General features: G+C 36.7%; 15 protein-coding genes, 2 long non-coding RNA genes and 3 other non-coding genes across 40 annotated transcripts; 14 read left to right on the forward strand and 6 right to left on the reverse strand.

The window, feature by feature from the left end:
* Positions 1-1,377: 1,377 nt before the first annotated feature.
* Positions 1,378-14,410, reverse strand: tnk1 (tyrosine kinase, non-receptor, 1). 2 transcript variants are annotated; one of them, XM_058781745.1, is made up of 14 exons: positions 14,123-14,410; positions 7,768-7,948; positions 7,538-7,608; positions 7,268-7,456; positions 7,034-7,186; positions 5,965-6,242; positions 5,670-5,796; positions 5,426-5,572; positions 4,910-5,004; positions 4,108-4,317; positions 3,946-4,010; positions 3,103-3,560; positions 2,023-2,118; positions 1,378-1,925 (listed from the first exon to the last, which is right to left on the reverse strand). In XM_058781745.1, exons 1-14 carry the CDS (start codon positions 14,270-14,272, stop codon positions 1,776-1,778), a joined length of 2,370 nt encoding a protein of 789 aa, XP_058637728.1. In that variant the 5' UTR covers positions 14,273-14,410; the 3' UTR covers positions 1,378-1,775. The 2 variants fall into 2 exon arrangements, with proteins under 2 accessions (XP_058637728.1, XP_058637729.1); XM_058781746.1 differs by lacking the exon at positions 14,123-14,410 and adding an exon at positions 10,542-10,774.
* Positions 14,411-19,568: 5,158 nt separating this feature from the next.
* Positions 19,569-25,866, forward strand: eif4a1a (eukaryotic translation initiation factor 4A1A). The gene is made up of 11 exons (XM_058781747.1): positions 19,569-19,676; positions 21,136-21,184; positions 21,661-21,793; positions 22,080-22,219; positions 22,597-22,765; positions 22,925-23,034; positions 23,414-23,557; positions 23,876-24,013; positions 24,096-24,185; positions 24,455-24,534; positions 24,616-25,866. The coding sequence occupies exons 1-11, from the start codon at positions 19,654-19,656 to the stop codon at positions 24,758-24,760; spliced, it is 1,221 nt and encodes a 406-aa protein (XP_058637730.1). The 5' UTR covers positions 19,569-19,653; the 3' UTR covers positions 24,761-25,866.
* On the forward strand, positions 23,659-23,795 carry LOC131545106 (small nucleolar RNA SNORD10). The gene has a single exon (XR_009272343.1). It is a non-coding gene; the product is annotated as a small nucleolar RNA SNORD10 (small nucleolar RNA).
* A 5,625-nt stretch (positions 25,867-31,491) lies between the features above and the next one.
* sox19b (SRY-box transcription factor 19b) lies at positions 31,492-34,465 on the forward strand. The gene is made up of 2 exons (XM_058782273.1): positions 31,492-32,440; positions 33,069-34,465. The coding sequence occupies exons 1-2, from the start codon at positions 31,806-31,808 to the stop codon at positions 33,313-33,315; spliced, it is 882 nt and encodes a 293-aa protein (XP_058638256.1). The 5' UTR covers positions 31,492-31,805; the 3' UTR covers positions 33,316-34,465.
* Positions 34,466-42,818: 8,353 nt separating this feature from the next.
* On the reverse strand, positions 42,819-46,519 carry mpdu1b (mannose-P-dolichol utilization defect 1b). Its single transcript, XM_058782275.1, has 7 exons — positions 46,379-46,519; positions 45,702-45,767; positions 45,477-45,609; positions 45,232-45,317; positions 45,003-45,121; positions 44,793-44,903; positions 42,819-44,228 (listed from the first exon to the last, which is right to left on the reverse strand). The coding sequence occupies exons 1-7, from the start codon at positions 46,494-46,496 to the stop codon at positions 44,106-44,108; spliced, it is 756 nt and encodes a 251-aa protein (XP_058638258.1). The 5' UTR covers positions 46,497-46,519; the 3' UTR covers positions 42,819-44,105.
* Positions 46,520-46,844: 325 nt separating this feature from the next.
* mblac1 (metallo-beta-lactamase domain containing 1) lies at positions 46,845-48,427 on the forward strand. The gene is made up of 2 exons (XM_058782276.1): positions 46,845-47,250; positions 47,327-48,427. The coding sequence occupies exons 1-2, from the start codon at positions 46,846-46,848 to the stop codon at positions 47,564-47,566; spliced, it is 645 nt and encodes a 214-aa protein (XP_058638259.1). The 5' UTR covers position 46,845; the 3' UTR covers positions 47,567-48,427.
* Positions 48,428-50,411: 1,984 nt separating this feature from the next.
* Positions 50,412-51,892, forward strand: tm4sf21b (transmembrane 4 L six family member 21b). The gene is made up of 5 exons (XM_058782900.1): positions 50,412-50,603; positions 50,740-50,805; positions 51,064-51,200; positions 51,441-51,627; positions 51,796-51,892. Exons 1-5 carry the CDS (start codon positions 50,412-50,414, stop codon positions 51,802-51,804), a joined length of 591 nt encoding a protein of 196 aa, XP_058638883.1. The 3' UTR covers positions 51,805-51,892.
* A 605-nt stretch (positions 51,893-52,497) lies between these two features.
* On the forward strand, positions 52,498-55,104 carry LOC131544454 (lysophosphatidic acid receptor 6). Its single transcript, XM_058782659.1, has 2 exons — positions 52,498-52,593; positions 53,283-55,104. The coding sequence occupies exon 2, from the start codon at positions 53,325-53,327 to the stop codon at positions 54,291-54,293; it is 969 nt and encodes a 322-aa protein (XP_058638642.1). The 5' UTR covers positions 52,498-52,593; positions 53,283-53,324; the 3' UTR covers positions 54,294-55,104.
* A 2,661-nt stretch (positions 55,105-57,765) lies between these two features.
* Positions 57,766-76,778, reverse strand: LOC131544470 (uncharacterized). 11 transcript variants are annotated; one of them, XM_058782692.1, is made up of 11 exons: positions 76,747-76,773; positions 72,654-72,700; positions 72,393-72,489; positions 68,040-68,106; positions 67,046-67,102; positions 64,238-66,929; positions 62,859-63,887; positions 61,834-61,899; positions 61,068-61,160; positions 58,345-58,434; positions 57,766-57,845 (listed from the first exon to the last, which is right to left on the reverse strand). In XM_058782692.1, the coding sequence occupies exons 6-7, from the start codon at positions 66,924-66,926 to the stop codon at positions 63,883-63,885; spliced, it is 2,694 nt and encodes an 897-aa protein (XP_058638675.1). In that variant the 5' UTR covers positions 66,927-66,929; positions 67,046-67,102; positions 68,040-68,106; positions 72,393-72,489; positions 72,654-72,700; positions 76,747-76,773; the 3' UTR covers positions 57,766-57,845; positions 58,345-58,434; positions 61,068-61,160; positions 61,834-61,899; positions 62,859-63,882. The 11 variants fall into 11 exon arrangements, with proteins under 11 accessions (XP_058638675.1, XP_058638671.1, XP_058638674.1 ...); XM_058782688.1 differs by having other exon boundaries at positions 61,834-61,989; XM_058782691.1 differs by having other exon boundaries at positions 62,850-63,887.
* Positions 76,779-77,914: 1,136 nt separating this feature from the next.
* On the reverse strand, positions 77,915-80,820 carry LOC131544547 (uncharacterized). Of its 3 annotated transcripts, none has more exons than XR_009272160.1 (6): positions 80,533-80,820; positions 80,336-80,411; positions 79,434-79,559; positions 78,519-78,606; positions 78,329-78,437; positions 77,915-78,201 (listed from the first exon to the last, which is right to left on the reverse strand). It is a non-coding gene; the product is annotated as an uncharacterized LOC131544547 (long non-coding RNA). The 3 variants fall into 3 exon arrangements; XR_009272159.1 differs by having other exon boundaries at positions 79,434-79,556; positions 80,336-80,435; XR_009272158.1 differs by having other exon boundaries at positions 80,336-80,435.
* A 3,420-nt stretch (positions 80,821-84,240) lies between these two features.
* On the forward strand, positions 84,241-86,717 carry her8a (hairy-related 8a). The gene is made up of 4 exons (XM_058782561.1): positions 84,241-84,558; positions 85,166-85,261; positions 85,409-85,481; positions 85,652-86,717. The coding sequence occupies exons 1-4, from the start codon at positions 84,496-84,498 to the stop codon at positions 86,068-86,070; spliced, it is 651 nt and encodes a 216-aa protein (XP_058638544.1). The 5' UTR covers positions 84,241-84,495; the 3' UTR covers positions 86,071-86,717.
* Positions 86,718-89,092: 2,375 nt separating this feature from the next.
* gal3st4 (galactose-3-O-sulfotransferase 4) lies at positions 89,093-115,572 on the forward strand. 2 transcript variants are annotated; one of them, XM_058783542.1, is made up of 4 exons: positions 89,093-89,359; positions 110,109-110,219; positions 110,987-111,296; positions 111,705-115,572. In XM_058783542.1, the coding sequence occupies exons 2-4, from the start codon at positions 110,113-110,115 to the stop codon at positions 112,692-112,694; spliced, it is 1,407 nt and encodes a 468-aa protein (XP_058639525.1). In that variant the 5' UTR covers positions 89,093-89,359; positions 110,109-110,112; the 3' UTR covers positions 112,695-115,572. The 2 variants fall into 2 exon arrangements, with proteins under 2 accessions (XP_058639525.1, XP_058639524.1); XM_058783541.1 differs by lacking the exon at positions 89,093-89,359 and adding an exon at positions 109,001-109,480.
* A 574-nt stretch (positions 115,573-116,146) lies between these two features.
* On the forward strand, positions 116,147-131,527 carry trappc14 (trafficking protein particle complex subunit 14). 2 transcript variants are annotated; one of them, XM_058783359.1, is made up of 11 exons: positions 116,147-116,449; positions 116,552-117,046; positions 120,801-120,896; positions 121,185-121,314; positions 121,606-121,692; positions 123,246-123,366; positions 125,536-125,683; positions 125,828-126,062; positions 127,604-127,740; positions 127,886-128,085; positions 128,947-131,527. In XM_058783359.1, exons 2-11 carry the CDS (start codon positions 116,561-116,563, stop codon positions 129,098-129,100), a joined length of 1,794 nt encoding a protein of 597 aa, XP_058639342.1. In that variant the 5' UTR covers positions 116,147-116,449; positions 116,552-116,560; the 3' UTR covers positions 129,101-131,527. The 2 variants fall into 2 exon arrangements, with proteins under 2 accessions (XP_058639342.1, XP_058639343.1); XM_058783360.1 differs by lacking the exon at positions 116,147-116,449 and having other exon boundaries at positions 116,458-117,046.
* A 62-nt stretch (positions 131,528-131,589) lies between these two features.
* On the reverse strand, positions 131,590-160,242 carry zanl (zonadhesin, like). The gene is given in 69 exon segments (XM_058781669.1): positions 131,590-131,892; positions 131,991-132,043; positions 132,179-132,269; positions 132,389-132,532; positions 133,096-133,231; positions 133,344-133,546; positions 133,653-133,783; positions 134,008-134,169; positions 134,302-134,500; positions 134,613-134,742; positions 134,866-135,113; positions 135,401-135,545; positions 135,729-135,937; positions 136,241-136,512; positions 136,685-136,812; positions 138,585-138,749; positions 138,955-139,196; positions 139,323-139,467; positions 139,661-139,863; positions 140,188-140,364; positions 141,012-141,106; positions 141,222-141,330; positions 141,447-141,624; positions 141,725-141,972; positions 142,113-142,254; positions 143,178-143,380; positions 143,791-143,960; positions 144,154-144,261; positions 144,398-144,541; positions 144,735-144,880; positions 145,210-145,334; positions 145,557-145,673; positions 146,106-146,244; positions 146,342-146,538; positions 146,682-146,823; positions 146,913-147,051; positions 147,146-147,274; positions 147,368-147,516; positions 147,649-147,893; positions 148,091-148,235; positions 148,327-148,520; positions 148,977-149,118; positions 149,240-149,442; positions 149,822-149,991; positions 150,168-150,275; positions 150,385-150,528; positions 150,737-150,882; positions 151,212-151,336; positions 152,968-153,084; positions 153,575-153,713; positions 153,811-154,007; positions 154,151-154,292; positions 154,382-154,407; positions 154,410-154,519; positions 154,614-154,742; positions 154,836-154,984; positions 155,124-155,368; positions 155,566-155,710; positions 155,802-155,995; positions 156,084-156,566; positions 156,683-156,761; positions 156,914-157,014; positions 157,208-157,372; positions 157,473-157,622; positions 157,717-157,801; positions 158,219-158,484; positions 158,734-158,877; positions 159,478-159,503; positions 160,169-160,242. Coding segments are annotated over 69 exon segments (10,728 nt in total). The 3' UTR covers positions 131,590-131,815.
* A 10,677-nt stretch (positions 160,243-170,919) lies between these two features.
* Positions 170,920-177,967, forward strand: zgc:77439 (uncharacterized protein LOC378987 homolog). Of its 4 annotated transcripts, none has more exons than XM_058780477.1 (8): positions 170,920-171,043; positions 173,009-173,223; positions 173,531-173,669; positions 174,025-174,167; positions 174,427-174,479; positions 175,224-175,348; positions 176,957-177,271; positions 177,378-177,967. In XM_058780477.1, the coding sequence occupies exons 1-8, from the start codon at positions 170,990-170,992 to the stop codon at positions 177,735-177,737; spliced, it is 1,404 nt and encodes a 467-aa protein (XP_058636460.1). In that variant the 5' UTR covers positions 170,920-170,989; the 3' UTR covers positions 177,738-177,967. The 4 variants fall into 4 exon arrangements, with proteins under 4 accessions (XP_058636460.1, XP_058636459.1, XP_058636461.1 ...); XM_058780476.1 differs by lacking the exon at positions 170,920-171,043 and adding an exon at positions 171,193-171,290; XM_058780478.1 differs by lacking the exon at positions 170,920-171,043 and adding an exon at positions 171,592-171,705.
* On the forward strand, positions 171,557-171,638 carry trnas-uga (transfer RNA serine (anticodon UGA)). The gene has a single exon. It is a non-coding gene; the product is annotated as a tRNA-Ser (tRNA).
* Positions 177,968-178,291: 324 nt separating the features above from the next.
* trnat-agu (transfer RNA threonine (anticodon AGU)) lies at positions 178,292-178,365 on the reverse strand. Its single transcript has one exon. It is a non-coding gene; the product is annotated as a tRNA-Thr (tRNA).
* On the forward strand, positions 178,295-188,332 carry LOC131543283 (uncharacterized). Of its 2 annotated transcripts, XR_009271868.1 has the most exons (7): positions 178,295-179,207; positions 179,432-179,487; positions 182,303-182,444; positions 183,795-183,855; positions 185,177-185,290; positions 186,285-186,357; positions 186,848-188,332. It is a non-coding gene; the product is annotated as an uncharacterized LOC131543283 (long non-coding RNA). The 2 variants fall into 2 exon arrangements; XR_009271867.1 differs by lacking the exon at positions 182,303-182,444.
* Positions 188,333-190,948: 2,616 nt separating this feature from the next.
* serpine1 (serpin peptidase inhibitor, clade E (nexin, plasminogen activator inhibitor type 1), member 1) lies at positions 190,949-194,347 on the forward strand. The gene is made up of 9 exons (XM_058782065.1): positions 190,949-191,102; positions 191,752-192,001; positions 192,205-192,429; positions 192,573-192,767; positions 192,858-193,056; positions 193,148-193,248; positions 193,379-193,465; positions 193,574-193,657; positions 193,796-194,347. Exons 2-9 carry the CDS (start codon positions 191,761-191,763, stop codon positions 193,840-193,842), a joined length of 1,179 nt encoding a protein of 392 aa, XP_058638048.1. The 5' UTR covers positions 190,949-191,102; positions 191,752-191,760; the 3' UTR covers positions 193,843-194,347.
* A 698-nt stretch (positions 194,348-195,045) lies between these two features.
* On the forward strand, positions 195,046-202,338 carry ap1s1 (adaptor related protein complex 1 subunit sigma 1). Of its 2 annotated transcripts, XM_058783530.1 has the most exons (6): positions 195,046-195,383; positions 196,240-196,265; positions 198,001-198,179; positions 199,402-199,510; positions 200,764-200,901; positions 201,126-202,338. In XM_058783530.1, exons 3-6 carry the CDS (start codon positions 198,001-198,003, stop codon positions 201,171-201,173), a joined length of 474 nt encoding a protein of 157 aa, XP_058639513.1. In that variant the 5' UTR covers positions 195,046-195,383; positions 196,240-196,265; the 3' UTR covers positions 201,174-202,338. The 2 variants fall into 2 exon arrangements, with proteins under 2 accessions (XP_058639513.1, XP_058639512.1); XM_058783529.1 differs by lacking the exon at positions 196,240-196,265 and having other exon boundaries at positions 195,050-195,383.
* The last annotated feature ends 5,043 nt before the right edge of the window (positions 202,339-207,381 follow it).

Consider the following 207,381-nt stretch of genomic DNA (forward strand, 5'->3'; position numbering starts at 1 on the left):
AGTGTAATTTTATGAGAGAAGAATGACTGCTGAACTGCTTTCCTTCCGGTCTGGATCAAAGAAATTGACATTTGTATGACAATAGGATACTTGGAATAACATTCTGCACTCTCAGACAAAAAGTGCAAAAGTTGTCTTTAGGGCGGTAACTTTTCAAAAGATTATTGTATAATTTAGATACTAATATGTACCTTTAAGGTACTAAAATACACCCTTGGGCGTAAATAAGGTATAAACGTGTACCTTTAAAAGGGCACTGTCCCAATGACAGCTTTTGTACCTTTTTATTACAGTAATTTTTTGCTTTGTTTCGTTTTTAAGGAATAATAGTGGTACGTTTAAGTATCAGGTCGAGTAGGGTGCTACATTGTGGGCTACAAGCACCTGGAATCCAAAATTGGCTCGATATCTTGTCTGCTCAAATGCCTCGATCTGGTTGTGTTTTGAAGACAACGATGTTTCCTTAAAAATGGTCCCACTCTCTCTATATGCACTAGACACTTTCTTAAAACCCCTCCATGTTACAAGGACTTAATAAGATAATACAAAATGTTTACTTGTGAATGCACCACAAATCATATTGCACTACTTCCTTCTTAACCTTAAATACCTCTATTGCACAATATCATGTACAGTTGTTGTTATTATGTAAGTAATTGTATAGTCTGTCTTAGGTTATGTGTATGTATAGTCAACTGTTTATAGTATATGTACAGTCAAATTACCGATTCAGTAAGTTAGCTATGTAGGTCTAAAAACTGTTCTAACATCTAGTGTTGTATGTTTATATTTATGTAGCACCGTGGTCCTGCGAGACACGACATTTCGTTCCACTGTATGTCCACACATGTAGCGGAATGACAATAAAGCTCGACTTGACTTGACTATACAGACGACATATTGATAGCAGATTGATAGTAGCTACATTTGTAACTCATTGAAAGACTGCGTTCTGTCAAACATATGTGTAACTATGACACACTGTGGTTGTTTTGGGTACAGCAAAACAACTTCGTTTCTCTGTCCTTCTCTTTGGGTACTTTTCAGTTCTTTTTACTTGCATGTCCCATTAGAGTTGATGTAACTTCACAGGACATTTATTTACACAGGTTTAGCTTTAAAACTGCATAAACCGTATTGATAAGTTTATGAACACGTTTTCATCTCAATGCACATGCAAGCATTTACGTGTCTAACTTTTTTCTTTTTGCAATAAATATATCCATTTGTACCTTAACATTGTTACCTGGAGTCAATATGTAAATTTTTCATTACAACACTAGTGGAAACTGAGACATATCTTTATGGTAAATATTCAGCACGTTATTTTCCATAACCTGTTGTTGTTTTAAATTCTAATAAGAAAACAAACAAATAAAAATGCATGATTTATTTTATTAAACAGATACAAATATTATAACACTTTGTATTTACAAATTCATCATATACATTTACACAGTTTTACTGAATTGAACACATTTAAAATTTAAACAAAGCTAATTTATATACAAGAACTGCAAACGAACAATGACACCTGGAAAGTCATTCTGCATTTAATAAGAATGATTATGCTGTCTTTCCAAACAAATAACTGATATCACACATTTATTAATTAATCACATAATACAGAGTCACTATAGATAGTTTCACATTGGAGGTGGATGGAAACTTCAGGGTGAGAAAAATATTTTGACCTCTTGACAATTCATCGATATCATAAAAACATGAAATCCTCAATAATTATGAACCATCTTTCGAGTTAACATTGTCTTGCATTAAACTCTTTCTCTTCTATCCAGTGCAGTTCTGTCTCTGTCTTGTCGGATGATGTAACGTCCTGCCAGCTGCAGGTCCCAGCTGTAGCGAGAAAGGATTTTTTGACATTCCTCACGAGAGCACTGAGTCATGTAATACAGCTGGTCTGTCTGATGGTGTAAAGGAAACAAATGAATAAGCACAAGTAATGCGATGAATTAATTGAAATGATTTACACTGAATAAACAATTGTTAATTCTCTATTACCTTAAGCTGCTGCTCCGCCCATATAGGATTCCAGTCATTGCGATACAGAGCTTTCTGAACCTGCTCAATGGTCACTCCATGTACCGCCTCCTGAACCTGATGACCAATCAGCATTTAACATATCAGCAACAGCATTAAAGAGGAACTATATTATAAAAAAAAGTAATCAAAAATACAGTAAAAACACTATAATTGTGAAATATTATTGCAATTTAAATGAACGGTTTTCTATTTTATTATGTTTTAAAATGTAATTTATTCCTATGATAGCAAAGCTGAATTTTTAGCAGCCATCACTTCAGTCTTCAGTATCACATAATTGTTTATAAATCATTCTAATATGCTGATTTGGTGCTCACTAAACATTTCTTATTATTATCAATATTGAAAACAGTTGTGCTGCTTAATATTTTGGTGGAAACATTTTCTTTTGATAAATAGAGAGTTTAAAAGAACAATGTATTTGAAATAATAGTATTTTGTAACATTATAAATATCTTTTCAAGGGGTGTAATGATATATTGTGTCAATATGTAGCAAGTGGATAGTGATATAATGAAAGTTTAGACAGATTTAATTTAGCATCACATATGCTGATGGTGCATCAAGAAGTATGGTAAACCCAGAAGGTCACACATTTAAGCTTCCAAAAAGAATAAATCATAAAAATAAAAAATACATAAAAAATAAAATACATTATTCAATAATATGTAATATTTAAAACTTTTTAAATGTATGTAGTTAGTCAGGGACAGAGTGCAGGCATATGTGTCTAACATAATTCTGTATTTTTAGCTAAGCAGAATCATGAATATTGCTATTCATTCCTTATGCAACACCAAATTGAATAATAGCACTTTAATTAACAGTACTTTTTAACCGTTTATCATAAGTCTATCTATTCAATAATAAATTATAGTGAGTAAGTGTTAAAGTATAGCAAAATCAGTATCATGCATCAAACCGAATTGTGAAATATATGTGTGTGTGTGTGTGTGTCAGTATATTCTACTGTTATAAGTACTGAAAACACTTTTACAAGACAAAGCAAAGTTGTTGGATCTAAGGAAATCTGCATACTTGCGCTATGACTGCTTCCTTGTCAACTTGTGGCGGATACCTCTCCTTCTCCTGTTCTCTTTCATCATCTAACTGAGGGCTTGACTTGGCCAGATGTGCCATCCTGGCAAGGTTGCTATTCGCTAAACACTGCTGCTGTGGTTGAAACTGGAACTGGAACTGTAGCTGTGAATGAGTTTGAGGGGCCCAGCCCGCTGGGTTTACTGGTCTCCGATCCTGGATCATCACCTGGGGTTTCACGCATTTGAAGCCAGTGTTTGGTGGGCTGATGCATTTGAAGCTGGGGGGTGGAGGCCGTGCAGGTGGGATGACAATAGCATCACTAAACCTGCGTGGATCTTGCATTAAATTGCCCTGCACGAGTCTGCGTGGGTCGGCTCTCTGAGCTGCAATCCCACCAGGACCTCGACCTTTGTCCTGTGAACCACCAAGGACAGATTCCAGACTCCTTGAGATGCCTGAAGATTGAGAGTAAGACACAGAATGAGAGTGGATACATTATCACATGGTCCTCCAAAAATCATTCTAAAATGCTGATTTATTATTATCATCATCATGTTGAAAACAGTTGTGCTACTTCAATTGTTTAGGGAAATCGTGATTATTATTAGGATTCAGGATTCTTTGATGAATTCATTTGAAACAGAAATTTTCTGTAACAATGTAAAAGTCTTCACAGTCACTTATGAATTAAAAAATAATGTTTTTTAAAGAAATACTGCCGACCTCTAACTTTTAGTGTATGTGTACAAGACAATAACCTCTTTTATAGTAAATTCAGGACTTGAATAACACTCAAATGATAATGTATGAAGTTTGTTACAGTATATTTTAGGTTCTAACCTGCCATTTTTTTGAGATTGGAGTCTTCCTTCTCTCTTGCTAATGGAATCCTCCAACGTCTGGAGCTGAAAAGTACACAGAAAATAGCAAAAGTCACACAAACAGTCTAATTAGAGTGACAACTGTTTAGTGAATTCAAAGCTTATTTAAAAAGTCACTCACTCATCTATTCGTTCTGGGTTGCCCCAGCTGCGTGCTGGGTCCGTGTTTCCATGGCCAGTGTGCTGTAGACTGCCTTTAACAGGGGAAGAGATCAGAGCCGGACCAGGCGCAGGAACTGCTGCTGTGAGAGCCGGGGCAGCCAGTGCAGGGGGAAACCAGCCAACACTTAGAGTTCTCTGGTTTTGGCCCTTCCACTCACACATTTCCAGCCTACAATACAACACAAGAGCATAAAAATACAGAAATCAAAGGGCAGTCATTTCTATCTTTTCTGAGGATCACCACAAAGCCCTATTTAGCATCTGTACTTTTTACTTTACAAATAAATTTAGATGGATAATCTACAGCACATTTCCATTTTTGGTCTGTGTGCTCTAAATTTGTGCTCCAAAATTCAGTCTATTGTTAAATCTATATTCAGTCTGCTATTGCATATTGAACATGTTAATTATTTGAATTCTATAAAATGCCACAAAATTTCAATCTGAATCTGTTCTTTAATTTTTGTCTAAGCGTGGTTTGAATGAGCATATGAAAAAAATTGAGGTAGGTTGAGCTATGAATTGAATGCTACTAAGTCAAAGGGAGGGGAGGCAGGTTAATAATTACCCACAACCTTTTTCAGAGTGAGAGTCAGCAAAGATTTATTGGCATGACTGATAACAACTTTTAACAATGCCAAGGGTATAAGGTAAGGAAACTGACCATATAGAAAATTAATAAAAAGGTATATGAAAATAAAGGGAGAAAGAAAAAATTAATTGAAATGAAAATTAACTGAATTAATGAAATCTTGATTTACCCATGATCTATTACAGTCACTAGATCATTCGCCTGTAGAGAGAGTTTTCTGAGCTCTGTGAAGTCTTTCACTGCTCGAACCTCCATAGGCTGAGCCTGAAAAATATGTTGAATACATTGAAAGGAATGTGAGAAAAAATAGATTCTGTGTGTATCATTCATTAATTATAGTACATGGACACAATTAACACACTGTGTTAAGACCGGGGGAAATGCTCCTGGTTTTAGATACGTTTTTTTGTAATATCTATAGCACAAGATGTACACTTGTACCATAGATACGATTTTTTAATGCTTTTGAAGGAACTGTCTTATGCTCTTATGCCTTTATTTTATCAAAAAAATACAGTAATATTACAATATAAAATAACTGTTTTGTATTGTTATAACTTTTAAAATGTAATGTATTCCTTTAATGGCAAAGCTGAATTTTCAGCAGCCATTTCTCCAGTCTTTTAAATGTAATTATAGTGAATATAATGAGTTGATGAATGAGAGGCAGAGCTTTAAAACTGACCTCTGCTACCATGGTGGTGAGCTGAGAGAAGGTCGGTCGGTCAGCAGGACCGCAGGCCCAACATTTACGCATCACAGAATATAACTCCTGTGGACAGTCTGAAGGCCTATCCAACCGCTCACCTTCCCGCTCGACACGATATAAGATCTATAAAACACACAACATGTCACTTATAACAGCTGCAGTTAATAAACAGAACACAGCATTTTTCACAATTTTATGTGCATCAAACCAACATATGTACCTGTCTGCCAGACAGCCCCAACCAGGGCTCCTCACAGTACGTGAACATTTCCCACAATGTGACACCAAACATCCAAACATCTGAAGCATGAGAGAAAGTACCCACACGCAAACTCTCAGGAGCACACCTATAGAAAGTAAGAAAAAGGCTGCAATTACTATCCTCGATCTAGCGAGCAGGTAATATTGACAACCTTTCTTCATTAAACTCATTCTTTTTAGAATTTCTGGATTTTTGGAATTGTACTCAGAATTCAGAAACAGCTCTTTCGGTTTCTTCAAATCCAGCTTCTCACCATGCGAAGGGGATGCGTTTGTGTGCCTTCATGATATAGTGGTCCCTGTCCAGATCCAAGCCTCTCATCAGTCCAAAGTCTCCGATCTTCACTAGCTCTCTAGAAGCCATGAACACATTCCGGGCAGCGAGATCTCTGTGGATGAAGCGTCTGGACTCTAGGTACTCCATACCTGCAGCAATTTGTGTGCTGAAGAGCCAGAGTCGTGAAAGAGGATATTCTCCCTGTCGTAGACGCAGAGTGTCATATAAAGAGCCAAGGGGAGCCAGCTCCGTTACCTGATAAAAAGAAAGTTTAATTATGTCATCTGTCTTCACATCACCAGCACTGCAACAACATTACCAATAACACTACTGTTCAAAAGTTTGGGGTCAGTAAAATGTTTTTTCTTGTTTTTAACTCTTATGCTTACCAAAGATGCATTTACATGATCAAAAATACAGTAAAACAGTAATATTGTGAAATATTATTGCAATTTAGTTAAAAAGTTATTTCTTATGAAAAAAATGTTTATTTAGTATTTATTTGAAACAGAAGTCTTTTGTAATTTAACTTTTAACACATTGAATGCATCCCTGCTGAATAAAACTAATTTATTTCCAAACTTCCAATTATTGCAAATGCATTGTTTTTTGTTTTGAACTTGCTGCATGTTACATTTGCAGTTTCTGCAAGTTACACTTGTTGCACAAGTGGCAAAAAGGTATTTTCTTTATAAGTGAATTAGTGAATCATTAAATAAATTGATTTGTTCAAAAACATGATTTATTGAGGAACATGCATCAGTTAATTCTGCTTTGTTTGAAAGTATTTTCGTTAGTGGTGCACAAGATTTCACAAGTAAGTAAAAGGGCAATATTGTGTCTAAAATACATGTTACTAAATATTAATTTCTTGTTTATTGAACTGGGTTATAAAAGCAGTTATATCACACTCACAATCATGTTTTTGGTTTAAATATCTGCACAACTAACACTCCTTTAATGAACAATAAACCAAATATGAAAAGGGAATAATTCATTTATATTTATATTACAGAATATGATCTTGCAAAAAGAGTTAAAATTACCATTTTAAGAGGATGAGTAAGGACAGCACCATACAGATGTATAATGTTAGGGTGGTCCAGAGACTGCATGGTCGAAACTTCCTGGAGAAATTCGCTCACGACATCTCCGTATCTGGATCCGCCACCCCTCAAGGTTTTCACTGCTACAGGCAACTTAAAACAGGGAAACAAGACTGTCAGTGTAATATTTATTTCTATACTCCTATACACATACTCATGGGGTAAAGCACTCACCACTCGTCCAGTCGGTGTGTGCCATTCTGCTTTTCTAACTACCCCAAAGGAGCCTGAGCCTAGCCTGTCCCCAAAGATCAGTTCACTGTCCTGGATTAGACAGGGGAGTGCACGACCTGGTTCTGGCCCCTGGCCTGACCCAACACCATTAAACTGCTCACTTCCCTCTGGGGTGCGACCATTGAAGGGCTAGTAGAAAATAGACAGTGATGATCATAGGTAGGCTAAGTGAATGAATAAAAAGAGGGGGTATGTAAAAATGTAACATACCTTAACCATCCACGACCGTGGTCGCATGTTGGTTTTGTAACGTCTGACAGCTTCCCATAATCGTCGCTGTCCTGTTAACAAAGAAAAACCGCAATAAATACAAAGACGTACTGATACACAAACCATATTAAAGGCACTAAATGATTATATTCGCCACTGTAGGGCTTTAAGTACACAAAGAAAATCAAACAAAGTAACAATCTTCAAATAACAAATTTTACAAGACATACCTGGTCTACTAATGCCAATCTGTTCAAGATCTGCTTCTTTAACATAGTTCAGGTGCTCAATACGTGTCACATTGAGTCCATCTCGCATCCTTATGTAGAATCTCTCCAGCTGCACACTAGCAAGGAGCTGGTACAGCCACTGAGTGTCATGATCCATCATTATTACTCTGTCACAGCCACTCTGAGAGACAAACAGAGCAATGAGATGAGATCAGAAAAGAAAGTACAATAAACCTAAACAATCTGAGACATTCATTATTTTTCCCATATGGTCATTTTTAATTTTGATTCCATAGAAACAAGCTCTGTACACCAAGAGTATTGTATCTTTTCTGAATAGACACAACATGGCTGTTCCTTACAATTCGAGGCCTCACTGGGTTGCTATGGATGCCTGTTTGGAATTTGCTGGAAGCCAATGAGAAATCGAACAAACAAGAGACCTGAGCTGTGTTGAGAAAGCCCTCTTGAAGTGCATGGCACTCAACATACTTCCTTTTTTACTTTATCCAGTTTAGATGTACAGGGAGAGTGCACATAATTGTTTTTTAGATTGGCTGTTTAGCTGTTAGAGATTATAATTTTAACTGTAGTTCAACTGCACATATTACCAACTGCATAAAAAATAAATACATGTTTATATTTTTATTACAAGTAAAAATACAGAAATGAATATACATGCTAACAAACAGCCTAAACTAACAATCAAGGAAGCAGGTTTATAAAGTTTATAAGTTTATAAACCAAACAAACCACTTTTTTTCAGTGGATGCCATTGAGGAGAGAGGTATGTGGCCAACCACTTCAGGCATGTGTGTGTAAAAGAGAATGATTTACCTGCTCAGCATGATTAAACTCATAAAGCAGTTATGCTATGAATGACCACTGAATACCTCTCTGAAGATTTCTTACTTGTTTGTATTGGCAAGGAAATCCCCTTTTGACAGTTTCATACTGCATACACAAGTATGCAAAGTAAGATTTGGTAAGTTATGTTCAGAACAGAATAGATCATTTTTTGCCTGCCAAGCTCTGTGTCATTGCCTTCACATGTCCGTGAACCTCCCAGCATACAAAGAGACAACTAGAAACTCTCTGCACTCTTGTGTTTACAGAACCATGACAACATAAAGACCAACTCAGACACATGACCTTTTAGTGAATAATCAGCCAGTTTGCCTCAGAAGAGACCGCTCTAAAACTATGGGGGCTTGTCTGAGCAGGTAACCTGAGAGTATCAAAATAAGATTCTCCAAGACTACACACCCAAAGTCCACACCCCAAATGGCAAGAGAAAATGTAGACTGTGTGAAACTCTAGGCTCTAAAGTTTAGTAGACAGTGTGTGTTCTAAACCAGATCTTACATTTGTAATAACTACAGGATTACTCCACTCAGTTGTTAATCGGAGCCTGAGCAAATGTTTTATTTTAGTCAAAAATATCTTCAGAAGATTACAGAGCAGGTCATTTTTAGTTCTAACAAGGATAACACTTTACTTAAGGTATCCTTGTTACACATGTTGCATGTACTTACTATTATAATAACAATTAATTATGGATAATTACATGCAAGTAACACTAAGCCAAATCCAAATCCTAACCCTAACCATATAGTAAGTACATGTAGTTAATTAATATTACTAATACTTAAATGTATAATTACACTGTAAGGACACCTTAAAATAAAGTGTATCCCTAACAGGTTGCAACTTTCAGGCTGGTTTTCCTCAAGCCGGCTTGTTTGATAGAGCTGTGCTTCTGTTAACATTTGATACAGTCTCCTCTGAAACCGGGTGTGAACTGATAGATCACACAGTTTCTACAGCATTATTGTAATCAAATATGTTTCAAACCTTTTGAAAGTCTTAAAAGCAGAAAACAGTGTCGTTTTACAAAGAGTTATAAAGGAGTGTACGCCCAGCATATAGAAACAAATGACAGCTTCTGTTTGTTTGTCATGTTTTGTCAAAAGGCGTGACTTTAATCCATCATGTATAACTAATGTTAGAAACATGTCAAACATATGCAGTTGACCTATGACCGGGTAGTTAGTCATATGCAGGTCATTTCTACAGTTTCTTAATTAACGGCACATTATTAATTATTATATTACAGTTTTTTGAGAGATTTGTTAGTGTATAAGGCTGCCTGGCCACTTAATATTTAGAATGAGTGTTAGGATAATTAATATTAAAATCTATTAAAACCTCATTAATAATTAAAAAACATATATATAGACTATATATATATATATATACATATTTAATCAGGAGAGGAAATGTTTACAAAATTGTATTTAAATGTCATGTAAAATAGTCATTTTAACAAATATGAAAAATAGCCTTACACTGAAACTGAAACTACTCACAGATTCTGAAAGATAATACAGTAGGAAAAACTGTAACTGTATATATGCCAATATACTGGAATATAGAGGAATGTTTCTATACACTGACACAAAGGAAAGCCTTTAATGAAGTTTCTGAAAGCAAACTTACATATACCATTGGTTTCACCTTGTGCTATAAATCGGCCAAGACAGCAGATAAGGACTATTTAGATACCTGGGCCCAGGTGAGTGTTTAAAATAACACCAAAGCGGAAATGACGCTTTAAAAAACAATTCCATGGTAAAGCGTTACTTTTGACCAACCATCCCTTTTGTTTAAACTCTTATACACTTTGAATTAATATATTGCTTATTTCAAGATATAATTAAATTTCCTTTACAGAATAAGGATGCTACTTGCAGTAAACAAAAGCTTATACTTACAAATAAACGCTCGACGGTTTTTCCGCAGTCGAATCAGTTTCTTCAACTCGTAAATCAACTGCACTGCAGGTGTAAGATGTCCATTATAAACCCTTCATTTTCAGTGAGTGTCACAGTTTATTATAATCCGCCGTGTTAGAATACAGAAGGTGGTATAAATAATCCGTCTATCGTCAATCTGTATGTCTTGAGTAGTTTACAGTGAAGGCAGGTGTTTTATAGCCTGCGTCTGGCGTCTCTGCACGATTCTTCCTCGCTCCGCCTCCTCGCGTCCTCCGCCCTAAACACCGACATTTCCCCTTCACCACCTGCTAGATTTATGCCCTTTATTACATCATACTGTTGTTTTTCCTCCCCAATTTTGACAGTCATGTAGATTTTGATGTTTATCTTCTTTTTACCCTCTATTGTTCACCAAGCTGGGCTCAAGCTAGGCTACTTTTTCTTTTCAAAAAGCTACTACATCCCTATAGCCTACTTGAAAACCACATTATTATTTGCATTCCCCATCATAAACATAAAATATTAATGTCTACTCTTTATAATGTATAATCCAAACAATGTGTCTATCTGTATCTATATACTGAATTTAAATTAAATTATCTAAGTGGACAATATCTATTTATTTTATTTTTTACTAAATAAATGATTATATTTTAAATGTGGTGTGTGGAGTGATGTAGGTTAAAGGTAATATTCCAAAGCAGCCTTGTGTTTAGCTTTACAGGAAACATGGCCTTATTTTCTTGTTATTGGTTTCCAAAAAACGGAAATACAGGATGTCAACAATTAGGCTATTTAATGACAGATGACAATAAATGGGCGTGAAAGGAAGCTTATAAATATTGTGTTAGTAGACTCAGTATGAATGAACCTCATGAAGGAACCTGCATCATTAGAAGCACTTCAAAACAGAGACTATTTTCCCCAGCTCCCCTTTCAGTCATGACTTTCTGATCCTGTCTTTCCAGTTTGACTGGATATTTACAGACTTTCTTCTTCTCACAAAGACACACACACGCAAACATATGCAAATGCTAACATGAAATCATGTATTAGATTACCCTTAGTCAACCTAGAAAAATTACCCTTTGGGTAAAAAGTTATTAAGAACTCGCTTCCTGGTTCTATTTACGATACTACATTACCTTAATTAACAATTGAAATATGGGTTGGCCATGCTAATTTTAGAGTAGTGATGATTCTCTTTTATTGTTATGTTTTTGTGATTTACAAAATGTGCAAATATAAGCTACTGCACTGTAAAAAAAAAATTAAAATAGTTGAGTCAACTTAAAATTTTAAGGCAACCAGCTTCAACAGATTTTTGAGTTTTCTCAACTTTTTTTTGTAGGAGATTTTTGAATTGTCTCAAAAAAACCTAAAAAATCTGCTGAAGCTGGTTGCCTTAAAATTTTAAGTTTGTCCAACTTTTTTTTTCTTTTTTTTTTTTTACAGTGTAGTTTTTTTTAATGGTGAACATATAAAAACGCATGTTACTAAGTACATAAGGGGTTCATTTGATGAACAAAATATCCAAGAGGTTTTGGTAACAGTATCCCCTGTTGGCTATTTGCATTTTTTTTTTTTTTTTTTTTTAAAGCCTTATTGAATTAAAAAAAAAGTTTAGGTGATTTTAACCATATAGAAATTAAACGAGCTGCATTGCATGGGAACATGCTTATTAAGCACTATACATACCATCATACAAATATGTATTGTCTGTGAGCAGTAAGTTTATTTGAAAATAAACCAAATACACAAATAAGTGGAAATCTTTGTATACAGTAGTGAACCATATAAGTTTAATATGAGATGTTTAACTGCTGAGTTCTGAGAAATCCCATCAACTGTGAATATGTTGAGTCAACTGTGTGCTGCAACTGAAATGCCTCATCATATAGTCCAAACTATAGTGCAATAATTTTCTGGAGCAAAGTTCTTCCTTCCCATCGTATTGTGACTCAGGCCTAGAAATATGCAGCCTGTAATTAACAGTTGTGACTTATGCCAGACTTGAAACAGATACCAACAGCAAAGAAAAAGTTAAAAAATGAAATGGATAAGTAGAGACAAGGGGATAGGCTACATACCATATTTGAAATGAGACAGCCATTTAAATTCAGCTACTGAAAATCACATTTGTGACCCTGGACCACAAAACCAGTCTTAAGTCACTGGGGTATATTTGTAGCAATAGCCAAAAATACATTGTATGGGTCAAAATTATCCATTTTTATTTTATGCCAAAAATCATTAGGACATTAAGTAAAGATCATGTTCTATGAAGATATTTTGTGAATTTCCTACCGTAAATATATCAAAACTTAATTTTTGATCAGTAATATGCATTGCTAAGAACTTCATTTGGACAACTTTAAAGGTGATTTTCTCAGTATTTTGATTTTTTTGCACCCTCGGATTCCAGATTTTCAAATAGTTGTATCTCGGGCCAAATATTGTCCTATCCTAACAAACCATACATCAATGGAAAGCTTATTTATTCAGCTTTCAGATGATGTAGAAATCTAAATTTTGAAAAATTGACACTTATGACACTTTAATCTAATAAATATTTAACTAAATACTAGATACTTGATTTAGAGAGAGAAAAAAAAACAAATTTTATACGTTTCCTAACATTATAACATAGCCATTTTTCTCATTTTTTTTATTCCATCAGTTCATTAGCAGCTTAACACCCTTTTACATTTACAGCTCATTCTTCTTTGACTTCATCATACGATTTGATCCAATATTAGTATGTTAATATGTTGCAATTATCTTCATTTGGGTGTTAATTTTAATGCTTCATTATTTTGTCAGGAACGCCATTACACGGGGCCAATGATGTCATCAGTTGCGCGCAGCGTCGCTGTTTATGTTTCGTGCAAAGAGCGCGACTATTCATTGATTGAGGTGGAAATCCTCGTAATGCACAATTTGGTTTATTTGCAAATTCGTGGAAAATAAAGGCAAAGCTGCCGTGTGTGCTATTATTTTACACTGGTATAAAACTGCACGTAAAAGGTGAGTGATATGTGAGCACAATTGACGAGACTGTGGGCAGCTGTTAGCTCGGCAGCTAATTAGCAAATTTTCACATGCCAGAAAACGAAAAATACCAAAGCAACCGTGAATTATAACGTCAACCGTTATTGCAAAACACACGAAACGTGTATTGTTTTTACATGTAAAATGGCTTTTGAAAGGCTTCGTGGATATGAAGCTGTATGAGACATGTTCATTTAACGTTAGTCGTTTATAATAGCATTTTACAATTGCCCATGAATATATCTGCAAATTTCATGAATCATGTTTGGTTATTAAATTACTTTGAGATGCATACTGTCAAATGCCGCTAATACCAGCTTTCTGTGTAGACTTCTGCTCCTGTTTATTTGATGCTTTTAAATAAGAGTGAATAATAGCAGTATTTAAAATATGCTATTGTATCTATTTAAAATGTCAAAATGGAAGGTAGCTAACATCTGCTTCACTTTGCCAATCACCATATAACTGACTGATAGCAGGTCTTGTATAAGTGACACCAGAAACAAAATTCAGGGCACTGAAATTACCCTAATTCTCACTCTTGCAGGCGGCGAGCTGGCGCAGGTAGCAGGTTGCCAGTGGACTATGAGGGACAGCGGTGGAAGCCTGGCCCAGAACCGCTGGCAAGGGGAACTGTCCTTGACTGTGAGCCAGGAAGCCAGCAGTGTTGGAGGCATGGGAGGAGGTCTAATGGATCCAAACTCCCCTCCCAATGCCACCAGCCCTATTCACCTCAAACTAGGTCACAAGGAGCAAGTCTGGACTGGAGAGTACATAGAACCAGTAGAGGTTGATGAAGAAGCTGGATTTGACGAGAACGAAGAAGATATGGAAGAAGAAGAACAAGATGAGGAAGAGATCGATTCTGAATGTGATCCATGGGAGGAAAAAGATGAAGTGGAAGACTGGCAAATGCCATTTGAATCACAACCACAAGCCATGCTCGCTAATAATTATCGGCAGCAGGTGTCCTCGCATGAAGGGGAGGCCAGATTCCAAGCCAGAGACTTTCCTGAGCATCCCTTCCAGATTCGGCTTCATGGACTTAGACAGCAAAGGCTGAAGCGTTGGCGAAGACTACGGTCTAGTGCTAGATTACGCAACCGGCTTGTGCAGAATTGGAAAACGTGGAGACAGCGGGCCCAGTGGGTCAGCACCTTAGGGTATCGACGGGCAAGGAGGTGGCGCCAGTATAGCCTTTATGCCAGCAAGAGACAGGATGAGCAGGGATGTGACACCTTGGGCTCATCACAAACAGGTTTGGAGACAAGTGGAAGAGAAACAGGTGAGACTTTTACTTTTCTTGTTATTTAGAGCAGAGGTTTTCAATCTGGGGAATGGGGGCCACAAGGGAAAGTACTAAGTGTAAAAGATGCTTTATATATTAATCTCAAACTAAATATATTTGATTTAAATGAATGATTGATTGCTTGATTTTTTTTTAAAATAATATAAATTATATTTTAAATATATCAGTACAGTACTATAGTGAGTAGAAATAAATAATCTAACATAATATAAATTAATTATTTTCAGAGGGGGTCCCTTGCACGCAGTTGAAAACCACTGATTTTTAAAGTAAATAGAATTACAGTTAAAACTGCATTATATTATATGTTTGTTCTCTCTCCACAGAAAACAATTTCAATGGTTATCATGGGGATTCTCAGTCAAGTTCAACAGTCAGTGGGGGTCGGGAATATCTTTCTATGCCCCTGAAGCCCACCACTCAGAGGATGGAGATGACCCTTACAGATGAACACAGGTCTTATGTCCAAGGTAGAACTTTTGTTCTCTAAAAAGCTGCAGAAGCATATATCCTGTCTTATTATCTCCTGGGTTATGATATGGAAGTATGTCCAGTGATAATATACATCTTTAGATCTCGCCAAGATTGCAGTCTAAAGTGGATGTTATACTTAAGCTGTTGACATAAAACTGGCATTAATTAGTTTTTTTAGAGCTTTTTTTGATTTCCAAATCATCCAGACTGCCTGTTTAAGTAGACAAATTAATTTTCTCACATATTTTGGTGTTTAAATGGATGACATGTTCTGAACTCTGTGGTGGTTGTACCTCATGCATGCATATATTTATTTCTCAGGTCGTCTTGATGAGTACCTTCAAAAGTATGGAAGTCTAATTCCTGTACATTCAGATGAAATTGTTGAGGAACTGAAGGGCATCTTCAATGAGGACTTCTCTCAGCCCCACAGGTCTCACACATGCATAACCTCAAATACAAATATATATGTCTTTGTACGTAGACTGCATACATGCATACATCTTTGGAAGGTACTAAAGTTTTTTTTTTCTGTACCATGTGCTCACAGGAAAGTCATGGTGCAACATTTAATTCAGTCCTACCAGAGATCACCAGGGACTGCCATTGTGAAAGGGTTTCGGGTGAATTACAAGCGTCATGTTCTGACAATGGATGATCTTAGCACCCTCTATGGACAGAATTGGCTTAATGACCAGGTGAGTTTTGAGTTATAAATGCACAGCACTATTTTTCATAATTCTGCTTTTCTCTGTGCTACTTAATGCGCACATTGTTCTTTGATCTGATTTCTTAAGGTCATGAACATGTATGGAGACCTTGTGATGGATTCAGTGCCTGAAAAGGTGATTATTTTTAGGTTTTTCTAATTTCTCCTGTGTAATTCTCCTATTCTGTCATATTAGTTAACCTGATCCTAGTTCAACCTTAGTTGTGAAATACAAATGTATCCTGCAATGTTCAGTAATCAAAGTATATAAGAAGTGAATATTTTCAAATAGTAGTAGTTCAGTTTTATTGTTGTTGATTTTCAGGGAAAGTTCATTTGTATTTAGTTGTGTTTAGTGCTTTGTTAGATCTAATGTCATCTCCATTTTCAGGTGCACTTTTTTAACAGTTTCTTTTATGACAAGTTGAGAACCAAAGGCTATGATGGAGTGAAACGGTGGACAAAGAATGTAAGAGAACTTTAAACCTCTTATTATTTGATTTGATGTGTACTACTGTTTAAGAGGTGTCATTTTAATATATTTCAATATATTTTAAAACGTAACTTGACTCGAGGGCAAAGCTGCTTAATATTTTTGTGGAAATTTTATTTTTTTAGGATTCAGGATTCTTTGATGAATAGAAAGTTCATAAGAACAGCATTTATTTGCAATATATTATGAATGTCTTTCTTTTACTTTTGATCAATTACTGACTCCATATTTTTAAAGTGTATTGTCTTATGTGCATAACATAATCATGTATGATCTTATTATATGCATTACATAATCATGTACTATCTAATGATAAATTAATTTGGGTCCATTCTTAGTGATAATCCTTAAAGCAAATCAGCAGAACTTTTCTTGATATGCTTTTATTTATACAAGTACAAACATGTTTCAGGTGGACATCTTCCAGAAGGATCTGTTGTTGATTCCCATTCATTTAGAAGTGCACTGGTCACTGATCTCGGTTGATATTAAACAGCGCTCCATCACGTACTTCGATTCTCAGCGAACCCTTAATCGCCGCTGCCCCAAGGTAAAAGCACTACAAAAATATTGTGTTTTCTGTACAGTCAAAATCTTCTCCACAAGCTATGAAATTTCTTTGAAATTGTGTGTAATGTCTAAAACATTATAATAAATAATACATTCTTAACCTTTGTAATTTATCTCAGCTAAGTGACTTTTTTTTTTTTCTCTCCACAGCATATTTTTAAATACCTGCAGGCAGAAGCCGTGATAAAAGAGAAGAGAGATTTTCTCACAGGGTGGAAAGGCTTTTTTAAAATGGTGAGGCCAGTCATTGCAGGGAATGTTACCATAAATTGCTACTTGACCTTTTTGTAATGTCTAATGCTGTTCAGTTGTTTAAATGACAATTAATGGAGCCTGTCTTTTTTGTTACAGAATGTTGGCAGACAGAATAATGACAGTGACTGTGGTGCATTTGTCCTGCAGGTATGTATATACACCATCTTAATTCTTAAGTTTTATGAGTGGTTGATAAGATTCAGATTAACTGACACAGTGTTGTACATTTATAACTGTTTATTCAGAGGAGAAACCATTAAAGGGTTAGTTCACCCGAAAATGAAAATTAGCCTGTGTTTTACTCACCCTCAAGGCATCCTAGGTGTATATGACTTTCTTCTATCAGACGAAATAATCGGAGTTATGTTAAATCTAAGTTATTTACACTGAGAAAAGTGTGTTTATAACGTTTGAAATATGGATATTTTTCTTACAAAAATGCATGGACTCGCTACAGGAGGCCTTTATTCACCCCCCGGAGCCGTGTGAGTCATGTTTTATTATGGATGCGCACACTTAATTTGACGTGTTTTGGACTGTTGAACAGAAACACCCACCAACTGCAATGATAGAGCTTAGAAGTGCCAGGACAATTTTTAACATAACTCCAATTGGATTCGTCTGAAAGAAGAAAGTCATATACACCTAGGATGGCTTGAGGGAGAGTAAATAACAGGCTCATTTTCATTTTTGGGTGAACTAACCCTTTAGGCTCTATTAAAAACCACAAGAAATGTGTCAGAACATATGTTGTTTGAGATGTCTTCCTCAGTTATACACACAAGATTTACCTCTTATTTCTCTCTTTATTTTCTCCAACTCCATTTTAGTATTGCAAGTGTCTCGCATTGGGTCAGCCCTTCAGCTTCAGTCAACAGGACATGCCCAAGCTGAGGAGACTTATGTACAAAGAACTGTGTCATTGCAAGCTCTCACTGTGATATTTGTGTAAAGACTGCACAACCAGAGGAGAAAAAGATACATTTGTCCAAAAAGCCTGAGAGACTTCACACTGAGGATATTTCATCCTTGCTCACTTTTGTTTTCATTTTGTATAACCTATTTGTTTGTTTTCGTACTGGAGCCCAACATCTTGACTGAGAGATCTGAGGTGATTAACATTTGACAGCCTGTCTTGCCCTTGTGACATACTGCCTAAATGGAACACTGTTTTCGGCTTTTTTTCTGTGTATAAAGATGTTGCAAAACTCCTGATCTGAAATGTTGGCATGAGAGTAACTGTGCTCTAATGCAAATGACAAATCATGTCTGCAGTTTTGTTCTTAATAAATCGTCTTAAGAAAATAATGATCTGTGTACTCATCAGAACACTTAAATAATTATTTTGTTAGTCACATTGCAATTAATGATGACATGAAATGGCTGGGATTTATTATAAAAGGTTACGGAATTAAGATGTCTGTGAGGTATTCTCCAGTTATGCTGTGTTCACTCATATTCAAACTGGAAATAATACCAGTAAGCTGGTTTTTCCTCAAAGCATATTTATATGGACTATTAAATGACCCACTAGTAAACACCAGCTGTGAATCATAAATGACTCCCTTGCAACATTTATGTACAGGAAAACAGCTCTTGTGCAATAAGGGAAGGGTTATCTCTGACTGTATTTTCTGGAAGTGAGCACATTAGTATTTGACATAGTAACAGTTTTTTTTATTTATTTTTTTTTATTTAAATACTGTTAGCAACAGTTCAAAAGCAAACGAAAAATTGAGGGGGCAAACAGAAACACAAAATGATGAATATATATATATATATATAAAGACACATAAACGATGAAAGCACCTTTATAGCCAATTAAAATCCCATTATCAAATTCGTTATACTATCTCGTTACTTTAGTCACTCACATTTTTTAAAATATGAATTATCACCCCATATTTCAGGGCTGAAAAAATTGTTTGTACTTTGTAAATTAATTATGAATTAAGTTATTTTACTAATTAAAACACTGGTCGTTTTTAAAAGGTAAATTCTGGAAAAAAAAACGTCAAACATCTTAAGAAAAGGCAAATTTGTGGTTTAACTTCGAGCTAGGATTTTTCGTGACGTCTTCAAACAGGCACTTATATAGGGCGGTATCAATCGTTTCTGGACCAATGGGAAGCCACGCTGGGCGGGTGTATAATCTGATTGATCGGGACGGTGTCCAATCAATGAGCTTGGGGTGTCGTCACGGTTTAAGTATTTGCGCGTTTCCGCCAGTCTACAGTCCTTTGTAATAATGTCGTCTGAACATGAAGATAGGTAAGAAAACGTGTTCCAAGAAATTTTTTTCCTGTTTGTGTTAATGGTGCCCGTTTACTAGAAATGTTCAGTCAGTATCACTGATTTCACATGATTTGTTTGAGAATATTGAATATTTGTCTTTCATCAGCGATTCGAAAGCTAGCATTATCAGCCGGTTTGGTACGTTCGTTCTCTCTCGGTTCCCGCCTCGTTAAAATGTTTCAGAAAAGCGTATTTTCACCAGGTAACGTTAGTGTAAGAACCAGTCGTTTTATTTTTACGTTATATCCGTGAAGTTTGTTAAGGTCTTAAAGGGTTTTTTAACGTCTATTCGATGTTCCGTTAGAATGCCGGTTCTTGTGACGCAACGTGTCTCACGCGCTAGTTTAGTTCCTCGTGTGACCGGCTCGTCCATGCGGCACATGGTCGCTCCCTTCTCCCCATTTTAAACCGATTACCTACATTTTTAAGACTTATTACAATGTACTTTACGTAAAAATTCAGTGTCTGGTGCCATGTAACATTAAACCTGTGCTTCGTTTGTAGATGTAGGCCTAAAAATGAGAAAATATGTAGGGCACATGGCCTATCTTGGGCGAGACAATGGGGTGGTCTGGTAGTGTAGGCCCAAGGCCTATCTGAGGATAGGCCTCTTTTATGATTAAAATGTGTGTATAAATAATATACAAATATTTGTTTTTTTTAACGAAAAAGGGGAAACTGTGCCGTTGGTGAAAAGATTACTAGTATACTTTGTCTAGAAATAAATAGCGTCGTATGTGTGTAACATTACTGATTTGACGCACAAGCTAATTTTGTATCGCATTTTATAAGGACCTCCGTTTAAATGATCGATTAATGTTACCGACGCATTAATGTGATTTAGTGGAGCCACGTTGGTAATGGCGCTGAGCGAAAATGGCTGCCTCATGGTCATTTTACGAGGTTACGATGGCAGTGTCTTAAATAAAACTAACGCTGTTTTATAAGTATTGTAAATGATTAAAATGAAAATAATCATCGAAACCGGTGTGAATTTCTCCCAAAAAGTGCAACCCAAAAGAAAACGCTGGACCGAACGATTGCCTCGGTCACCGTTCACTTTCATTTTATGGAAACTGATACAATGACAGTGAATAGTGACTGAGGCTGTTATTCCCCTTTTGTGTTCCACAGACAAAGTCGTGTGTTTGAGTAAGCTTTAGTTTTTGCCTGAAATTTCTCTTTTAAAGGCCATTTAGACATTTAACAACAGATTAATGCATCTATGGGATGTCTGGCTGTAGGTAATCCCCCTAACACTATAAGGGACTGGGTAACTCAAATATTGGTTTAGAATCCACTCAATCTATGCTTAATCTTACGTTTGTGAAAATGTGCCCCTTTGAAGGTTTTTATTTTATTTTTTGGGGGCTCACAACTGAATGTGAAATGAATTTTACATTAAAACTATACTAATTACAACCTCTCATTTCAGACCCAGAGACAATGGCCCTGAGGGGATGGAGCCAGATGGAGTCATTGAGGTTGGTGACTCTTAACAGCTGTTTCACCTACAGTTTTCATAAGCACTTTTTTTTTCTTATATTACAAACTGGTAAGAACTGATTCAAGTTTGTTGCAACTTGTACAGTTTCTGTCTCTTCCTTTGAGGAAAGTGTAGCAGACTATTCCGGGTGGAAAAAAAAAAGTGTGGCAAACACTTAAGTTTTATAAGCATGCCCCTATCACTGGGCAAGGCTGTGTCTGTCAATGGCACAAAGTCTTATATCTGTTAGGGGCAAAGAAAATAAAGGCCATATTCATCCCAGTCAGCTCAAGACAGTGAGAAAAGACTGTTTCATGATATGGGCACAGATACTTGTCAACGCTTGTTTGGTATTGATTTTGTTTTTTTCCCTCCTAAAGTTATATTAATAGGAATGTCAGCGTCTCTCTCTCTAGATTGATGGATGGATATAGATGGTGAGTGTGTTTAACACTTTCTCATTTTTTTTTACAGAGCAACTGGAAGGAGATTGTTGATAGTTTTGATGATATGAACCTGCGAGAGGCTCTTCTCAGAGGAATCTATGCTTATGGTTTTGAGAAGCCTTCCGCCATTCAGCAGAGGGCAATTCTTCCTTGTATCAAGGGTATGTAAAACTTAATTGGTCTGGCTGTGTTTTAGTCACTTAATACTGCAATATAAGATCAGTTTACTCACACCCATATTAATTGGGCGAGGCCGTGTCTGTCGGTGACACTGACCTATATCTAGTACGGGCAAATGAAATAAAGCCCATGTTCATCCCAGTCAACTCAGTGCAATGAGGCATAGACTGTTTCATGGTATGGGCACAAGTACTGTCTTGGTACTGTAACAGTGAAACTCCATGTGATTGAATGGGCATTTGTTAATATTCAGCTTTTTGTCTGTAGGGTATGATGTCATTGCACAGGCTCAGTCTGGCACAGGAAAGACCGCCACCTTTGCTATCTCCATCCTGCAGCAGATTGATGTGGAGCTGAAGGCTACACAAGCTATGGTGCTGGCTCCTACCAGAGAGCTTGCCCAACAGGTGAGAACTGTTACTCATTCAGGTTCGTTATAGCACTCTGTACTAGTTCTACCTTTTTGTTGGAGGTTTTGGAGAGACTGAAGACAAAGTGTGGGAAGAGTTTTATAAGCATTCCCCCTATCACTGGGCAAGGCTGTGCCTGTCAATGACACAGTCTTATATCTGTTAGGGGCAGAGAAAATAAAGGCCATATTCATCCCAGTCAGCTCAAGACAGTGAGAAAAGACTGTTTCATGATATGAGCACAGATACTTGTCAAATTTAAGATGCTTTGCATCATTTTACAGTGACTCGTGAGCACAGGTGGTTTTTCAGATCCAGTTAAAGTTAAATGGATTTGATCTTTTAGCTATTGCTAAAATGTCTGTCTTCCTCAGATTCAGAAGGTGGTGCTGGCTCTTGGAGACTACATGGGGGCAACCTGCCATGCCTGCATTGGTGGCACCAATGTCCGTAATGACGTTCAGAAGCTCCAGGCTGATGTGCCTCACATAGTGGTTGGAACCCCTGGCCGTGTGTTTGACATGCTCAACCGCAGATATCTTTGTAAGTGCGGATGACAATCACTTGTTTCAGTGGACTGTCTTATTTGAGACTTGTGCTAGAATTCTCAACTACCTGTTCTCTTGTTAAATAAGTTTAATAACCTTCTGTATGCCAATGACTTGGAAATGACTGTCTTTGGTGTTTGTTTTTATTTTTCAGCTCCCAAATATATAAAGATGTTTGCTCTGGATGAAGCAGATGAAATGTTAAGCCGTGGTTTCAAGGATCAGATCTATGAGATCTTTCAGAAGTTGGCCACAGATACTCAGGTAAATTAATCCTTTTTTTTTTTTTTACTTGATTTTCTTGGACCCCACACCAAAGTCCCTCTCCTACCAGCTTTGTGTGCTGTGATAGGAATCATAAACTTTGGTAGAGTAATGTAACTGCTCTCCACTTTGATTGGGCTCATAGGTCCCTCTTCATGACTATTAAGCAGCTTACATTTTATATCCTAAATAGTTATGTTGTACGTTTCACTTTAAAATGGCTGAAAGTGGTAAATCATCTTTGTCGAAATTTACTCTAGTCAGCTAAGATGATCACTGTCTGTAAATTGACCTTTTCATGTTATAGGCGTCTTCAGGTTGTGGTTAGTGTTGACTCATTTTGTAAACTAACTTATGCATGGGTTTTATCTTTTCCCAGGTGATTCTTTTGTCTGCCACCATGCCTCAGGAGGTGCTGGAGGTGACCACAAAATTCATGAGAGATCCTATTCGTATCCTAGTTAAGAAGGAAGAGCTGACCCTTGAGGGTATCCGACAGTTCTACATCAATGTTGAGAAAGAGGTGAGTGGAGAATTTAGGGTTGAGAGGGGAATATTTGTATCTCAAAGCGGTCCAAATTGTTGTCCAAAGTTGCAGTCATTTGTTACTAAAGTTGTAGTGCTGTTTTGTGATGATCCCCATGCGTGTCAACTGATCCCAGACTTCCTGCAGTGCTCTGTGTCTGATAAGCGTTTTGCTTAGCTGTACATTTGAGCCTGTAAGACTCTGGGAACATGATCTTAACTTTTAGTCTGAAAACAGCACCACCTAGTGGCAGAGCTTATGGCTTTTTTTTCCCCTTTTTTTTTTTTTTTGGTCTAAGCTCTTTCTGTCTTTCAGGAGTGGAAGTTGGACACATTGTGTGATCTTTACGAAACGCTGACCATCACACAGGCTGTAATTTTCATCAACACCCGTCGAAAGGTGGACTGGTTGACTGAGAAAATGCATGCGAGGGACTTCACTGTTTCTGCGCTGGTGAGTGACATTCACATGATGACAGTCACATGATTGATTTTACATGTACATGTTTTATGAACTTTATGCACTGTCTTCATAGCACGGTGACATGGAGCAGAAGGAGAGAGATGTCATCATGAAAGAGTTCCGCTCTGGCTCCAGCAGAGTTCTCATCACTACTGACCTGCTGGTAAGCTACCTTTTCACCTTCACCCACAGTTCAGTTCACACCAAGGATACCTCTTCCACCAGCATTCAGTGCTGTGATGGGTATCAAGGTCTTTGGGAGACTATTCTAACTGCTCTCCACAGTGCCTGGGCCGCCAAGTCCCTTAACACGACTATAAAGCAGTTGACATTCACATGCAAAATCTAAGCTTTTAAATGTCTTTAGATTGTTAGTTGACTGATTTTGTTCTTAAATCTGTAAGTGGACTAAAGCGTTTGAAATGCTTTCAGGCAAGAGGCATTGATGTGCAGCAGGTTTCCTTGGTTATCAACTATGACCTTCCAACCAATAGGGAAAACTATATCCACCGGTAAGTCAACAAAGCTCAATGCTTTTTGTCTGATTTGTGCAATTCTGGCTGTTGTGTAATAACAGTGCTTTATTTGTATAGAATTGGACGTGGTGGCCGTTTTGGCAGAAAGGGCGTCGCTATCAACATGATCACTGAAGATGACAAGCGTACACTCCGAGACATCGAGACCTTCTACAATACAACCGTTGAGGAAATGCCCATGAACGTTGCTGATCTTATCTAAGACCCCCTTTTTTTTCTTTTTTTTTTTCTCCTCCCTTCCCTCTTTAGTCTCATTCCAACCCACATCCCTTTTCACGCAACTCCCTCACAAATCAAGTACTGTTAATTCTGAGGGTGCGCTTTTTCATAAATCCAGTGTGTCTGCCACATCACTCAATTATTCAGAATGAATACTCAATATTCCTATGGCTCATTTAATCTTGCCCTTTTTGAGTGGTGCCATCTACTGGTCAAGAGGAGGCATTGCAGGGCTTATTTGCATGTATGGTGTAAATGTTAATGCACTGACTGGCATATGGATTGAAGACATGCCCTGCTTTTCTTGATAGTGTTGGTTAAACCATTTTTGAGATGTGACTGTTTACATTGGATTTTTTTTTTTTTGTAACAGGGCAAAGGATGTAAAATACAGAATTATTCATGTTTTATATGGGGAACTTGGACTCTTATTCCAAATCTTCATCACTGCTATCTTCCTTTTACAGGAGCATTTGAGTGCTGTAAGTTCTGCTTGAGGAAAAAAAGATGCTTCAGTCCAAAAGGAAGCTGGATTGTGAGAGCAAACCAGATTGTAAAGTTGCAAAATGTGGTCAAGTCATCTTCTCCTGTTACATCTCTTGTGTTGTCCTGTGTGCGTGGTCGTAGCTTTTTGATTTTTGTAAATAGGCTTTACTCTGGCGGGATGGGTGGCTGAAGGCATTAGAAGTGAATTTGGCATGATTGGTATGGCTGGTTAACAACCCACCATTGTATTGCCTCAGATTTTCTCTGCATCAAAGTCCTATTGAGGAGTGTTGCTCCTACAACCTACCTCACCAAACTGTGTTGGCTGGGTCTAAGTATGTAAAGGACCAAACTGCAGTAGTAGAGTATATAGAGATCATTGTCTTCATATTGTTCAAAAAATGCCTGTCTTTTGTTGGGTGGGTTTGGATGTGGGGTTTACATTGGTCAGTGCTATTTTTTTAAACAAATTTATTACAAATGTGATAATTATTAACCTTTTTGAGACAGAAGCCATGTATTAAATCTTTTCTACATTGGACTCTGTATAGTATTTATTTTAATGGTCTGAAATAAAGGTATTTCCCATTTTTAACATGCTAAGCTGACTCTTACTCGTTCATTGGGTTAAATTTACAGCAAGACTGGTTTCATCTTGCAATACGAGTATGAGATCTCCAAGCATGTGTTCATGGTTGAACTTTTTTTTTTTTTCTTTTTTCAGGTTTCTTTTGAAGCTCAGTGTTAAATACCTTTTGCTGTTTTTGTTCCGTTATCAACATTTCAATCACTTTCATCATTCAAATGGTGTTTGATCAGATGTAGGGTTAGATGGTAGACATGATAATTGTTCAGTAACCGCTGAACAAGTCTTATCTATGTTGGGAATTACTATTACGTCACTTGCTCACCGGTGGATCCTTTGCAGTGAGTAGTATGAGTCCAAGCAGCTGATTTAAAAACATCACAAATAATCTATAACTTATGTCTTGTGAAGTGTTGAATCTAAGATTGAATAAATGTTCAGCAAATCTTCATATTGGGGTCAGCTATACCTTTTACATAGTTTTAATGTAAACTTGTGATGCATATTTGTCAGTCATAAAATTGTAAGATTTGTCACAGTACTAATAAACTGAATGCGTTTCAAATACGCAACAACCAGGTTTATGCATTTATCAAATCCAATTACAACACGAATTCCGGAAATGTTGGGATGTTTTTTTATTATTTGAATAAAATGAAAACTAAAAGGCTTTCAAATCACATGAGCCAGTATTTTATTCACAACAGAACGTAGATAAGTGTTTAAACTGGATAAACTTTAAAATTTTGTGCACAAAGTGAGCTAATTTCAAATTTGATGCCTGCTACAGGTCTTAAAATAGTTGAGACGGGGCATGTTTACCATGGTGTAGCATCTCCTCTTCAAAACAGTTTGAAGACATCTGAACATTGAGGTTATGAGTTTCTGGAGTTTTGGAATTTGGTCCCATTCAGCTGCTGAAGAGTTTGTGGTCGTCTTTGATGTGTTTTTTTGTTTGATGATGCACCAAATGTTCTCTATAGGTGAAAGATCTGGACTGCAGGCAGGCCAGTTCAGCACCCGGACTCTTCTACTATGAAGCCATGCTGTTTTAATAGCTGCAGTATGTGGTTTTGCATTGTCCTGCTGACATATACAAGGCCTTCCCTGAAATAGACGTTGTCTGGAGGAGAGCATATGTTGCTCTAAAATCTTTATATACACCTTTCAGCATTCATAGTGTCTTCCAAAACATGCAAGCTGCCCATACCATCAGAGAACTGAACACTGATAACACGCTGAAGGTCTCCCTCCTCTTTAGCCCAGAGGACACAGCGTTCGTGATTTCCAGTAAGAATGTCAAATTTGGACTCGTCTGACCATAGAACACTTTTCTGCTTTGAAACAGTCCATTTTAAATGAGCCTTGGACCACAGGACACGACGGCGCTTCTGGACCATGTTCACATATGGCTTCCTTTTTGCATGATAGAGCTTTAGTTGGCATCTGCAGATGGCACGGCGGATTGTGTTTACTGACAGTGGTTTCTGGAAGTATTCCTGGGCCCATTTAGTAATGTCAATGACAGAATCATGCCGATGAGTGATGCAGTGTCGTCTGAGGAACCGAAGACCACAGGCATCCAACAAAGGTCTTCGGCATTGTCCCTTACGCACAGAGATTTCTCCAGTTTCTATGAATCTTTTGATGATGTTATGCACTGTAGATGATGAGGTTTGCAAAGCCTTTGCAATTTGACGTTGAGGAACGTTGTTTTTAAAGTATTCCACAATCTTTTTACACACTCTTTCACATATTGAGCCTCTGCCCATCTTTACTTCTAAGAGACTCTGCCTTTCAAAGACATCCCTTTTATAGCTAATCATGTTACGATTCTAATGTCAATTAACTTAATTAGTTGCTAGATGTTCTTCCAGCTGAATCTTTTTCAGCCCTTTGTTGCCCCCTTGCCAACTTTTTGAGACCTGTAGTAGGCATCAATTTTGAAATGAGCTCATTTAGTGAATAAAAGTGTAAAATTTCTCAGTTTAAACATTTATGTTATCTATGTTCTATTGTGAACAAAATATTGGCTCATGTGATTTGAAAGTCTTTTAGTTTTCATTTTATTCAAATTAAAATAAAACGTCCCAACATTTCCGGAATTCAGGTTGTACATTTTATTAACTAATTGAATCTTGCTTGCTCCACAGCCAGCCATATTTTAACATTAATTAAATTCAATTTTCACAAAGATTTATGGTGATGGCTATGGAATTAGTAAGAATATATTTGAAAATATGATTATGTAAATACATTTAAACACATACAAATACTTAATAATTGATTTTTCTGTTGTGTGTAGTTTCAAAGATAAAAAGTTTTTTTTTGGGGGATACCTGCATGACACTTGGAAAACAGTGCCAACTGATCACAACTAGTGACAGAATGACCACCTTGTGTTATGATGTTATGTTATAGTAACAGAAGTATTTGCACTTTGTTCAGTAAGTAAATGCTACTTTATTATATCATTATGCTAAATCCGGTGCCCATTTTACTGTGAAGAGCTCCTGAGAACCAAGAACTGAGAGATGACCAGTTCTGATCGCGTCCACAGGAGGGCAGATCTGTACACCATCTGCTTTCAGCTGTGCCACAAACCCAGGACGCATACCAATCAGACTGGGCCTGTCATTCCAGCACATGAGGATGTATTAGGAAATGTTTTATTCACACATATGCGAGCCAATAGTTATCCGAACTCTCAGAAGGTCTGTGTCATTACAATTCCACGGCTGCAACTTTTGATCACTTCAGCGAGATCGCTCCACCAACATCCCCTGACATAATGCGTGGGCCCTCATTCACCTGTCCATCACGCAAACACTATGTTAATTCCCGCATCGTGTACCCCTGTCCCACGTCCCCTTCATTCAATTCATTGTACCAATCCCCTCTCTTTCCTGCCCTTTTATACCCACAGTCTTCTTTTCCGACATTCTTCCTCCTATCACAGCCCTCCGTCGGAGGCATAACAACCTCTCCGAGGGCTATACACCTTATGAGAAATGTTTTGATTATGTGTGCTCAGTGTAGGTGGCCCGCCGAACACTTTCACTGTCTGCATGGTAACCCCCCCGCCACTTCCCCCTCTCCCCCTGCTGGGCGCATGATTGTGGGCTCAGGGATTATGCGAGCAGGAGGCTCGTAAAGGGCCTGCCAGGGTCTTTCTGTGCAGTGACGGATGGCTAGGAGACTGAAGCCTCCATTTACATAAGAAGGGAGAGAATAGAGGCCCCATTCACTCGGTCTGTCAGGGAGGACTCAGGGACAAACTGCACTCTCTCCAAGTTGCCCTCTTCCCCTCTCAGTCTCTCTTTTCTTCTTTATCTTTGCCATTCTCCCTTCTCCTCAAGCTTTTCCTCATCCGTCCTCCTTTCTTCAGGCCATTGTAATTTATTGTGAACTCAGTCTCTTCATTTTAAGGCCGCTTAATTTTTTGTTCTTTTACTCTATTGGGTTTCCTAATTCAAATCAAAATGTCATATTTGCCCCAATGAATTACATAGCGTTTAGATTTTCATTGTTCACAGATTAAAACAACTCAAAAAAGGTATTAATACACTATAATATAAACTTAAAAGGATATTTTGAATGTTTGAGTCCAAACATTGTTAAAACAACAACAAAAACTATAAAAACCATATAAACAGAATGTTATTAAAATATTATGCATCTCTGTAAATATTTTATTATTTGCAAATATAAAAATATTAACCATTCATATTTTGTCATGGCAAGGGATGATGATTAAATTTACTTTACTATTTCCAAAAATAAATAAATAAATAAATAAATAAATAATTTCTCAGTAAAGTTCCTGTCAAATCAAGAAAGTGTTCAAATATTTAATCAGGATCCTCTTTTTTTTTTCTAACGAAATTACTTTCTTTTTCTAATGAAATAAATGTTCTTGGAATATTCTGATCATCGACTTCTTTTGGAATTTATCATTTATATTTCAGAAATGATAAAAAATAGTGTTAAAGTTATAATTTATAGAATTAATATAGAAAGTATTAAATATCTCATATAAAACAAATTCATTGTTTAAAATTGAATGTATAATTTATATTTCAGAAATTCTTAAAAATGATGATGCTAAAGTTATAATTTATGTAAACAACATAATTGATTGAATATATTTGAACTTTAATTAAATAAAACTAAATTCACATTTTAAACACTGCATCCATAAACACTATGAGAATTATAGTAATTAAAAATAGTTGCTTATACATTAGAAAACTAAAGATTATTTCATTTTAAAATGTACAATTCAGGAAAGAACTGCACGCACAAACACAACGGAAGAACAAATAAGCAAAAACAGTCTAGACGCAGTATTTATTTAGTTCAGTCAGAGAACTCATGTTGAATCTCTCTTACAGGTTGATTCAGGTAGCCGTGTTTGAGCAGCTTAGAGCCCAGCTGAATGGGTGGTTATCTTTTGTGTGCGCTTTGGAAAAACAACTGTGTTGTAACTTGTTTTGGACATACATATTCAAACCCATGAAAACACTGGTTTTAAAAAGCAATACAATAGTCATAGAGAGGCATGTGAAGCACATGTGTATGCAAACATGAGGGCTCTGAACGACCTGTGTTTGTGAGTAGGGGCCACACTTAACATTTCTGAGAAACTCTCTGAGCTGTCTTGGTGCCGTCACAAACCAAGTGGGACAAAAAAAGAGGATGGCAGAACGAGTTGGACACTCTCCATAAGAGGTTTTCTGTTTGTCCAAAATGTTTTTTTTGGATATAGCTATATAAGAATGAAGCCCCACGATTTGTGGTTTGATTGGCATAAAGGCGTAACTGTCAGTCACGAACAGAGGCCGCTCACATGGTTCACAAAGCACCTGCAAGCTCACAAGCACTCACACCTGTGTCTACAAAAAAGAGAAAGAAACAACGTAAAGTTTTGCACCCACACCTTTTCTCAAGCAATTACAAACACTGAAAATCCCACACCTATAGAAAGTCATGTCATAAATTGTCATCAAAAGGCAGTAATGGCACATTGCTGTATGAGGACTTAAAAACAAGTAGCCTATCTAATTGTGTAGCCTACCATAAAAAAAGTCACATAAATTTACCCAAAGCTCACACAAGATTTAAACAAAATTACAAAATTAATTTTAAATGATAGTTTTAAATAATACACTTTTAACTAGCCTAGTAACTTTTGTTTTGCACTGCTAGTTTTTACGAAAATTTCTCAGGTCAGTCTTTTTCCCATGACCCCAGGGTGACAGGGTTAAGAACTAACAATAGAAGACACAGAAAGTGTAAAGGTGTAAAGTGAAACTAATTAAGTCATAGAAAGTGATTCAAAGAAAGCAGGTCCGACATAACACAACATTTCTTTTAAAAGTTGGATCATTTTAAAGTGTACTAAAATGTTCCATGAACATAATCTTCTAAAATATGTAGCCTACTAATTACTGGTAAGAGATAATTAGTATCTTTAAACAACAAAATAAACCCCGATTTCTCTCATAGCGTGCGGTTTACCACTTGCAACAAGTGATCTGCTGCGTAAAATACCACACCCCTACAATTGTTATGCAAATGAGCAAAGGCTTGCGTTGAGCACTGATTGGTCAGACGTGGAGCAGAATTATACAATTGGTTCAACGTGGACTGCAAACTATTGCGGCTCAACAAGTGGCTTGTGGATAGAGTAGAACAGAGTTTAGACAGACAAACAGCTGTGATTGAAACGCTTTTCGCGCTCTTTTTTACTTTATTTTGTCTGAAAAACTTGTTCTGAATGTTTTAATTCATCGTGCAGTTCTTTTCTCACTGCTGCGTTACATTTGACCAGACAATCCCGGCTGTAAAGAGACTTCACCTGCGCCGGATTTGCTTGACCTGATTAGGTTCGCTTGTGCACTTTTAATTGGCTGCTTTACGCATTGAGCGATTGAAACTCAAAGTGTGTAGTAGCATGATGTACAGCATGATGGAGCATGAACTGAAGACCGCGGGTCAACCTCACCCCCACCAGACCAGTCAAGGGATGTCTTCTCCGGTCAGCGTTGTTGGAAATGCGCACCACGGATCAAAACCCTCTTGTCCACCCGGCGGGGACCCCATGGATAAAGTGAAGCGCCCCATGAATGCGTTTATGGTGTGGTCCCGGGGTCAGCGGAGGAAGATGGCACAGGAGAACCCCAAAATGCACAACTCCGAGATAAGCAAACGCCTCGGGGCGGAATGGAAACGTTTAACGGACACCGAGAAGCGGCCGTTCATCGATGAGGCCAAACGGTTGCGGGCCGTACACATGAAGGAATACCCCGACTACAAATACAAACCTCGGCGCAAGACCAAAGCCCTCATGAAGAAGGACAACCCCGTCGGTAAATATCCTCTCGCAGCCGGCAACCTGTTGGCATCAGCCGTGGCACAGGGACAAGGCGGGAGCCCGAGAATGGACGGCTATGGCTGGGGTCACACCGGTGGTTATATGGGAATGCAGGGTGAAGCACTCGGGTACCCGCAACAACTGCACCGATATGACCTGTCAGCTCTCCAGTACCCGCCGGCACAGACCTACATGAATGGCGCCAGCTCTTACAGGTTTGTTTTTGTTTCTAAACGTATTCACTTTAGTTGTTCTTAAGTTTAGTGTGGCTTGACAAACTGCGGAGTTGTGTGGGGCAAACGCGCGCAGGAATTCATGTTAACCGGTTCGGATTTTATTATGCGCATGAGTTGAAAAAACAAACATTTGTGAACAATTTTACATCGTTCTCTTTAAATCGTTTCCTCAAACAAAATATTCAATGGAAATTATAGTATGTAAAAGTGCTTCTATTTAGTTTGCTGCTTTTTGAATTTTCTTCAAACTTAAGGTTTTTGTGCTGAATGTGCTTAACTTAATTTGATCCTCATAAGCGCACGCCTATTCATCACTTGTCTATAGATTTTATATCGTTATAAACGCATATTTAGGCTATTCATGATTCGCCTATATATTAACTAAAATCATATCCTTACATTTATTTACTATTTGCCTATACATTTTGTCTCTAAGTCACCACAACTAAGCTGGCTTAACCTGTATAGACCTGTTATTTGCTTGTCAGCATTACTGGGAACAAATGCAGAGGCGTTTTATGTGTGGAAAGATACAGATTCTCCATGCTACTGGTGTCTGTCTGATCTCCTGATGATTTTGTCCTTTTTTTTTTTTTTTTGTCCACAGCCAAATGTCCTATAGTGGCAGCCCTCAGCAGCCCAGTCCAGTGATGTCTATGGTTAAACCCGAACCTCTATCCCATTCGCCTACTGGAGTACCAAACCACCACCGTGGGGCTTTCCAAGGGGACCTGAGGGACATGATTAGCATGTACATTCCAGGTGGTGATACCAGCGACACCTCAAACCAGAGGGCCTACCCTGGTGTCCAACAGCACTATCTTGGTGGAACTGTTCCCCTCACTCATATCTGAAGTTTAGGGAATGCTCCCTGAACTCCTATTAGTTGGACCCTTATTGGGACCGTAGTGCCACACATAGACTGTATGGATTGAACACTTCTGATTGTTTACTACCTCCTTGCTCTGAATGATCTGAAGTTGTCTGTTGAACCTGTATAGAAAATTTAGCTGTTTCAGTCTTTTGTTTTCTGTCTTTGCAGCTATCACATTTTGACCAGGCACAACTTCTCATGACATTAAGTTTAAGTCAGCTCATTTCTCCATTCCATATTCTAGCACAGCCATCCTCTTTGTTCTTAAATAGATAATAGAAACTATATTTGGTTTTTTTGTTAGTGTTCTTTTGTGCTCTGTGCAATGTTTAGAACATGCATTGTTCATGCAGCAGTGGGCAATCATGATCCAAAATCTAATTGGTGTACAAAACAGGGTAGCATATTGGGAACTCCAAAAAACAGGTCAGCCAATAATGACTGCCGTGACCAGTGATGGACATGCCATGTGACCTTGAGGAGTGTAAATTTAGTACATTTTAATTTGTATGCCCAAACTAGCTCAGCACATGGAATAACTGTGATTTTAATAACTTTAAATCTGGTTATTGATCGTAAAGTGTTTTAGACAATCTCAGGGCTTTCTTCAAACGAATGGCAAGAGATGACAGTATAGATCAGATGTAACATTGCCTCATCTAATTGGAAGTCCTTGAAACTGTTACCCAAATTGTAATGGAGAGGAGAAAAAAAGTCATTTGGTCACTATCTGCTTTGTTTTCCTACTTTAAATATTGGCTGTAAATTCATATGTACCATACCAGTGTGCACGTAATATGTTTGTGAACTAACTTTTTCTTTTCTTTTTTTTTTTTCTTTTGTAGTTCTTACAAGGAAATTGCACTCCTGTAAATTGTCAATTTTAGGCATATTTACAGATTGCTAAATGTTTGTGTCATCTAGCATTCCAGCATTTCCCTCTTGTGGGTCAAACTCAAATGCACTGATCTTCGCTATCAGTCAATGCACTTCGTTAGACTAGGGGTTTATAGACATCACCTGGTCTTTCTCATTCTACCACAGCATTAACCATTACAGTATGGTTGACCATTGAGTTCAGAGGACTTGACTGAATTTTTTTTCTTTTTGGGCATGGTTTTGTTTTTGTTCCCCCACACACACACACAGTGACCTGGTCCTTTGTCAACAAAATGCAAAGTTATGTCAAGGTCTTGAGATTTGTTTTGAACTCAAACTGTGTAGGCCTTGTCAAATATGTAAGTCAGTCTGACTCATTGTTGCCACAAAGCTCGGTCAGTTACGTTAGTTACTAATGTTTTGGTTAATTAAATAGTGATTTAAGCACAATGAAAAACGTTTACATTGCCATTGAAGTGAGTTTGCAGCTTGCTGTTTAATGTGTTTTTTTTTTTTTTTCTTAATGGTTTTAATTTTGGTTGTAAATACCTTTTGTACAGTGTATAGGCTATTTCTCTTTCTTTTTTTCTGGCTCTTATAAGGGCCGTTTTTACAGAATAAATGACAATACAACATCTACAGTAGTCTCAAGTTTTGATTTTTGAAGTCTTTGTGAATTGAAGTGTTTTTGTAATTTCCAAGCTGCATGCTACCAGAATTGTGTACCCATTGTGGCAGTCTTTTTTTTTTTTTTTTTTTTTGGACCTTCATTATGCGACAATAGTTTTGTTACCAGTCCCATTGGTGGACAAAGGAATTACTGTTTGCAGTCAGCCACGGTCCATTTAATGTGAGTGAAAGTGTCTGATAATAACTACCAAGATTAAAATGAGTATTTATGATGTTAACGCGGTGGCCTGCTTAATATAAAATAATTTGTATTACAACTAATATTATTTAATTAACTTAAAAACAAATGTAAAATGCATTATCAGGCCAGTGTTGCCTGCCTCACAAGTTTATTAATTTCATGTGGTGACTGCCTTTTTAGAGATTTATCAAGAATTTATTTTAGGTTTTTGCTAAACATTAAACTACTTTTATTTAGACCGTAAAGACTTTTTAGCCTAATGAGGAAAAAATGCTGAGTGCACCTTTAAATTTAGGCTACATAGAAAAACTTTTTTAATTATGGGTTTGAGGACAGGGTTAAATATAAAGAAAACAGCCAAAAAGTAACGATTTAAGTGCGAAATCATCTACTTTCACTGTCCACCTCAGAATAACCCTCTCTCTCCAGATTGAAAACTGGTTGTTGTCTCGGTCGTAATTGGCTGTTTCAGAGGCACATTGTCCGTCGCTTTTGAGCTCGCAGGTGTACGTAGTAAGCCACTGAATCCGGAGAGGCTCCCTTGGACCACTTTGTTCTCTTTTCTCGCTTCCCGCTGTGCGGAAAATTAGCGTTGCCGTCGTTTCTCCCCGTTTTCTCCTCGGGTTTAACCCCCTCACCTCCTAATGTCATTCTCATGAAAATGTAAGAGCTCGCTGCGGCTAATCGGAGGGCGAAGGGAGGGGAAGAGTGTGTACTTTACATTTACCCTGATAACAGTTCAGGCGTCTTCCCAGGTTAGATGAAGTAAATCGTTATCCATTATCAATTTTTGAAAAAGTTTAAAGGAAGAAAATTAAGCCCACGTTGTTTGGCGTATCCTCAGACGACTTGTGACTGTGTTTGGGGGGTTAAGAGGGCGACTGTGGGTGTTGAGAAGGGTGGGGGTGCTGGATGCTCCGCTGAGAAACATACAATCACTTAGCAACGACCACTGAGGCTTCAACAAACTGTTACCGTGGTAAATTGTTGGGTTGCCAGTTTGCAAGATTAAAGCCAAAATTCGATGTCAAGGAATTGACTGAATGAGCACGATATCTTTGGTATGTTTTAGCTGATTAATTTGCTAAGTCGCGTTTTTTTTTGTATTATTATTATAAAAAAAAAAAAAGAAAAAGAAAAAGAAAAAAGAAAGTATTAAATCAGTTGACAGCTATTTCGTCATAAATCCGGAAGCGAGATTAATGGTTGCTGTGGAAACTGGGGGGTGCGTAATATTTACATGCATTCCGAGGGAGCCGCTCCCCTCCTGCACGCACACACGCAGGTACAGCCTTCACTTCACAACAGGTGAAATAAAAAGTGATAATATGAAGAACCTGGTGATTATGGGTATGAAATGACAAATTTACTCTTAAAAATGTTATTTCATTTCAATTATGCAAAGGAAATACTATGTGTAGCGTAGGCCTCTGTGTTTCACACCATTTTGTCCAGTGCCAGTTTAAATGTTAAAAGACACTTTTTGTCTCACACTCATGTTATTTTGTTGTCAGTGTTTTGTTTGTGTCCATTATGGTTGTCTTAAAATGTCTTAAGCTTAATATTCTCAGAGTTTTAATTCTTCAGTTTTTGTTTTAGCTTGATTGACATGAGGGTGAGTAAATAATGTCATCATTTTCATTTTTGAGTGAGCTATTTCTTCAAGCAGACTATATGCTTATATTTCATTTTAAATCTGTCCACAGGCCTACATCAGAACTTCTTACCTCAGATGTTGTGTATGCACAGGTGAGTGAGTGGGCGTAATTTTTTTTCTTCCTTTTTTTTTTTAACCGAGCCGCTACGGTTGGTTGAAATGCCACCAGGGCTGGATACACGCATGTGTGTGAGTCAGCCTAGACAAGCGCTGCCTGTCACGCAATAACAGGAGGGTGGCCAGACTCATCTGATAACAGTCTGTTGTGTCTGTCACATGTCAAATGTAATTTTATAGGCTAATAATATGAAACCTGTTTAAACAGAAAAATCTGTTTGTGTATACTTTACACAACTTGTTGTTTTGTGTGTACAAACAAACAGTATAAAAAGTAAAAGACAAGAGAACAAAACAAGGTAGCAACAAATCTGCACACCATAGCTGGGACGTTTCTGTCAAATCTATCAACATCCTGTATCTTGAACTATCTTTTAAAATCAAGATTTGGATGCTATTCTAAGTTGGAGGAGGCATGTACCTAAAAAGTTTTTCGCTTTATTTATTCAGAAGGAAATAAAATGAAACACACGGATTCCAGCTTTTCAACAAAACATATCTACATCAAAAGACTGGCATGAGGCCAAAGCAGTAGTCTACCTTTCTGCTTAGCTCATAGTTGGCAATATCCACAGCAAAATGAGTTGTTTTGGACAAGACAGCTGCAATAGCCCTATAATTTATTTATTTATTTTTGTCATAATTAATTTTAAAAAGCTGAAGAGGAAGTTGAATAGTGAGTTATTACTTCAACTTCGTCTCAGCAAACCCATTAAAAACTTTATAGGGCCAGTTTAACAATACACTGTAAAGTGACTGCAACTTTAAAAGACTAAATGCTGCAGTAAAACATGTAAATTGTTTAACAGTAAGTTCCCTTACTATACAGTAAAACTGTAATGGATCTGATCTTGCGTACTGTTACTGTACCAAAGCAATCTTATAATTTAAAGTGAAAAAATGTAAACTTTCCAGAATTCCCTGAGTGACACTTCACATTTGTTGGTATTCGAAATAACTGTTTCTCTTATTAGTTTTGTTATCAGTTATAGGGTTTTATGTTAGATCCTATTGTTCAATTAATGTTTATTGCATTATTTTGGTTTCATGTGTTACTATTTACTAGTATTTACTTTGTGGAAAGTCTACTTGTGATGAACTTTGAAAATGTTGAGGCCCCAGAGGTGTGAAAAGTACTCAAAGATTTTACTTAAGTGAAAGTACAGATACTCAATTATTCAATTATAAGTATCTGGCCAAAAACATACTTGACTAAAAGTAAAAAAGTACAACTTTAAATTGTACGCAAGTATTAAAAATGTAGAAGTACTTTCTTTTCTGACAGACATTCAGAAGTTTGGTTAAAGGGAGAAAACAAAACAAATTGCAATGGCACAGGTCAAACATGTATATATAGTGCAACAACAACAATTAAAATGCAGCACAGCTGAACACCGGGGAAAAAAATACAGGGAAAGGGATTAAAAGGAAACTCCATCCTTTCCACCCTCATACCATCCCATATGACTTTCATTTAATCAGATGAACACAAATTAAGAGTTTTAGAAAAGAAAATCATGTGTATGGGACGTCCAAAAGTGACACTTCAAAAACTACACAAAGGGAATATGACAGTAACGCATACAACCCCTGTTAATGAATCAGTGTCTTCTTAAGTGAAACGATAGTTATATGTAAGAAGGATGCAAATACTAATATTTTAAACTTGACCGTCGTGTTCACTTTGTGTGGGTTCTGAAGAGGTTCTGTCCCCTTACATTATCTGGACTAAAAATCTTTGCTTGTGTTCATCTGAAGAAAGAAAGTCATAAACATCTGGGACGACATGAGGGTGAGTAAATGATGAGAGAATTTTCATTTTTGGGTGAACTATCCCTTTGAAGAGCAAGATGTGATGCAGAGGCCAGAAACATTTTCCAGACAGCATACAAGAATGTGTTGAATTAAGAGACAGAGTCATAGAATTAAAACATACAACACTAACGTTTTGAAAGGCCACTTTTTTTGTGTGTTGTCTATTCACTGTCACTGTCTGATGGGATAATTAAGTCTTTATAATTATTTATTTGGGGCTTTTAGACTTTTTTTCTCAGAAAATATTGATAAATAATTGTGTGATTAATAATTTGTGACTAATTAGATTAATTAATGAGCAAATCATGTAATTATTAAGATTAAAGAAAAAAAAAATTATTGACAGTCCTGATTCCTACTCAATGTGTCATATAGTGACGTATTATAAATACAACTTATCCACTACCTGGTGAGAACATCACTAAACATGAATTACAATTCATTTAACAAACAATGTTTATTTAAACACTTTTCAGATTTTTAATTAATTAAAAAAATATATTCCACAAAAAATATTAATTGTATTTAAATTCTCATCACTGATTTTATTTGCACTCAATCTTGTGCATTCAGCTAATATATTACACAGCTAATGGCTCTATCAAAACAGAACAAATAATGAACAAACATTTTTTGGGAAAATGCAAACCTCAATTTTACCTCAATATGCTTCCTCAGATATGATGTTGAACTTTCGAAGCCAGACTTTACTTGATGAAAGTCATAACTGAAGTAGAAATGTGTGTGCTTGATGCATGAAAACAATGATCATTGGTTCTCACATCAGGCACGCATGTTTGAGCTTCCGTTTACCATATTTAATGTGCATAATATAAAATAAAAATGTAATATACTTTTCAAGATGAAATAAAATCGTAAGGAGTAAAAAGTACTGTTTTTTCTTCAGAAATGTAATCAAGTAAAAGTACAAGTAGTCAGTTTAAATTGTACTTGTAATAAAATTACTCCAACTTAGTATTTTACACCTCTGCCCTGAGGTCAAAGCCCACCGTTCTGAGCAGCCATGGCAGGCTTTGACGGAGCACGTGTACATTTCTGTCAGGTTAATGCGGTTAATAGAGGAAGCATTTGCGCAGCAATGAAAGAGTGATTGACAGGTAACACTAATGAGCGCACCACACCCCAAGCAAGACTGGTCTTGCAGCAAATCGAGGGAGAGCAAGGTGGGGTGAAACAGAGGCAGAGTGAAACAAGATACTCAGGATTACTATTTCCAAAAAGATAAATCCATCACCTGTGATTTTATGCATGCAAAGTTAGCATACAATGTTAACAGGCATACCTATGATGTTATATTGTCTATACTTTGACAAGAAGCTGAGAGCTAAAGATGTTTAGAGTCTCTGACAAACCGTTCTGACACATGAAATCCGCCGTTATAGGCTGGATGGGGCATTTGTCAAGCACCCCACATATGTGGGGAGGTGGTGGTGTGTACCACTGATTTAAAGATATAGATACGGGAAACTTTTGAAAAAAAAAAAAAGCTGTCTAATCCAACATTATGCATTTTAATGATACATTCATTTAACCGCCAAGAAAAAAACAACAACAAAAAAAACTGACCACTCTCTAACTAACCAACCCTCTTTCCTTACTCCACGGAATATTATTGACATAAATAAGTTATATACGCCACTGTTTAAAAGTAAGATTTCTTTAATGTTTTTGTAATAAGTATTTTATGTTCACTGCATTTATTAATTTACCAAAAGGTAATATTGTGAAATATTATTACAATTAAAAAGAACTGTTTTCTATTTTAATATATTTAAAAATGTCATTTATTCCTGTCATGGCAAAGCTGAATTTTTTGACACATGATCATTTAGAAATCTTTCAAATATGCTGATTTGGTACTCAAAAACATTTCTTATTATTATCAGTGTGGAAAATGGTTGAGCTGCTTAATATTTCTGTGGATAATTTTTAAGGTTCTTTGATGAATATAAGTTTAAAAGAACAACATTTTTTTTTTTAATAGATTTTTTGTATCATTATAGATGTCACTTTTGATCAGTTGAATGCATCCTTTGCTGAATAAAAGTATTAACATTTCAAAAAAAAAAAAAAAAAGTACTGACCCCAAACTTTTGAATGGTACACTCTCAGAAATAAAGGTACAAAAGCTGTCACTGGGGCGGTACCTTTTCAAAAGGTACACTTTTGTACCTATTAGGTTCAAATATGTACACTTTAAGTACTAATATGTACATTTAAGGTACCAAAATGGACCCTTTAGGTACAAACATGTACCTTTTGAAAAGGTACCGCCCCAGTGACAGCTTTTGTACCTTTATTTCAGAGAGTGTAGTGTGAATAAGGGTATTTACACTTAAATGGTATTCATTGTCATCTTTAGCTATCTTTTACTGTGATTATCAAAAACAAAATGCGTTCACTGTCTAAACATTCTATTTGATGAAAAGGGATCTGATGAGCATTGACAGTAGGTGTGTTGACATGAACTGTGCCTAGCCCTGCTGATCAGCAAGAATAGCCGGTTGCAGTTGGGGGTGGAGTTGAGAAGAGAGCCATCAGATCGGATGCTTTCTGCTTTTTGCAGTATCTACGGGAATAACACTACCTACATGAAAGCAAACAGAATGCTGTTTTTGAGTTGACTCTGTAAGTTTAAGTAGAATATGCAGGCTAAATTTTAAGCATTTATTTAAACATGAGCAAGCCTGCATTATGAACACAACCAAAGAAATCAAATCATGCAGAGAATATGTCTTTAGAGAAACTTACAGAGAAACTGAATCTATTATGCTTCACTTTTATGCTTATGCTTATATAAAATCTCTTTTAAAAATTTGACAATTAACAGAAAATATTTCTTCTACTAGCCAACTTTATGGCATTTGTTTTATCTATTGCTTTATTTAAAATGATTTATAACTGTGTATTGTTTCATTGTTTTTTTTATCACACATTTCATGTCACACATCAATTCTTCATTTAATTTTAGTCTCAGTAAAATAAAGGCACAAAAACACTTTGTATGGGACCAGAATTATTATCAGTTATATTACTGATAGGACGATATCATTTGAAATTAAATGTATGCTTGTAAATAGGTCGCTAGTATTTAGACTAAATTAGATGTAATGTTTATTCTGATAAGAATACATTTTAGAAATAATTTCACGTGTCTGTGCAAGAATAATGTGATGTTAAATAGAACTCTATAATTCGAGTTTATATTTGAGAAATTATTTGCTCTTCCTGCTTTTAACTGCTTTTGATATTTAGATAAACTTTTAACTGCTTTTGATATTTAGATAAACACTCTCATTAGATGTCTAGCTTATCTTTTTGCCATTTGCATTCAGCCGTCCTGTCTGAGTGCAACCATTGTTCAAGCAGTACTTTTTAAACTCCGTTTATGTTTGCCTGCTCTGACATTCTTGGTTGTCTTCCCTCTGTACATCTAGAAGACAGAACAACCAACCCTGCCAGACCCACAGGAGACTCAGTGGTACCAGTTACAATGTAGCAGAGAGAATTAAGCACATAAGAAATAATGGTCATGTATGAGGTATGTACATGTAACTGCAGTGAAGGGAGTGCGTGTTATAAGTTAAAGTAGCATTGAAAATGACAGATACTATAACTGTATACAAGAATACAGAGCACTGGTCTAGATATTCAGCGCTTTATGAAACAGCACAATTAAATATCAGCAGCCCTTGGAGAATTAAAGCCACATCTGGCTGGACGTGCAACATTTAACCACATTTTTGCAAAAAAGAAAGAGAAGAAATCCAACTCGTTGTAGACAATTAAACTATTCTTTTTATTAGGATTTCAAGCTAATTGATTTCAGACTTCTTGAGTTGGACTTATAAAATAGCATCTGAACACAGTTTCTGAAACAGAACTAGTACTGCCAGTATCTTTCCAAGCTTTCTACTTGACTTATACTGAACTTCTCTTTAAAAAGTGATGATAGATGGAGACTTAAAGACTGACGCAAGAAATGAATGATATAGCTAGTAGGGTAAAGGGTTCCAGTGGAGAAAACTGATAGCAATTGTATTTTTTAATCGACTCTTTGCCTCTCTCTGGTGGTACAAGCATGTATCACAGTTCATCAATTTTTCAAAAACACAACTTCAAATAAGAATAAAAGCTTATTTATTAAATGTTTTTTCTACAACTGTTTGTCTTTTTTGAAGCCTTTAACACAACGAACACTACAAATTATCTGATGGAAAAGTTTTACTCAATGGTCAAAAGTACATTGCAACTTTAGATATGGAAAAACCCGTAATCACAGCCATTTGTAATATTTCATACATGAATATAAATCCAACAATGAACAGATGTTCACAAGCAAAAAAGGAAAATAAATTCTCAAATGTAATGTGTGCAAATATGCAATTTCCATCATTCAAATTAAATTTTCCTTTTACCAGCAGACAGCTTGAAACTTGCTTTTGATGGGTGAACACTACCGTCTACAACAACAAAAAAGTGCTTTGACGTGAATTTCTCTTATTTTGCCAAGTTCCCATTAGTTGTGATGACACTCAACAGCATGGCTACATGTACTATGTCATGACCACTGCAACATTACCATTGCAATTTAAGAAAGACAACAGTAATTGATTCACTAGTCTCTATACATTAACTAAAGAAAAAAAAAAGAAAAAAAAAAAAGTATTTTGTCAAGTACAACAGAATGTCTTTTCTAGGAACATGGGCATTTCTATGTTCTGGAAGACTTTGTAAAATAGTGTCCATATGGTTGGATTTGTCTACACAGAACAAAAAAAACTATTGATCCCTTGTGGGGATAACATGTTCTAATAGGGCTGCCTTTAGCATATGATGACACATATTTTCATATGTGCACTTTTAAAGTATTTTTGTCAATTTTACAATTCTGAAATTAATATTTACAAAACGTCTTGGCAGACTTTTTCACAGATTTGTTGTTGAATTCAAAATGGCTACATGGGTTTTAGTGAATATTCAGTGAGCCAGGGTAAAGTGAGCAGTACGACAGTATGTCACTAATAATACATGAAGATTTAATATGATTGAATTACAGAATACTGTGGACATTACTCCCTTCCCTGAGCTAAAAAAATGGCCCACTGAAAAAGCCCACTACCATAAAAAGGGGAAAAAAGTTCTATAATTATAGAAGGACCCCTCACCATACTGGCTTTTTGGTCCACTTCAGGGCACCTGGAATACGTCAATGTGTGCATTATACAGTATTTGTACCTGCCTGCAAGCAGTGATATGTTAACAATAAATGCTTTTAACAAGTGACCAAGGGACAGAGCTTAATTTCACAAGAACCGTCATTTTGATTAGAATACATCTAATTCCCCAATCGACTGTCCAGTGCACTTTGTCGACTTAAGTGGTCGCTGAATTTGCCTGTTCTTTAGATCTACTCAGTCTTCTTTCTGAGGGCAGGGCTGCTGTTCCAGTAGTAGAGGACTTGAGCTGCGATCACACCATTACAGGAAGAAGAGATGATGTAGGTGACAGCCATGAGGGAATCTCCCGTTTCCTGTACAGAGGACACATTAAAATGGGCATTTATTAATGGAACTGTGTCAACCTGTTTTAGAATAAATATAAAATCAAAAGAGGACCATAAATAGTTTTCATAACATTAAGTATCAGGTCATAAGTTTTTTTCAATAAATCCATTCAGCAAGGAAACATTCAATTAATCAAATTAGTTAGATAATATAGATTTTTTTTTAAAATAGATTTTTATATTGTTCCAAAAAATCTGAAATAAATGCTGTTGCTGAACTTTCTATTAATCAAAGAATATTTAAAAAAAAAGAAATGTAACAGGGTTTCCACAAATATACTAGGCAGAACAACCATTTTCTAAATTGGTAATAATAAGAAATGTTACTTGAGCATCAAATCAGCATATTAGAATGATTTCTGAGGGATTGTGATACACTGAAGACTTAAGTAATGGCTACTAAAATAGAAAACAACTTTACATTTTAATTTAAAATATTAAAGGTTTTTTTTAAGCAAGTGCAGTCTAGGTGAGCATAAGAGACTTCTGTCCTCCAAAATATTGCATGACATCTCATTATAGTGGTTTTACCTGCACTGTAGTGAATATGCGTGCTAAGGAGCCTGCAAACAGCAGAAACACTGAAATAGCTGACAGCTGTCCAGTGTGACCATTTCTGTAGTTAGTACCAGCCTGAATTAACTGAAGACACAGAGAAAATCGGATACATTACATGAAAAATATATTTCTGCTGGGTCAGCTGTTGAACAGCATTGTTGTTGTTTTTTTTGTCCAGTTTACCCGTCCAAAGATGATGGCTGGCATATTAGAGGCTTGCATGGTAGTAACAACGGACATTGGTGTCATGGGAGAGAGTATGACTGCCAACAGACCAAAGTAGACTGCCAGAAACCCCAAACCTGCAAAAAAAAAAAAAAAAAAAAAAAAACCACAGCACAGTCAAAAGGTACACCATAAACATTTAAAATGAATGAAAGCAGCACAGTTTTTGTTTGTTTATTAAACTTACCTTTGATGGAGTTTCCTCCATAGTGCTGTATGAGGAAACCAATGGTCACAGTTTGAAACATGAGGAAAAGTGCCTCACCCCAGGAACTGTCAAAAATGATCACAGTAAAACATGTTTTATCTTTATGTGCTTAGTAACCAATTTTTCCCCTTTGTTATTTAATATTTATAAATGCATGGTGTTTGTATAGACAAATGTTTACCAGACTTCAGCATAATTATGAAAAGGTGTCACTACTGATTTACCTGAAAGGAAAGCTGTTGGCAATACTGTATGCCATGGTGCCTGTGATAGCAAACAGCTCCAGTAGCACGGAGTTAAAACTCAGTCCCTCAGCACTTCTGGCACCAGTCAGCTTTAGAATCTGAGGTAGTTTTACTATGAAGAGACATGCACAAAACATCAATATCAGAAGAAAATAGTTTGGGTTTTTGTGTGTATGTGTTGTAAAGATGAAGGTGATTTCATACCTAAAACAGAACCAAGAATGATCCCAATGCCCAGGCCTTTGCTGATTACAATCTTCAGACAATCCACTAAAGAAGAATCACAAAGAAAGTCAGGTTTCAACATGACTTGTAAGTGGCTGCATGTGAAAGTTTAGGCACATGTTTTCAATGAAAGTTACACAGCAAACATTTAAAACAGACATTACTATTGTAAATTATAATGCAGGTGACGTTTAACATATATTACTTAAAACCAAAAGAATCGGAAGTTTTGACAGCTTTTACGGAAACCCCCGATGATTACCGAGGACATGCTATAGGTATCCAGTAAGAACCTGACATGTAATGGTTCCGCCTCCTCCAACAAGCGAGAAGCCGACGAGGTTTAATACAAATATAACAGAATAAAACACAATTACAGCTCAGAGAACCGCTTAATAGCTACGAAACATATCTGTATCATAGATGAGCATAACTAAAGACTAATTTATAATAAATAAGAATATCTCCTCTGAAGTCGACAAAAAGCGAATAATGTAGTTACTACCAAAACTGTCAAAACGAGAGGTGTTCCGATGTTTTACAAGAGAAAAATCCACTTTGTCATTGAATCGTTGTAAGTATACCAGCAAATAAGCTTTGAAATATCTTCCATTTATCTATAACGTTACTGCTAAACTAAGAAAATATGAACCTACCGTGCAGAAGATTGAACTGTAAAAAAAACTCGTCGTAACATTTTTCTGGCATTAAATAATTAACCAGAATATCTTTAAAAGGATCCATGAATGATGTTTCTACAACCGCTTCCGCCATGATACAAACGCCAAATCAAGTCACGTGATGTCGTACGCTACTTTAATTCCTCCCCTTTATTTATGGAAACGCTTCCAGTAACTTATGTTCCTTCGGTTTGCGATTGAAGAGTGGTGGCCCAAATTATTTTCATAGAACATAAAAATTATATAAATTGCTGTCAGCAAAAGGTGCCGCGATTGTTCCATAAAGCCGATAAAAATAAATAAATATATATATAAATACATAAATAAACCTCGCTAGTTTGTCCTCAGTGGCGTTCCGTAGAAGCGATAGCGAAAATAACATTTTAGATGTGATAAACTTTTTGTTTCTTTCAGCTCAAATTATCCCAATTACACGGAATAAAATGGACACGCATCGATCAATAAGAAAAAGTGAATCTGGCATCAATTCCGACATTTCAGGCCAGCCATACTGCGTCTCGGTGTTAAAAGAAGGCTACTGCACAGCTGAACCAGACGGAGCGTTTAGAGCTGATGGTACCATTTCTTTAATTACCGGACCACAAACTATCCTAGTGGACACCGGGGGGCCGTGGGACCGAGACTTTCTCGTCGCAAAACTTAAAGAGAAGGGTCTGACAACAGATAATGTTGCTACAGTAGTCGGAACCCACGGTCACTCGGACCACGTGGGAAACTTGGGCTTGTTTCCAAACGCCAAAATAATCGTAGGATGTGACATAAGCGTGGGGGATAGATATCTGCCAAACCAGCTGGCTGAGGGACAGCCGTACCCTATTGACGATTATGTAAGTTATTATGAGACTAGCGAAAGCTCCGTATATTCTGAAGTAGTATAATCAAATAATCCGCTTTATCCACAAGGTATCCGTCATTCCCACGCCTGGCCACATGGGTAGAGATGTCAGTGTCCTGGTGAAGGGGACATCGGAGGGGACGGTCCTTGTTGCTGGAGACTTGTTTGAACGTTGCCATGATGAAGATTCATGGAAGGAGCTGAGCGAGAATCCTCAAACACAGGAGATCAACCGACAGATGGCGCTGCAGCTGGCCGATGTGATCGTTCCCGGACACGGGCCATTGTTCAGAGTGCACAGGGAATGATGACATTGACGTAATCCTGGAGTTAGAGAGCAATTATGAAACCTTGACCACAAAGAACACAATTTATAACACCAGTGTGACGCAGGGGTTTAAAATGGGACCTTGGAACAGACTCAAACCAATGTTCACCTACTGTAGGTGTGAAATGAGGTTCTTTATCAATGTTTATCATGGCTTTATACTTCAAATTTAGATTTTTAATTTGCCCGTATTGACTGCTCAAGGCAGTGACACACTTTCTCGAGTTATTTTTAGGCTTTATCTTGTTTTTAGATCATGTGACAAAAGGCTGTGGAAGATTAAATTGAGGTCAGATGTTGTAACTCAAATGATGTTAAGGATGAGACTCTGAGAAAAAAATATATATATGGAAGGACATTTTATGTGTGTCAGCTTAATTCTTTGTATAGGGTTAATACAAAATGTAAAATCATTGCTTTGTACTAAAGCTGTTTGCTGTAGCCTGTCAAAATATATGCTTTGTGATTATTTTATGTCAATATAAATATGAATTACAGCATTTTACTATGTTTGCATGTGTTTTTGTTCTCATCCTCAGCCCAATCCTTCTTTAGGACCTGCAGCATCATCTTAAGAAATGAATTCTTATTCATGTAGTATTTAAGCACTGTATATTTACTGTACTTGAGTGCTTTCAAAAATAATGGATGTAAATTGCTTTTAAATGCTATAGAAAGTAGTGACTCGCTGAGCTATTGTACAACATTTTACAATTTTGTGTGACGACATGCTTTAAGTTCAGGTAAAGTTCATTAATATCAAAAATTATTCACAGTGGTTAACCAAAGAAAATGCATTCAGTGAAGTCATTATTGCTGGCTTATGTTGATGAGGTAATTGAGTGTTGTGGTAAACCAATGTAAAGTAGTGTTAAAAAGTAAAGTGGTAAACCAATTAAAGTAGAATTCATTCTGCTTTTCAGATTCTTCTTAATAAATACTACTATATATTTCAATTGCGCTTGACACACGGCTTGTGTGTTTTTCCATTAACTTTATAGATGATGTGATGATACAAAATGTTATGTCTTTTTCCATTATTGATATATTCATATATATATCTAGGGCCCTATGAAATCCGTTTTATTTTTATTCGAAATTCATTTTTTTCCATTTTAATTTTTCTGAATTCTGAACTCTTTTTTTAAAGTATAAATTCAATTTTTTAAATCAGAAAGCATGTCTAATTATTTGAAATAATGAAACTTATACAATTTAACAGCAATCTATTAAAAGTTTAACAAAAATTAACATTTTATGAAATCCTTTTTTTCTCAAATTTTGTTGTCAATCTAATTCTGTGTTTTCCGTTTTAATTTTTCTGGATTCCATATTAATTATATTTTAGAGTGATAACAGAGCTCCTCCAACTGTTTCACCCTTTGTGTCACTCCGCTTGCAGTATTTCTCGTGGCGGATGCCCAAATCCACTATAATTTAAAAATAATACTGTTGTTGTGTCACAGAATGTAGTTTTAAGAGTTTTTAGACAATAATGTACTTGTTTAGACATCAAAAATGAGGTTTGTTAATAAAATAACGTCCATTTGAAAATTTGCTTCAATGTTTTCAGAGATGTGAGCTCCAGGGTGTCAGCGGTCGTTGATGAAAATTAAACAAACCCCAAAACATGAAAGAAGAAATGTGATTATCCTTTGTTTTAATAATATTTTTGTTAGTAGAAGTAATATTAGCCTACTTCATTGAGTAATATATTTCTTCCACAATTTATTCAAGTTAAACCAAACTTTTATTTTGACTCTGAAGACTGTTTTTATATGATAATGACAATAGCTTTTCTTAAATGAAATGCTAAAATGCTCATGAAGTGACTCTCAGAGAACCAATGGAGATTATGTTAATGCATTCATATATTGAGGCAGCAGAGGCTGAAAACACTGCGGGTGTCACACGTGCTTCAGCATTTTTAGTTAACAAAACCACACGTCTGTGTCATTCGTTCACACAGAGACAGAACATGCAGAATTCATATTTAAATAGTCTTTTGAGGCTTAATATTCACAGACACAGAGGTGTGCTGACCTACTTTTGTTTTATTCATTAAAAATTTGACAAATTCCGTGACATTGCGTGTTATAGGGTAGAGTAAATTACACTTTTATGACTGGATTCTGTGTGTCTGAAAAATCATAGGGCCCAATATATCTGTACCTTGATCCATTACCTAATAGGTTTGACATATGCTGTAATTACATGGAATAAAATATTCAAATATCTGATGTAGATATCTAACTACTAATATGAACTTGGGTCAGCGTTTCCACTGCTGGTTTATAGATTTTATGATAAGAGAGCATGTGGGATCTGAATTTAAGTGCAAAGAAAGGATCAAAGTTCAGTAAAGAGCCACAAACAGACCCACGCCTCCAACAACCGATAACAGTCATTGATATCTGGCATCAAAGATAGATGCTAGGATATAATGATTATCATATGACTTCAATTAACAGATTATACTGCGACCATTGCACCTGTTGAGGTATATGTACGACTGGTTTGCAATAACAGAAGCTTTATAAGATCAATTTCTCCTTTCTTCATAATACTGTTTTTCTAACATCCATTCAGTATGTTTCTTCATTCAGTGACATTGGTTATTCAAAGTACAGTCATCATTTTTATGGCAACCAATAAATCATAAAAATGTGACATCAATAACTGATGACGACCGGTAGGTGTGTTAGTCTAGTCATATACAGTATTTATATTCCATCCTCTCCTCACTTTAGCACTCGAGAAGAAAGGCTTACATGTTTAAATCTGCTTAATATTTTTCAGTTTTAATTAAACAAAATATTTACATCATGTGTACAGGAAAGTGCTCCAAGTTTATTGGCATCTGCCTTTATCCGCTGGCACTGCTGTCCATCATCTGCAACATTTTTCTGTTCTTCCCTGATTTTAAAACCATTTATTCCCAGGAGGCAGCAGAGGGACTCTACCGTCTTACAGATGAGATCAAATTCATGGGAGGCGTTGTTGGAGGAGGCGTCTTGGTGAGGAAATTCTCCTTTTTCTCATTGAATTGTCACTGAATTTTCCTTTGACATTTCTGCGGTCAGACCAGTTTATATCCGGAATATCCTAAAAAGAGAGGCTACATCTGATACAGCTTCTGTTTTTCCCTTTTAGGTGTTGATCCCTGCGATCCACATTCATAGCACTGGGAGACAAGGCTGTTGTGCAAACCGCTGTGGGGTGAGTTCTTCTAGGGTCACTGATTTGATTTTTTTCGAGGTCTGCGCTCTAATATACTTTAATAATTGAAATTCTGCCTAAGTATTGCAGCAGGTGTGTCCATCATTTTAAAGAGACAGTTCACCCAAAATAGAAACATTCTATCAACATTTACTCACCCTCATGTCATTCCAAACATGATCAAATATGCTCTTCTACATTTTCCATTTAGAGACCCTTTAATAAACCTATTCCGGTTGTGTTGTCTTTGTCCATTAGATGTTCCTGTCCATTATCTTCGCTGCAGTTGGTGTGGCTGGTGCCCTGTACAGTGGCACTATAGCTGTGGTTGGACTGATTCGTGGACCAGTTTGCAGAGTTGAAGGTGGTGCATGGAGCAGACCATTCCTAAACAGGTATGAAAATTAATGGTCCATCCCATTTCAAAGGGCCTAAGAGGGTTCTTTCCAGCTCCAAAAGAACATTTATTGCAAACAACTTATAGAGAGAAATAGAGGCTCCCTCCCTCTCTCTCTCTCTCTGTGGCCCTATTAACAGTGTTTGTGGAGCTCTACTGTTTTTATTAATTTTGTTATGTGACATAAGTTTTTTGTTGTTGTTCTTGTTAATTATTATTATTATTTACGATTTTGCAGCACTGAAAGCTATTTGGGAGATTCTGACCTTTGGGACATTTGCAAAGAACCAGAAAATATTGTGGAGTTCAATATTGGCCTGTTTTCTGCTCTGCTGGTGGCTGCTTGTTTAGAACTGCTGCTCTGTGGATTCCAGGTGCTCAACGGCCTCTTTGGCTGCATCTGTGGTACATGCAGTCACAAAGAGGTATGTACTCTAGATACAAAGGTGACAATTTCTAAAGGTCAAATCATTTACAGTATTTACTGCATTTATTGCTAACAGTCTATATCTAGAAATGTTGATTTATGGTTTCAGCACGGCGTCTTGTGCAATTTTCTGATAGTGGGTCTAAATTATGCTTTTTTCCTTTAGGTGGCATAAGTTCAAAATGACAACAGACCGGATAACACAGGATCAAGATTTATTACCGGACACGTATCAGTCTTCATTACCGATCAGTGACCCCCCCCCAAAAAATAAAGAATGAAAAAATAATAATAAATAAAATTAGTCCATTTTTGTATAAATGTAAATATTTTACAGTTTTATTTTTTTTCTTATATGTTGTGAAATATCCAGCAATATCAATATAAATATGTTATGTTAATGTTACATTAATGTGAATGTATTCATGTTATTCAATGTTATCATTGCAAAATATAATAAAATAATGAATTATCTTTAACAGGTTTTGAGTTTACAATTGTCGCTGAATTACATCTATGCATGTGTATCAAAAGTAATAGCACATTCAACCACTTTTATGTCACGCAGGACTTTTTTGACTATGATCTAAATATACCCAGATATTTAAAGCATGTTACTCTTACAGGATTTAGCTGGTGTATTTGGTTTTAGTGGCTGAAATAAAACTCATAAAACTCTATTTTAACTGGCCTTGACTTCTTTATTACACTTTTGTGATAATCCCCGTGAGTTCAGTGTGTTTTTTGGATCTTTTCTATGTTTATGTTCATTCATTAGTGTTTTAAGTAGCATAAAAGGGGACCTAAAAACGAGGACAGATATGACAAGCAGACTGTTTCTGCTCACACCGCAAATGCATTTCCTGAGGTGAAGTTGAGGAGAGATGAGACTGCAACATAAGTGCCGTCTTCGTTCAGGGCATCAGTACCAGCCGAAGAAACTCTCTTCTACAAAACACAAACGGTGAGTGCAATTACAACATCCGTATAATCATTTTCCACTATTTCATTTGGAGTTTTGTGTAATTTACCACTTTTTTAAGCAACTTATTTGTTCACATAAGATCCATTCGATCAAAAATTTGTGAATCTGACTGAGAAATGAATTTTAGCTAATCTTAAAATATAAGATTAGAAGATACAATGTGTATTAAAGGCAGTCCTGACTTTTAACAACTTCTATATATAAAAGTAATACATGTTAGTCTAAAGATGTTATTTTCATTTAGTGTGCAAGTAGCATGAACAGTCTGTAAATATATTTAAATAAACCAAGCAAGAGTGCTACTGAATTGGACAGCTTTGATGTTTTTGTTAACTCATTTTCTGTTCTACGGTAAAAGCGTCATTTATATGACGAAGCCAACGAAGTAAAAACTCACATAATCCTTGTGCAAAATCTATCAACAAAGATGTCAAATGTGTGGGTGCCAGGATGGCAAGACCTGAGATGAGAATGTTCATGTCACTTGACCTTTAAAAATACACATTTCAACACTACACTGGTTTTCAAACACTCGAGTAGGAGGACAGGTTTATTATTTCCCACGCACACAAGCTACTACAAGATATCTCCTTTGTGCAAAGGTTGTTAGGCATGATATTGTTGCATTAACAATCATTTCACAACCATTTGTTTCTCTGTCATTACAGGCCGTTGAAGGTTAGTCAAGAAGATAAATCCTAAGAACAGCAATGTCAAGTCCTACGAATATGACATGTCCGAATGTGACATTTCAAAATCCAGAACAAGCCGTTTTTATTGGTGTGTATTCAGTGGTCTTCATATTTGGCCTAACCCTCAACCTGACTGCACTTGTGGTTTTTTTCCGTAACTCTAAATCTCGTTCGCACATCATCGTGTACATGATTCACCTGGCCTTTGCTGATATTCTTCTGGTTTGTACACTTCCTGTCCGGATCTATTTCCACAGTCGGTTGGGGGATCCGCACCCGATTATCTGTGAAATTTCTGGTCTCATAATGCTAAGTAACATGTACAGCAGCATCTTCCTCCTCACATGCATTAGCTTTGACCGTTGCATAGCAGTCTGCTTCCCACTGTCTTCTCGTGTCCGTGAGGGCCGCAAGAAAGCATGGTGCGTGTGTCTGGGAATCTGGATCCTAACTATTGCAACAAGCTTACCGATCTACATCAAAAAGAAGCAAGCCAATATGAACAAATCCAATACAGAGAACTTCATATGTTTTGGTGGTTTTCCTTTCTATGCGACTGAAACAGCTCCTCTTGTTTCCACTCTAATTATTGGGTTTGGGATCCCACTCATCGTTATGATCCTCAGCTCATGGGGGCTCATCCGGGCTATAAGTAAAAGCACGGCTGTCCAGACCAGCGACCTAGTAGACAGCGCAAAGATTAAAAGGATGATCATAACAAACTTGGCCATCTTTCTGTTTTGTTTTCTGCCGTATCATATTATGCTCTTGATACTTTCCTATAAACCTTCGTGCTCAGTGTTAACGGCCTACCGGTATAGCCTCATGGTAGCTTGCCTGAATGCAATGCTGGACCCTGTGGCATACTACTTCACAACAGAGACGTTTCGAAGAGAAATGGAGTTTGAAGCTGTATGCAAAATAAGGCAAATGAACAGTCACAGCTCGGACGGAAACAACCGCTCACGTGCCCCACTTACAACATAAGAACATCAGCTGGGTCTACTCGACTCTGAAGATCATAATAAGTGATTATGTAGGCTAGGTCTCTTGTGCTTACACTGATGCACTTTACATGATTGTTCACATATAGATTTCTGCTTTTATAAGAACGAAACAAGATGAGAGATAACCGTGTATGACTCAAATTTAGGAAACCACAAGAAGTCTGACTTTTCACCTTTCTAGACTGCATGCAAGCACAGTGTGTGCAAAAGTAAGTGTGCTGTGTAGCCTCGGTCTTTATCATATATGCATCTCTGATAAAGTAAATAAATGATTCATTTAGCCATTGATGTGCAACCCCTTTTTTTTCACAACAAACTCTTACTGGGAAACCGTTATATAACAGTGTGACAAATTAGGATAATTACTTTTTGATAAATATACACAAGACAGTGAACATATAACATTATATCCTCATCTACATTGCAGTAATGATTCATAGCCTTTCAGTTTTGCAGCAGTGTTTTTGTTCTCGTATTTCAAATGTTCATATTTGTAAGTATTTGTGCATTATAATTTTGCATGTGTGCATTTTTGATATGCGTATGATTGTTTTGTAACCTTTCCATAGCCTATAGTGACATATGTGTTTTACGTTTCCATTAAGTTCTTAGAAATTTCCTGTTAAAATGTGAAATGTTTGATAATAGTTGTTTGAAAACCACCAAAACCCTTTTTCCTGCCTGTCTCCACACCCTTCCCCTTCTCTACCACATCCGTTCGACCTGGTGCATCTAGCTTGTGCTGAGTACAACAGAAATTGTGTGTAAATATGCTAATAAAATTGATAAATACTGACTGAAGTATATTTGTTTAATTATCTTTTTGCAGTTTTAATTATTGTCATCTGTCAATGTGGTTTTCTTTTTCTGATGTCAATGGGAAACAAACAGGAAGCACTGCATTGGTAAATAAAAACATATGACTTTTTATTTATTTATTTAATTTTACAGGAAATATGGTGAAATGTACCTTTCATGACCCCGTTTCCCAACACCTGGCTTTAATCGTATGTTCTTGTCCCCTTTTTTCTTTTAAAAACATTGCATTTACAAGCTTGAAGCCTCATCTTCATTAGTGAAGATGAAAAATGATTCATTGCATAAATAAGCGGAAATGAGTGTTGTTAAATTATAATTTTAGAATACTTTAACGTGTTGCTAAGCTGTTGTTTTTCAGAAGCTCTGGCAGAAACTTGCATCTTGTTGCTAGGAGATGCATGACAAATATAAACAGTATGTTCTAAAATCGGCTCAGTGCCGACTTTGAAACTAAGTCTGAAGCTAAAAATCAAGAGACTGTGACCATCATATATTACATGGTTTTTCTATGAAATCTGTCAACTCAAATCTGCAGATTGGCTCTGACTTTTGGAAGATAGAGTCAACTTCTCCATACTATAAATCTGGGCAAAATTTGTGTAATGCGTTTCAGTATTTAGGCACTTATAAAGAGGGTAGGTCTGATTTTCAGAGATATAATCTTTCATTTTTACTCCAGTCCTGCCTTCATTTCCAGAGGTGTAAAAAGTACTCAATTTTACTCAATTAAAAGTACAAGTATCTGGCCAAAAACATTACAACTTTAAATTGTACTCAAGTATTAAAAAAAGTAGAAGTACTTTTTTTTTCTTCTTTCTTCTGACAGACAAACAAACAGAAGTTTGATTTAAAGGGAGAAAACTAAACTAAATGCAAACAAATACATCTAGTGCAACAACAAATGCAGCACAATGACCAAAATAATAAGCATTACCATCAATTTGTAATTCTACAAAACTGAAAAATACAAAGGTAAAAATGTTAGCAATTTAATTTGTCAAATGTTGTCAGGGTGGAGAACAATGCATGCACAGAGGCACAACAAAATGTTCGAAATATCAATTTCATAAACTTAATTTAGATGATTAGATGACACAAATGCCTTGTAATGCACTACAACTATTAGCTACAATACAGTGTACATTAAAAAGGGTTACCAACATCAACTACACCTTGGATGATTGAAAATCATACACAGTCAAGACTATCAGACAACATTTCTCATAACATAAGATCAACTTATAACATGAAATGTCAGATACAAGATAAAACTTTCCAAATCACACAACAGATAAACATTTTAAATTGGTCAATGACTGTTCATTTTAAAAATCTCTAGTATGTTTGTCATTGTTCTTCATAATACAAAAGCATTTGTAATGCACTAGCTATTAACCACAGTATTAAAAAAAAAAAAAAAAAAAAAAAAAAAAAGTGTTGCCAACATCAATTACACTTACGGTTAACAAACAAGACCAGAGGATAACATTTCTCATAAAATAAAATCAACTTAATCTCACAAGAAAGTCAGATACTTTTTGATACATATAAATATAAACATTTTAGTTCTGACAAACTTTCAGGCACATATTTTGAAATTGTTCTCAATGACAATCGCTCTTGTAAATATTGTAAAACTGTAAGCGTGTACTAATTGAGAAGTAATACTTCTTGTTACATCCACTATAGTTGTATTTGATGAAGAATACATTTGGGCCACAAGAGGCAACACTGTAAGTAGGAATGTCAGTTTTAAAAGGAAGAGAATGTGGTGTTTCAATATTAGATGTCCCAGTCTTAGAAAGTGAAGACAGAACTAATCTGTGGCGGGCAGAAGTTTCACACCTAGTATATCTTGTCCACAGCACGTCAGGCCCTCATCAACAGAAATAATCATTCTGTCAATCCTCGCACTGATGTACTGTCATGTTGTGCTCTTCAAACTCTCAATGTAGATTGGCTGTGGTCTAGTCTTTGATGCGGTCTCAAAACTGCTGCAGAGGAATGCAATATGGCTCCAGGCTTAGAGTTAAGGGGGGAAAAAAACAAATACACTTCAGGAGTTTAGAAAGCATCAAGACATCATTAAAAGAATATGTAAAACATACCGGTACAAAAGGAAAATGAAGGAAAGAAATTTCCTATTTAACAATGCAGTGACTTCCAGGCAAAGGTGGCAGACGATATGCCAGAACAACCAGCATTGGGTAGCACTTTTCATCTGAAAATTAATGAAAACAGATTAGAGATACAATAAACATTTAAGTGCAGGATTAAGGGCAGCCTAAGTAGGGTTGTTGTGATAACCACAATACTGACAAGCCAGCTGCACAGGATGGCAAATATTTTTTTAAGGCTAAGCCCTTCTCATTTTACACTAAATGCATGTGTTTTTAATGTTAAATAAGTTAATAAGAGTGAAGAGTGTTCTTTTTTTCATTTAAGACTTTGAGTACCATTGTGATTATTTACAGCGGCTCCATAGATCTGCACTAAAGAAACCTAAACAGTCAGAGATCAACATGTGCAATTACCTGCATCTGTCCTTCTTCAGGTCAAGTCATATATTAATGAATATTTGTTATAATAAATTATACATAAGAGATGTGTGTAAGTAAAGAGTTCACAAATACATGCCATCTGCTTGGTCTTCCATCCCGTCTATAAGAGATGCAAAATCATTCCTTTCCATGGTAGCTTTCAATTCCTCAATCTATTCATTTAATATATATATATATATATATATATATATATATATATATATATAAAGGAAAAAAACAGTGTTACTAACAATATCAGAACTTTTGCATTGTCTGTTAAAATATTTTAAAGGGATATTTCACCCAAAAATTAAAATGATGTTATTGTTACTGTTGTTGTTACTCCCCCTCCTATTGTTCCAAACCTGTACGAGTTTCTTTCTTCTGCTAAGCATAAAATATATTTTTAAAGAATGCTGGTAATCAGACAGTTGACGGCAGCCTTTGACTTTCATAGTTGCAAAGAAAAATACTATGGAAGTCAGTGGCTACCATCAACTGTCTGATTACCAGCATTCTTAAGAATATCTTCTTTTGTGTTCAACAGAAGAAAGACTCGTACAGGTTTAGAACAACATGAAGGGGAGTAAATTACAATTTTCATTTTTGGTTGAACTATCTCTTTAAGTAATGGAAGAAAATAAGTAAAGACTGAACTGCAATGAGACCTACCACACTTGGCATATTCAAGAAGCATGGGTACTCGAAGATTGTGGAAGTCCCCTTCGATATCCACGACCTGCCTGATGTTCATCTCCACTGCTGATTTAATAAAAGATACAAACAAATTATTGATCTCAACAATATACCTTTTAATTAATTTCTAATATCTATCAAAGAGTCAGATGATGTAGTAAACTGTAAGTTAGTTTATCATGAGCAATTTAAAGGCCAACTGACAACAGTCGAGGAATGCAACAACCAAAATCATCTTTCAGAGTTAAAAAACAAAACAAAAAAACCCACACATTTGGCTGTTTTTGACATTAAATACATACTACTTACAAATCCATCTCCTTTTCCTTTAATCCGACCCAGCAAAGATGTGAAAGTAGTGACAAAAACAAGCTTTTGATTTTTATTCATTCGAGAGCTTTTTGTGTGCTACCATATGAAATATAGGTATTGTTTTTATTTCCATAAACACAAACTGCCCGCCCAGGAGATAACACATTTATTGTGCCAATCTGACCAAAGGCTTTTTTTTTTTTAAATTACACATTGTGTGTTAAAATCCTACACAACATGTGTCAGAATGCTGTCAACACAACCATGTGTGTTGTTTTTTGACACATCTGTTTTTGAGTGAATATGACAGTAACTCATACAACCCCTGTTGATGAATCAGTGTCTTAAGTGAAACAATAGGCATGTGTAAGAAAAATGCGAATACTAATATTTTAAACTTGACCATCATGTTCACTTTTTGTGGTTTCTGAAGTGGTCCTGTCCCTTTGCATTACACAGACTAAAAATATTTTCTTGTGTTAATCTGAAGAAAGAAAGTCATAAACATCTGGGACGACATGAGGGTGAGTAAATGAGAGAATTTTCAGTTTTGGGTGAACTATCCCTTTGAAGAGCAAGATGTGATGCAGAGGCCAGAAACATTTTCCAGACAGCATACAAGAATGTGTTGAATTAATGAGGATAGTCAGAATTAAAACATACAATATTAACATTTTGAAGGACCATATTTTTTTGTGTTGTCTAAACGTCAGTCTAAAAGGACAATTAATTTGTTTATTTGGGGCATTTAGAGTTTTGTTTTTTTTTCTCAGCAAATAGATGATTAGATGAATTAATAAGCAAATCATGTAATTAAGATTTTTTTTTTAAATTCATTGACAGCCTACACTGTAAAAAATTCCTGTAAATTTACATGGAAATTTAACAGTAAAATGATGTTTTCAAGTAATAGCAGTAAGTTGCTGTTATTTACAGTGCATTATGGGAAGACTTGTTCACTTCGGGTTGCGTGGTCGACCAACGACAGCATGTCACCGTTATTTAACAGAATTATACCATATTTTTTTCCAACGTGAACAAGACAGCATTTTGGATTATCTGCATGAGGTAAGATTGCAACTATTTATGATTGTATTTGCCTCTCTTTAAATTACTTATTACTTAAAAATATTACATCTTAAACATCCAATGACACTTCTGTGATTTAAATCAGACGACTCTATTATAGGTAGAGGGATGATTGAGCGACCGACCGATCGATGGAGTTCAGAGTCAGACTGACATCACATCAGGTAAATCCCTAATTTTCATCCAAAATGGATATTTTACTTCACGTAAAATATGAGTGGGACTCGGTGGGAGTGAACAAAATCGATTGTTTTTGTTGTGTGATAACTTTTACGTCGCGGTCATTTTGTATCTGCCAGTGTTGTTTGCCACTACGTCCGATTTTACCTTTTTATCAAGTACTTCTAAAAATAATATTATAAAGCTAAAGTGAAGCCTTTGTAATTTTAATTAGAAGCCTGTTAGTGAACGGGTATAGGCTACGCTAGGAATCCATTTGTTCGTGAGTCGTGAGCTGATTTGCACATAGCCTACACACACTGTTTGTCGGCGATGCATCAATCATACAAGTGAAGTTTATGAAACACCCAATTTCATGTGCTAATCTTTAATGAAGAAATTATGTCTGTTTGCCTATGCAATGCAAGCAAACCTGAACTTGACATAAATTACATAAATTGTTCTCTTTGACAATAGATGTCTGCCACTTCTGCTGACCTCGAGAAGACTGGTAACCTGCCTGTGACTCCTCGTTTGATCCTGCTTGGTAAGTATATCATATTAGACATGTCTGAAATTTATTTTACTAAAACAAGGCTCACACAAGTTTTACTATTAGAAGATCTACATTTATGTGCCTTATACTATAGTACTATAGCACATGCGTGATCTACTGAGCAGACTCCAGTGGGCATGACAGATTGCACACAATATTATATATTACAATAAAGTTATATATTACACTTTCCAGCAACCTGCCAAAATAAAGATAAACAAATAAATAAAGGGCAAAAAAATATTAAAATGTAAACGTTATAATTGTTATAATCTTTTAAGCATATTGTAAAAAATATTTAAGACTAATTTTTTAATTTAGCAACCTTTTATCTAAAGAGTGAATTTTTTACTGCAAAACAAGAAATGCCACGAATTTTGAGAAAAAGCTGCTGCACATTCAGTCATTCTAGGCCACAGAAATCAGGGGGAAAAAAGCCCTGTAAATTCCTGGAGGGACTGATCAATTATCTAATTAGTGGGTTGGTTTGTTAATGACCAATGTTTTGTATGAAAGAAATGTAATGAGCAATGTTTTAATGAAAGAAATATCTAAATTAATGAACCTTTATAATTGTACTCACCACATACTCTTTCACCAAATTGCCCAGGTCCTCATTGAGGTATACGCAGAGCCCCTTGATAATACACTCTCGCCCAACATCGACGTCATCATCCTGGCCAAGGGTGACAAGAGCAGCACAGTTTGTGTTAAATACTAAATCTTTCCCCCCAGATCTATATAAATGACTGGACTGCTCATGGAATTCTAAACTCCCGGTAGGTAAGAATTTAGAAACTGTTGCTTCGTAAAGTGTTACCCAAAAATCTATTGCCTTGAAATAAAACAAACGAATGCCTAAATAATGCAAACAAGTCATTGGACCTGGCACTAAATAAAATAGTTAAGTTCGCTTGTGCAGCCACTCACTGCAAGTTGGAATATGTTAGTCATGAAGATATAACTGTGTATGCGTTTTTCCCATAATGCGCTGAAACATGCCATTCTTTTATAGTCATGTTCACATTACAATTTTATGTAGCCTATATGGCAGATCTGTTTTGCACATGATGCCCTTAATGGCACCTTCATTTTCAATGTGATTTAAGCAATTCAAAACCATCGTGGCCGTACGCGTTTCTGTCTCAGCAGGAAGCAGGGTAGGCCAAGGGAGTATCGCAGTACATACCGTGGGTGGTGTATTGTTTTTTCCGATTCAGTTTGAATATCGTTACATCCCTAGTGTCCAGATGATGCAACTGGCCTCAGTTCTCTAATAAAGATCAGTGTTTTCCCCAATAAAAAAAATATTATACATACACACACCACAGACAAAAACTCTAACATACTTGAGCCATGGGTTCCATGATGCTCTGCAGTCTTCTTCCTATTTGCCCTCCTCGCTTCTGAAATACCTTTAAAAGTTTGTCAGACAGCATATCGATCTGTGATAAAAACCTGGACTGCAGGGCCACGGTGGTAATGCGCTTAAACTCAGCATTTATCTGAAAAATAAATAAATAAAAATACTTGTAAAAATACAGCCATACCCAGAGAAAGTGTTAAAAACTATTATCATTAAATTAGTAATTTCAAAATTAAACTAGAATATTATTTGTAATACAACTCTTCTTATGACTTTCCAAGTAACCCAACTCTATTTTTGTTTTGCTGTTAGAACTACCGGTAGTTAACACTTTACATTTACATAACATGAACTAACAATTAACAATACTTTTCTAGCATTTATTAATCTTAAAGTTAATTTCAACATGTACTAACACATTAAAATCAAATTGTATCTGTTGACTGGAGATACAAATACAACCGCATTCCTGACCATTCCTATCACCTGATGGGTTCCTTGCCACTACTCAATATTCAACAATATTATTCATCTCACTACACTAATATTTTCAGAGAATGAAATTAGGCTGGATGACCCCACTTGAAGCACTTTAAAGCATGCATATGCGTTGTGATACTCTAAGACAGTAACTCAGGGGAGAAGAATTGTTGAATAAAGTTATTTTTGTTTTCTTTGCGCACAAAAAGTATTCTCGTAGCTTTCCAAACTGAAGTTGAGCCACTGATGTCACATGGACTGTTTTACCGATGTCCTTGCTACGTTTCTAGACCTAGGAACATTGCAGTTGCATTGCTGTCTATGGAGGGTCAGAGAGCTCTCAGATTTCATAAAAAATATCCTAATGTGTTCACAAAGATCTCGTGGGTTTGGAGCGACATGAGGGTGAGTAATTGTCATTTTTGGATGAACTATACCTTCAATACATTAATGTTAACAAATGCAACCTTATTGTAAAGCAGGGGTTCCCAACCCACCAAAATTTGTTAAATGACATACCTCGCTTACATCAAAGAGAGCCGGCCATCTTGCCTTGAAGTCTTGGATCATGGGTGTGTCACGAACCACTTCATATCTTCTATGGGAAAATGTCTTCTCCATTTTCATCCTAATCACCTCCCTGTTGTTGTTTTTCTTCACCTCTGAAAGAAGTGCCACTCTCAGATTCTCAAGGCTCTCATCAGATTCTCCGGTGGGATGAGGGGGGCAGTAGTTTACTTCAGAACGCCGTGGTTTTTGATGGCAGCAGCAGCATTTGCTTTGTCTGCTGGTTTGTGCTTCACAGAATTTACAAGTACCTCAGGGCATCCCAGTTTTCTCAAGTGAGTGCGGTAAATTGCGAGTTTATTCTTTAAGCTAGCTTTCCAACCAGCATATCCTGTCAGGAGCCTTTTTCGGTGAGACAAGGATGTTTAGAGATAAGGGCCTCCCCAACGATGTTGAACTCCTTATCAGTGGCATAAACTTTGTATTTGACAATTTCTTGAACCAGGCCTTCAAGAATGTTTGACTTCAGTTTAGGATCTGGAATAAGAAATGTACCCTTCTCTTTGTATGCTGCATTGCCTCGCTCAAGTTTCAGCTCTGCATCAAAGGAAAACTGAGGGACATGGAAGAAGGTGGGCCAAAATTGTCTAGAGCTGGATGTCTCAAAAACTGTTGTGGAGAGTGTGTCAGTGTCAACACACACTAGACATGGATGAGGTTTCATCCACTGAGGGATTGCATAAAGCAGTCTCTGAAGTTGAAGGGATATCAGCACACTGTGGAGCCGAGGCCTGTGTTATGGGGATTAGTTTGACGGTCCCTCTGTCCTGTATTTCATTAACTGAAGTGAGGTTCAGGAACTCATTTCCAAATAGTGCATCCATAAACTGAAGCCTAAAGTTAGTGTTAATGCCACACTGTCTTTGTACCTCGGTAACAAGTTCACTGACAGAATCTGGAAGTCCATTTTGAAAGTTCAGTCTTTGACTGCTGTTATCTCCCAGGATCACTTTAATAATGGCTGGAGCATGCGTCATTGTACGTCTCAATCTGTGAAGATGGAGAGAAAAAAATAAAAAAAATACATATATATATATATATTTTGTGTTAGTGGCTGAAAAATGCAAGATAGAAACATGGCCTACAAGGAAGTTAGTAAATAAGAGTTAAATTGATGTTAGACAATAACTCAAAATCAATATGCAACAATGATACTGAGAACGTAAAGTGGCATGCTCATAGAAAGTCAAGCAAGTCAATAACAGAATAAGACAGCTCTTGAAAGTAGTTATGTTAGCATGCACAATACCTTGACTTTGTACTTCAAGGCCAAACTTCACCAAAATATTGCATAGATGTATAAAAATAAAAATAAATTAATTGCCACTCTGTTAACCAACCTTTTATAAGGATATGCCTTTTCAGGGTCACCATCCGGTTTGATCCAACCATGTAATCAGCCAATGGATAGGTGTCAGCGAGTTCACTGAGTGCCAAAAGCTTGACTTCTCTTGAAGGTGACACGTTCAGCTCAAAGGCTCTATAGTGTTCATTGTACCACCCTGACAGCACTTTCACAATGAAGAACAAGTTCTCATTGATGATACAAATCTGAATAATTTCAGCAAACTCCGCTAAGCCACCTGCTGATCCATGAGCAACTACCATACCTTTGCTGTAAGTTATGCCACTAATTGATGCATTCTTTGCAAGATACACTTCACATGCGTTTGGGTATTTAGACCTAATAGCCCGAGCCACTTCCTCTTTCAGTACATCAACTGGGACTGTGGACACATTAGGTACATCTAGGCTAGATTTACCATAGGATGGTGAGTTGATGTGGAAAGCGATCATCAGCTGATGTTTCGAAGCCAAAGTCAAAGGTACATTCTTAAAGCAACTAGTGTGTTTCATAATCTTCTTAAAGAAACCATGCTTGGCTTCGAATCGCATTGTCCAGACAGCCGTTAGAGGGCCAAAATACCTCAACATCTGAGGGTAATGTTCAAGATAGTGGTGCTTTGGTAGAAGTCTGACATCAGGGAACAGTTCTAGGTACCTCTGTCTGTGTTCAACTATTTTACTTTCAAGGTATGAGATGGATTCATCATTATGCACAGGAGCAACCACTAGCTCAACAATATCTTTTAAATGCATCAATACAAGCCATGCTGGTTCATTTTCTGGCACATATTGTCCAATCAGAAATGGGAGCAACATCAGCAAGCTCCAATTCTCATGGGCATTGCCTCCAATGGTCTTCCGAGCTAAGAAACTCTTTGGTACAATGTGTGGCTTATTTGTCTTGTCTGACCATTTATAGGGGAATGACAATATAGCTTTATTTAGGTCATCGAGTGCAAACAATTTCTTTGATATCAATAATGCCAAGCAGTAAGCCAGTTCAACTGGCACAATGCCCTCAAATAAATCGTGAGCAATGTCAGGGGGAAAGCCAGTGGCAACGTGAAAATGATTTAGATTTTTGGTAAAAACACACTCTCGTTTAACTCCAAAACACTGTTTGCTGTTCTCATAAGCTATTTTAACATGGTCTGCGTGGACCTCTTTAGTTCTTGGGCTAAAAAAACCAGATGCAACACAGTGAGACCTAATATCACAACTTTTTGCTGTGCAAAACCGACATATGTAATCACCAGAAAAGCTCTCAGTGAAGCCAGCAATACTGTGCGCTCCTAAATTATCTGCCACAACACTGTGCACTGTACCTTTAAGAGATGAACCTAGCAAAGGGACATACACACCATGGTCCTCCAGAGTTTTAAGATCATTCAGAAGAGGTTCCAAAACTGTGTCATAACCATATGTTTTTACATCATCACTTTTGCAAAGCACGGCAAGATTAATAGATGATAAAGTTGAGTGAGAGCCTGGTGGAAGGTTTGCTAATATCCAATAAACACCACAAAGTTTGTGTTTTTTCCTAGAAGTGCCTAAGGGATTGCAAGTCTCAAAATCATCAATGTACAGACAAAGTAAGATTCGTAACTCATCATCATTCAAGAAGCAGTTCTTCTTAAAATGCCAACCATCTTTAGGGGACCTGTATTCATAAGATGGGTCAAAATTAATGTCTTCCTTTCCTCTATGATTTTCAATTACCTTGTCAAGAATGACTTTTCTATTCAAAATTTGCTGTATTGATTTTAACAGCGGGACATATTGAAAGGACCGTTTGGTTTTATGATCAAGTATGTAGGTAACTGGTTCCACAACACTAAATTTTTCTTTGTAATATTGTTTGCGTTGATACGAAGTGGCAAGAGGGCCACCTTTTTCAATAGCTTTGGGAACAGGGTTAGAAGAACAAATTACAGTAACGATTTCTTCAACTACAGAATCGTCAATTTGGAGGTTGTGGCTCTTTAAGATGTCGGTTACAAAACCTCTAGATACTGGGACTGATGCAGAGCTTAGCAAGTGGTAAACTTCCTGTAAGAATTCATCAATAGCTGTGCCTGGCACATGAACCAAATATTCTAACTTCAGTAAGGCTGCTGCAAGCTGCTGCTCAATATCACTTGAGAGTGCCTTGTCCTCATTATTCCAATCCAGGGATGTACCAGAGTCCTCCTCTATACACTCATCCAGACCATCAAGAAGTGAATGATCTAATGACAGAGATGCTACTGTAGTTGTTTTCACTATTCCTGGTTTAAAATCAGCTAGAGTGTGTGGTGTATGTTTCCGACTCTTGTGAGCTTTAAAGGTTCCATATATACAAGTGTGAAAACCACAACCAGCAAACATACAACTAACATTTTCATTTTTCTTCAGATGCAAATGGATATGAACAAAGTACTCCCTTTCATTTGGCAAGTTTTTACATGAACATAAGTGGCAGCTAAAAACAGATAATTCTTTTAGTTTCTGATTAGCTTGTGTAGAGTGCACTCTGCTGTGATGTACTACTAAAGCATTCCATGTCTTAAATGTGCACGGGCATTCTGAATACGTACATGGATACTGGCTTGTACGTCCAAAATGAGGATGCTTGACTCGATAATGGTTTAGTAGTGCCAATCTACTGGAAACTGCTACTGAGCACCCTTTGCACTGCCACATTCACTAGAGAGGGAGACAGAAAAAAAGAAAAAGAGAATTAATTTTTTAAAGAGAGGAATATTTTAAGTAAGAAACAAAAATAAGTCAAATATAATTGCAATATATTGAAAAATACTCACCACTAATATAGAGCCTTTGCCAATTAAATTGCGTGTTAATAGATGAATATCCGATATCTGTAAAATATTAAAAACAATGCATTAGTTCTAAAGCATTAACATTTTCTCAGAGGTAGTTAAGGCACCCTAGAACGTTTACAAATGTAACTTTTCATTGAGTGGAGGTAATAAAATAAAATACATTAAAAATAAGCCAGTTATCAGGTCTTTCAATAGTAAAAATGACTGTAAATCAAGACTGTGCACTAACACAATGAATGGAAGAAAAGTGCAACATGCAAAATGGCAGAATTTGTCCGTCTTCTAAATAAAAGGCCAATCATCGCTTTACGTAGTTGGAGGCTCCATTTGCCCGAGACACCGACCTGAAGCTTAACGCCATTTTAGCATAAGACACCACATCTTTAAGACAAAGCATGTAGGATTTTGGTACGGATTTAAAATACTAAAAATGGAGTGTTGGCGAGCATTTTATAATATTTAAACGATGTGTAACATACCCTCCCCCAACTCAAATAAATTGGCGCCACCAGTCACTCCGACAGGATTTCCACATTCGTTGCAATTAAGGCCTTCCAGTGAAATAACTTGCCTTGAAAGAGAATTTGCAATAAACTCAGTCTACAGAATAACGAATATTTTCTTTACGATAAAATTTAAAAGATACCTCAGCCAGAGGGCATTTTAACTTTTGTACTTAGCATTCCCTCCCCCGCCTCAAATTAGTTGGCGCCACAAATCACTCGCTGACTCATCATACACAGACATTTTTTTTTTTATAACTGCTTGAATGATTGTACACAATTTAAAAAACAAAACGTTAATACACATCATGGTTAACCACCTTAACGTTAAACATTAGCAATAACTTTGCATCTCCATGGGATTGCTCGATACAATCAGTACATAAAAAATTTTTAAAAGAAAAAAAAAAAAAAAAAACTTAAAAAGGACTAACATTAACAGCTGCATGTCAGTTCAAAGTTTTAATTACCGTTTCACACTGTTGAAATCCACCCCGACGCACCTTCCAGCTCCACAGCGAGAGAGAAAATGGCCTACTGGAGAGCAGTTAATTAGTTTTCCTCGCGCGTTCCAAGGGGGCGGAGTTTCCAGAGAAAACATAACTAAATTATTACATTTCAACATGATTAATTCTAAAAAGTTGAACATCCTTCAACATTAATTGGATGACACAAGACTAAAATATGTTTAGATGAGAAACATAAATTAATCATGTTGGAAATACTAAATGCATTTTTGCAAATTCAACAATCCCCCATTTTCATTTTTTTCAGTGTAGAATCCACTGTCTTTGAATGTTTTATTGCACTGGGCTGGGCTGCGTTTCTCAAAAGCATCATAAGCCTAGATTTATCTTACCTAGATAATCATTGCCACCAATGGTGTCTATGATCAACTTAGGCATAATATGCTTTTGAGAAACGCAGCCCAGATTTGAATTTAAAATATTTATTCAACTAAGCCAAGTCTGATTCTTGGTTTGAGAATTTAGTTCACTTATAGAAACCTCATAGTTTTTTTTTTATCACTATACAATCACTATACACTTTATTGTATTTAACCTTTTTTCCCCATCTCGAAATCTGGCTTGGCATTAAAGGGTTAGTTCACCCCAAAATTTAAATTCTGTCATTAATTTCTCACCCTCATGACATTCCAAACCCGTAAGACCTTCATTCATCTTCAGAACACAAATTAAGATATTTTTGACTGAGAGCTCTCGGATTTCATCAAAAATATCTTAATTTGTGTTCTGAAGATGAACGAAAATCTTATGGTTGTGGAACGATACGAGGTGAGGAATTAATGACAGAATTTTGGTTAAACTATCTCTTTAAGTAAAAAAGACTAGAACAAGGTTCGATGTTGTCATCCTGTACATGCAGTCAGGTTGTTACAAATCAGTATAACATTTTTTGTCTATGGGTCAGCAGTGTCAGTTACCATTCAAAGACATGACATTGTGTGCCGTTGTCAGGTTATGAAAGAATTTTCTCACTGCCTTTTCTACACTTTCTAGAGATCATAGAATAAACATTGTTCTATCCATTCCTTTATGATCTAGGTGAAAATCCGGGGCAATGGATGAAACGGTGGATGATCAGCCTGGAAGGCCGAATAATCTGCGAGGGTGTGCAGCCAACTTTTCTCACTGGACTTGCTGCATTGTTCTCTTTGTATTACATCTTTAATCTGCAGTACCAGGAGGAAGCAGCATCCACACTGGAATTCCTTCAAAGGTAAATTTGCACTTATATTATTTATTTCTAATTAACATGTTAGTATTTGTATGGTGACTTAATGGAACAGTTCACCCAACAATGAAATTTATCATCCCATGATTTACTCACCCTCAAGCCACCTTAGGTGTATATGACATTCTTCTCTCAGCGAACACAATCAGAGTTATATTAAATAATATCCTGGCTTCTCCCAGCATTGTAATGGCATTACATTTTGTTTTTCAAGTTTGTTCACATCAAGTTTTTGATGCCCAAAAAGTGTATTCATCCATCATAAAAAATAATCCATACAACTCCTGGGGGTTAATAAATGTTTTCCGAAGTGAAGTGATGTGTTTTTGTAAGAAAAATATCCGTATTTATAGCTTTATAAACTATAATCACTGGCTTCTGGCAACGGCTGTACGCACGTTCATGAGAGAGTCGAGTTCTGGCAGAAGGGTGATCTCTGACCCGACGTAGGACGTAGCTCCCCTTCTCTTACAATATTTTTATTTTTTATTTTTTTTCTAATTTAGTTGTATGGATATCTTTTATGATGTATGAATGTGCTTTTTGGAGCTTTAAAAACACTACTCAATGCCATTCCAAAGCTGGGAAGAGCCAGAAAATTATATAATATAACTCTGATTGCGTTCAGCTGAAAGAAAAAAAATTCTGTCATTAATTCTGTCATGAGGGATTCACCCTCATGCCGTTCCACACCCGTAAGACCTTCTTTCATCTTCAGGACACAAACGTAGATATTTTTGATGAAATCCGAGGGTATCTGATCCACACATAGGCAGCAATGTCATTGCACCTTTTGACCTCCAGAAAGGTAGTTGAAAACATGGTTTAAAATAGTCAACGTTACTGCAGTGGTTCAACCTTAATTTTATGAAGTGACAAGAACTTTTGTGCACCAAAAACAAAACAAAAATAAAGATTTTATTTAACAAAATGAACCGTTGTCATCGTAGTGAATTCAGTGCAGGCTTCCTTATTTACATCCGAATGCCAACTCAGTATTGGCGAAGCTGAAAACTTGAGCAGACATGCATGCATGCATGTGATGTTGACAGGAAAAATATCTTAATTTGTGTTCCGAAGATGAACAAAGGTCTTACGGGCGAGTAATTAATGTCAGAAATTTTATTTGAGTGAACTAACCCTTAAAAATATAGTTCCCCCTAAAATAATGATCTCATTTACTTAACTTTATCACAAACTTGTGACTTTTTTTTTTCTTTGAAGGCCACAGTAACACAATACAATAATATATAATTTCTCAACATTTGTGAATGCATTAACTAACATGAACTAACAAAAATATATAAATTTGTTACTAGTTATTAGTATTTAATATAGTTAATTGATTATGTTAGTTCAGTGCATTAACTAATGTTAACATATACACCCTTTTGATTTTAACAACAATGCAAATATTGAAAATAATTAAGATTAATACATGCTGTAGAAGTATTGTTCATTCTTAGTTCATGTTAACGAATGAAATTTTATTGAAGTGTTACCAAAATTTTGATAATCAAAATCATACCATTTAAAATCATTGTTTACTGAAAATATTCCTTTCTTATATTTTTTTAGACGTTTTGTTGGAATAAATCCTGAAAAGGGGACCAAGGCTGCCAGAGGAAAAGTTACATCCAAAAAAACTGGGAAAACGGTGCAAAAGAAAACCATAACCGTCAACACCAAAGTGTCAAACCTCTTAAAGAGACTTATGGACTTTGAGTGGGACTTCATTTAAAAATGTAGTTGACAACCCCACACCCATGCAGGTTGGTTTTGAAAAATGTGCTGGCCTGGTGAGTTGCACTTTGTTTATGCCAAGTTATTTAGGTATTAAAAATGCTGATGCTTTGTTAAAGCATGTTGTTTATTTTATTATTTTTAATAATTTGTTTGTTTCAGTGCAATTGTTTTTGGAGTAATGTTTGAAGCCTGATTCGATATATTGTTTGTTTTGTTTGTTTTTGCTTTTTCGTAAGCCATTTTTGTATTTTGATATGTTGATGGGTGTTTATTTTTTATGTGCACTGAATATTACTTGAATACTTTTACATTTTTATCATAATAAAAAAAAAAAAAATCCTAACTTGGCTTTATTCCTTTTTGTTACCCATGGATAAATATAAAGTGCAGGGTTATTATAGCATTTAAAATTTGAATTATTGGGTTGTGACTAGTATCTAATTAAACACTGTAAAACATTTCCTGTAAAAAACGTTAATCTACTGGCAGCTGTGGTTGCCAGCATGATACCGTAAAATACGGAGCACTACTGTTTTAAAATTAACAGCTAAATACGGTTTTTCAGCTACAGTAGACAACTGTAATTTAACAGCTATATGCTGCTAAATTACAGTTGTCTACTGTTGCTGAAAAACAACGGTATTTAGCTGTTAATTTTAAAAACAGTAGTGCTTCGTATTTTTACGGTATCATGCTGGCAACCACAGCTGCCAGTAGATTACCGTTTTTTTACAGGGAAATGTTTTACAGTGTAATTCCTGTTCAGTGTGTCATATAATGGCATATTATAAATACAACTTATCCACTACCTTGTGAGAACATCACTAAACATGAATTACAATTAATTTAACATACAATGTTCATTTAAACACTTATTTTTTTGGAGATTTATAACATTTAGCTAATTTAAAAAAATAAAAATAAAAATATCATTCCCACAAAAATATTAATTGTATTTAAAATTCTCATCACCGATTTTATTTGCACTCAATCTTGTGCATTCAGCCAAAATCAAATCAAAACAGATAAGTTATGAGCTCACCTAAAAGCAAGGGGCGGTTTCTTTATTTGGACGAAAGGGTGACAAGGGAAGTGTGAAAGGGAGGGATTTTTGCTATCGAAACCACAGTGTCATACTATCTATCACTGTTCTAGACAAGTGGTTTTCAGACCCTGGGATGAAAGACTAAAAAAAATAATAATAAATAAAAAACTGGGTTGCCAGGATGATTTAAGCAAAATGTATAATATGTAACAGTTCAAGACTCAGTGAAAGAAGGAAGGCGGAACCCGCAAATGTAACCTTAAGAAAATAAACAAACCGTTAACAGGGCTGCCAACTCTCACACATTCAGCGTGAGACTCAGGCAGTTGACACTTTTCTCACGCCACACATCCATTTTCTCAAGCACCCTCAGACTGTAATAATAGAATGTTGGCAAATCAGATTTGGTTAGGGCTGCATTTGTGCATTTGTGTTTGTGCTCTGTAAAGCGACAAAAGATTCAATTTAAAACGTGTTTTGTAGCCAATCACATACTTGATTTCTTGAACACCTGTGATTGGTCATTGCATTCACTCACCTCTAAACACGGGATTTATTTTTTCTGCATGCTGGTGAATCCTTTCACTGTAACACAATGTAGTAAAAGGTTCACTGATTATAAAGGAACTTTGTGAGACTGAAGTAAATGACACCTTATTAGTCATTATAAAGTAAGGGCTATTTGCATACTTTCTAGGCTAGATATAATCAGAGGTGGAAAGAGTACGAAAATATATTACTCAAGTAAAAGTACCATTACATTAATGAAATTTTACTTAAGTACAAGTAAAAGTACCAGTCTAAAAATCTACTCAAGTAAAAGTAAAAAGTAGCTCATTTTAAATTTACTCAGAGTAAAAATTACTTAGTTACTTTTTAACAGTGGGAGGGACGCAAAAATGGGATGTGCCAAGGGTGTCAAACTAAGTTCCTGGAGGGCCACAGCCCTACACAGTATACATAACCCTAATTAAACACATCTGATCCAGCTAATCTAATCATTTAGGCTTATTTGAAAACTACATGGTATGTGTGTGCAGGGTTGGAACTAAACTCGACAGGGCTGTGGCTCTCCAGGAACTGAGTTTGATACACCTGGGATAGGCCTATAAATTTCAAACTAGTTGTTTTTAATTAAAGGAATCAGTTATTTAGAATAAGACATTGGGGCTGTTACCAGGCAAATTAAATCAATATCAACTAGGGTTGCAAAGGGAAAAATTTTGCAGAAACTTTCCATGGGAACTTCGTCTGGAGAATTTTGGAAATATTCCAGGTTTGAAACTTACCAGGAATTTATGGGAATTAATTGGAAATTTGGGGGAAATTTATAAAACCGTATCATATACAAACATAAATATAAACATTTTGTTTGATCATAGGCTCACATGCATGCAAACTAGAGGTCGACCGATTCATCGGTTTTGCCGATTAATCGGCACCGATAGTTGATTGCCACAACTATCGGTTATCGGCAAAAATCCATGCCGATAGTTTTTCGGTTTGCAACCTTTGCCGGAATGGCATTATACAGTACGAGAGCGGCCTCTAGAGGCGGAAATCACTGACAGCACGTCTTGTTTATTTTGACACGTGACACTGAGCGCTGCACAGAGCGGAAACTCCAGACGCGCATTTAAATGCAGCCAACAGAAAAGCCTGCCGCGGAACAGAGCGCCATTCACATAGTTTTCTATTAAATTACATTATATTTGTCCCAAATCGTTGTGAATGTATATAATGACTTCACCCTAGGCTATAAATTATGTATTGTGCATTTTTCAGCAAAACGTTTGTCTTTCTGTGGCTCTAATAAAGTCGGTATGCTTCATATAGAGAGCTGTAATAGATCGCGCGTTCTCTTTCCACTTGCTCTGTTTTTTTTAAACACCGAACTTCAAACTCATTTATGCCACATTGTTCATTCTGGAAGCAAACTTATGTCCCTTTGGTGATTTAAATAAATTGTTTTAGACCGCCACTTGATCTGAACGCAAAGCGTCTGGTGTGTGTGTGTGTGTGATACCTCTGAGTTCTCCTAGACGCAGCGCTGCGCGACTAACTTTTTTTTTTTTTTTTTTTGACTAGATAATTATCAAGTGTTAAAAAATAGAAGCAAATAAAGTGTGTGAGTACACATACAATATCCATATGTATGTAATTTTAATGCTATGGCCTTGTGTAGATATTTAAACATGGCCATCTTTAAGCATGACTGTTGAAATTAAATGGTAACATTTAACAATAAAAGTCCATTCGTAGCATTAATGAAAACTGTAGAAATATTGTTCCTTGTTAGAGTGTTTTCATTTCAACATTCACTATTAGCTACTAATAGGCTATATTTTTACATTTTAAAGTTTCTTTTAACATTAGCAAATTATGAAATAACTTTAATGATCAATATAGTAAATAATATTAATATTTGTATTCATTTACAAAGTATGGTTCAGTACTGTTGCTGCTTTTTTTTTTTTTAAATAGTAAAGCACTAGCTCTCTTTCAGTATCCATTTTGAAAACTATCGGTTGCTTAATCGGTATCGGCCAGTGTGGTCCAACCTAGCTATCGGTATCGGTAAAATCCACTATCGGTCGACCTCTAAACTAATACAAATTTTTTTTTAAATGACATTTTTGGATATTTTGGGGGGAATCTGTGATGTTTTTTTTCAGGATTTATTGATGAATAAAAATTTATGAACAGTGTTTATTCAAAACAGAAATATTTTCTAACAATATAAGTCTTTACTATTACTTTTTAGTAATTGAACACATCCTTTTTGAATAAAAGTATTAATTTATAAAAAAAAAAAAAAAAAAGATGAAGAGAAAAGATACTGACCCCAAACTTTTGAATGGTAGTGTATTGTTAAAAATGCTGTTTTTTGTTTTTTTACTCTTTATTCATCAAAGAATCCCGAAAAAAAGAAATCACAGGTAATAATAATAATAATACAATTATTATTTCTGAAGAATCATGTGACACTGAAGACTGGAGTAATGATGCTCAAAATTCAGCTTTGCATCACAGAAAACCATTATTTTAAATTGTAATACCGGTAATATTGCGCAATATTACTGTTCGGTTCTGTATTTTTGATCAAATAAGCGAAGGCTTGATGAGCAAAAGATATGCAATGTTTAAAAACATTAAAAATAGTAATGTGTCCAAACTTTTGACCAGTAATGTACTTCTGTATGATAACAGAAAACGGGCTAGCAGAAAGAGCATCACAGCTTGAGCTAGCTAGCACATACCTCATAAATTGTCAATGAAATAATGCTAACGCTTAGCTTTTTCATATCTTGATTTACTGGCTAGCTAGCTACTGTATAAACACTTTTTGGTATTTACTTGTTAAACTTGAATCCCATAGATCAAATATATTTAGAATATCAAAACTTAGATGTAGTCTTTGGGCTCAAATGCACAGGGCTCAAGTTATAGCGAAAGTTTGGAGTGAAATTAGGGGAGGGGCCACACAAAGGGGAGGAGTCACTCAAAGGGGAGGGGTAAGTCAAAGGGGAGGAGCAACTCAAATATTTGCAGCACCCAAGTTTTTGCTAGCAGTTCAATTTTACCTATTGTTCATAATTGACCAGCACAAATAAGTTATAACATTTGGCAAATCTGATGAAAGAAAAATTTATTCTAATAAAATAAAAAGATGTATTTAAAAATACAAATGTATCAAAAATAAAAAGAAATTTTGCCTCAAATGAGCCAACTGAACAGCAGTACTCAGTTTACATACTGTACACACATACATTACAGTACTTACCCTGAGCATGTATGTCAAACTGTGTGTGTGTGTGTGAGTGTGAGAGAGAGAGAGAGAGAGAGAACGAGAACATTTCAGCTTATCTTTCTTTTTTTCTGTTGTAAATGTTTGTTGCACATTTTGATGCCTGACAGGGGTAGAGGACTCCCACATAAAGCGCTGTCATGATAATAGCGTTCCATCCAGAGCCAAACTGTTTCTAGTTTTGGTTTTGTTCAAACCCACCATGGAAAACACACTGCATCTGAATTAGAATTTGGGGAAGCCTCAGTGCTTTATATGGGAGCCCTCTACCCCTGTCATCAAGGCATCAAGATGTGCACCAAACACAGCAGAAAAAAAAAAATTCATAAGCTGAAATGTGTTCTCTCTCTCTCTCTCTCTCTCACACACACAGAGCTTGATATACATGTTCAGGACAAGTTCTGTAATCCTATTGTGTGTGTACAGTATGTACATTGAGCACTGCTGTTCAGTTGGCATGTTTGGGGCCAAATTTCTTTGTATTTTTGATCCTTTTTTAAATATGTAAAATAATTTATTTTATTTGGATGAATTTGTCTTTTATCAGATTCACCAACTGTTGGTGAATCTGATAAAAGACAGATTCACCAACGATTCACATCTCTAGCACTTTCCTTTCAGGAATCCAAAGCTAAGTTAAAGCTTCTGGTTGCAAAGAAGTTGGAGAGTTTTTTTTTGTTTGTTTGTTTTTTGACTGCATCAATAATACTTTAGCACGAATTTGACTATATTCATCAACATCAGCTCTCACTATCTTTTCACAGGCAAGTGATTTCGTAGAGGAATCTTAAAATCGAAATAAATAAATGAAGGGGTTACCTACAGCATTCATCGGATCTTTCTCTTCCAATTTACGCCGGTTTCACATGTGCTTTGATATGGGCAGTGCCGTGTTCCCCTCTGTCACGTGTATAACATGCTGTACATATAGTTTACATGATAAAAAGTAATCTTAAAGTTAATAAATGCCTCTAGTTTTAATAATTTAAACAGGCCTTTGAAGTGGGCAATAACTCCTGGCAGTGATGTGTTTTCGTGTAGTTGATTCTATGCTAAATCTAATATTTGATTTTTTTTTTTTTTTTAGTTGTAGATTTAAGTAGAAAATGAGAATCGCTAAAATTATTGAATATATTTTGAGACAAAGGTCTTCTTAATGATTACCAGTTTGGTTTAAGATAAAGCAACAGTTTTTCAATAACTAGAAGAATATGTAAAAGTATGGTATTTGGTGTAAAAAGCGCCCCTGTTGTTGGGGCGAAAGGCACAATAATTAACATGATATTTAATAGATGGCTGACTTTTCCAATTGCTGACATGACATGGTTCATATGGTATCATATAGCCTATTATGTTGGGTGTCCACCTTAGAGATAATCACCATGTTTATAATGAAACCATCATATTTAAAAATATGATATTAATCATATCATATAATAAAATAAAATGCGTTACTACTGTAAATCTATATTATCTTATTATGGGATCTCCTTATGGGTATTGCTTTCAGAATCTTTAATTTTATTTTGTTTCTGTATTTTAAAATATATTTTTATATTAACATTTTAATGACATTATATTTATTGAACATTATTTATCAAAATAAGCAGAAAATAGCCTAACTCTGCTAAAGTGATTGATTTGAACAAGTACTAACACTAGTATCAGTATTTATTTATTTTTTTTAGCTACACAGTAAAAAACGCAGTGTCAGTTTAACACTACTAAAGATCATATATGGTCCCAATTTGTGTAGTGTTAAAAGTACACCATTCATAGTGTTGAATTTTTAGTGTTAATATAGCACCTTTGTTCAATTGTTGTTCAAATTTTACACTCTGGGGTATTTAACACCCCTGGTGTTGTTTTAAGTGTTATTAATAAAGTATTCTTTTCAGTGCAAAAATAAAAATGCTATTGTATAGTGTTAATGTACAAGATTAGACATAAAATCAAGAGTCTTCAGACAGATGTACAAATTCCAACGTTTATTTAACAAATGGGCAAAGTGGCAACTTTAAAGCATATACCAGATATGTAGAGGTTAATTAGTCAGTCACATTCATTAAGTGTTGCACGGAAACATAAGAGAGTTAATAAAACACATAAAATCAAATTTACCTAGACATTAACAAATATGACAGGTAGATTTGAACAAGATTGCAGCAAGATACTTGTCGACAGTTGTGTAGCAGTGCTGTTCCTCGTTGTCCCATCAGCGAGCAGGTATGGCTGTGTGGTCTCTTCTATGCAATCAAGGTGTTCTTCTGGTTAGTGCCTGCAGATCAAAGACAAAAACAACAATTAAGGTCAGCTCTCCAATTGATTTTAATTTTATTAGTCTTTCATATAATACACATCTGGCAATATTTTGAGGCAGACAATAGGTAGTGACAGAAATTTACCTTTTTGAAGATGTTTTTCAGCTTGATAGGAGGACATTTCTCCAGGTCCCTTGCAGCGATGGTGGAACCAAATGAAGGAGACAAATTGATGCAATATCGCTGTCCCATTCTAAATAACAGATATGACAACTTCAGCAAAAAATGCAAGAATACAGAATATAGATAATCTTATTCTGAAATATAGTCTAACCTTAAACATCGGTTTCATCCTCCTTTACAGCTGATTCCGAGGTCAATCGGGTCCTTGAAGGTCTTGAGAAAAGCCAGGAACTTGGTTTCTTGGAAAAAATAAAAAATAAATAAATAAAGGTAATGACAATATCTGTCTCATGAACCATTCTGCTAAACTGATTGTGTAGTCACACAGTAGCTCTGTTCACACCTGGCATTAGCATGCATCTTGGGTGATGCACAAGTGAACACGCACAAGACGCATATGGCCACATTCTTTTATTAAAGGGTTAGTTCAAAAATGAAAATTCCATCGTTTACTCAACCAAGACTTGAATACTGAAGATATTTTAATAGAATATAAGATTTCCGTCCCTTGATTGACGGTCCACACAACTACCACTTTGATAATTCATAAACTTCATAAAGAGATCTAATCCATACGTATCATGTGGTTTAGTCCAAATTTTCTGTTTATGATCCCTGATCAATGTTTAAATGTGAAAAAAAAATGAAATCTGTCATTGTATAAAGCGATTGAGTCTCTTCGGAAAATTGTGACTAAACCGCTTGATTCATTTGGATTACTTTTATGATCTCTTTATGAACTTCTTGAAGCATCAAAGTGGTAGTTGTGTAGACTGTCGATGGAAGGACAGAAATCTCTCAGGTTTCATTTAAAATATCTTCATTTGTGTTTTGAAAATGAATGAAAGTCTTGCAGGTTTGGAATGACAGAGAGTGAGAAATGACGATGAGTTTTCATTTTTGGGCTTTATGTGTTTTGATATCTTAAATTAATAATTAGTAAATTCCAGGTGTGAACATAAGCAGATATTGTGTGGCTGCCCAGTTAAATTTTGATTTTTCATATTCGTTTGTGCGTTTAATTTTTTTTTTACTGTACACAGAACAACAAATGACACCGACTCACAATTCTGGCTTCATCTTCATCATTCTGCTCCCTCCATCACTCGCTCGGTGTCATCAGACTCCAGGTCTGCAATCTTATGAGAGGAGCTTCCTTCACTTGACACTGCAGAAGTCTGGGCCAATTCTACTGAAAAAGAATAAAAATAAAAAACACTTATTTCAGTAATTTAATTTACATTAGGACTGTAAATATGGTAAAATAATTGTGATTACCCCTAATTTTGAGTATGCTGAGAGCTGTCTATAACACAGGTGTCAAATTAAACTTATTTTTATTTACATCCTTAATTCTAGGGTCAATTAAACGACTGTTAAAGTTAATAGACACAAAACCTTGTTCCATATGAAACAATTTAAGTATTTATTTAATCTGATTAAACATTTATATAATTTTAATGAGTGACATGAGTAATAAGGCATCTTAAAATGAACATGGTGTACTACATTAGAATATAAATTAACACGTTTAAAATTTCTTACTAATAATTTATTTATAATGTGAAAAGAAAATACAGAGATTCAGACATATCTTTCTAAATTAAAACTTAACTTTGTACATCTGGAAGTATTTAGGACATTATTTACTCAAAATAGCATGCCATATGAATTGATAAAGACTAGTTTCAAGCATGCTCTGCATGGGCACTGAAGGAAAGACTGACGGATTTACAGTTTAACGTACTTTGCGAACGAAGTTTTTAAACACGCTCTAATTTCACAGTTTTGCATTAGATAACGCCAATTAAATGACTGATAACGTTAAGTTAAATGTCCCACGTTACACAGCTCCGTCTGCAGAAAGACGCGACGCGACACTTAAACACGGTTTTATGCGTCACAAAAACAGTCCCACTATTACCGTTTCAAAGCACTCAATGTTTTCAAAAACAAATATAAATTTACCATTTGATGAATCCTCTCCTCTGAGTAGAAAACCGCCCAAATGTGGCTGCTTCAGACTCGTAGTAAAACCAGGCCTCTGCGGGAATAGAGACGAGAGGATCTGTCAACGAGCCAAAATGAAAGAAGCTAAAAGTATATATATATATATATATAACAAATTGTAAACATTCCAAAAATTATTTTACACGTAAAATCACCTTATTTCAGGAAATCGAACCCATGTTGCTTAGTAACGAACCCGCTTGAGGCAGAATCGCGTTATTTAAATGGAAACAACATCCTAATTTCTGATTGGCTGGTAGGTGTCATTACACTCTATAACTCGAGAGTTCGGTTATGAACTCGGCATAAAACTTACCTCCGTATTCCCTCATCTACTAACTGTACAGTAATTGTAGCGGGACAAGTTGTCCCTTCTCAGCGTGAGAAATACAAGGTGTTGGCGTGAGAGCGTGTGAACTGGTTGAAATGCGTGAGACTTGAGAGCCCTGAATGCAGCAAGTGTGGCTTCAGAGAAAACGGAGGGGAATCCCCCTCTTAGGTGACTAGAGAGGATCGTGTGTGGGAGAGGCTCATTTTTAGACTTTTGTTTTATTATCTCACCTAATGTTTGTTCAGTCAGTGTATTTGTTTTTACAATGGTATAGCTTAATTTAGTTGCACAGTATATTACACACAGCTCAAAGAAGTTTTAAACATTTTTTTTGTAATATTCATGTAATTTGCATGAATACTTACCAAGATGGACATTGATATTATGCGTGCAGGATTTAAGAAGTGATCTGTGCATGTTATGTCGCACATCCTGCACCACTGTCTTTTTGGCTAATTTGTGCAAAACCGTTTGCTAAACTGCCAAAGCTTCATTTTAACCACCAATGCAATGACGCAAGTATTTAGAGAGAGAGCAGGCGCAAATCCTGGCAGTGGCACCTCTACATGCTTGCGAAGGGTTGATGTCGAGATTTTATAAGCTGCTAGTTTGGTCTCCCTAGGCAAACACAGCTTACACTGTTTATGCTACACAGAGCATAATCATGGCCAGGGGTTCACTTCATTTCCTTCGAGTTCAACTTCAGCAGAATACGATGGGGTTTGGTTTCCAGTTGGGTCTGCACCATTAACGCCTGTCTTGTCCGTCTGCATCTGATTTTAGCGCCAGTTTGTTCTCCTGCATTTTCTATCACCTCACCCATACACTCAAAGCTACCCCTCACACAAAACGTTGCGCTATTTTATATTTTATATTGCATAATAACACTAAAACCCTGTCAATAACCATGTTTGTCCCACAAACCAAGCCCCACCACACATTTTTGACTGACTAAAGTACTGTCGCACATTAGCCTAATCATACTGTCCCACTTTTCGAAACCACATTTCCAAAAGTGGGACACTAGGAAATTTTATAAAAATATAAAATAATATAAATTCTACTATATTTTGATGGACATACACTCCATAAGCACATTAGGCCAAAAAGTAGCAGGACTGTTTTGTTTAAAATTAATTTATACTCCTTAATATCAAGTTTGTCAAAACTCTAAGTCACTGACCTTTGGGTGGTCTTCACACAATGTGCTTCCTGTCAGATGATTGCTCCACCTTCAAATATGACTGGACATTTGACTTTGATCACATGACACCACAGCTTTGGATAACAAATAGTTTTACTGTCATTCATGCATTTATGGGGGAGCTACAAACACTAGACCTTAGGTACCCCACATTAGGCAGTGTCCCACTTTAGGACAATTCACCCTAGGCTAAGTTAAAAGGTAACAGGTGTTTAGGTAGCTAGCTTGAAGCCAGTGGGGCTGTCAGTAAGAACAGGTCCAGTCTAGTCAAACCAGGTATAGGAAAGTTTATTGTACATCCAAGGAGGTTTTGTGCATCTAGATGTGTGTGTGGTTTCTATAAAGGGAAAAGATATACATTTTAGTTTACCAATAAACAATGCTAAATAAGGTACAAGGCAACCACAATGTTACATCAACTGCACATTAAATAAATAAAGTACATGCCTAAACAGGAACTAGAGAAAGCATGAAAATAAACATTTAGGCCAAACTTAAGTCATACAAAATATTTAAGCATCAAACAAAGGCACTTACATGTTCAATTACACACACGCAGGAAAAACCACAGAAAGGAGTAAAACTCAGTCCGCTGCACAGTATAAACACATGCAACAAAAGAGCAAGCTATGGACACAGGTGCAGCTAATAAAGTCTGTGAGATAGTTCTAATTGGCTTGAGATTGGGTGGGTGGAGCTTGGGGCTAACAGGGAACTGAACAGGCTAAAGAGGGGTGTGGCACTGCATTGAGGGTGCAGTTTAGAGACACAAAAACTTCTCAACACTAAGTGTAGATGTAAATAAGAGATTAATTGATAATGGAATTTTCTGGGATAGCGATATTATGAAGGGAGCGCTGAAATTATTTCTTGGCTACATGTGACCTATTCCAAATTAAAAATAAAAGTTGGCCTACAATTTGCAAATTTCCGGCAAATCTCGAAATCGCACTGACTGACATAGACATAATCATAACAAAGGACTGGACAAAATATTATGTGTCAAGACAGGCGTCCATGAAGGCTAAAGCACCCTGACTAATTTCAGAAGCACCCACAGTGATGATCAGAGCTCCTCCATGGGACTCGAGACCGGTCTGTGGTGCAGCTGTCACTCACTCTCTCCACCAGCCTCGCCACTTCACGCCACCAGCTATATTATAGGCTATGATTTACTTGATGCATGTAAATGGTTGTATATATGAGTCACGTCAATTTAAAAAGAAAAATAGGGGCAGTCTGAAAACCACTGCCTACACTATGCTCCTGCATGACAGAAAGGCCTACCTTTCGTGTTTTGCACTCCAATATCATTGTTGTAAATTTAGCACCCTCTAGTGGTAGGTTAAATCAAATATTTTACTTTAAACACTAAGGAAATGGAACAGATTTGTCTGTCATATTGGAAATGATCAATTCATTGTCAGACATAGGCCTATCATAATCATGATAAATGATTTTGGTTTATTGCAACAGCTCTTGTTTATTATAGGCATATAGCCTATTTAATGCTGATAATATCACATTATTTGCCTATAAATGAATCTCCATTTTCCCAAAAACAGATATTGTAAACGCAAGACCACAGCTATTGAGGAATTGTTCAACTCTCCTTCATAAGCCATTATTTTAACGAAATCAGTCTTTCTGTGGACCTTGGAAAACGCAAAGTTAGGGATGTGTTTTTCTGGGTTGCTGAAGAGTTGGCCATTAGGGATTTGGCACCCTGTCTATTATTCCGTTGACTGTGGGTCATTATTGCCGGACAACAGCAGAAAAAGAGATCTTGGCGTGCTTCAGTGGAGTGTGCCCGTCCCGCAGATGAAAAGAACAATAGTGAAGGGGGTAAAGGGGAAGGGTCGCGCGCTATGGAGGAAGGGGTGGGAAACTAAGAGATAATAGTAGTTCTCCTACTGTGAAAACACTTAAAAACTAAGATTTCTTTGCTATTGTTGCACGTTACCATCCTCCAACCTTTACCATCCTCTGTCTTTGTTGGGCAAGCGGATACCCCATTCTTGTTTTTGCTTGCATATTATGAAAAACATTGCACCTGGAATTCAGTATTAAAAAAAAAAGTTTCAAACGCATCCCAGTTCATTTAATGCCCTAACCTATATGCTCTATGTCAGGTGTAAACAGAATTAAAACATGACAATGAAATCCACAGGTGCATCCTTTTTGTGGTAAAATCATTTTTCACTTTGGTGTTAATTGTCGCTACAGTGAGAGGCACTTTTATTTTTCGACTGAGTCATTTACTGACAGTGAATCACTTGTGGAATCAAACTTTTGAACTCTTGCTTCATCTCAGTGCACCAGCATTATGCGTGGAACGTGGGGTTCGTGGTATTTAATAGGCCAAACCCGAGACTGTGGGAAATTGTGCAGCAAAAAGCACCCATGTATTGTCATGGTAATTTCAGTGGGTGGAGGTTTGAGGGGGAGCGTGAGTACGTTAAACGAGGTTAAGTGAGCCTGTTTAGTTTCTAGATTTAACAAGACTACGCCACCGCAAACTCAAGTTTCACAAATAGTCGTGGGAAAGCGAAAGGTTTCTAAAATACCCAGAGCTGCAGAAAAATGACGGCCTCTAATATCGGCAACGGTCCGGAGAAGAATTTCAACGCAAAAGAAGAGCGGAAGGTAGTGACATTATCGTTATTTTTTTGTTGTTGTTTTCATACATGCAAGTAGGCCTATGGCAGAATATTATTTATTTGTTCAATGTAGAAAGCGATACAAATATACAAACATAGGATGAAGTGGAGCAGATTTTACTCAATCAACTTGTTCCAGACTGCTGTTTGTGTGTATATCTTTTATTGACAATATCTAAACAAATAAATAACTAAATAAATAAAAACTAAGCTAAATTTCAAAAACAGCTCTGCCTAATAAAGCAATTTCTTTGTTTTGCAAATCTCAATATTGTTTCCACAGTATATCATGTATCTTAATTTTAGATTTTTACCTTATGAGTGAAAATAAATTGCAATTACCATGTTTTTTTCCTCATCCAATGCTCAAATCTGTTGATATATTTCAAGTATAGGCCTAGTTATGTTAAATACTCACATGCAATTAACTTATTTGGGATGTCCAATTAATATTTCATACTTCAGACATACACTTTACAGAACTGACACGTGTGTTGTGAGTCTTGTGTTGTCAAATTTGTACTGAATGAGTCCCTTGAGGATATCTAATGAATATTTCATACACCCTAAAACTGGCTTGTTTATCATTTTAGCTGCGGAAACCCTTGATAGAGAAGAGACGCAGAGAGAGGATAAACTCAAGCCTTGAGCAGCTAAAGGGTATTATGGTGGATGCCTACAATTTGGATGTAAGTGACCCAAATAAGCAATAAATAATTTTATAATTCTAAAAAAAATTATTTAACTAATAAATTGATTTAAATTATTTTATTATTTTCTATTAAAATAAATAATAATTTTATATTGCATTTTTTTTTCTCTCACTTTTCCCACAGCAATCTAAATTGGAGAAGGCAGATGTTCTTGAGATAACAGTTCAGCACATGGAGAACCTTCAAAGAGGTTCAGGTTAGACTATGCTAAAACTATATCTTACTTTTTTTTTTCACACGTATTTGAGGTTAATATTATGTCAAACATACAAACAAACCCTACTGGTCTTTAAAGGTAATTTCATGATTGTTTACATGAGGTCAGATCACTCCCATGGTTCTATACAAATTATAATTTATTTCCAGGTGGTAGCCTCAGTCCAGGCACTGGGTTTGAGTCTCGACAAAGATACAGTAGCGGCTATATTCAGTGCATGCATGAGGTACACAACCTGCTCCTGAGCTGCCCTGGGATGGACAAGACCCTGGGTGCTCGTCTGCTAAACCACTTGCTGAAATCTCTTCCCCATATCAGCACTGAGGCCAGCGGCACAACTTCTGTTGGCACCCCCGGCCCTCTACCTCTATCCCCTACCCAATCCCCTCTAAACCTGCCCTCCTTACATCCCCATCCTCTCCACCTGCACACCCCTCCAACTCCTTCCCCACCCTCCAGCCCCACTCAGTCCTCTCCCCCCAGGTCTCCTTCCCCTCAGTCTCCAGCACGATCGGCCCTTCCCCCTTTCTTTCCAGGAGCTGATCCCTCTATGTGGAGACCCTGGTGAGTGAATGCAGCCCAGCCCCCCATTTGCCCTCCCCTTGCCCTTCCATGGCCTGCCCTCTTCTACCTAATAGTTTCCATTACATTTGATCTCTTGGGAGATTGGAGTGCTTTCCACTCAAAGGGGTGCATCATATTGAGTTACAAAGTCCCATGGGGTTGTGTGGTATCATTTAAAGCACTGTGCATGCTTGGAAGCAAATTATGCTATGTTCATGTTTTGAGGGTATGATCACAAATGACACCAAAGCTGCCCTCGTTGACTGTATATATTAGTATTGCTGTCTTGACCACTTTTAGGGAAAGTTTATATTACCTTACTTTGCTTTTTCTCTCTTTTTTTTTTTACTAGCTGGGTTTTAGACATGGTGTACTGTGGGTTTTAGGGGATTTGTTGAAATTATGCATATTTCTCTACCTTAAATGCAAAACACTAATGGTGACTCAGAAAGGGTAGAACTGACAAGATCATTTGTGAAGAATATACTCCATCCTTGTATATTACAAGAAGAGAGGAGTCTGACTAGTACCTCATATTGAAGCAGTTAAAACTGATTTTCTTTCTGAAAAATCAGAACTGTGTATTGACTTTGTATTCTCAAAAATTTGATAATGATGATGACTGTAATAAAGGTGATTTTAAAAAAAAATTAAAATGACACTGATCAGTTTGTAAGTTTTTATTTTTATTTTTTACTCATATTTAACCTGTCATACATTAGAACTGGCTCTTTATTCCACTGACGAACAAATATTGTTAGAATTTAGATTTTATTTTTTTACATTTACAAACAGCATCACATGCACGTACTTCTAAATTAATTTACTCAAATTCAACATTTTGTACATCCCAATCCTATTGTATTTATTAGTTATGCCAACAATTTGAACATTACATTCAATAAACTGTTAATACAGAAAATAAGAAAACTTTTTCAGGTTTGCTAATTTCTTGATGGATAGTTTAGCATGCAAAAAAGAGAAAACAGCACAAGATCAACAAAATATCAAAAAATCAAAAGAGGATCCATGGGTCAACAAGTGATGTAATGCCAAATTTCTCCAAATCTATAACACTGAAGAAACAAACTCATGCATCTACGTCTTGGATGGCCTGTGGAGTGAGTAAATTTCAGCAAATTTGCATTTTTGGGTGAACTATTCTTTAAGGCAGTGGTTCTCAAACCTCTCCATGAAGAACCCCCAGCATTTTGTATGTCTCCCTATTTCTGACACACCCACTTCAGGTCTTGCAGTCTCCACTACTGAGCTGATGAGTTGAATCAGGTGTGATAGACGAGGGAGACCAACGCTACAAAATGTGCAGGGCTGGGGGTACTCCAGGACAGGTTTGAGAACCACTGAGCTAAACAAAATGTATGTTTGATCCATATTGTAAGAAAATGGTATTACTTAAAATAGCCACTAGATGTCACTATTTACCAGTCACGTACTAAGTCCCACAGTTACTAGTCACATGCTAAAATAAGATAACTGGCCCCTAATGGATTATCTAGTGTTCTCCTACATTTAAAGCTAATTTCACCATAAAACACATTTATTTAGCCTGGCATTCAAGTTAACAATAGATATTGAGTGTGATTCGTGTATAGTTTGAATTAGAGCAGGTAGGAGTTGGAAAGGAAATAGAACTTACTCAGGATAAACAAAGTATTTAATTTTGTACAAAGTAAAACGAGACTAGGAGGCAATATTTCAGCTCACGCAACATTAAATATATATATATATATATATATATATATATATATATATAAGTGTGCAACCTACCCTCCAAGGGTCTATCTTTCCAAGCCTCGTTTTCATTCCTGAAAATGAAAGGGTAGATAGGATAGGGATGAGTAAAATTTCCAGCTGTTTCATTCAACATGTGGTTCATTAGGGCCACCGGTGTGTTTGAACATGTCTTTGACTGGTAACTTGTAGTTAAGTGTTAAATCTGAACCCATTCATGTTCACCATATACATCCAGATGGCAATGGACTATTTCAACAAGACAAAACATGTCTGTGATGGCCGACAATTAACCCTTAACTGGCCCCTTCATTCGGGCTGCTCAGTCTTCCTGTGAACACTTGCGTCTTTTCTCTTTAATCTTGTTATTAAATACATACATACTAAAATTGGCCATGGCTGAGCTAAACTTTATTCTTAAATAAACTACTGAAAAGAATAAGCTGTGTGACAAAGCTCAATCAGGTTTCTGACGACGAAAACTAGTGTGAGCTTTGTGATCCCCATATTCCCCTTGAGGTTCATTATTCAGTATCAGCTGCAGAGCAAGAGCTCAGAGATGAATGGGGCTTTTGTTAGGCTTTGGATATTGTATGCGAGTGAAACAGATGGGGGTCGCATAGTTTTGGTGTACAGTGACACATCAAACCTTGGAGTTGTCAGTTCTTCAGTCTCATAGGAAAGCAATAGATCCCACATTTACTTCCTTCACATTTATTCATTTTGCATGACAGACAAAAAGCAAAAGGAATATGCAGCCTAAGCATGTTATATATTAAACATAGGCCTACTATACTTCATCAGATAGCAGAGAATATCTGAACTTCTAAAAATTCATTTGTCACATCACAGGGCAGTTTAATGAAAACTATTGAAGCTAAAAATGTGATTTAAAAAATCAGCCTAACTTTCTAACATAACTTTTTTAAACCTAAAATAATATGTAGCCTACATTTTGTGTGTGTGTAAATTTTCGCCTGATATGTTATTTAATTATTTATTTAATTTAATTTAATTTACACATTATATTTTGAATATTTCATTTTTAACCAAAATGTTGTCAACTACTTATTTAGGCTGTATAATATTTATATTTATACACGCATATTGACGAACATCTCTTTAATGAACAAATGACTGTCTGTCCTCACTTTATCCCTTTTATTGAGGCAGGACTAGCACGAAAATGTAGCCTAGTATCTTGATTGCAGCAAGGATAAAGTTACACTCTCCTTGTGGACTGTAGAGAGCGCGCCGCGCGACAGACTGGGATACAGTAATGGATGGGGGTTGGGACAGATGGATTGTCTTCGCAGGCTGACGCGAAGAACTTCTTAAATGAGTAAGAGCGTATTTAATGTAGTTCGAAGGACAGTTAAGCATCTCTACGTTGTGGGTTGTTTATCAACAAAACTTTGTTGCATATGGTGCCAGTCGTCGGTGGATAACGGGAGACTCGATTCTCAGAGAAGTCTGGAGTGCTGCGCGAACTAACATTTTTTAAAGAAACAGCCACAGTTTGCTTCTGAAACATAACCTGGGTGAGTAGACCTGATAATGCAAACAAATACGCTATTTAATGATTGATGGTATTTTTTAGTCCATCTGACAGCAGTTTTTCCAACTTCATCGTCGTTCAGGATTCCTATTCACATAGCTTAATTTTACCACATACCGCATTGACACTTTCGGGATCCCCCTTGAAAACCACATGCTCTTCGATTCAGTTTTACACTTTATGTTTATTTACTCGTACTTTTGTCTTGAGTACGTGTCGGGTCAACATATGGTCAAATGACATCCACCCTAAAGCGCTTTTCAGTTGTATAGTCATCCCGAGTAATTACATAGATTATTCGGCTATGGGGTTGATTAGTGAGGGTAAGCTTGTTTAGCAGCTGCTAAGTTTTTGCTTTGGTCTCATATGAGCGGCCTGTGGGACAAGGCTGGACTGTTGTCCACTCTAAGAAAAGATTTATTTTAGGTTTCCAATTTTCCACACAGAGGCAAGTTTCTGCAAAGGACCAAGTGTTGTTTTGCTCTGGAGCTTCACTGTAGGATTGTCTCCTCCACAAATAGTTTAAAGGGACAGTGAACCACCCAAAAATCTGTCATTACTCATTCACCCTCACACCTCCTTAATTAATTCTGTGTAATTCAAATGGTAATTTTTAAAAGAATATCCTGGACACTTATTTTAGTTTGAAAATGAATGAGGACTGAAACTGCAAAGCTTCAAATTGACAAAAACAATCAACAAAACACAAGTTTCATAAAAGTGACCCGTGTGACTTGTGTGCTATACATAAGAGTTCAGATCAAAAGTCACTATTTACTGAAAATGATTTTGCTCTCCTTGGCACATTTATAAGAGAATTAGTATTTTAAGAGCCAATGGTCTTGGTTTTTTAGAGCCAATTGGACTCATCTGTGAAAGAAGACATCAAATAAATACTGCTGTGTTTTATAGTTTTTTAAGTGAGTCACGTTGTGTGAATAAAAAGTCACGCACAATCCCAAGAAATTACTTTTCTTTTTGTTTTATGTGCGCTTCTATGTATGCCACATAAATGGTACTAGCAATTGTTATGTAATATAAACACAATCAGGGACTGAAATTAACTTTTTCACTCACCAGCTAATTTGGCTACTAAATTTTTAAGTTACCCCTGGCCATTCATAACTTCTACTAGCCAAAAAAACCCCAAAAAACCCCCAGAAATAAACCAACAGCTTGAGGCTGTCTACACTGGACGTGACAAAGCGACCGTTGCAAATCATTTTGTGTCAGTACTGAGGGTGTGCGATATTGACAAAAAAATAATATCTCAATATTTTCTGGGATTTTATCGATAAAGATAATTAGACGATAGTTTGCTAAGTGTGTTGTGCTGATATCTTAAGGACTACCGTGGACAGCTGACTCCTATAGTTTTTGTTATCCTTCATATTCTGTGTTGTCAGTTCACAGCAGTGATAGAAATTAATCTTTTCCAATAAGTTTAAATTGATTTTGGGCATTTTTACCTTTATAAAGCCTTTTTCTTTTTTTCTAAAAGTGTGCATCATCTTTTGAGTCAAATTCTTACATTTAGTCAATCAATTATAATAATAATACATTTAGGCTGTTACTAAACAAATGAAATCAGTATCAAGAAAATTAATCTCTGCAGAAGTTTATGGCATTTAGATGTATTTTCACATGTTAATGCAGCTTAGAGGGACATGGCATGCTTTAACCTGCAGCTACAAATGCTGATATGCTGATATTTTAAACATGAAATGTTGAGTACTGATATTTGAAATTATTTTAAAAATGAAAAGATACTTTGAATGTGAAATTAAAACCGTCAGTAGGTGGCAGCAAGTCACTCTTAATAAGTGAGTCATTGCGATTGAACCGAATCAGGGATCCCTGGGCATTAAGACTTGTATGGCTTAATATAACGTAAATGATGTCTCTTACTGAAATATGTAGTAGAAAACCCATTAAAGATTTATGTTATTTTAAAAAAATCACATCGTTTTATACATATTTTGAACTATGGGGGGCGCCATTATTCTGATGACGTAAAATGGTTGCACTCGGTGAGCTACTAGCCCTACTGTTGCTATTTTTACCACAACACAACTCGGAATAGACAACTAGGAAAATAAAAGGTTTCACTTTATTTTGATGGTCCCTTTAACACATTCTGTTGACTATAAGTAACGTTGCACCTACATATACACTAACTCTCATTAGAGGGTTAGTAGAGTATTAGTAGACTGTTAGGGTTAGAATAAGTTGACATGTACTTGCAAATTTACTTATAGTAATAATATCACTATAAAGAGTTAGCAGATATTAATCAGACAGCTTACTAATACTCTCCTGAGAGTTTGTTGACACATAAGTGCAAAGTTACTTATTGTCAAAACAATGTTCAAAAGGGACCATCAAAATAAAGTGTTACCAAATAAAATACTGACCACAGCTACTGAAAGAGCTTACAGGTGGCGATAGATATAAGTATAGGTTTAAACCAAATGCTGTACCATCGATTTTTCCCGACAAGGAGTGTTAACGCTGAGAAACTCCTCAAAAAAGAAGCGGGTCTTTAGGAAGTTTTATTCGTCCACAGGCATCTTCCCATTCTTTTCTCATCTTCTTATCGCTAGGAAAGCAATGAAGTCTTACATCGCTTCTTTTGTTGACCTTCGACTGAAAATTACAACCAAAAGCCACACAATGTGGTATTGTATGAGTATTTTATTTTCTGAGTTGTGTTGCGGTAAAAAGCGCCAGTAGTTCACCGAGTGCAACCATTTGACATCATCGACGCAGAATGTACTGTGCACATAAAATAATGGCGCCCCCCATAGTCCAAAAACGATTTTTTTTAAATAACATACATTTTCATAGGTTTTCTACTACATATTTAAATAAGAGACATCACTTACGTTATATTAAGCTATACATGTCTTAATACCCGGGGATCCCTTTAAACGGTTGATTCATTCAGGAATCAAACCGTCATGTTTCACCGTCTGTGTTTATAATGTTTTCTGTTGGCGAAATAGAGCAAAAACAGCCAATATGATGTCTAAAAGTCTCTTGATATTAACTTATTGTTTATTGAACTGTTGTATAAAATCAATATCACATTTGTAACCATGCTGATTTTTTAAGAAAAAACCGCACTCTTCGTGTGCATTGATTAACTATATGAATGGATATAAATATAAGAATATAAATATAAGAACGCACTCTAAATGCACACGCGCACTAACCAGACTTCATCACATAGTCGTGTATGCTAGGTGTGTTTTGTTTGTTTTTTGCAATATAGCCTACTAGATAATGTCATGATGTCTCACGAGTTCAGTATTTGCGCTAAACCTGCGCAGATTTGGCTTGCATGAACTTCCCCAAGAAATTAATGAGTGAACATAACTTACGAAAAGTAACCCGCAACAGCAGATTTTTTACCCGCATTTGGCGGGTTAGCGGGTGTTAATTTCAAACCCTGAACACAATGCTTGCTCTGACATTTGCATTGTAAAATTAGCTCTGCTTTTTGATTGTTGAGGGTGTCTCTGAACGAACAGTCAAAGTGACATGTCTCACCTTAATACAATATTAAAGTTGTGATTGGAGAAATTGGGGCAGATATGTTTGGCCTTGATAAACCTGTCTTGTCTGGCTGGTTTATGGTTTTATGCACCTAGGCATGAAGCAATTCTGTTGTTTTTTTATTGTATGGAATACATTGCCTTTTTATTGTTTGGATGAGTTGTCCTCAGTTACTTCCCTTGATGATTAATTTTAAACTGAGAAAGGGAAAGCTAAAGAGCATTATGAAGAGACAAAGTAAGCAGCAGAGGCAGTGAGTTTTTTCTTGGATGTAGATATGTTCTTTTTACAGTATTTTTAGTATATGGTTGGGGTGTGGTTTGTCTTCCAGGTTAAATAAAGCAATAAGCCCCAAGAAGCCGTGGTTTACAGTGAATTTATAACGGCTAAGCCTAGTTCACACTACACGACTTTACACGTCGGCAGATCGCTGTGCTGTTCAGACTACATGACTTGATTGTCTGTCTTTAAGTCGTTGTGGTGTTCACACTATGTGACTCTGTATAAATGATCAGCAACCAGGGGTTACACACTACACGAGCTGACAACAATTCTGTCACCCAACGACTCGATTCGGTCCATAAACCACCTTTTGTCATGAAAACACGCGAGAATTGACCGTTCGCAAAGAGCTTGATTGACATGCCATCTGACCAATCAGAAGGCTTATATTATGTGCAGCCGCTGCTGCCTGTCTTCATAGAAATACAGGTTAAAACGGGGTAAAAAAGGAAAACTTTTTCAATATAACTAAATATGAATATGTGCGGAGGGTTAAGTTGTGCTGTTGTTGGCTGCCATGGTAACAGCAATAAACTAAGGTATTCCTTTACAGTCTACTTGCTTTGCGCACCAGAAAATCTGTCATGTCCGGCGCTGTATGCATGGATGCAGCGCTTAAGTTAAAATACTGAGTGAGAAATAATAAAATAATGTTTAAACGTGTGCTCTTATCATTCTGTGGACAAAATCCCATGAACTTCGCCCCGAATAGGAGCTTTATATGCACATGTGCGCTCATCTGTTTTCAGTGCAGGTTAACCGTGACGCTTCATGTCATCTTCCCACTCATTAAACTATGACAGGTCCTTTACTGCAAAAAGACGGTCACTGCGACACTCTAAAGTGATGAAACTACGACGCTATGTGCTTTTTAAAACCATTTTTATAGGTTTCACATTATATTGTTGGCTCGGAAAATATATAAATGCGCATGCCCAGTAGCCGCAGCTGTATCCCTTCTAGCCTTAACCACAAATCAGACAGAAGAGCAGATTAACTTCGGTGGACTTCAATTTGAAAAATGGTGTGTCCCGCGGTTGAAATAAAACACTTTCTGATGTTTATTCATATTCATTTTGTGCATTAAGTAAATATGAAAAGACAATCGGTTCACGTGTTTGAAATGAGGCAATACAGTGATCTGTCACGACACATTGAAAAGCCACAAAACGGTATTTATTGTTTGAATTTCTTTACAAATAACTCAATTTAAAAGCTGAGAGTCCTGAGATATTGTTTCATATCAGAGGGAACCTGCTCTGTCTTCTCTGTTGGTGTGTTGTCAGTTTCCTCTTTGATCTGCGATGTATTTTTCACTGCCATGAGAACACGTGTGTACGGTGTACATTGTTTGTCGGTCATGGCAACAGTAACTAGGGTAGGCGGGTTTTGTGAACGGTCTGCCTTGCTCTTTCATTGGCTGTAGCTCGTCACGACACCTGACACCACGTGATCTCGAGTCGGCGACTGGTCCAGATATTTGGCATGCTAGATATTTGTTTGGCGTCGGCGAGGTGTCGGTGACGAGTCAGCGAGCGTTTTTGATGCATCGTTGTGTAGTTCACACATAAAGATTGCGGAGCGCCGATCACCCGCTGATTTTCCCCCAATTACAGCCCGACCTGTCGGCCAGCTCATTAACTTGCAAATCGGGCTTAAATCGGATTTAAAATCCTGTAGTGTGAACTAGCCTTGGGGGCGTTGTTAGGCATGAAGCAGAGTGCCTAAAACCCCCTTAGCTGTTATAAATTGGGGCTTATTGCTTTTATAAAACGGTTATTCCATATATTTAGTAACGTTTCACAAAGTAAAACAGAGCAAATAAGTGTAATGATATTATTAAAAACAGCATTCTTCCACCAAACAATGTAGTTCCTCAGAAACAGTTGTGGTTGGAACCTATGGTTGGAACAAAGTGGTTGCCAAGCAACACACAAAGTAAACAAAGGTGTAGGTTTGTAGTGTAATTTACAATGGCTTCGAACGTGGCTCAACCAATCAGAATCAAGGACTGGAACTATCCGTTTTATAGACGGTTTCATCGGGCGCACGCGCCTGGACCTAAGTTAACTTCCGGTCTGTGTTTGCTTATCGGTCTTGTTAGTGGCGCCGGCTACAAACACAGTTAAAGTTAAAGTCAGGTTGTTGTGCTGTGGGATGTGTTTCACATACATTTATTTATTTGTGGCGACCCGCCACGATATAAAAACTGACCGATTGTCCAAATGGCTTCGTTGAATAAACATGAGCATGTAATGCACGTTTAAAAATCAAAACGAGGCGCAGGTGTTTTTATATCACTGTATTTCTGAAGGAACACTGTCTTTAGAAAATGTTCGATGTCATTTTCATTTCATCTGGCAAGTTATATGCCTGATAAAGCAGCGTTTGTAAGCTCAGCGCTGCTTTGTGTAACTACAGCCCAACAGCCGTTTCCGGGGAAACCTCTAGTTCGCGCGCTTTAAAGCGCCTCCTGCTGGCAGAGAATGAATTTGCATTTTTAAAAAGTCCGTCCAAGTAGTTATCGCTGCATCTCAGTCCGTCTGATTTACGCAGCAAACATATTTAGCTTGTTATCAAAACATAATCTACTCTAGAGGGACTGTTGTTACTGATTGTATTTGGATGTCTACCGGAAGTTAAGTTAGGGCCACAAAAGCGCGCATGCGCAGTAACGTTTGTTTATGTTGTTGCCGTTGAAACCGTCTATAAAAGAAATTTCTAGACTTCTATTCCTCAACAAAACATGAGAAAATGCATCATGATTTCCACAAAAATATTAAGCTGCTTATTAAAAATATTAAAACTCTTTTCAGCATTAAAAACAACAACAACAACAAAAAAAAACAGTGAATGACATTTATGGTAAAATACTGTTTGCCAGAACTTTACCATAAAGGTTATTGTAGCAACATTTTATGTTTTACAGACTTAACTTAAATTCACAGTAAAAAAAATATTTCATTAACTGATATAATGTTAATATACTAATCTATGGAAGTACTAATATCTGTTTGTAACATTTTAATACACTGATAATAACCACAAACAGGTGGTGATGAGAAAGAATCAAGCAAGAGGTCAAGGTGCACAGTGTCATTCACACAAACACTAAACACCATCATGGTCATGGCGGCGCTTTGAATACACCCGGCATTCTAGTTTATACTTCATACTTTGTGATCAACAAACAAACAAAAAAAAATTAGGGATACACGATAAATCGCATGTGATTGTCATGTGCATCTAGTAAAGCCAGTTCTGTGATGAATAGTTAATCTCCATCACGTGGATTCAGATGGAGCGACATTTAACCTCTTGCGCTCTGATGCTGAGTTAAGCCTTTCCAAACACGAGGGAAGAGGGCGCACTGAGCGCGAAATGGGCAACGCCCCCTAGCACGCTAGCAGCTAGCTCGATGCCGAGTTGGGATACTTTGGATTGTGAACAAATGCAATAATAATTATGAATTATTCCACCCATGTGTTAAAATTTAAGGTGTTTTGTGTAAAATGATACCATTTTTATCCATTTATCCCAATAGAGTGGGGGAACTATGACGTCACTTTGTAGGCGGATCGGCGGTTAGCATGAAACTGGTTCCTCGACAAAAAGCCTATAGGATTTTTCCATAGGCTTTTGGATAATCGCAAAAAATAAGTTCTGTGTTCAATCATAGTTCATGAAACTTACACGTTTTGTCCATCAAGATAATCTTCACAAAACAATATAACTTTGACAAATTTTGAAGCCGAAATAAAAGCGCCAGAACTTAGCTAAACTTAGGCTATGAACGAACAACGGCACCACAGTCGCTCGCCTTCAGCGTCACCACCACTTATTTTTAACATGTTCAGTGAAGGATTTACTCTGTATATGAATGTTAATCCACGCTACATGAACCGTTTCATATAAACTGAAATAAATCCAAAACTAGAGACAAACTAAAACTGAAATGAGACATTAGTAATAAATAGTATAGTGAATAAATGAAATAATCTTAACTAAAGAACATTTGAAAGCACGTATTTCTGTACATTTTGAAATAAGGTGCATTAAAAGTCAATAAATCCTTGATTAATATGAATATTTGAATTAAAAACGTGTCTCCACATACTATTCAATAAAATTCTAGTGCATTTAATCTATTAAATAACAGCAGAGTGAATACGTTTTTGGATATGGTAAAAATTCTACTTATTTTAGTGAACAAAGTACCACATTTCAGCTATCGTTTTGTTAGGGTGGGTACACAAAATGTTATTTTATCCTTGCTTCTAGGAAAAGCTTCTTGTGGCAGTAAACATTTAGTTTTAACGTGGCTTTAAGCACTATGCATCATTCAAGTTTCACTTTCACCACGTAAAGCCGGTAAATGTGGTGTTTACATGTAATAATCATAATACGAGTTTACCTTATGGTCTGAACCCAGAGTCTCCGCATCAGCGATAAACTCGAGCATCTTCCCTCCGAAGACTTGTGTTGCATTTCGGGGCAAAGCAAAAAAACATTGTCGAACAACAATATAAAATGTGGGAAACTATTTATTGGTTATTCTACAGTTAATTGAATTACAAATTATACTACAACTGGAAAATACTGTAAATAGATAAACTGTTCGGCGTGATGACGTTGAATGTCTCCGACAGCGCCTGTAGTCCCATTTAACAACTTGTTAGCAACCGTCTTTTTTTAGAAACATAACAGTTTAAAAAAATCAGGAGTGGGGTGTAACTGGTGTGTTTTATGTCGTAGAATAAAACATGAAAGTATCTTGAGCCTGTGTGAACCACGGACCTTATTTAAGGGATTTAACCAAAATCCCATTCAAAAAACCCATTGACTCGGGGACCCGAGCTCTTTTTTTCCCTTGTTTACTGGCACCTAGTGGAATCAATAGAAACTTTCTGCACGGATATGGACCAAACAGATCTTAAATAACATACTTTCAAATAAAAACTTAATTTAAAAAAATCTAAATTTTATGTTTTATTTGTGTTTATCATAAAATTATGAAACAAATACAATAAAAAATATTAATAATTCCACCCGTGTGTTAAAATTTTGAAAACATCCTATTAAATGAGACCATTTTTATCAATTTACTCCAATGTATGTGAGTAGGGGGCTCTTTTAAATCCAGGTATGCCAAAATCAGTAAAAAAATCTAAAATATTCACCAGAGCTGAAGAGGTTAATACACAGAGCCGTAGATCACTGACAAGCTACGCATAATCGCAGATGAATCGCATTCGCTTATGAACGCGATATTACGTAGCTTGTCAGTGTAAGTGTTTTTATTAGTGCCATTAATGTTTTTGTTAATACAGCGTATAGCACTAGTCAACTAAATGAATATAACATGGCAAAGATTAATGCACTGGAAGTTGAATGTAACGGAATGTCATTTTGGAATTTCTGTGGTCTGATGTGATATTGTTGTTCATGTTCTTGTTCATGATGAAATGTTCTTTTCTTGTTGTAATTAATTTAAAGCATTAACAAGATAACCTGTTGAATTCATTTTGGGAGCGATGACTGATTGAATGTATTTTTAGTCCAGTGCCTGTATAAGATTAGTATTGACCAAGTTCAGAGGCTGTCATATGTGGATCAACTTACTTTGTTGTGTATTTTCAGCAGTTTCAATATGAAAAATAACTTTTATGTTGATTCAATGGATTTATTGCATTTTGAAAAAACAAAACAAAATGTGTCATGGAATTATTGCATTTTGGGGAAAAAATAATCAGTTTTTATAATAAATCTTTGAAAATCAAAATCTGGATTTGAATTTTTAATGTTATTATAACCTAAAGATGCTATGTGAAAGTTTAAAAACAGAAAATATTGGTTTTCATCATGCCACTTTCTTGGTAAAGAAAACACATTTTTACTCAAATTAATCAAAATGGATTTATAGCATTTTGGAACCAAACTCTTCATATTTAAATTAGGGGTGGGCGATATGGCAAAATATCACAATATTTTTAAGAAAAATCACGATTCACGATTTTATCACGATTCTTTGTCATGTTGGTTTTACTATTTTGCAAGTTGTCTGAGCATTACAGCCAAACTAATTTCCCTATTATAAAGACAAAACCTTTCAAGATAACAAAAATATTAAAAAAGAATGGTGGATATTTAGGCCAAAGTGGGCGAAGATAAAAATATTTGTCATTATTTTATCTTTGTTATTAAAAAATGAGAACAAAGATACACATTACAAATACACATACTATACAAATAAAACAGTGTTTTATTTTCAGGTACAATAGGTGTATTTAGCAGGAGCATTCAATAAATTGAATCAACAAATATAAAAATAAAACACTATATAGATTGATTCCTATTAAATCAACTGTATTAACGTTGTGAGTGATTTTTCTCTTTGTGTTTTGTTGTTTTATTAACCATCATTTACTCACTCAAAAGTTTCTTTAAACCTGAATGAATTTCTTCTGCTAAACATAAATGTTATTTTGAGGAATGTGGAAAACCAAGCAGTCGCTGGTCCCCAGTGACTTATTCCATAGTGTTTTTTTTCCTTCTATCAAAAGTCAATGTGGACCAGATACTATTTGGTTACCCACATTCTTCAAAATATCTTCTTTTGTGTTCAGCACAAGAAAGAAATTAATACAGGTTTGGGACAACATGCGAGTTAGTAAATAATGACAGAAATTAAATTTTAAGGTGAACTATCCCTTTAATGACAGTCGGCAGCATGTTCAGTACTGCCCCTTTAAGACATGCACGCATCTAATATACAGATGCTCGCATCCGTTTCTCTCAGCTGTTTACTTACTCATTTTAGACATAAGCAACGGAGTCTATACATAAACCTTGTGTGTTTTGACAGTATTAGTGCACAAGATAACTTAGTTCAGTAATCAGGCGCTTTTTGACAGGCTTTAGCACGCGCGCTTCGGGTGTACGGGCTCAGAAAAAGCGCACGTCAGACCGACGCGTGAATAAAACATTTAACCGGCAAGGCTTTAAAGCAGATCCGAATAATGTACAGTATATTGAGACGGAGGAATAAGAACTGCAGCTGATAGAATGTGCGCTGTAGCACGATACTACGATATTTCTTCAAAAGCAGATCGTGGAGACATTTTTATCGTCCACGATCAAAAATCGTCATATCGCACACCCCTAATTTAAATAGAAAACAGCTCTTTCAAATTGCAACAATTACAGCACTGCGTAATGACTCGTTTGTGTTCAGGTATCTGCAGTGGTCCATAAAGTTGCACAGGTTTTGCCTTTATTACAGGACTCCACTTTTGCAACTGTAAAAAAAAAGAAAAGTTGAGCCAACTTAAAATTTTAAGGCAACCAGCTTCAGCAGATTTTTGAGTTTACTCAACTTGTCGTTTTAAGTTTATACAACAACAATTTGAGAATCTCCCACAAAAATAAGTTGAGCAAACTCTGCTATTTTTTTTTTTTACAGTGTACAGGTGAAAACAACAACCGTTTCCTCTCCATATATTTTGAGGTATGGCAGAGTTTTAGGTTTAAATAAAAATGGCTGTGATTTGTAGTTTTTTGTTAAGTGAGTCACATTGTGTAAATAAAAAGTCATTGACAATCTAAAGAAATTACTTTTTTTGTTTTACATGTGCTTGAATGTATGCCACATAAATGGCACATAGAAATTGTTATGTAATATAAACACATGCTTTCTCTGTCGTTTGCATTGTAAAATTAGCCCCGCTTTTTGATTGTTGAGGGTGTCTCTGAACTAATAGTGACAGTCTCGCCTTAATAAAATATTAAAGTTGTGATTGGAGAAAGTGGGACAGATATGTTTGGCCTTGAAGCCTGTCTTGTTTGGATTGTTTATGGTTTTCTGCACCAATAGGAATAAGGAAATTGGTTATGTTGTCTTTTAATAATCATAATAACCATTATTAATAATTAATAAATTATAATTATTGAGCACCAAATCAGTAAATTAGAATGATTTCTGAAAGACTGTGTGACTAAAGTTACTGTCAGCTTTGCCATCACAGGAATAAATTGTATTTTAAAACATATATAAATAGAAAACAGCTCTTTCAAATTGTAACAATATGGCAATTCAGTGCAAAAGAGGTGCGCCAATATTTCCAGATGAGATTATGTTGCACTGTGTTTTCACTGTATATTACCAGTTTTGTTTCTTAAAAAGAAAACATTGACACTCAAGGACACTTTTCAAGGAACCATTATTTTCTCGATTGCTTGAACAAATTGTCCAGTCATTGATGCTAAGAGGACAGAGGTATCTGGTGATGAGCCAGAGGTCTACCACAGTTAAACGATTATGGGTTTAAGTCTCTATATATAAGCATGCTTGTAAAAGACTACCTTAAGTCAACATAATTCAGTAGGCCAACCTGTGGAACACTCAAAAATTGGTCACACATCTCTTCTGATAGGATCCTAGACAGCAAGGAAAAAGTACTGAATGTGATTAATAAAATGCAACTATATCATGTATAGGATAGCAAAATAAATAAACATAACACTTCACATACCTTTTGTTGTTGATGTCAAAGGTTATACATCCAATAAAAGCAGCCAATTTAGGTAAATGCCAACATGGTCAGGTTGCATAACATGATCTCATCCTAAAAAAGCCACAAACAAAACTAAACAAAAGGTAAAACAACCCACACTATGTTAAATACGGGTTCACTTTTGGCTAAGATAAAATGTTTTGTGCTAACTGCAATGTGTTTTGTGCAGTGAAATACTGGATGCAGAGAGAATGAAACCATTAAACTTTAAGAGACATTTAGAAACCAAAACACTATAAAGACAAACCTGTTGTAACTGGATCTGAACACATCAGATGAGAATAACAAAGAAAGTACATAAAATTAGCATATTTTTCCAGCTAAGCATTTAATGTAAATATTATAAATAGTAAACGTTTAAGTGCATTTTGTTATATTTGCATAATAATGCCGCAATGAAGCAAAACCATGCAAAATTGTGCTTTTGAAGATTGTTTCAACTAATAGAGCCATCAAGATACAGTATATAAACTAACATATTTCAATGCACATAACTCAGGCTACAGACAGCTTGTCACGAGATGTACTGCATGCTCAGCTGCAACAGGGGGATAATATAGGGAAAGTGCTTCAGTCAACCACCAAATCACATGAATATGTGAAGTATATTCTATTCAGACAGTTGATTATCATAGAGTGTATAGAGATACAAGAGATACAACAATAAACCACTCTGATTTTTCTTTTCTTTTTATCAGAATCAACACTGTTCTTTAGCAATTTACTGCAAGAGGCTTGAAGAATCTAAGGATTCTTAATAGCAACCTGTATGCTTTTTAAATATTTATCAAATATTTGTACATTGTTAAGGAAAATGAGCAATTGTCCTATTGCAAGTTTGCCTTTTTATTTCTTTAATACCTTTTTATTGTAACTACAAGTTATTATATGTGTTGGTGTATTAAGAAAGACACCATGTTATTGTATTCATTTTATTGAAAGTGGTTTATTAAGAAATACACCAAACATGTTATTGTATTTGTTTTATTGAAAGTAGTTTATTAAGAAAGACACAACACATGGTATTGTATTAAGCATTTATTAAGAAAATGTTATAACATATATCAATAGGAAGATAGCCAGGAAAGAAATATGTATTAGCCAGAGCTTTAAGGAAAGGAGTGTTGCCGTTGAATGATGTGTTGCGGACGCAGCGAAGGAGGCATCTTAGAAGAAAGTCCCAGAGAAGAAAAATGAGAAAATGGAGGACTTTATATACAAGGCTCGAAATTGCGACCATTTTGGTCGCATATGCTCCCATAATTTAATCTGTGCGACCTCAAAATATATTTGGGAGCATTTGTGCGAGTGCATATAATTGTTGTAGTGCGACCTGTTGTAATTTCTCTAAAAACGTTCACAGTTATGTGCCTTCTGTGTGCTGATACGGTGACCGGTCTGCCGTTCTATCAAACGTTACATAACTTCATCTTTACGTCCTTAAATTTAATGCAGATTTTAGATTGGTTACTATTTTAGCTGTCAATCACTCACTCGCTGCTTTCCGCTGTCAGGTGACAGGAGCTAACTACTGCGGGAAATGCAAAGGGCTGAAGAAGAGAGAAAATGAAAGGAAACACTGACAGATTTCTTTTGTAAACCACCTAAAGTTACAAATAATGTTGCTGGTGATAGCGATCATGTGGTGAATGTTGACCCAGCAGCAGCCGAAAAGAAGGCCGTACAGTTTTCGGAGAGAATGGTTGAAAGACTTCGAGTGGCTCCGCTATGAAAATGCACTGTGTGTGGACGAAGTTTGCACAGGTAACACTAACAGCATTTGCCACCGAATCTACACATTTTAAGCTCGAGAGCTTGGTTAAATACAGAGAGAGTGCCAAACACAAGAAATGCAGGGACAAGTGTGTGGCAAAATGTTCAGGATCATCAGATTCAATCGTTAAGGCCTTTAATTGTCAGGATGCTCACATAAGGGGCTGCGATAATATCGTAATTGTTGTTTTAACGATGTGCGATTTGACATTATCGAGTATATTGCAAAAACCAAACCAAACACCTACAGAGAGTGCACGCATACATAACATGAAGTCTAGTAGGTTAGACTAGTGCGCGTGCGCGTTTACAGTGCGTTTTCACTGCATGATTCAGTCTATTAAAATGCATAACAAAATTCAAGATATGGGGGCTTTATTTCATATAGTTAATATCACACGAACAGTGCCGTTTTTTTCCCTCCAAAAATCAACATGATTACAAATGTGATATTGATTTTATACAACAGTTCAATAAACAAGAAGTTAATATTAAGAGACTCGCGTCTTAGACGACATATTTCCTGTTTTTGCTCCATTTCGACAACAAAAATAATTCCCAAACAAAGCCACAGCACTGTTTCGCGTCTCTGAGCAACATGAGGGTGATTCATTTCGTTGTAATTTCACATTTAAAGTATCTTAATTTTTTAAAAATAATTTCAAATATCAGTATTCAACGTTTTATGTTTACAGTATTAAACCATTATATATCCATGTGTAACTGCAGGTTAAATGCATTCATGTCCTGCATTAAGCAGGGTGTAAGTGCATCTAAATGCCACTTCAGAAATTCAAAATTCAAATTCAAAAGATGAATTTTGTTGATACTGATTTCATTTGCTTGATAACACCCCAAATGTCTTCTTATTCTAATTGACTGATTAAATGCAAGAATTTGACTCAAATGATGATGCACACTTTTAGTAAAAATGGCTTAATTGTGAAAATGACCATAAAAGGTAAAAATCAATTTAAACTTATTGGAAAAGATTAATTTCTATCACTGCTGTGAACTGACCACCACACAGAATATGAAGAATATCAAAATCAGCTAGACTACCAGCACAATAACACAAGATCAGAACAATAACACAAGCAAAATATTGTCAGATAGCAGATTAATTTCGGTGGTTTACGAAAGAAATCTGTCAGTGTTTCTTTTCATTTTCTCTCTTCTTCAGCCCGTGGTAGTTATAGCTCCCTGTCACCTGACAGCGGAAAGCAGTGACTGGGTGATTGACAGCTAATATATTAACCAATCTGCATTAAAGTTAAGAATGTAAAGATTAAATCTGTTAATATATCATTTGTAGTTATGGTGCTCATTAATTTTTGGTGGGTGCTCCTAACTTTTTAAAGTTGGGAGCACCAGTGCTACCAAGGAAAAAAGTTAATTTCGAGCCCTAATATAGGAGTCTTCTTCGGTAAATTCCCAGATCTCATGACATCAAGACATTGGAATCCACCTGCTGTCTATAAAGGACTGAAGTACGATGAAGAGAATCAGATGCTGGTTCTGTGTGACAGCTTCTCCGGTGCCGGCGGCCTTGCCTCTAGACAACCGAGCTTGCAAACCTTAGTTTTTATTTCTGTTTTTTATATTTTATTTGTAATGTATTTAACCTATATACAATAAAACTATATTTAATAACAACTAAGAAGCTCGCCTGCCTGAAGAGTCTGATTTATAGACTTGAGCAAAAACAGACCACGGAGAAGTCTTCTGAGACCTATTTTGTGAGTATGAAAATTTACATGCTTATAGGATAGGACAGACTCGACTTTCTTTACCTAACCTGAGAAAAAATAAAATAAGGTAGAAGGTGTATGGAATTTAGCACCGCAAAACAATATTAAAGATTACCAGTGAGGTAAAAGTGGTAAAAGCCAACAAACAAGTTTTTGCAAGGCAGGAAACCAGTTGCAGGAAATCTAAAGCTGATGTCTGCCTTTTTGAAATTCACACGGTGAGATGTGTTTCTTGGTATGGTCTTTGGTAGCCATAAATATCTTTGAACATACTTGTTCCTTAATCTACAATAACATACAAGCAATCTCAGATTTCCAGAGAAAATATATAAATTGTGCAAGAACCATTTGTCTGTTTGCATCAATTTGTAATTTAGGGTAAGGTTTACCCCTGAGGCAATGACAGCTCTTGTTTATCCGGTAATACAGGTGCTCAACAAATAGACATTTCACTCCTTGCCATTGTGGCGATATAAAAAATTATGTATTTTTGGAAGACCAGTAATGCCAATTTCTTTTGCTTTTCAGCCAACAATTGATATTGTGTCATGGGCAGAGCTGGGTAGTAATTGATTACATGTAATCTGGATTACGTAATCAGATTCCAAAAATGAAGTACTTGTAATAAGAGTTAGTTACATTTTATAATACTCGTAATCAGACTACAGTTACTTTTTTGTGGATTACATGATTACATATTATTCACACAATAAATTATTCATAAGTAATTGATTCTCCCTAATTTCTCTTTTTCATCTTTTAAATTTTCCTTCCTAAAATAGCCTACTGATTATATACATTTTATATATGTGTATATATAGTCCGGTTTTGTGGACATTCACACAAAGATCAGTCATTAGTCAGGTGACGACAGCATTGGACCACTGGATTTACAAAAAATCATTTCAGGTTTAAGAAGGGTCTCAACATTGCATCAACTACTGATGAACATTCATTTTTATTTGAATTAGTTAACCTAATTCAAGTTTTTTAACCATGTATTATTAATTATAACTAATTAAAATGCACATATTCACGTTATTTCATTAGTTACATGTAATGAAGGCATTCCAAAACTTTTTGTCATCTAAACCTTATTCACCAAATATATTTGCTTTAAGTACCCCTGAGATTTTAAAATAAATATTTCAATAATTAAGTATCACATTTGCATGTTCACGGTTTCTTTGATGTTGATTAATGATCACATGGCAATTAATTTCAGATTTTTGTTCAGTGAGCAGTTTTTGAGATTTCGGGATTCCCCCATTCATTAAAATAGGACTTGTATGAGCTGCCCGGAGGCGTTGCATATATGGCCACCGAGTAAAGAGACTTTCCTCGAAAGGCAGTTTGTTTTAAAATGATTTATTTTTATTTTTTATGATTTAATTAATTGTCAGCTTTTCATTAAACTCACAACCCCCCTGCAGTTCCTTTACGAACCCTAGTTTGGGAAACCTTGATGTAATATAATGTTTAATGCGCTTCATGTTATAAATTACAATGAATGGAACAAGTTTTCTTACGCTTTGCATTTTTTACATCATTATGGTACAAGATAATGCCATTTAAATCAATGTGATAAACGAGTTAAATCAAAAGTAATCTAAAAGTAATCTGATTATATTACCTAAAATGTGTAATGTAACGGATTACGTTACTGACTACAATTTTTGTCATGTAATCTGGAATCAGTAACGGATTACAATTTGTAAGTAATCTACCCAGCTCTGGTCACGGGTTACCATGCTAATCTAAACACACAAGCGACGAAGATGAAGGTAAACAGTCCTTAATAAATCCACAGATAGATAAGGAGAGAAGGTTGAGAGAAGGTTGTGTAACACATGTAACATGGATGTTCAAGACCCGACAAACTCTTAACAGACAGGACCTTAATAAATGGAGATGGTCCTCACTGCAGAACACAAGATCCAGGGGGTGTGGTTGGATCCAGATCCAACTCCTCCCACCTTACATTTATCTAAACCTACCCGTCTCCACCCCCTGATCCCTAAACCTACCCATCTCCACCCCTAAACCTACCCATTTCCACCCCCTGGATGTGGATCCAACCCCGCCCCCTGGATCTTTTGTTCTGCAGTGAGGGGCTACTGAATAAATGAGACACACCTGAACACGATGATCTTAAATCAAGTCATGTCAACAAATCAGAGAAAATGGTACAAACTCAATCCAAACTAAAGCTGGCTGCACAATAGACTATTTTCAAATCTTAACCGATTTTAAAACCATGGGAGACCACAGATATGAAGACAGTTCAACCGATTTTGCCACAGGATGTCTATCGTGTCTTTGCATTGACTTAACATGTAAATCACTCACGCTTAACGCTTCATTCGTGTCTGGTGTGAACGCACCTTTATAATCCTCTGAACTCGTACACTACATGATTCGAGGAGACCGCACACTTGAAGATTGTAGGAACGATTTCACAGTGACACGTGATCTCCCGGACATTTGTGAGATCAAACGTGACTAGAGAAGAAAAACAAATAAAGGACAATTGACATTGTCAGCTGGCTCAAATCGGCCTTAAAATCATCTAGTGTGTGGCCAGTCTAACCAAAACCGTTACATAGTGTAAGTAATGTGTATGTGGTGACATCAGAATCCTTTCCCTCAACAAAATGTGACAAGTGTTCACAAGAGACTTTAATACAAGGTATAAATGGGCATGTGTCGCAGCTGACCACTGGATCACCCGGATATTTGGTGTGAATTAAGTGAATTATTAAGTGAATTGTTTAGGAGATTTTTGGAACTGAGATGCTTATTGAATGTTATTGGCTTTATTTAGTGCTATTTGTCATCCCAAGAATCCCTGATGCAGTTTTGCAGTTTTATTAGATTTCATGTGGTGAGGGGGTGTTAGTTAATTACATCTTTAGAGTTCATGCCAATGTTTTCTGCTTTTCAGCATCTCTTTGTTGCATTGTCCTCGCTCCAGGCAACACTGAACACAGAGAGACCCGTAATTGACGTAAAATGACTCTTTATGGGTTCATCTAAACAAATTTTAAACAGATTTTAATTTAACTTAAAGAGTTTTTGGTTTGAATTGATGATATATGCTGGATTTCTCCAATCGTTTCATCTGTATTTAAACACAGCTTCTTTTACAATTGACTGCAAGCTTGTGTTTACATCTGCCTCCATTGAATCAACAACCCTGCATTTTTTTTTTCTTTAATCTGTTTCACTCGGTTTCACTTAAGTTAGGCCTATAGTGACTTTAAAATGAACAAACATTACAATATTATATACTGGTAACAGATCACAGATATTAAAAAATGATAGATTCTGAAAGCTAAAATGCCATTTTAATTTAGTTTATGATTTAGTATAGGCTAGTTTGTATAATTTACAATAGAAGAGTTTCTGGTAACAAAAATCCTATAATGGTATGGTTTCAATCATTTGGGCCTATATAATTTTTCAAATAATTTAGCTGACCTAGACTTGGCAAAAGATTGACTGTAGCCTAAATAAAAAGATAAATAAAACCAAAATCATAGAAGTTATAGAGACACTTGATGTGTTCAAATCTAGATCTACTTTACATGCCGAGTAAATTTAATGCGAAATAATTGTTTATCTTACAGTAGCTACAAAACACTGCATGTGCACTTCTCATAATATTATATATATATATATATATATAAGGAATTAGGACATCGGGGAGTAACCGTGGAAATCTCACGGCTAAAGTGATGGATGTGCTGTTTACTTTTATGCTTAGCTTTCAATCACGTCCGCGCGTATCCTTTCTGAGAATCTGTATTTAGTGCTTGTAAGCAAAGAGCCGATCTGACGTCAGGCTCGCATAGCAGCAGACTGGTCCCTAAACACCCGCCCACATTCACCCAAAACACAAAGCAGCCCCTTCTCTCCATCTAAAAGCGACTGGTCTTCGAGTCTTCGAGAAGCTGAAGCGAAGCTCATGCACCTCAAGCAAACTGGAAATCTAACGCAGTTGACTGCAGTCGTGCTGCTGTCGGACCATGGAGCACTTCCATTACACAGACGTCGTCGGGCAGATTTGAAAGGCATCGGCCGAGATGCACCGTGGCTGCTGTTACCAAGCGCCGATCTATAGTGATACCGGCCGGGTTTTATCATGGTTTTCAGACGGTCAGCTCGGTAAGTGTGTCAGGCTCAGAGCGGCGGCTGCTGTGATTTAAGACAGCGGCTTTCTGTCTTTGTCTGAGCGAATTCTGCAACACCCTTTTTAGCAAGACAAGGCAAGCGTATTGAAACAGGCCTTTTTATTTTTTTTTATTTTTTTATTTTTTACATCTCTTCTGCCTGTTTAATTTTCCTCTATAGCCGTTTTTATGCAAACATAGTTTGCAAAAAGCATTGGACAAAAGTCTGTTCGCTTTGATCAAAGCCTGTGTGGCAGAGATGTATAATAGAGGCATCAGGCATAGAAAAGAGTTTCTGATAACAGCCTTCAAGCTTTTTGAGTGTGTTTATTATATATGTGGACAACAGATACACCTGCCTGTTTGTCTCTTCTGTTTTGTTGTCATATCGCATGTCTTCCATTTTCTCACACTACTCTTTTTCATAATGTTACTTTTGTGTTTCCAGTTAAGGCTTCTCCTTTCTTGCACATTTCACACTTCACATGCTCAAACTGAGTCATCTCCTTTAATGTCCTTTTGATGGTCTTTTATGATTTCATGCTCTATTAATGAACATCTCACATTCTTTCTGTGTTGCACAATTACATAACTGAGGCTAACCCTCCTTCTCTTGGTCATAGGAGAATGCGGTGGCTTGGGTGTTATCGGTTGGGGCCCCTGTGGAAAGCACTCCTGGTATTTGCTGTCATCGCTTTTGCGGGACAACTTCTGGGAGTCATCTTCAACAAGAGGTAAGAAAATGCTGTCATTCATATCCTCATTCCTTTTCAAATACCTGCCTTTACATTGTTATCTTGTACTGCATTCTTATATAGCACATTGCTTGGTTACACATTTTTGTCATTTAACACCCAAAATTAAGAAATAATGTTGCTTAAATGTTTCTGGATTATTTCCATCTGAAAAAACGTATAATGCTTTAGTAACCCACTGTAAAAACCATTTGTGGCTGGCTTTTCTGAGAAAGAAATTCAGTTCTCACCTAAAGAGTCCCCCCGTCCCCCTTTAATGCTGCTCCAAACCTGTAAGACTTGATTCTTTCTGTGGAACACAAATGAAGAAAAGTCACACAGGTTTGAAATGATCTCTTTAAGCTATCCCTTTAAGAAATAGAATTTAACTAGTCAAGAGTACTATTTGTTACGGTATTCTTGTTTTATTTATTCTTATAATATATAATGTGCCTGCCTCCCAGCAATAATAAGTGATGATATGCATATCACATTGTCAGAATATCACTGAATTCATTATTTGAGGCTAATCTATTCTCAGCCCTTCTCGTTGAAGTTGTTTTTCTCTACTTCCTTAATCACTTTATCCCAGTTATCACTCTTGTTTAATTATCTGTAACCTGGCAGGCCTTTTTGTCTTGTTTAATTTCTTTTGTTCATTTCACTCTCCATCTTGTCATTTTTCTTAGTATATCGAGTGGAACGGGAGATTCATTTTTGTTCTCGTTATCATTTTTACATCATAATTTGTTCTTTCTCCACATTAGCTGGATGCAGCCAGAGAGACCTCACTCCCTCTACGCTCTTCCCTCTGATAATTCCCAAGGGGACTCTCTGGGGTCTTGCCAGCCCCACACCCACATCATGTTCCTGAAGACTCACAAGACAGCCAGCAGCACCGTTCTTAATTTGCTCTATCGCTTTGGAGAGGAGCGGGGCCTTAAATTTGCCCTGCCCATGGGGTACCAATTTGGCTACCCAATGTCCTTTAACGCCCAGAGGGTGAAAGGATACAGAGGCCCTCGTGTGGCAGAATTTGACATTATGGGAAATCATATGCGGTTCAACAAACCAGAGGTACATCACATGATAGCTGGCATTTTCTCAAAAAGATCTGTTGAAAATCACTTTCTGGTTACAGAGATTTGATAAATGATTTAGGGGGCCAAGTAATAAAATCGATTTACTTCTTTAGTATGAATATTGTTTTTCTGGTGTAAAACAATTTGGGCATCAAAAAGCATAAATTGCAACCAAGTATATTTATCTTTATCTTTTCATTAATTATAAATACCAAATAATCATGCAAGTTATTTTATAATCAGATTCTTTGGATGGATGCATCTTTATTTTCTTTAAACAGAAACATAAGCAGAAAAACTGCAGAAATGTACTATGAACATTTACATTCGATATTTGATTTCAGTTATATGATTAAAGTTGTTTCTTTTTTTAATGTGATTCTCTTTTTTACTTTCGTTGCAGGTTGAGAAGGTCATGCCAGCTGACACCTTTTATTTCTCCATCCTTCGAGACCCTGTGGCGCTAGCTGAATCCTCCTATGCCTACTATAAAAATGTTGCCCCTGCCTTCAGGCGTGCCAAAGGACTGGGTGATTTTGCAGACAACCCTTATAAGTACTATGACCCCAGACTCCGAAACAACCATTATGCCCGCAACCTGATGTGGTTTGATTTTGGTCTGGATCATACCTCCAACTTCAGCCTCGCGCTGGTCAAGCGCGGTGTGGCAGCAGTGCGTCGGAACTTCAAGCTCATCCTTATCTCAGAGTACTTCGACCAATCTATGGTGCTGCTCCGTCACGCTCTTTGCTGGCCACTAGATGCTGTGGTTTCTTTTAGCCTGAACGCCAGGCAGCACATTCCCACCGGAAGATCAGGATGGGTGGGCAAGGCTGCAGCTCCAGCTCCTTTGGCATTAACAGACAAGCAAAGATCGAAATTACGTGAATGGAATGCACTAGACTGGCACCTTTACCAAGCTTTTAATCTCACTTTCTGGCAGGACGTAGAGCGCTTCGGGCGTAGTCGGATGGAGTCTGAGGTGGCTCTGCTTAGGACCAAACGGGAGGTTCTCACTCGCATCTGCCTGCGTGATGGCGGCCGCCCCATAGAGGCCAGTCGCATCCGGGACAAGACCATCCGCCCTTTCCAGAGTGGATTAGTGAAGATCTTGGGTTACGAGTTGCGGTCGGGACTAGACAACGCCACGTGGGAAGCTTGCCTACGCATGATCAGGCCTGAGATCCAATACAAAGACTTACTGGATCTTCGGCAGTTCCCTCGAGCCCAACAACCCCCAGCCGCTGGAGGGCTTCCAGTAAAGAGGGAACCCGCAATACTCAGGACTGAAGACCGTGGGGGAAAGAGGTTGGTGGAGAAGGACTGGGATGGGACCATTCTGTTTCGGAATCAATCATTAGAGCAGGTTGATTCAAAAGTAAGACTTAGATAGTGAGCTAGTTGCACCTTTTTGCCTCAAGGTCAGTAGTTCTGACCCATTTTGGCTCCACGGGCCTCTGTGCTGCACTACTATAGGAGAAGGGATATCCAAGACATGCAACACATGACTTTGTTATTGACTCTTCCTTCCTCCATCTTGCCCTTCTACACTCTATTTTATACAACACAAGGTTTCAGAGTGAAGAAGAGGTTGCATTGGCTGGAGTGATACAATGGTACTAACATGCCAGATGGTGGCTAAATGCACAAACTCATGTGAGTTTGATATTGGGTAGAAGTGAGAAAATGCTGCTTCCCTGTCCATGACGAGCCATGGTATGATACAAAAAACTTAGCACTGCATGTTATGTAAGTGGTTGCAGTGTATCAAACAAACTGCTAAAAGCCCACTTTAAAATAGGTAAAGTATCTTTGGTATGTTAGCGTTCAAAAGTTTGGGGTCAATAAGATTCGTTTTGAAAGAGCTAAATTTCATTCAGCAGGGATGCATTAAATAAATAAGAAGTAACAGTAAAGACATTCATTATGATATTCTATTTCAAATAAATTATGTTCTTTTGAACTCAAATAATCTTGAAAAAATGAATTTGAAAACTGGAGTAATAACTACTGAAGCTCAGCATTGCCATTGCAGGAATAAATTACATTCTAAAATATATTACAATAGAAAACAGTTATATTACATTGTAATAATATTTCACATAACTGTTTTTACTGTATTTTTGATCAAATAAATGCATCCTTTGTGAAAAACAAGACATGAATAAAGTATTGCCAATCCCAAACTTCTAAATGGTCGTGCTGGTGTACATCCAGTGTCACTACCAAAAATTTAGGCTTGTGCATCCAATGAAATAACAGTTTGATATTGCAAATGCATTTGAATTTGATTATAGTACTAACACACGATGGATATCCATTTGCTGCATGATGAAATTCCACAAAAGTGCAATCACAGACCCTTTATATCCATTTATATGGGTAATTGTTCAATAGGAATCTTGACAGTGTTTTTTTTAAAGAGGAATTCATTGCAAACTTTTGATTTCTATGCCACACACATTTTTAGTGACACATTATAAGCTAATACGACTCCCATGGTTCTGTAAGAACAACATCTCCAGTTTTTAACACTGTGAAATAATATGACCATTCATAAAGGGCAAAATGGGCTGTAGATTTGTATTTACCAACCTCAAGTGATTGGCCATTGCACTTCCTACAACAGTCTGTTTACTTCTTGATGTTTGCTAGAGGTTGATATTTTAGCTTTTTATTTTGATGTTTTGAATAAACATCAAATCTAAAAAAAAAAAAAAAAAATCAATAGATGGTGAATGTTCATTGGCATGGTAAATGCTGTAATTTCTGAGGCCTGTCATAGACTTTTAATGATCAGAACTCCACCTGAAATTCCAAAACTCAATGGTTATTTTGCCTTACAGTTAGTACCTTTGTGAAGCAGTGCTTTACTATCAAAGCTTGCTGTATTTATTATGCTTTTGTATAAATTTCTCTGTGTATCTTCTGCATTTATACTCTCAGACTAAAATGTTTTTTCCTCTTATTGTGAGTGCTGAGAAAACGTAGTGTAGAAATTTGACTGGAATGCACTGTGCAAATTTCCCCATGTATGAACAGCCAGCTTTTTGTATGCAGATTTCAATGCACAGAGCAAGATGACATCTAACATTACCAATGAATTTATTTCCTCTGTTCTAAGGCAGACGGTATTGAAATGAAGAAAACACTAGTATGGTCACTGTTGCGTGCCTATTCATGTGCATCTTTTATTGTATAGTTAGGATTTATATGCATGGCTATAGTTAGCAATCATTTCCTTGTGGTATTGATAAACAACTGCATAATTTGACTTGCATTTTTAATACCCCATTCCATTCTAGTTTGGATTGTACTATTGCCAGTTAATTAACAGTCTTTATCTTTCACTTTTTCTATTCACAGTAGCTTCTGTGTTTGCCGCTCACATGAATTAGTTATTGATGGGGCTAAAATCAGAAAAACAGTTATTCAGATTTTAAACAACAACTATGAAATTTTGCTTTCAGTGAACATGAAGTAATATATCATGTATTATATTTTACAAAAAAGACATAATTTGAAAGTCAATGATCCAAGACAATGATCCATTTTGATCATACCTTTTTCTCTTTATAAACTGTGTTGTTGGCGGATTAAAAAGAAAACAATAATGCTATTACTGTGAATCGTGTTTGAAGAAATTCACAGTGAATTGAATTTAAGCATTGATTTCCTGTGAAGCTTGAGATATATAGCTTTTACATTCGTTCATCTCATTTTAGAGAAAGCTCTAATGAGTCTGGCAATATTGTGCTGTAATACCTGCATGTCATACAAATCAGTTGGTTCAGTGTCTTCATGACTGCTTAGGTAGATTAACTGTGGTACTGCAATTTAAAGATAAACCAAAGAGGTACTAATGTTTCTGTGCTTGGAATCTTGATATATCAAAAATTGGCACAGTTTTTCATTACATTCGTTGACCAGAAAATTAATTCAGAAGGAATGCAAATGTGCAAACGCAGGAAAAGAAATGGGTAGTAGTTTAATTAAAAATGTGCTCTCCAAATGAGAAAAATGCCATTTGCAAGTCAGTATCAGTCAGTTTTATTTCAGCTGGATAAGTAAACTCCTTCACATTCGTTCTCTTCTGCACTTTTAAGACTATAATGCGATTCACGTGATGTTTCTGTGTTTTTTTTTCAAACCTGTTTACCATATTTATTATTTTTCTCTGTTACTTGAATATATAGGGAAACCTCTGTAGATATTTGCGTGTCATGAACCTGATTTTGGTTTACTTGTATGTAGTAAAATAAAACTTTTACATGTGATGAATCTTTTACATGTTTCTGATGTTTTGTAATAGCACCTCAGGATATCTGTAATGAGATGAGGTCATTTCTACAGGATGTATGTTGGATATACAAAGTTAAACACAATGGAAATAGGGACTGGAACTGTAAGTTTGCATGTGTCTTTTCACGGGCCCTTGCTGTGTGACCTTTAGTCTGCAAACAGAAACACAATTAGCTACAACTTTATTCAATTTGAATGACGTGATTCGAAGTTCAATATGAAAACATTAAAATCAGTAAATTTTATATGAGTTGCCTTTAATGAAATAAGCTAAAATAAATGTATATATTGAAGCATTTATTGACGTAAAGGAACAAAGCAAGGGGCAAAATGCATGACAAAAAAAAAAAAAGTGGATTTTATGAAGTCTCAAATCTAAAGCTTAATTTTCTCAATAAGAACACAGGTTTAACCATATTTACCATGCTACTATCTTCATTAGCTTGAACAAAAACTAATGTTTTGGGGGTTTTTTTACATTTAAACTTAGATGCAGAGCAGCTTCAAAACACTAGACTTTTCCCCATGCATGGCAAAATATAATTACGTTATTTTGTTGGAAATAATAATATAATACATTTCAACCGAACACCATTACAAACAAAGTAATTAAATATAACAACCTTAACAGCGAGCCCATTGTTTACCTTTATCGACAAGCGACTATTCATGCCTTTTTATCATCCCGCTCTACTCCATCTTAACTCGATAAATGTGCCTGTCATATAGCGCACTTGTATTGAATGTATTGTATACGTCAACCGGCAGTCAACCGAAATGGGACAAAATAGGATGAATGTGATTTTTCTTCAATCTGGGAAACCGTGATATTAAGTGAGGTGAAAGGTAAAACGGTCTCGTTTAATTTCGCGATTCTTGTTTGAATGGGAGTGTTATTTGCAGGCTGTTCAGGCTAACCGGATACCTTCGCTGTATGTCTGCTTGCAGCGCGCTGTGATGGTCATGGTGTTAATGATGGAATCGCAATGCGAGTACTTTATGTATTTCCCGGCCGTCCCCATCTCAGACCTGTCGGACCCCTCCAAATACCGCACGCTCCCGCGTCGCAGCCACCTTTATCTCGGGGAAACCGTGCGCTTTCTGCTGGTTTTGCGCTCTCAGAGCGTCGCGTCGGTGTCGGGATCTGACTGCAGCGGCTCGGAGCATCACAGCAGTCGCTCTTGGAGGGAGCTTGCCGGCTCTCTCTGCGCCGTGGCCAGCGTTAGCCCCGGCGACAACCGGCAGCGGACACAGCCTCTGTATCACGACTACCACAGCAGCGGGGACGAGTGTGTGGAGGATACGGACGATGATGATGCTGCGGAGGTGGGCTGCGCGGGTCGAGGGGGCCCGAGGTACCGGGGCTTCAGGGAATGCAAGCCGCTCCTCATTCACAACAACCCCGGCAACGGCGTGAGGGAATTCCGCAAGGCTCCTGTACAGGTGCTTAAACAAACACTGCAGTCTGTTGGAGAGTTGTTCCTTGTACAATTAAAATTCACTGCTATGCATGCAAATACATTTGATGATAACAACACGGAAGTGTTGATATTTCCTGTTGTACTATTTGAGAGATGTGTTTGCCTTTTCTTATGGCTGGCAACCATACAGAACACAGTCTCTTTCGATTTATAACTGAGGATAGTCGCTTTTGAGAAATATCATAAAATGATAGGATGTAAGTCACATAAGATGAAGACTCCAAACATCTTCTAGAAAAATAGCCATTTGATTTCACAGGAGGGGTTCACCTATGAGGTGATGCCATGTGGACACCAAATGTTGTCCTATATATTGATATTTGTAGTATTAGACGGAGAAAACCAGACAAAAAAGAACAAGACAGAAGATAAACAATCAGCTTCAGTGTGAAGCAATCGAAAGTTAGTCAACTAACACAGATGTTCATGAATCTGCACAGATAAAGTAAAAACCCCAAACCACTTCTGAAACAAACAAAGAGTTGGGTAAATGTGAAACTTTAAAAGGGCATGAAGATTAAAGTCATATAATTCCTATATTTAATTTCAAACTTAAGAAAAGTTCAAGCAGAACCTGATTTTACCAAGTGTGACATGTTCCTGGATCAACATCTTTGTTGACCCTGGAACAACAATGTGATTAACCAATCAAATTTGAAGAACCAGTTTACAGTTTTTGTGAAGTTTAGGCTTACAATCAGCGTTTGGTGCTTGTACATCAGTGTCATTCATCTATCATTTCCTCTGATTTTAGGGATTACTCATGGTTAAGGTTCGGTTTAGGCGTATGGATATGGTCAAGACTAAATTTTTGGATTAAAATGTTGTTCTAGGGTCAACAAAATATGTTGACCTAGGAACAGATCTAACTCAGCAAAATCAGGACGTGCAAAGTTCAACACAATCAAGTCAAGAATTTAAATCAAGAGTTTAGGACACGCATTTTCACACCAAACAAAACTGTGAAAGCACACCAAGGTGTCATTTAATGCTTCAGCATTTTTTCCTATTGCAAAATTCTCATAAGAAGCAAAGCAAGGTGATTCATTTTTCAAACAGAGGTCCATACTACTTTGTGAAATGAGGGCTTAGTCTCCTATTTGCACTGCTTTCTTGCTAGTCACACACCCAGTAGTGCAAATCTTTTTAAATGCACCATTCCAGTTTCAGAAGTCAGACATTACAGAGTTATGATACTCCTCTGTAGGCCAAGGTTGTAGGGCTTTGATATTGTCTCTGAAGTACAAGAACAAACTCTGTAACAGGCATTCTTAAACCTTTTTTTTGTCAAAAATATATTTATAAAATATATTTAGACAAAATATATTTGCTGGAAGTACTCCCTGAGATTTTAAGTTAATTTTTCCAATAATATAATGACACACCACATATTTTCTGATGTTGGTTAATGGTCACATGACATGCAGCTAAACAGATCTAGTCAAGTCACCTTTATTTATATAGCGCTTTATACAATACAGATTGTTTCAAAGCAGCTTCACAGTATTAAACAGGCAAATAACAGAATCAATGATGCAAGCTACTTCAAATATGAGACAAATTCAAATTCTTCTGAAAAGCAACATAAATATATTTTATAGTAAGTGGTTTTATCTAAACTTTAATGTAGACTCAAACCTCTTTTTACTTGAGATAGTGTCTCAGTCCACATTATATTCACACTGGTGTTTTAGGAGCCTAATCTAATAATAATAATATTATTAGATTAGTCACTTTCACTTTAATAATAATAATAACTATTATTATTATTATTATTATTATATTGACTCTAATTACAAAAATGAAGAAAAACATATTACAAACTACAATTGTACTGTAAAATAAAAATGAATATCTAATAATAATTAAATTTTTCACTAAAGGGTACAATGCTAATATTTATGCTTTAAATTATTCACATTCAAACTTTAAACATTTAAAATGCTTAAGTCTTTACTTTGGTGAAATACTTGTGAAATGCTGTAAACTTCTGCCCACAAAAATATTGGAAATTATGTGAATGTGTAAATAGAGTGAGCCTCCCTTACGAAAAAGAAGTTTATTCAAGTGTGCTATTAGTATACTTCTTTTAAACAAAAAATATAGGAAAGTATACTTTTAGTCTTTTTATGTACTTCTCAGAAATATACTTAAAATGACATTTAAGTATTCTTGACATACTTAGAAAAAGTCTAAATATATTTGAGCTATACTTGTGCTCCTAGAAACCATGTTTTCATTGTTATACGGTAGGGAACGCTAGTACACATCTTCTGTACAGAATTTCCAAAAAAACCACAGATGCTTCCACGTGTAATCTAACACGATTATCAGACATAAAACAGCATCAAAACTGTGTAACGTTATGGAATAAAATGTCGACCAATGAAGTGGAAATAATGACTGTCAAGCTTTGGGGTGGTGATCGACTCCATCTACGTTTTGATTATCATTCTGAATCCAATTCTCCAATTCATAGTCTTTTCAGCTTTTTGTTCAAAATGTTGTTTATTTCTTTATTTTTTATTTATGAAACTTACCCACATTCAAGTGTTTATAAAAAGAATACATGAAGCAAGAATAAAATGTTTTTGTTTGCGAGCAGATACCCTGTTCTTTCTTTTGATATTTTGTATGTTCAGATATTCATATAACAAAATATATACAAATTAATAAATGGGGACATAGTAGTATACTTAAAGTATGATGTAAAGTTCACTTAAAGAAAACTTATGAGTATACTTGCAGTATAGAACTACTAAACTAGTAGTTTACCGAGACTATACTTCAAAGTATACTAAAAATGCACAACAAGTATTTAATTAGTAAACTATCAGTATACCTATAAGTTCACTTTTAGTGTAGTTGCAGTACAAGCTAAAAAGTTTGATGTAAACTAGTTGTGTACTCAAAGTTTACTACTGTTATACTTAAAAATATATTTTATGTACTAGAAAGTGGGCCAATTTAGTCCAAAGGAGTATTGAAATAGTACACTTATGAGTATACTACTAGTACACTGATATTTGTATACTTACTACATAAAGTATACTTAAAAATATACTTGAACTTTACTTAAGTATACTTAATAAAATAAACTTGAAGTATACTACTTTTTGGTAAGGGCTAGCATACGTTGTGTTGCTAAATGCACATTACAGTTTTTCTTAATTGCTTTGGCTCAATTCTCAAATTAAAGTTTTTTTTTTTTTTTTTCTCAAAGAAATAAGTTCAGATGTCTGAACAGTTTCTTGTTCACATCAAATTTGAATTTGAATTTAAGCAAATTGCATGTGTTTTGATGCCACTGGCCAAGTCGCTGACACAACAACTATGTTTTGAAGCACTGAGTGAGTTACTATTTTTGCAGACATGCAACAGAGTTCTGATGTTCCAGCAAACAGTTGTGACAATTGCACTTACAGTTTAGAGAATGCTAAGGCTGTTTCGAAAAATGTGCAAAAGCGATTGAAAAAAACTGTCAACATATGCAGAGATGGGGTTTGCTGCATTTACTGTGAAATGAAAAACATTTAGATGCTGAATACATCAGTGCAGCACTTCTCTTTTAAGCATGTTTTGAAACTCACAATCCCCTTGCAGTTTCCTTCATGGACCTTTAGGGGTTTGGGAACCCCTGCTCTACACATAGACTAAAAAGAGTGTCTTTGCTTGTTCCATGTATCCCCTTGAAGTGTTTCACTTTGTTTTTTTAGTCTCCTGTGGATGAGCCAGTAGTTTTAAGCGATGAGGTCATTTTCCCCCTGACAGTGTCCTTGGATAAGCTCCCTGTCAACACTCTCAAAGTAAAGGTATGACTGATGTGTATGTGTTTTTGTGTTCTGTGTTTTATGTATTTAAGCATATGGTTGTGTATTTTCAGTTGATATTGGTATGGTGGCATTGGTATAAATAGAAGAGGAAGGAATGCATATTTTTTGCACATGATTGTGTTGCTGATTAGCAATACAAGTTTGTGCAAGGTGGCATGAGTGTGTGTGCAAGAGGTGTAGATAAAATCAAACATTGGTGCACATTATAGGTCATGTTGCATGTTTTGCTCTGATACATGTGAATGTATGTGTGTTACCTCACTGCAGATAATCGTAACTGTGTGGAAGCAAGAAGAGGAGAAAGCTGAGATCCAAGAGCATGGCTACCTCAGCATTCTCCAACAAAAGAGCCCCTGCCAAACATTTCGCCAGGATCTGAACACCTTCAAAGCTCAGGGTGAGCTCTTGCTTCCTTCATCACAATGATGCATGTTGTCATTATTGATTTAGGACCTTTTTCGCTCATCACTTCATCGCCATTGCTTTTTGCATTTGTTCTTTATCTGCTGTTCTTGTAAGTGTCAGTGTCTTATTTTTAGATTTGAGTTTTTCCTGCTGTGTCACTTACATTCTTGAAACTACATTCATGTATTTTGGAAAGCCTTTGTACTGTTAAATATTTTTTAGAAACCTATGCTGTTTAGGAAATTGTTTTAAATTGGTCTTGTTTTCTCTTGCTTGCTAACAGTCAGCACCACACTTAATGTTCTGCCCCCTCCGACTGTAAAGTGTCAGCAAATGACAGTCTCAGGGAGACACTTAACTGTCCTCAAAGGTAATGTCAGCCCTATTTCTAGCTCTTCTTCACATTTGTGACCCTGGACCACAAAATCAGTCATAAGGGTAAATTTTTTTAAATTAAGATTTATACATCACATGAAAGCTGAATAAATAAGCTTTCCATTGATTCATGGTTTGTTAGGACAATATTTGGTCGAGATACAACTATTTGAAAATCTGAAATCTGAGAGTGCAAAAAAATCTAAATATTGAGAAAATCGCCTATAAAGTTGTCCAAATGAAGTCCTTAGCAACACATATTACAAATCAAAAATTACATTTTGATATATTTACGGTAGGAAATTTACAAAACATCCTCATTGAACATGATCTTTACTTAATGTCCTAATGATTTTTGGCATAAAAGAAAAAAAAAACAATTTTGACCCATACAATGTATTGTTGGCTATTGCTACAAATATACCTGTGCTACTTATGACTGGTTTTGTGGTCCAGGGTCACATTTTATAAGCACAAATTATATATATACACACACACACACTACCGTTCACAAGTTTGGGGTCATTAAGGTTTTTTTTTTTTTTTTGTTAAAGAAATAATACTTTTTTCAGCATGGATCTATTAAATTGATCACAAATGACATTACAGACATTTATAATGTTATTGAAATAAATGCTGCTCTTTTAAAATTTCTATTGATCGAAAAGTCCTAGGTGGGGATTGTATCACAGTTTCCAGAAAAATATCAAGCTGCTTGACTCTTTTCAACACTGATAATAATAAGCAATGTTATTCGAGCACCATATCACATATCAGAATGATTTCTGAGAGATCATGTGACCCTGAAGAACAGAGTAATTGTTGCTTAAAAAAAATTCACCTTTGCCATCACAAGAATAGATTCCATTAAAATATATTAAAATAGAAAACAGACATTACAAATTGTAATAATATCGTGCAATATTAGCATTTTGACTGTATTTTTGTTCAAATAAATGTAGCCTTGTAAGTATAAGAGAGGTCTTTCAAAAACATTATATTACCAACCCCAAACTTTTGATGACGTGCAGGTGTTTTAATTGTCAGTGTAACTGTGATTCTCATTGTCCTAAAGTCTCTTTTTCAAAATAGAAGCCTCACTTGTGAATTTTTCATAACTACTAGTGTCTGTTTGTCTTTTGATTATGATATAATAGGTCCTTAATGGTCCTAATGTAAGGAAGTGAAGAAAGACATTCATACATCATTATAGAAGTAATAATTCCCCATATCTACACACCCAGTCTTCAAGGGAAGATGCTTGGATATGTTTATTTGGCTTTATTAGGCTGTCTTTTCTTTAAATCTCTCAGCTATGTTCAAAAAGATTTAATGCATTTATGGGAAAAAACATAGGACATAGGCTGAAAAGTTCCAAACATAGATTTTGTCTCCACTGCTATAGTATAAGCACATCAGAAGATATAATTTGTGCATAAGTAGGCCGTGGGGTTGTAGTGCATGCACCATCTCTTATTTTTGTGGTTTCTTTTATCTTTATGTGATAGACGTCCTGTTTATGTACGTTTGAACATTTGATTGTTTCAGTGTTAAATGGGAGTTCTCAAGAGGAAGTGTGTGTGCGTGACGTCAAAATCCTTCCCAACTTCAACGCTTCATACTTACCAATGATGCCAGATGGCTCGGTGCTGCTGGTGGATAATGTTTGGTAAGAGAAAACATTATGTGTGACCTCGCACACCTGTGAGTGTGATTACAATACATCCTCAAACATTCTGATTATGGTTTGTTATAAATTCTGTTGCTAATAAAACCTCTGCTATGTATTCAGCTTGACACACTTCAACATTCCAACATTGTTTTGTAGATAACACATGATATATTGGTTTACTTAATGGCTATCAATTAATTTTTTTTAAAAAGAAATTTAACACTAAATTTAAAAAAGTTATAGAATGTTCAACATTTAAAAATGTATTGATCGTAATGTCTGTAGCAAATTAGCTCAAAGTGAGATTAACATAATTAATCATATGGGTTGTTATCAATTATATTAATCTTCAGGAATTGACTGTAGCATTAATAGTACAATAAAATGATTTGTTCGTCCGCAGTACAGACAGTTTTAATCGTCTATTGACTCTAAGGAAAATTATTTCTCTGGCCACGAAAAATAATTTAAAAACCCGGAACGTTAAAGTGACCTCGTTCTGTGAGCAGCAGACACAGACAACCAAGCGTGAATACATATGGATATTTATTAAACTACACTACAGGGGAACATGCAACATCGAACTAGACACAAACATACACACATTAAACATAGATACCAACGCAAGGAAGGCATGGAGAGAGAGAGAGAGGGAGAGCTCGTGTGCAAGAGAGTAGAGTGTAATGGCAGGATTTACACATGAGCTAACCACAACCTGTTAAGAACCATCAGATAATCACATCACCTTAATTAAAAGGGGTCGAAGCCTAGAAGCGCATCTAAATAGTTAACAAGCGGTTACTTGCATTGGTTTTGTTGGTGCTGAGTAAAGTGTCCTGGTGCATGTATAATGCGTAGATTCTTGATGAATTCCTTTAGGAGTGAAAGCTTCATCATTCCAGCCTTGGGTTGACTGGTCCGAAGTGAATTGACAAAGTTACTGAACTTAAAACTGCCAGAAGCTCGGACTCCCCCCGGAAGGGGAGCCGCGAGATTTCCAAGGTGATAAGTGTGTCTCCAGGGCACCGAAAGTAAAGAGAAGACCTCGCTTTTTGGGTGTGGGAGAAGTTTTATCTGTTTTCTCTGTAACACCCATTTTGGTTAGTTTGACCAATAACAAGGCGCATAGTTTCTCGCATAGAAAGTGTTTCTTTGTCCCACTTGACACCTCATTTGCATGTTTTATGACTGGTCTGGAGAATCGGTGTAGTTTTTCCCACAGTACAGTAAAAATAGTATGATGCATTTCACAATCACATAGTGTACATCATTGTTTGAGGAATAAAGAGCAGATCATTTTGATACCAAGAAAGAGACATCTAAAATATATTAAACCAGAGATACATTCATACACCTGAATATGAGTGTTTAGAGCTTACTAGTACGAATAACGAGTGGTAACTAGGCTAATATAATAAGAAAACATACAAACAACACATGCATATACCAGATACATTTGTAACTGATTAATTACAGTATGGTCTAAATAAAAAAAAAAGGTCTCTATGTGTGTGTGTTATGTGTATTGCAATCCTGGAGGTAGTCCACTGGTCAGCCAGGCAGTTGGTGCCTGGTACAGAGGGTCATTTAGTTCTGATTGGAATGTGTTTGAAGTCCGATGGAGTGAACAGAGAATCGATCTGTTTAGCATCTTTTTGACAGTGAGGGGACAACCCATATAAAGTTAGAATGTGGGGCCAGGTCTGTGAATTATATGCAAATGTGAAAAGGCTAAAAGGGTCTCTTAAGACATAAAGTCCCAACGACCATCAAGGATCATAAGCAGATGCTACATGTCAAAATAATATTTAAATGCTTTATTTAAATTGATGTATACCCAATTTTGTTGCACCTTATTCTCTTGGAATATGTTTAACCATTTATTCACACTATTTTTTAGAATACAGAACCAAAGCCCAAAAACAAACTGTTTGAAATAGCACTGCTACTTCCTTGAGGAAATTCTTGATGGCTTAAGGAAAAATACAATCATGCACAAGCATTTTTGCCCATGATTTGATGTTTTTAAATGTGCTATACATTAATAATAAATTATATTTTTTTATTTTGAATGTTTTAATATTTCATGCATTGTAAATTTTACCCTTGCCGGATGCATCTGAGAGAGTTTGTAATACTGTTTATCTCATTGTTTATCGGCTTCAGTCATCAGTCAGGAGAAGTTGCCATGGCATCATTTTACAGAATGGACAGTGAGTCCAGTCACCTTCCCAGCATGCTCAGTGCTCTAGAGGAGCAGAACTTTCTCTTCCAGCTGCAGCTCAATAACCAGCCACAAGACGATTCAAATGAGGTGGGCTGTCATGATATTTTGTGTGATAACAGGCTACAAATATGTATCCCACAGCCATTTATTTTCTTTACCATAATTTAAAACTTTGATAATATAAATAAATTAAATAGCATTAATGAAATTTTATGTTTCTTTTTGCTACAGGGACTAGAGGTGCCATTAGTTGCAGTCTTACAGTGGTCCACTTCTAAATTGCCCTTCACCAACTCTATCTACACTCACTATAGTCTCCCTAGTGTGAGACTGGACCGTCCACGCTTCATTATGACCGCCAGCTGCCCCAGTGCGGTCAAGGCTCACGAGCATTTCCGGGTGCGATATACCCTTCTGAACAACTTGCAGGACTTCCTGGCAGTCCGACTAGTCTGGACACCTGAAGGTGAGGATGAGTGAAACAATAAAAACAAGTGCAATAAGTTTAAGAACAGATGGGTGTGCATGGAGCTGCACGATAATTGAATTGATTAGTGTGCCTGTTTTTATATATTGACATGTATCTCTGATAATATTTCAAAAATCATGGTGAGTGATCTCTATCAGCTGTTTAGCATCAGAATTAGTGATGCCAGATCATGAATGAGTTACTTGATCTAATCGGTCAAACAGGTTTGCTAAAAGGTCTGAAATTGTTTGTGATTCAGTTTGATTCATATGGACAGTTTATTCAAGCACTGAATCATTTGCAGCGGTTTCTTACAGTGGTGTAATGGGATTTTTTTTTAAGTCTGAAAACAAAAAGGAGACAGTGGAGGAGGTGAATTTTATTTTACCTACAATCTATTGTAGCTAACATCAGTTTGTCAGCTGTGAAGCAGTTTATTGGGCAGACAGCTTGTGACTGATTTTGAACAGTATCAAAAAAAAGAGTATTAAAATATGGGGACACTTTCTTTGATGAAGGATCAGTACTGATGAAAGGCTAGAAATGCTCCTTCTGGTAGGTATATGATTAAGTCTAGGATATGTTATTGTAGTATTATTTTATAATATTATAGTATTGTTTTTTATTTTTATATTTTCAGTTATTATAATTTTGTTATGTGCTTTTGTTGCATTTTTATTAGTTAGGCACCATTTCTAATTTTATAATAAATATTTTCAATTTTATTTAAGCTTTATTGCAATTAACAAAAGCAATGTTTTAATAGTTTTAGTGTTAGTACACATTAACAAAACTGGTTTGAAGAGGGAGAAGAAAGACTTTTTGGATCATGGTCAAAAATAGTGCCAAGAAGAGTGTTTGACCACAGTGGGGGAAATATAGAGGGTGTTAAACAGTGAGAGATTGCCAATCAATTAAAAAGTGTTGTTTGTGAAGTTAAAAGTGTTGCCACGCTATCAGAGACAGGCCTGATAAAAGCAAAGTACAGAGCAAAGGCAAAAGTCGCAAAATGTTATTTGCTCATAACTGAGGTGTGGTTCATGCTTGTAGATGTAGATAACACAGAGTTTGAGGCTACAGCTGTGTTTGTGAGTATTTGTAATGTTATGCCAGATGAGCTAATGTCAGGCTTAGCACATCAAACACGTATGAGTAAAAGAATCCAGACTGCATATTGACTGCATTGCAGATAGACAATAACACTTTTAAACTAATTCATATTTGATTTTTTTTAAATGTCTTTATGAATAGAAGGTTTAATGTTATTGTAGCTTTTGGCTTCTTTTTATGCTTATTCGTTTTTTTGTGTTTTAATTTTTGTAGGATGTTTTGCTTTTTTATTGATAAGGAAATTGCAGAGAGAACAGGAAATGATGGGGAGGTGAAGTTTAGGACATAACCAGGGTCAGATTAGAACCTGCATGTCTTGCATGAGCAGCACATCTCAGTGTGCCTGATTTGTCTGTTTGTTTGATTATAAATACAACATTGCTTTCTATTGTATGTCCTCATGGTTTTTGATCCACTCTTCTTCTCAGGTCGAGGACATAAAGAGGATCCTGCAGTGAATGCAGTGGTGTGTCATTCTCCTCTCAGTAACCTGGGTTACTGTCGAAAAGGCAGTACCCTTTCCGTCAGTGTGGCTTTCCAGATACTCCGAGCAGGTCTTTTTGAGGTAAAAAGTCATTACGTGTGTGTGTGTGTGTTTGTGAGACATGTGAGCAGTTCAGTATTTTATTTCACTTCCTTCAACAAAACCAATGAGTTACATTACTGGATCTACACACCTCAATATCCGCTATTCTGTTCTCTGTCTTTAGTTGAGTCAGCACATGAAACTGAAGCTACAGTTCACAGCGTCCGTGTCCAACCCTCCCCCTGATGCTCGTCCTTTGTCCCGCAAGAACAGTCCGTCAAGTCCAGCGGTTCGAGATATTCTGGACCGACATCAGGCCAATCTCAGTCTGGGCCGCTCTCAGTCCTTTTCTCACCAGCAACCATCAAAGTTTCACCTCACAAGGTATAGCGTTAAACATGCACACACACACACACACGTTTGTTTTTGTGAAAAGTGGGGACATCCCATAGGCGTAATGGTTTTTATACTGTACAAACTGTATGTGCTATCGCCCTACACCAACCTTACACCTAACCCTACCCCTTACAGGAAACTTTGTGCTATTTCAGATTTTCAATACACTCCATTCTGTGTGATTTATAAGTGTTTTGAAAAGTGGGAACATGGGCTAATGTCCTGAAAAGTCACCTTCTCCTTCTAATACCTATGTCATACCCTTGTCATTATATAAATTGATGTCCTCATTTGTCACACACACACACGCGCGTATACACAAACAGATGATCTTCATTTATTTCACTTGATGTAAATATGGTACAATCTTACAGTTTCTCTCTCACACATACACTATACACACTATATATGAATTAAATATGTTTAACAATAATTTAATATAGCAATACATTTATTTTTTTGTATGTTTTTTTAAATATTTTTGTTTGGATTAAATTTTTTTAAAAATATTTTTAAATTAATTTTAAAAATTCAGTAAGATTTTTTAAATACTTTTTTAATTTATACATTTATTCAGGAAGATGTAATAATGACCCCAAACCTTTGATCATACACAGTATTAATGGGTCTTTACATGAATATGTTTACAGTAGTATTTGTGGAAAACACCTGTTCTACAGCATTATCTTAGTTGACTGATTTAGAACATAGGCAGGAACTCTGATATAGCCTATAGTAAACTAGTACATCCTTTTACAACCACCTCAATGTTTTCTTTGTCAAATCATGATCATCTAATTTACGCAGCACAGGTCGATGTCTATGTTCATGTTTGTTTGGGTCTTACAGGACAGGCAGTGTTATGGAGCGCAGGGCCATCACTCCTCCCGTGGGCTCTCCTGTTGGACGGCCGCTGTACCTCCCTCCAGACAGGAACATCTTGTCACTCGACAAAATTGCCAAGCGTGAGTGCAAGGTGCTGGTACTGGATTCACACACCTGAATGCACACACACACACACACACACACACACACACAGGGGGATGAAGTAGGGATATTTTTGAACTTTGGCAAAGAATCATGTGTCATGAAGTAGTGTAAATCAAAAAAAGTGGTTTAATGCCTGTCAGTTTCAGTTCAGTATATATTTATTTAGTTTTCATTTTACTAGCATTCATTGTTTACATGCTGTACAGTACGATTATTTTAAATAATTTCAATGCAATTTACATGCAGCTACTGTTTTTGACATTTTCGACTGAAGGAATGAAAAGAAAGCATAAACACAAACAGGGTTTTTATTCTTTATCCATAGGATATTTCACTGGAGTTATGAAGTTCTGAGACTTGTGTCACATACAAGTTAAAATATTGTATTGATGGCTGTTTAAAGGGAGAATGGATGGTTATGGTTAGTCGTACCCAGACCGGATACATGAGTGCTTGTTTATTTAATAGTTTGGCAAATTTGGTAATGTTTTCAGCTACAAATTAATCTAGCACTATTAAAAACATTTTGCTATGTTTAAATCTATTCTGTAAATTTGGCTCCCAAAATCAGTACAAAAAAATGTAGAATTCAGCAGATTCTATCTGGGCCTAGTCATATCCATTGTAAAAGCATGCCACATACAAATTCATGTTTTTCTTTGTTTACTACTTACTATTGGATAGATTTTTTTGAATGTGTTTACATTTCATGTGTCAATACTGCCAGCATTTCCCTTCCAATATTGAATTCCTTTTTGTAAAAGTGCTTTTATTGTTTTCCTTAATTACTTGAAAGATGGTTTGCAATGTCATGCCTGTGAGCAATCAGACGGTTTTTTTCATTTTCAGTCCTGTACACTGGAATGTTTTTGGTCTGGCATTTATTGTACACTAGTGCCACCCTCCTCATCACCGATATTCCTTACTCCGTAGTTATGTGTGCAGCTTGTTAAATTAGTATTTATTTTATTCATCAAATTATTTCACTGCTGTAATGTTAACAATCCGGTTCATCAGGCATTCTACAGGTTTCCCATGTAATCACACATATCAAGTCACTTCTGGTGGAGGTGGAGCTTGTGTTATTGGCAGACACCATTTTATTTCTGCTACTCCTTTTATGGCATTAGAAGTATTCTGTCACATTCCTGCTGCATTGTGTGTTCTCAAAAATGTGGGATCATTTTTCTTTTGCTCCATAATGAGCTCGCCCTTCTCCCGCTAGATGTCCGGGAACAAACTCCCAGTAAGCATCAGGGCAGATGCTGGTCATATACAGTAGTATTGATTTCTATGCATTTACACTGAACATCGGACTTTATACAGAGAGCTTGATATGTACAACCCCTCAGGCTGTAGTGATAATCAATAATCAACAATCAACTGGCGTAAAGAGTCAGAGCCATTTAATGGGGTTACGATTGATTTCTTTTATCAATGTTTACATTTCTGTGCACATCATGTGAGGACTACTGATTAATCCTTGGGACTTAAAAACCTTTTCCTTTGTTGTGGAATGTTGCACATGGTTTTATATTGTGTCCAAATATAGGATCTCGAATGTTTAATTTTTTCAGACTAAATTGTTTAGACAGACTACTTAATCTGCGGAAATGTAACAATGATCCAAAACCGTATTGTGGATGTAGGTAATACATTTTAATATAAACACTGTGATGTATTTTAATTTTCAAATGTTCAATTCATTTCACTTGCAATTTCCATATTTGCATCTTGGCCAGTTTTCTTGTTTTGGACTGTGTTATTGTTTTACATTTGAAAAATTGTGAAGAAAACTTTCTTGCCACAAGTGGATAATTTGCAGAACAAAAAGATTTGGACTGTCATGTTTATTTTTTTTTTGTAAGCACTTTATTTAATTTTCAGTAACTTATTTGTTTTGAAAAAGAAGGAATGCTCAAAGGACTGGCGGCTGGATATTATGTTTTCCTGGACAGCATGGGTTAAAAACTCTTCAAAAACATTTGGATTCTTTGTTTTTTAGCCTCTTGACAAGGCACATCACAGAACGATTATGACTGACAACTCTAACCACCGGATTTACTCCCAGTCTGTATAAATAGGTTGAGGTTAGAAGTTTTACAGAAGGTATCAGAGCAAATATATGTTGAGTATTGCGCTTGTATTGTTTGTTCAGACTTTTTGTTTTGGGTTTTTTTGAATTGCCAAGACCCGCCAAGAAGCTCTTCTGGTGGAAAGTCCTTGTGGAACTCAATCATTTAGATAGCTGGTCAAGCAAGACAATTTTGACTATACTCTTCTATGAACTTCTGCTTTGCACTTTTTCTTTAGTTTGTTTATGGTTTGTTTTTATATGCCTTTCATTGCTGTTTGAAGTGTTAACAAAAGTGTTCAGAGTCATTGGAAATGTTGTTGGTTATTGGAGTGTTGCACTTGAACAAGTTAAATAAAAGCAGCTAGGGCATAAATTGTCTTGTATACTTATTTAAAATATTAAAAACTATATTTTCAGAAGAAAATATAATTTATTTCACATCAGATGTTCATAGACATTTGATAATTGCACTCATTCCCCAAATCAAAACACAGCTTACACCAAAAATTACAATGAAGTTTACAAATAAGTTACTGAAAAATGTAAAATATTAACAGAGGTTAGTTCACATATTCCACAAAGACATTTAAAATGAATAAATATAAACAAAATCTCATCAGCAAATCATTGTCAAAAAACTGAGGTTTTGCTTCAGAATGTAGTAGCCTTCAGCACACTGTTGTCTGTTCCCTGCTGCTTGCCCTCATCAAGAGTTTCATAAGGATGATCTGTGGACAAATTTAGAAATGCTCAAATTACAGCTCACATTATACGTTTCAGATTTTTTTTTAGAAAGAAAAAAGTATAATAAGAAGTCACCACATACCTGTCTTTTTGTTCAGCTCAAATGTACTTGAAGCATAACTCATCTTTTTGCGGCTGTGTAAAAAGAGATTAACAGTCATTGATTTGCCTTATAAAACCACAATATTTCAAACTACTTCAAGTGAATGCTTGGCTTGGTAGGTTTTTGATTTTATTGCAAGATCAGTGTTAGATTTCAATCAATGTTACCTGCACTTCTTGTAAATGCACACGATTGCTGTGACTATGAGGATGACGCCAAGTGGCACGAGGACTCCGATCAAGATAATAGCTGTTCGATCTACAAAACAGCAAGCAGGAAAAACCTATTACATATGACTGGCAAATATGGTTTAATGTTTTAGATTAGATTAAGAATTTTACTTTAGGAATGAATACAGTCCATTCACATTCACTTACCCAGGCCTTCCTCGGAGGGGATTTTAAAGAGCTCACAGTCTGTTCCCTCAAAACCTTCAGCGCAAGTGCAGGTATAACCAGAACCATCTGGTTTATCCACACAGGTACCGTCATTCTGACAGGGTGAGCTCAAACATGGAGTCGCTGAGAGAGAAAGGGTTAAAAATCAAAAGAAGTTAAAAATGTATTACTTTTTATTACAGTTTATTACTCATCTGAAAGATCTGTAATATATGAAAGTTGTTTCCACCATGGGAAATAATAATAATAAAAAAAAAAATCGCACAATTCTGAGTTTATATCTCACAATACTGTCTTTTTTCGCAAAAATCTGAGCAAATTGAGAGTAAAATAGAGAAAACATGGACTCAATGAATTGTGAAATGTAAATAAGAATTCAGAAAGAAAAAGTAAAAATTGCAAGATGTAAACTCAGAATTCATGTAAAGATGTAAAGTCAGAATTTCTATCTCACAATTCTGATGTTTTTTTTCTTCTCAGAATTGTGAGGAAAAAGTCTGATTTGTGAGAAAAGTTTTATCCCATGGCAGAAATGGGCTTCCATAGTTATAATTAACTTTACTATATGATATCCAATTCCGTATCATTCCTGGACTAGGACAACTCTGAAAGCTATGCATTATATATTTATCAAATACATTTTGAGTCAGAATATGTTGTGTAATATAAAGAGTGAAGCAGCTCACATCTATAACAGTCGCGTTTGGTGTCGTACACAGTGCAGATCTCATTGTCTCCACAGCCCTTTGTTTGACACGCTGCACCAGTGGTAGTGCATTCGCAACTCTGTGAACAATCCTCCGTCACAAATGTCTCCTTCAGCTGCGGGTGGAAGGGTACAGAGAAACATGATCAGCAAGTGCAATGTCTTGTGCACTTCCTTGGACATCATAACCTTTAACCTGTAGTGTCTGACATGCATCAAAAGGTTCACCTGATAGTAGCGATCGAGGAAAGTGCATCCACACTCGCTGTAAGGCACACAGTCTTGGTCGCTCAGGACAAAGCCAGTGGCGCACTGACATCCCTCCACACACTGTGTTTGCTCACACTCAGAGGGAGCCGCCAGGTCTGCACAGGACGCCGGGCATGGAGTCATACAGGGGGAGTAAGTGCTGTTGGGCCCACACTGCAGACCTAAATCACAAACATAAACGTTCATGTTGTTTAGTGTCACATGATCCTTCAGTAATCATTGTAATATGCTGATTTTGTGCTCAGAAAACTATTTTATTTTTCATACCGCAATTCAATTCTTGTCTCCACAGCCCTAGTTTGACACCCAGATCTTGGCAAGCCCGAGCATAGACGGCGTAATTTTCACAGCGCAGCTCTTCACTGCCCTGGTCGGCGCATAGGTCAAACACACAGTCCCTGCAATGCAAACACACACGGTTATGAAGGACTGTGCATCCGTACCAATACCCGCATATTACAAGTTTATCTCATTCAAACGCACAAGCACACACATGCTCTTGTACATAGTGCAACACACACCCACTATGCATTACGCTATCCTCTGAGCTCAGAAAGTGAACTCATACTTGTCACTAGAGTGCACACACCCTCACACACAGACACATGCACTCATTACTCACTCCTGGAAGACATCCGGAGCGCTCACAGCATGACAGGCATCGAAAGGACCAGCAGGGTCACTGAGAGCCCCACACATTTTATTCCCGTTCAGCTCCTCCAGCTGAGCATTTGTGCAGCCTGTCGTATCAAACCCTGAATCTGGATCGGCCTCCACTTCACGCCTAATAGTAAAGAAGCCAGGATTTTTAGGGGTGGGACTATGCCAGACTATTTCAGATGATTTATTTAATGAGAAATATCATCCCAGTTGATTTATAATGCATAGCATAACAGATACTCTGAGTCTTCCGTACTTGTGTAGGTGCACCATCTTTGGTAGAGATGTGGTACGAAGACCCGCCTGTCTGTCAGTCACTCTCCAGCTGTCTCCAAACTCATTGAGGTTGCGGGTCACTGTGCCGTCTGGTTTTGTGTACTCATTACGGTCGTTTCCATCATAATTACCGCACAGACCGAGCACACGAGATCTGTATACACTAGGCAGAGTCACCACTTCAGGGAAAAAGAAGAGAGCGAGAGTTTTTGTTAATATATACTTTACAAAATACGCAAAGCTGTGCATAAAAAATCCTTGATAATTGTGTGGATGCGAGTTTTGAGCTACCTCCTTGAGCATTGCCATCAAAGCGCACAGAAAGGCCAAAGTCAGTTGTGAGCATCACATAGCGAGACTTTGTTTTTATGTTAACTCCACGTACAGGACTGAACGGTAGACCGACTTTCTCTCCATCGACCTGATGGAGAAAAAAATGCAAACACATTCATGATATTGCCATTTTACTATATGGTGTGGTCCATATATGAAGTCTGTTAGATACAACTATTTGGATTGACTACATGTCGCATGAATCCCTCACCAGCACTTTTTTCTTCTGCTGCATGCGAACAGTAATGCCGTACACATCCACATAGACCTCGCGCAGGAGTGATACACGGCCGATGCCTCCTTGCCGCTGGTTTTTGCCACGCACTATGAAAGGGGTGAGGGAGCTGGGCAGAGTGGTGCTCTGAGTTAATACATATGTATGCGCTCCCTGGTAGTGGTGATTGTATTTGTCAAAGGTACGATAGTGAGGGTCCCCAGCAATACTGCAGTCATCGAATTCTATGAGAAGTAAAAGAGGTTTGAGTTAATTCATGAGGTGGACATTAAGACTAACCTGCTTCAAGGCTCAAACATTTACATTTCTTTAGATGCCCACAAGTTGCAGTCATTAAACCCCAAAAACTTGAAGAAGTAGTCCTTGCTAAGAGAAAATGTGTAAAATGTTGCCAAATGATTGTCTTTCATGTATAGTAAATATGAATTTTTGGTTGGTCTGAATTAAGTAAATTGATGTGGTTGTTCCGTCATTCTAAGTATTTCTCATTGCAAAACTGTCCTGAACTCACTCTCAGGTTTGCAGTAACGGTCTCCATTGCTGTCAAGATCACAGATCGAGTTGTCATTGCATTCAAAGGACGTGCAGGACAGCACACCTCCAAGGCTGCAGCTGCACCTCTGTTCGCAGTGGTCAGTTATCCACGAATCTCCCACCTGAAATATACCAGGCAGTATTGTCAAATTTTTAAACAGCATTTATTTTGTAACACCATAAACGTTTTACTATCACTTTTGATCAATTAATGGTTTCTTGCTGAAGAAAACTATTAATTTCTTTCAAAAAAAAACTTTTGAACAGTAGTAGAATCAGTAGGCAATTCTAGCAACTTTACTCACATCATGATACTCTCCACTGCTGTCAACACACCCGCAGCTTGAGAGGGGAACACACTTGCCATCACTTAGCACAAAACCTCCATTGCACTGGCAGCCCTCGACACAACTATTAGGTGGTAATGGGCAGAATACGGGGAAGAGATCGGCGCAAGTAGGAGGACATGGTGCTGTGCACTCAGAATAGTGACTGTTTGGTGGGCACGGGAGAGCTGGAAATAGATGTACACAAAGGAAAGAGGTTTGACGCATTGGATTTGAATGACAATGATTGTCTGATATATTCAGAGGCCATTTCTTCCTTCAAAATATGCATAGATATTCATTAATATTTATGCATAGCCTAGAGGTTATCAATGAAGAATCTAATAAATGCTTCATTTTCTCAGCATCACAGTTCTGCTCTTTTGATCTTTACAATTCTAGCCAAATTATTCTTCCTCCTGTCACCCAGCTCAGCATAACATTCTCAGCATATCTCCTAGTCTTTTCTTCTCTCTTTCTCTTTCACTTACGACAGAAGGTGCTGTTTCTCCAGCTGATCATGACTCCAGCGCTATGACAGGCCTGGGCGTATGCTTCAATGTTATCGCACAGAGTCGACTGCATGCCATTATACTCGCACATGTCATAGATGCAGTTCCCCAGGAAAGATTCTGGAGGAATGAGAGAGTGACAGGGCTTGAAGAGATCAGATAGTATAGACGCCGCACACTGTGACTTGTACATTTCTTCCTCATTCTCGTTGCAGTTGGGTTTGTCATCAGGCCGTTCGTCAGGTTTGCACCTGCGGATGGAGAAACGAGGCATGGATGAACACAAGAGAAGAATGAAGACAAATGAAACTACTAATTTTTCACTTAAATTCATATGTATTGCAAGTGAATCTGCTATCTTTTGATTGCTTTTTTCTGAATTATGGAGAGGGACTTAAAGGAACCAAACAATGTAACACTCACCCGGGATCACTGTCTCCTTCTGCCTTCCAGCTGTTACCAAGTTCAGTGACATTACTGGCTGGCTTGCCGTCAGGCATCAAGTTGTCATCAGAGGAATCTCCATTGTAGTTACCACACATTCCACATACCTGTAAGACGAAAGTTGAATTACGGGAAATCAGTGAGTGATATTCAAATCTGCTTGTGGAAATTCTTTCACTTTTCTTAATGCAATTCAGACATCAGGATAAAAAAAGGACCAAAAAGGAAACTGTCTGGTTTTTTAATCAAACATTATCAAATATCAGGTAGTAGGTGTGGGGGTGATATGACCAAAATTGTTTATCATGATAATGAGTAATTTTAATTCACCATAACGATGTATATCACACTATAGCTATTTTTGCTTTAAATTAGGTCTTTATGATATCAGTATTTTTGACAACATAGAAATTTCATAATTCTTGTCACCAGAGTCAATATCACAAAAGAACTAATACTAGCCTAAATTAAAAAAAAAAATCTCACTGAAGACAAGTAAACAGTTGGTAACACTTTACAATAAGTTTCATTAGTTGACATTAGTTAACAACATTAGTAAACATGAACTAAGAATGAACAATACTTCTACGGCATTTATTAATCTTAGTAAATGTTAATTTCAGCATTTACTAATGCTTTATTAAAATCACAAGTTGTGTTTGTTAACATTAGTTAATGCACTGTGAACTAAGATGAATAAACAATGAAAACCTGATTTTCATTAACTAACATTAACAAAGATGAATAAATAGTGTAATAAATGCATTGTTCATTGTTTGTTCATGTTAGTTAATGGTCCCACTTTATATTAGGTGGCCTTAACTACAATGTTCTTACATTTAAATTAATCATTTGATACAATGCACTTATTGTGTACATAAATGTTTTTACATTGTACTTATATTTTTAAACATACCTGTATGTAGTTACATCTGTAATTAATTTCTGTAATTACATTTATAATTACTCTGTTGACCCATCCCTTACACCTTAACCCACCCTTAAACCTACCCATACCACCAAACCTGTCCCTAACCTTACCCATATCCCACCTCGATAGCATTAAAAGTGTTTTGCAATACAATAAGTACATTGTACTTATTTTTTGATGTAAGTACATAGTAGTTAAGGCCACCTAATATAAAGTGTAACCGAAAGTAATTACAAGCAATAGGACAAAAAAGTACAACAAATAAATATATAAATATATAAAGTATAAAGTAATCAAATGTATAAAAACACTGCATATTCTTCATTGTGTAAATATATATATATATATATATATATATTTCTTCTTATTAAAATTACAAAAATGATTTAGTCAAGGGTAGTGAGAGATTTTTTCTCTTTTGTTGTTTGATTAATATGAATGACAGACAGCAGGAATATTAGACTGCTGTAATTTTAAGCGCTGCCCGGATCCATTACACTATCACTCATGTGTTTTCTTACTCAGCTGTTTGTTTTCACGTAAGACCTAAATTACTGTGTTTACGAGGATACTTGCAAAGATGGGCATTTTGACACATAAAAGTGTGTGTGTGTATTTAACTGTTCAAGACCTATAAGTCAGTTCAATACTCCTGTGCGCTATGAGCACCGTCTTTACATGCACGTGCCTCTCTGACAGTGCTTAGAAACAGACTCTAAGACAGCGCGCACATATAGCAAAATGAGGTCTCTTTCTCTGCTGATTGCGTTTCCAACGGCTTAAAATCACTTGTTTTTTAACCCCGATTCTTAAAAACTCATGTAAACGATAGCACAGAAACGTCACGTGAGCGTGTAAGCACTACATGTTGACAAATTTCTACTGGTATATCGCCCACCCCTATCAGGTAGGGAGATGTTATAACTTTATTTTTACGTAGTTTCAAACCTTGTTGAAATAGTCTCCAGGCACTGTGATTTCAATATGGTGCACTCCATCAAACTTCACAATCAGGCCGAAGTCAGTGTCCAGTACGGTGTTTACTCCACTAGTGAACACCCGCGCCTTGGCTGAACTGATGTCATAGGGGGTCTTTATCCTGCGTTCATTCACCTAGTCAGTGGACAGAACAAATATGAGTACAAGCCAGAGATTTAGCACAATCATATCACTGAATGCATAGAATCTTATCTATGATATTAAACAATATTTCACTGTTATATCCCTATTCATGATGTCTAATCAGAAGAAGACATGCAAATGCAGCCTAGTGAAATCCACTATTGCATCTCTTCCTTTCTCCTTCTCAGGCTCTCACCAGTACTCTTCCATTCTTGCTGATAGTGATGTTGGCAGTGGGCAGGTAGACGGTCACAGAGCGAACATACGAAGCTTCTGGTTGGCCGCGCTCTTCGTTTTTGGCCACAATGGTGAAGGGTGTCACCATAGAGGTGTCGCATATCGCCACCAGCGTGTAAGTGCAGGTACCCATGTAGGTGTGCATGATGCCATCAAAAGTGTAGTAGTGAGGATCACCAGCAATGTGACAAATGCCCACTCCTGCAAAGAAGGTCAATAAGCATGTGTCAAACAGATAGACAGACAGAGAGACAGACAGATAGAAAGACACAGAAATAGATAGACAGACACATAAGAAGAAATAAAAAGATTATTTAGTGTATGTACCTGTGTTCACACAGCCTAGTTCACCATCATTGACCTTACATTCCTGAGCGGGACCACATTGCCATGCCTCGCATGTCACTGTATTGAAAGGTGAACAAACACAGCGCTCTGTGCAATCATCTTTTGTGAACCAGCTGTCTCCAACCTAAAAAATCAAACAGATAAGCATTAATAATTGAAATGGACAAAGGGACAATCCTAAACTAGAAATGAACACATACATAATTAAACTACACCTTTATTCACAAAAATGTGAACGGAAATTTGTTCAATTTGTAAGAAATTATTTCAAATTTGAAAACAGAAGTAAGTTTCATTCAGTCTTCTCAAGAACTCACAGGCCTATAGTTGTTGTCTTTGTCAGTGCAACCACACTCGCTGAAGGGCACACACTTGTCCCCACTGAGGACAAACCCAGGGTCACACACACATCCCTCAACACAGGGCTCAGAGCAAGTGCCTTCAGATCCAGGGTCCTGACAACTGGCTGGACAGGCTGAACCACATGACTCATAGTGACTACCAACCTGACATTTAATAGCTGGAAGAAATAGAAAAATAAAAGAGTGGTGTTAAATGAACCATTGCAATGGGGCAGAAGAGAACAAATGAATGAAAACAGTTAGTAAAAAGAGAGAAGGATGGATGAGAAACTGGGACTATGGGCAGAGATGGAGAAAAATAAAAGTACAACTGTTTTAGCACAGCCAGTTTAGGAACTAAAGAGACACACGGCACTCGTTGATCACTCCCTAATTGAAGGGTGCACACTACAAAGGCTGAGTCTTAAAAAGGTTACCAGGATACAGTTAATTGAAGGTTTTAAGGGTGCTTTACAGAATGTCTGTAGGGCTAAAACACTTACGACAGAAGGTGTTATTCCTCCAGTTAATTGGCACCCCAGCTTGAGCGCACAGATCAGCATAGCTTTGAATAGCTTGGCACAGTGCCACTGTGGCGCCACCAGTGCCACACTGATCAAACACACAGTTCTCAAAGTAAGGATTGGGAGGCACCACTGCATGACATGGCTTGAAGATTCCTGGGAAAAGAATAAGTAGGTCTTTAATGGTGCATAAAACAGGTGTTGTGTCACTATAAAACTGAGAAGCTCAATGCACTGAACAGATGTGCTGGAATATAGTCATGAATAGAGTAGAATGAGGCCTATTCTACATTTACCCTTTACTCTTCAAGTCATGTTCAAGTCATAGGTCACATTCAATCCAAAATGTATTACAATGATTGTAGTCAAACTGCCCAAAGCAGACAAATAAATTCATAAATTCTAACATAAACATGATTTATTCTAATTAATGCATTAAGAAGGTGAAATAACATTTGCAAATGCAAATGCTGACTCTGATATTAGCAAAAGAAAATATTTCTAAGCAGCACAAACAATCCATTGTGAGTGTGAAGGCAACCTATAAGAGTAACTATAGGTGATTAAGAAATGTGACACTAAGCCCCGAAAGAATATTTAATTATTATATCCTTTAAACAAACTCTAGCATATGCTGATTTGAAATTATTTAAAAAAATAAATAAATAAAATAAAAAACTGCTATAAAAATAATATCACATACATTTTTAATTGTGATAAAGCTTTTTATGCTTTTTTATTCAGTGACCTTATCATTAAAACATTTTAAAACGTATGCTTGTATGAGTGCATGTGTGTCTCACCATTGGGGTCGGTGATCATGCCACAGCTAGTAGGTTTCTGTGCTTCATTCTCGATCTTGTCATCACATTCAATGTCTCCTCCACCATGAGTACAACTGTGCGAGATAGGAACAGGCATGAATGATTAAAGCTTTAATGATAAAAGTGTATATTTAGAAAGAAATCTTACTATCATTGGTGCACTGCACGATTAAATATGCTTTCACTTACTCTGGTCTGTCGTCAGGCACCTGCCAGCTTTCTCCAAGCTCATTGGTGCTGTCTGTTGGCGTTCCATCTGACTTGATGTTGTCATCATTAGAATCACCATTAAAATTTCCTGTAATATATTATTATTATAATGACTCATATCAAACGATTATTTGGTTAGTAGTAGTATAAAGTAGCTTTTGAATCTTCATCAGTTAGTTAGATGACTAAATTTGCAGTGCTTACCACAGAGTCCACATAACAGTCCACTGTAGGAGGAAGGCAAGGTGACATCTGCATGGTGGTTTCCATCAAAACGGACACGCAATCCGAAGTCTGTCTCGAGCACCACAAATTTGCCACTTAGGAAGATCTTAATACCATTTGACAGTGTGACAGGCACAGTGACCTGAACTCCATTCACCTGCAGGATGTACAAATAAGGTAAGCACAAGAATGGACTGCTGTTCTAATCTCCTGTAATCTGTTCCTTACGTCTCACAAAACTTGGAAATGTCCCTTACCTGAACTTTGCGACCCTTGCCCAAAATGATGGTTGTGTCATGCACATTGATGATGACAGATCTTACATAAGACACTTTCTTGTTATTGTCTCTGTGCTCGTTCTGTGTCTCCACAGAAAAGTATGGCAAGCCCGAGGTCTCGTTACAGGGTTTAGTGAGAGTGTAGGAACAGGCACCCATGAAGTGATGTACTTTATCATCAAAGCTGTTATAATGAGGGTCACCAGAAACTGAGCAAATACCAGTACCTAAAAGAGAAAGAGATAAAAATGGAGAGATAAAACCCAGAACGTTTAGTTCCATGTGTCAGCAACAGGTTTGTGCAGAACTGAATGTTTGTATGCGATAAGATGCTATAAAATGTGTAAACTAGTATTATATTTGTTACCAAGAGGTTTGCAGCCATAGTCTCCATCTTGAAGTTGGCAGCTCTCAGTAGGAAGACAGCTGGTGTTGTAACAGTGAATATTTCCTCCACCCTCACATGTACACTTTTGTGTACAGCCGTCCAGATACCAGTTCTCATTTACCTAAATATGGCCACATTGATAGGAATGTGTTAGAAAATCCACAAGTCAAGCACATTCCTCCTATTTTACACTTTATTAAAATTCTGCAGTGTGTTGTAAACAATCTTATAGGCGATACAGACGCTACTAGAATTGGGTTTGATATAAGATTCATGCATTGATTCATATAGTGACTCCTTCGTCCAGTAGGTGGCGACAAGTGTCATGTTGTGTTGTGTACTAAACATTTAACTCAAGCGAATCATTATAAAATATAGTCGATGCATGTTTTATTATCGTTTTGTCCGATATAATCATCTATTTTAATTATTGTAAACAGTAATAGCAAATGAATGAATGAATGCAATTCACGCTCGCCGAAACTGATTTCAAGTCAGGCATTAACGGGAATCAAGCATAATGACAAATAACTGAAAGCGACAAACTATCTGAAAGTGATAAACACAACAGCAGCAGCACAAATTAAATAGCAAACTGTAAAACAATAAATATTAAAGAATTAAATTAATTTGCATAATTTATTCACGCCGCGGTGCATTGCTGGAACTCGAGTACTGTGTTCATCACAGTAGCTTTAACTTACATCCGTTTTGGTCAAATGTGCTCACTTTCGACAGAAACACAAAAAGCAAGTCATTGAAGAGATTGTTGTTTGGCTATTTGAGTTGGTGTTTAAGGCACTTTTTGATGTCAGACATCGTGCTTGTCATTTTCTTGCAAGGATAATAACAAACATAAACAGCAGGCCTAAAGAAGTCATATGAAAAGGTATGAGCTATACTCAGTTTCCTTCTACCTTTAATAATTTATTTGTCAATCGGCTATTTAGGTGAACTACAAGAGCTAAAATGGTGAATAATACGGGGTCCCATTATTGTCTATGGCCCCAGAACCTCACGGTTCGGCCCTGGTGTTGAACTCACTGGATGGTAGGAGCCTGAGGAGTCCACACAGCCGCAGTCTTTAACAGGGACACATTTGTTGTCACTGAGGATAAAGCCAGGGTCACATTCACAGCCTTCAACACACTTCTCACTGCAGCCCGGTGGTCCATTGATACCCAGACATGTCTCCGGACACGAGCTCACACATATGGAGTAATGGCTGTTTGGAGGACATACCAGAGCTGAAGAAAAATGGAAAAACAGCATTAAATTATGAAAATAAGGTTAATGTGGGGATACAGTATGTAGTTTCCTAGTCACATGAACCATTCCTCTGTGATGGCATTCCTGTCTTCTCTGCCTTGGCCATTAAAGGCATAAAAGCCCCATGAATAATAAAAACAATAAGGCTAAAGTTAAAGTAAGTGTTCTGCTCTAGCTTTTTCTATTCTAACCTTCTGAACTGCATTCACTTCAATAATTTATATTGTGCATTAGAGGGAGCTGAAAACAGGCTTGCCATTGGGAATGTGAAATATGATTCTTGCATGGATGTAAGATGCCAAATTTTGCTGCTTTATTATATGCTCAGACCATTTCTCAAACTCTACATCTTATGCAATATGATACAGTATATAAGTGAATGACTCACGGCAGAAGTCTGGCTCCCTCCACTGATGGACAGGTGCACCTGCACTGAGGCAAGCATCAGTGTAAGCCTGAAGTTGGTCACAAAGGACCTGCTGCAGACCCTGATAACGGCACATATCAAACACACAGCTCTGGAAGAAAGGCGACGGGTCCACCACATTTATGCAGTCCCTGTGAGGAGCAAATGTGAGAGAAAGTGTGCAATGATTAAGCACTTAAAGTTTTTCAAAAGTCTTTCTTGTGTTAGAAACCATATGAATAATAGAACACGCATATTTGTTATAAACCCCGGCTGATTAATTTCAAATGGAAGGATTCAAGATTGTTTATTAGCAGAAAATGGCATAGTTTGGTAAGTCCTAACCTAAATGCTCCATTTGTGTCAGTTATTCTTCCACAGTTCTCTGGGTTTGACACGACACCCTCCAGCACAGGATCGCAGGGTGGTTGAGGCCCGGGGTCTGGCTTGCACCTAAAAACAAGATATCATCATCATCAAGACATGCCTGAGAATTTGAAGTCAATCTCAAAATCTTAAGAACAATTTTAAAAACATTGCCCTGGCTGTTGTGTGGTTAATAAAATTAAGAAAAGTAAAAGTTACTGACGTTGCATCCTCATCCTCATCGGTTTGCCAGCTGTCACCAAACTGACTTGAGCTGCCGGTTTGGGAGCCATCTGGCTTAGTGAAATCATTATTGGGGTTTCCATCGTAGTCCCCACACAGGCCACACATCTGGTCATAGTAGGAACTGATAAAATGAGGACAAAAAAGAAAGAGATTGATGAAAAGATATTAATTTTCCCAGAGATGCTTTTTGATTTTTCTTTTTGAATTTACTCATAACCTATAAGCCTTAACAATCATTGTGGGTCTTAGTGTTTTCTGCGAAATACTGTCAGTACTGTGTATATTCCAGTGAGATTTTTTCACATTTTCTTTACCTAGGAACTGAGATCTTGGCGTAATGGTTGCCGTCCCACTGCACCTCCAGGCCAAACGGAGTTGTGAGGATAACATATTGTCCAGCAAGAGACAGCGAAATGAGTGGAGATGGGGAGTGAGGAAGAGACACCCTGAGTCCATTCACCTGAGTGTGTGGAAAAGAGAGAAAACCAAAGGTGGATTGAAGGCTAATGCTAGTTTTGACAAAAAGGACTTTTAAAGGCAAAATTATTCTTGGACAACAGAAAAATGGACGTAGGGATAATGTTACTATGAACAGATTAGGAACCATTTAGAAAAAATTTAAGATAAGAGGAATGTCTCAGAAGTTTTGTGTGCGTTAACGTAATCCAAGAGATTATAATCTAAAAGAGATTAAAATGTACTGTGGCCATTTAATCTCAAATCTAGATCTCGAGATTACAGAATAACTACATTGATGGTTTAATGAAGGCAGCTGCTGTGGATACTGACCAGAGTTCTCTTGTTCTTCATCAGTGTCACAGTGATGCCATCAACAGTCACGTACAGTTTCCTCAGGTAAGAAACGCCAGAAACTCCTCTCTCTTCATTCTTACCCTCTACGGAGAACCAGGGGCCTGCAGACCCAGGAGGGAAGAAAGTGAAGTTATTTTTTAAAGCTGTACATGTATGTTCTTATTTGAACTAACTTTTTAAGTTAATTTTGGGGACATTTAATGTACATTTAATGAATAGTAAGAATACATCTGTTTGTTACTCCAAACACCTGCTGATGACCACTACTCTAGTGAGTACTCTAGTAACTGCTGATTGTGGATAGTTGGCTTTACATTGCTTACCAGTGTTGTTTTTGCAGGTGCGGGCCAGAGTGTAGGTGCAAGTGCCCATGTAGCTGTAGTATTTGCCATCAAAAGTGTTATAATGAGGATCACCAGAGATAATACAATCTTGAGATTCTGGGGGATTGAGGAAAGAGATTGATCAGCTATTTTTGAAGCTCTAAAGAATGTGTAAAGTTCAATAGTTTACTGATGCACACTGTTTGCAAATAGTGAATTGTAAACATGCATAGTCAAGCTACAGTCTCCATCTCTCTAGCCAAGTATACATGATGAAATGTTTCATCGAAAATTAGAAGGGTTAATTACACATCACATCTGTCATATTAGAGCCATTGCACGAATCCGAGCCCAATTGTTGTCTTGTTAATGTATATACATGCTGGATAAAGCCGAGCTTGTTCAACATTGCAAAAACTGGACTTGTATGATTTTAAGTTATACATTTATTTCAAAAACACATTATTGCTTTAGCCCGACTGAAACTGGATGGATTGATGTTCGAAAATTGAATTGAAACAGGCTTACTGAATTAACCAGAGTACTCACCTTGTGGGTAACACCCAATTACACCACCCTGTACTCCACATTGTTCCATTGGTGGGCAGTCGGCAGCTTTACAGGTTACAAATGGGGGGTCGCACTTACACTGTTGCTCACAGTCCTTAGTGTAGAACTCTTCGCCTGGCTAAATCCATGGAGAGAGGAAAAGTCATGAAAAATATAGTTGATTGACTATAAGAAACCATTTCTGTCCTAAATGACACCAAATTCAATTTCCTAACCTGATAATAATTTCCATTATAGCTACAACCACATGTTTCTTCTTTCACACACTGGCCAGCACTGAGGATATATCCCGGGTCACAAACACATCCTTCAGAACAAGGCCCGCTGCACTGACTTGGTGGAAATGGAGTGCAGGAAGGCTGGCAAACTGGTGCGCACGATTCAAAGTGACTGTTGGGTGGGCATTTCAGAGCTGGAGAGGAAGAACGTGTGTTAGTGCTAATCATAATTTTGTGACTTCACTCTATTTGACAGTACGAGAAATAGGACAAGCCATTCATGTCTGTATTTTTTGTCAGAGTTTGTGGTTAAAGAATATGTATTTTTCAGACATACGACAGAAGGTGCTGTTTCTCCAGGGTCCAATTGTGACTCCACGGTCCTGACATTCATTGACGTATGACTCTATTGCTTCACACAAAGCAGAATGAGCACCATCCAGCTCACAAACGTCAAACAGACAGTCTTGGAAGAAACCCTACACACAAGGTTAAGATCTGTAAGTGTGTTATATGGCTAAAATTATGCATTAAAGCTTTTCAAATTAACTTATTCGATTTCACTCACATTGGGGTTGACTTTTGGATGGCAAGCGGCAAATGGGCCATTGCTGTCCAATATGATACCACAGTAAGCAGGCCTTTCATACAACTCCTGCTCAGCATCTGTACATCCTGGGGATGGGCCAACCTCTGGCTTGTTACACCTGAAGGAAGAATCAGAGGTGAGTCATCTATGATGTGAATTAATAGAGACACGTCTTTTAGTTGTAACAGCATGTGCCTCGTATAGTGCCTTACTCAGGGTCTGTGTTCCAGCTGTGGCCGAAGTCATTGGGGCTTTGGACTAGTTCACCAGTTGGGGTCTGGAAGTCATCCTGAGGGTCTCCGTTGTAATCCCCACACAGTCCACAAAGTTTGTCCTCATAGCTGTAAAATGATCACAAGCATGTAGAAACATTCAAAAGTTAATCAAGTTATAAATGTTGTTTCTACGAAGATGTTTATAAGAACCATACTCACTCCTTGATCATTTTTATGTCCATATAGTGGTTTCCATCATAACGTACGGTTACTCCAAAGCTCAAGGCCACTGTGTAGTGCTTGCCAGACATAAAAATGTCAACACCACTGACAGGACTCAGAGGAATGTTTACATTAGTTCCATTGACCTGAGAAAAGTCAGAAAATATAATTGACATTTTGAATGTGCCACTAAATTACATGTATATGTGCACAAATAATACTGTATACATGATAGTGTATAAATCATTAATATTGAAAATAATGTTCTTTTCTCTTACTTGAACGGTTCCTCCTTTCAGAATGGACACTACGACTCCCAGCGCATGGACATGAACTGCTTTTACATAGCTGATATGAGGATTGTTGTAGCGATTCTCATTGTCTGTGTACACAGCGAAGTAAGGCACGTCTGTGCTGTTACAAGCCTCGGACATCAGGTAAGAACAGTTTCCCATGAAGTCATAGCGCCGGTTATCAAAGGTGTTATAATGGGGGTCACCAGAGGCAATACAGGTGGAGGTTTCTGTGAATGAAAAATCCCTTGGTGTCAAATATAAAAATTCAAACAAAAATACTTAAAGTTGAAGATTGTATAAAATAGCTTCGTGTTTGGAAGTTAGCATGATGTTTGTGGGTATTCATAGATAACCTGTAAATTGATAGCTTGTCAGTAAAAATAATTGTAGGTTAAGGGAAGATTGTTGTGGTTTTCTGAAATACCTTTAGGGTAGCAGCCGTGCACTCCACCAACCTCCCGACATTCTTCTGTCACAGGGTCACAGGTGTTGTCCACACAGTCGAAGGTGTAGTTGCCAGCACAGCGACACAACTTGGAACAGCCATCTCCAAATATGATCTCACCAGGCTGAGTGTAAATACAGACCAAAATTTTTAGAGCAAAAGCTTTGGTCCCAAAGCTGGATAAAAATGCAGCCTCACGATGACAAGTCTTGTACCTCAAAGTAATTGTTTTCTTCATCCAGACATCCACACTGCTCAATACGAACACAGCGCCGACCACGGAAAACAAATCCTGGTTTACAGAAGCAGCCGCTGATGCAAGAACCAGAGCAGTTAGTAGAGGGCTCTGCGCAGGTAGGAATACAGGCTGGGCCGCAATCAATGTACTCGGAGTCTGGAGGGCAGTTCACTGTTTGAAGACAAGAAGGGTTTGTTTATTTATGCAAATGCTATAATGTTTTGGTAAATGTTTCTATTCAAAATAGAACAAGTTTAGCTTACCTGGTGGTGTTGGTGCTGGAGTAGTTGGTCTAGGTGTAGTGGGTTGGGGTGTAGATGGATTCACTGTTTGAAGACAAGGAGAGTTTACAGTACCTATACATATTTTTTTGTAACTTCTTGATAGTGTAGGAGCAAGTATCCTAGTGATGTACTTTATCCAAGGAAGTTAATGAGGGTCACCAGAGACAGAACAATTCTTATATTTAAAGAGAGGATTAGTTGTAGATTTGTCAGGATTGCAAACTGGTTTGTGTTCCTCTGCATGTGTGTATATTCATGATATGTCATGATAAGATTTGTAAACAAATGTATAAGTACAAGTGCTAAAATTTTATCACGCATAAACCAGTACTATAATTGTTACCATTTGGTTTGCAGACATAGTCTCCATCTTGAAGTTGGCAGCTCTCAGTAGGAAGACAGCTGGTGTTGTAACAGTGAATATTTCCTCCACCCTCACATGTACACTTCAGCGTACAGCCGTCCAGATACCAGCTCTCATTTACCTAAATATCAATAGACATTTTTGCTGTCAGTTTAACAATTATACATCAGTGGGTCCCATTTTCATAATCTTGTCTATGGCCCCAGAACTCCATGGGTCAGCCTTATTAGTGTTAAACTCACTGGATGGTAGGAGCCTGAGGAGTCCACACAGCCGCAGTCTTTAAGAGGAACACATTTGTTGTCACTGAGGATAAAGCCAGGGTCACATTCACAGCCTTCAACACACTTCTCACTGCAGCCCGGTGGTCCATTGATACCCAGACATGTCTCCGGACACGAGCTCACACATATGGAGTAATGGCTGTTTGGAGGACATTCCAGAGCTGAAGAAAAACGAAGTAAAACACCATTAAATGATGGTGATGGTTTATGTGGGGATGCAGTTTGGGCTATATAGTTTCCCATGTCCCTGTCTCTCTGTGACGTAATTTGTGTCTTCACGACCCTGACCATTAAAGTCATAAAAGCCCCATAAATAATACAAAATAATAAGGCTAAAGCTAACATAAGTGTAGCTTTGCTATTCTAACCTCTTTATTCACTTCAATAATTTATATTGTGCATTAGAGGGAGCTGAAAACAGGCTTGTCACTGGGAATGTGAAATATGATTCTTGCATGGATGTAAGACGCCATAGTTTGCTGCTTTTTTATATGCTCAAACCATTTCTCAAACCCTACAATATATGAGAGAATGACTCACGGCAGAAGTCTGGCTCCCTCCACTGATGGACAGGTGCACCTGCACTGAGGCAAGCATCAGTGTAAGCCTGAAGTTGGTCACAAAGGGCCTGCTGCAGTCCCTCATAACGGCACATATCAAACACACAGCTCTGGAAGAAAGGCGACGGGTCCACCACATTTATGCAGTCCCTGTGAGGAGCAAATGTGAGAAAAAGTGTGCAGTGATTGAGCAAAATATAAGTCCTTTGTTGTCTCAGGTTAGAATCAGTAATAATAGAGAATGCATATTTGTTATGTTTCATTTCAAATGGAAGGATTCAAGATTGTTTATTAGCAGAAAATGGCATAGTTTGGTAAGTCCTAACCTAAATGCTCCATTTGTGTCAGTTATTCTTCCACAGTTCTCTGGGTTTGACACGACACCCTCCAGCACAGGATCGCAGGGTGGTTGAGGCCCGGGGTCCGGCTTGCACCTAAAAACAAGACATAGTTTTGCACCGATCAACACAGGCATCATCGAGCATAGGAAGTTGTCCTAAACCTAAAATTGCCTGATGAAGGAGAAGAGTGAAAGTTACTGACGTTGCATCCTCATCCTCATCGGTTTGCCAGCTGTCACCAAACTGACTTGAGCTGTCCGTTTGGGAGCCATCTGGCTTAGTGAAATCATTATTGGGGTTTCCATCGTAGTCCCCACACAGGCCACACATCTGGTCATAGTAGGAACTGATAAAATAAGTGAGAGAGGAACAAAAAGAAGAGATTAATGTAAAGATATTTATTTTCCCAGAGAAGCTTTTCATTTCCCTTTTGCAGGATTTACTCAAGACCTACAACCCTCGAAAATGATTGTGGGTCTTTGTGTTTATTGTCAAATGCTTCAGGTCAGAATGATGCATATATTTTAATCGGTCTGTATTCAGAGCTTCAGTACCTAGGAACTGAGATCTTGGCGTAATGGTTGCCGTCCCACTGCACCTCCAGGCCGAACGGAGTTGTGAGGATAACATATTGTCCAGCAAGAGACAGCGAAATGAGTGGAGATGGGGAGTGAGGAAGAGACACCCTGAGTCCATTCACCTGAGTGTGTGGAAAAGATATTGGATTGAAGAGTAAAGTCAAATTTGACAAGAAGAACTAGCATTGTATTTCTTTTACTGTATTGTCAAGATTAGTATTGGAAAACTGAAAAATGGACAGAGGGATAATTTGACTACGAACAGATTAGGAACAACTGAAAGAAGATATTTGATAAAACCTATTATGCTCATTTACTTAATCTCAAGGATTAAATCCCAGAGAGACTAAAATATATTGTAGCCATTTACTTAAAACCTCAGTTCTTGATCTCAAGATTACAGAATGGCTTCAGTGGTGGTTTAGTGAAGGCAGCTGCTGTGGATACTGACCAGAGTTCTCTTGTTCTTCATCAGTGTCACAGTGATGCCATCTACAGTCACGTACAGTTTCCTCAGGTAAGAAACGCCAGAAACTCCTCTCTCTTCATTCTTACCCTCTACGGAGAACCAGGGGCCTGCAGGAGAGAGAAAGGTATCTTCATTATAAAGCTGTATAATCCCATAGGAAAATGAATTGCTCAGTGCTTGCTTTTCCTAAACTCAGGAGACTTAGATGAGATTCTCATATATCTCTCATTTTAGTATCAACAGCATTTCAGATGTTTCTCCTTAAATTCTTGAGGAGAAATTAAAGTAGAAACAAATGAGACATGAGAAAGTTCTGAAAGAAAGGAATCCAAAATGACAATGGGAGCGAAACATGGGAGATCTCTTTATTGTCTTGCTGTAATCTCTTGCAAGACTCCATTATAAAAATGTTTTACTGCTCAGAGGTTGCTTTTTTTTTATTGCAATGGGGATTTTCACTTTTAATGGTCAGGACAGTAGGAGTAGAGACAGAAAACAACTGGACAGGTGAGAACTGAACAGGAGCAGGAAATGACTTTTAGCTGGGATTTGAACCCATGCTGTCTGAGGTGCAGTTGTGCCTTCACATCGATGCGCTGCCCACAAGGCTATGGCTCTGACAAAGGTTACTTTACGCTCAGGATACTAAGGGATGATTCTCTTATATGTCTCATTGAGATATCAGCTTTGTCTTAAGATATCTTCAGTTTTATTTTAGGAGAAAAGTTACACTTTTACTAATATTGTAAATACTAAAACTATCATTTAAATAGCATTAAACATTTCAGAATATCAAGGGCTACTAGTTTAAATCTCTCTCACAATGGTCTCCTTTAAAGCTTTAGAAGAGATCTCAACAACATCAACAACAACTGTGCTCAGATTGGTCTCCTTAGCTAGAGACTCTGGATCTCTCACATTTGTCTCCTCTAAATTTCAGAAGCGATCTCAATAACTTTACAAAGTGTGCACCAAGTCAAATGCCTCAGTATGAGCTCAAACATTTCTACCATGTAATATGTATTAATAATCAAATTAGTCAATTAATAATCAAGACTGAGTCATAAGCCATTTATGTGCCTTTGAGCAAAGAAAGCTCTAGGGTTACATTTTCTGTAAATCAGTTTTGATTAAGGCATCTATGTGCTATTATATCCATATTGCTATTTCCAACAACAAATTATGTGCCTAAGTACATAAACATTGTCCTATAAAAAGCAACATGATCCGTATTTCTGCATAATTTGTCTCACAATATAGCCTCTCTGATATATAGCTAACTCTGAATTTGATTCTCCCCCCCCCTTTATTTAGTACCTTCCAAGTACTTGATTTGGTGCACACTTTGTAAAGTTGTTGAGATCTCTTTTAAAGCTTTACAGGAGACAAATATGAGACCCCCAGATTATTTACCTAAAGAGAAAAATCTAAGCAGAGTGTGTGATGTTGTTGAGATCTCTAATCTATACTTTTGAGGTGACAAATGTGAGACCACCAGAGTCTTTAGCTAAGGAGAAATATTTGAGACCGGTTTGAGAAGCAGGAGACTTGAGCAAGAATCTCCAAAAGTAACCAAATTTCTGTCTAGGAGAAATATTATGAGATGTTCAGAGATCTCACTTTTGATTTTTCTTTCCTATGGGATCCTTTAAACTCTTAAAACTTTCAACGTTAATTTCAGGGATATTTTCTGAACTGTAGTTGTGGATCTTTGTACCCTGTCTTGGCCATTGCTTACCAGTGTTGTTTTTGCAGGTGCGGGCCAGAGTGTAGGTGCAAGTGCCCATGTAGCTGTAGTATTTGCCATCAAAGGTGTTATAATGAGGATCACCAGAGATAATACAGTCTTGAGATTCTGGGGGATTGAGAAAAGTGGGGATTGAGAAAAGTGATCTTTCTTTCAATTCATCAACAATTTGTTAAATGCTTAAGAATGTGTACCTTAAAAAATGTTACAAATATTGTATATTTAGTATTGTATATAGTAATGCAATAATGCAACCTCTTCGGGCCCCAAAATACTATTATATAAAACAAATATGTTTATATGCACAGTCAAGCAACAGTCTGTATCTCTTTATTCAATGATACATTACACATTGCATAATTTAATATTTTAATTAAATACACATTGCGTGTCACATGTTTCAGAGCATACACAGCACTGTGGCCAGTTGTAATCAGAATTCTATGCAAGATGAAGCCAAGCAACAATCACATGTATGATATAAAAAATGATTCCAGACTAAATTGTTTACAATTTAAAAAGCCATTACTTTATTCTGACTGAAATCAAACTTTTGAAATGATGGAAACACACTTACTGAATTAACCAGAGTACTCACCTTGTGGGTAACACCCAATTACACCACCCTGTACTCCACATTGTTCCATTGGTGGGCAGTCGGCAGCTTTACAGGTTACAAATGGGGGGTCGCACTTACACTGTTGCTCACAGTCCTTAGTGTAGAACTCTTCGCCTGGCTAAATCCATGGAGAGAGGAAAAGTCATGAAAAATATAGTTGATTGACTATAAGAAGCCATTTCTGTCCTAAATGACACCAAATTCAATTTCCTCACCTGATAATAATTTCCATTATAGCTACAACCACATGTTTCTTCTTTCACACACTGGCCAGCACTGAGGATATATCCCGGGTCACAAACACATCCTTCAGAACAAGGCCCGCTGCACTGACTTGGTGGAAATGGAGTGCAGGAAGGCTGGCAAACTGGTGCGCACGATTCAAAGTGACTGTTGGGTGGGCATTTCAGAGCTGGAGAGGAAGAACGTGTGTTAGTGCTAATCATAATTTTGTGACTTCACTCTATTTGACAGTACGAGAAATAGGACAAGCCATTCATGTCTGTATTTTTTGTCAGAGTTTGTGGTTAAAGAATATGTATTTTTCAGACATACGACAGAAGGTGCTGTTTCTCCAGGGTCCAATTGTGACTCCACGGTCCTGACATTCATTGACGTATGACTCTATTGCTTCACACAAAGCAGAATGAGCACCATCCAGCTCACAAACGTCAAACAGACAGTCTTGGAAGAAACCCTACACACAAGGTTAAGATCTGTAAGTGTGTTATATGGCTAAAATTATGCACTAAAGCTTTTCAAATTAACTTATTCGATTTCACTCACATTGGGGTTGACTTTTGGATGGCAAGCGCAAATGGGCCATTGCTGTCCAATATGATACCACAGTAAGCAGGCCTTTCATACAACTCCTGCTCAGCATCTGTACATCCTGGGGATGGGCCAACCTCTGGCTTGTTACACCTGAAGGAAGAATCAGAGGTGAGTCATCTATGATGTGAATTAATAGAGACACGTCTTTTAGTTGTAACAGCATGTGCCTCGTATAGTGCCTTACTCAGGGTCTGTGTTCCAGCTGTGGCCGAAGTCATTGGGGCTTTGGACTAGTTCACCAGTTGGGGTCTGGAAGTCATCCTGAGGGTCTCCGTTGTAATCCCCACACAGTCCACAAAGTTTGTCCTCATAGCTGTAAAATGATCACAAGCATGTAGAAACATTCAAAAGTTAATCAAGTTATAAATGTTGTTTCTACGAAGATGTTTATAAGAACCATACTCACTCCTTGATCATTTTTATGTCCATATAGTGGTTTCCATCATAACGTACGGTTACTCCAAAGCTCAAGGCCACTGTGTAGTGCTTGCCAGACATAAAAATGTCAACACCACTGACAGGACTCAGAGGAATGTTTACATTAGTTCCATTGACCTGAGAAAAGTCAGAAAATATAATTGACATTTTGAATGTGCCACTAAATTACATGTATGCAGTATATGTGCACAAATAATACTGTATACATAATAGTATATAAATCATTAATATTGCAAGTAATGTTCTTTTCTCTTACTTGAACAGTTCCTCCTTTCAGAATGGACACTACGACTCCCAGCGCATGGACATGAACTGCTTTTACATAGCTGATATGAGGATTGTTGTAGCGATTCTCATTGTCTGTGTACACAGCGAAGTAAGGCACGTCTGTGCTGTTACAAGCCTCGGACATCAGGTAAGAACAGTTTCCCATGAAGTCATAGCGCCGGTTATCAAAGGTGTTATAATGGGGGTCACCAGAGGCAATACAGGTGGAGGTTTCTGTGAATGAAAAATTCCTTGGTGTCAAATATAAAAATTCAAACAAAAATACTTAAAGTTGAAGATTGTATAAAATAGCTTCGTGTTTGGAAGTTAGCATGATGTTTGTGGGTATTCATAGATAACCTGTAAATTGATAGCTTGTCAGTAAAAATAATTGTAGGTTAAGGGAAGATTGTTGTGGTTTTCTGAAATACCTTTAGGGTAGCAGCCGTGCACTCCACCAACCTCCCGACATTCTTCTGTCACAGGGTCACAGGTGTTGTCCACACAGTCGAAGGTGTAGTTGCCAGCACAGCGACACAACTTGGAACAGCCATCTCCAAATATGATCTCACCAGGCTGAGTGTAAATACAAACCAAGATTTTTAGAGCAAAAGCTTTGGTCCCAAAGCTGGATAAAAATGCAGCCTCACGATGACAAGTCTTGTACCTCAAAGTAATTGTTTTCTTCATCCAGACATCCACACTGCTCAATACGAACACAGCGCCGACCACGGAAAACAAATCCTGGTTTACAGAAGCAGCCGCTGATGCAAGAACCAGAGCAGTTAGTAGAGGGCTCTGCGCAGGTAGGAATACAGGCTGGGCCGCAATCAATGTACTCGGAGTCTGGAGGGCAGTTCACTGTTTGAAGACAAGAAAGGTTTGTTTATTTATGCAAAGGTTATAATGTTTTTTATAAATGTTTCAAAATAGAACAAGTTTAGCTTACCTGGTGGTGTTGGTCCTGGGGTAGTTGGCTTATGTGTTGTTGGTTTAGGAGTTGATGGACCTGGAGTCGTTGGTTTAGGTGAAGTAGGTTGGGGTGTAGATGGATTAGGAGATGATGGACCTGGTGTCGTTGGTTTAGGTGAAGTAGGTTGGGGTGTAGATGGATTTGGAGATGATGGACCTGGTGTCGTTGGTTTAGGTGAAGTAGGTTGGGGTGTAGATGGATTAGGAGTTGATGGACCTGGAGTCGTTGGTTTAGGTGAAGTAGGTTGGGGTGTAGATGGATTAGGAGATGATTGACCTGGTGTCGTTGGTTTAGGTGAAGTAGGTTGGGGTGTAGATGGATTAGGAGATGATTGACCTGGTGTCGTTGGTTTAGGTGAAGTAGGTTGGGGTGTAGATGGATTAGGTGATGATGGACCTGCTGTCGTTGGTTTAGGTGTAGTGGGTTGGGGTGGGGATGGCTTAGGTGTTGTTGGAGTTGCTAAAATCAAGCAAGAAATCAATTAATAGACAGGTGCATCATCCATAAAATATGTATTATACGACAACTGTACTTTTAGACTTACATTAGCATTAACGACATTGTCTGCCACCTACCTGTACAAGTGGTAATGCAGACACTATCAATTGCAATATCTGTCTTGTCTGTTTCACCATAAACACCTACAATTACAAACTGAAATAAAAATAAAAAAAGTATAAAAACATGAACCTGTGGCAACATTTATGATGAATATAAATTGCTTTGTCACTCAAATGGGCCAGATCATTATGTCAAAAATGTCAAATGCTCATTCACAAATTTTTAGCTGAGAGAATAAAACTGACCTCCACTGAATCAGCTGAACCAATGAAGCGAACGCTTGCAGGCTTCCAGCCCTGTCCTTGATTTCCTTTGAGGCTGAAAATAGGGGCTCCAAGTGCTACACCTAAAAAAAAATCATAAAACAAATCTGAGTCAAAATCTCTGTAATTAATCTGCATAATAACATTTTTGAAAATCATAGATCATCTAGGTTCCGTTGCGCGTGTATGTGAATATGATTGTCACATCATAATTGTAATTTCATAATTGTCCTTTGAACCTACAGAACACCCTTTCGAACAGCTTGTGACTCTTACCAGTGGTGACTGCATGGACATTTAGCTCCATGCTGGTGGCACTGCCATACATGTAGTAATGGAAGTCCAGCTGTAGGCAACCAGAGGCTGAGGTAGAGGGGCTCCAGAGCTGAGCGGATTCTCCTTCAATGCTAAAGCTGGAGTCCATTAACAGGTATGACCCCACTACATTGGAAAGAAACAGTTTGAGAAAACAGAGAATGCTAAGAGGACTGAAAGCAGTCCTTAAAATCATTGATATGACAGGGTGGAATATTGGACTCACATCCTGGTTTGGAGAAGTCATCATCAGGGCCAGTGCCTGGTGTATCTGTCTGTCCATTCCAAAGCTCCCAACCAAATATTTGATCATTAGTTATCACATTCGTCCAGCTGCATTCAACATTATCATCAAAATCACACCCAGCTATACAGCCTGTATAAAAACAAACACAATGTTGTTTATGAAATCATCATTTTAATATTAAATGTTTATCTTAGTAACATGCAATAAGAGTAAAATAACGTACCAGCACAGGGTCCCTCAGTGAAGACAATGTTATCCAGGGCAGTGTCACATGATGCGGAGTGCCCACGCATTGCTTGAAACACAATCTAGAAGAGAAAAATTACATTAAAACTTACTGAAAGGGGATTTTCTTTCACACTGTATAAGAGTCACAAAGTTCATTCTGTCATCATGAGCTTCAGAAATGTTCTTTGTCTTGGTAACATTGACTTTTTTTTTATAACTGATGCTAAAGAAAAGGCCTACATAGATTAGACACACTATAATGCATAGCCTTTTGCCTTCAGTGACCACACTGAAACTTCAAAGTCTCAAGTCCATAATACTCAGCCAGTTTTTAAGGCAATTTAGTGAGGTATAACAAGACTGTACTCAAATGTATTTAATTTAAAAATGCATGCTAGGACTATAGAAGAACAAATGACATACATCTGTAGCATTATAAAAACACTTGCATTAGTACTAATCACAATCTTTTACAGTTTTTAAGCAGACCCATTTACCTGAGCAGTCTCTCCAGCTGGTATTGGCACACTGACAGAGGCTCCAAGCCATGACGGGCTCTGTATCCCAGTTTTTTGCCACATTTGTTCCTCAGAGCCAGGACGTTTGGCAAACACAGTCAGGGTGTTACTGCTGTCAGAGCCATACATGTAGTAGTAGAACTGTACGCAGATCTCAGAAGGTCCACTACTAATAACTGGGCTGAGAAGGCGTACGCTCTGTCCATTTATAGAGTTGTCACCCTCGTGATATATGTAAAAGCCAGCTATGGGGGGAAGGTTTAAATTTAATGAGAACAAGAAACAGTAAAAAACCATAAGTTTTTAATCATTTTATAGTTTGCTAGACAAAACATTTTATAGTGCACGTCCCTTCAATCTAATTTTGTAAACATTTCTGGTTGCGGTAATTTCAGTAATATTCAGTTTCGAACATTATTTCCAAGTGATTATGCATCTTCAGTTCAGTGACTGATCACTGGATTGTTATTTGTTGGTTTGGCGTTCATACTCACTTCCATCCGGATAGTCTCCATTAGGTCCAGTGCCTGGGGTTGGGGTGGGTCCACTGTGACGCGTCCAGTCACCGTTATCTGTGGTGTCTTGTTGGAAGTTGCAGAATGGTACTTCATTTTGGTTGAAATCACAGGAAGCCAACACTGCTTAAAAACAAGACGTTTCAGTTTTCAGTGGTAGAAATGGTCTAGAATTGACTTTACTAGGAATTCCAGTTGACTTTAGATTACTTATTTAAGGATATGCTCAAACCAGTCGTAAAATGAGGAATGAGTAATGCGAACATTTTTATGTGCATCATTTCTCAGTGGTACAATGCAATAAATGCTCTTTATGTTCATAATGTGTTGGTAATGGACATGGACCTTAGATATGATTTATGGGGCCTACCGTACTCCACCCATTTACAACCAGTTCTCATGTCATTTTGTAATCATATGTGTCCTTGCTTGATTGCAAGCGTGAACACTTTGTGCAAAGTCAAACATGTTTTTTGTGACAGAACAAAGTCTCTCCCCAGTGTCCATTAGTGTAAGACAGGCAAGATAATAGTCTTTGCACAGATTTGTAGGATACATAGTAGTTCTTATTTGTATTGTGGTAATTTATTTATATTAAAATATTACTTAATATTTGAAAAAGAAAAGAGTAAAATAAATGATTGAAATATAGAAATTTTGCAATAGCACTAATTCTCTGGTTAATCATTGTCCTCATTACATTTTACATGATAATTTACTTACCTGCATCTCTCTCTGTCACATCATATCTGTAAAAACAGAAAACAAGAAGGCAGGCTGAGTTTATGAAAAATATGAAAGAGCTGGCTATATTTTACCATGCTTTTTAATTATTAGATTAGCTGCATAATCACGTTAATTTCATATCTACAAAGGCATAAAATAGTGTAATTCAGTTACATAACAGTAGTCATCATCATACTGTTTATCATTTGTTCCCATCATTATGATCAGATGTTAAATTCTTAATCACGTTTGTATAAAACTGTTAGGAGGTGTCAATTAATGCCTTGGCAATACATTAAAGTTGTGTATAAAATTAAGAAATAGCAAGACTCTGATATGTTAACATGCTTTTACACGTACAGTTTTTAATTTTGCCTGTTTTCATACAACTAATTATTAGAAACGTGTGGCTCTATTTAAATGCCTGATGCAAATAATAAGCACGTATTCACTGAATCATGTACTTTGCATAAATATTATTTATAATGTATGTTTATATATGTATAATATATTTACAATATGTATTTGCGTATTATACATATATGTATACAATGTAGGCTACATCATTTTGGTAATATATATAATCAAATCTTTTACTGAATCTGGTACTTAATAAAAGCAAAATTAGATTTTCATTCACATCACTACTGAAACATACCAAATTACTAAATAATTAAGATAATCTCACCTATTTGCGTTGTTGTCTATGGTAAAACAACCTGTTATCCATGTTAATACTAGTATTAACTCCAGATGTCCCATGTCTGGATTAATTGATGGTGTTAGGTTCAGTAAGACAGAAGTGAGAAAGCTGCTTCAGTTTATAAAGGGTCCTGTGATGCATGGTCAGTGAGGCAGGGCATAAGAAGGTGTGTATCACTTTTTATCACTTTCATGAATATTATTTTTCATAGCTTATTACAAAACAGGTTTAGTGAATCAGTAACTGTTCGTGATAGGACCTGGGTGTGTTCCCCCATTCTCTTAAGTCTTATGGGTGGAAATATTTATCAGAAGATGCAGTGAAGTTCAGCTCATACAGTTCATAGACCTTTGAAGTGACCTCTTAAATCAGGAATATGGTTTATCATCGTTTTTGACATAAGCTTAAAATCCAAATCTAAAATATTGAAAATATAGGACAAAAAAAGTTGAAAAATATATTTTTATAGAATTAGCAGTCCATAGTTCAATGAATTCTTATGTTTCAAAAGAGGCCAGAGTCAGAAGTCATCCTGGGAAATCAATATTGATTTTTTTTTTTTTTTTTTTGTATTTGTTGGTATCTTAATTATGTTTTAGGTATTTTAATTACTCAATTCGTTGAGTATCTTGTAAAAATAATATAAAATAAACGCATACACAAGTTTAGTTTTTCATTACTGTATGACAATAAATTTTGTGTGCCTGAATATTAATTTGCAAAATGACTAAAGTAATATTTAAATCCAAGTTAAAATTTTCAGTTTTCCAGTTACAGAAGCAAGTTAGCAACATACAAAAGCTTAATTTTTCACTCAAATAATGATTCTAGTTATGAAAATGAATCAGTGTTTACAACTATTACTTCTGATGCAAAATTTGTTTTTTCCTTGTGACCAGAACTGGTGGAAATCACTCCTGTGTGATTCCACCCTGTTTTCTGATAAGGCATGTATGTTTATGATGCCTGTAAAAAGAGGCTCACTGTGAGTGATGTTTCAAATCAGGTCCAGCCCAGCAGAGTGAACCACTGAAGCTAGATGAGTAGAGATTAACCCCCTCTTAAATTACTCCAAAGTATTTGGCCCAAGCTAAACTTACAATAAAGAAGATAATTTCAAACCTTTTTTTCTTCACATACTTCAGTGGATCGTTCAAATGTCAGATACATAAGAACTGTATACTTTGATTAGTACGCCATTAACACACATCATGTTATATAATGTTTAACAGATTTGAATGTGCATGCTGATCTGTCAAACATTTTATTATGTTTGTTAATGACTTTACTGTAAAGTGTTACTGAATCATCTGAATACGTGATGTAGCCTCCCAATGGAAATGAGCTGTTTTGTCATTTGAAAACAAACAGAAGATCTTGAACTATTGTTTTTTTCAGCTGTTAAATATAGAAGTGTTTGCTTAAAGACACTTGAATTAATAAGGGGATTTGGCTTAAGGAAGTTTCGCTCAAGTTTCAAAATGTGAAATGTTATTTTGCAACTGAGACCTTTGCATCTGTTTGCTTAGCTGATGCACAATTTTGAACGTAAATACAAGAGAGGCACACACCTGGGAAAAAATGTAACAAATGTATTGTACCTGTATTCATGTATGGACATGACCAGTGAGTATGGTTCAGTGTATATAGAGGTTGGGTAACACTTTACAATAAGGTTACACTTAACTATTTTTACAGCTTTTATTAATATATGGTAATGTTAATTTTTAGCTATACTGTTGTTAATTGTTAATTACTGCAAGGAGTGTTCCTTGTACAAAATTTAAATGTTAAAAATGTAATTTAATATACACTATCATTCAGAGGTTTAAAGGATGCAAAACAAAATTTAAAAAATAAAAACATAATACTCTTTATACAGCAAGGATTCATTAAATGATCAAAAGTTACAGTGCAGATATTTATGTTTCAAACTATTTCTTGAAAATAAATGTTGTTCTTTTAAACTTTCTCTTACTTAGAATCCAGTAAAACATGTATAACGGTTTCTGTTATACATATTAAACATATTAAATATATTAAGAAGCACAACTATTTTCAACACTGGTAATAAGAAATGTTTCTTGAGCACCAAATCAACACATTAGAATGACTTCTGAAGGATCATGTGACACTGAAGACGGTAATGGCTGTACCATCACAGGAATAAATGACATTTTAAAATATATTAAAATAGAAAACAGTTATTTTCAACATTTTTCACAATATTACTGTTTTAACAAAGATATTAATTATAATATTAAGTATTGTTCATTAGCTATTGCACTGTGTATGTTAACTTGTAAGTCTTTTTTCTAACATAGAGAATTTTTTATCTATTCCTGTATGTAGAGAGGAAACTACACTGATAAACTTAAACCTTTGTCCCATGGTATATTATGGTAGATTACAGTCCTCTGAGTCATGACTGTACCAAAACCTCCTCACTGTTGCTATTGATAAATCGCATGATTTCACATTTACACACCATCACTATGTTCACATAGCGAGTCAAATAAATACATAATGTACAGGCTCCTTTAATTAATCACTTACTTAAATCTCTTCCCATGCAGATCCTGCTGTTCTTTGAATGCTGTTCTCTGTTCTCCATGCAAAAATAATGTTTATATTGTCATAGCTAAGGAACTATCTGCAAAACTGCCTCCCACACTTTGTTACTCTTATGTTATCTGTGTATAATCTCAATTATAATCTCACATCAAACAACATTTGATTGTATTTATTTGTATTTAATTTTATACATAAAAAGTAGGAATTAAATAATTGCTTGTCTTTTTTTCCATAAAAATGGTTTCCCCTATATAGACATAATTATAAACATTTAATAATAAACGCCAATATCATATGTACTAGGATGTCTAAAGCATATCCTCCGTTTTCTCAAATTCAAATAAATTTTGGCCCATTCATCTTCACAGCATTTCTTCTGTTCATTAATTCATATATTCACATTTCTCAAGATCCTGTCACAACATCTCAACTGTACTTGGCAACTGTATGAAATGTTGATCTTTTTCTGTTTATTCAGTATCACTGTGGAATGATGGATTTTGCAATTGTTGAAAATAGCCTTATAAACCCAGATTTATAAGAAGCTACGTTTGCTTCGTTGAGTTCATCAAGGGTGTCTGGTTCTCCTGACATAGGGTTAAGACACACCTACATACTTTAGAACAGAAGTCTGCATAAAATTCTGTGTTTATAGTGTATATTATTACTTACTTAATACTGTAAACCTATAGAAGGAAAACCGAGAACACGTCTGTTATATGTTATCTGGGACAAGAAATGAAGAATTTTGAATTAGTCAAGAACAACCTTTTGATTACAATGAAGATAATTCAATCTGATGACCTGCAGAAAATAACATTAAAATAGGATTGAATTGCTTATTAATGTTGATAGTGGACAGATTTGTATTTACTAGAAATACACAGGTAGAGGCACACTCTCAGAAATAAAGGTACAAAAGCTGTCACTGGGGCGGTACCTTTTCAAAAGGTATATGTTTGTACCTAAAGAGTCCATTTTGGTACCTTGGAGGTACATATTAGTACTTAAAGTGTACATATTTGAACCTAATAGGTACAAAAGTGTACCTTTTGAAAAGGTACTGCCCCAGTGACAGCTTTTGTACCTTTATTTCTGAGAGTGCAGGGACGGACTGGGAGTAAAAAACGGCCCTGGATTTTCTCCCAAATAGGCCCACCACAACTACAAACAGTCACTACTACCTCACAATATTACAGCAATCCTATCACATTTATGGCAAATAACATCACAAAACCCATGGTGACCCTACATGCTGACAAAAACAATAGAAACATCACAGAAATTTGAATGATATCCACTACAAATACCATTACAAATGCTACTTCATTTACTCTATTTTCTAACTCAATAGCTCTCAAATGTAACCCTTTGTAGAATCGCTGCTGTCTGTTTATGAATGAATGGAATATTCATGCCAGACAATGCGGAGTGATAAATAGCAGTGGATGCTAGGGTTGTCCTGGGATTTTACTATAGTGCTATAGACCAGAGATGGGCACAATTACATCAAAGAGTATTTAGTTACAAATTACAAATACAAGCTCATCAAGCAAGGAGCGAGGAGACGCAGGAATCAGATTCTCAAAATAGTCTTTTAATAACTCAGGAAGGCAAGGAAACACCAGGATGACATTTAACAGCGGACAAGGGACTACAGAACAGAAATCTCTTTAAATACACAATACAAGATTGTTCTTTGAGTGACTGAGGTTGGGGCCAGTCGTGGATGGCTTGGACCTTCCCCTGGTCCATTTGAATCCCATCTGTGCTGACAATGTAACCGAGGAACTGGACAGTGGTCCGGTGGAACTCACACTTCTCAAGCTTCAGGTAGAGGTGGTGTTTCCTGAGCTGCTAGAGGACCTGCAAGACGTGGTGGCGATGTTCGGCCAGGTTCCGGGAATAGATCAGGATATCAATGTATACGATCACAAATTGGTGGAGAAACTCCTGGAACACCTTGTGCACGAACCCCTGGAAGACAGACAGTGAGTTGGCTAGGCCGTACCGCATCACCTGATATTCATAGTGGCCTGAGGGGGTAATGAACGCCATCTTCCACTCATCGCCTTCCCGGATACGAACGAGGTTATATGCCCTCTGCAGGTCCAACTTTGTGAAGATGCGAGCCCCACAGAGTTCCTCGAGGGCAGCCGGGGCCAGGGGAAGTGGATACGGGAGCTTGACGGTTTGTGAATTGAGGGTCCGGTAGTCAATGCAGGTCTGCAAGCCTCCGTCCTTCTTGCCCACAAAGAAGACTATCGAGGCAGCCAGTGAGGTGGAGGTGCGGATGAACTGTTGTTGGAGAGCCTCCTTGATATAATCCTCCATTGCCTTGTGCTCCGGGATGGACTGCGGGTAGACTCTACCCTTGGGGAGTGTGGCTCCAGGCAGCAGGTCAATGGTGCAGTCCCATGGCCAATGCGGGGGTAAACGGGTGGCTGCCTGTTTGCTGAAGACATCCTGGAACGTCACGTAGTCAGATGGAATTGATGTACTCTCCAAGGGTTCGGGACTCTCCACAAGGGTGGAGTTAATCTCGGTACATGGAGCTTTTACAGGGGGTGCTGGAACGTTGGAAAGACAGTTCTGGAAACAGGCCTCACTCCATCGGAGAATTTCGCTGGAATCCCATCTGACTTTGGGGGAGTGTTGTGAGAGCCAGGGGTGTCCCAGGATGATGTCCACGGTGGGTCCCTCCAGTACCAGAAATGAGATCGCCTCGCAGTGGAAATATCCCAGTTGAAGGGAAATGGGAGGAGATCGATATTTGACTCGCCCATGCCCAAGCGATTTTCCCTGAATCGTTGCAATCCGCAGCTCCTGGGCTTGCCTCCTCCGGGGCAGGTCAAAGCGTTATAGGAGGGCTTGGGAGATGAATTTACCGAGGAGCCCGAGTCGACAAAGGCAGACACTGTCACTGTTGAACTGTCAGCAGTGGTAAAGTAGATATATCAGGCTCCAGTTGGAGGGTACTCACCGCTGGGCGTGGGGGACAAGAAGGGCAGGTCACGAAACGATCGGTTTGTGCGAGAAACTGAACAGTTTTTTATAATTTTTTACCTCTAATACACCACTATGTCCAACTGCCCTGAGCGCATGCATGGCATCTGGTGGTTGTGTCGATATCCAGCCGAAGAGCAAGCAACAATAACTTCAAGCGAGCAGGCTCAGAAGGTAATATGTGAAAAGTCAACACTCCCGGATGAGTTTGCGCGAGCAAACGTAATCTTTTTGGTTTAAGTCGGTTTGAACAATCAGGATAAGCGCAAGTAATTACCATTTTGATTAGCCGTCATACCCACAATCTCTGTGCACTGTGTAAACAATGAGTGACGTATACGCGCGACAGATCGCTTCCGGCGCTTGCGTAAACTACGACCAGAGCACATACACACGTCACGCACTGGATGCCGTGCACACGCTCAGGGTAATTGGACATAGTATGGTGTATTAGAGGTAAAAAATTATAAAAATACTGTTCAGTTTCTCGCACAAACCGATCGTTTCGTGTCTTAGGACATCAATGTATCGTCACGAGCCGCAGGGTTTAATTTGGATTTGTCTGTGCATGTTTTTTTTACTCTTAAAGATTGTGTGCCCATTGACTGGCATTATAGGACTGACAGACTGCAACGGTTTGAGTTAAAAATCTTCATTTGTGTTCTACTGAAGAAACAAAGTCCCCTACATCTTGGATGCCCTGGGGGTAAGCAGATAAACATCAAATTTTCCTTTTTGGGTGAACTATCCCTTTAATAAAATACAATCTAATAGGTAGAAAATTAAATTTCATTGTTAGTTTCCGGTCTGAGCTGTATCCCTTCTAGCCACAACCAGGATATAGGGATCTTGATGAGCAGTGACAGGTGGTGATAATCAATAATCAGGTGACTGGGATCTGGTGAGCATGGTGGGTGGTGACTGTGATTCCCTGACAGTGGGACATTTACTACAATATTGCATGGTAACTCTTTATTTTAAGGTGTCCTTGTTACAAGTTACATGTACTTACTTTTGTAATAACAATAAATTATGCATTATGCTATATGCAAGTAACACTACGCCAAACCCTAATCCTAATCCTAACCATATAGTAAGTGCATGTAGTTAATTAATATTACTCAGTACTTAATGTATAATTACACTATAACAAGGACACCTTAAAATAAATATTGCTCTCTTAAATATAGTTATTGGCATTGATGTTTTCACAAAACTTTCTTTATAATGTAAAAATGTTCTTAAAAGATTGCACATGTACACACATTGTTCTTTCAAGAACTGTTCCTAGAAAGGTTCATCTTTATTTTTAAGAATGTAAGTGTAAGACTATACAATACAGTACAAGGTAGAGTACAATACCAAACCATATACAGTGCAGTGTACAAACAGTACTTAAACTGTGATATAGTATGGACAGATTATAGATAGTAGAGGAGGTCATTGAAGGTAAAGAATGATAGATTACGATACTTGTAATTTGACAAGGTGTTACGTAAACATGGATTATGCAGTGCGGTTACTATTAGAAGTGTTTGTTGAAAAACTTGACAGCTGTTGGAAAGATGTTGTTCTTTAACCAGGATGTTTTGGCTGATTTCAGGCATCTAATCTTCTTATCCCCTATGATGGTGTGATGGATGCAGGGATTTCATGAGTACCTGTGATCTTTGAGGCTCTGGTGTTCAGGATTTGCTTCATTAGGGTATACTTTCTACAATGGCTTTGAAATAACATACTAGTGGCAGTTGTCTGATGAAGAGCAGTCTCTGAAATGCTTTTCTGTGCTGCAGATGTTGGTTTCCATAAATTTAAATGAGTTTGTCATGGAAATTTGTTGTTTGTTGATGGCTGTTGTCATGTGAATGTCTAAAGTCCACAACAATCGTTTTATTTTGTTGATTGGTTGATTGATTTTTACATGTTTCATTGAAACTCATCACTGACATGCCAGGTACTTGTTCTGTCCACATCAACATGATATCGTGTCTCACAATTTCTGGAAATAATAAATTCATTTATAGTGTCTCAAGTCAAAAAACAAAACAAAACAAACAAACAAACAAACATAACAACACTTTTCATAACACACACAAAAAGATCCTTTAAATAAACATCTTTAACTAAAATGACCACTATGAAACTGAAATGTTTGAAAATGGTCTGTTCAAACAATTGTCTTTCAAACAATATGTGGTATAATGAGAGTGTTAAAGAAACTTTTACAGAAACATTTTTTAGATTCTATAGGTAGTCTGTGTAAAAAGTTGTAAACTTTTAATTGGCATTGCGTGTGGATATGACAATTGTGGTTGCCAGCAACAAAAGTAAACAATGTACTTGTGAAATGTGGGTAGAGTGCATTGATCTTTGTACAAAGAAGTCCACTTGACTGAGCCTTTGCATAATACTGTGGGTGCGGTTTTGATTTGGTCTGCCCTGTTGTGAGGACGTTTTGATTTTCTGGATTAGTTTAGTCATGACTGTTATTATTGGTCCATCCTGGTCAAATGCTGACTCACTTTCATCTTCATTGTTTAATTCTAGCTACTGTGCAGTAACATAGACAAACATCTACAGTGCCCTCCAAAAGTATTGGAACAGTAAAGACAAAATTGCTCTGTTGGCTGTGGAGTCAAGACATTTACAAATATGATTAAAAGATGAATATGAGACAAAACTACAGAATGTCACATTTTATTATTGGGTAATTCAACACATGTTTTACCAGCTAAGAAGTTCAGCACTTTTAGAGTTTCATCCCTCTATCTGATGTGAGCATAAGTATTGGGACAGTTGCCTCACAGGTCTTTCTAAGTGATCAGCTGTGTCCTGTTGCATTAATTCTTCAGATATTAAAAGCAGGGAATGTGTCGTATCAGTTATATCCATTACTTCTGCATTCTGAATCTTGCATTTGAGGATGACACACAAACCAGGATGAAAATGAGGGAGCTGACTTTGAGAGAAAAGCAAGCAATTTGGATACTAAAAGAAAAGAGGAAGTCAATTAGAGCTCTAGCAAAAACAAAGAGCATGGAGAAATCAAGAGTCAAAACCACCCGCGACACCAGCAACCAACAACTACCTGATCGACTGAGAAAACAACAGTAGTTGATGATAATAAAAGCTGTGAAAATGAACCCTAAAAGATGTGTCTGTAAAATCACCACACTGTAAAAAGTGATAAGTTGACTTAATTTAAAAAAAATTGAGGAAACCCGTTGCCTTAAAATTTTTAAGTAAATGATAATTTAAAAAAAATAAGTTAATTGAATTGTCAAGCTCACTTAACTTTTTTTTTTTTTAATTATTATGTACTTAATAATTTTAAGGCAACGGGTTTCCTCAATTTTTTTAACTTTTTTTTAAGTCAACTTTCACTTTTTACAGTGCAACAACTTCCAGAAAGCTGGGATGATGCTCTGACAATCTACCATCCTCAGGAGACTTTGACACAGAATTACAGATGCTACACAGCAAGATACAAACCTCTGACCAGTTCCAAAAATAGAAAGGCAAGATTAGAGTTTGCAAAAAAGCAGAAAGGTGAGCCAGAAGAGTTTTGGAACTGTGTTTATGGATCGATGAGACAAAGATGAACCTTTATCGAAGTGATGGGAAAGCAAAAATGTGGAGAAAAAAAGGGAACTGCAGTGATCCCAAGCATACAGCCTCATCTGTAAAGCATGGTGCAGGTGGTGTCGTGGCATGGGCATGCATGGCTGCCTCTGGAGCAGGCTCTCTCAACTTTACTGATGAGTTAATGTATGATGACAGTAGCAGAATGAATTTGGAAGGGTACAAAACCATCTTGCCTACCGATATTCAAGAAAATGCCACCAGATTCATTGGGAAGTGCTTCATATTGCATCAGGACAATGACCCAAAACACCCTGCCAGTTCAGTCAAGGAGTTTATAAGGGCAAAGAAATGGAAAGTCTTAGATTGCCCAAATCAATCTCCAGATTTAAATCCGATTGAACATGAATTTCACCAGAAGAAGAGGAGAGTAAAGGCAGAAACTCCCCAAAACAAGCAACAATTGGAACTGGCTGCATTAAAGGCTGGGAAAAGTATTTCAAAGGATGAGACCAAGAGTCTGGTGATGTCTATGGGTCACAGACTCACTGCTGTGATTGTGCACAAGTGATCTGCAACTAAATAATAGCTTTTAATCTTTTATATCTGCCTTATGTTCATTTGTCCCAATACTTATGCTCACATCAATGAGTGGGATGAACTCTAAAAGTGCTGTTCTTTTTATTTGGTAAAACATGTATGTGTTGAAACGGCTAATAATAAAATGTGACATTCTGTAGTTTTGTCTCATATTCATCTTTTCATCATATTTGCAAATGTCTTGACTCCACAGCCAACAGAACAATTTTGTCTTTACTGTTCCAATACTTTTGGAGGGCACTGTATATATTTTAATTGTTTTGGTCTTGATTGATAAATTGTATAGAAAAAGCATAAATCTTTTCATGTAAAAAGCAGAGACTCACTTATTATATGAAACACTTACTATATAAAACACCTTATTATCACTTTAGGTGCTGATTCAAAGTCATCAGTTCAAAGACACCTACATGACTCTTAAGTAACAAACATGACTATTTGTGCTGTGAGCTGTCATTATTTGTTATGTGAGAATGACAACGGTTGCACTCCAAGCAGAGTACATGGATAATAAGGCATAACTTCAATGTGACTTCATTTCGAACATATAGCAAGGCTATGTCAGTAAAGTTGAGGAACATTTCTGTGGTATTATTATACCTCCACCTACTGGACGTTTGCTGAAACATACATGCTTGTTACTGTTACTTCTAAACAGCAAGGGAAACAACTATTAGGCCTATCACATTGTATTTATATTTGAAATAATTATACACAGCATCCTGTACTTTTTTCAAAAGGACAGCTATAAGAAATGTGTACATTTGTGAATTTATCAAACGAAAAAAAGAAGAAAACAAAAAAAGGAAGAGGTTTCTGTATTATTAAGTTGCACGTGTCTTAACAAGACACACAGAAGCAAGTATAATGGCAACTCTGTACCCTTCTGGAGAACAAATTAAGGTGCCAAGTGGGTTTTACTTGTCGACGCAGTCAAAAGTGAGGTGGATAAAGGCGAGACGTCTCCTGGTTTCGAAAACAACAATCCGTGTAAAACAGATCTGTTTGGGTTCACAGCAGAACCCCTGGACTCCCGGAGTTTCCATGACGTGCGCTCGTAATTTTGAGACATGTCAGTCTGGAAAATCTTCATTGTTTGTAAGAAACTGTTTACTCAGATCATTGAGTAGTTTATTATAGTGGATAGTGGATTCGTCCTGTCTGCCTAAAGTTATACTGAAACAAAGCGGTTTATTAATTAATAACAACCAAAAAAATTATAATGGGGGGGGAGGGCATGTGGCAACCAAATCCATCACGTGACGTTCTGTTTGATAAAGTAGGCCAGCGCCTGTTTGCTGGAGGTCCGTGGAAGCTGCATTTGTCCTCTCAGCATCCATTAACGGTACGATTTATTAATTAAATTCAAATGCAAATAATTGTTAATAATGCAAATAATAGTTCATTGTCAAAATAAAATAGCATAAACATTAACACTGGTGTGCATTTTAGTTAGTAAAAGCAAGGTGGTGATACGTTTTTTTTTTGCGCGGAGCGTTTGCAATTTAATAAAGTTACTTTAATCAATTTATTCAAGTATTTGTTATGAGTAGCAGTTGTTTTTCTGGCATGTCAATAACAAAGGCGGAAGTTAAAACACGTAGTTCCGGCGCTGCGATGGCCGAGTGGTTAAGGCGTTGGACTTGAAATCCAATGGGGTCTCCCCGCGCAGGTTCGAACCCTGCTCGCAGCGAAAATTTATCGTTTTGAGGAAGTGAAAACTGCACGATTGAAGTCATATGTCAAAAAAAGTGCGTGAGGTATGTTGGTATATGAAAGATATGCTGAATCCAACAAGCAACGACATGACTTGTGTCCATATTCAGGTGTGGGTTTGGTGAAATACTGAAATTAACCATTGCTGGCAAGTGACAATCTTCTCAAGCATACCGCAATTCAAATTTAAACTTTTAAACAATTATTATTATGATATGTAGAAACGAAAGCGCATGTAGATAGAATATTGTCTAAGATGTTTTATTATGAAAAATCATGCATGTAAACGAGGAAGACTTACAATTATTTTCCACATGTCCGTGTGACTTATTTTTACTCTATGTTATGATATTTACTGAATATGGTATTATCTTAAAATATGATGTATGACCATGAAAGCAATCCATATACTGACTAAAATGCTGAATTATTCCAATACTAGATGTCTTAATACAGATTGTGAAATATAAGAAGCCATCGATTGTGCAGTACAGGAGTGGGAACAGAACCATAAGGGGAAGATTTTCAAGGTTGAAAATAATACAAAAACGACACCACTGTTTCGTGGGAAAGCACAGAGTCTATCCCATAGACTTTTGAATACTGGTGTTTTTCCATTTTAGTGTAAACCATTTTAATGTAACCATTTTGGTGTAGCCATTTTGATGTAGTCATTCTTAAACAATGGTGGATCTGTCCAAATCCCACCAATAAAAATAGGCCAAGTGGGCTGTAATAAATTGTAGCAAAACCAGACAAATTTGGTTAGTAAAAAGGTATAAAAAAGATGTATGGACAGACATAGAATTAGAGGCAGTGGATGAGGCGGCTGTCTTCTCGGCTTTGTTACTTTGTTTAATAAAGTCTTATTTTGGCATCTGAAACTCTGCTTTTTGAGCTTCTCTGACTTCATTGAAGGAATCTACTCTCTCGAGCCACATCACTTTCTCCCTCAACTTAATATAAAATATAACGTGCATTTATAATAGGCTACTGTTGTTTTCATATAGCCTATAGTTCTATTTTATTGTTTGTTCCCGTCAATTTGCAATGAAAATGCAACTTCAAAACACAAAGGGTTAATTGATTGAGCTGCCGGGGTAGCTGGACAAATTCCAACGCGTGTTCGATATAATTAGACAAGCTTTCGTCTTCACTTTGAGAGACTGACAGTCAGACCCCGGCACCCGAGGACAGCTGTAGACACCAGCTCGATATACAGTAAGCAGAATTGGAAACGTAATTGTCATGTGGACAAGTTTTCCATTTTCAGGGAAACAACATGTAGGCTATCTGCGGTTTTGCCAGGTGTCGACTTACTAACTCATACCCGCCTTTTGCATAAAGATGTCCGGCTTGGGGAAGCTGCGCGTCGCTGTTATCGGAGCCGGTGGTGCGGGACTCTGCGCGGCCCGCCATCTTCTCTCCCGCCGGGACACCTTCGCGACACCTGTGGTGTACGAGCTCACCAAGAATATCGGAGGAACCTGGGTCTATGAGGAAAGAGTGGGATGTTACGACAATGGCTTACCGATTCACAGCAGCATGTACAGGGACCTCAGGTGAATTTATTAGTGTTAATTCTTTTTATGGCACTAATGTAACTATATTATATTGCACTGTAATACTTCGCAAGACATTTAAATGTTAAGTGTCAATCAGTGTTGTCTCACTACATGCCATGTGACAAGAATTGTTACTTATTGAAGTGTAATGTAACCCTTTTTTTAAAAATGTTATTTTTACGTAATATTATCCTTTTAAACTCTTCTAGAAATAGGCTATCAGTAGCTCTGTGATATACTTTACATTTTTAAAGCCGAGTTGTGTCTTTATAATGTTTTGCCATGTGTTCTTCTCACATACTAGAACCAATATTCCCAAAGAGGTGATGTCTTTCCCTGACTTTCCTTTTGCAAAGCATCTCCCCTCTTTTGTCCATCACACCGAGGTACGGAAGTACCTTGAGCAGTACTGTGATCATTTTCGCCTGTGGGACCACATACAGGTGAAAAAGATAATACTTGTAGTAGCCCAGTTCTTACATTTTTAAAATACTCACACCTCTTGGTTCATGGTCAGCATTTCAGGTAAATTCATGCTCAATGCATAGTTTTGACAGATAATTATTAATTTCACTGTTTATGACCAGTCAGTCAAAGTGACTAAACTGTAAAAAAAAAAATCACATACCTTATCTTTACTGTGCATTTATGATCAGTCTGTGGGATTGTGGAAAACTACTAGAGAATTAATGGTCGCCTGTACAAAGGACTGAATGTTGCTGATGCATAAGTTTGCTTGATAACCATCAGTCTGGATGTAAAAAAGTGTTGATAGGTGTATATCTCTCTTTCAACAAGTTTGGCACCTCAGTGACTTCAGTGACCCCAGTAGATGTGAAGGGTGGGTGGAATGGGTTGGCTTGGGATGTCACCTCCAACGATGGTGTAGACCACAGCAAATCCACTACAGAGAGATTTGATGCTGTTATGGTGTGCAATGGGTAAGTGTACAGCAAAATGAGTGAAACATTCTCTGTAAAACCTTCCAATGTGCAACTATAGTTAAAATGTACATGCCTAGATCAATAAGGCCATTGGGGGCAGTGGATTAAACAGTAACTAATGATGCAATGAAACTGTATTGCACTTTCACTTATATACGGTGCCAGTTTTCCAGGGTACGATTTGATTATATAATCAGGTGAAAAAAAAGATTATTACAAACTGAGTCTTTCAAATTAAATTATGTGTTTATTCCAGACATTTCTATGATCCCTACATCCCTGCAATACCTGGACTGGAGAAATTCAAAGGTTTTCCCTTCCTTACATTATATAATATGTGTTTACTTTGTAAAGCAAAATAATCTGACAGATCTGTGTATTTGACAGCAAAATACCTTTCACATTTGCTTAGACTTGCAAATTCCTAAACGTTCTTTGCTGTTGCAACACGTTATCAGTTTAACAGTCAGAGTGACGATATACAGAGAAATTCTTTAGATCAAACCATGGCTTTGGTTGGAAAGTAGACACAGTTTTGGTTAATCGTTAAATTACATTATATTATATTTATCAGTAGGTTAATTAAAAGTTAGACCTTTATGTTTCTTCTTATGTTGAGACTGGGGCCTTTGTTATCCATTTCACAAAGTGCAAGACTTTCATATCACAGTAAATAATGGAAATGTTATGTATTATAGTTTTTGCATTTATGTACACATAATGCATGCTTGCTTTAGGATTGCAGTTTTAGTAATTGCTGTTGTTACTATAAAACGTTACAAAAAAATAGTGCCTTGCATGCTCAAAATCATTCGTAGGTGCATACAATGAAAGTATAATATAATCTAGAAAATATATAAAGCATATATTAATCAATCAACATTCATCTGGCTGAAGGGGAAGCTTTAAGAAGGTTGATTAACCAAAACATTGCTAGTTAATAAATATTTTTGGTGATGATGCAAGTTTGACTAGCGTGTGTTCTTTATGTATTTTCTATATTCTATAAAATATTGTATTTTGTCTAAATGTATGTTTTTTGTTTTTTTTTAGGGATGCTGATGCACAGTCATGATTATCGTAGTGCTGAACCTTTGGCGGGAAAGTCAGTGGTGCTGCTGGGAGCTGGTCTCTCTGGACTAGATATTGCCATGGAGCTCTCCAATGTTGATGCTCAGGTCTTTCACAGTGTTAAATTGTTTAGCTGTTTGTAGTGCTGCATTTTTTACTTAAGCTGGAATATACTACATAACTTTTGCACAGATTTTTCCCAAATTTGCAGTCTGGGCAGGTTAACGCTAGTTTCTGAAAGGCAGTCTGCAGATTTTAGATAATGAGAGTTGACAGAAAATCACGTAGTGTATGATGGGTACAGACTCTGATCTTTTTTTTTTTAGCTTCAGAATGATTCCATCCAGTCGGAAGAAAATGAAACATGTTTGATATTTTGAGCCGATTTTAGAATACATATTGTTTTCTTTTGTCATCCTACAAATGAGGCACGTGTTTCTGCATGAGTTTGTAGCTTGTTGTAACAACTTAAATAGCCTGTTAGAGTGTGATCCTCAAGGCTGAATAGACAAATTTTGCCCAGATTTTTGGCTCAATTTACAGTCTGGAGAAATGGACGCTACTTGCTGCAAGTCAGAGCTAGTCTGCAGATTGATTTCATTAGATTTTTTTGAAGGGGCAAGAGAAAGAGAATTTTGACTTACAAACGCGATTATGATTTTATTACATTTGATGCAAACGGCAATTTATAGTGGATAATGTAAGTTACTAACAGTGACAAAGGTTGTGCAAAGCTGTGTGTGAAAGAAGCTCGTGAAGAAATCAAACGCAACTGCACACGGAAGAAACATACTGCAGTAAAAATGTAGTTTTAATATTTAGAAAATATGATATAGCCTAGTTAAAGCTGCAGTCCGTAACTTTTTGGGGTTGAAAATGATCCGAAATCAATATTTGAGCAAGTACATAACCAGCCAGTGTTCAAAACTATCGTCTTACTTTAGCCCGATTCACAACGGTTATCTGGATTTTCTAATTTTCTAATTTGAGTGGTACGGGTAGGTTTTCGCGGGATACTAATAAGGATAGTAAAAAGAAAAAAGCCTTTTATATAGGAAAAAATGACCTGGAAATAAATTTAAGTATGTTTAGTATGCAGTTGTGAACTTTAATCATATAAAATGTAATTTTCCAGCAACAAAATTATAGCTGGTGAAAATGTTAAGTGGCTAGTAATTTTGGAAAACCACTAGCCACAGTGGCTGGTGAGCAAAAAAGTTAATGTCAAGCCCTGGGACTTTGATTCCATCCTTTGATATAATCAAACATGTTTGATATTTTTTTTATATTTTATATTTTCATTTGCCACGCGTCTCCTAGCAACAAGGCATGAGTTTGCATGAGTTTGTTGTGATCTGAACAACTTCAAAGTTTGGTAGTGTGTGATCCTAGTGTTTTCAAATCTGTTCAGATTTTAAAAAGTCTTGTAGTGTATTCCAGCCTTCAGTCATTTAACTTATGTCTTCCAGATTTTCCTCAGTAACAATTTACAAAATCGGCAGGTGTATGATGCCTGGTGTTTTTTTTCGTTTTTTTTTTTTTTAAAGTCGTGTAATGAATTCCAGCCTTTGATGTGTGTTAATACTTGTGACAAAAGAAACCAACTTGTTCTTGTGCTTTTATAGCTGATCGTATCTACATACTACCTTATGCTCACCATCCAAAGTATTTTATCTGGAATTTCTTGTTTACCTTGTACCATTATTGACCTCCAGGTCATCCTGAGTCATGGACAGCGGCCGTTGACCTGCCCCCTTCCTCCAGGAGTCCAGCAGGCTCCTCCAGTAGCCTCTGTACTGGATGATGGCACTCTAGAGTTCAAAAATGGGGAGAGAGCCAAGCCAGAGGTGTTCCTGTTTTGTACAGGCTACAACTTCACCTTCCCGTTCCTGGATAAGAAAGTGGGTGTAAAAGTGCAGGAGCACCTCGTCTGGCCTCTCTATAAGTTCCTAATACCTCCAGCCTACCCTTCACTCTTTATAGTGGGCATCTGCAGAGCTATATGCCCCTTCCCACATTTCCATATTCAGGTTAGTTGCAAAGCAAAGGATATTTTGTTCAAGGGAATATGTGTCACTGAGGTACTTCTCATATTTCCCTTACATTTTCAAATTTTTTCCTCACGTTTTTCCCCAGTCTCAGTTTGTCCTGTCAGTGTTGGATGGTTCTTTCCGCCTACCATCCCGTGAGGAAATGGAGAAAGATATCGAGCTGGACATTGCCGCCCGTCGTGCCCGTGGAATTGCCACCCGCCATATCCTTAAACTGGATTCTGAGCAATGGGCCTACAATGACGAGCTCGCTCATCTGGGGGGATTCAAACCACTCCCAAGCTATTGGAGCAACCTGTACGAATCCAACAAGGTGTTCCGTGCCCGAGACATGCTCAATTACAAGACCTACAACTACACTGTCCTGGATAACATGGAGTGGAAGGTGCACGATTTGCATGGCCTGCAGCTGCAGAAGCCTCTGGCTGTTAAAAAACAAATGTAAGCTGAGATGGAAAAAATACACCATCATTAAGGTGCTGATAAGCATATGCCAGTGTAGCACGTGCAATTAGGATATTAACAAATTGTTTTGCAATTTTTTTTTTTAAATGTCTAACCATACTCTTATTTTTATGAGCTGAGCCCACATAGAAAATGTCTAAATGAAATATCTTTCTAATCTTTGTTTGTGATAAGCTGCTTTTTAAATAATAAACCATAAATGAACGCAAATAGTATGCACTTACAGTGTTTTAAAACTTGCCATCAAGACCAGAGATTCACAACAACACAAGGTATGTGTACCCCAAGGGACACTTATAGGGATTGTTCACCCAAAATTAAAATTCTCACCATCTTGTCATTACAAAACCATATGGCTTTCTTTCTTTTGCAGAAATATAAAAATATATTTTGGATATATAGTATGTGGATATATCCATGTCCCCACAACCCATTGTGACAGATAGTCAGTACTTATTCCAAAAAACATAACCACAAGCACAATAGTCAATGAATGTTCAGTTTTATTCAATAATCATATCACACAGAGACAAAAGGCACCGCTGGGATTCGAACCCAGGATCTCCTGTTTACTAGACAGGCGCTTTAACCAACTAAGCCACGGCGCCTCGTGGCGACACCTAGAAAATTTGACATCAAGAATATCCGAGTCGGCTACTATTCATGACCTCAGTGAACTTGTTCCTATATTAAACACATTTAGACTTTGAAATCTCGTAACTTCTCCGTAATTCTGATTCACGTTGGCATATGATCCTTCTAAACACACACACACACACACACACACACTTTTTAAGCTATTTATGAGTTTAAATATATTTCGTCAAGTAACTTTATCTCTGCCAGTTTTGATGTAGTACACAATTCAGAATTTCGACCATAGAGCTCCGTGAAAAACAACTGCATTACTGCGGTTGTTTATATAACGCACGAAGCTAAAGCTAATGCTAATAGTGCAAACCAGCAAATAAATCTCCAGCCACGAGGTGGCAGCGCGTCCTACGAGACCAAGAGCGAGCGGAACATGACGTTTTAAACAGTGAACCTACAGTATATCACAGTCTGAGGCACTGGAAATTTTAAACAGTGAAAACTGTCGAAATCGCGATTAACCAATCTCATACTCAACACTCACAACTGATACAATGCAGCCACACCATACAAGCTAAATTCTGAGTCACTGTGGTTCTTTCCATGTATGTAACTTTCACTGATGTCGCCATCCCAGAAATAGGGTCTAACAGAGAGATAAAGAAAACCACGAATTATTCATTCAACCGCTTCAGCAACAGCATCGTTCAGGAATTTCGTGTTCTCATTCTAACAGTTTTCACATTCTGTTTATTCACCGGCGCGATCTGTTCTTTATGGAAGCTTGAATCATCACAGAAGAAAGTGATAGGGTTCACCTCAAACACATGTTTTATGTCACATGGCCAAAAACTAAAAGGTAAGCTTACACAGTTTAAAGCGAAGACCCTCGCCACTCCAAATGTGTTATTACATATTAGAAACAACATATTTAATAATTGTTAAATCCTTTTTGAAATCTGATTCTTTTAGGCATTATCCCCAGATGCGTATAGCTACTGCTTCCAGATGGTTTTACTCATCTGTTCTGTACTATTCCACTCTACTGCTTTTTTCCTTCTCTACACATTTTTCTAATTTCAGTCCAAGCCATGGTTTTCCAAGTGATGTAATATCCTGTAAACCACAATGCCCCAGAGGTACAGTATCCAGTCATGACTTAAAATTTCTATGCATCACACATGGATATGTTTTACATTGACTATTTTTAGCTATAATATATTTAGATATAGATCAAAATCAGTTATGTGTAATGTTGAAATTCATGTTAATGAAATTGTTGATGAAATGTTAATGAAATTCAAAGTATATATATGTGTGTGTGTATATATATATATATATATATATATATATATACATATACCGAGCTGGGTAGTAATTGATTACATGTAATCTGGATTACGTAATCAGATTCCAAAAATGAAGTACTTGTAATTAGAGTAAGTTACATTTTAAAATACTCGTAATCAGATTACAGTTACTTTTTTATGGATTACATGATTACATATTATTCACAAAATAGCAATAAATGATTCATAATTCATTGATTCTCCCTAATTTCTATTTTTCGTCTTTTAAACTTTCCTTTCTAAAATAGCCTACTGATTATATATGTATATATAGTCCAGTTTTGTGGACATTCACACAAAGATCAGTCATTAGTCAGGTGGTGAAAGAATTTGACCACTGGATTTACAAAAAGTCATTTCAGGTTTAAGAAGGGTTTTAATATTGCATCAACTACTGATGAACACATTCATTTTTATTTGAATTATTACTCTGTAGGTTTTTTTTTTTAACCATGTATTATTAATTATAACTTATTAAAATGCACATATTCACATTATTTCTTAGTTACATGTAATGCAGGCATTCCAAACTTTTTGTCATCTAAACCTTATTAACCAAATATATTTGCTTTAAGTACCCCTGAAATTTTGAAATAAATATTTAAATAATTAAGTAACACATTTGCATGTTCACGGTTTCTTTGATGATGATTAATGATCATATGGCGTGCAGGTAAATAAAAATATTTCATCTTTTTTAGTAAGTGTTTTATTTACTCCTGTACTTATGAATGGGAGAAACTGCAACGTGCAATATGGAGGAACAGTCCCACCTTCTATATGAAAGAGCCAAATTTCCCATAGAAACCTGACTAGACCAGTCAATGCACATGCGTAGTATAAGCACGTTATGACTCCGAATGCACATTGGCTGGTCTAGCCTGAAAAATAAGCTTTTTAAACGCTATTTAGCATAATAAACAACATTCATGGGGCAATTAATTTCATATTTTTGTTGCTGGTTTGAGATATGTACTTTAACTGTGAGTTCAGCGAGCAGTTTTTGAGATTTCAGGATTCCTCCATTCATTAAGATAGGACTTGTATGAGCTGCCCGGAGGCGTTGAATATATGGCCACCGAGTGAAGAGACTTTCCTCGAAAGGGAGTTTGTTTTAAAATGATTTATTTTAAATTTTTTGTGATTTAATTAATTGTCAGCTTTTCATTAAACTCACAACCCCCCTGCAGTTCCTTTACGAACTCTAGTTTGGGAAACCTTGATGTAATATAATGTTTAATGCGCTTCATGTTGTAAATTACAATGAATGGAACAAGTTTTCTTACGCTTTGCATTTTTTCCATCATTATGGTACAAGATAATGCAATTTAAATCGATGTGATAAACGAGTTAAATCAAAAGTAATCTAAAAGTAATCTGATTATGTTACCTAAAATGTATAATGTAACGGATTACGTTACTGACTACAATTTTTGTCATGTAATCTGGAATCAGTAACGGATTACAATTTGTAAGTAATCTACCCAGCTTTGTATATATATGTATAATATACTCACTCTCTATATGAAGAGTTCAGATGCAAAAGCCTCTAAGTGCCATATGAAAATTTCATCTAAAATGAGCATTTTTATCAGGCTACTATGTTTAGGTTCAGTAATTTTACACTAATGGCAATGTATAGGCCCTTTTCTATGCAGTTAAAGTGAAATAACTGAACCTAATCGTAGGAGCCTGATGAAAATGCTCATTTAAGAAAAACATTTCAGATAGAGGCTTTTGCATCTGAACTCTTCATATATATATATATATATATATATATATATATATATATATATATATCAGTACTCAGAGTGATGATTAACAGCTGACATAAAAGATTAACATACTGCTAAGGCTGAATATTATTGTTGTTGTTTTTTCTTCTTCTGTGAGCTATAATGTGGTTATAGTGGAAGGTGGCAAGAGCCAAATGATTTTGGACAGATTAAGAACAATGATTCACATACAGAAAAACATATTGTGTGTGGGTGTTTTCAACTGACTTGGTGGAGCCTGCTGTCAGTTTCACAATTGCAAAATGGAACTGCACTCTCATCTAGAATGCATATTAATAGCCAGTACTTTCATAAGTATATGATGCATTAAAAATATAAATAAGAATAAAACTAAACAGAAGAAAGGGGAGAAGCTTCCTTGATGCGTCAAATTTAAACTGAAATCAAACTCAGACAATACTTCAATAATTTTGTATAGTACTATAGGCCTATAATATTATTTACAAATACAGTCACAAAAGTATTTCAGTAGATAAACTGATTTTAAATGAGGAATGAACCGTGGTAGTGGAGTTATTTCTTGTTCTAACTATAGAAATGGGAGAGCGAGGTGACTGTGAGGAGAGTCCTTGCTCAGTAGAAAGGTCAGGGTTCCCAAAACAGAGTTCCTCTCAGGCTTGTTTAGATGGACTTAGTTTAGATTTGTTCCATGGATTATATTAACCTTTTCTGGAATATTCTCATATGCTTCTGATTATTATAGAAAAGAGAGTTGATTGTTTTGTGTTCTGTGTGCTTGGTAATGACCTTATACAAATGTTTGTTTGTGTGGGTGTTGGCAAAGCAACTCGACATTTTTCTTCTTTCAGTTTGGCTTTTGCAGAACAGCATGTCTTCTGTATACAGCATCTTAAGGGTCCCACTTTTTCCATTCTGTCTTGAACACACACACCAAAGACCATGTGAATCACTGTGGTCTCATAGAGTCATCTTCCTGAGCACTGGGAAAATGTGAGCAAGCATTTCAATAGATTAAATAAGGTCTTACAAGGCTGCACTCTTTTAAATATTAAACATTAAACATACATTTAATTACAAATATATTGTATGTTCTGAATGTAATGTACTGTATTGTTTGTGAGTTGACAGTATCATCTGCAATGTGTTACACATTATATTATAGGGCTGTATTTCCTCATTACATAATATAATGCACATTTTACTGTAGCCTACATAATTATTACTAGGATTGGGTAAAAAATATTGATTTGTCGGTTTTAATCGATTCTCATTTTTATGAAACGATATCATTCTTAAATCCCAAGAACTGATTAGACTGTTTTCAGTTAACAGAACATTATAGCGCACCTCCCATCCAATAAATCGCAATAAGCTTTGTGCTTTGTTACTTTTGATATAAGTCTCAAATTTCAAATTATGTCCATTTTATTAAAATATTATATAATATATGTGGAGTGACAGATCACTGTAACACCGAAGCGCACGTGAACTGATCATCTCTCTGCTTTGATTCAGTTACAGAACATATTATTTTCCGAAATCCATATCTTATCTCATGTAATCCCTCAATCAGTGTTTCAACCATGTAAAGACGTCAATATAACAGCTTGTATGTCACGTAGCCTACATTACATTTACCTCAGAAAAAAAACATATTCACTGACGATAAACTCGTTAGTCAGCTAGAAAAAATAAACTCTAGAGAGGAGCATTTTGCCAAATAATATGCACCATTATAATTTTACTGTTCTTCAATATTTAATTTATGTTTGAATAAGTCCCTAAATGTTTTTATGACAGCCATTTAAATTGGAGTAGAGAAATATAATTATATGAATATAAAGTTAATAACTTTATTATTATAAAAACTTCATTGAGTGTAATTTAAGTGTTTGTATACAAATCAGTTAATTTTAACCTTCAATATTAGCCTAATGTAGTATCAGCTTAATGTAGCCTATATTTTACAGCATTAGTTGAGAGATTTTTTGTTGTTGTTGTTTGAGAAAATTTGCCATGTGTACCTGATATATCCAAAATAATCGAATCAAATCGAATTGAATCACAAGCTTGTGAGTCAAAATCGTATTGAATCGTGAAATTTGTGTCAATAACAAGCCCTACATCCATGTGAAGGCAAATATTCGTTTAGTAAGTAAAGTGGCAATTGAGTAATTCTAATTGCCACAGGAAAAAGTGTCAAACTCACATTTTCATATCACACATCCCTACCTGCTGATGATTCAGTCCGAGCCACAGCAAGTCAAATAAGGATGTCAAAAGTCAGCATGAGTGTATGTTGGGATATTGTTGCTCCTTAATGACCATTTTTTTCTCCAGACAGATGAACACTTCCTGAACCATCCCAGACAGTGACTGTGGGGAAACACACTGTATCAAGGTAAGAGGAGATAAGAACAGTACAAACAGCAGCACACGTGATTCAGCAGCTCCTGTACTGACCACTAAACACTGAGTCATAGATGCTCATACACATGCACACACACGCTGCATGCTTTCTGCTTTGTTAATGCCATACAAATCTGATTTCATGAAATGTCTGGGGCACAGTGTCTGTCTGATGTGTGTACTTTGAAATCAGGGAGATGTGTTTCTGCAAGGATTTCATCAGGTGAAGACAGGTTTAAGTTATGTAAGCGTCTGGATCCTGTGATCTGTGCACATTTGTGTGTGTTTAGAGCATTGTGTGCATGAGCTTAGAGGCGTGCAGCTGCCTGACTTCCCTAAACAAGGCATTAGAGTAAAACTGATATGCATATTGTAAAAATAAACAAATAAATTAAAAATGATATATGTCCGAGACACCCAGAGACCTTTTAGTAACATAATATTGCAGATTTGATTTTGAATACAAGTCTATTTTTGTGAATGTGACTTTGTTTCTCACAAATGCTCAATTATTTATTATATAATTGAATAGAATTTAATTAAACACTTCATAATGACATTTTTTTTGTTGTTGTTAAAATGTTTTGTCTCAGTTCAGATATTGAGCATGTAAATTTATTTTATCAGCTACGCCACCCTTCAAAAATAAGTACGTTTTTTGAAAGATGACACTTTTGTTCACTAAGGCTGTATTTATTTGATCAAATATACAGTAACAGAAACATTGTGAAATATTACAATTTAAACACTATAATAATTTTTTCTATTGTAATATATTTTCAAATGTAATTTATTCATGTTGGTGACAAAGCTGAATTTTCATCAGTCATTAAGTGTTCAGTATCACATGATACTTTAGAAATCAGTCTAATATACTGATTTGGTGCTTAAGAAACATTCCTTCATTGTTAATTTTTCATTCTCTATTTTCTCACAACATGTTGAAAATCGCTAAAACCATGATACTTTTTTTCAGGATTTGTTTTTTTGTTTTGTTTTTTAATTGAAAGTTTAAAAGAACAGCATTTATTTGAAATTGAATTTTCTTTACAATGTAAAAGTGTTTAATGTCACTTTTGATCAATTTAATGCATCCTTGTACGAAAGTATACATTTCTTTCCAAATTTTGTAGCATTTGCAAAATATAAAGTTGGAATTGTTTGTTTTTACGAAGTCCCAGTTATTGGAAATTCAGAGATTTGAAGTTAAAACTCCAGAATGGAAAGTTGCAAATGCAAAAAGGGTTTGTCTGTTTTACTGTTAGCAAGAACACTTAATATATTACTGTTTTTTGTGATTTTATTTTTTTTAGCACCAGTTAATGTGGCTGTGGATGTGCGTGCAGATGAGGAGAAGATTCTGACCACAGTTTGTACTCTGACTTTAACCACAGCTTCCATTCCTAGGCACCGCAGCCACGAAACAGGTTGAAACAAGTTTTGGCTCTCAAGGCTTTCAACTCTCAGCCTCTGAATCATTTCATAAATCTGAAGACTAATTATTTTCTTTTGCATACACCCTTTAAAGCTGTGTTTTGGTGTCTTTGGGTTTGCCGGATATAATTGTTTTGCCATGTTATGTCTTCAGTTATGTAACCTTGAACAAAATGCCAATTGTTAGCAACCTAGTTTTAGTTGGCCAGTAAAGGAAAGCCCTGATGTTACAGTCATGTTTTAAACCGATAAAAGATCAATTAGACCCAAAATTAACTATTAGTTAAAAAATGTATAGAAAATATGAGTCTAAATTTTGGGGGGCATTAAATAAAAGATGCCTGCTCAGCATTTCTCAACTGAAAAACACATCTATTTATATCTAAGCATTTCAAAATACCCAGTCATTGTTTGGCCTTCAAAAAAATTACACATTTCCCATCAGCAACACCCATCACTCCTTTAGAAAAACACTCAATTTCATGGAAACGTTAGAGAGGTCATGGCATGTCCTACTGATGGTTCAACTTTCCTGTTTACCCCCTGAAGAGCTTTGCTCACTCTTTAAGTACAAGCTGTTTTGGTAGCCCTGGATATATAAATTTGTTGTGACTCTTGGAGCTCAAGGGTGAGACACAGGACATGTTTTGCCTAATTCAACGCTCTCTCCTCATTGGTCATATCCTGTGCCTTATCTATTTGGCAAGAGCTTTGTGCTTCAAATGTTGTCATTGATATTCTCCATATCAGTATATTACATTAACATTTGCAAATGTTACAAATGAATCGTTAAGATTTGAAAAACCCAAACATGACTTCAGTTTATAAGCTGGAGTTATTTAAAGGCTATTTCATTATATTAATGAAGAATAATGACCTATATGTCAACTTCTCATTTTAGCTTTACATGGGCATTTAGTACTTGCTAAAAAATGAAACTCCACTCTGAACATTTTCTTGCTGAACTAACTTTCATTTTCTTTGCAGAATATAAACTCATCATCAGTTGAGGCTGCAAATCATCACTTTCTATAGTTGGTCATCCACACAAGTGTCAGAGGTGAGGGAATACCCCATGTCCCATTTATACAGCATTCTTTGTCACCCACTCATCTTTTCCTCCGCTGTTTCCCTCTTCCTTTTCCTCTTATTCATCTCCTTCTGATCGAAAAGGAGAACTCCAAAGAATCACATTGGTAACCTTTTACATGTTTAAACCCATCTGGCTATTGTTATGATAATATGATATATATGATATATACAAAAAAAAAATTGAAATAAGGAATTCACATGGTGCATGGATCTTGATGAATGAAATACGCAAGTTGAAAATCTTATATACATCGTGTAAGTCGTTGAGAATAAAATGTGATAATGGTCAATGAAAAGCCAACATCATTAACCCAATGAGTGGGTTCAAAATCAAAATCACGCCAAAAATAAAAGTAAAACAGGGAAATTACAGGTTGATCCAACTTGAATGAATTTCATCAACTCATAATGTAAGTCAGTAGTGTTTATGGCCCCCAAATGCCTGTATGCACTTCCAGCAGCATCTAGGCATGCTCCTGATGAGATAATGGATGGTATCCTTGGGATCTTCTGCCAGACCTGGATCAGGGCATCAGTGAGCTCCTGGACAATCTGTGGTGTTACTTGGTGGCTGTGGATGCTCCGATACATAACAGAGGAATTCATCCCAGTACCTGAGAGCAGTAAGGGTAGCATTGGATAGCACGTCTTTGTGGCCCTCCCAAGTACATTCCTCCCCAGACCACCCACCGCCAAACTGATCATGCTGGATGATGTTGCAGGCAACATAACATTCCCCATGGCATCTACAGACTCTTTAACTTCTGTCACATGTGCTCAGTGTGAACCTGCTCTCAAGAGAATGGGGCGCCAGCAGTGGGCCGGCCAATTCTGGTGTACTCTGGAAAATGCCAATCGAGTTGCATGCTGCTGGGCTGTGAGCACAGGTCCCACTAGAGGATGTCAGGCTCCCATGCCACCCGTATGAAATCTGATTCTGACAGTTTAATCAGAAACATGCACACCAGTAGCCTACTGGAGGTCATTTTGTAAGGCTCTGGCAATGCTCCTCCTGTTCCTCTTTACACAAAGGAGCAGATACTGGTCCTGCTGCTGAATTGTTGCATTTATACGGTCCTGTCCAGCGCTCCTTGTAATGGCCCATCATCTGGTATCTCCTTCATTCTCTTGAAACTTGACTTGGTTATATAATAAATAAGCTTCTTGAAAACTGGGTTTAATTAAATGGGATGATTTGCCAGATGTTTATTTGTGCAATATGAAATGAGAAAAACAAGATACTTGGCAAGTAAATGAGGCAAGAGGTGATGTTCAAGATTTCTAGGCTATGAAGTTAAATAAAGGCTATGAACATCTGAAAAGCATTTCACTTTAATAATTTCTTGTTCATTATCACTTTATCACTCATCAGCACTTTTTAGTCTAGAATAGATTCCTTAAATCCACATAAATCAAGATATTTCACTTTGAAGAGCCTTAATCAGCATGGCTGGCATTTTCCATGGACACTACACAGAAGTTAAGCAAGTTTCTGATCAGTCAGAATGTAGCATTCAATTCAATTCAAGTTTATTTGTATAGCGCTTTTACAATACAAATCGTTGCAAAGCAGCTTTACAGGAAATTAAGTTTCTACAATATATTTATATATTGTAGAAACTTAATATATTTAACTTATGGCAAAATTTGTTAATTCTATATGTTGTGTGAGGGTTGGCATCCTCTGAAGTCCTGAGGTACAGTTAGAAATACATCAGCAGAATCTTGCTTATAGACATAGGGAGTAGATGTAGGTTCATATTTTGCGTTTTCATTTTATTCGTTAAGTTCATATTGAGTTCTGTAAATGTCTAAATGAATTATACTCTTCAATGGCTCTGATATACTGATTTCATGTTTCTGAGAAAAGATATCTCCCTTTCTCAACGGCAAGATGCTCCCACATTTGTGTTCCACTAGGTTCTCCTCAGCCACATCTGGTGTCTTTCGCCCACACTTCAGCTGTAATTTATCAGTTATTAGTCATAATGACCACAAACAAAATATTTCAATATTTGACTATTTGTTTGAACTCCCTGACAACAGAATAAAACAGTGCTGCAATTTAACATATAGGGTCAAATGAAAAGGTCAAGTGAGAACAGTTCAACCCACCCAACACGATACTGTAAATTATGATTATGATTAATGAGTGGTTTTAAAACAACACAATAAAACTGTTACTCCGACTAGACTTAGATGTTGATGGAAAAAGTCTATATTTATTAAAATGTCAAATTTCTACATATAGAATTAAATGAGAATTTCAATGCTATAAAACTTATTTTAATGATATTTTTAAACATTGCAAAATGTACAATAAAAAACATCCACATCAAGTCAGGTGAATTGTACTTTCTGGAAAAGAGAGAAAACATTTATGGAATTTAGACATGTTAATGCAGGGGTGTCAAACTCAGTTCCTGGAGGGCCACAGCCCTGCACAGTTTAGATGCAACCCTAATTAAACACACCTGATCCAGATAATCAAGTCATTAAGACTTATTTGAAAACTACATGGTATGTGAGTTGGAGCAAGGTTGGGACTAAACTCTACAGGGCTGCGGCCCTCCAGAAACTGAGTTTGACACCCTTGTGTTAGTGGTAGATTGTCATAGTGAATGTTGCAACCAAATGCTGGAAATATCATTTGCTTGATTGAGAAACATGAGGACAATGTCTTTGAAAAATCCAGGAGATCAGTGAAACCTATGTTTATATTTCAAAGTTACCCCAAAAACAACAATATAAAATTAATATTATGTTCTGTATATTAAACATTTTGTATGTGAATGCTGTTGTGTTTAATTTGTTTAGTTTTACTTTCAGTTTTTTCTTCTTGTGCGGGAAGCTGGAGTTTTTGAACATTGCATAAAAGCACTTAATCTTCCAAAATGTGGTTTTGGTTTGTTCCTTTCGCAAACTTTTCTTCGTTGGTTGCCTGTGGTTGAAGCTAACTGGATTCTCATGCTCATTCCAGTGGGGAATGAAGTTGGCTTTCTTTTTGAGTGCTGTGAGTCCAATTTTCCATTCACAAGTTTACTGGAGGAGAGGCTTAGTTGACATGATAACATGACACATGACATAATTAAGGGAAGTTAAAAGCAAAATGTTATTATACCACATCAGTATTCTGCCACTGTTAGGGTACTAATAAAATAATCCATGATATAGCAGAATTTTTATATAGGCCATTACATCAGTGGGAATGAAGCGTAAAAAAAAACGTGTAAGTGTGAAAATGACAGAAATCAAGAGAGAGGAGATATAACACTACATTTAACGATGCATTTAACTGTTTAGAACTTGCACGCAAGACTTGAAATAAAAGACATGTAAACACATCTGTGAACTTAATTAAAGCATGACATAATGTTTGTATTCAGAGTATACAAACTTTAAGACCTGCGAATTTTCATTTTGACACTTCATTGTCTGGTCCTTTAAAGCTCTCGCAGTTAGTTGCTAAGAACAAGACAGATGTTGTATTTCAGTAAAACAGCTTGTAAGTACTTTAACATTTCTCACAAGAAGTATCTGGCTTGTATGTGTTTTCTGTGTTTTATAGACATGCTCCTCTGCAGACTTTCTTTACACATTCAGTCTGTGTCATATTCCCTGAAGACTTTGGCCTTGATGATAAAGCTCATACCAGGGATCAGACATGACTTGAAAGAGTTTAAAGTTATTTCATCAGTAGTTTTTCCAAGTCTTCTGTCGTTCTGTCCCTAGACGCCTAACTATTCCTTATACTCTGAGAATGTGGCCTTCCTCATGAGCATGTGTGAAGGAATGCGTTTTTGGTAGAACCAAATATGGGCATGTGATGTGTCATCTTTTCCAAAGGTGAGTCAATGCTTCAGCCTAAAGTTCTTAATTACTCCAAACGAAGAACCTATTTTTACTGTCATTGTGGTTGCTGAACAGAGTGATAAGGGGATGGATTATGTCAACTTTTATTTTTGGCACATGCATAAATGTTAAAACATCCAGTCCTGTCAGTGGCCTTATTAAAATGAATCAAGTGCATAGTTGCACAAACTTGTTTCGTTCTTGAATAATTGTTTGTAATTAATTGCTGTTTCAATATTACAAAGTGAATTACATTGTGTGTGTGTGTGTGTGTGTGTGTGTGTGTGTAATATATATATAGTATACTGATGTTGAAGTCAACAACTGATCATTAAAAAATTTGATTTATTAATATACTAATATATAAGCAGATGTGAGAGCTCCCTGAAACAAAGAAACATATTCAAAGTTTTAAAGACTGCTATGCCAAAATTGGCAATGACTTCTGCCTTAGACTAAACGTAGCTATGACTTGGCTGTTTAACAGTCCTGTAAAAAAAAAAAAAAAGGAGAGACAGACTAGGAAAGAGACGGGGTGAAAAAAAGTGTTTATGTTTGTCTGTGTGAAAAAGGGGAGAGGGGGACTGGAAAGGCAGACAAGGATGACTTCATAGCTTCCGCTAGAGAGAGAGAGAGAGAGAGAGTGTGTGTGTGTGTGTGAGTGAGTGAGTGAGAGAGTGTGTGTGTGTGTGTGTGTGTGTGTGCGCGCGTCTGAAGGGGAGGTTTCAAGTCCTTTAAATAGCGGCAGAGCTACTCGCAGATACATTAAGAACAGCTCTAGCCTAGGCTTTCACTGCATCGGAGATCACAGTAACAAACTAAATCTACAACGAAACTCTTCAAAATCAAAGCATTTTTCAGGTAATTTTATGTTCTTGTTTTGCCTCATACCGCAAATAGACTCAAACTTAATGATTAAAACTGTTAGAAGTTGTAAAGTTTTGGTAGCATTTGGTATTTGATTGTTTGATCTAATAGATTTTGCCCGTGTGTTTTGGGCTAACCAGCATGGGCAGAACTGAATTAGATGTGAAATTTGTAATTGATAATGTCATTGTTGATATAAATTACCAGTTGTTTACCCAGACATCAGTATACTTAGAATAAAGTTATAAACTTTAAACTTGGGATAAGTGTTTATAGACAAAGCTTTTTATGTGCCATAGTATTGAGGTGAAACACGTGAGGCATGAGTCAAGATAGACAAACAGAGATGGCATGGCATAGCGTTTGAATTGGTTGGTGTTGTGTCTTGCACATTAGGGAGAATTTTCACAAGGGAAAGTAAAGAAACGGCTTGTTCTCTCTTTGGAGGAGGTTGAAACACTTATTTGTCTCCATGATTTTGCCAAGTGAACACACCCATATTGTGACCAGAAACATACTTGAGCAGAAATTAAAAAAACAATGGAGCTTTTGAAATTCTCTTTCTTTCATAAAATCTGTACTTACCACTTACAGTTTTGAATTATCACAGCTGACCTCTCTCTCTCTCTCTTATCTTCCTCAGATATTCAGAATGCAGAGCCTGAATGTGCTGCTGATCTTTACCCTTTGCGGGTCAAGCTTGTGCAATGTTATGCAGGAGAAACAGACAGATTTTGGGCTGCAGGTGTTCTCTGAAGTAGTCCAATCTGCTCCGGACAAAAATCTGGTTCTTTCTCCCTATGGCATCTCTTCAGTGCTGGGCATGGCTCAACTGGGTGCCTATGGCAGCACTCTTCAAATGCTTGCCTCCAAGATGGGCTACTCCCTGCAAGGTAGATGTAATTCTATTATGTTCTGGAACATCTTAGAAAAACTCTAATTCAGAATATATCATTTTAATAGAGCAAATATTTGTAGAGAATAGGCCTATATGTATCACTTATATTTTGCATTCTTATATTTAAATATTTTACATTCCTAATTTAATGTGTAAAGATTGTTGTTTTTCTAACTCTCTCTTTTTTTTCTTTGATAGCACGAGGAATGCCAAAGCTACAGAGGCTTCTTCAGAGAGATCTGGCCAGTGAAGACGGGGTAGAAGTGGCCAGCGGTGTCATGGTTGACCGGAAAGTAATCCTGGAAAAGGTATTTAGGCGCAGCCTGTCCAAAGCCTTCCAGAGCATCCCGCACCAAATAGACTTCAGCCAACCAGAGGTGGCCCGGCAGGTGATCAACTCCTGGACATCTGACCACACTGGTGGTAAGTCACTGCTATTTTGAATGCATTGCCTGTGATGTTCAACAACAATTTGGATAAAAATGTCTGCTAAATGATTAAATGTAAGCTCACTCATTATACACATTTATAAGATGCTTGAATGACTTATTGGTTTCATTTCTTAGGAATGATTTCTGACTTCCTCCCATCTGGGGTGTTGAGTGAACTGACACGCTTGGTCCTGTTGAATGCTCTCCACTTCCATGGGGTCTGGAAGACGCCCTTTGACCCTAAACTTACTAGGGAACAGCTATTTCACAGAGTCAACGGAAGTGCTGTATCTGTTCCTATGATGACTATGACTTCAAAATTCAACTGTGGTGAGTGTTGGTGATTTTGTTTTAAAGGAACTGATCAGAAAATGAAGAATTTTGTAAAGGTTATTTACAACAATTTTTTTCTCCATCTAGGCGAGTTCGTGACTGAAGACGGTGTGGACTATGATGTTATTGAGGTGCCTTATGAGGGGGACTCACTAAGTATGCTTCTGGTGATACCATTTGAGAAGGACGTGCCTCTGTTGGCCCTGAACAAAGAGCTGAGAAGCAGCAGGATTCACCAATGGAGAAAACAGATGAGAAGGATTAACAAACAACTTGCTATTCCAAGGTAACGCATCTATTTCTGTGCACTTGCGTGGGATTTTTATATTGTGATGGACATTTTAAAACAGGAGGCCTAATGTGTGTGATTATCTCAGGTTCTCCATGGATGCAGAAACTGATCTGAAGTCCACACTGAGCAAGATGGGTCTTGGAGACATTTTCAGCCAGAGCAAAGCTGATTTCTCTCGCATTACCAGTGAGTATTGGAAACGATCAGATTTCGCTTTTAGCAATGATGTGGCTGTTTTGTTAAAGAATAAATACGTGTTAATGGATGCTCTTTTTGATGAAACTAATAGTTTTTTTTTTTTTTTTCTCCCAATTAGCTGAGGAACCTTTATGTGTATCCAAGGTCCTTCAGAGAGTAAAACTTGAGGTGAATGAAGAAGGAACCAAAGGATCATCCGCCACAGGTACAGACACTGAATTACAATACAGTACAAAAGCATTAATAGTCATTATAGTGAAACCAAAATGCATTTTTTTTTTTTTTTCTTAATTTATTTATTTTTTTCCCCCAGCGGCTGTCATCTACTCTCGCATGGCTGTAGAGGAGATCACACTGGATAGACCCTTCTATTTCCTCATTCAACACAATCCCACTGGTCAGTTGTGTTTTTATTTCACATGCTTTTACCTTTATTACATTTGATTTTGCTTGCTTTTTATCTGGATATGTGTCAGTGTAGTTTTTGTTGTTGGTTGTCTTGCTCAATATTAAAATCCCCTGGTTAACTTCACAGGTGCGTTGTTGTTCAGCGGTCAAGTGAACCAGCCTCAGGAATACTAACAGACCAAGGTTGTGCCTGAAGTGATCATAGAAACAGAAGGACCAAGGAAACCGCCAACAAGTCTGCACACAACATACTACTGAAGACAGGAGATGCACAGAGTTCAGTTTTAAGATGAAATTGGGAGGAAAAAAAATGCAAGACCTTCTATATCTGTCATGTGAACATAGCTTGAAGTGCCAAACGTTAATAAGAAATGTAGGCTATAAGTCTTTATTCAGTATGAGTCCACTGCTATGGGAGAGGAAAGATCTATACTGTTTAAAACCTGTCTGAAACATTAGGGACCTTTAATGAACAAATTTACAGCCTCAGCAGATGGAGGTTCCACATGCACTAATAATTTGAAGAGTGAATTAATTTGTATGCTTTGTTTAATGTGCTTATTTTTTACAAGTTGGATTTTACAGTATTTATATTTATTTATTGTCGAAGGTTTATATTTTCTTGAAGACTGTTTATTGAAATTGTTTCCTTTTTATAATAAAAGCGACCTTAAGCGAACATGAATTCGTTTTGCGTTCTTTATTAAATTACTTTGGTGCTGGCGACATCTTGTGTTCAAAGTTTGGCAACAACAAGAAGTCAAATATATTACAGCACTTTTTTTCAGATAAATGGAATGTCTAGACACGCTATTGTAATAATCAAGTTACAGATAAATGTATGCTTCGCACAAGATGGCAGTACAAATGGCATTGTGATATGAGCTGCCATTATGGTTGTTGCAATGAATGACCAAAACAGCAGCATGAATCTGGATCTTCCTATCGTGAACGGATTAAAGTTCTTTAACTCACCCTATCTCCGTTACCATGGCAACCTGAATCAGCCCCCTTTTTTGTCATGGCAACAGCGTATGAACATCTTGGTCTGATGGCAGAGGCAAAGCTGTTAAGTTTTACAAACAGACAAGAAAACCCACTTTATTACTTTCGAAAACGTAAACGCATAAATCATTCGCTGTTTTTTGTTAGAAGCGGGAATTCGTTTCTTGTAAAGGCAGCAAGCGGACTTTCTGCAAGGGATCTTGTGGAGACAGGAATGCGCAGAGCGCATGCGCACTGGTGGTGATGACGCTACCTGGCTCCTCTCTAGTGACGGGAAGTCCGGCTCAATTCCGCGAATCGGTTCCTTCAAACAGTTCGTTCGAATGAGCCGACTCACCTCTTCTTTTACACCATGCCGTTGTTACCATTGCCAGTAGGCGGCTAGGCGCTATAGTGAGGGTAGGTTTAGGATTAGTTTAATACATATTGCTGTTTATTACGAGTTTTCGAGTAAATTTCATTAATTCGGATGTTTACTGTAATCCCAAATGTTCTAACCAGTCGCAAACGAATCAGATTAACCGATGCACTGAAAAGATCCGACTCAAAAGAACAATTCGTTCACAAAGCTACTCCAGGCAGCTTCAATGGGGCTCTGAAACTACGAGCAGTCAGATAGACATGTATTGATAATATCTTGCAGTATTTACCAAAAACCGGTTTGCTGTTCACTGAAAATACCTGACTGCTCTCAATAAGCCGTCAAAATGGTAAGTTCTACTCTTATAGCGACATTAATCTGCACTTTCTCAGGCAGAGCTAGCTAGCTAAGGCTAAGTTAGTACAGTCAGCTACCTGGACACCTCAAACCCTGTTTAAAAATTTACAGCTCACCTGTTGGGCCCTAGGTGGTCTGTTCAGTTTGGACGCTTTGTGTGTTTTACATCTCTCAAATACACTCTAAAATTGTCTCGTTTGTTATGTATCGAAAAGCGTTTGTTCACTAGCCGGGTCAGTTTGACAGCTGAATTTGATGTGTTAAAGTGGTACTATTAATTAATCACCTAGACGCTATTCACAGCTTGGTGTTCATGCGAAGCGTTTCCTGAACACTAGATATATCGTTTCATTCGAGATCCTATTTTTAAAGTTGTCTCGACCCGGAAACGGTTGTCTAGTTGCTGCTTTGTATTTTAGATTCAGATGAACTGTGAGTCAAAAGATTGCCTTTAATCCCACACAGTACATTTCACTGCGGTTTTTAGAGTCATAACAGTGTGTTCTCTCAAAAATATTCCGTTATAGCAGTATTTCACAACATATTTCCTTTGTTTAATCAGTTAAGCGTGAAAGGAAGTTCTGCTCTGAGAGATAATATCCAAGACACCATACAACAGTGTTTACTAACTGAAGAAAGCACTAATGATCATAGCAGAGGGAAGCAAAATGTAATGTCTTTGTACGCTGTCCAAACTTCATCATTTTCCTGTTTGCCATGTTCAATAAACTGGCTGAACTGGACTTGCTTTTTCTTTGATGAGATAAAAACTTTACTTCAGTATCAATCTAAAGAGCATTATTTCTCCATATAAGACCTTTTGTTTTTCCCTCTTTCTATGGCACTAGAAAAACAGCAGAAAGCATTCATCGCTGTAAGTAAAGATGTGTAGTTTAGCAGTAGATGGTGATCTGATTGTCTGTTCTGTAGAGTTTTATGTTCTTTATTAACAGTAGAATTTCATGAATGTGTGAATTTAATGTTCAGTGTTTGTCTTTAAACTACTAACATGTGTTCTAAGACATGGCATTGATCAAGTGAAAACAATGCACGGTTTTAACAAATTTGTCTGTATGTGTGGATGCTAAATTGTCACTTGATTTGGTTGCTAAATATGGACTTGAAACCAGGAACATTTTTTTTTTTATAGCATTGAAGAAGATAGTCTCTCCTTCCCTTAGGAGGTTACTATTCTCATCTCTGGCCTCAATTAATTTTTTTTCCCACATCTCATCTTTTTTTTCTATGTCTTTCTATTTTTGGATATTGAAAATGTCTCTTGTACGACAGAGCCTTTCATTGCCAAGTGCAATGCATCATTTTAGTCTATTTCAAGGGCTGATGTAGGCTGACAAATTCTGGCACAAAATATAAGTCCTCAATTTAGCAAGCTGGTAAAAATGCTTCACAATTAAACTAACATTGTGTTTTAGGGTAGTGTTCCATGTGATAGTCTTGTGGTTTTAATCATAGTGTGTCCTGCTATTTCTTTGATCAGGAAATGTGATCGTTGGATAGCATTTCGAGTGGACTGAGCTGAATGCAGTGTGTTGGATATGTGGGCCATGTCTGATGGGAGCAGATGCAGTGCTCTTCAGCTCTCCTCTTAAATATTTAACACATCTGAAATGTATAGGCCAGCTCAATTTCTAATTTTATAATGATGGATGACGCTGAAGTTATTTTAGGGGAAAAAAAGAGGTCCTTTTTTAAAATTTTTTTTTACACAATTTTTCCATTACGCCTTCATCCTTTCTGATAAGTCAGATGCTGGTTACAAGCACAGTTCACAACATTTGAATCATCATTTGTACATGGGTAGTAGAACCCTTTTTAACCAGCATCAAGATTTTAGGTTGTAATTTTTTTTAATGTGTAAGGTATATTTTAGGTCACAGTTTTTCAAATGTTTTTCACTAGATCTTCTCTTTTGGCCTTTTCTGTATGCATTTTTAAAACTAGTAGTTCATAAAAAACTCAATGTATAATAATTATCATATAACAGGTTTTTAATGACGTATAGCATGAAGCACACTGAAGCATGTAATTTTAGCAACACGCATCCTGTTTTTAGTGAAGGGTTATGTTTTTTTTTTTTTTTCTGGCAAATAGTTGTACTTTACAGTAATACTATTTGCCAGTAAAAAACATTTTTAATAATTGAAAAAGAAAATAATATTAAATGAAAACCAAAACAAAAAAAAAACATAAAATTATTGTCTTGACTACTATCTGAAATTAAATAAGTTTAGGTTAAAATACTAGAATTACTAAAACTGAATAAAAATATATTTTTTTTAATTACAAAACCACATAACAAAATTACTAAAAGTTAAACTAGAATTAAAATATAAAAACTACACAAACATATAAAAAAGCTAATAAATCTTAATCAGTACTATAATAATGCATAAATAATAAAAATAACACTTCTAATTATTTGTTACCAGAGACTATTTTATTAATTTTATTTATTTATTTATTATTTTTATTTATTAATTTTATCATGTTGGCCATATGAAGTATTGTCTGGTATTTATGAAATAACTATATATTTTTTTTCTTTATGTGATCCTCTCCTGTCTTTCTCTATCTCTGTTTCTCTGTAGATGCGCTTTATGCTTCTGTTCAGCCGGCAGGGGAAGCTGCGGCTCCAGAAATGGTACACAGCTACAGCTGAGCGTGACAAGAAAAAGATGGTCAGAGAGCTCATGCAGGTGGTGCTGGCCAGAAAACCCAAAATGTGCAGCTTCCTGGAATGGAGAGATCTAAAGATAGTCTACAAGAGGTAGAAAACCACGCATGCATTTGATGCCTTTATGAGACAGAAGTATCGGCTGCAAATGTGCCTCGTGTTCTCGGTTTCTCACATACACATAAAAGGTTGTACTAAATAAAACATAGTACACAGACTATACACCTATTTCTTGCTGAGATAACTGTCTAGTGAAGCCGACATCAAATTATTGTGACTCATTTAATGCGTCATTATTGAAGAGTGGAATTGCTTGAAACATCAAAATACATTATTTAGTCACCTACGCACATACACGCTTGTTTGACTTAATTCATTAGTAACCTCTTGTGAACTCTCACGGTGGCCCTTTGCATTGCGTAACAATGTGACCTTTTTGTCATCATCTAATACTGTCACTGCACTCAGGATAGACAGTAAAAAGAGGTGTAGAGAGGTGGTCATTGTTTTTTGGCCATAAGGGGGCACTAAAAGTAAAGCTACCCTATTCTTCATTGTGTGTGATGCCTGTTTTTGTTTTTTACCTCTGCACTTCATCTGATATGTACTTGATTTGACAGCAACTTAATGTCATTGAAGCTTGATTTAGAGTTCAAAACACCATCACTATAACATTTCTGCAGTCATGCATCCATGTTGGCTCAATCCTTATTACGTTTTGGTTGGTCACTTCCACACACACTAAGGGAGTGTGTAGACTATTTGCTAGTGAAGAGCTAGTGAAGCAACACACATTGATCTAGTCACTTTCATTTCATTGTTGTCAGCATTCACCATGTCTACTCCCCAGGCATCCAACCTGCACCTGCTGTGTGTTATTGCTTTCGGTTATCACTTTTTGTGCTTCCCTATTTGTATCAATGTTATTTTAGTATTATATATATACTATTGTAGTTTTTATTACTATTTTGAATGAGCTTTTTTTGTTTTTAACTTTATTCAGATACATTTTACTTTTATTTATTTATTTGTTTATACTTTATTTATTTATTTATTTTTGCTTTTAATTTCAGTTTAAGTGTTAGACATGTTATGTGTGGTTTTTTTTTTTTTAGTCATTTTAAATATTACTATTTAGGGCTCATTTGTTTTTATTAAGTGTTAGTTTCATTTCTAGCTAGTATTTCTGTATTTATATGATATATAATTGAATGTTCAGTTGGTTGCCTTGGCAACATTTGTAATTTTCATGTAATATTGCCTTCATATACACTTTTTGACTGGGTTACATTTATCGGGGTGTGTGGGTGTGTAGGTATGCCAGTCTATATTTCTGCTGTGCGGTGGAGGAGCAGGACAATGAGCTGATTACCCTGGAGGTCATCCATCGCTTTGTGGAGCTGCTGGATAAGTACTTTGGCAGTGTGAGTCATTCCTCGCCACCACCCCTCTTTCATCTGGCCTCTCTTTTTCTCTCCTCCGTTCTCGCTATTTCATACCTCACATCACAGCAACCCAAAACCTGTGAAATTCTCTTTGCTTTCCCATCTTTTTTGCTTTTTTGTCCATCCTCTCCTCTGCTTTTATCCTGCTATTCATCCTACGTCTGTTTTTCTCTGTAAATGTCGCATGATGCTTTTTATCTCTCTGTATTGATATTGTTTGCTGTTGTGCACATGGGTTTTCTGTTTTAATTATCTGACTGTTTTGGTTGCCTGTCATTTATTAAGGTTAATAATTTTATGTATCATAATTTTACTTTTGTAATGGAGTATAGCATCCACAATGTTCCTTTCTGACCACTTTACCATGCACATAATTTTCACAAAAGTTGTTCTTGCCATATATTAACATAAATTGATTTATGGGTTTACACAACTAATTTACAGAATCGATGATGAAAATATTTAATAACTAATTAATAATGAAATTAGTTAAGTCATTTATTGGTTTGCAAACAGTTAACAAAAAAGTTAATGAAGTAAGTGGCGGTCCTAAACGATGTAATTTAATCAAACTTTAATACTTTCCATGTACACTACTGTTCACATGTTTAAGAGAAAGAAATGGATGCATTATGCATTGAAAAGTAAGAGGAAAGACATTTGTAATGTTACAAAAAAAATCTATTTTAAATAAATGCTGCATTTTTTAAAATTTCTGTGTATTCATCAAAGAATCCTGAAAAATATGTAACACTGTTTCCACAAAGATATTAAACAGCACAGCAGTTTTCAACATTGATAATAATCAGAAATGTCTCTTCAGCACCGAATCAGCATATCAGAATGATTTCTGAAGAGTAATGTGACACTGAAAACTGGAGTAATGACTGTTGAAAATTCAGCTTTAAAATAAATAATAATATTTAAAATATAATGAAATAGAAAAAAGTAATTTTTAATTGTTATAATATTTCACAATATCACTGTTTTACTGCATCTTAAAAAATGCAGCCTCGATGAGCATGAGAGACTTGTAATGTTTACTTGAGACAGGATACTCATTAAATAATACAGGCACATAACTACTGTCTTATTCATATTTCTGTGGACTGGCATTTTGACTCAGTTGGGTAATTTCAGTTAGGTTAACACATTTATGTGACACACTCATATTTAGAATATCACCATATTTTGTGCATGTAACCAAGATTGTGCTTATGTCTTCATTGTAGGTTTGTGAGCTTGACATCATTTTTAACTTTGAGAAAGCTTACTTTATCCTGGACGAGTTTCTTATGGGGGGAGAAATTCAGGACACATCCAAGAAGAGTGTGCTCAAGGCCATCGAACAGGCCGACCTTCTGCAAGAGGTGTGTGTATGCATGTTATTTATGCAGTTTTGAGTGTTGTTTGCATGGAAAAGTACAAACATGTTCCTTGAATTCTCGTCTTGTGGCTCCTTAGTCATTTATATCCTCTCAGCTCTTCTGAGCATCGCACACTGTAAGCTGCCAAGTTAAGTAATCACTGCATTGTGTAATGTACACTGTGAGGATCCCTTAATGGAAACCCTCGTCTCCTTTTCTCCGGACAGGAGGATGAGTCACCCAGGAGCGTCCTAGAAGAGATGGGGCTGGCCTAGTACTAGTTTCCAATGCAGTCAACACAGATGGTAAAATTCGGTACTACTGCGACACCTGGGCTTACGTGAAGGGGAGTTTGTGAATGGGTCCAAAGTGTGGGAGGAGAACAGGGGAAAAAAGGGGATAGGTGGGGGTAATTTTGGTACTACTGAGATCAGCATGTGATTGTATTTCAATTCCAATTGTATCTCAATTTTTTTGTCTTTTACATGTTAAAATGGCTGCCTAGCTGGGATCTCCTCTTTCTAAAGAGAAACTGTAGAAAGAGGGTTAGACAGCAGATAGACACTCAAATTTAGCAATCAGAAGCATATTTAGTAAAAGGAGTTGAGCCTTGCCATTTTAACAACAGGTCATGCAATCTCAGCTTTTAGTTTTATTTCAAAGAGTGATTTATTGTTACATTGATCAAGTGACCTGCTTTGGAAAAGCAATCTGTAGTAGAGAAAAACCTCAAATTGAATCTTCCTAAATGCCATTATGATACATCTGCTGTAGCTGCTCAGGAAACAATGACACTGACCATCCAGCCATGTTTATTTGTGTGAAATGCAAATATTTATACTTGTACCACTTTAAATGAAGTGCTATTGCAGAATATGGACCATAAGTAAATCTTCTAATGGTTATTTTCTAATGGACCGATTTTGAGGATATGTTCACCAAATGGGAGGAATATTAAATAGACCTTTTTAAATGGCTACAATACAGAATGGACTATATTGTGCAGTCTATTCATTCTGTTCTGTCCCTTGAGCCACAGTAGTAAAACGTCTGAATGTGTATTACTTTGAGAACAGGGCACAGAATCTCAACCACAAAATGGCACCGAAGCTCTTTCCTGTTTATCTTGGTCTACATCCTGCTTTCCAAAGACGTGTTTCTGACTGTAAGCGTGGCGGTGGAGTTGTAATAAGTAAGGGAGTATTTGTAGCTTGTTTCAGATAACAAAAGAGGGCTTTGATATTAAGTGTGATGTATTTACATAGCTTTTTAAACGTGGTGTGAAATAAGGGAATATTTTGAGATGAACTGTCTTTCTTTTTTTTAAGCAATTGAATAATTCAGCATGAAGGCATGTTTATACCTGTGTAAAATCTGTCAGGTAACTAAAACAGAATTATGTGTGAATGTAATTTTATAAATAATAAAACACAATTTTAGCCTAAACTTCCAAGTATAATGACTTTTTCTTCCTCATCTGTTTTCATGTTTTATTTTTTTGCATTATATTATTATCACTTACTATATTCAACTTTTTTCTTTTTCTTTTTCTTCCTTTCCTTTTTATTTATTTATTTATTTATTTATTTTTAAATAATTTAATTTTATACCCAATGACAGCTGTTAACATGCATCATGGTGTGACCTCTGTTGGTATAATGTTTGCATCCTCAAACAGACAAAAAAAGGATGCTTTGTCAGGAATGCATTATTATTTGTGTGTGTGGAGCAAAGATAAAGAGTGCTGAAGAGAGAAAATGAGAGAGAGAGAGTGCAAGAGAGAGAGTGAGATTGAGTATGTAAGTGGATGAGTCACCAGTCGGTCGTTTGTGACAGTGGTGCAGTGAAGCTGTGAAGCTGACTGCACCACCGTTGTGCCAAGAAAAAGACAATGAAGGTGCAATGGAAAAGTAGAAAAAGAGATTACAGGTGAAGAAACAACATGTTCATATAATGTCAACAGACATGCTTTTAGAGTATAGAATTATGTCAAGGAAGAGTCACCACAAGAAAAAAAAATGTTTTCAGTTTCATATGAGCTAATTGCATTGGTAATATAGAAGGTGCTTCATTTTCGACGTCACTTTTCTTCATCCTGTTATTCTCAAAGTGTCTTGTTTGTGTTTGTGGTTGGAGATTTCCAAAAACAGAAGTCTGTTGTGTTTTTCACCACCATCAGTGTGAAGGTGTCAAACGATTTGACCCGCAGCGTGATTGCAGCCCTCCCTCCTTTGTCTAAATATAAGCTCAGCTGTTGGTCAGTGTCTTCCTTTATCTCCTCTCAGTGGAGATGGACAGCAGACTGTTTCTAGGGACACTATCATGTGCCTTTCAGCTTTTCGCCTTCCTGTCAAATTGCATTTCTGCAGCACTTAGTGACTAATTGTGTATCCTGTGGTTTTTCATGCAAATGCAATGGGTCTTCGTCTTTTGAATGGATTTAGGGTTATAATGCTTGTTTACAAGTCTACTAATGTGTTTTTTAAACCCTAATATGCGTGCAGCGTTCATGTAGTGCATGAAATTCTGTGTAAAACGCTTTATTTATATTATTTTCCATATGCAGTTTTGAAAGATTATTGTCGGATTTTAGGTAAAGCACTTGCTTTTTCCATGTAAAAATATAAACAAAGTTAAAATCATACAGGTAATTAAAAAAAGCGATGCATATTTTTTCTTTTACTACACTATATAAATGTGAAAACATTGTACCTTTAAGTGTACTGTTTAAGGGCAAAGGCCATCCAAGATAGATGTAGATGAGTTTTTTTTTTCTTCACCAGAATGTTTAGAGAAATGTAGCCTTGCATCACTTGCTCACCAGTGAATCCACTGCAGTGAATGGGTGCCGTCAGAATGAAAGTCCAAACACCACACAATAATCCACTCCAATCCATTAATTAACTGTTTGTGATAAATTCATCATGTTTTCAAGATGTTTTCAACTTCATCCAGCTAAAATATGAGTCCTCTATCTATAATATTGTTTTCTCCAATGAAAAAGTAGTCTCGCCTGAATCAGAAGAGAAATATGCACAGATAAAAATTTTTTTAAAAAGTCCACATCTGGTCTAAATATGTTGGTGGATCTGACAGGACACTTTTTCACTCGAGAAGGTGTTAGAGAGAATTTTGTCCAGAAGTGACATTTTTAAATTTAAATGTCTTAATGATGAATTTGTGCTACTGACTGAGCTTAAACCTGTTACACTTTTATACCCTGTTTACCCTAGGTACTAAAGTGCACCTTTTAGGGATAGATATGAGGGTTTTACCCCAGTAATTATATGGATGCTTACAGTAGTCAGCAATCTGTTGGCTTTTGTTGCAACAGTTCCGTCATGTTTGGCTGTAGAAATTCACAGGATAATGGAAATTCTTGAAACTCACAGCCAACAAAGCATACAGCCTCATCCTCAAACTGGCTTTTTGCAGCAGATGCATTTCCACAGTGTGCCATTTGATGAGTAAGTCATTATAATTGCAAAGTTAATCAAACTTGTCTTTGTGATTACCTGAAACAGTGTTTAGCTTCTGTAGAACACATTTTATGAAGGTAAGTATGATATACTGGTCTCACACTGATGGTTTGATGGATGACTGCCCTCATTTCTCCCCTGTATGAGTCTTTTTCCATTGATCTGGCACCAGCGCATCTCCAGTGGAAACTGAGTTTCTGCCAAGTGCCTCTGCATGTTCTCTCTCTCTCTCACTTTCTCCCCCACCTCCTTCCGCCCGTCATAATTGCCTGGCCTCTCTACCTACCTCATGATGAATTTTTTATGTAATGTTGTTACTTCTTTCCCATTATCCTTATGGACGGTAACTCTTAATCCACTGTAAAGAGTGAGTCTCACCCTCTCTTTATCCTTTATAAAGGTGACTCCTGAGAGGTCTAGGTTAACCTTTGAGACCTTTCTGGAAATGGTGCCCTATAGAATCTATCTCTGTCCTGATGAGCAGTCCGTTGTATTGTAATTTGGCCTTCTTGTTTCAGACTTGCCCTTTAAATGATGTGAGGTTTTCGTTCGGATGACTGCCAGTGAAAGCTGAACTTGGGACAGCATTTACAGTCAAACCCACCCTAGAGCTTCCCACCTCCATAATGAAATGTGAAGACTGCTCCAGGCCAACACGCTGATGGACTTGGCAGAGATTGTTTTTAGCGGAGGCGGAACATATGGGCTTTCCGTGGGTTTTCCCATTATGCTGAGCTTTTTTCCCCCCCTGCACCGGGGGTGTTGGGATTTGAGTCATAGAGAATGTCGGACAGATTCGATATTTGATCAAGAGAACAAAGTGCATTTTCATTCCTCTGTTTTCTGGGCAAGCCTTCAGGGCAAGGAAATCATGTTTGTCATTTTGTTTGTGTGCTGGTGCGCAGGTGTCACAAAAAGGGAGTGTTTTTCTCTTTGATAAGTGCACATGCTTTTTTTCTGGCATTTGTCAGTGTGCAAAATTGCCTGATTGTGCACGATTGGATTTAACACACATTGTTAGATGTTTCTCTTTATATTTAATTGAATCGGGTGGCATTATATGGAGTCTGTTAGACTGAATTTGACAATTACTCTTCCCAGTGGCTGTGCCTGAGTAAGTGAATATGACAAAGGATTGTCGGTGTGTGTTGGAGGCTGAGGGTTCTGCAGCAGAGCGAGTATGACTCACCTCTCAACCATGTGACTCATGAATCATTGCTCCTCCGTGGGCTGCGCTCTCCTTATCAACCTCTCCGTCGCCCCATTCTCTCTCTTTCTCTTTCTCATAGCCACCCCCTCACTTTCTTCATTAACATTATTATTGACTACCTCTTGCCACTTCTTTGTTATCTCTGTATTCCAAGCCTTTTCATTGTTAATTACAATTTCACTATAGTCATTTCATTAGTCTGTCACTTTCTTCGTTATGAAAACCTTCATTTTCTCGTTTTATTGATTTATTCATGGGAAATTGTAGCCGTCACTACTTGTTTGCTTCCAGCATTGTCTTCTAGTCGTTGTTGATAGCATTGCAAACTGAAAATCCCTGGCGTTAAGTGATTAAGTGCTAAGGACTTTGCATATGAAGGTCCTTGTTAACAAAACTGCTGTCGTTGTACCCTTGAGGTTGTCATGTAATCACTTTTGCTGAACGGTCTTTTAAGAGATGGAAGTATATTAATACATTTTTAGGAAAATTAATGTGAGTAGTTACCTAATGGTTAAGGACAAGGTTAAGTTGGAGCCACAAAAGACTGTTACTGAGGTCACAGTTCCCCAGTGAAAAATAAATATACTAAAATGTATTTGAAATACATGTAAAGTATACTACAAATACATTTACATATTTATGTACTTAATAAAAATACCCTGCAATTGTACTTTTGGTGTAGTAAACTGGATTACTTAAAGAGGAACTGTTGCAAGTATACTTTAGGTACACTTTAAATATTTTATTTCAAGACTGAATATTATTCATCATATATGCAATCCTCATCGATAATGACATTAAAACGCATTTTAGGCTTAATATTAAGAAATGTGCTTTGTGCACAAGTAGTACTCCAAATCAAGTTTAATTATAATTTTAATATCAGTAAATCTCGAGCGATATGTCAGTGAACATTAATGGATATTAAATAAAGATTTTTTTTTTTTTTACTGCTCTGCCACTTTGTTGTTTTAAATAAAGAGCCAATTCTCTTTCTTGTGTTTGTTCTGAGGAGATTGTCCCACAGTCACTTTGAATAAAAAATAACTCGTTCTTCATCTGTATGTTTTGTAATTTACTAGTCAAAATATCTATATTCTGAGATGAGTTTACTTGAGAAATGACACTTCATCTCCATATGATATGACTTCAGAATGAATGTCAGAGAAAATTAATGTATTTTTATATAAGTGCATCTTACTGTACTTGTAGAATTTTTCACTTATTTAAATTATTTAATTAAAAAAAGTCTTAATACCTTATGCTTTGTTGCTTCACAGGTAAATTGATCTTATATTGTTTTTGTTTTATTAAAGAAATACTAATTAAAAACACATTCAAGTCATTTATTATAGCGTGGTAACTAATTTAACACAAGCAAGTACAAAAGTAATTAGTTTGGGCTTCATGTACTGTATATGGGCTTTTTAATGCAGGTGAGTTATATTTTTTCAAAACAGTCATCATTTACTGATCTTCATGTCGTTCCAAACCTGTATGATTTTCCTTCTTCATTAGAACATAAAAGAGGATATTTTTAAAAATGTCTTCTTTTTTTTTTTGAGTATTGTTTTGGACCCCTTTGACTTTCATTGTATAGACAAAAGCATTTAAAACATTCTTTGTTGGTGAGTAAATACTGATTGTTTTCTTTTTTCCCAGTTGATCTATCCCTTTAAGTTTATTTACATGCAAAGCAAACCTCACATGTCTCATGTGGTGTGATAGTGGGATGTCTCTCCTCAGAACAGCCTTCCTTGCTGAAAGTCTTTGATTGCACACAGCAGTCCTAGC

The sequence above is a fragment of the Onychostoma macrolepis genome, chromosome 07, assembly GCF_012432095.1.
Source record: "Onychostoma macrolepis isolate SWU-2019 chromosome 07, ASM1243209v1, whole genome shotgun sequence".
Lineage (NCBI taxonomy): Eukaryota > Metazoa > Chordata > Actinopteri > Cypriniformes > Cyprinidae > Onychostoma > Onychostoma macrolepis.

Coding starts and splice junctions, on each gene's coding strand:
- ap1s1 (XM_058783529.1), top strand. Junction 198,180..199,401: donor CTAAAGATAGTCTACAAGAG/GTAGAAAACCAC, acceptor GTGGGTGTGTAG/GTATGCCAGTCTATATTTCT. Junction 199,511..200,763: donor TGGATAAGTACTTTGGCAGT/GTGAGTCATTCC, acceptor TCTTCATTGTAG/GTTTGTGAGCTTGACATCAT.
- serpine1 (XM_058782065.1), top strand. CDS start 191,761: ATGCAGAGCCTGAATGTGCTGCTGATCTTTACCCTTTGCGGGTCAAGC. Junction 192,430..192,572: donor GACATCTGACCACACTGGTG/GTAAGTCACTGC, acceptor TTCATTTCTTAG/GAATGATTTCTGACTTCCTC. Junction 193,658..193,795: donor CATTCAACACAATCCCACTG/GTCAGTTGTGTT, acceptor TTAACTTCACAG/GTGCGTTGTTGTTCAGCGGT.
- sox19b (XM_058782273.1), top strand. CDS start 31,806: ATGATGTACAGCATGATGGAGCATGAACTGAAGACCGCGGGTCAACCT. Junction 32,441..33,068: donor AATGGCGCCAGCTCTTACAG/GTTTGTTTTTGT, acceptor TTTTGTCCACAG/CCAAATGTCCTATAGTGGCA.
- mpdu1b (XM_058782275.1), bottom strand. CDS start 46,496: ATGGCGGAAGCGGTTGTAGAAACATCATTCATGGATCCTTTTAAAGAT. Junction 45,122..45,231: donor TGGAGGAAACTCCATCAAAG/GTAAGTTTAATA, acceptor TTTTTTTTGCAG/GTTTGGGGTTTCTGGCAGTC. Junction 44,229..44,792: donor GCATATTCACTACAGTGCAG/GTAAAACCACTA, acceptor TCCTCTGTACAG/GAAACGGGAGATTCCCTCAT.
- gal3st4 (XM_058783541.1), top strand. CDS start 109,458: ATGGTTTTCAGACGGTCAGCTCG. Junction 110,220..110,986: donor GGAGTCATCTTCAACAAGAG/GTAAGAAAATGC, acceptor TCTCCACATTAG/CTGGATGCAGCCAGAGAGAC. Junction 111,297..111,704: donor TGCGGTTCAACAAACCAGAG/GTACATCACATG, acceptor CTTTCGTTGCAG/GTTGAGAAGGTCATGCCAGC.
- zgc:77439 (XM_058780477.1), top strand. CDS start 170,990: ATGACGTGCGCTCGTAATTTTGAGACATGTCAGTCTGGAAAATCTTCA. Junction 171,044..173,008: donor CTGGAAAATCTTCATTGTTT/GTAAGAAACTGT, acceptor TTTTGCATAAAG/ATGTCCGGCTTGGGGAAGCT. Junction 173,670..174,024: donor GCCTGTGGGACCACATACAG/GTGAAAAAGATA, acceptor TCTTTCAACAAG/TTTGGCACCTCAGTGACTTC.
- tm4sf21b (XM_058782900.1), top strand. CDS start 50,412: ATGTGTACAGGAAAGTGCTCCAAGTTTATTGGCATCTGCCTTTATCCG. Junction 50,604..50,739: donor TTGTTGGAGGAGGCGTCTTG/GTGAGGAAATTC, acceptor TTTCCCTTTTAG/GTGTTGATCCCTGCGATCCA. Junction 50,806..51,063: donor GTTGTGCAAACCGCTGTGGG/GTGAGTTCTTCT, acceptor TTTGTCCATTAG/ATGTTCCTGTCCATTATCTT.
- mblac1 (XM_058782276.1), top strand. CDS start 46,846: ATGGACACGCATCGATCAATAAGAAAAAGTGAATCTGGCATCAATTCC. Junction 47,251..47,326: donor CGTACCCTATTGACGATTAT/GTAAGTTATTAT, acceptor TTTATCCACAAG/GTATCCGTCATTCCCACGCC.
- LOC131544454 (XM_058782659.1), top strand. CDS start 53,325: ATGTCAAGTCCTACGAATATGACATGTCCGAATGTGACATTTCAAAAT.
- LOC131544470 (XM_058782685.1), bottom strand. CDS start 66,926: ATGTGGCAGTGCAAAGGGTGCTCAGTAGCAGTTTCCAGTAGATTGGCA.
- tnk1 (XM_058781745.1), bottom strand. CDS start 14,272: ATGCCTCCAACACTGCTGGCTTCCTGGCTCACAGTCAAGGACAGTTCC. Junction 7,187..7,267: donor ACACACCGACTGGACGAGTG/GTGAGTGCTTTA, acceptor CCCTGTTTTAAG/TTGCCTGTAGCAGTGAAAAC. Junction 5,797..5,964: donor AAACGCATCCCCTTCGCATG/GTGAGAAGCTGG, acceptor TACTTTCTATAG/GTGTGCTCCTGAGAGTTTGC.
- her8a (XM_058782561.1), top strand. CDS start 84,496: ATGACGGCCTCTAATATCGGCAACGGTCCGGAGAAGAATTTCAACGCA. Junction 84,559..85,165: donor ACGCAAAAGAAGAGCGGAAG/GTAGTGACATTA, acceptor TTATCATTTTAG/CTGCGGAAACCCTTGATAGA. Junction 85,262..85,408: donor TGGATGCCTACAATTTGGAT/GTAAGTGACCCA, acceptor CTTTTCCCACAG/CAATCTAAATTGGAGAAGGC.
- eif4a1a (XM_058781747.1), top strand. CDS start 19,654: ATGTCGTCTGAACATGAAGATAG. Junction 23,558..23,875: donor ACATCAATGTTGAGAAAGAG/GTGAGTGGAGAA, acceptor TCTGTCTTTCAG/GAGTGGAAGTTGGACACATT. Junction 24,014..24,095: donor ACTTCACTGTTTCTGCGCTG/GTGAGTGACATT, acceptor CTGTCTTCATAG/CACGGTGACATGGAGCAGAA.
- trappc14 (XM_058783359.1), top strand. CDS start 116,561: ATGGTCATGGTGTTAATGATGGAATCGCAATGCGAGTACTTTATGTAT. Junction 120,897..121,184: donor TCAACACTCTCAAAGTAAAG/GTATGACTGATG, acceptor ACCTCACTGCAG/ATAATCGTAACTGTGTGGAA. Junction 121,693..123,245: donor ACACTTAACTGTCCTCAAAG/GTAATGTCAGCC, acceptor TGATTGTTTCAG/TGTTAAATGGGAGTTCTCAA.